Source organism: Cupressus sempervirens, chromosome 3, assembly GCF_028749045.1.
Source record: "Cupressus sempervirens isolate cs-2001-9-10 chromosome 3, ASM2874904v1, whole genome shotgun sequence".
Classification (NCBI taxonomy): domain Eukaryota; kingdom Viridiplantae; phylum Streptophyta; class Pinopsida; order Cupressales; family Cupressaceae; genus Cupressus; species Cupressus sempervirens.
The window spans coordinates 498,999,153-499,287,510 of NC_143120.1; the positions used below are offsets into that span (position 1 = coordinate 498,999,153).

Consider the following 288,358-nt stretch of genomic DNA (forward strand, 5'->3'; position numbering starts at 1 on the left):
AATCTGAGCCCTCCATGAGCTTTTCCCCATCCTTGCATCCTAGCCCTTGATCCCTCAAGCCCTTTGCCTATTTAAGGAATCCTCTCCCAAGCCATTTTAACACAATCCATGAAGTAAAGTCATAATGCCATTTTAAGAAGCCATTTTATATCAAAACCATACACTCACACCCAAATTCCAACTCCATTTGAAGCCCTTTTTGAAGCATAAAGCTTGAGCATACATCCTATCTATTTAGAAAAAGCTACTCAACAAGAGAGCTTCTCGTTGAGAGAGCCCATTAATGGCTCATATTCTCAATTGAGAGCTCATCTTAGTCTATCTTGAAGTTTATGAATTTTGTTTAGTTTGTAGAAGCTTTATTTAAATTTGGTTTCTATTAGCATACTAACATTGCTCATATACACAAACTACTTCAAGATTGACAACAGACACATACTTGACAGCTAATTGAAACTTATGGACACCTAACTCAAAATCGTCTACAATAAGAACTTGATTCAAACTAGAACTTTTTGACTCACACCTAAACTAAATTTGTGTTTCCAAAAACTCAACAAGATTTTTGAAATGTGCAACAATTTTTATTGACTATTGAAACATTAACTCCAACAATTTATTATTAGCACTCTTGATCTTGAAAAGCACAAGTTAAGCATCTAACCTTATCTCATACAATCAATCTCCTTCATTATTTATATTCATATATACCATCTTCCATTATTATGACTCCTCCACCATCTTCCATTATTATGACTCCCCTCGTGGCAAGAAGGTTTTAGCAGTCCAACCCTAGAAATAGGCGTCTTATATGAAGTGATGCACTCAGTAATAATCTATGCCCATTTTTCCAATAAGTTGGCTCAATAAATTTGGCCATTTTGGAATCGACAATAGCAAAGACTTCTTGCTTATGATTGCAAATTTAACCAAAACCACATCCCGTGATAATACATATTTGAGCAAATATTTATCCAAATCACTATCAATCATAATTAATTAATAATAACCTCAATCCATTGTCAATTTTTTTAATATTTCATTCAAAGGTTTAATGAAACAAGAGCTCTGTGAGAGCTTGAGTCCCTACCTTTTGTAAGGCTTAGAAGGTAAAATAATAGTAAGCAACAATATCAAACAAAATGATGTGTTATCAATGTTGAAAGCTAGTTGAGTTTGACATAAGAAAAAGTTGTAGAATAGTATCACATACCTCTAGAAGAATGTGGGGTACTTGGACACTTATAGTTTTATGTGAAGGTCAAGGTCATGCCTATTTAAGTCATGCTCATTTATGTACTATTTAAAAAAAAAAAATTATGAATAGTTACCTTTTCTATTAATAAAATGTACTCAGTTTACAATTCACAAAAAAGGGGCTAGGGGATACAAGATCACCCCGCGAAAGAGCTCAAACGGCTGAAGTCGGACAAAAAAGACAGCCGCAATCGGAGTCAGAAACTATTCATCAAAAAAAAAACAAATAAGGCAACCTCAGGCTGCCAAAACAATGCCAGCCGAGGGTGGTGGATCATCTTTATCTTGAAAACCCCAATCATTTTTAGGATTGGGGGGCGGGCTGGGAACAATCCAGCCATCATCACCAACAACAGCAACAGTGGCATCATAAAAATATTAAAATACCTAAAAATATTATTAGGTATTTTAATATTTTGAGTTGTCCAAATATTTATTTCTCTTCTTATATATTTGATTTCGAAGTAGAATTTTAATGAGTAGTTGTACCTATACTAGGTTGAAAGGAAAACTTAGATATATTTTAATATTGCATAAAAATTACATATTTATTAAAATTGAGAGAAGTTTTTTATATTGTTTAGTAATTCTTTATTTTTGTGAAAAAATGACTCAAATAAAAAATAAAAAAGTTTTAAAAATGTTGTAAAAGAAAATATAAATTTATGTAATTTTTAAAAATAAATTCAATATTAATAAATAATTTTAAATTATAAAACTAAATAAAAATATAGTTGAATTCTTTAGTAAATTAACTTGAGAAATTAATATAAAAATTTTAATTAAGATTTGAAATTGAAATAAAATATATGACAATTGATAAATTTTAAATCTTAATTTTCTTTTATGAAAAAATACGAGTAAAATCGAACTCAATAAGTTATAAATATTATAAAAGAAAATGAATTAATATGATCTTTTATTCATATTATTAAAGTTGTTATTTTTTAATAATGTTTAAATTATATATATTAAATATAATTATTAGTAATAATTTAAATAATTATGCTATTTAAATAATTTAAATAATTTAAATTTTAATAACTATAAATAATTATGCTATTTATTACTTTGTATATCTATAATTATATCTTTGGTGAAACTATTCAAGTTCAAAGTGTGTGCTAGATGGAGGTATGGATTTGGCTGATCTTGATATATGCAATCGCCTCAATTTTCATCTTTAGGATGGGGCTGCAGCTCAATGGTATCAAAGAGTGCCCATGTAGCCTCTACAATAGAGGAAAGGATGAGTGAATCAAGAGGGGCATTGGACTCCTCCTCTTCATGGAGTTCTAAAAATTAACATTGATGGTTCTTCCCAGGGGAATCTAGGCCTTACTGGTATTTGGGGAGTGGCTCATGGTAGTTCGGTGAAGTTAAATTATTTTTCTCAGTGCATAAGGGTGACTACACTAACAATCTCATCGAGGCTCAAGCCATTTTATATGTTGTGGAATAGTGTTGTTTGCAAAGATGGTGCAAAATTATCTATGGATTTGACTCCCAAGTGGTGGTGAACTTGCTTTCCTCGCAAGAGCTTGAGGATGTTAGTTGGCAGCTGGCCGCTATTGTTAATCAAACTCCTCTTTTGTCCCTCTCTTGAGTTCATTAGGTTTACTTACATTCCTGGTGGATAGAAAAAAGTTGCTAATTGTTTGGCCAAATGAGCTTTCGATCATGCTTCAGGCTGGAATATTATGGATAGGAGGCAGCTTCCCTTTGAGCTAGTACAAGAATTTGATGAACTTGTTGCTTAGGACAGAACTCCTTGTTGAACTCTCTTTGTTGTAACCCTTTCTGTCTTAATAAATTTTAACCCCTCTTTTTCCTATATTTATAATTATATCTAAAATTTTAAATTTTAGATTTGCAATTATTTTACTCAACATAACTAACAGTACGCAGTAGGTTGTGTTGTTTCTGCACTCTATTTTTACAAGAATGAAGACACCTTTCACCTATCGTACAATTCAAATTTCACCTTGTCAAACCAAAAATTAGACAAATCAGTCAATACAAGATGTTTTTTTTTAAAATCATAGATGGGTTGAGAGAGTGAAGTTCATTTGGAGAATAAAATGGCTCTAATGATGGTTACATTTCACTGGCATTAGCAAAATGGAAGCTTACACAAATTTGTCAACTGGAGGGCTTTTGTCAGATATTAGATTCAACACATAGACAATTGTGGAACCACAGACAACATGGTCTTAATGTCTTTTGACCCAAAAATAAAAATAAAACAATTACATTTTTTATGAATGTATTCTCAGCTTTAATGTTTGAATGCCTGCTCATGCAGAGAGGACTCTAGAAAATCGTTGGCATAAAGAATTATTGTACCAACTTCCACACTTTCAATGCTTGTGGGGAATAGAACCATGTTTCAAACCCTTGAAATGTTTGCAAAAGTGAAGGAATAGAGTCCAACAGGGGTTTTGAAACCCTCCTCTGTCTCCAGATTGAGCCCTGCCAAAGATGGAGCTTCTTTCACTGCAAGCATATAACAATGTCCATGACGGATCCCATGCAAAAACTTTTTAGCACGAGGATGAAGAAGGGATTTAGGGATCTAGCCTGAGTAAAAATCTCAACAAAGTTACCTTAGAAGGGCTTCCAACATACATTTTCTCCCTGGCCTCCTAGTTTTTCCCTCTTTATGTTCAACACTACATATTGAACCACCCAACCATGGTGGAGAATCTGAGAACTTGAAAGAATGTTCTAGAGATTCGCCTTATATTTTCGTCTGATATGATGAAGTGGTGAAATCCTCAATAGGCAATTTGGAGAGGGTTCTCAATAGTAGCCCATGGAGAATCGAGAACTTTCTAGAAATTGAAAGAACTTCAATTTTTTATATTTTTTGAATTAAAAAAATTTAAATACCCTTGAAAAAATTAGATCCAACCAATCATAAAACATAAATTAGTAACTAAAAATTTAACTGTGAACTTTAGGAGTTCTCTAGTTTTTGTCATAAAAATTAATTATGCCTGCCTAACAAGTGTTATTTATAGTCTTTTAAAAATTATAATTATAATTATAAATTTAGTACTTTTGTTCTAGTTCAAGTAAAATTAAAATCTCCATAATGAAACAAGTGCTATTAGTGGCAATAACTTGCATTATAGTTTAGTAATTATAATATATTATAAAAGTAAAAATAAGAATGTACAAATTTTAACTTTAATTCAAATAAAATCTTTATAATGAAAAAATAAATATTATAAAATTTTATTTTTTGTATTTTCATACAAAATAGTTAACAATTAGATTATAAGATGGTTTACCAATTTAGTTTATAACATGTTTGGACTTTGATATTTTTTAAAATATTGAATTCCTTAAAAAAATTATTAATGTCAACATTCTACAATGGCACCAATTTAGTTTATAACATGTTTGGATTTTGATATTTTTTACAATATTGAATTCATTAAAAAAATTATTAATGTCGATATTCTACAATGGCAGGGGGAGTGAGATGTGTGAGCGTGTTAATGTTAACATTTATTCTTCTAGGTTAAATTTGACAACCATCTATATTTCAAAATTTTAAATCTTATTATAAATAGAATATAATTTTTTTTAAAAAATTAATAAATAGAACATAAAATATCCGTTTAAATTATAATATTTGTAGATATAAATCATCCATTAAGAAATTAAAATAAAAAACTTAAATTAATAAAAAACTAAATAAATAGATATAAAGAAAATATAAATAATTTTAAATGTAGTAAATTAAATTATAACTATTTTGTAATAGATATCTATAATAGTTATTTTACTTTTAAGTCCACTAAAATTTTTAAATATACTTTAGCATTGATAACTTGAAATGTTTTAAATGAAGTTTAAGTTACCAAAGACATTTGTTATACAAATATGAAAAAAAAAATTTATGTGAGAAGAATCTTATTATGTACAAAATAGTAGCATAAGCTTATGTAGAGAGTGAAAAATAAATTTAACTTTTGATAGTAATTGTTCTCCATTGGCAGCCTTCCCTATCGATATTTCAAACAATTCACTGCACACAAATTCGTTACTCTCCAACAAATGTCTATTATGCTTATACCATGTTACTCTATTAAGCTTATACCATGTTAAGTAATTACTAGTATTTTCTACAACTGTTTCATTGAGTTCTATTCTTTAACAAATTGTGTTAAATATTGAAGATTTTAATATTTGCTAATATTTTGTTAAGTACTGAAGATTCTAGTGCAATTATTTCATTTTTTAAAGTTTTATTATGAAATTAGAATTAGTTTAATTTAGTTGAAATTGGAATCCTTTAAAAAAAAATTCTTTTGAAATAACTTTTACAAGAATGATAAGTTTTTCAATTTTTTTATTAAATCTCTCTATATATTTTTATTTGGGAGATTTTGATTTTCTAGCTTATTTTAATATATAATATTAATTATAATTTATTGTTTATATTAATATAATTTACCAATTAAAATAAAGAATACATAATTTTTAAAATATGTTTTTAGTTGTTTTCATTTGTATCATCAAGATAAGTTAAAAATTTGAATAATATATTTGTAATGGTTATAATTGTTTTTTTTTTTTTTTAATTAAGAGTAATGGTGATAAGTGTGTAGATTTTAATTAGTTTTTTTAATATAATATTTTTCTTAAAATCATAATTTATTATTTATGTTGATTTGATTGGTTAAATTAAATTAAAATTTATAAAAGATTTTAGAACTTCTAGTGTAAGGTTTCTTTTTTTTTCAATTATTAATATTGATTATAAGTCTATTAGTAAACAAATTTGTCAGTTAGAAAATATATGATTTAGCCCAATGAAGTATGTGGCAAATCAATTTCTCCAACAGTTGGATAGGTCTTTGATATCCAGTCTTCCTCTGCATTTAAAGGTCCAACTCCCTCGTAAGATAAAATTTCTATTTTTAAATAAAGATGATTACAACTTTGAAAATAAAAAGGAAACTAGTGATGACAAATGCACCACACGACTTCGATGCTTCCACAAAATTGATGTAAATTGCAAATAAATACAAACAAGAACTATGCTTGAGAGTTATCATTGACACAATGCTAATTCAATAATTCATGAATACTTGCACAATATCATGAAAATATTCATTATAGAGAATTGACACTTTAACAATTTAGAAGAATGGGAAAGAACCCAAATGCACGTTCCTTTATTTCCTTGCAACAAGAACATAAACAGAAACTTTGATTACAAAGACAACCTCTATACACACTTTTCAAAAATTGTCTTATCACCAAAACTCTAACATAAGTGTTCCCTTATTCCAAAATCCCAAAAAGTCCTCTATTGCATTGAAATTAGTGAATTTATAGCTATTCTAGAATAACCAACTTTTTGGTTTCGTAACTACTCAAAAAGTTAGAGTTTGGACTACTCCAAAAATAGTTTGTAACCAAGTCTAACTTTCAATGCTTAACCACAGCTAGAAAAAGTTAAGACATTGACCAAAACCAAAATTGATTCTAAAATCAACCTCTTTACAAAATGTATATAAACAAAAATCTTAGACAACTTTAGATACATCCACTTCTAACTTTCAACTATGATCATTGATATTTCCTGAGCTTTCTCTTTGATCTATAGGCATTGTGAGTAGTTGAGTCTGGTTTGCCTTGTATGATCTAGATGATTTGATGACCTGTGCCAAAGCGTTGCTTTTGATGATGATCAAACTCTACATTTTCAGCTTGCATAGATCATGTCTCTTTCTAACTTCATCCAACTCTAAGATGAAACATGGTAAGTTTTGAATACAAGGGTCCAACACTACTGAGAGACTGTTCAGTCTCATCATAATGTTAGCATCTGAACTTTGTTTACAGCCAAGTTTGGTGCTAATCTTTACCTCTATGCATTCAAAAATGGAAGATATGTCTAGATCTTGAGTGTGTTCGCTAATAGGGATACCTCCTACAATCATTGGTATATTCCCCAAGGCCTTCTTTTTCAGTAGTTTGCAAGAGTTTAAGAATTGTTCTCCTTCATCCAATTGTTGATTCATGCTATTATTCTTCCATTTGATGTTTTCCATCCATATGTCAATTTTCTCTTCTTCTCCAGTAGTGACTAACTTCAATGATTTGACTATATCACTGTCCATTCCTTTAATCTCTACTAAATTAGCATCAATTTCTGTTCAGAATGTTTGTTGTTCCTTAAGAGTTGTTAACTCTTTTTTGAATGCTTTGTTGTATGTGATCTGCCTTAGCATATGTAACCTTGACTTCTTGAAATAGGCTTGATTCTTGTTCTTTCATGCATTTTGTCCACACTTTCACCATCTTACCATAAGTTTGGCATTCTCCTATGTCTTGATTGGTTTCTTCATCAAACATCTTCATGGGATCCCATATTATCTTTGTAGATGAACTAGGGTCCATAAAGGAATCACTGACCATCGATCAGATGCATGAAGAAAGGGCTCGAACTTGACACTTGAGTTGATTCTTAGCTTGTTTATCTCTCCTTGACTATTCCATCAAGACACAGCTGACACTTGAAAATTATGCTCTCTTCCCTCTCGAGTGGTCTGGTCTAGATCCACTTTAGTTATGCTAAAATTAACTTTGTCTACCTCATTTATGTTCTTCTCTCTAATTGGTTGTGCAATTTCAACAAATAGGTTTCCTAAGGTAGGATTCACCACTAGTTTAGATTCTATTCTAGTTTTCTTTGTAAGAATTTTCCTTAGGGCAAAATCACCCAAGACCAAGAAGCTCAATAACTAGCACAAAATGGACCAAAAGAGTATGATTAGAATAACAATATGATATTCAATTGATGTTATAGTACACTAGGAGTGCTTGTATATAAAGGCCTCTAGAATGCTTCTAGAATGTCTAAGAGTTAGCAATATGATAAGCCTCACAATTAAGCACATGTCCACCAAGAGTGGGTTATCATCTATTAAGCACAGAAGTTAGTGTGATGATGAGAGGATAAGCTTACATAGGTGTGTCACATAAAATTATGTTGTAGACACCATGTGCTTGATTAAGAGTGTGAACAATTGTGTTGTAGACACCATGTGCTAAAATAGAGTTGCTAACTCTTGTGTTGTCAACATGACAACTCATATGAGTACGCATACTCCTAGGTGTCTAACCTAATAAATAATAAAATAATGTATTTTATCCTAAGTAAACTTAAGTGTAAATAATAATTATTTACATTAACACCCCCCCTTAAGTGCAACTTAGGGGAATGCACTTAAGCTCACAAAAGCTATGATGAAATGCATAATGGGTTTGGGCTACTAGGCCATGTTAGGTACCCAAGTACAGATGAAATTTTTAAATGCAATGAAATCTCTTTGCAAACGGAGAAAGAGGGAAAACCTCATGGAAAAAACCATCCTCCCAAAAGAAAGATATGTACAATATAGAAGAGAAGGATCATGAGACCCCCTTAGTGAAAATCCCTCACCCCCAAGAGATCTTGCAAATGAATATACTTGACCTCCATGAAGGGCTTGGTGAAGATATTAGCTACCTACTTCTCAGTAGGACAATATTGCGATGTGATGACCTACTCATGAATCAACTCTCTGATGTAGTGCATATGAACCTCAATATGTTTAGTGCGTTGATGTTGCACTAGATGTTTTGAGATCTCAATAGCACTCTGATTATCACAATGGATGACTATGGGTCTGGGTAGATCAAAACCAAACTCCTTTAGAATTTGGTGCAACCAAATAGCTTCTATCGTCGCAGTCACAACTCCTCAATACTTAGCCTTAGTCAATGAAAGAGCAATGGTGTTCTGCTTTTTACTTTGCCAAAAAATGGGGTTGGAACTAAAGATGAAACATATATCCTGAAGTAGACTTTCTTGAATCAAGGTCCCTTGCATAGTCTAAGTCTATATATCCCACTAACTGAAGTCTTGTACCAGTTGCATAGTGTATCCCTTGTGTATGTGTACCCTGGATATAGTGCAAGATTTGTTTGGCTACCTTCTAATGAAGTTCATGTGGCTCTTGCATGAAGCAAGAAACCATGCCAACTGCAAATGAGATGTTAAGGCGTGTATGTGTCAAGTAGATAAGGCTTCCAACCAACTGTGTATACAAAGTCGCATCAACAAGTGAAGTGGAACACTTTGTTTCTAACTTAAAACCAGAAAGAAAGGGAGTAGGTGCAACCTTGCAATCACTCATGCGAAACCCAGCAAGTAGATCAAGAGCATACTTGGGTTGTGATAAGGTGATCCCTAATGAAGATTAATGTATCTCAATACCAAGGGAATAGTGTAGTAGACCCAAGTCTATCATCGAAAACCTATCTTGCAAAGTAGCCTTCACACTTTCAATAATGGATGTTGTGCTCCCTGTAATGATCAAGTCATCAACATAAAGTACAAGAAGTAAATGTGAATCATCCCTTAGAAGAATGTAGATATTCAGATCGGAATGACATCTGGTGAACTCTTTGGAGAGAAGGAAAGAATCCATCTTGGCATACCAAGCTCTTGGAGCTTGTTTAAGTCCATAGATAGACTTCTTCAATTTGCAAACCAAGGTAGCATTTTGTATGAATCCTTGTGGCTGCTCCATATATATCTCCTTGTGAAGATCCCCATTCAGAAATGTGCTTTTCACATCCATCTAATGAACAACCCATCTTTGATTTGCTGCTATAGCTAGAGTCAAATGAATGGAATTCATTTTTACCACTAGTGCAAAGGTCTCAGTGTAATTAATGCCAAGTACTTGAGAAAAACCTTTTGCAACAAGTTGAGCTTTATGTTTATCAACACTTCCATCTACTACAAATTTGGTCTGATAGATCCACTTACATCGAACCAATTTTCTTCCCTTAGGAAGAGAAACTAAGTCCCATGTATCATCTCTCATAAGAGAGCTATATTCTTCCTCCATTGCTCTATCTCATTCTGGAATACCTAATGCTTCTTTAAATGATTATGGATCTGAAGCAATTGCAATATAAGCACATGGGAGTGAGTTGTTATGTGATCTTGTCCTTCTATTATCTAAAGGATCCCCTACCAATGGTCTTGCCGTAGCCAATGTCTGCTTAGCCCATCTAGGTTTATTGGAAGATGTAGTAGGAGTTTCCTCAATCTCAATTGGTTGATGCCTCTATGTTGGTCGAGGACAAACATCTTCCAAGTCACTGTTTTCACTATCACTCTCTTCAATGAAGGAGGAAGAAGGAGGAGTTGAACAGGTAAAGCTTGGACAACTTTCTTCAAAATGTACACTCCTCTCATAAAATATATCATGTGTCTCTGGATCCATCCTTTATGTGAGTCCACATATCCAACAAAGATGCAAGGTTTTCTTTGAGCTTCCAATGCCTTGCACTTCTATGGAGGTATTCGTGCCCATGTTGAACAATCAAAGACTCTAAAGTGCTTAACCATAGGTTTCCTGCTAGTCCATGCTTGAAAAGGAGTTACACTTTGTGAGGACTCCTATTCTGGATATAATTAGCACAATTCATTACTTCAACCCAAAAGACTTGATCAAGAGACTTGTTTAGTAGCATGCAAGTGGTCATCCCTTTGAGAGTTATATTTTTCTTTTCAGCAACACCATTTTGCTATAGCGTATATGGTATTGAATGTTGAAGGTCAATTCCCCCTTGAGTGAAAAAGTCTATTAGTCTTATGTTCATGTACTCCCCCCCATTATTTGTTTGAAGAATTTTGATGACTTTCCCTCATTTCTTTTCCACTTGAGCCTTGAAGCTAAGAAATTTTTCAAACACTTCACTCTTATGAGCCATGAAGAAAACCCAAGTAAAGTGTGAATAGTCATCTATGAAGGTGAGTGCATAACGACACTTGCTAAATGATGCCATTGGAAATGGTTCCGCCAAATCACTATGAACCAATTCAAGAACACATTGTGCTCTCCAAGACTTCCCCTTTTCATACAATTTTTTTGGTTATTTTCCAAGTGAGCAACCTAAATAAACACCTTTAGAAAACTAGACTTGAGGTAGACCATTAACCATTTTCTTGCTGCTAAGCTACTAAAGATATCTATAGTTGAGATGTCCAAATCTCTCATGCCACAGTTTGCTTTCTACATTTGAATGTAGTAACAAGGCTTGTACATTTGATTTTGGCACAAAGGAGGAGAAAGTGTAAAGCCTTGAATCATGATTGGCTTCACCTATTGCAATCATAGAGTCGTCCTTGATGCTCTTCACTACCACTAAATCTGGAAGAAATTCAACTTCATTTCCACCTCCATAGTGAGTCATTTGGTAGACTAAAAGAAGGTTGGAGGTAAGATTAGGAACATATAGAAAATTCTTGAACACTCCATTGTTCATCTAAACTTCACCTTTACCTTCAACTTCCACCTTAGTATCATCACCTACAAAGATGTGTGGTACCTCTGAATGTGTCATGGAAGAAAAATCTCGCTTTAACACACCCATATGATGTGTGGCACCTGAATCAATGATCCATTCTCCCTAACTAATAGTGTTTGTGAATAAAGCATACCCTTTGCCCTTAGAATCTAAGGATGAAGATCATTTCTCCTTATAAGCATTAGGTAGTGGAATATTGTGTTTCTTCATGATGTTTTTCAGCTCATCAATCTATTTGTGATAACACAGATGTTCATCATGACCCATCTTCTTACAATAGGCACACTTTTTCTTCTCTTAATTAGTGTCCCCCTTTTTGTATTTGGAGAAAATCTACCTTGTTGATTTGTTGTTGGTGTTGATTTTTCTATATCCTCTTGTTTGTTATTCTTCCACTTCTTCTTGTTGCCCTTTCCTTTGTTTGAACTTTGACTAGCTGAATTTTGAGAACCCTCATTATTAGCCACCATTGCCTTAGACTTTGAAGACTTGAGAATCTCCATTGTTTGCAACTTAGTTTTTTCATCTTCTAACAGCTAAGCATAATCATAAAAAGTGATTTTCTTATAGGAAGCTCCTAAGGTAGTCTTTGCGGTGTTGAAAGAAGAGACAAATGTGGAGTACTCGGATGGAAACTTATTATGAATGAGATAGATCAACCTGTCATCTTTAATAGGACTACCACAATCATCAAGCTTTGTTCTTAATTCATTCACCTTAATAATAAAATCTTATACTAAATCAAAGGTCTTAGGATCTAGGGATACAAGCTCAACTTCAATTTTGTAAACATCCTCCTCAGTCACTTTACTATATAGGTTTTTGAGGGCACCCCAAACTTCCTTGGATGTATCATACTTCATGATCTGATAGAGGATCATGTCTTCAACCCCCATCCTAATATCACTTACCACTTTCCTATCTGCCTGTACCCAAGCATCAATATCACTTTTGGATACTTGATCACCTATTGGTTTAGAAAGGGAACAATCTACAGATTGAGAAACTTCATCATGCATCAATTTACACCATATTTTAATAGACCATGTGGCATAGTTATGTGGTGTTAATTTTGGAATGTTAAGAATTCCCATGATGCAAGAAATGAAAGATAATAGCAAAAAAAGAGGAAAACAACGCCAAGAGACACCCCCCTATTCACTCAATCAAGAAACCCCCTCCCTCCCTCCCCCCAAATGAAAGATTTTGGCACTTTATAATTAGTGCGATTACAATAGCCACTTGCCAATTTTGGCCTTAGTGGACTTCTAATTTACTATTTACAACCTTCTTTTTGGAGTTTGAATCTGAAACTTTACAATGTATCTCAGATATACAAAAATTCTAAAGTTATATCAAAACATTACAATGTAGAAAAGGACCTAATTCTAAAAGTGGTATTTTTGTCCACACAAGCCTATAATCTGATTGGGGATTTGGAAAGTACATGAAAAATTATTCACTTTCAAAAAAAAGGGAACTTGTTTATGTGTCCAGATGAGCCCGTACAAAGCATTTGAAGTTGCAAAATGCAAGATTGGACAGGTACAGTCACCAAAAACTGCAATTTCTGACAAATCCGTGCACCAAAACTAGCAAATAATAGCACCACTAAAAATTTTAGGAAATTCTAACCAAAATATTTTTAAAAAGACCTGATTTGGAGCGTGAATGACTAAGATATGGCCTTCCAAAGTCAGACTGTCAAATCAAAACTAAATCTAGAGAGGGATCTGATCAACAAACTACGAGGTTAAATTTGAAGTTAGAATGGCTGTCGTAGTAGTTCAATTTGGCCTGTGAATGATGTTCAAATGACTGTTAAATTTAATGTCATGTTTTGATGATGTCAACAAAAAATGGCCTCCATGGATGATGTGGCAGTACAGACAGGTACAACTAATGATGTCAGTTGTAAAGATGATGATGTCATATGACTAGGCTATGACATGGCATCTGCATGGGCATACAGTCACTAACTGTGTGTGACATATGGCCTGTATGAACTTGACGTAGCAAGGTGATTGGAGCTTACGGGGGATGATGTCACTATATACACTAGCAGTGATGTGGCATCATGTGGACCCTCTGCTAACGGGGAAAGTTGACTAGATGTCTCATGTCATGACAATTGTCCTAGGGTTTGTAGATGAGGTGGGTCTGCATGCATTGGCACTGCATGGCATTCTCTCTCATTGGCACCTGGTGATTAGGCCGTGTGGCTCATAGTAAAAGGTGGCTGGTGGCTGGAAAGAGGCAACCGACACTAGATTGCAAATGATAGGCCGACAAGAGTTTTAAAGTTGTCACGGGGGGGCTTCAACCGGAAAGACAGAGTTTCGGGGAGCAGAAGACTTGTCGACGACCAGAAGTTTAAAATGCAATGGCTAGGAGTTGTTTGCGAGGCGCCGAAGAGGTAAGGCCGATGTGGGACTTTAGTCCCACGTGTAGCATTAAAAAGATAAGTAGGTGTTTAAAAGTAAAGTCTGCCAATGGCAACACCAAACAAGGCCATCGAGTTTATGCCAGTTAGTAGTGGAGACCTGAATTGTGGGGACCTAGTGCATTTGATTGTCGGTGTGTTGACGAAATATTCATTGGGAATGGTGTGCAATCGCCAAAAATATAAGGAATATTCCTCCTACAGGGGCTAGGATTTGACCACCCAGTTCCTGCAAAAAAAAATCTCCAAAATTTTTTTAAACAAAATACTCCAAAAATTGCAAAGAATAGATTTGAAAAATAAATTAGATAGATCTAAAAATAATCATACCAGATTTGCAAATCAAGCCTTTGGGTGTTGGTTTGCAAAAGAATTTTGCCTCAAATTTGACTATGGTCAAATATAGGCAAATTTATAGTCAAATTTCACTGAATCAACACTCTAAACACAATGGTGAGGTTCACTTTAGCTCTAAATGCTCCCAATAGCTACGGATACTTTAGATCTGAATCAAGGTGTCCTTAGAGAGGTGAAGCAAGAATGGTCTCAAATGGCTATGAAATGACAACTCTATGGCTTTGATACTGTGTAAGAATTTTTCTTAGGGCAAAATCACCCAAGACCAAGAAGCTCAATAACTAGCACAAAATAGATCAACATAGTATGATTAGAATAACAATATGATATTCAATGGATGTTATAGTACACTAGGAGTGCCTATATATAAAAGCCTCTAGAATACTTCTAGAATGTCTAGGAGTTAGCAGTATGATAAGCCTCACAACTACGCACATGTCCACCAGGAGTGGGTTATCCTCCATTAAGCACAAGAGTTAGTGCAATGATGAGAGGATAAGCTTACATAGGTGTGTCACATAAAATTATGTTATAGAAACCATGTGCTTGATTAAGAGTGCGAACAACTATGTTGTCTACATGACAACTCAGTTGATCATGCAAACTCATGTGTTGTAGATACCATGTGCTAAAATAGAGTTGCTAACTCTTGTGTTGTCAACATGACAACTCATATGAGCACGCATACTCCTAGGAGTCTAACCTAATAAATAATAAAATAATGCATTTATCCTAAGTAAACTTAAGTAAAGTGTAAATAATAATTATTTACACTAACATTTTTTACCTTTGTACCCTTATACACTAAATCAGCTACGACATCCAGATTCGGTGTTTTGAATTGGATCATCCTTTTCTTCTTTCTCTCCAAACTTTTTTGTAACCAAGATGTTGAAATATTGGTAGATGAGTCAATTATTGAAGGAACTTGTAGGATTGTAGATAATAAATCCAAGTTATGTATATTCTCTACAACTGGCACCTCTTGAGTTTCTTCTGCACTTTCAAGAGACAATTAGCATGTAGGGGATGCTATTGATTGAATCATCTCATCTACAAATGATGATGGTAAAGCGTTCATCTTAGGAGCTTCCTCTATCATTTTCTAGATTGGTTTTAAAGTCTTCTCCTTGGATTTTGATCTCCTCTTCCTGGTGACTGTATTGAGCTCACATGTTGAAACTAGTTCAATTCCTTTATCCATATCTTCACCATCATCTCCACCTTATGTGCTATGTAAAGAACCTAAAGAAGTAGGAATAGAAGATGGAATGGCTGAAACAGATGTACCTTCCAAGGAATTATTACTTTTCGTTGCACTGCCTCTTCCTATTGATCTAGTAACTGTGGCTTCTTTGACTTTAGTCTTTAATCAAATCTCATTTCATTGAATCACAATGAAGGTTCTTTCCTTGAGGTCTTTCAATTCTGACAAAGACCAATTAATGTATGGTGATTCTAACAGTTGTATCCACTCAAAGAAGAAAGGATCAATTAGGTCTGATCCATCCTCTTTTATACCTATCACATCCCATCCCATTTTGTAATCAATGATTTGTTGCACCTTGAATCTCATCCAATCCCTTCTTCTCACTTCAAAGTCATTATCACAGTTCGCCCCAATAATCTTCCATTGTAGGGAAATGAAGATAACTAGGTCCTAGTGTCAAGTTGTTTTTAACATACTTGCTGCCATCAAATGGGAAACGACTGTGGAAAGAGTATAAAGTCATCTTCACCATGGATCTTTCAATATTTTTGAGCACTGAAGAAGAAAGCCAACTATAGTGCCCAATACCAATTGGGAAAGGAATTGATCCTTTGTTCTTACACTTCTTGTTCACCTGACCAATCTACCTGCAAACTTCTGAAAGCACCAACCTATCACCTACAAAGCAAGGCAGCATAATAGGACGATCTTGAAAACCTCCAATGTGGATGTAGGTGAATCAGGGGTACTGTATGAAAAAAATACCATAAGTACTGATGAGACTGGCTACTTCAGGAGAAATTCAAAGTCCTATATCTCCCTATAGCTCTCTAACTCCGAGCATAGAAAAAACATTCTTCACCTTGTGGAAATGTATGTTGCTTTGTTTTAATTGCAACTGGGGGTAATAATTATAGATTTGTGTGGTTAAGTTATAGTCTCCATAAGGATTAAGACCAGGCCATGATTTCATACTAGCAATTGCATACATTAGGTATGAGGACATGTAAAACCCCTGATTTGCATTGAATTTGGTTAACTGATGATGAAGGGAGTCACTAATCATTTCTCCCCAATCTATAAATTGTTTTCCAGTGGTGATGGTATTGACATATAAAAACATCCAATCCTAAAAGTCTTCAGCAATTTGATTTCCCACTATCCAATTGAGGAGAATCATCATATCAGAAATGTCTTCATTAAAGTTATTTCTATTCAGTGCTCTTGGTAACAATGATTGTCCCATTCTAGGTTGATCCAGCCAGCTCTTAGGAATAATATTCAAACATGTCTTCTTGTTCTGATGGAAGTATCCTTGAGCACTTTCTTTAGAAATTTCTATAAATTCTTCTCTTACTAGCAGACTAAATGTGATGGAGATAGACACCAAATCCAACCTTACCATGATATTAACTCCTAAGGTCTTGATGTCTCAAGAATTCTAGTTGTATGCCTTGACAAATTCCAAAACTAGTTTTGCACACTGAACTGCAAGTGGATGTCCTCTTGCATGAGCTAGACCACTATCCAATGTTCGTTGTACTAGAGGTGATCTACCTTCTTTACTCATCATCTACCAAAAATCTGCAATCTCTACGTTTCCTATATTTGTATCCGATATCTCAAGAAGTGTGTGTGTTAATATCACAGGGGGCTCCTTGCCTTGGAATTCATACCTCACAATATTTCTTACCAAATTCCTTGATCAATGTTCTTCTAACTTCGTATTTTCAAACTATTGACTTCAAAGCACACTTGAAACCTCAACTTTGTGATTTGGTTCTAAAATTTACCTGAAGTATTATGTTAAACAATTCACATGCCTTTCTCTCTTTGGTTCAAGTTCACTACTTGATTTGAGAAACCACTTCAACTAACATTTTTCTTCTTCACATCTTAGTATCCGATAACCAATTGATTATAACTGTGGTTGAGTTGAGAACTACATATTCCTAATTTACCTTCCACCAAAAAGCTCACAACACATCTTTTCCTCATACTTTTCAAAGTTCTTATATATATGCAGGCCTTTGACAAATGAATCTTCCTTGTGTGGATTTATTTCCACTTGACATTTCATTAACTGTCTTCAATATATTGATTGAGGATTTTCATCAAACAGCTTCTATGCTTGCAATCATACCTCTTCACAGTATTTGTCCATATCCATGCATTATGTGCATGTATTTATCAGCACTGTGTCTATTGGCTTACCCAACTCTGTTGATACTATTTGATGTGCTTCTTAATCAGTGATCTCTTATCAATAGTAGCAACAAAGGAAATATTTTGGCATATGAGGCATTAACATTGTTAAACATTTGGTTGATCACATCGAGCAACATCTTTTATATTTTGGGCTCTCACAGGTTACAAGAATGAATGTAGTCATTTCAACAGTTGACGTGCCTTACCCCATGTTGACAGATGTGTTATCACATTCGGCTCTTTCATCTTCTTCTTGCTTTTGTTGCTCACCGTTCTCACAAACTCGCTTCTTACACTCAGTGTCTTGACTCATACATTGCTGCTACCAAATAGTTCACGCGCTTGTCTATGTCTGAAATATGAGGCGTCGCTGCCCAACAAGGTATTCTATCAAACACATTAGAAGCAATTTCTACACTTCTGGATGCTCGCGGATTACATGAATCTAGTCCTCATTCAAACAACGCACATGCCTTGTCTTATGTTTGACAAAAACGTTATAAGATTGGGCTCTCTCACCAAATTACTTGCATCTGCCGCTGCATTTCCTTGAAGACATAATGCCAAACATTTCATTGATAATCTAATATTGAGAATGCTTGTTTTCTGTGGGTTATCACACATGGGATTTAAGATTCATTGGTACTATTATGACAAACCCGCAGCTTGCTCTTGACAACTTGGATCTCACATTGCTAACAAACAACTCATGTGCCCTATCTTGACTCTCAAAGCGGTGGAACCTGAGGAAACATTTTGTCAAACAGTTTATGGACTTCTCATGCAACTATGTTGGCTTGGAACATAATTGTGATGTGAATATCAGGATTTAACTGTGTGATTTTGAGTCAAACTCGATGACCCATGTTTCATGAGTAGTGATTCAACATGAATCTATCTCTCATGAGAATAAATGGAACACTTAGCACTCATTGGATCTAGGTGATGCTCACAGGGATGAAGCACCGGGACTTCCCGGGAGGTCACCCATCCCAGTACTACTCCAGCCTGAGCGCGCTTAACTACAGAGTTTCCTCCACAGTTAAACCCAAAGCTTGCAACCCCATTTGCAAAACTTTCACCAAGTGTTGTGCCTTATGAACTCATCAATTGATAAGTAGGAGATGATTTCCACAGCTAGTCAAATTGTGATGTGAATATCAGGATTTAACTGTGTGATTTTGAGTCAAACTCGATGACCCATGTTTCATGAGTAGTGATTCAACATGAATCTATCTCTCATGAGAATAAATGGAACACTTAGCACTCATTGGATCTAGGTGATGCTCACAAGGGTGAAGCACCGGGACTTCCCGGGAGGTCACCCATCCCAGTACTACTCCAGCCTGAGCGCGCTTAACTACAGAGTTTCCTCCACAGTTAAACCCAAAGCTTGCAACCCCATTTGCAAAACCTTCACCAAGTGTTGTGCCTTATGAACCATTCATTAGAAAGCCCCTTAAGCTCATCAATTGATAAGTAGGAGATGATTTCCACAGCTAGTCAAATTGTGATGTGAATATCAGGATTTAATTGTTTGGAACATAATACCAAACAACTCACGTGCTCGATTCCGTAGTTAATGACTGCATACATGTACAAGCCCTTCCCATTCTGCTTCGAAATTTGTATCTTGCCCGAAACTTCTCTCTGCACAATTAGAGGTTAATATGCGCCTCCAACCTATATAGTTTGATTAAAGACACAACCCAAACCTGAACCTCTTTCTAGAAGCTTGAGTAAGTAGAGGTAGTACACAATGAGAGATTATATGTGGTGAGAGATGGTTTTGGTACGGGGAGAAAGAAAAGTTTGTGTATGTGGTGAAAGAAAAACTCATCTTTAACCTTCACTTAGAAACTAAACTTTGTTGTAAACCCGCTTAGGCATTTATCAAGGTAACAAAATCTTGAAGATTTTATTCAGAATAAGATCTCCAACAACCTTAAAATAGAATGTTTAGAAATTGATATTACAACTCAATATTTTTTAATGAGATGCACAAGTTTAAATTGTTAAAAATCTTTTATACTTGATATTGAAATTGTAAATGTTAAACCATTTTTGCATGCCATATTCTAGTCACTAAGATAAAGGCATGCATTGTTGCATTTCCTAAAACATTAAACAATCAATAGCTTTAAAAGCTAGAAATGAACTTCATTAATTATAATTGATCTATCTAATCAATAAGATAAAGGCACAAATTGTTGCATTTTCTGAAAAAAGAAAAAATGGTCGATAGCTTTAAAAGTTAGAAATGATCACCATTAATATAATTGATTCTTTTCATGGTTTTTTTATTAAAATTCTAAAATGCATCCCCTAGTCTATATCCCCATCTACTTTATTGAAGAAAGTAAAAAATATAGTAGGAATATGTGGTAATATAGTTCAAAACATGCAATAAAATATTATTTTTTATCAGTCTAAACATAACAAAACAAAATCTAAACTAATGTTTCAAAAATTTGGTCGAAAGTATCTGAGAAAAGGGGTCCTATAACACCAAATGAAATGAACCAATCAAATTTAAGATAAATAGTTTCTATAATATACAAAATTCATAAATAAATAAATAAACTTTATAAATGTTTAAATGAAAAAAAAATGATTTCTAATTGGTGGAAATTAATTCATAATAGAAAAAAGTGAATGCAATAGTATATTGCCTATGAAAAATAAATAATGAATCATTAAATATGAGAGATTTGAATATTTGTGGGGCAATATTTTAGTCTTCTCATAAATTTAAGTTCACCCATAACTATAGTTTGTTGGTGAAAAAATGTGAAACTTTACACAAGCACATTAATTGTCAAACATAGGGAAACAACAAATATATTCCATTTTTCAATAGTCCCTATCAAAAAAAATGGAACAATATTATATGGTTTGACAACCTATATAGTCTTCACGAAATTTAATATTTGGTCAATGAAATCTTTAGAATTTACTCAAACGTGATGCTTCCCTCCATAGATAGGGAGATCTTATATTTAACAACTCACTCTGCTATATAAGCCCCAAAATAACGGAAAGACTCCACCACATTTGTCAGGATATGTGAGTCTTTGTATTAAATTTTTTTTAATAAACTTCATGGTAGGATCTTTAACTTTGATACTACTATAATCTCTCCACTGAGATATTCTTCTAAAAATGACTTAATAAATTCAGAAGCAATAACATGTAGATTTATGCAACTAAACTCTAGAATAACCATTGAATAATCAACAATTAAATAACTTCATGTTTTTAAAATATTAAAGCAATAAAAAAGAAACGGGGTTGGCCTTTATAACAAAACAATGGTTAAGTCGTTCACAACCCCATTCCTTGATATCAAAAGTATGGTCCTGTAAAACAAGCTCACCCAAAATAAGTTATTTTCTAGCATAGTAGTAGAATTAGTAGCAACTAGGGCATTGTTCTTTTCTTTAATAGAAATATAAGCATATCATTTATACCTACTTAAAACATACCTACAAAGTTATTAAAGTCCATAAGGGTCATCATCAACCATTCCAAAAAATTACCAATTGGAAAATCCCAACAAAACGCGAGCATAGTAAATAAAACATAAAACAACAAAGGCTTAAAGTTTAGCTGTTTCTTTTCTTTTTTTTGCCAGCAAGGCCTTGGCCTAATCATCTATGAGGAATTCGTATAGTTTCTTTGAGTCCTCTATGTTAAGACCCTCTTCTTGCTCCTAGTGGAGCAGTTGGAGTGTGGTAGCCACATGAGTCACCTTCATCGCAAACTTGGACAACATCCTGAAGCTCTCATCCAGAGTAGAAAATTGGACTTTGAGAGCTTCCATCTCCCACCATCCTACTTAGCTCCTAGAAACTATCATATTTTCCTTTAGGTATCACCATATCATGAACCTGCAACAGATTCATTAGGGAGGTAGCAGTCATTGGGGAAGTGTCTTTAGTGGTATGGGTGAGAGGATGGGTAGTGGAGGTGAAGTCAAAGGCGTTCATAGTGAAACTAGAAGAATCATTAGTCTTGGCTAGCCTCCTTCATCTTTCTATATTTGTTCACCTTCGAGTCTGAGGTCTCATCCTCAGTTTCATCATCCTTTTCTCTTTCCTCCTTACCGACATATTTTTTCAAATCATCATCTCCTTTCTTCTCGGCTTCCTCTTCTCATTGGTTCCTAGCCCTACATCTTCCTCTCCAGCACTTATTTGTCTATTAGCCATTTGTTTCTTCCTTGCATGACCCTTGGTCAATCTACCTAACCTCGTATGACCCCGATCATTCTCCTTTTTCGAATCAACCAAATTAATTTCAATAGAGCATTTTGTTTTAGGATTTTTAGCACTAGCATAGGACCCATCCAAATTCTTCTTATGTTTTTTGGAATTTCCATAGGAGTGAAAGATGGGAATGACTGAAGAGAGGGGCCTGGAGAATAACCTCCACCCCCAATTCTGGGTGGATTATGCAAATCTTGGACATCCACTAAAGCAATACACCAAGGCAGACAAAGGGTGAGGTGGAAATTCTAGAGACAGAGGGTATGCCTTGGTGGAGGATAGTATAGTTTTTTTTACCTTCTTACTTCTATCCCTCACGTCCATCACTGTGGCTTCCAGATCATGCAAGAGGAAAAAAGGAATAGAAACCTCATCATGGTGCCCAAAATGATTTAATAGAGTATCACTTAGTATCAAAGGATAAGTTATGTTCTTTATAACTCATTTGATGATTGATATGAATATCTTCTTTATGAATAATTTTTTATCTTGCATAAGATTGGTCTCGTGTCTTGAGGAGTTCGCACCATTTGATGAAGTCAAAATCATTAAACTAATATTCTATTATTAGTTATCATGTTATTTGTCATTGATTCTCATTTAATTGATTCACCCCTCTTCCATAAGAATATTAATGTCTTTGCCCCATGATAATTAACATGCCTTTCTTAGCTTAATAATATAGTTTAATAATAAACTATATTATATTTAATTATAATTATTTCCAATTTTATATATATATATATATAGTTTATTATTAAATTTCATTTTTAAAATGGGGGACATTATAGTCCACCCTTCTGAAAATTGCTCGTCCTTAAGCAATGTGAACTTCAGGTGCAACTTCGAACTTGAAATGACAATTCCAACTTAAGGTTAGAACTATAATATTAAATATAAATGTATCAAATCTAAAGATAATATTTAAAATACTAAGAGTAATTCAATTCTAGAACTTATCTTGATTTGTCTGGCATTTTCTAACTCCTCGCTATGCATTACTTTGTTTCGCAATGAGCCCCAATGAGTAAACCTCGTAATTTTTCAGAGAGACATTGTGTCCTCCAAGACCTTCTTGATACTTATTTTAGTATGCATTTGTAAATGTTAAAGGAGACTTTATCCTTCCCTAAACTATATGGATATCCTTCTAGGATTTGTCCATATCTACAATCCTTAGGAGAGACTTTATCTCATCTCGGGTCACTAGGGATATCCCTTTAGAATTATCCCTCTCCATTTAATCCTTAGGAGGGATTTTGTCTCATCCCAAGGCCTCTATGCATATCCGTTTAGGATTATCCATCTTTATTTAATACTTAGGAGAGACTTTGTCTCATCCCAAAAGACTATATGGATATCCCTTTAGGACTATCAACCTCTATTGAATCCCTAAGATAGACTTTATGTCATCTTAAGGCCTCTATAGATATCCATCTATGTCTATCCATCTCTATAATCCTTAGGAAAAGGGATTTATCCCTTGCTAAGCCTCTATAAATATCCCTTCAGGATTATCCACCTTAATATATATTGCTCCCCTCCAATCAAGCCCAAAAGTACATAATGACTCTTTAGTCATTCGACCCCTTGGCCCATATTTAGGATTTGGCCTACTGGGTGGTGTACAAGTGGCGTTATTGCTTTATTTGTTGTGACTTGTAGAATCTACTATTAATCTTCCTTTAACTCTCCTTCCAATCTATGTTAAAGATTGTTTGAGATTCATTATATGACTGCATATAAATCCAATTTATGTACTTCAAGTGTAAATGTACAAACATTTTATAATTGAATTATCCTTTTATCTCTTTGCATTATGACAACCTGAACCCTCTAGGATGGAAAGATCATGCTCTAATAGCATTTTAATGTCCTAATCTAGTCCTATAGATTTTAGATCCATTAGTTCGCCAATTTAATTCAATTGGATAATCTAGAAATCTTTTTTTAGTATCATTTAGTATTAAAGGACATATTATCTTCTTTATAACTCCTTTGATGACTGATATGAATATCATTATATATCTTCTTCCAGGAATGAGTTGTTATCTTACATGAGATTAGTCTCATGTCTTGAGGAGTTTGGACCATTTGATGAAGAGTCATTATCAGTAAACTAATATTCTATTATTAGTTATCATGCCATTTGTCATTGGTTCTTGTTTAATTGACTCACCCATCTCTTCCATAAGAATATTGATGACTTTGCCCCATGATAATTAGTATCGCTATGTCTCTTTATGATTAGCACATCTAGGGATTAATCTGATGACAAAGGCGATAAATTACTTTCTTTTGTTATAACTGAAAATATATTTTCTTTATTGTTTATTTTTATCCACTCGTCACTTGGTGTAATAATCATCATTTGAAGTTTGCATATCTATTCATAAAGATAATTGTTCTGATAATCTTTAGTTTTGAGATCTCCTTATTATCATTCCATGACTTGGATGCTCCTTGGGTTATTTATGCTCATTCAAGAATGCTTGATCTTGTAATTACATCACTTTTTTTTATTGACACATTGCATCTTATCTGATAATTTCCACAATTCTTATCAAAACTCAATTGCATTGCATATTGTGATGCCCTTAAAAGCTTTGGCTCTCAGGTGTTCATAGTTATTATCCTTTGATTGGTCAAATTCATCAAATCTTAAAGTCGATGTTTTGAATCAACTAGTTCCAATCAAATGAAAAACGCATTTATTATCCAACTATTAGAAACAATGTATTCAATTGCTACATAAATAAATAAAGACCACATATTTCGACATTCCATGTGATTATTGTATCAATATTCTAATTAATATTGAGATCTATAGTTTTGGCTTTGTATTTATCTTGATGCTAAACACGAGATTGCCATTTTTCATAATTAAGTTGCATGCATGGGTGCTGACTCGGACTGAGGTATTCCAATATTTTTCTTCCTTATATTTGTTTACAGTGCTTACAAAAGAATCAAATCAGGGATTAGATGTTGATATATCTTAACCCGGTGAGTTGGTTCATCTATCCTCCTTTTTCCTATTTGTTTCTTGTTCTAAGTGTGTCTATCATAAGAATGTTCTTTGATGCTATTTTCCCCACCACTAGGGTCCCCATAATATACTTTGCAAACTAAAACATTATGTCCTTTGATCAAATTGACATCCTTCTATAATTATCATGATTCAAGTCTAGTCAATGCAATTATTAATAATTTATTTCTAATTTACTTAATCTTTAGCAGATGGGTTCATTCTTCCTTGAATAACATGGGAAGGTTGTTCACAATAAGAAAGGTTCATGCCCAATATTGTGGCTTCTTCTAAGAAGATAAACAAAGACACAGATCTTTACACAGTCTGAAATGCAACAATGCCAATAGATAGGAGTATTTGATTGAAGAATGCTTTCTTTCTCAAGATTTGGTAGGATTCCTAACAACGAATTCCTTCAAGCCACATAGGAACGATAATGCCAATGTATGTTGATGGTTGTCAACTCAATTGTGTTGGAAGGGATTTATGTTCACTTATCACCATCTCTTACTCCATGATATTTGTCATCCATCCATCGTGAGGTTAATAAAAGACACATTTCAAGATATGTTCTCAATAGTATGCTAGAGAGAATAACAACTTCTTGATTCTTCCTTAGCGTCCTTCTCAAGTCTGTGAATAATAAATTTTGTTATTATTATTCATTGTTATTTAATCATTCATTTAATTATTATTTTATTATTTAGTTTCTAATGATTTCCAATCATGTAATTGTAACATTGTTGTTTATTATGACAAATATTATATCATATGATCATCAATTATTAATTATCATTTCTCTTTATCAAACTATTTATATTATTTATTATTAGATTTTATTTTAGAAATGGGGACATTACAGTTAGCCATTCTGAAAATTGCTTCTCCTCAAGCAATGTGATTTTCAGGTGCAACTCTAATCTTGAAATGATAATTGCAACTTAAGGCTAGAACTATAATATAAAATCTAAATGTATCAAAATCTAAGGATAATATTTAAAATTCTGAGAGTAATTCAATTCTAGAACTTATCTTTGTTTGTGTGGTATTTTTTAGCTCCTCGCTATGCACTGCTTTGTTCTAGGATGAGTAAACCTTGTAATCTCTTAGAGAGACTTTATGTCTCTCAAGTCCTTACTGATACCTCTTTTAGTATGCATTTGTAAACCTTAGAGGAGACATTATCCTTCCCTAGGCCTCTACGGATATCCTTTTGGGACTTGTCCATATATACAATCCTTAGGAGATTCTTTATCTCATCCCGGGTCACTAGGGATATCCCTTTAGGAATATTCGTCTCTTTAATCCTTAGGAGAGATTTTATGTCATCCTAAGGCCTCTATTGATATCCCTTTAGGATTACCCATCTTTATTTAATCTTTAGGAGAGATTTTATCTCCTTCTAAAGCCTCTATGGATATCCCTGTAGGACTATCCACCTCTATTGGATCCTTAGGATAGACTCGATCTCATCCTAAGGTGTCTATGGATATCCCTTTAGGTCTATCCATCTCTATAACCTTTGGAGAGACTTTGTCCCTTCCCAAGCCTTTATGGATATCTCTTTAAGATTATCCACCTCGATACATATTGTTCCACTCCAATCAAGCACAAAAGCATAGAATGACTCTTTACTCATTCAACTCCTTTGCTCCTATTTAGGGGTTGGCCTACTATATGGTGGGTTAGTGTTGTTGTTGCTCTATTTGATGTGAATAGTAGAATCTACTATTGATATTCCTTTAATTCTCCTTCCAATTTGCATTAAAAACTATTTAAGCCTCATTATATAACTATATATTAAATCTTATTTGTGTTCTTCAAGTGTAAATGTGCAAAGGTTTTATGACAATATTATCCTTTATCTCTCTACTTTATGATGACCTTAACCCTCCAAGATGGCAAGATCATGCTCTAATACCACTATAATGTTCTTATATAGTCCTATGGATTTTAGGTCCATTAATTCACCAATTTAATTCAATTGAATACTTTACAAGTCTTTATTTAATTAGTATCAGTTAGTATTAAAGTATATGTAATCTTCTTTATAACTCCTTTGATGATTGAGATGAATATCATTATATATCTTCTTCCATGAATGAGTTGTTTTATCTCATGTCTTGAGGAGTTCACACCATTTGATGAAGAATCCCAATTACTAAACAATTATTCTATTATTAGTTAGCATGCCATTTGCCATTGATTCTTGTTTAATTGACTCACCCTTCTCTTCATTAAGAATGTCGAACTCTTTGCCCCATGATAATTAGTATCATCACGTCTCTTTGTGATTAATACATCTAGACATTAATCTAATTTCAGAGGTAATAAGTTTGTTTCTTTTGTTATGAATGAAAAGATATTTTCTTTATTGTTTAAGTTTTTCCACTAGTTGCTTGGTGTAATAATCATCATTTGTCATTTGTATATTTATTCATAAAGATAATTGTTTTCATTATCTAATTATTATCAGTTAGTATTAAAGTATATGTAATCTTCTTTATAACTCCTTTGATGATTGAGATGAATATCATTATATATCTTCTTCCATGAATGAGTTGTTTTATCTCATGTCTTGAGGAGTTCACACCATTTGATGAAGAATCCCAATTACTAAACAATTATTCTATTATTAGTTAGCATGCCATTTGCCATTGATTCTTGTTTAATTGACTCACCCTTCTCTTCATTAAGAATGTTGAAATCTTTGCCCCATGATAATTAGTATCATCATGTCTCTTTGTGATTAATACATCTAGACATTAATCTAATTTCAGAGGTAATAAGTTTGTTTCTTTTGTTATGAATGAAAAGATATTTTCTTTATTATTTATGTTTTTCCACTAGTTGCCTAGTGTAATAATCATCATTTGTCATTTGTATATTTATTCATAAAGATAATTGTTTTCATTATCTTTTGTTTTAAGTTCTTATTATCATTCCATGACTTGGATACTCCTTGGGTTATTTTTGTTCATTCAAGGATGCTTAATCTTGTAATTACACCATTGTTTTATTGATACATTGAATCTCATTTGACAATTTCCATAGTGCTTATCAAGACTCACTCGCACTATATATTATATCATTTTTAGCCTTTGATTGGTTGACTTCATCAACTCTTAAATCGATGATCTAAATCAACAAGTTGCAAACAAATAAAAATAAAATTGTCATCCAACTTTTAGAAATAATGTGGCCATTTTCCATGTAAATAAATAAAGATACAAATTTTTGTGTTCCTTGTGATTATTGCATCAATATTCTAATTAATTTTGAGATCTATAATCTAGCTTTATATTTATTTGGATGCTAAACACGAGATTGCCATTTTTCATCCTTAGGTTTCATGCATGGGTGCTAATTGAGACTAAGGTATTCCAATGTTTGTCTCCCTTATATTTGTTGACAATGCTTATGGAGGAATCTAGTCAGGGATTAGATGTTGATGTTCTCAACCCAGTGAGTTTCCTCATGTTTCCTCCTTTTTCTCATTCCTTTCTTGTTATAAGTGTATCTATCATAAGAACATTCTTTGATGCTATTTCCCCCTCCCCACTAGGGTCCCTGTGGGAATGGAACTATATGCTTTGCAAACTAAAATGTTAGTCCTTTGAGCAAATTGACACCCTTCTATAACTATCACTATTCAAGTCTAGTCAATGCAATTATTGATAATTTATTTCTAATTAACTTAATCTTTAGCATATGGCTTCCACGAGAGGTTATGTTTTTCCTTGAATAAGCATAGGAGGCTTGTTCACGATAGGAAAGGTTCACGCCCAATATTGTGGCCTCTTCTAAGAAAATAAACCAAGATACTCAATTCTTTACACATTGAAACACAATGACACCAATAGATAGGAGTATTTGATTGAAGAATGTTTTCTTTCTTAGAAAATGGTAGGATTCCCAACAACGAATTCCTTGAAGCCGAGTAGGAACGATGGCGCCAATGTATGTTGATGATTCTCACCTCAATTGTGCTAGAAGGGATTTTTGTTCACTTATTACCATCTCTTACTCAACAATATTTGTTGTACATCCATTGTGAGGTTAATACAAGACACGTTTCCAAATATGTTCCCACCAATACGCTACAAAATGGAATGACTTACTTGGTTCTTCCTTAGCTTCCTTCTTAAGTTTGTAAATGATAAATTTTATTCTTATTATTCATTATTATTTAATCATTGATTTAATTATTATTAAATTATTATTATTTGATGGCTTGGCCTCTTTCTGCGACTCATGTGAGCTAGTTGTAAATCTGGGCAAGACTTGAGTTATGGTCTTCAATTGTTCAAGGACATTCCATCTCCATTTTACTTCCAGGGTACTGAGATTCAGATTGCATCTCCATATACTTACTTAGGGGTTAAGTTTTTTGGACCTCGATTCAGCCTGAGACTAGCCATGTAGCCCAGAGTCAACAAGGGGCTTGGCTCCCTTGCTATTCTTGGGTGACAGTGCTTTCGACACCATGACTAAGATGTTTCTTCTTGACTCCCTGGTCAAGCTGACTATCCTCTATGGTTCTACTGTTTGGGGCCCTTCTCTTGGAATCTGACTAGGCCACTGTTGAGAGAGTCCAAACTCTTTTCCTTCGGCGCATTATCAGATGTCACCAGTTCACACCACACAACATTGTTTTGGCTTTGTTTGGTGCTCACCCTTTCAAATTGGGGACCAACTTTGATTTAGTTTGGCTACTTCACCAGCTCCAGAGCTTCGCTAATTCTTCCAATGATCGTCGTAGATATTCCTACTTGGCTTATTGTTCTCTTGGGCTCGATTGGTATTAGTTTGGATCGTCTTCCTCCCTTCTAGTTTTCTCTAGATGCTCTAGCTCATCTTCTTCCACCTCAATAGGAGTTGAATGAGCATGTTAGACTTGACATCTATAGATTGTATGTTATCATGACCTCGAGAAATCCCCTAGGTGGGCTCTATCCGCACATGACTTTCTACACTGAGCACTTTCTTCAGATTCAAGATGAGACGTCTTATGTCAACCTTGGTACCTCACCTGTCATTGGACTCACGCTCTTCGCATCTCCTTGGGATCTTTCAGGGTGGGTTCTCACTGGCTACATATTCAGACCGATCACCAAATTGGTAGGGAGGACAAGATCTTTCGGCTTTGTCACATCAGGGAGGTCGAGACCGAGTCTCACTTTATTTTTTGTTGTCCCATTTACTATGAGATCTGAGGGAGATTCTAATGTTTGTTCAGAGAGTGTCAGTCTCTTCCCTCATTCTTCAGATATATTGACCGACATTGTCTTGCACTCTATATTCAGGAGACCATGCAACTTCATGAGCACACTATACAGCTCTAGCTTTGCTTGACATCGACCCCTACACAGCTTATCACCTCTTTATTTAGTTCTACAATTCCTGCTAGAGGATCGAAGCGACCTCTCTGCACTATCTTGGTTCACACTAGATCTGTGAGACCTTGCAAAGATCACACTCGGCAAAGTCCATCTTGTAGACCTCAGAGGCGACCTTTCAGAGTACCTGATCGTCCTAATGTCCACCTTTCCATTCTAGACTACTTCTCGCCTGTGAGGAGTTCTTAGCAGTTGTTATTCCCTTTTCTTGGTTATTTTGTTGTTTTGCTTTCACATTCTTTCTATAGACTCTATTTGGTGCTCCCTCAGTTGGGGTTTGTCCTTTGTACTATTTCCAGTCTCTTAGGACCTCATTGCTCTCTTGTTGGACATTAATAAATTTATCTTATCTTATCAAAGCATTTTATTAGTCATTTATTATTATTCAATTTTTTCACCCTTCCAATAATATTATTGTTTGTTATGTTGAATATTATATTATAAGATTATCATATTCATTAATTAATTTTATTTCATATTCTATTAATATATTACATTCATTCCTTATCTTAATAATATAATTTAGTATCGAACTATATTTTATTTAACTATTATTATTTCCATTTATCACATTATGGTATTATTTATTAGTAAATTTATTTTTAGAAATGGGGGTCATTACATTCCACCCCAAACTAACAATAAATCTTAGCCCCCAAAAAAGCCAGAACTTCTACCTTATTGTTAGAAGTGTTGCCAAAGTTTTTCGCAAATGCCATTAGCTGGCGGACATCTACGTCTCTAATTCACCCCACTCTGTAGTAACACAACCATATCTCACTGCCCCATCAAAGTTTAACTTCAGCATTGGCTGGGTGGTAGGTGACCATTTAGCATTTCTTCTTGGAATGGAAGGTAGAATGTTATAAACCTTGAAGGCCTTTGAAAAATTCCAATTTAAAGCCACCTAATCATCAATTTAGGGAGGTCCTCCACAAACTGCAATCAAAATTTTCCTTTAAGAGTTTGAAAATGATATTGGCAAGCACTTCAATTGCGCACTCCTTGAAAATCCAATTATTCCTTTCCTTCTATATTCCCCAGCAAATGTGCAAGGGGTGGGAAGGGGGGTTGCAGGGAGGATCATTTTGCGTAATGCTCTGATCAAAGGGGATTAAAAGGGCATTCCTAGTTTATGATAATTGTTATAAGTCATTCTAAAAAACCCACTCCATAGGAACCTTTAGGAATATTCTAGACCAAATCTCTTTCGCAAAGGGGCATATGAGAAAGATGTAAAGAATGCTTTCCTCCTCATCTTTGTAGAGATAAAATCTACTAGGAATCTAAAAGCCCCTTTTTCTCAAATTGTCTATAATTAGAATCTTTCCATTGATAGTTGTCCACCAGAAGAAATTAATTTTAGGGATGAGCTGGTGATTCCAAACATTTTGCCAGTAGTAGGGTGTTCAATCATTTTTGAAAAGGATGAGGTAAGAAGATTTGATTGTAAATTTTCCAGTCGTAGTTCTATCCCATACAATTGTATCTTCCTCGTGAAATTGTTTTATTCTGTTAGTTTCCAAAATTTCCATAAGTTTAGTAGCCAAGGGTTCAAGATAATCTGGTATCCCACCTTCCAATATCTTTTTCTATTTTCTATCTATGGTTATATAACCACTAACTCTCTCCGCATAGTTCAAAATTTACTCATTACCAAAGGCTTCCCTACAAGCCAGTTATCTTCCCAAAGTTTGACCATGTTTCCTCTTCCTATTAGCCATTTGAGCCCCTCTTGGAGGAGATTTTTATTTTTGATTAAATTGTTCTAGATTTTATAGCCTAATGGCCAATCATTTTCCAATAGCCAATAAACAAAGGGAGCATTGTTAAGATACTCAGCCTTCATTAAATTTCCCCACCCAAATTGGTTCAAAGCCAAACACCAACCAATTTTGCTTATTAAAGATCTATTAAGATCAGTCATCTTTCTAACTCCTAACCCCCATTTCTCCTTTGGTTTACACATTGTGTCCTAATTTACTAGGCTCATTCTGTTTCTTTCTTCATTACTAATCCAAAGAAAATTTCTCTGGATTTTTTCAAGGTTGTCTGCCATACCACGTGAGATCTTAAACAAGGAGATGAAGTACAATGGTATTCCTTGGAGAGAAGCAACAGACACCTAGAGTTTACTTGCAATACTTAAAACCTTTCCCTTCCAGCCTATGAGTTTTTTCCACATTCTTTATAGAATAGTGTTCCAAAATTGAGTAGAAACTTCCTTCATCATAAGGAGGCCGAGGTAAGTATCTGAAAGACCAACAAATTGACATCCCATAATAACAGTAATATACCTTTACAAATCAAGGTCTATATTTAAGAATTACATCTTTCTCATGCTACAATTTTTCTGTTGCTTAGAGGTGGTAGCATAGTCATCCAATAGCCTATGCCATACCCTTGTTTCAACCACTGAGGAGCAACCAAAGAGGAAAGTGTCATCCACAAATTGTTGGATAACCGTGGGAGGCAAGTAGGTAGATGCTTTCACTCCCTTAATTTTCCCTATACTAAGTAACTTGATGAAGGACCTTCCCAAAACTGTTGCCACCATAAAGAATAAATTAAGAGACAAAGGGTCCACTTGTGTTAGCCCACAACTTGCACTAAAGGATCCCCATGGGGTACCATTCACCAAGATAGAAAATTTGGCAGTTACCACCATTGTCCTAATCATCCCTAAAACTTAACCATTGAAACCAATTATGTCCAAAACCTCATAAAGGAAGGACCAATCAACTTTGTCATAAGCCTTAGAATTATCCAGTTTTAGAGTCATACCAGGGTTTCTACTTTTATCCATCGAATATATAACTTCATGAGTAGTTACATAGCATCCAAAATTTATCTGCTTGGGACAAACCCTTTCTAGGGAATGCTAATAAAGTAACTATTGACACAAAAGTTTGCACCCTTGCCTGAGGAACTACGTCTCAGGTGACATTGTGTAACATGGACACAACCTCCAAGTGTGAGACTTGTGCTCTAAGACTAAATCTCCAAAGAAGGCCGGCTTCGTTACTATCAGAACGCACCTACACTAACACTTGGAAGGAAAAGGGAGAAGGAGAACTGAAAGAAATTGCAAAAAGGGAAAGGGGGTGATGCACCAGATAGAAATAATGGTTACAACTCTCTCTATAACTCCACAAAACATGAGTAAATCACCTATATACACAGATCTTTACAACTCTATCTATAACTGCATGAAACAGGAATAAATCACCCATATACACAAATATTGACTCAAATCTACTCTTTCAAAATTCATGTGAAGGTAAAACTAATGAAATGCTACAAGGAAACAATTTCAGAAGACAACACTCAACAGTAAATTACACGACATACAAACTTGAAAGAACGAAAAAGAAATAATCAATACAAGGCATGAAATGCACAATATATCAGATTGGCAAGATGAGGCAAAAACTAAGTTTTGTATTCATGAAATGCAAAAATTGCAGAGCATAATGCTGTTGCAAAATACAAATGAAGATGAACCCAAAAAAAGTATTTACAACTGCCTTTTAAAGAGTTCAGGCATAACTAAAATCTAACTTGAAGTTCAAACCCAACCAAGGTGGAGTCAGTTGCAGAGAGTAGCAATAAATGAATATCAGAACTAAATCTGATCATGAAATACAATCTGTTGTAATGAAGTGACAAGAAGGGCAAAACAAATGCACCCAACCATAAGAAATCAAATATCATGAGATTTGATCATTACAATCATTAATGAGGCATGGAGATGCATAGATGTCGTGGAAACAAGGCCAAAGAATGTCATTAAGCATTAAAGAACAATCCTTGTAACATGTCATGGCCGCAACGAATAAATTCGCACTGCTGTAAAAAATGCGAGATGGGATAACACGCAATGTTAACCCACTGTGAAAATTACAGAGTTGACCTGTGTGGAATAAATTTGATTTGCCCCAATAAGATGAGCCGTCTTAGATCTTCTTTTAAATATGGACAACCAAGATGCTGCAAAAAATCTCCCCAACAGATGAATAGAACACAATTGTAGATTCATATCTTCATTCTCCAACGAGTGGCTGTCATGCACTCAAAAATATCCAAGATGCTTCCAAATACAATGACCATCGTATCTTTGCAAGAGCAAAGCGCAGCAATGTGAAAATACAAGAACTGTCCGATTAAAAGCATCCCAGCACAAGAAGGATCCGCCACATGACATGCAATTGTTAGTCGGCACATTTCTCGAATGTTCGATTGAAGAGGCAGCAACAATTTCACAATTTTGGAAAGAGCAGCAAAGTCATTCTCTGAAATGACGAAAATGCCTAATGCAAAATGTTAACGCCGACAGAAAACGTGCGTTAACCCACAAATCGACACATGAAGGAAAATAAGCCAACTCAGTCAATGAACAAACTGAACTAGCTCGGCTAATGAAGGAATCGAGCCAACTCGGCTCATGAAGAGACCGAGTTAACATGAAACGTTAACCCGACCAAAAGCATGTTAACCCACATCAAAGAATCCAACCCATTGAAGATCTCTCAGATCGGTTATCAGTGATGGGCTGAATGGGGGACAAAAATGGCCAATAGTAACCAAGGAAGGGTTTTATTCTGTTAACAAGGACCTTGGAAAAGACTTTATAAATAGTGTTGCAAAGACTAATTGGTCTAAAATCAGTGAAAGCCACAGGATCAGACACCCTAGGAACAAGAACAATAAAAGTTTTGTTTAACTTCCTCAGCAAATTACCTGTCCTGAAGAAATCTCTGGTAGCTCCAGTCAAATCCATCTTGATTATCTCCCAAATGTGTCGGAAGAAGACCGCAAGAACTCGTTAGGGCCTGAGCCCTTATAAGCTTTCATGGAGAGCACCACCTTCCTAACCTCCTCAGTGATAGGGGTGGCAATGATGTCATTATCCTCAACATTCAACACTGTGGACAAATTATGAATGAGAATCTTCCTAACCTTAGGATCAATCCTCCAATTAGGTCTGGTAAAGGTCTTAGGAAAGATTCGAACTACCCATCTGCCTATAGCCTCTTGTTCACTCAAAATATTATTGTTGTTATCTACAACTTCAGATTTGTTATTACAATATAAGTTCAGCAATAGAATAACTTATCCCAATCTTAAATTCAATAGTAACAATTGAATTGAATAACAAAGAACGTGAAAGCACAATTGAGACCCTTAATCTGACTTCTCCAATGGACAATGGTTTCCATCCATTGTCTTCCAGCTCAAGGGATTCCCTCCTCCGGCTAGTTGAAAGCTGAAAGCTTCCCAAGTATCTCTCCAAGTGAGAAAATGACAACCCAAGACCATAAACCAAGCATGAAGAGAATGAAATTCTAAAGATCTTTTTGTAGACATCTTCGTGTCTGTTCATTTTCCTTTGCTCAACTCTATATTTCTTTTGTATCTTATTCCACTTTTAATTAATGTTTCATTTTTCATAATAAAGTGGCATAATAAATAATCCATTGAATCTTCTGGCATTAAAATAAATATCTTGTCAAACTCAAAAAGCCATATATAATAGCTTGCCAGAATGCTCTCGGCAAGATGCAACTTCAATACTGCAAAACCAGAAATACAGACCCCTATTGACTTAATATATATAGTATCTGGAAATCCTATTATCTCAACTCCAGTCTGCCTGAAACTGAAGATGCCTGTCTTGAAGCTCACACGGATCCCTACAAAGTCTTGGTTAGCCCACAAGACCAAGGTGAAGAGGGCTAATGACACATTAGAGAATAATGGCTAGGAAAAGGAGACATTACAATTATACAGTTATACTGTTGGGTTAGTGGTAAACTTGTAGATTCTCCAAGATTCAACAGGTTTCTGATTGGTAAGCAAGTTTGACCTGCCACATTGTTATGGGGAGTGGTGAGCTAGAAAGATTGATGGTTGTGAGGGCTCCATTCCTATGGACAGTAATCCTCTATTGGCACCACTAGTTTTCAACTAGGTATAGAAAGGATTTCTTCAAGCTTAGAAGGAACAGGTAACTCGACCTGATTTGGTTTATAATACTACTCTAGAGATATGTGCTATTTTGAAAACTAGGAAGCAGAGGCTACAGGGGTCAGGGGATTCTGCATAGCATTTTTCTTAAAGACTTAAGGTTTGAAGCTTCTAAAGTGAGTTCTATGAAATTTGATTTGGTTAGTATTCCACTTCCAGCTTTTGGTTATGGTGGGACTCTTCTGAATTCTCTGGAACCCAATGTGTCATGACAGGGAGGTGCCAAATGAGATTGTAGATGTGCCCACTTTTGAGTGCTGGAGGTTCCCTAACCAACTCTGCAGACTACTCTTGTGGACCAATCAACTAATGAGTTGGATTCTACCCAAGGTAGTGGATCCCCTGTGACTTTTTTGTGATTACTGACTCTGTTAATGCCTGTCAACTCTTACATCAGTACGCTGCTACTGCGATAATGGTTTTGGTGCTCTTTATATAGGGAACTATTTTGGCTCGTATTTTTTCATCTCCAACTTGAATGGGTCTTCTGTAATTTAGTAGGATATTTTCTCTTTGGCTGATGGTTGTAAGTTACTCCTTACATTTCTCTGTATTTGTTGTCATCTTACAATGTTATAAAACATGAAAAACAACTAGCCCAAACAGTTCAGAATCTAAGGATCAACTGAACATAACATATCTGTTAACTAGCCATTGCTCAAATTTTACTAAGGTGTTAAACTTCTAATTCCATTTTGGCCCTTTTCTATGAAAATCAGATTGATCCCGTCTTTCTTTGCTTTTCAAGATCTCTGATGTCAACATCAAATAAATACATCATCATTATACTCCTATTCACTGACAAATACGCTAAACGTTTACAGTCATCTAAGTCCATTAAAAAGATTGAGATTGAAGTCTAAATGGCTTGTATGTTCATTACATGAAAGAAAGAGAGGAGAATCTTCTACCGAGTGTTCTGCCCCTTTGCATGATCATTTAGGTTTTGCTTTCCTGAAGAAATTCAGCAAACCAAAGAGCAGATGATTTTGGATGTCGCTTAAGGTCATTTTGATAGTCTACAAAAACCAAACCAAAGCGCTTTGTATAGCCTTGAGCCCACTCAAAATTATCAACAAGTGACCAAGCGTAATAACCACGAACATCTGCACCTTCCCTGCATAACAGAATTTTCAAGAATTTGTTATCAAGAGAATAATATAATATCCATGGTATAAAAAACATGTTTAGTCTAACTGAATTGACTCTCTATGTTATAACCAGGGAAAAATAGTTCAAACATTCTGCTCAGTACAAAAGCATCAAACCTCATAGCCGCAGCAAGAGAAGCCAAATAGCCTTTGAAGTAGTTTACTCGTTTTGTATCACAGAGTGCTTCTTCTAGGGATGTGATTTCAGAATCGTCATCATCCATTCCTGGTTATTATCAGCAGGTTATAAAGAAACTACAATCCAAGCACATCAGCATCTTTGGATTCAAACACAAACTTTGCAGTTTGATTCATAAAGCCAACTTACCATTCTCTGTAACATAAATTGGAGGTCTTTTGTATCTCTCTGTCAACCACATTAGAACTTTTTGCAAACCCCATGGGACAATATAAAGCCACTCTGATGCAGCCTGGAAGCAGATGACCTTTCCGATTTACTAAGAAGATCCATTTACCATTGACAAATGAAACTTGTTGCAGCAAGATCATGTTAAACTAACATTTTAAAACTTAATTATATGGAATAAGCAATAATATAATTTTGAAAAGAAATTTACAACAATTTAATGGTAATTATATGGAATACATTTCAAATGTACTTTCGATAAGAAATTTTAGTCGAACATTTTGATCGATGGTAATTATATGGAATAAGAATTAAGCTTCAATATGTCTGAAGATAAATTTGAAACCATGTTTTTGATTTAAGGTAAAATAAAGGTTTTGAAAGGATCTCCACCCCTTAACAGTCAGGAACTCGAAACAAAACAAGACAGCATACATACAACAGTCTAGTTGGAGCCAAAAAACAGCAGCCTCAGCAATGGGAAGGAGAAAGAAAACAGTAGGAATCGATGCAAGTCTTTCTCTGCAACTTCAAAAAACAGTGCAGAATGCTAGCAAAGAAAACATTATCCTCACCAACCAGACCATATGATCATAGTAGTTCATAGAGTTTGCAAATATGAGACCATAAATAAAGCAAAACCATGCTAGGACAAAATCACAAATGCAAGCCAGTTAACAATCTGCACAGAGACAGATGTTTATTTCTTACCCCTAGTAAGAAAACTACAAAGATAACTAATTGTAATTTACAAATATCCCTTCATTTATAAGAACCCTTTCAAAGATGAAAAGTTAAGCACTATACAGGATGTTATGTTCAGTATGGGTTGATTTCTGATTTTTAATTTCTGTTCGCATAAGTAATATATATCGTACACCAACTTATGGGATCTTTTAACCTGGTTGGAGCTAATGCAACACACAATTAAATTATGCCCATTTTATTAGTCATTCAGAATATTCTACCATTTTATGAAGGGTTAGAAAGGTAACATGCATTCACATTCATACATGAACAAAAAAAAAAATTCATATTATTAATAATACATAGTACACCTGCAATGGCTATCTATTCAGCATTATCACTTGCTATTCCTCACTCTCCTATCTCCCCATACCTTTATTGTTGCATTTTCATTATCAAAAAGTTTGTATTATCCCTTTTTTAAGAAAGCCTTGTTTGTGTTCAAATACTCTATTTTCTGCATTTTCTTGTAGGCTAATTGATGGTTAAGGGAGAACTCCAAACTTCTTGGAGAGCACATGATTGGTCAAGCAGTGGTATGGGTCCTGGCAAACAAGTTCAATAGGTCTTGGTGAACCTCTAGATGCTTTCATAATGTAATTCTAGCTTTTTGGAAGTTATCCAAACTTTTTGAATAGGTATTGCTATTTTTAGACATTCAACCAATTCCTTCAATTCATTGTCCTAAGTCTTTAGTGACGTATAGCTACCATTAGAAATTCATATTGATATTAAATAGATACTTTCCACAACTTGAGTAATTTATTGAGTTATCAAATCATCATAACTAAAGTTAGTGTTGTACAAAGGAGAAAATATCAAAAAGGCAACTTGGTGTAATTATTTATTAAAAAATTATTTTAAGCAAGCCACAAGGGGAACATCCTGACACAAGAGTGTCTTTTGGTAGATGATGGATTACTATTTATTTATGTGAAGGGAAAAAGGAATTGTTTTTTTCAATAACTATACATTCCCCTCCAAAATGTTATAAAAAGGATGTTAGGGTTCATTTGGGAGGGTAGTCATGAAATGTTGTTTGCTTCTGCCTATGGAGATAACCTGTGTTATCAAAATTCCTAAACGATGAAAATATTCTTGAGATTACTCATTTTGGAAACAAAGCAAAAAAGTCTAGCTGGTAAGAGTGATTTCATCCAGGAATCCACCAATAAGGTACAAGTAAAGTTTCCAATTATAATAGATGAAAATGAATCAGTTTGATGTCTTGTAATTTTCAATTACTGAGGTGCATTTTTATGAAAGTTTTGAAAGAGGATTTTGAAGTTCTTAAGCTGGATGTACCGTTGTTGTACCTAATTGTTATACACTCCTCTTTTGTTCGTACCATTTGAGGAATCTTCTTGCTGGGTAATAAATTCATTTTCCTGTTGTTTGAGTTTCTTCTGATGATATTTGTGCAGGTTGTGCATCTGGGCCATAACATTTCCAAGGGACACTATATTAATCAAGGATGAGGCATGCGAATGTTGAAAATGAAACGCCTTATTAATAATGCTCATTTCTTTGTATTTGGAGGCTATTAAGAGTCCATTGATACTTTCAGTTCTTCATTGTGTGGAAAACTCATTGGTGATGAGTTTAGAGGTGTTATGTACTGGCTGCACCTGCACTTATAGCAACATAATATGCTGTCACATTCCAGTTTAGGTCTTATTTATTTTATCAGTTTGTTATGTTATTCTTTACAGCGAAGTTTTGGTGTCTCAAAAATGGTTTTGAAGTGATTTTCCAGTAGTACTCAGATGTGTTAGTTTGCTTCCTTCCAATTTTTCTGAGCATTACGAGCAATGTTTAAGTTCATTTTGACAAAAATACCGCAACAACAAGGTGTTATCAGACCTGCACCCAACATTACACTTCATGCTTACAAGGCACATTGCTTTTGTTTCATGGATGAGCTGACTGTTTTGTGCCATTTGGTTCTATCCAGGATTGTTTCAGCAATCTCATTCATTATCAAATTATACATACAATTATAATTCCGTTGATGATTGTAATGCATGTGAGCTAACCTTGTAATGTCCTAGATGTTAGCACCTCCACCAGAAGTGCTTTATTTGATGACCACAATGAATAAGTGGAAAGAATCATACTTGCTGGCCACTGAATAAGTAAAAGATCTATAACTGGACTGCACTAAATAAGTGACAAGTGCTTGTGCTAAGCAATTGCACTCTACTAAACAAGCGCGAAGTGCTTGTATTCTTTGTGCTGAACAGTCTACTGGATAAGTGTATAGTGTCCTTTCCTTTCAATTGCATAACACTCCTATAACATACTACCCAAAACATATGTTGCCTTGTGATTTTCACAATTTATAATGCACAGGCATTCTGTCAAACGGTTTGAATTCAGCTTGACTGGGTTTTTTCAACTTGTTTTGAAAAGATCTCATAAATAAACATCATAAGATTTTCACCATTTTAAATATTTGAAAACTATATTATTTCACTAAATTTATGAATAATGCATATAACAGAGATCATTCAATAATTCTGTGTATTGCTGATATAAAATAATTATTAAAAATATAATAATAATAATACACACAAAAATCTTTTAGAATTAATAGCATAAATAAATATCAATATTTTATTAATTTCTGACTTTGACTGCAGAAATAGCCAACCAACCAAACAAAAAACTTCCTTATACCCACTAACAATTAGGCGCTGGCTAATCTTCAGACATGCACCAAAGACAAAAAAAAAATTCAAACATGATTCTTTCAAATTCACAAAAACAAAGCGAAATTTTCTCAAAAATTTTGTTGTTTTCGATCACAAAATATACAAATCATGAAGATCAAATGCTGAAAATTTCAAAAAAATTCATTGTGTTTTCGTTTTTTTGAAATTTAGTCAATGGTGCAATTTCTAGGGAGGATAGCCATGTCCTAACAATTACGTCTTTCCCAATAGTATGTAATGTCACTAATTTTTAACAAAATATTATAATTAAGTTAGTTAATTAAATGGTCCTAAAAAACTAAATAATATCACAAGGACTTATTTAATTAATAAAGAGACCTAAATTTATTAATTATTGATAGGTGTTTACTATGTTGGCATTCTTTGTAAATCCTTGAGAGTTTTCTCCAAAGGGGTATTTATGTGCAGCATGTAGGAAGTTAGTATGCGATTTGGATTATTTCTTTGTACTGCGAATTCCTGTTGGAGTTCTATATTGTTCGCAATTTCGGGAGTGAAAGATCTTCTCTATTTGGCTAGTTTGGTTTCAATGGGATTCAACCCTCACCCTACTCCAATTCTCTGTGTTACTTTGCTTCAGATCTGCACATCTAGAGTGTCATCTTTGTCTGCAAATATAATTGGCAAATATCTATATTCAACATCTATTTTTGTTTGGCATATATATTGTGCAATTGGTGTCCTGATATTATCTTATCTAGCATATGATGTTGGAATTCATTGTACTTTTCAGATAGCAGATTCAAGCCCTGTATGACAATTATTTATTCTTGTAAGTACCTTTTTTCTACTGTGTGGCCTCTTGCTTCCTTCCGTGCGGCCTCCAACTTACCTCCGTGCGGCCTCCAGCTTCCCTTCCGTGTGGCATCGACCTCCCTTCTATGTAGCCTCCAACCTACTACAACGAGACCTCCGATTTTCTACCATGCGGCTTCTAGCTTCCCTTCCGTGTAGCCTCTAGGTTCCTTCCGTGCGGCCTCCGGACTCGCTTTTGTACAACCTTCGGGTTCCTATCGTGTAGCCTCAAGGTTCCTTCCGTGTGGCCTCCAACTTCCCTCCATGCAACCATCGAGTTACCTTCCATGCGGCCTTTGGGTTCTCTTCTGTGCAGGCTCTAGCCTCCAGCTTCCTTCTGTGTGGCCTTTGGCTCCCTACCGTGTACGCCATCTCTGCTTGTTTGCCTCATGAACTGAAGGTACTCCTGTAGGCACCAAAATAGCATAGGTACATTACAATGGTATCGGAGTTGGTAATTCTCTTCCGTGTGGTCTTCGGCCTCCTACCATGTGGCCTCCGACTTCCTTCTATGCGGCCTTTGAATTCCTTCCGTGCAACCTCCAACTCTCTATTTTGTACGACATCTCTTCTTGTTGATCTCATAAACTGAAGGTACTCCCCCAGGTACCAAAATAACACACGCACATTACATTGGTATCTAAGATAGTGATTTTGCCAAACTATTGAGAGAATTGAGAGTTTGGGCTTGGATCACACTATGGCACCCAGTGATGCCATATGGTCTCTATCTCAATTTCTAGCCGATTGGAAGGCATGTCTATTGGTCGAATACTCTAAGAACACTTTTGCATGCAAACTGATGGACAACGACATTCAGGACAACAAATAAAAGGTAGTCAATGACATCATCTACTACAAAGACAACCTATTTGGTACCTGAAAGGATTTTGGAAGAAGAGACTCGCACAAATATCATTTTACCAACACCCAATGATCAACCTAATGAAAATATGAACTCTACTAGCAATTCTCCGAATAAAGAAGCTCTACGGTAGTTGTTCAGCTTCCTGGTGATGCGGACTTGGTCGAGGATTGTTTGTAGGAACAATCTTTACAGTTGGTAGAATATGGAGTTTACCCTTTGGCTGGGTCCAAGGCATATATGATTGCCACCTCTTTTTGTGAGGGGCATCCTTATGGAAACTGCAAGTTGTACCTAAGCTATGGGATTCATGAAGAAATTAATGTGCATGATGCTATGAAGGCTTTGGATCAAATCATCAAGGCATCCCAATGGGATCCTAATGACTCTTGCCATGGCAATGTTTATATCAGAGTGGCACATAGGAAGCTTAATGGATATTTACCTTTTCTCGCCTACATCTAAGTGTATCTACGTGATCATGACGTGGCATGAAGACTTCAATACATACAACTATCAGTATCCACGCTTGGTTTGGAATCCTGGAGCTACAGTGGGCAAACCGTTTGATGATGGATTTCTTGAGGGAAAGAAATCTTTAGGCAGTGAGGATTTGTAATGTCCCCAATTTTTAATAAAATATTTTAATTAGGTTAGTTACTTAAATGGTCCTACAAACTAAATAATATCACAAGGACTTATTTAACTAATAAAGGAGCCCAAATTTTATTATTATTGGTAGGAGTTTGTTGTGTTTGCATTCTTTGTAAATCCTCAAGAGTTTTCTCCAAAGGGGTATTTATGTGCGGCATGTAAGAAGTTGTTACTATGTGATTTGGATTGTTTCTTTGTACTATGAATTCCTATAATAACCCTCTCTGGTTATAGCTTACACAAACATCAGTTTCTTTCATCAATCAACAATCTAGCATTTCGTCAAACACTTGGCAATCATTCCCTAGTATGGCTAAGTATGATTGAAACAGTCATCTTAGTTTTTTATTAGAATGTAACTAGGAACTTTTAAGAATCTTCAAATCTTCTAATCAGTTAAATTCATATAACCAGATGTAATGCCAATTCCATACTTATTTAATTTTAAACTTCACATTCATAGCGATATTAGAAAGATGATAAACAGTTGAATGAACAAGTCCTCATCAATTATTGTCTTAACACAGATTGCAATTACTAAACATCATACAACTATGTGTGAACCTGGAAATGATTGTCACAATTAGCCTCGAGCTTCTTCTCCAACAATTTGCAGGTCTGAAATGTATCGCTACAGCAGTCCCAAAATGATGCCAAACAGTGAATGTGCTGCCTTCAACAGCAGTCATGTAAACACCCAGAATTCTGAAGAGTCTAACATCCAATAGTAGAGGAACTATGCATTCATTGGGTACAAAATTTGCAGACCATTGATAATGCCGACCACTATATCAGGTGCCAAAATCTTATGCTAGCAGCATCTACAAACTGGTTCAAATGCCGAGAAATAATGTGGACAAATACCAACAGCAGTATCATAAACTCCTCCCCATTCTCCTCCCAAAATGTCAATGCCAAGGCAAGAGTATGCTGTAACAGTAATTCCTTGCTGCCAAACTATGTGACCATAGACTCCCAGATATGCAGATATGAACAGGGTCCACACTAATATATAAACACCAAGTCATGCGAACAAATCCAACGCTCAAAGATTAAAGATTCAAGTATTTAAAACTCAAAATGGAGACTCCTTAATTGCGAATTAAATTGCTATTAACTTGTAGCACCAATAATGTCCTCCTAGCAACAACAAATACAAAAGGGAGGCCAATCAAATTCTAAACTCAGCTTAGTCTACTATACCTCAGCAATAGACTAGAGAACAACTCAATCTTCAATAACCTTAGATCAAACCCTTATACTTCAGCAAGGGCACAAAAATCAGAACTTCAGGAAAGCTACAAAGGCAACAAAAGTAAATAAATATTCAAGCATCCTTTTCTCAACAAATGGGCTTGTATTTATAACGTCCGAATTCCATTTTGTTGCTTCAACAAAGAAGCTTCACCACACAACATTAATTAGAAGTTTCCTTTAGATTCTCTCACTTGACTTGGCTTAACTAATTAATAAATGACACTTTCCAATGATAACTCAACTCTCATCTTAAGTGAAATTATAAAGTTAAATTATAACTTTATAATAAACCATTTAATAATTAATAATAATTTGGCCACTAAAAATATAATAACTCCCAAAATACTCATCATTTAAATATGCTATTTGAAATAGGAGTCATAGCTATTATTTCTCCATGTGACTAAATGCACTTTCCAAAAATAGAAAAGGTCTATCTCTATCAACACTCAACTTGCCACAAATAGTAAGTATGCAAAAAACTAAGCCCAAACGAAGTCTAGTTTGAGCCAAACAAAGACCAACCTATAGCTGACTGAATTGTGGAGAAGATAAGGCCCTCCCAAGCCAAGCCACTACCTCAAAAGACCCTCAATCCACAATAATTAGCCTACAAGGATTGCTATAATAAGCTAATCTTTGAAACTCTGATACTAACAAAAATGGGGACATTACAGTCCTCCCTCCTAGAGATTCCTTGTCCTCAAGCAATCCGGCAATACAATGAACTCCAACCTCCACCTGGATCCCAAATAACGAAGTTTGTGGCATCCCTATCACCACTAAACCAACTACATGCCAATATCATCAGGTTCATCAACATCTCCTACAATATAGCACCTAGCACCTGTGCTAATGATGCGAAAGTCAGGGCATCACCAGAAGATAACTCTATAGGAGATCTTAACATACTCTTCTTCCTTATAGCCACCCATATAATATATACAGGATTGAAATCGTGATTATCACCAACAAACTAAGAAAAAGATGTAGCTACACGAGAACCACATGCACTCATGCCAATTGTATCAACAATAGGTGTAGCTACAGCAAAATTTGTGGACACAAGAACATCACCAAATGCCGCAACAGAAAACTGAACAAAATCTGCAGATGGTGAAAATTGAGTCCAACTCCACTCAAGTGAGTGATCAACATCAACTTCAGACAACAAACTATCATAAGACAATGTTGCATCCATATCAAACATAGGATTGTCCATGAAGTGAACCTCACCACTGTGCTGATCTGAACTATAACATGATTATGCCTCGACACCACTCACCTAATCATCATTGACATGTGTACTAAGACAACACTCACCTAGTCATCATTGACATGTTTACTATCATCAGGGCACACATCTACAAGCACTGCATGCATATTGTTAAACTCCTCGCTAGATGGCTCAATCGAAACAAAAGTGGTTACTGATATGACATTATCCTCGCATGCTCCTACTCCCACTATCGTTGCATCGTCATCAAATACATGATCCTGGGAACTCATGCCAACAACTACATCATTTGATTCAACCTGACATGAATTCTCATCACATTCTACCAAACTGTGACCAACTCATGCAGTGTCTCATAAGAAATGTCCCACACATATGTAGCTGGAACTTTCCCATCACATTTCGCTCTTCAAAAAAGTGATATCATGCTTTGCCCAAATTTTGGATTTGAAATAAGTTGGGTGATCCATTTGTGATTTTGATTCAACTCATTCACAAGCACATTCAACTGTTTCACAATACCCCGTATCTCAAATTCTCCATCCCTAGGCAGAGAACTACGCCCTCTTTGAGTATAATGAATATAAAACCTCTTGTCACCATCCATAACACTGAAAACCAAATCTTTGAAATGAAGCACTAATCAAATTGAGCCCAATTCCTGCAGGTTGGCAGGAAACTGCTCTGATACCACTTTAATAACCTTGTTTGATTACAGCTTAAACAAAAATCAATTTCTTTCATTAATCAACAATCTAGCATTGTGTCAAACACTTCGCAATCATTCCCTAGTATGGCTAAGTATGGTTGAAACAGTCATCTTAGTTTTTTATTAGAATGTAACTAGGAACTTTTAAGAATCTTCAAATCTTCTAATCGGTTAAATTAATATAACCAGATGTAATGCCAATTCCATACTTATTTAATTTTAAACTTCACATTCATAGCGATATTAGAAAGATGATAAAGGGTTGAATGAATAAGTCCCCTTCAATTATTGTCTTATAGATTGCAATTACTAAACACCATACAACTGTGTGTGAACCTGGAAATGATTGTCACAATTAGCCTCGAGCTTCTCCACCATTTTGCAGGTCTGAAATGTATTGCTATGGCAGTCCCAAAATGATGCCAAACAGTGAATGTGCTGCCTTCAACAACAGTTATGTAAACAACCAGAATTCTGAAGAATCTAACATCCAACAGCGGAGGAACTATGCATTCATTGGGTACAAAATTTTCAGACCACTGATAATGCCGACCACTATATTGGGTGCCAAAATCTTCTGCTAGCAGCGTCTACAAACTGGTTCAAATGCCTAGAAATAATGTCGACAGATACCAACAGCAGTATCATAAACTCCTTCCCATTCTCCTCCCAAAATGTCAATGCCAAGGCAAGGGTATGCTGTAACAGTAATTCCTTGCTGCCAAACTCTGTGACCATAGACTCCCAAATATGCAGATATGAACAGGCTCCACATTAATATATAAACACCCAGTCATGCAAACAAATCCAGCGCTCAAAGATCAAAGATTCAAGTATTTAAAACTCAAAATGGAGACTCCTTAATTGCGAATTAAATTGCTATTAACTCGCAACACCAATAATGTCCTTCTAGCAACAGAAAATGCAGAAGGGAGGCCAATCAAATTCTAAACACAGCTTAGTCTACTATACCTCAGCATTAGACTGGACAACAACTCAATCTTCAGTAACCTCAGATCAAACCCTTACACTTTAGCAAGGGCACAAAAATCAGAACCTCGGGAAAGCCACAAAAGCAAATAAATATTCAAGCATCCTTTTCTCAACAAATAGGCTTGTATTTATAACCTCCAAATTCCCTTTTGTTGCTTCAACAAAGAAGCTTCACCACACAATATTAATTAGAAACTTCCTTTAGATTCTCTCACTTGACTTGGCTTAACTAATTAATAGATGGTACTTTCCAATGATAACTCAACTCCCAACTTAAGTGAAATTATAAAGTTAAATTATAACTTTATAATAAGTTATTTAATAATTGATATTAATTTGGCCACTAAAAAATATAATAACTCTCAAAATACTCATCATTTAAATACGTTGTCTGACACAGTAGTCATACGTATTATTTCTCCATGTGACCAAATGCACTTTCCAAAAATAGAAAGGGTTTGTCTCTATCAACACCCAACTTACCACAAATTGTAAGTAAGTACACAAAACTAAGCCCAAACGAAGTCCAATCAGAGCCAAACGAAGACCAACCTATAGCTTACTGAATTGTGGAGAAGATAAGGCCCTCCCAAGCCAAGTCATTGCCTCGAAAGACCCTCTATCCACAATAATTAGCCTACGAGAATCACTACAATAGGTTAATCCCTGAAACTCTAATACTAACAAAAATGGGGACATTACAATTTCTGTTGGAGTTATGTACTATTAGCTATTTCGGAAGTGAAAGATCTTCCCTACTTGGCTAGTTCAACTTCGGTGGGATTCAACCCTCACCCTACTTCAATTCTCTGCATTGCTTTGCTTCAAATCTGCACATCTAGTGTATCATCTCTGTTTGTGAATATAATTGGCAAATATCTATGTTCAACATCTATTCTATTTGGCATATATCTTGTGCAATTGGTGTTCTAATATTATCTTCTTTGACATATAACATTTGAATTCACTATATTTCCTGGATAGCAGATTGAAATCTTGTACGACACATTCTTTATTCCTATCAATGCTTTCTTTCCTACTATGCAGCCGTTGGCTTCCTTCCGTTCACCCTCTAGGTTTCCTTTTGCAGCCTCCGGGTTCCCTTCTATACGGCCCTTGGCCTCCTTCCATGTAGCCTTCAGCCTCTAACTTTCCTTCCATGTGGCCTCCGACTTCCTTCATTGCAGCATACGGACTCCATTCTGTACGACCTTTGGACTCCTACTATGCAGCCTCTAGGTCAGTTCTATGCGGCCTCGACTTCCTACCATGCAACCTCTAGCCTCCTTCCATGCAACCTCCGACTCCTTGCCATGTATGGCATCTCTAGTTGTTGGTCTAATCAACTGAAGGTGCTCCCATAGGCACTGAAATAGCACAAGCACATTACATGGTATTGTAATTTCCCCATTTTATTGTGATCATCATAGAGGATGGATTTAGCTTATTATAGGGCCCTTGTAGGCTAATACTGATGATTAGATGACCCTATTGAGGGTTATGGCTCCATTTAGTGGGACTTACTATTTATAGTAAGTCAACCGATGGTTCCAATGAGCTCAAAGAGTCAGAGGAGTTGAATGATGCTCTCAATTTTTATTTTTGGCAGATGGGTGAATTATGATTATTATTTAATTAAATACACAGAGGTTATTTTTGCTCACATTGTATACTGGCCACCTTAAGTGTCATAGTTCATTGGAACTGAGCTTGAAACTTTTGAATCTTGGGCGCAGGAAACAATGACCTTATGTGTCAAAATATCATGATATTAATGAAAAGGCCATTTTTGGAGCAAGAGGGCGTTAATTAATTATATTTATAATATTCAAACATGTGCCTAAGTATAAAGCAAAGGGGATTAAAGTAAAAAATGTATTCATGAAGACTCTTGGAGTTGAGCGTGAAGAAGCCTTGCAATTAATTGTTATAAATATACAGTGTAACAAGGGGACACACATCCGACCTCAAACACCCCTGAACCAGGTGCAATGACATCCCCGAGATAGGTACTTGGTGCACCCAAGTACCCCCATTGCCGCCCAAGGGTTGTCGCACTGCAGCCCCACCTATTGCAGAACCACTTGGGTACTTGGGTGCTTGGGTCCTTGTGTTTGGTTGTTTCATCCACTATGTTAAGAGGAACAAACTTACCTCTAATTGTGTGCATGTATGCTTGTCTACTTGTGTGTTGCATCCACTCTGTTAAGAGGAACAAACTTACCTCTAAGAGAGTATAGAAGCTTGTTGTACTCAATGTCTTGCATATCGTAGATCACACGACACACGTGTACAAGAGAGCCTAGCAACAGAATGGGATGTAGAGCCAGAAGATCTATCTCATATTGATGAGGATGAGATTGCATCAAAAAGAGATGTAGGATTGGTTGATGTTCCTTTTAGGGCATTAGACACCATTGTATCAATTAGAGCTTTAGATACTACTGAATCAATTAGGGCTTCAGATACCATTGTATCATTTAGGGCTTCAGATACCAATGTACCATTTCTTTCCTTCCAATTGCCTTCTATGGCAATAACATAAGATTAGAAGATATGCTCCTATTTATTATTCATATAAATGAAAGGTTGATATAACAATTCATCAGATAAATCTGTCTCTCACAACTAAATGTAAAATAATTGTAACGATGACATAACTCAATTAATCTTACCTTAGTTTTGGCTATACATCGTAAAAGTAAAAATACCTGTTCCAACAAACAATTGAGTGTATAGCTTATCTTTGTCTGTGATGCATTCGACAATTTGGAGAGAGGTGAAACATTACCAGGGGCTTAACCACCCAACCTCAGACCTTAACTTATTCCCCACACAATCTCTAACGAGAAAGGCCCTCCCTACCTGGAATAGACAGGGATCATCTTGTCATCTGCTGAGCATCCTGGTATCTAACCACACCACTCGACTTGACAGCAGGAGATAATAACATGATCATGCATGAGCTATTAAATGATATTATTCTACAATTAATGTATTATGTCTGACTTTTATTTTCTAAGTCATTGCAGACTCCATCTCATCTCTTCACCCTTTCCATGGCTATACAGTTGGTGAATCCTAGGTGCTCGAATCTCAAAGCAATCGGCTCTGTCTATTGATCCTCAACTAAATTATAAAATATATATATTTTCTAGCTTATCACAATCTGAGATTTGAAAAAGATATTCTTAAAGAATGCATAATTTATTGTATAATTCTAATCTCCATTGGCATAATGATTTATGGATTCATTTTATGGTTACTTGGCTTTCAGTTTCCATGAATAAATCTACTTAAAAGAGAATCAATTCTGTAATATCAAACAAGATATCAACAAGTTATCATCATGATAAATACTGTAGTTTACTACTATTGCACCATTTATTCAAGAAAATAGATTAGAAACATTGGATTCGGGTGTTCCACATAACCTAGATAATTTGTAGATGATGTCTTCCTGAGTGCTCAGCTACTTGTCACACCTATATTTGCAAAGTAAATAACACAGCTCCAACATAAAAGTACTTCACGATTTCTAGCAAAATATCTAAATGGGCATGAAATTGTGGGAAGAATTTATTGAAAGATATAGACTAGTATTGGCAGGGATATCGATATTAAGAAGAAGGAATTCGGGTGTTGTGGTAGAAGGCGGAAGTGATCATAGAAAAATCATAGCATGAACAAGGTAGTTTGTGCCTAGCTGGCCACTATGTTTCAGCCTCCCATAAACATTCTTTAGGCGCCATTAACCCAAGTATATATGAATCACATAATCTGAAATCAAGATAATAAATAAAAATTGATTGCTAGGGCATCATCAGTGATCTTTCCAATTGAAGTTGCATTTTGTTGACTTAAGCAAGAGAGTCGGAAATAAAAGGGAGAGAGAGTCGGAATTCAGAAGAAGGTAGTTGGGTGCCATGAAAATATATATCAGGTATGAGAGTTCTTGCCTCCTTGTCTCCACCCATCTTAAGATATCAAAAGGTCTAAGGAGACTCTTTGGCTTCCGAAACATAAAGAATATCTTGGCAATTGAAAATGCCAAGTGTTTAATCGATTATAAACAAGGGAAGAATAAAGATGGAAAAAGAGTTCGAAGGTTATAATTCAAATATTATAATTTGAATGTTATTATATTTGAATATTATTATAATTTTATATTATATATGTACATGTAAATATATTAATGGGTTGACCTCACTTTGTTAAATTATTATAATATAATGGTCTCATTTCATTTTTATATCTATATGTACTTATATAGATATATCTATTATAATAATATAGTGAAAGATCATTAAAAATCCTTTGAGGTACGTTTTATATTTTAACTCAATTATTTATGTTTCTCAAATTATTTATTTAAATAGCTCATGCGGGTCCCACAGATGTATCCTATTTCAAGTCGCTAGGTCCTCAACCCATCTGCCCAGTGATGGTGATGCTCCTGTGCCTAATTCTTTTCTGAAAATGCTTCCACCCCTTCAACGTGTTTCCTACAAGGAAATTCTCCGCGATTAAATCATATTATCATAACAAGTTATAAATAATCATAACGGCTAGCTGCCTTTTCAATTCCATAAATTCGTGATAAATAATCAACTAATATGTTATCTTCACATGAAATTATAACGACTAACCATCTTATCAATTTACATGATTATAACCAATTTAACTGTCAACTGACTTCATGTGGACCTCAACAGCTATATTTTAAATAAGGTCAAAACTTGGGATGTAACAAGTTCAAAATTTGTCTGGTTCGAAGGGCAAGGGGGGAGAACTAGGTAACTAAGAAAAAATAGGAGAGTTTGATTTAACTTGAAAAAAAGAACACTTGTGTGGAACTGCAATATTAATTGGTGTGTCTACTCACGTAATCCATTCGATGTGTTCCACAAGAAATAAAAATTTGAGTGAAGACTTAGTAAAACGATGAATGATGTGCAAAGGTGTCAAGAGGATTTCCATCATATTGTGTTGCATGATTTTCATCATCTTGTGTTCAGAATTCTCATCTTGTCCTAAACATGACATTAGCCTCACATTTACATTCATTCACTTTAGTCGAACTTACCTTTCCGACCTTTGTAGTTAAACATTTATTTCTCTCATTCACTTGGACCTACATTTCCCATGTGTAATGTATTTGCAAATTTTCATAATATAAACAATTTACCAGTGTTCAAGATCAATTAAGTTATAACATTAAAAAGTGTCAATAAATTTATTATTGTTATGTTGTGCCAAAGGGAAAATAAAAAAATTATAAAGTTCAAGTATTGAATTATCAATTACCCTAAAGGTCATTTGTAATTATATATTTATAGCATTTTCTAGTGATAGAGGAGATAATATAAAACATTTTATGTACATGTTAAGTAAAAATGAAAAGTTTTTACATCAGATCATGGCTACAAGCCACCTTAGCCTATTGATAGGCTCCAGCAATACAGCCACAAATGACCAAAGTTACCACCTTCTATATCACAAAGCAAGATAACCTTATACCAACTCTTACTGACCTTCTAGGCTATGCACCAAACCACTGCCGTCCCCAAAACAAATATCTCCCTTGAACGGGAAACAAAATATATAGGGAAAACATAAAGCTGAAAAACTAGACATTTGGTCCACTTTTGGCATTGGAGTGAAACTGCATATTGAAACTTACCTCACTTTTCTTCCTTTTACTTTGCACTATTTTCCAAATGCCTTCTTGGACATGACCCTCTTTTATCTCATATACTTTCCTTGAGGCATGCTTTTGACCTCCAAGAGGTGAGGTCCAAGAACTCTTCTTGACCATAGCCATCCCCTCAACAAAAAATGTAGCAGCCTTGATGTTGTCCCTCCCAATAGCAGGAACCACTGAAGACCTTGGTGAGTATTGCTGTTTCTTTGATGGATCAACTGAAGTACTAAGACTTGACTCATCTACCAACTAGGCCAACCCCATGGTAGCAACAACTACACCATTATCATTGCCTCCCCCTTTAATAGGAAAGCCAGCCATCTTCTGCAGAGTGAAAAAACCACTCAAGCAGCTAAAGAATCAATATGCTTTAAATGGATATTCATTCTAGTACTGCAATTTTTTGCAATAAAAAAAAGTTGTATCATGCTCGTGAAAAAACATATTTATCATCAAGGACTAAACACATCATGTTACAAGATTAGTTCAATTATGAGAAACTTTTAAAAGGATAGTTTTGTGAACTTTTGTCAATATAAATATCAAGTTGTTATATAATATTTTTCCTAAACCTTTGTACACCAACATATTGTCTAAATTCAAACTAATGATTGAACCCAGGGAGCTAACATCAAGGGGAAATGTGGATGACACTGTCACCTTCACGTCATGCTACTACCGATAAAATAAAACGCCATGTTACTAAGGAGCTTGACACTTTCTTTCAAAGAAACTGATAGTGTTTGTTCCTGCTATTAAACATAAAAGGTGAATACCAAGAGTGTAATGTATAGTGAAAAAGGTAATGATCTAATTAATTATAATTAAGTTTTTCTTTTAGGCCATGTTCTTTTTTATCTCCCCAATCATATGATTAAGACGTGTTTAGTTAAATTATATCCTATCCTATGGTTTAATCCTTATCTTTATACACAGGGTTTCATTTTATATTATAATCAATAAGCTTTTTGCATCTTATGAAATCTCAGGCTTCATAGAAAATTAGTTATCTTTCTATTATGTGATAGGGTGTTTTCATTATACGTGATTCTTGGGATTGTAAATGTTCGATCATAAAATACAGCATGCCATTAGAGTTCAAGATGTGCAATTCCCTATTCATCCAAATAATAGGAATAACATCTTCAATCACCCATTGATTTATTTCTTTCTAAGGGGAGAAATATTATTTGCAAGCAATGGATTGTTTTCTGTTTTTAGGCTCATATGATTGGCATATGAGCTACTTCTTTATGGGCAAAGTCATAGTCTCATTTTTTCTCTCCTATTAGGGGGATATATATTATACATTATATCTCTGTGGAAAAGCAATCCATGGGGTATCATGTTAAATTCTTATTTCCTTCTTTCACTAATATAGGCTGGTTTACTTTTCTCTTTGGAGATCTTTTTCCATGAGTGAGAGGAAAGAACTGTTGGATGCAAATGGATTTTCAAAATCAAATACACAAGAAATGGTAGCATTAAAATACACAAAATCTACAAAGCCAAACTATATAGGTAAAGACTACACGCAAAAACAAGACATTGACTTTTAAGAAACCATTGGCCCCCTAACTCCAACCCGATGAAGATAAAGACTATTCAAATGATTTTGACAATGGCAAACCTGTTTGGTTGGCAAGTTCATCCAAATGGATGTCAAGAGTTCTTTTCTCAATGGAGATCTTAAAGAACACCATATGATTCAACCAAAGATATACATTGCACCGAGGAAGCAAGAAAATTTTCAAGATAGGAATCTAGTATTGTAGAAAAAGCCATGTATGTGATGCCTCCATTAAACCATTCTTGTAAGGAAATATTTATAACAATCAAGAACATTACACAAGAGTACATGCTTATGACCAACATAGTATACATTCATTACCACTTCTTATTTAGCTATGGTTACTTGTAACTCTACCCTTGCCATAGTTATATTAGAATATTGAGGTTTACCATAGACCCCTCTTTCTAAATATAAGGAAAACTAAATACCAAACCAAGCATAGCCGAATGCTTTTCCAATCCACATAGAAGACTGTCCTTCACTTTTCATTTGATTTAATATTTCTTGAGAATCCCTCCACCACATCTAAAATAAGTATTAGTTTTATCTTGCCATTGTTTAAACATAATCACCAAATGTGGGGTTACTGATCAAAAGATTAATGTATGTGATTCAATGAGGTTTATAAGACAGATAAAGAATGTTAATGTCCGCAAGTAATTAATTTTTTTAGGATAGACAACAGATAGATGCAGAAAGAAGTCGAATACTTCTAGTATAACCAAAGAGAGCAAAAAGTGAAATTTGGTTTTAAGATGAAGATTAAGGAAGATTTTTCTTACTCTTTCTCCAATGGCCCTTCCTTCCCATTCAGCTGTCACATTCACACATGCATCAGTTCATAATATCACACTAAGTTCTATCACATAATTTGTAAACATGGAGAGATTTTCTAACCTGATAAGTTAAACTTAATGTAGTATAACATTAAATTGAGGAACTTACCTATTCTATGTACATCCTGATCATTGTAATAACCAATTTCTTCAGACTTCTCCATTGGTGGTGTCACATAGCGTGTTGTATAGTGATTGAGTCCAACAAAATCCACTGATCCACACAGTAAAGAAACCTCACTAGCAGTGAACTGTGGAAGACGGTCCCCAAGTTTCTTGCGCATGGTTGCAGGGTAGTCACCAAAATAGAGAGGATCTAGAAACCTATGTTGACAATCCCAGTTAAAAATTATACAAAAGATATAAAGAAACAAAGTGTCTATTCTTTTCATCATTGTGTTTTAAGTGCTTTTCTGGAAGCTAATAACGTTAAATTATATCTTTAATATCTTAAAACTAAGCACCGGATCCATCTTTTGAAACCAAAATATCATGAAAGAGCATTAGAGTACCTGCCAAACTAATTTCTGCAGAGAACTATGACAGTTAAACAAAAAAGTAATGAGTACAGAGAGCACCCACATGTGCAAGTACTTAACTGCAGCCTATATACCATGCTCCTATTAAAAAAAGCAATAATTTCCATGCAGCTAAAAAGTCTACATAAAGATTGTACCAGCCAAACTGAAATTCAAGGCGTCTTTGTGCTGCTGCTTTATCGTCTTCTGTGTCTGTAAAAGGCTCAGCTCCCTCACCATCTACTGTGATACCTATAATACCACCTTGTATACCCTGATAAATGTACAGAATTTGCACTTAAAATGAATGAAGACATCACAATCATTACTCTTTACCAGAAAACACAATCTCTATTCTAAGTTACCAGTTAGATTTGGGTTCAATGGTTCTATTCATGGGTTTGGTCAAAAATATTTGGGGGTTTGGTTCATTTCGTTCATTAATACAATTACATATGAAATCAGAAATATATACGTATTTGTCACAGTAATTACATTCAAAATAAATCAAAACTCAAATATCATGATATACATTAAAGTTTAAAAAAATAATAAAATTAAGTACCAACAATCGGCCCACATTGATCATTGATCAGATAACATAGGGGTAGTAAAAAAAATATCATCATCATCATCATATCATTTGACTATCTTCCTATAAGTCATTTTAATTGAGTTTACTTGACAATCAATTGTGATTATGAGCTCTATATACTGTAGCGTCAATACTCTACGAATGCCATTCCATGGATAACGACTTGATGAAATTGTGATTATGAGCTCTTTTGACTGAAGTGTCAATAGACTACAAATGATATTCCATAGATAACAACTTGATGATTATCATATCCATGGCTCTTCATAGAACACTGTGATACACATGACTCTTCATAGAACACTACGATCTCTCTTTTGACACCATTATCATTTGATGTTTACTATGACTCTCATGATGGCTTCTCTATACACAGTCTTTGTTTGGTGTTATGTCACAGGGTTTTTATGCATATTAAGACTGCTTCTTTTTTATTTTATAGGACCTTGAAGTGTGTCAAGAATTCAGATAGGGCTTAAGGTATCCTTAAAGTAATCAACTGGCCCTAAAGTTTTAACAGTCTGACCCTTGCTCATTATTCTCTACAGATCACTGACCCTAGACACTCGTTAGAGTGCTGAAGGCAGTCATTTGATACTCTTGCACACACAATCCACTGTCCTTAACAATGATAGACATGATTCATTCCTTGCTATAAATTAGATGACGTTAGAGATTAAGAATTGAATACACAATGTTTATGATTTATATTATTAAATGGAAATATTTGTAGCGTAGCAACCCAATGATTATTCCTTGATGCCATAGTTTTGACAATATTTTTACCACTGCCATATATGTATGTTACAAGAAAACGACAGAAAAAAGTCAAAAAAAGCAAAATTAAACAATATTTAAATACAGTAGTGGGACAAATCTGAATATGAAATTCAACTTGGTTTTTCCTGGGTTCATTTGGACCAAAACCACAGGCTGTGGGTAGGACCCTGGCCAAACCCACGGAGAATTAGACCAAGACCCTGAACCCAATTTGAACTGGACCAGGACCCAAGGTTACTTTGGGAAAAACTCAATGCATAGTCCTTATTATATGTGTAGTAATTAAATGCAACATGGACCAACCACAGATGTATGAAGCCCAATTAATCTATACTACAAAATCAACAATATTCACTGTACCTTCTGAGGCTCTCTGCATCACAATCTATCCCCTTATAAATTTCACCAATGACTATGACTACAGATTGCATGTTTCCACTGAAATTTCAGCACCAACTTCAACTATGGCTTCCACGAAGACTCCAAAAGCCTTTACAAAAAGCCTTTACAAAGGGAATCAATCCGTTTTCATGCTGATGCAATGACCTTTGTGACACATCCCTCTTGTGCATTGATACTTTGTTATGTTTTGCATTAATTGCATAGATGTTTGTATTTCAAGCAATGCAATAAAATAATGGTTTGAAATGTATAGGTGAACTGATTTTACGTTGTGCTCATAATTTTGATCTACAAATAGATATATTGCGCATGTTGAATAAATTGAAACTATTTGGAGCTAACTACATTTCTTTGACCTAGTGGTTGCAAGGAGATCATCATCCTCAAAGGAGAGAGGGAAAGTATCATCAGGTATGGGAGGTAAACATGATCATGGGTTTCAAGGTATTTCAGTTTAAATAGTAAGTATTGGCTAAGTCAAGTTCAATTTTAAGCCTAGAATTATGGAGTTGTGTACTAGGTTCCCAAGTTGCTCAAAACCCTAGACAGTTAGTTAAGCCATTAGGGTTTCACTTGGATTGGAATTTATGGCATCACCTTAAGCCTTTGTTTAACATTGTTCAAGTTATGAGATAAAATTAATAATCACTCTAGATTAATTTGGATATTCTTACTTGGCCCATTGTTCCTTGAAGGCTATTGCACAATTAGACCCCACTGGTCAGGCTTACTGTTGGTTCGCACAAGCCTCATCTCTATCGGGTTCTATCGGAATTGATATTGACCGCCCCCCTCATTTCTTGTACTCCCTAGATGCCCCCTCTCATCTTTTTCTCCCGAAAAGAGTTGAACCTGCATGTCAAGACAGACATCTACAAATAGTATGTTCATACCACTTGGACAGTCCTGTTGGGGGACTTTGTCCTAGGATGGAATTCTATGTTATGAGATAAAATTAATAATCACTCTAGATTAATTTGGATATTCTTACTTGGCCCATTATTCCTCGAAGGCTATTGCACACTTAGACCCCACTGGTTGGGCTCACTGTTGGTTTGCACAAGCCTCATCTCTATTGGGTTCTATCTGAAATGATATCGCCCGCCTCACTTCTTGTACTCCCTAGATGCCCCCTCTCATCTTTTTCCCCCGACAAGAGTTGAACCTGCATGTCAAAACGGACATCTACAAATAGTATATTCATACCACTTGGACTAGTCCTATTGGGGGACTTTGTCCTAGGATGGAATTCTATGCAAAGCATTTCCTCGAGCTACAAGACGGAGTCATTGTCCATCCCTTGTACCTTTTTCATAGTTGGTCTCATAGTTTGTGTATCTCTCTTGGTTCCTTTAGAATGGGCTCCCATCTCTGTGCCCAAACCAACCACCATATAGATAGAGAGGATAAGATCTTTCAGCTTTGTGATGTAGAGGAGGTCAAGATGAAAGCTCACTTCGTTTTTTGCTGCCCCATATACTACAAGATCAAAGGGAAATACTACTACTTATTTAGAGAGATTCTATCTCTTTTGGCCTTCTTCACATATATAGATCAGAGGTGTCTTGCGCTCTATTTTCAAGAGACTCAAGAACACACCCTTCAGTGGTCTCTCACCCAAAGATCGCACTCCAACCAGCTCATCACCTCCTTCTTTATAGTGGTTCCCCCCATGTGGGGAATCAAGAAGGTAATGAATCCTCTTTCGAGGCCCCCCAAGGTTGTGAGGCCTCGTAGAGCCTCCACTCAACAATGCCTTTCTTCTTCTTCTAGCACATCCAAGGGTTCTCAGAGATGTCTTGGGACCTCTAGTCGATTCGAGACTTTTCCTAGTTCATCGGAGTAGCTAGTTTCTTGGCCATTGATTGTTGTCGTGTCTTTTTCCGTACATCGTTTGGTGCTCTCATTATATGCTTGGTTGCACTATATTTTTGGCAATCCCTTAGGTCTCTTGTTGGCCTCTTGTTGGAGATTAATAATTTTATCTTATGTAAAGACAAAAAAAATAGTCATTAATTACTTAAGAATTTAAAAGAATATAGCATATTTATAAACTAAAGGAATTATAGATGTTCTACATGAAGCTTAGTTCATAGTTCTTGGAAACAATGTTTATAATCAGCTATTGTTCGTGCATATACAATGTATTAGATATTCAGAAATCCGACCCATCAATGGTCACACAGGTAGTGGTATAGTTGGGAAATATTTTCACCCAATGAGAGAAGACTTTTGGAAGAGTTCTACGAAAGCCACCAAAAGTTTGAGGATTGACGGGCTGAAAAAACTTGATAAGTCCCCTTGCAATATGCTTTGTTTGAATCTCCTCCAAACTTTTCTAATAAATACTCTTTTGTGGTAATGCAGGGCATGTTTGTCTTCCTTGTAGTCTTCTTCACCATAAGAGTAATCTATCAAAATATTGTTATCAAATGGAAAATAGGTGTATGGGTCAAAATATATCTTGAGCCTATTGTTAATTTTCCCAGACCCAAGCTCTAAGACAACCTCAACAACCACATTCCCGTCGACAAGCTTTACAAAGTTTTCCATTAATTCACATTTTTTCCTGGAACAAGGGATATCTACTAGTGGGATAAGAAGAACCCCATAGATTTGGCCATCACATCAATGCATATTAAGGGTGAGCAAGGCATCGATTATATAGATAATGACTTTGTATATTTCATTAGACGTGGTGAAGAGATCTATGATCTATCAAAAAAGATTTTTCTCATCATTCATGCAATTGGGACCTAGGAATGGAGCAATGTTTACTTTGCACTCAAAGTGAATGCATTCTGCATAAAAAAGGGGTCATGTTTTGAAAGTTTCAACATTGCCCAAGATTGTAGAAGAGAAAAATCAAGTCGTTTCAACTAAGAGGAGTTCCCATTTTATGTCATTATTATGTGTCCTACCTACAGGTGAGATGCTAATTCAAGAACATCGTACCTATATTAGTCTTCTCTGAGTCTGTGAGATGTCAATGACAGTGAAGAAATCAATCGATTCCTAATCTAGGGATAAGTGAGAGATTTGCTGCAATGAAGAGCATTATGCCGGAGATATTTGGGGATTCCATGGATCTTCGATCATTCGAGAAGACTCCACGATTGGCAAGCGCATCAGGTGTTTGGTTTCTTTCTCTTGAGAATGTTGCGACTTGAATTGAATTAGACACCTAAGGAGGGGTTGGATTTTAGGGATTCATTTGAAAATATCCCAATTGTTAAATCTGGATTGTGAGATGCCCTAGATCACAATTTGTGAATCTCCTTCAATGATAACATTTAAGTGGTTGAGTTTTGTGCATAGAATAAGTCCCTCTTCTAGTGCTTGAATCTCGGCTTCAATGTTTGTGGTGATACTAATGTGGTCAAATATTCTTGAAATAAAATCATCATATTCATTTCTTATAATAGCTCCAAAACCAGTGTTTCCTAGGTTTCATTTGCTTGCACCGTCAAATTTTAATTTGACCCAATTCTTGGGGGGGGGGAGCGGCTTACCAACAAATATTATCTCCTTTTTTGCATTTGTTTTGTAAATTAGATATGGCTAAATTGGTAAAGACCATTTTGACTCCATATCCTTGTCCCATTTATTATAATACTTAAAAGGTGTTCTTGGTTTCCAATTATGATCTCTTCAGTAGCTTCTTTGATATTGGGAATGAGGAGGTCTGATAATAGAAAATTGTCTCAATTTGAGGGGCCAATTAAACATGGGAGTCTCCATTTGCTATTGGTTTTTTTTGGCCAAGCCAAAAGATAAACCAAAAGTTTATCATTCCTGAAAAATCTGAAATTAATAGTGTTGTAGAACCAATCCCATCATCTATTAGAAAATGGACAATGAAGTAGGTGGTTTGGAGTTTCCTCATTTTGTTTACGCATGATGCACCAATTGGGTCCCATTATGCTAATGTATCTCATTCTATTTCCAATTAATATCCTCTCGTAGAGTGCAATCCATAGGAATGCCCTTACTTTAGGAAGAATATGCTTACTCCAACATAACTAATTGGGCCAAATTGGGTTTTGGATACATTGTCTTTGGATTTCATAACCAAGTTTGGAACTATATGAACATGTTTTGGTAGCACACCAAAATAAATATCTTTTTTATTTGTTTTGAAGATTAACATGTTTTTTAGGATTGTGTTTAGTTTTGCACAGCTGTCCATGCCACCAATTGCAATTGTTTTCCAACAACATCTCTCGCTAGGCATGTTTTTCTCTTCAATGTACTATGTCACCTTATCTCTCATGATGTTTTCTACCTGAGCGGTCCAAATTTGATCTTCAAACAAATCAGAGAGAGGGACTTCACCTTCCTAGGACTAAGTCCAAAAGTTTGCTTCTTCCCATCTCCTATGTGCCAAGATATGTGTTTGGTGTTGATAGTTTTACATTCTCAAAGGAAATTCCAAGAGAGTGATCCTCTTGTTACATTGGCTATAGTGAAAATTTTGTCAACATTCTCTGAATCTAGGCATTTAGCTTGAAACATTGTGCACCATAGTTTATTTGGTTGGGTGTACATTTTCCAAGCTAATTTGGCACCTAATGAAGTTTCATTTTCCTTAGTCCAGCTCTATCTTCTTCTTTAAGGAGAAATGCAATGTCCCAATTGATCAGTGGAATCTTCCTCATGTCTTTGACACCATCCCAAGTGGATTTTTTCAGTAAACCATCTGATTTATTACATGCGAAATGACCTTGACTAAAGCATGACATGATGTAAGTGTATCACCTAATCTAGTAGTGCAAATTCAAATACTAACTAATAATGAAAACATTAACACAACTAAACAAGCTAACACTTAAGATAGGATCAAAGAAGACAATATAGAGGAAAGTAGAACAAGGATGGTAAACTCCTCAAGAGCTTCTCATGATGACGAAGCTATGTCCCTGATGAGAGGGGATGTATGTTCACGTTGTGCTCAAGCTTCAAAGGATGGGGGTTTTTATCAAGTGTGTGCATGGATGAGGGTTTCAACAATGGAGGTATGGAGATATTTCAGCATTATGATGGTATTTTGGTAGTTTTTAGACTCTCAAAATAGCATTATAACTTTGCATGAAAGGTGGATGATATTTGTGAAGGGAGAGGGTTTCATTTATAGGCCAAAGGGTAGAGAGATGGATAGTCAAGATGCAAGGATGACAAAATAGTGAGGGAGGGTTAAGATGCACTCAAAGGGGAGCACATGGATTGTGCTTGTTTAGAGCCAATAGGGAAGTGACACTTGTCACAAGGAGGATGAGTGTGAGAGGATAGGATAAGGGTTGGTCAAGGGAGTAAAAAGAGAAGTTGAGTAATAAGAGGGATGTAAGAGTCATAAAGGGGGATGTAAGAGTCATAAATGTTGGAGGGTGAGGGTGAGGATGAGTTTGTTGACTTTAGCTTGGGTTAGCAAGTCTTAACCCTTGCTTAAAGTTGTGCACATGTTTAGGAAGGGGTTTAGGATTAGCTTAGAAAGGAGGTTAGGATTTAAATGGTTTAGCTTTGATGGGATGGGTTAGTTAGGTGGCTGAGTGAGGTTAGTATGGGTGAATGGGTTGGATTAGGGGTAAAGGTTGGGTTTAGGGATGTTTTAGAGGTTTAGATATTTTATTAAACGATTTATTTAATAGAACGGGGATATGGGATTAAATTAAATAGATTTGAGAATTCATTTAATTTAATAGAGGAATAGGGATTTAATTGATAAATTAATTTTGGGTTATCATTTGATTTTATCAATTGGACTATAGTTAATTAATTTAATTAATTAACTAAGGGATGACAATTAACTAATTAAATAATAAATATTTAATCAGTAATGTCCTAAGAGATGACTAAATATGATTAACTAGTGATATAATCAAATTTATGTGTCTATATTTTGCCCCTCTTTGACATAGTGTTGGAACAACACTATTTCAAAGAAGTTCAGATATAAACAATGTGAAAACTTTTTAAAGCAACATGATTGCCCCAGTTTTGAGTAGAAGAGAAGAGAATGGACTGCATGATGCCCCCTCAAGAAGGTGGTGGGGAGAGAAGGTGAGGCTCGACAGCTTCTTGAAAAGTACAAGAATCTAGGGTGAGCAGGAGGATGGAGACTAGCTAAGAGAGGGGTGGTAAGGAAGCTCATACTCTCAATATGAGAGCATGATACAAATGAAAACCTTGTGCGCGAGGATAAGCGATGGTTAAGAACATGGGTTAAGGGGGAGGGGGGAGGGTGATTGATTGTTTGAAATAAAGCCCAAGGAAGTGATTTGGAAGATGGTAAGGTTGGGGAGAGTATGATTCTAGGATTATGATTGGGGATGACTAAAATTATGATGGATGTAAACGCTAGGATTATGATTGATTCAGGAACTATGATTATGATTGATGTAGGAGCTATGACTATGATTGATGCATGAGCAATGATTATGATTGATGCAAGATTGGATACCATGGGATTGATAGATTGGATGGATCATGATGGCAGGATTGATTGGATGGGATGCTTGGATAGGATGGATGTTTTGATAAGATGGGATGCTTGGATAGGATGGGATGTGTTGATAGGATAGGATGCTTCGATATAATGGGAGGTTTGGAGAGGATGGAAGTGTGAAGGAATCCATTGAAGCTTGAGTGTGGGGGTGTTCCAGAGGGGAGCACCACCACATTGTTGAGCACTTATTTTGATATAGGAATATTGGGGATATGCCAAGGTTACTAAGAACATCAAGGCCTTTGTACCAATATTACATAAGACTGACGCGGAACAAACACACAAGGATTTCCCCAGCATCACACATGAATCCCGAAAGAATCAGAGTGGAAATGATACTGGGTAACCCACAAGCAAAGGATATTTCCCAAGTGCACCATGTAGCCACAAGTGATCACATGTTTGTAATATGCGAGGGTCATATCCGACTCACTCACAAGCAGAAAAGAAGATGAAAAAGACCTGATCAAGACCTTGCTCTCGAACTGCACCATTCATAGCACACCATGATATAAAAGATCATGGGGACCTGGAGGAGGGAACAACCCAAATCGCTTGGAAGAGATACTTTAAGAACCAAACCTGAAATCTTGAAAAGAAAATAAATCGAAAGAAAATGTAAATCCACAAAAAAGTTAACCTTTTGCCAAAGAGATCGGTAGGACTGGATACTGACAAACCAAGATTAGATGAGAGGAAGGATGCATCTTACAAGGATCTATCGGTAATATCGAGGACTAGGATGAGCTGGGCAATCAGAACTCTTTAGGACAACATTTTGATGACAAGGGATCCCGTATGAGGATTCGCTAAAGCACCTAACCAAGATAATTGCAATGTCCGATCAAGCATGAACTGACATGAAGAGATGAGAGATATACAATGGGACCAAGCTAAGGACTAACACGCAAGGAATATACAGTTGACAGATCAAAGGATTCACAAGGGATTATTGTACAAAAGCTCAGCATGATAAGATAGTGACAGGAAAGATAAAGATGAGAAGATAGTGGATGAAAGATTTGGGATGAGGAGATTAGCGTGGATGAAAAGCTTGGGATGAGGAGATAGAGGGGATGAAAAGCTAGGGATGAGAAGATAGTGGATTGAGGGTGGATAGGGTAATGTGGATAAGGGAATGATATACCTGAAGATAAAAGGTGGGAAGGATGGATCTCAATGATGATGATGGGGGTATGAACAAGAATTACAACAAGGTTGGGTAGAAGATTAAGAAGGTGATGGGATGAGTTAAAAAGATGTGCAATGGGATGGTGCAGGGGATGGTAGATTTCGAGGAGCATTAGGATATGAATGGATTTGACATTGGGGTATACAGGGATAGCCTAGTGTTAGATAACAATGACAAGGGATGTACCAGGCGATGGAGAGATGGTGAGAAGTGCAAGGATGGAAGAAAAGGGGACGACTAGTTTTGGGGATGACAAGATAAAAATAGGGCAAGGATGGGGGGAATAGAAAGATGGACACAACACGGTCTCCAAAGAATATAGTGCCCCAATTATAAAGTTATTCAAGAGGATTTTTTATAAGGGGTGGGATAGGTTGGAAAAATGGTCAACAAGAGGATAAGGGAGATAGATGGAAGCTAGGAGGAGTTTTTTATGAAGGGTGTGATAGGATAGAGGGTTGGATGATAAGAGGATAACAAGGTAGAGGGAAGCTAGGATAGGAAAGGTAAATGAGCAGGGAAGATAGGGGATAATAATATTTAGTGGATAAGGATGGGGGAGGTTTATATGGAGGAAAGGGAGGGTGGAGAAAGGATAGGTGGAGACAAACTTCAATGGGGAATGGATGTCAAAAGGATGACCAAAAGCATGTATCTGGTGGTGGACTTTATTTTTATCAAGAACCAAAGGAGGATGGCGGGTGAAATAGATAAGATGTGGTTGGTATGGTGGGATGAGATGGGTATGATGGGTGATGGAACATGCCCCCAAGTGTGCAGAGCATTTGGATGGAGGGATTACGCATGATGCTTGTTTGCCAAGTTTTCATCATGGTACTTGTTCAAGGTGCTTGAATTGCCAAGTTTTCACCAGTGGACGGTATTTTATTTTTTTTGACTTTTTGACTTTTTGACTTTTTCGATGCATTTTTACTCATAGATGTTGGTAGGATGGGGAGAAAAAGTTTGGATTAAAGGAGTGGAATGGGGGGTGCGAGTTGGCAGATAAGGGATGGGAAGACATAAGACTTGTGGGTAAATGGATGAGGAAAATGGAAAGATCATCTTTGGCACACACCTTGAGAGGTAGTGAAGTAGCGAGAAAGATGATGTTGAATGAGGTTAAGGAGAAAATGGAGGAAGAGAAATATAAAGACTACAAGTAAAGTTGGAAGATGGAGGGTGGGAAATTTAGGATAAGAAGCATATGGACTAAGAGTGGATTGGGGGGATGAAGGATGTATATATGGAGATTGGGATAAAGTATGAATGGATGAGGCTTTTTGAGTAGCATGAATGGAGGCCAATTGAGATTTTTCTTTGAGATGCATTTTCTTTAGGAGCATCCTGGGTATCCACATGATTTTTGACTTATGCAAGTTGGGCCTTTGTGGCCTCTTGACTTTTTCTTTGAGTGGGATTAAATTTTTCTCGTTTGGAACATGTATTTTAGAAGGGACATGTCGATATTTGGATTTTTGTGGATTTTTGGATTTGTGCTTTTTTGTTTTGGCATCCAATATGCTTTTATTAGCCATCGTATGGGAACAAGAGCATGGAGGATATGGAGGGATTATGGATGGAGTGATAGAGGTTGAAGGTTGGAAGGGATTCAAGGATGAGTGCCTTTGATGATCTAGCTTGTGGATTTGAGGGGATGAAATGATGGATTGGAATACAGGATATGGATGCATATAATTGTGCAAAATGGATGGAGCGAATGAAGGATATGGGCCTAAAACAGATGGAAACGAGGAAGGAGTAGGTCCCAAGATAGATGGAGGAGATAAAGGATTCAAATGAGGTATATAAGGACCCAAAATGGATGGAAAGGATGGAGGATTTAGATAAGGGATATATGGACCCAAAATGGAGGGTTAGAAATAACTAGTAGGATAAGGACCCAAAATAGATGTAGAACAAGATGGATGGTAACTTTGGGGTGAAGATGGAAGGACTTAGGACCATACATCTAGAGATACACTTTTATTTCTTTCTTCAATATGATGTTCATTATTTGGAACACAAGATGTGAGTCCATTACTAGCTAAAGAAGTTGAAGCTTCGGATATGATAGATCCTCTTCTATGGATCTATCATCATAGAGTATGGGAGATGTATGATCGTGAAGCAGAGGGGATGGAAGGATAGGATCTCGATTTGGATGGGTTGATGGAAATGGATCTTGAGATGGAGTAGGTATGATGGTAGGGTTTGGATATGGAGTGGATAGTGACAGCTTTTTGGATGGAGTGAATGGTAAAAGTGGATCATGTAGGGGAAGAAGTGGGATAGTGGGAATTTCTTTTATGTCGTGGAATGGTTCAACATGCTTTTGGACAAGATCTTGACAGGATTGGATTGGAGTGGATGATGCAATAGGAGATGCATGGGTGGTTTTTTTAATGAGGTAGATGGATGGGTGGGAGTTTCTTCAATGGGGATGAGCTTATGGGGGAAGGACTCATTAGGTTTATTACATGGGATTTGGGTAATGCTAGGAGGACAAGATGTAGATGGGATTTGGAGGGATTCGATGGATGGGAGGTAGGAGATGGAAGGGGTTTGATAAGTGGGGTGGATGAGATAGGGATGGTAGTGATAAGACGATGTAAGAGGAGTGATGGGGGTGGGAGATGGATTTTCTTTGGGCTTCCTTGTGAAACTCCTTGGAGACGGGTGTGTTGGACTGGGAGGAGTAAGGGGATTGGGGTGATGTGTTGTATGACTAGGATTGGTTGGAGGATTTGGAAAGTGTTCTAGAGGAGATTGGGATGGTGGATTTGGACTAAGGATGTAGCTACTAGAATTGTTCTGGAATGGTGGAGATTGGGAAATGAAGGTAGAGGAAGATGGAGATATAACTGATGTACAAGAGATATATGTGGGCACAATATAAGGAAGAGGTAAGGATGAGGACAATAATGGATTTCCCTTGTCAAAGGTATGGTAGGGAGTACTAGTGGGTATGCATGGAGGAATGATGGAGTAGTTGGGAGGAATGTTTGGATTTTGGAGGATTTTGGGAGCAATATCTCTAAGGCTTTCAATATACCCATCATAGTCGACAAGATTGTCATCATCATTGGAATAGGATGGAGTGGGAGAAAAGGTGGGATGACCAAACTCATCATAATAGGATTGTGACATCATGTTTTGATGATGCGTTGGGTAGGGATGAAATGTTACTACTTAAGACATGGAGAGAAAAGGAAGACTTTATGAAGGACCTTAGAAATAATGGTACTAGAGGAAAGCTTGGAAGCTTGGATGAATCTCAAATGAGGCAGTGACTATGCTAAGTATGCCTTTCATTTGGGTTGAATGATTGACCAAGGGTTGGGTTGTTGCGAATGGACTTGCTAATAACTGTTTCAAAAGATAGACAAGTGATCTCTTTAGCAAAAAGATTTGATTTTTTCTGAAACATGGGGAGGGTTTTGAACACTCAAGCACGTCAAACACACCAATAGCCTTATAAGATGTTTTATGAGGATAGACAAGCTTAGCTAGGGGCATCCTTGATATACACAAGGTACGTGAGGCCCAAATCTGTAGATGAAAGAAAATAATGCCACACAGCTGGGAGGAGACGGTAACCCAAATCTCCACCTTCACTTCCCAAAGGTATAAATTTCTTTGGAGCTTAGCTAAGAGTGACAAGATTATACTTCCAAGAGAGGTGTCTGTCGATTCACCTCCCGATATTTATATTCCACCAGAATGCTAGAGTTGAGGTCGTCCCAAGTGGTGATGAAATCCCCAAGCACGCCTCCTAAAAAGTGTAAAACAAGATCACATAAGTGATCTTGGGTTTAACAGACACTTGTTTTTTTCCCAATTGATGATTTAGATGTTGTAATCTATGATTGAAGACACTCGTGTTTATGGCATACAATGTTCATTCCAATTTGACAACATCATCAGCATAATAAAGATTGAGAGTTTGTCAACATAAGTAAATCGAGTGTCATGAACATAAGAAAATAGCGCAAGAAAGCTTTGAAATTGATAAGAATGTTTGTCCTTTAGAGCATTCGAGATTGAATGAATACTTTTTAAGCTCCAAAATTTTAAGTGTGTTAATTTGCAATGTTCATTGATTTTTAGGCATTCAAGATTGAGTTAAAGTGTTTTACACCCAAATTTGAAGTGTGAGGTATAGCAATGATTATTTGATCCTTGGCATTCAAGATTGTATTTGTTGTTTTAACCATGCAGTCCAATGAAAAATTTGATTTTAGTCCATGGCATTCAAGATTGATTTGAGCAACATTCATTCAATGAGAGATATGTTTAAACATGCAAGTTCATTCTAAGAAAAACTTGCAAAAAACATGGTTAGGTTTCTAAGATGCTCCAACCTGCAATGCTATAAAAAATTAATTTGATCAGTCACCCAAAATTCCCAAAAGCAAAGCATAACTATGGGGGAAAAAAATGACTTTTTTTTGTTTGTTTTTATAAGCGTAAAAATGCTTAGAATTACCCTTATCCTACATAACCATCAAAAGTCAAAATTCGATTTATACTTTTTTTTTCTTTTTTCTTTTTTTTTTCAATAAAACAATGATCCTATGAGGTAAAATAGCAATCCCACGGGTTTAAATAGCGATCCCATGGGTATAGGATAGCGATCCCGCGATGCAAGAACGCAGGTGAGAGGCAGCGGGATTGCAGTACAGAGAACTAGTGAAAAAGTGCAGAAAAAAAGGGTCACCGATTAAAAAGTTACAAAGCAATCCCGCGAAATAGTGATCTCGCGAGTTCTTGAGGGAGTGTTCCCACGAACAAATGGGTCAGCGGGTTCGCCTGAGGATGGAGAAACTGGGGTTTAGGGGTTGACCAATCAGGTAACAACGTTCCTGCCGGTGAAAAATGGCGTTCTTGCAAGAATAGGGTTCGTGGGGATGCAGGGGATGTGTGTATGACACGTGGTGATGGTTGCTGGAGATAAACAGTGATCCTGCCTTCGCGGGTTGGCATTCCCGCCAGTTTATGGCTGCAATCCCACAATCGCAGGATTGTGTTCTTGGGGTGGCGGGATTGCGAACAATATGAGTTTTGAAGTGTTCTAAAGAAAAAACGGATTATATGGTTGGGAGCGCAATTTCCAATGAGAGACCTGTGTACCTACAAAAATATTAGCAAACCACCTGCACACACCCACAAGCACAAAATGTCATTTTGGTTAGTTTAGCATAAAAAAACAAAAAACGTGACTATAGTGACCCAAATGCAGGGTCCCACTGGGCGTGCCAAAATGTATCACCTAATCTAGTAGTGCAAATTCAAATACTAACTAATAACGATAGCATTAACACAACTAAACAAGCTAACACTTAAGATAGGATCAAAGAAGACAATATAGAGGAAAGTAGACCAAGGATGGTAAACTCCTCGAGCTTCTCATGATGACGAAGCTATGTCCCTAATGAGAGGGGATGTATGCTCAAGTTGTGCTCAAGCTTCAAAGGATGGGGGTTTTTATCAAGTGTGTGCATAGATGAAGGTTTCAACAATGGAGGTATGGAGAGATTTCAACATTATGATGGTATTTTGGTAATTTTTAGGCTCTCAAAATAGCATTATAACTTTGCATGAAAGGTGGATGATATTTGTGAAGGGAGAGGGTTTCATTTATAGGCCAAAGGGTAGAGAGATGGATGGTCAAGATGCAAGGATGACAAAATAGTGAGGGAGGGTTAAGATGCACTCAAAGGGGAGCACATGGATTGTGCTTGTTTAGAGCCAATAGGGAAGTGACACTTGTCACAAGGAGGATGAGTGTGAGAGGATAGGATAAGGGTTGGTCAAGGGAGTAAAGAGGGAGGTTGAGTATGTAAGAGAGATGTAAGAGTCATAAAGGGGGATGTAAGAGTCGTAAATGTTGGAGGGTGAGGGTGAGGATGAGTTTGTTGACTTTAGCTTGGGTTAGCAAGTCTTAACCCTTGCTTAAAGTTGTGCACATGTTTAGGAGGGGGATTAGGATTAGCTTAGAAAGGGGGTTAGGGTTTAAGTGGTTTAGCTTTGATAGGATGGGTTAGTTAGGTGGCTGAGTGAGGTTAGTATGGGTGACTGGGTTGGATTAAGGGGTAAAGGTTAGGTTTAGGGATGTTTTAGGGGTTTTGATATTTTATTAAATGATTTATTTAATAAAATGGGGATATGGGATTAAATTAAATAGATTTGAGAATTCATTTAATTTAATAGAGGAATAGGGATTTAATTGATAAATTGATGTTGGGTTATCATTTGATTTTATCAATTGGACTATAGTTAATTAATTTAATTAATTAACTAGAGGATGACAATTAACTAATTAAATAATAAATATTTAATCAGTAATGTCCTAAGAGATGACTAAATACGATTACCTAGTGATGTAATCAGATTTAGATGTCTACAGTAAGTAGGAATGGTAGATAAGACAATTTTAATCATTAAGATTCTGCCATCTTGAGATAGCCATTCGTTTTTCCATTGATCAACTTTAGATTGACATTTGTTGAGCACATCCTTCCATATTTTGACTTTTTGAAGGTAGTGTTGATTGCAGATCCCAAGTATGGTATGGGCAATGATCCAATGTTGAAACCAAGAATATTTGCAATACTCTTTTGGATTGATTTAGCAACATTGAGAAATTAGATCTATAATTTCTCTTTATTCATTATTTGACCTGAAGCAATAGAATTCTTGTCCTCAATTTTGACATCACAAAATTGAGGCAACCTTACGAAATTTTCTCATGGATTCGTAGGTGCATCCTCTTTGTCTTAACGTGTTCATGACACATCATGGAAACGATTCATTATCCCCAAATTGTTCTTTGCGTAGTCCTATTTATGTGTTCTTTTGAAAGTTTTCCATCAAGATTATTCCCAATTGTTTGTTGGTTAGAGTTCCCATTCTCTAACTACAAACCTCAATTTTTGGTTAAATTTCTCATCTTTTCTTTGTTTTTCTTTGTGTTGCAAACAGTTTTCGATCTTGTTTTTGCCTTATGTGAATAGCCCTTGGAATTCCAATCAATTCAAGCTAACCTAGGTCCAAGTCGGAGTTGTCTAGCTCAAGATATAAGGGAAAAAGTGGGGGTTTTTAGGTCAATTGCATAGTTTTATCAAAAACCTCATAAATGTGGGTTTTTTATTGGCAATTGCACAACATAAGATTATATTTAGCATTTAAAGTAGATTTTGTGATCCTTTTTAAAATTTTAGCTCATTCTAAGTTGATTTGACCATAGTTTTAAATATTTTATGAAAATAGTCTTTTTCAAAACTATTTTTCATGTTACTTTATTAAATACTATAGTTGAATATTAAATATAATTACATGAAACAACTTAAGTGTATAGAGTGGGTTTTTCATTTCATATTGCATATATCCACATGCAAAACTCTTTATAAAAAACCACTCCCAATAAATTATAAGTCCCAGCATTAATGTAAATGTACTTTTTATATGCAATAACACATTTTAATGTGTTAAGTGGGTTTTTAATATGTATTTGCATATTTTAAGCTTATTCAATTAATGTTAGTGAGAAAATCTACGTCATTTACATATGTTACTGCATATATAGTTTATTTTAATTATTTTTATGCATTTAAATGGAGTTTTTAAGACTCATTGCATATACATCTTTTAAAGTAATCACTTAGTGGACTTTTCAAATCAACTTGCATGTTTTTACAATATGCAAATGCTCTTCAAAGGCATAGGTGGCAATTTTTGACCCAAGTGCATGTGTATGATGTTTTAGAAACTTAATTTTATCTAGCCTAAGTCAAAAGTGGCGAATTTGACCCCAACTACATATGTTTTAAAAATATATGTAAATGACTTTCAAAAACGTGTTCTCCACTAAGTCTTAAAGCCAATAGACTAAGTGGCGATTTTAGATGGTTTTACATGTTTCTAAATACATGTCTTTACTTCCAAATAATGTATTTTCCCTTACCAAGTTAAGGGTGACGATTTTTTATGGTTTTGCATGTGTTAAAATACATGTTTTTGCCGTTTCAAAATGTGTTTTTCTCCTTAAGACTCTAAGTGGAAATTTTTTGGATGAAAGCATGCATTGTTGTATGTGTGTTTGCCTTCCAAAAACAAGTCTAAAGGCAGCCCTTGAACAAGTCTTCATTGGTGGCGATTTTCCATGCTATTGCATACAATATACTGTATGCATTTGCACAAGGAAATCCCATTTTTAACTTGCAGCCTGCATTTGGAGGGCTTTGGGACACATTTTTCACATGCAAACATTCCAAAAAAGGGCGTTTATGTATTGATAAAATATTGGCAAGTGTTTTCCTTCAAAGAGTCTAGTTTTTTACCAAAAAACAAGACATTTTTGAGCATTTTGAAGAGTGGCGAATTTGGGAGTAAAAGCATGTTCTTTAACACATGCATTTGATAAAACCAGTTCGTCTAGGGCATGTTTTTAACCAAAAAGGCTGTATTTCTTCATGGTTCTTGTCTTCCAATCACTCCAAGAGGAAGTCTAGGGTATGTATTTCAATTTCCAACTTGTCCTTCATCATTTCCAAGCTTAAAATGATGCCCTAGACACCGTTTTTTATGCATTTGCACATGGTTTTGATTTGGTCAAAGTTTGTTCCATTTTGTGGGCATTGTATCTCTCCAACTATTTCCACATGTCCAAATTCGAACCTTTATGTTTGGATTTCGAAATCTATATAAATATTTGGCCATTGGACAAATCTGAAATCCTAAATCTCTTGGATTTATTTCAGATTTTATCATGATTTGGATAGACTTGTTTTTCTCATTCTTTGTAGAGTTGAGGTAAATTTCCTTGGTTATTATTCTAAAGGGATTTGTATATATCTGTTTTGATTATTCTTGTAAATCTTTGTCATTGCCATTTTTAGATTTGCATCTCTTTTTATGTACATGAAGTTGCTTCTTCTATCTTTCATTTTCTTCTTAAAGTTGCATATGCATGGTCTCATTTTACATGCATATGCAGTCGGCTATAAAATTTTGTTCTTAAAAGAAAGGCAAGTTCATTTTTCCCTCACATGCGAATGCAAGATAAAACCCCACCATTACGCATTCCATATACCTCCATATGGCTGCCCTATGGTTGAAGTTTCTCCCACACCCTACCAGATAGAGTCTCACATTTTGAACTTGTTAAAAAATGCGATGTTTAATGTGTTACTCATTTTCCCCCTTGCTCACTTTATTCCAAGCTTGCTGGTGGTATATGCAATTCACTCCAACAACACTGTTCTTGGCTATACTACCCATTTTTGAGCCAGTCTAAGCTTGACCCATTTGCTCATTTGCTCTCCACAACCATCTCATTTAGTTTCGCTATTCATAATTTGCCCAAATTTGTGTTTTTAGTTTTTACACACCCCAGTTTTCTATGGACCCTTTATATGACAATGTTCATATACTATGGAGCTTTCATATGACAGTTGCACAAGCACACCATTTGGCAATGTTAAAAGAAGTTACACCAGAAAAGGGGAAAGAGATTATTGTTGGATTGAATGACACTCTCAAGTCACTCAATCATCAACTTGAGTTGCTGGACGGGGATCTTGGTGTCTAGAATAGCATGATGGTGATTGAATTAGACGCTTGTGTGAGTATGAAGTCATCATGTCTGTTGAGATGTACCATGATTACACACATGCGATAACCAACAAAGAACAAGTTTTACAAGGACTTGTAAAAGATGCAAAGGCATCAGTAGCCAAGATAACTAATCAAGAAAGCATGGTCAGAGAGGCATTTAGAGGGCTATCATGCGAACTCATCACTGAAGATAACATAATCAAGAATCAAGATGTTCTCATTGAGTTCACAGAGGCCATCTGCTTGCAACTTGAGTGGAAGACTTCAACATCAATGTGTTGGATACAATGGCATGTTGGAAGTATTCATTGAAGAATCTGCAAAATCAAAAGGAGATTTGTAACAAAGAGATATTTGGAGTAGAAAACATACTCAGGAAGGTTATAATGATCTCGCAACACATTGGTGAATTAGATGCTGCAGTTGTACAAAAGTCCCTATGCAAGTTTGGAGAGTTGGTTAATACCATGTGAATACTTTAAATCAGATTTTCATATGCTTTCAGTAGAATAGCAATAGGAGGATTACATGTAAAGAGCATCTATGTTGTAACTTATAAGTGTAGGATAATATGCACCTATACAACCAGCTCGTGTAATTAGTTGTGATTGCATTAAGCATGCAACTTTGAATAAAGTCAAAATAGTTAGTTAGAGATAAGTCAAGGTGGTTGAGGTTGTTCCACTTTTTCCTCCACCTTTCTCTCTCCTATTTTTTATATAAATGAGGGAGGTTAGTGTAAATAATCATTTTTGGCAAGGCAAGAAATTTTTGCCAATTTATATGTGCACTATAAGACTTTGTGCTTGGATGTAAATCTAAATTGCTACCAATAAAAGAGGCAACTTGCTTTCAAACTTTCTATTCATTCAAGGTGTTATGTGACGACATTTTCTAGATGTTGATTGTAAGTTTTGGAACTTTGATCAAGAGGGATTTCAATTTAATCATGTAGACTTTGAGATGAATATTAGATTCAGAGCCAATTTGAATTTTTGGAGACTTTTTGATGTGAGATGACAAATTGTAATAAATAGTAATGGCTGCAATTACTTAGAGCTGAAGACTTTGGGCTTCAATTGTAAGTGTTTTTATGAAATTTGTGAGTATCCAATAAGAGACTTTGTGCCTTACTATTTATTCTCCTTGAATCCTTATTCGAGACAAATGCAGGAGACTTTGGGTCCCTGTTTCTGTTTCACAAAATATAAAAAGTAAACTGTTGCCCCTAGTGTTGTTCTTACATCAATTTTAGGGTCATTGGTATTATCGTAGCAACAAGGCACTTTTTGTTAAATTGGAAAGTTCGAGTTTTAGGCAAATCATTCCTGAAAAAAAGATGAATTGATCAAGAGAACCAGTCTTTTTGTACTTTCAGTTAAGCTTCTATTGAAGCCACCTACGGTAAGAAGGGAGCCTCCCCTATTGCTGAGAGGAGAGGGAAATCTCATGAAATGTTGCCTAAAGTCACAATTTTGTAAGTCATAGTTAGTGATGTACAAATTCTTTAGCCAACACGAATAAGCATCTAAAACCTGACTAATGACATGTGCATTATTGGTACTAGCTTCTCCAAAGAACAAGGAGTCATCTGCGAATTAGGAGTGAGTGGTTGGATCAACATTAGGATGTACGACAATGCCCTTGCATTGATCATAGTGGCATTGTTTCTTAATTAGATAGGCTAGAACTTTGGCTATGAGGACAAATAGAAATGAAGATAATGGGTCACCTTAACTTAGCCCATTGTGAGCATTGAAAAAGTCATTTACATTACCATTTAAAAGGATAGAGAAACTTACAAAGGAGATGCAAAAGAGAATTCTTTTCACCCATTCATTGATAAATCCAATGGTTAGAAGAACATGTACAAGAAAGGACCAAATAACTCTATCAAATGCTTTAGATAAATCAAATTTGATTGCCATGCCTTTGAATTTCTCCTTTTGCATTGCATGAAAAACTTCAAAAACATAGATAATGTTGTCAAAAACCTCTCCACCTGTTGTAAAGGCATTTTGATGGTGAGAGATGAGCAAAGCTAGGACCTTTTGGAGTCGGTTGGAGACTGCCTTCGATATGATCTTATATACAGTATTGCAAAGAGAAATGGGTTGGAAATCATTCATAGCTTCACAGACTTTCTTTTTGGGAATAAGAGAAATGAGGATGTGATTGATTTTCGTGATGAATCTGTGGTGTTTTCTAAAGTCTTCAATTTTTTACAACAATTCATTTCTCATAAAATCCCCACATGTTTTATATAGTTCTGCAATCATATTATCGCATTGAGGTGCTATGTTAGGTTGCAGAGAGAATACCACATGTTTTACTCTCTATAGTGAAATGTTGTAGAAGCGTGAAATTGTCAGCACTAGATACACATGTAGAGAGAATATCAGATAAACCCATTAGAGTATTATGCTACGAGCATGTTCCTAGAAGGGATACAAAGTGTTCCAACATTGTTTGAGAGATATCATTATCTGATATCTTCCAATTGTCAAGTTATAAAGAGAATACCGCATGTTTTGCTTCCTCTATTATGAAAGGTTGTACAAGCATGGAATTGTCAACATGTGATACACATGCAGAAAGAATATTACATAAATGCATAAGGGTATCATGCTACGAGCATGTTCCTCGAACGGATACAAAGTGTTCCAGTGCTAGGTGAGAGATATCATTGTTCTGACATCTTACAAAAAAGATACATTTCTGTCAGAGACTTTACTTTAATTCTTTCTTCGTTGCCAAGTTTTTGCCAATTTTTTGTTGATGTTTCTTTGAGTTTTTGCCGATTTGGAAATTTTGGGCTTCTTGAGTACTCTCTAAGTCTAAGTCTGTAAACTATACCTCTAACAATTTACACAATTTGACATAACTCACAAGTTTGATATAACTCACAAGAAGTTTGTCATTATCCACCTTTGGCCTTAGAATAACTCTGTTGCACATTTACGTTCAGAGGTTATGACTGTATCTTACATCTTCACAAACCACACACAACACCATAGTGACATGCTCCAACCTCCTCCATTTCAACCTCCATGACATCATCTTTAATTTCAAGATCATGTTCTGGCTCTTTTTCACCACATCCTACATGATGGTGTCCCCGTTGACAAGCACCAATATTTCATTCCATGTAGGATCTTCATCATTATGCACGAGCCTCACTAGTTTTACAGTCCACTAGCTCAATGCACGATAGTAAAGGAAGAGACAGTGGTGGGGGCAGCATCACAAACCTATGTCATCTATGTCATCAAAGTTGTTGAAGTGAAATTTGCAAGGACGTATATATTTTCCAGTTGAGAAAACTGACGTGAGAACCCTAGAAATAGGTGGGCAAAGCCCACAATTTTTTGCTAATTACCGATCCTAGCTAGAGATCAATTCATGGGGGAGAGATAAAACAAGTTGTGCAAGACTAATGATAGCTTGAGAGGAGCTTCATCAAACACACACTTTAATGAACGGTAAAACATAAAACATCAACAAAAGAATGATAAGAAGAGATAAAACAATAACCACGTAGGCTATTTTCTAAAGATGTAAACAATCACTACCACCATTTAGAACATCTGCAAAGCCACAATGGTGTCATATCATAATTGAATGACAACAAAGTGGGTTCAAGAAAAAAAATGAAAGAAATATCATACACAATATGTCTCACACAGACTGCAACAAAAGATAAACCTATAGTAAGGCTAATGCAGCGCAAAATAAAATCTGCTGAAATTAAAAGCAAACTTACTTTAAAAAATCACACACAACATAACAAAAGCCACATATAACTTCAAAATAAAAATAAATGATATATATCTAAAGGATCACTAATGAACAAGAGAGAATCCTTTATTGTTGTTCTTCTAACCTGGCTCTGATACCATGTTAAGATTTTCCCACAAATAAATGATAAACTACAATAAGGAAGAACTAAACATATATAAAAGATACACAAAAATTACCCTAGGAAAACCCTTTCAAATTGAATGGGAAAACCCAGCCACACAAAAATTATTACTTTATTAATAATAAAATGTTCAAATGTACAATATGTTTCGCTTGATACAATATGTATAACAAATAGAGAGACTCTTCTTATTGCAATTGAAGGCCTCTTCAATTTCTCAAAACATGACTTCATTTTCAAATACACAACTTTTCGTAATTCCATGCCTCAACGAATGTCATATGACACGTCTTTATATTTAATATTACAAATATTGCCATAAATGTCCTCTTCAGCTGAAAGTGACCATAATAATAATAACGCCCATATTTTATAGAGATAAAGATCTCTATCGCAGCTACAATCTTCAACATTAATTACCACAATATAGATCATCGAATATGGAGGATGATATTTTGATGAAGCATATGATATTTAAGCAATGATGGTTGATTCTTGACATTATTATTTTTGAACTTTAATATATATTATCACAATCAAGTTTGACTAGTTTTTTTTTTTATCGGTAAATGGCCGAAGCCTAGATTAATTATCATTATTTGTTGGAATTAATTATTATTATATGTTAAGCAAAGGTAGATTCGAACCCAAGACCTCCCACATGAGAGGCTCGTAAGTTACCGTTGCATTGTAGGCTTTTGCCTAAGTTTGACTAGTATTTGACTATTGATATGACAGTGTATTTTGCTAAGTTATTTGACCATTAATGTGGTGGTGTTTTATGAATTTAATTAATGCTGAAAATATGTATATAGTTTTTATTTTTATGTCTTTGTATTGACAAACCCAACCTGTGAATATTTCCCTGGACCTGTGAAAAAACAAGCAAACTAGAACAAATAACTTAGATAAATATGCACAATGACTAAGAATGACACTCAAGAATAGGCACTTCAGATGGATTTTCTTCAAATCCAGCGGGATGCAATTAGTTTGACTGGCTGAAATTTTTCAATTTGGTCTGGCCTTCTCAGTTCCTATAGAAATTTTGCATTTTTGCAACAATCCCAGATTTCCAAATACATTGAACTCGAACGAATAAATTTTTTCCAACTTGTAAATTATGATGATGTTGCATCTAAGAGATGTTAAAAAGCGAGAGAAAAATAAACAAAAAATTAACAGTCAAAACATGTTATTCTTGTAATAAAAACAAGGAATCTATGTAACCCAATTGTATCGGAGATTTACTACCTACTATTTAACAAATTCTTCAAATCATCATTATGCAAAAGAAAAAATTCAATGAAGTGCATGGACTTTCTTTGAAGAGAGACTTTAGTGTCCTCGGTACTCAAGTTCTTTTATATTTTCAGTTCAGAGAGATGAATTCTTTGAGTTTTTCCATAATACTACGTTTAACAATACCAATTTGAAGCTAATAATACCTGAAATTTCTTTCTATAAACATCCACTGAAACTGCATGTGCCAAAATTTGATGATGTGCAGCCAAATATGGTTCTGTTGATGAATCACCAACATGGCTCATTGATCTATCAGAACATCTCCCAGGAGCAAATATACCAGTAGCATAACCATTAATTGCTGTTTGCAAAGGCTCATTGAATGTGATCCAATGCTTTACACGATCTCCAAATGCACTAAAGCAGGTTTCTGCATAGTATTTAAAGTAGTTTCTGGAAACAAAAAATGAAAGAACTCAATTAAGTTAAAATAGAGCATGAAGAGTCAAAATTTTAACAATAATCTGCCAATAAATCTATAGCCACTGTGACCTGAATTTTGACAGCCCAGAGCAATTTCCAGCATAAATTAATAATAAATAGTGAAGTGATATGCAGGAAATAGTTTTTTTTAGTACAAGCTAGAATTTGCCTCTATAATGTCCACTCTTTGAGATGGATATAGGAACTAGTCGTTATTTCTTATTCATGTGATCCCAAGACCTAACAAGGACTTAAAAAGGAGATCTCAGTGGGTCTCCATGGTGATTATGTATAAAAGCAACTTGTCTTGTTTAATGTCCCCGTGTAAATTTAACTAATTATGTGTAATTGAGCGTATGTTGAACATTCTTAAATTGAATTATACTGACCTAACTCGTGCTATAAAGGTAACAATTGTAGGTAAGTTAGAAATAAACTCTATATGTGAATTGAGAAGACCATGCTATCCTGATTATTATTCCCCGTTATGAAGATGCTGAAATGCAATAGGTTACTTAGACACCAAAATCAACAGTTTCCTTCAAGGTTTTTATAGATCCAAGCTCTTCAGCCTTTCTTGGACATGTCTGCAAGGCGCTTAAGGTTACTGATCTTTATCCTATCTTAGGACTGACCGATTGGCTGGATTTACAAAGACCTCTCCCTTATTGCATTTATTTTCTTCTTCTCAGACTTGGAAACAATAACTAGACTTGAGCTTGTATGTTTATAATAGTGCTTTGATATTTCGCTCTAATATTTTGCAGGTTATTGGTTCTATGTTTCTAAGAGACTTGGAAACTTTTCAAGGTTGGGAGTACGGTGCAGGAGCACCTAAAGTACAAGAACATGATAAGGTTAATATTCCTTATATGAGATATTTGAATCCATTTGAGTCATTTATGTTGTATTTGGGTCAAGATGTAAAGGCTATGAAGCCATTTTGTCATAAAGTGTAAAAGTTGTCAATTTGCCTTTGTTGTCCTAGTAAGGTCATGAATTGGTCAAGAGGTCAAAATGTGTTTGTAAACCAAAGGAAGAGTAAAAATATTGTAAATGGTGATTAATATTCCATCATGACATGTTTTTAAGGTTGGAACAAGGTTGTGAAGTCAAAATTTCTAAAATGTAAAAGTTGCTTAAATGTTGCAACTTTAAAACTTTGCAAAAAGTGCAAAAAGGGTTAAAGAGGGTAGTAAGTTGGTTCAAAAGTTAGTTGGGAAGTTTTCAACTATAAAAAATCCTATAAAATCATTGTAATGGTCATTCCAAATTGAATTAATGAGAATAAGTAGAAGGAATCATTTTGGAGCAATTTTGGTGTTTTCTACTATTGCTATTTTGATTGGTTTTTCTGGATTCATGTTGGTTCCAGGCCTTGTACGGCCATATAAGGTATAATCTGTGTATTTGGATAGTGGTGTAAGTTATCTTTCTTCTCTATTTGGTTTGGAGTAATTTCATTCAATATTTAGGAAGTTATGATCATTTTGGTGAAAGTTACTATTTTCAGATTTGAGAACTCTTGCAAACAGTCATGTTGCAGCATTTGGTATGAACACATATGGAGGGTTCAGGAAGTCTAAATGTATTCATTGGAAAGATATTTGAATTACCTTCCATTTAATTTTTGTTTGGGACATTTTTATGCAGATTTGTGAAAGTTATGAAGATTTGAGTGAGAACTGGTTTTTAAATGCATTCAATGGAGTTGCAAGCAAAGAGATGGGATTATATAATGATTTATGAATTGAAAAAATGAATGGCTTATAGTTTTGGAAACTAGACTCAGAAATTGATAATGTGGAATTGGTTATGTGTCTTTTGAAGTTGTTTTCTGAAAGATATTGGATGCCCTATGCAGGGTTACATATTTTACCTCTGGTTTTTGACAGATAAAATGGGTCTCGGTGCAGACAACATAAATTGTAATTGATGTATTGGATCCTACTGAGATTTGGATATGTTTTAATAAGTCTAATTTGGAACAATTCCACCAAAGGAATTTTCATGTAGACATTTAGAACCTAAGTTATGAACAATGGAATCAGCTATAGAAATCAAGATATGTAAATGGAGAAGGGTTGATATTTTTGTGTTGAAAAATATTTTGTTTTACTTCATGAGATGCCTCTAATTAATATAATTATTTAATGGATTTTGAAGGGAACAGCATGTATCCCACTGATTGGTTGATTTTTAAGATGCTCTGCATCACTCTCTCTGTCCATCTATCTGTGGATGGAATGTAGAACTAAACTTTAACTCAGTACCCATTTTCTTCCACAAAGTCTTCCAAAAATAACCAACAAACTTACTGTCTCTGTCAGAAATAATACTTCTTGGCAGTCCATGCAATCTCACAATATCTTTAAAAAAAAGTTCAGCAACATGCTTGGAATCTGATGTCTTCTTACATGGTATGAAATGAGTCATTTTAGAAAATCTATCCACCACAACAAATATAGAATCATACCCCTTCACTGTTTTAGGCAATCCAGGAACAAAATCCATACCGATGTCACTCCAAGGTTTCTCAAGAACAACAATAGGTGTATACAAACCAATATTCTAACTTACTCCTTTTGCAACTTAACAAACTCCGTAACTCTTCACAAATTTCTGAACATCCTTATAAATTTGTGGCCAATAATACTTATCCTTCAGCAAACTCAATGTCTTATCAATTCCAAAATGTTCAGCCAATTCACCACTATGTTTTTCCTTAATCAAATTAACTCTCATAGAACTTCTAGGAATACACAACTGAATACCTTTGAACAACATACCTGCTTGAATGAAATATTCATCATACTTACTCATGTGATCTATTAGATTTGGTGTTCTACATTCTCTCCACGCCTCAATATCAGAGTCAGTATCATACAACTCTTTCATTTCATCAAAACCAAGAACTTCAACCTTCATCTCAGTCAATAAAGAATGTCTTCTGCTCAATGCATCAGCAACTCTATTAGTAATTCCACTCTTATGCTTAATAACAAATGTGAAGCTCTGCAAGTACTCAACCCACTTCATGTGTTTTTGATTCAATTTATGTTGACTTTCCAAGTACTATAAAGCTTTATGATTAGTATACAACACAAACTCCTTAGGAATCAAATAATGTCTCCACTTCTTCAAGGCTTGAACAATAGCATAAAACTCTTGATTATACACATAATACTTCCTTTTAGCATCATTCAACTTTTCACTAAAGAAAGCATCAAGTTTACTTCTTGACTCAGTACAGCTCCTATTGCACTACCACTAACATCAAATTATACTTGAAATACCTTATTGAAATCAAGTAAAGCCAATACAGGTAACTCAGCAACCTTTTGTTTCAAAGTCTCAAAACTCTTATCAACTCCATGTGTCCATTTGAATTCTTTTTTATCTCCTCTCATTGTCTAAGTCATAGCATTATAAACAGAATTGAAATTCCTTATGAACTTTTTGTAGAAATTAGCCAAACCATGAAATGATCTTACCTCATCCACATTCTCATGTGTATGCAATTCCAAAATTGCTTTAACCTTCTCAAGATCCATCTTCAAACCATCAGCTAAAATCACAAATCCCAAATACACAATCTCCTCTTGCATAAAAGAACACTTTTTCAGGTTAATCATTAACTTCTCCTCCTTCAATCTTTGCAATACCTGTCCAATACGCTCAAGATGTTCTTCCTTAGTCTTACTGAATATCAGAATGTCATCCAAATAAACAATCACAAGCTTACCCAAGAATCTTTTCAGAACTTCATTCATCAACCGCATGAAAGTACTAGGTGCATTAGTCAAACCAAAAGGCATAACCAACCATTCATACAAACCATCTTTTTTCTTGAAAGCAGTTTTCCACTCATCACCTTCTCTAATTCTGATCTGATGATAGCCACTCTTTAAATCAATCTTGATAAAATATTTTGCTACACTCAAAACAATCCATTATGTCATCCATCCTCGGCATAGGAACCTATATTTCACTATGATCTTGTTAATAGCTCTGGAATCAATACACATTCTCCATTACCCATTCTTCTTAGGTCCCAATACAGCAGGTACAACACATGGAATCAAACCTTTCTGCAACAACTCATGCACTTGTCTGTTAAGTTTGTCATTCTCTGTAGGTGTCAATCGATATGGTGCTTTGTTTGGCAAACTAGCTCCAAGAATAAGATCCATACAATGACTTATACTACTCACTGGCAGTAAACCAGCAGGGATATCCTCAGCAACAATCTCTTTATATTCATTCAGCAATTTTGTAATTTCTTCTGATACTTGGTCAATACTTCCATCTGTCACTCGGTCACCACTGGCTGGCACTCGGTCACCACTGAGCTGTAGTAGGAAAAGCGCTCGTTAAAGTGGTTGTATTTGGCATTCAAAACACCATTTTTGGGGCATTCTTCATGAGGAACACCAACATGTAATGGAAAAACAAAATGTAATTGCATGTGATAGTATCACGTGCAAAGCTCTAACATGTAAGCATGTTACAAGTGCTTTAAGCCTTTAGCATTGAATAATCAAGGTTGGTTAGTTAGTTAGTTAGTTAGAGAATAAGTTAAGGTGATGAGGTTTTTCCTTTTCTTTCTCCACCTTTCCCTCTATGCTTTTCCTATATAGAGGAGGGGGGTCTCACTGTAAATAATCATCTTTTGCCAAGGCAAGAAAATTCTGCCAAATTCTATATGCAATCTAAGACATAAAGCTAACATGCAAATATGAACTGCTTTCAATAAAAGAGGAAAGTTGTTTTGAGACTTTTTGTCAGTCCAATCTATTATGTAATGACATTTTTATTGAATTTGTGAGTTGTAATACTTTGTCCAAAGGGATTTGAATTCAATTGTGCAAACTTTGAGCTACCTATTATGTTTAGAGCCAATTTGAAGTTTTGAAGATTTGTGATGCAGGAGGACAAATTGTTATAGTTGGTATTAACTGTAGTTACTTAGAACTGAAGATATTGACCTTCAATTTTAGGTGTTTTTATTAAGTCTAAGAGTATCCTGTAAGAGACTTTGTGCTTTACTAGTTATTCTACTTGAATCTGAATTTAGGATAATCGCAAAAGACTTTGGGTTCTTGTACTTATTCCACAAAAGTATAAAAAGTAAATTATTGTCTCTGGTGTTGTTCTCACATCAATTCTAACTTCATAGTTATTATCGTGTCAATATGACGCTTTTTGTTAGGTTGAAAAGTTGTGTTTGTAAGCAAATTGTTCCTGAGAAAAGAAGAGCTCCTTAAGAGAACCACCCTTTTTGTAATTTCAGTTAAGTTCTTGCTGAAGCGACCTATGGGAAAAAGGGAGCCTCCTCTATTGCTGAGAGGAGAGAGAAATCTCATGAGACATTGCCTAAAGTCACAATTTTGTAGGTATCGATGACTTACAAAAACTTTAGCCAACAGATTGTAAAATTAAAATACAAGTTTAATACACTTCTATTTAAAAATCACATTCATAGAAAATGTAAGGTCTTACACAATTTCCCGATTAAGCCATCCACCTATTGATTCATGAAGCTTCTGAGGAAGATCCCAATGGTAAAGTGTTACAGAAGGTTGAATACCTGAACATTAGAGCTCAATATAAAGATAACACTAACATTAATATGCAGAATTTAGCAGCATTGTATCAGAAAAAATTGAAAAATACCTTTTTCTAAGAGAGCATCAATAAGTTTATTGTAATATGATATCCCTTCCTGGTTTACTTCAGCTCCAAATCCATCTGTTGATATGAGATAACAAACTATTAGGGAAAAAAATTCCTAAATGACAAATCATACTAATAAAATAGAGCAGCTGTCTAATTATAACTTGGATAACAAATCCAATAAATGAATCTATCTATGAGTTCAGTATCAGATGTTTTGTTGGTTCAGGCAACTGCGTTTGATTACTGATCAAGACATACAAATAAGAACATTTCGAAACTGACCAAGAGTTTTGATTTTCAAAACATCAAAAGTTTTCATTTCAGCATCCAGTAACCACACATTAGAAAAGAAGTTAATGTTTGTTAAAACTTAAACGTAATTAAACAAAGAGCTCCTCAAATGATTTGCACATGCGCATAACATGGTATTAGTTACATTCAGTCACTTTTTCTTCTTTCTTTGTATATTAGCTTACAAACAAAGCCCATCTTATAATTTCATAAACTACACACTTATGAACATGTTTTTCTTTGAGGACCTCAAAAGTGGAATGAACGTTGACAAGCAAAATAAAAAAGCTGGCCTTTTATAAGCAACTCTATGGTAGAAATATTATGCACAGATCAAAAGAATTCCTGCCAACTGTATTTAACTTCAATTACAGAAAATGACAGAATCAAAAGAAACCATGTGAGTATGTCCAAGTCTGTCAGCCCCAAGTGGACAAACAAAATCGTTTGTATAGATTAAATTTGAAATTTCCAACCAAATTTTTAATGTTTGATATGGAGACTCGTGCCTTTACACCATGAGCAGGGGCATAAATGTCCCTTGCCCCAAATATTACCAAAACTCTTCTAGAGGTGAATCCGTGATGATTACCAGAAAACAGCACAATTGTTCCAAGAATACAGATTTTGGTGATATGTACTTCATACAAAAGCTGCTAGTAATTTTGTAAACAAGAAATCAAAAATTATAAACATTAATGAGCAGGGAGATTAAGTTTCAAAATTAAAGATAAAGCTAAGGTAATATTTATTTGAAATGACTGGATCCAACTCTGACAGGGCATCCACATAGAGTTTTGATACAAAAAAACTGTCTTTCTATAGAGATATTGTCATCTCTAAAGGTTTCCTCATGGATATATGTGTAAGGGGTGGATGATTCGCATAAGGGGAAATGCTGTCCCTCGGTTGAGACAGAGGATTTTGATCGGCTTGTCGGCTGTACGGACAATTTCTATTGCGAAGTGGGCTGGGCACTTATAACTATTATAGGGGGAAGAAGAGTACCCCGACCGTTCTGAAACGAACGTCTACGTGATTGCTTTTATTCTCCAAAGCGAAGTGTCATGGTGCAGAGATGCAAGGAGGCACACAACAGCTATCAACGAGCAGAGTGTTCAAAGATTGCAGTGTGGTGATGTGAAGCAGAGTAGTGGTAGTGAAGTGCTAAGAGCCAGTTTGACTTGGGCTCCCCAGCTGGGGGAGGCCTGGGTCCTATCCGTGTAAGTCAGCCAGAGGTCAAGAGAGATCTAGGGTTGCTTCGGCAAGTTCCAACGACACAGGGTGTTGGGGGTGTGGAATCTACGTGAAGAGCAACAGCCAAGGTTGGGTGAGGTGCATATGGTTGTGCCAGTGTTCTAAGAGTGGATGCACAACTAAGGGTGGGAACTTGTATTGGGTGCTAGGGAAAGCACTCGGGTAGTGATCAACAATATTGTTGAGCTTGATGTAACACGGGCCAAGGGCCATTTGTGACAATCAATAAAGCTACTTGTTACCCCAAAATACTGTGTTCATTGTGTATTGAGCTTTATTCCGCTGTGCAAAGATATTTTGTATTGTGCTGACCAAGTGTATGCAGGAGCTGAGCTAAGGGAGTAAGGAGACAGGCGTAGTCTGGGATCGTCCCATCTGGGGGAGATCGCCAGTGCCGCACGAGGTAAAAATCTAGCCCCGTGACAATATGAATGACTAGAACAAAATTGACTCCATGGAATGTGTTTCTCAAATATAATTAATCCAAAGCTTGAAGATTTTTTTAACAAAAGTCAAGATACAGTTTTCATCCCGAGAATAATATTTGAGGCAGACAAATTTATAGGTTTTTAATTTCCAGCTAATTCAACACAAATAATCCTCTAGGGTGGTGTAAAGGCTAGACTTGTCATTGGTTCTAATTCTACAAATTGATTTTGACTGGCAAGGTTCAAGGTTCAAGCACACACCGCACACTTTATACATTTAACCAAACTAATACCCTAAGTATTAGGAACACTCAAAGTTTGGACCAAGCTTAGAAGACACATCCTGAAATTATTTGTCTCATTGGGATGCACATCCTGTTGCTGTTCAGGTACAGTAGAAGACACATCTTGTTGTATATTAGCAGCATTTTGGACCATGAGTGCTTGATTCATCACTCCATTTAAACAAGTGGCTTGGTTATGTGCTTGGTTGCATGGATAACACCATTCATAATCCGCTACAAGATTATTTTGTGCTGGAACAATATCTCTCACTGGATTCACTGCATTTGAAGGCCTTGAATTATATGGCTGAAATGGTCTTTGATTAACATTTTGTTGTTGTCCTTGATAGTTCCCTTGGTATGGTTGTTTATTTTGTTGAAACTGTTGATTAAACCCCTGGTTTTGATAGGGCTGAGTCGCTCCTTGCTACTGTTGGTTATACCCTTGAAATGGTGTCTAGGGACCTTGGTATTGTTGTTTCTTCATGCTGGTTAACTCATTCCCCAAGGTTTGCAAAAAGTTTTTAATCTCTTGTAGCTCATTTGAAGGTCAGGCAATAGCGTTTGTTTGACTTCCTGCTGATTCTATAGCTGGAACAACAAGTATTGCAGCAAGAGGGGGTATATGTAATGGCATATTTGGATGTATATCCGGAAAGTATGGCATAGGAGGTCTAGGGGCTATCTTTTCTGCTTGAATAAGGCTATTTTCTGCTCTAATAGTTATACTATAAGCTTGAGGTAATGATTGACCCCCCATGGATTGTATCATTATAGATATATCAATATTAAGGCTTCTCAAGTAATATAGAAATGTGTGATCAACAGAAGGTCTTACCGCAGCAGGTATCCTATTCCAGATTTTTTGGAATCGGATATTGAAATCTGTCATTTGCTCTTAAGGAGCTCTCTTGATGGTAATCAATGGTTCTACCAGTGATAGATGATTTGACTTTTCTTCAAAACCTTGTAAATGCATCACCCAACTCGTCTCAAGTTGATATAGAAGCCACTGGAAGGATTCTAAACCATTCTAACGCCTTCTTCTTAAATGATGCAGCCAATAATCTCACAACCACATTCTCTTGAGTCACATGGTGAACATTACATAATGCTGCCATATCTCTTATGTGTTCAAAAGGCGCGAATCATCCTTCTCCTGTGAACTTCGGCAGTCCTTTCAAGGTTGCTAGTGGTATATCATCGTGATGTTGAAGATTCAGAGGGCTAAATTGATTGAAAGGTACACAAGAAAAAGCTATCGATACGACCACAATATGAGATTGCGTTGGTATATTCACTAAAACCGAGCTTATACTTGTTGATATAGTACTTGAAAGTGATCAAAAAGTACTTGTACCTGCAGTACCAAAATTATCTTTGTTGTTCGGGAAGCTGATATTTCTAGAAATAACAACTGATGGCTCTTCTCTAATAGTTGGTGATGTTGAATGTCTCACAAGACGTTCACTATGCAAAGATCTTCCTCCACTAACAAATACTTTTGGAGGAGTTGTTTGAACCCTTTATGCACAAGGAGTTTGATCAAGAGTCCTTCCTTTCCTCTTGGGTGTTGACAGCTGCAAATACTCAAAAGACTTTGAGCTTCTTGTTTCCACCTTTTTCATATAAACTTTTGCATTGGTCACTTTCCTTCACAAATGGAATCGCCAGATACGCTCAAACTTAACTTCTTCAAAGTTGTAAACTTGTTGTAGCATATCAAAACAACAACTGATGAAAATTTTGACTTTGTCCCACTAGGCGTGTCAAAACTATTAAACCCTGAAATTTGCACCCAACTAGATTCACTGAAAAGAACTGGAAATTTCAAGTAACATTGAACCACTCATAGGTAGTGGGATTTTCCTATGAAACTGAGTGGATCTCCGGGGTATAGGTCGGCTCCTTGTGATAATCACCTAAGCTCTTGCAAGTAAAATGAACTGAACTTGATAGGAAAAGGGAGGAAGATGCAAAAAATAAAACCTTAAAACTAGACCTAGCTAATAGGTGATACACCAAAAACTTATTGATACAAAAAATATGACTGCTAACAAACAGTGAAACTTCCCTTGTTGATCAACACTTCGATCCTATACTTGTTTGCATCAATATTTAATAATAAGGTCTTGACAATGAGAGTTAAGGAAAATGAAGACATTCACATAACAATCCCAAAAACAGAAGACACAAATTATAACTTGCAAACAAAGTACAAATTGCAACTAGGTGATGACTGAGACAGAATGATAAAGAATCTTGAAATTCACTTTGCACTTCATCAATCAAATATTTTAATACACAGAACAAAAGGAAATAAGGCTATATTTCAAGAAGCAAATTGTCGCAAGATGATCAATCCACATATCAAGTATCCCAAAACTGAATTACAAAGTACATAGAAAATACATCAAGGACACAAGACTGTCACAAAATTCTCCTCTACATAATCAAAACTCCCTCTACAATCATAGTCCAATAGACTAAGTACAAACCCCTTGGGGTTGAATCTATGAAAGAAGGCTCCAAAAAGGGAGTCAATACTCATCAAAACTGATGACAACTGACTGATAAACTACACTAAGTCATAAAAGAACATATGACTCACTCCTAACTGCCCACGAAACACTCCAACTGGCCCAAAAGACCTCCAAACAGACTAGACAAAGTCAAATCCGGCCCAAACTGATTCCTATATTCATTCCTTACAACTCCAACTAATTCAAATGCCCAGTCAAAACATAATGATTTAATCTGTCACTCTAGACACATGTAACATTTAGACTTAAAGCCAAGACACAAGGAACAAAGAATAAAAATCAACCCATGTGACTGGGAATTTTCCTTTCAAAATTTTAATAAAAATAAGAGATAGTTTATAAAAACACTATCATAAATTTTTAGTTTACAAATAATTATGTAAAGAACATAACAATATAGGAACACCTAACCCACAAACCTAAAGAAGCATATAACTATGAGATAACCCCATAATACATTTACTTATCACCACAAATGGGAAATAAACCCCATGAAAGGTTTGTAGATTTCAAAAATATATGAAAAGAAACTTAAAAAGGTATATACGTTTTCCAACCCGAAAGATCATTTCATTTTTGCATCACATCCTTCTGGAAAGTTTGAGAAGAATGGAATGCATAGGGTTTAAGCATTTTTCCTGATTGCATGTAATTTCTTGAGCATATTTTGACATTTCAGCTGCTATCTCCTGTAGCTTTCTTGTTCGTTTGGTCTCTCCAATCTACTATTCAATCTTTCTTCATCTCTTCCAAAGATCTGGGATATCCTTTGCTCGAGTATATGCCTCAAACTGGAATTTTTTTCTTTGTTTACCCATACTGCTTGTTGTTTTTGGGAAGTCTAAATCTAGAGAATATTAGCAACCTTGAGTTTGTTTCTGAGACAAATAGCGGACTTCTGGATTTTCGTGTTGAAAATGATAGCTTCTTTGGCGGTTGCCTGTGCTAGGATCTATAAGAGAATATCTAGAAAAAACCACCAATAATGAGAAGTTGTGTAGAATCTACTTGGGCTGCCATGAAAGATCTAAGGTAATCTATTATGAGTTGGCTATGAAAATTGAATTTACAACTTTTCACTATTGTTTCAACAAACCATTTTGTACATAACACTTAGTGAGTAATCTTTTCCATCTATCCTCGCAGCATTTTGATGGCTGAATCTGGAGTTTTAATTGGAGTAGCCATTACTTGTCAGTATATCTTTTCTTGTTTCATCTAAGCCACGAAGAATGAGGTCTTTGGAGAATGTTTTCTTTGTTTGCTCTGTATTATATTGCCACCATTGGAGAGTTGTTGCTGGGACTGCTCTGTCTTTTGAACTCCTTTGTACATGCTTAAAGCCGCCATCGAGTCTGTATTTCCAAGTCGGATCTGGAGTCTTCACATGTTTTAGTTTGTTGATGCTCATGGCTGGGTATATTTCTGTCTTTTTTGGCTGTTGGGGCCGTGATTCTTCATCCTGGTTCTCATACTTGATTATGGACTCATGGGTGTTTGCTGGAACCGTTATTTTTAAGATCTCTCACATCTCCTCCAAAGCTTCTCTTTTTTTAATCTATTGTTTACTTTGCTATAATTTTTAAGAAAATCATTGTTATTGTGGCCATGAGTTGTGAGCCTCCATATCCAAAAGAAAGCTTATTGTTTTTCTCTACAGCCGGCTCCCATGGCACATTCACATTTTCTGTCATTTTTCTCAGCAAGATCTGGAGAAATATAATGCTTATCTAAGGTTTCATAGGCCTTATTTTCTGAATTTAAGAGTCGTAAGAGTTCCTTTGATTGTGTAAAAATATGACTGGGATTGCTGCTCATGGGTGGGCATATTCGTATGATTAGATGTTTTGATGCAAACATGCCTTGTCTCGCTGACATTCTCGGTGCTTCACTTCTTCTATAGCTACAAAACATCATTTCTGAAGTTTTTCCTATGGTGACCATGATGGAATCTGTACAAAACCTTAGCCATGATTTCATATTTTTACCTTCTGCTTTTTTTGTATTTTTATCCATAGGCCATTTCCATGAAATGGGTAATTACTGGAACAGTTTTAAATATCTTCTTTTCCATACTGTTTCCTTAAGTAATTCTGAAACTTCATTTTTCCTTTCCCTGATATATTCTAAAAATGCACTTTGTAGCAAAATAAGCATGTTGAGGATATACTGACTTTGCCTAGAAAGTTCATTTCTCCTGCTGAAAACTTTGGCTCTTCACTCTTTTCACATTTACTGAAAGCATTATAAGTGAATGACTGATCGCATTTTTCTGATCTAATAGTGAAATGCCTTTGTGATTATTGCTTTGCATTACATTCATATTCATGGACACACTCTTCTGCTATGGTTCTTCTTATCCTCGGAATGTATAAGATGTTTGTTTGCTTTCAGCATTATGAATTTATATTTGTCTGAACTGAATGTAAAGCTCTTCTCATGATGTTTGTCTTTTATCAATAGAAAATGCATTCCTTTGTATGCCATTACTGTTATCACACTTGCTTGCATATATTAAAGTAAAAGGTTTCAAAATTGTTAGTAATGCCCCTTTAATACTTTTGTTCTTTTGTTTACTTGTCTTGATCAGCTTTATAGGTCTTGTTTCTAGTGGGTACGCCAGGCTCAATAACCCTTGTGGGAGCCTACTGTATATCCATATATCCGTTAGAAATAGGACGTTATACAAAAACAAACATGTTAGTAGTAAAGCACTTCAGTGTGATTATTTTCCTTTCTCTGCTAACAGATATTTTTGTTTTGTGAAAATGAATGGCGTGATAGGAATATGAATGAGGCGAAAAGAGAAACTTTGCATTGCTTAGATCCATTGGATCTAACAAATTTTAAAATGAATGCAAGGTTCAAATGCGTGGATGGAACGCGGCTTGAGGTAGCAGATGGTTAGAAGCAGATGGACGCATTCAACCAGTCATTACAAGTAATGACTGGTGCCCATGACTTTCTACTCTTTCTTTTCTCTTTATGTTATTTACTTTTGTAGAGTAGGAATATATATCAGCAACTTAGGGACTACTCTCACGGTCACTTGTGTGAGAGAATTTTACTTTCAGCATTCTCAACATTCCTTGATTATTACAATTCTTTTGTAAATATCAGTTGTATATTCAAGATGAATAATACAAGGACATTTACTATTATTTTGGCACATAATGGACATGATCTCAATATGCATGAACTGAATTAAGACATAAAATGTTTATGTAATTGTATGAAACCTTTGCAATCAAAAATAAATTTCAGCATGTGTAGAAATTTAGTTACAGTTATATTTTCAAGTTACTTTATCATCTTAAAGTAAATATAGTGCACTTTATGTTATATCTTTAAGTTGAGTTATTTTTTAATTTTTCACTAAAGTGACTATTTTTTATTTTTATTTTTTGGATTAGTAAACGGCCGAAGCCTAGATTAATTATTATTTGTTGTAATTAATTATTTGTATGTATTAAGCGGATTTGAACCCAAGACCTCCCACGAGAGGCTCACAAGTTACTGTTGTGTTGTAGGCTCTTGCCTGACTTAAGTGACCATATTAACTATATAGTTTGATTTAATTTTTTATTTTTAAATCAAATGCTCTAGCAAATCTTACTTTTAGAATGATAATTGCACATTATATTTTAAATATGATAGTGTAAATGTTATTTATGACCCATTTAAGTAATTTTTCATCAAAAATTAAATTGCCATGTGCTTATTTAAGTCACTTAAGTTATGCATCTCATTCTCTAGACCCAATTACATATTTTAAAAACATGCAAATGCATTTGGAGAACGAGCTTTTGAACTAAAGGCATGTAAATGCCTCTTATTCAAAATATGCAATGACCTCTCAAGAATGAGTTACACATAAAGCACATTTTCAAAATATCCAGATGCACTCCAAGAGTGTGTCCAACATGGGAAAGCACATATGCATGTTTTAAAATATGCATATGCATCTTGAGAACCCGTTTTTGCTCAAGATGCATATTTTTAAAATATGTATATGCACTCCAAGAGTATGTTTTGACATGGAAAGGTCAAATGCATATTTTTAAATATGTAATAGCACCTTAAGAGTGTGTTTTGACATTAAATCCATGCAATTCCCTCTTGAGAACCCGTTTTTCTTCTATGGGCCAAAAATACCCACGCATGTTCTTCCCAAGAACACGTTTTTGCATAGAAGTCTCAGATTTTTCCATGAAATGTCTTCAAATCTTCTCCTCTAGGGACGTTTTGCAAATCCAAGCTTTCCTGCGCCAAAAACATAGAAATTCTTTCCAAAAATTGTTATTTTCTATGCCCTTTTGGATCCTCTTTTTTGAGAAAATGTTCTGATTTGAAGGATTTTTTGTCATGTTTTGGAGCCAAGAAGAGGCGTTTTGGAGTTTTAATCCATATCTTTGTTATTGGAAAACACGTTTTTGCCTTTCAATGCCAAAAAATAACTCATGTAATGGTAGTTTGAAACCACCTTTTTGGTGAAAAACATCCCATTATCTTGCATTGAATAAAAACGATGGAATTGGGAGAGGTTTTAAGGCACATTTTGGGCATTCATATCCAAAAATGTCTCATTAGATGCTCATTTCGAATTCATCATTGCAAGATTGAAGAGGTCCAAGTTTGTTTGAGAATTTATCAACATTGGAGTTTCTTTCTCCTTCATTTTTGGCACGCAATCAACAAGTAAATGGACATTTTCCTTCTTGCTAATTAAATTCATGCTTATCTTGTTCATTTTATGCATGTTTTGGCTTGATGCTTCACACAAGTTGATTTAGATGCCATGAAAAGTGCATTTTCCCTTTTAAAATGATGAAATGGTTCATTTCCATGCTTTTGGTTTTTTCCTCAACTCCAAATTCGAATTTGCTTATTGAAGTAGATGCTTGTTGACATCTTTGAGTATTTTGCCAAAGGTACCTTTTTCTTTTGTGTTTTGTTTGTTTGCATTCCGATTTTTCTTCATTTTGAAGAAGTTGCAAGTTCTTTCCCACAAACAAGAAAATCTTTGCATTCCATGTCATAACGCCTCACATCTCATTTTTCACATGCGATTACATGTATTTTCATCCATCATCCGCACGTACATGTAATCTCATTCTCAATTTCCATTTTCACGCATCTCACTCTCCGCACCTAATCACACGTCACGAATACATGAAATTTTTTTTGAATGTAATTGAATCTTGAGAACCCGTTTTTGACTAAAAGTCACTTTTATAAGGTCAAAAAATGTCATGTGCATACATTCCCATTTATTTGGACTTCATCTTTCCTCAAAGACATCTATAAGGGCTCACTTTGCCTCACTTTCTCAAGGCACATTGCATCCATTCCTTTCATATGCAATTACATGTAAGCTCATCTTCCATCCACATTTGTATGTCATCTCACTTTCCGTTCCTCATTACATGTTACATATACATGAAATCCACTTTCTATGCAATAACAGCTTGAGAACCCATTTTCACGCATTTCTATGCATTCCACTTTCATGTCTCAAACATATTCCTCACTTTTCATTCCTACTTCATAAATCGTTTTCCATCTTTTGCATATGATAATGTCTCTTTTTGATATCATCTCATTGGATCCTTGAAGTGTCTGAACCATACTTCGAATCAACCTTTATGGCAATATCCTCTGATGATGTGTTCACATTTTCAAATTTTTGTGTTGTAGCACAAGCATAAGAGATGCCCTCAAAGTCAAAATCTAAAGGCAAAATGAAATACCAATTTGATAAAAAGTTGGCTCATGTAGCTCAATCTCACGTCACATTCACTCTTGTCAATGTGTCAGATACAAAGATTAGACATGTGGACATGATTGCTTTCCTGCGAAGGGTAGAAGCTCCCATTAGTCATGAAATGAAACGCATCAAAAGAAGTAATATTCACTTGGTGTCCACGTTTCCCATGGCTGCCCTAGAACTAGATTTTGTTCTTGGATGTGCGAAACATTTCAATCCAAAGTCAAAGACGATCAAGGATGATGATGGTAATGTTATTATTAGCCTTGATCTTGAAGTTATTTAGCAGATTTTTAAAGTACCGCAGGATGCAAAGTGTGTGGATCTGACCAAAGAGTCATCTTTGGAGATATGGAATGATAATAAGGGAAATTATCAAAAGAATGTAAATTCATATTGGTTGGATTCCAAGATAAACAACTTCTCAAGATGGCCAAAAACCATTCATAGATCTAATTTCAAGTCAGAATACAAAGACCTTATTATCCTTCTCAGGAGGATATGTGGTCTCAAAGACTCCAGTGATTTTGAACCATGGATGTACAAGTTCATTTTCCAAATCATGGTTAATAAGGAACATATCTTTTGGGGAGAACTAATTAGCACTGCACTTTGTCAGCAATTGCTCAATGTAGGGACTTCAGTACCTTTCTACATGTATTCCTACCTTGTTTATATTGTTGTTGCCATGGGATCTTTTTCTGGACTCGCAACCAAAGGAGGTCATCTTCAAATTCCAATTTGGGAATACTATGATCAGATTACTCTGACTAATAGTAAGTATCATTACATAAGAGTTTAGGATGCATCCTTTGGGCATTTTCAATGTCTATTTGATAGATAATTGTCCGTTAAAAGGGTATCTGATGAAGCTTTTGGAGAAGGTAAATCATTATGGTTGTATCTTTATTCAGTTTTCAACCTTTACCTACTTGAGGGTTGAGTACTTTAAAGGAGAGCCATATACCTTACCTAGGTATGCTGCTAATAGGATCATTTTGATGGAATTGGCTAGACAACTTATGGAAGTTCAATTTGATCAACATGCTCTGCATAGACTAGGTTTTTGGATTTCTTCTACCAAACCCCTAGTAATTGGTAATTATATGATCAATTCTGTATACAAAGAAAAAGTCATGGAAGCAGAACTTCATTTGATCACATTGAAGAAATTCAAAGCCAAATTTGACTTTGATTACAGATAAATGAATTCTCAAATCAAGAGGGTCTTTACTCATGTTTATCGTATCAAAGATGTTTGGATCGATATGCGATCAGAATTGGATATAATGAGAATGGACTACTACAGATTGACTTTGCAACAGATCATTGATCTTAACATGGTCGAGATCCCGTCTGATTTCGAGATTGAAGATGATGGTAATAATCTTGATCTGGAATATCATCAAGTTGGTTTTGATAAATGATGCTCTTTCCCTATTCAATGGCAGCAAAAAGAGAGCACATCTATCCTTGATCGATTTCAATCCATTTAGGCAAACACCAACGAGTGGAAGTTTTAGTCCTCCTGGAAGGAAGTCACAGTTAGAGATCACAGGTAAAGATGGTGCTTCTTCTTCTAATGTAAAGAAATCTCTCATATTCAAGTTCAAGGGTGGAAAGGGACTTAAAACATCTCAAACCCTTGAACCAGTTCAAGAGTCAGAATAAGAGTTAGAGGAAGAATCAAATGAAGAACTTGACAAAGCAAATGAGGAAGAAGAACTCATGATCATATCTCCCCCAAGACCTGCACAAACTCATGAACCATCTATGCGGGAAGCACCTTTTCTGGGTGTGATAGATGATGATGTGGATTCTTTTTCTATTGTTTTCACACTGTCCATCCCGACTTAAAAAATCAATACATTGGCTCTTCCTATATCTTCAATAGCTACTCCCATTTTAACAAATGAAAAATATGAACATTTGGGAAATGTGTTCAAGGATTTTCCAACTCTCACAAATGGTCAAGTTTCTCAACTTGATACATCCTTAACAGGTTTTGAGTTGTTCATGATAGAATCCTTTTGTCATGCACCTATGAATTCAGCTGTGCAAACTGGATCTTGCTCGGTCACCATGGAAATACAATCAGGATCGATGCCAATGGTCTCCATTGTACCTAATTCCACACATGAAAGTTTCAGCTTGCCTTCATGGTAGAGTAAGATTACAATGAAAAGAAGAAAGGTTGTCGTACCCCCAAATGATGTTCCTATTAAGAAAACTAAGTCCAAATCTTTGAAAGATAAGATTGTTTCAAGGATCTTAGTTGATTTAGATAAAACCAAGTTTGTAGAAGTTGTTGAGGCACTAGCGAACAAGCTTGTTGAAGAGCTTACCCATTCTGATTACAAGTTCACCAAGGTAGAGATTGGAAAGCAATCACGATTGAGTTGTTTACAGGATGCTCTAGATGCACTTGTCAATGTATCAAAGAGCAACCATAAATTATGGGAAAAGAAAAATCAGCTCAAGCATGACGTTGTTCTCTTAAATGAAGTTATCCGGCAAAAATCTTCGCAAAATGTTGTTGTTGTGTCTCAGACATCCAAGGAAAGAAAGCTAGTAGACATTAATTCTTGGATAGGAGAAGTCATTTCTGAAGGAGTTCAAGCTATTACATATACAGTTAAAGTCCTTAGGCATATCAAAGACATGGATGAAATGGAACAAAATTTGATTACTTCTTTGACTCAAGAAGCTGACACTTTGAAAGGGATTCTTAATGACTGGGATGAAATTGCTAAGTCTGATATGGATGTCATGGTTACATGTGGCATTCTCCCATCTTGTGAAATGTTCTTCAAATATCAAGGAATTATGGGTTACAAAGAAGAAATGTTGAGAAATTAATAACAAAGTTGCAGACAACCCTTGGAAATTGCCAAGCAATAGAAACAGGGATCACGTGTGACTTAGAGAAAATGGGATGTTAGATTCTTGATGGACATGGTAATCTGATTACAATTGAAAGGATGACTTCAAAATATACAATCAGAGTCAATGCCGATTTAGATTCTGAGGATTTTGGTTCTCACACAATGAACAAATTTGCCTCATATAAATCTATGGAAAAACACTTGCAAGATTCTCTAGTAGCAAATTCCAAGGTTGTGCAATTAGCATATGCAGATGTAGTAAAAATAGTGGCAATATCAAAGACAAAGGAGATTTTTAATCTTCCTACATTGAGTGATGCTATCATCAAATTCAAGGCACTAAAGAACAATTTTTAAGATTGATATTTTGTTTTTCTATTTGTAGATCAAATAGGATGCATTGCATGAAATTATGTAATTACATGTAATGTGAATTGGATGTATAGTTGCATGTAATCCAATAATTTAGACTCAGTCGAAGTTGGTTGAGTTGCTCCTATTTTTTCCTCCATCTTTTTCTCAAATCCTATGCCTATATAAAGGAGTGTTCTCTTATTGTAAAATCTATCTTTTATTGTATACAATAAAGCTTTGGGGAAATTATGCCACCAAAACTTTGATTGTGTAGCATCGGTTTGATAGAAAAGTGAATACAAAGGAGCAATTGAAATTAAACTTTGATTGAATACAATTGTTACTTGTGTGAATTAGAAGTTTTGTCTGTGATTTGCATATGTTATCTTTGATTCATGTGATCTTGTGTTCTTGATAATTGAGTGTAAAATGAGTTAAGAAGCAATTGGAGCCACTGGGAGCAATTGTAGAGATATATAGGTTAGAAGCTTTGTGTGTAGCTTATATCTCTTTCTTGATTCACAAAATAATTAGGATATCTTTAGTTCTAGAAGTCTTTGTGCCCCAATAGTCAAGTTTATTCATATAGAATTACGACCAGACTTAGAGCCAAATCGGTACACTTTCGGCTAGCCTTTAAGATAGTGTTGATTTATTAGTATCACCATTTGCAACTTTTAGATAGAAGTGTAGTTAGAGATTTCACCTTGCTCATGACTCGCTCCACAGGTAAGTGGATTATTTCCTAAAAGTTAAGAGGAAAGAATATTGGTAACATCCCTTTATAGAATCTCTCAACTTCTTGCTTAACTTGAATTGATCCAAGGAATGGTGAGAAGGGGGAGCCTTCCCTTTAAGGTAGGAGAGACTCTGTCTCACATGCTCTGGCTGGTCATCCTATTTTGCGACCAGATTTTATCCAAAATTTTTGGTTGCAAAATATCCACCCAACGGGCATAAAGTGGATCACATGGAAAGGGCCCTGTTGTGTGGATATTTTGCAACCGACAGTTTTGGGTAAAAATTCAGTCGCAAAATAGGATGACCAACCATAGTGTGTGAGACAGAGTCTCTCCTGCCTTAAAGGGAAGGCTCCCCCTTCTCACCATTCCTTGGATCAACTCAAGGTAAGCAAGAAGTCGAGAGATCTTAAACAGGGTGTTACTAATATCCTTTCTTCTTAACTTTCAAGAAAGGATCCACTTACTCGTAGAACAAATAATGCGCAAGGTAAATCTCTAACTACACTTCTATCAAAAGCTGGAAACAGTGATACCGATAAATCTTCACTAACTCAAAGGCTAGCTAAAACATACCGGTTTGGCTCTAAGTCCAGTCGTACTTCTATATGGTAAAAGTTTTACAATTAAAGCACAAAGACTCCTAAAAGTAAGAAAAATCTAACTATTTTGCGAATTAAGATGAAAATACAAGCCACAGACAAAGCTTCTAGCTATGGATTTTCACAATTGTTCCTGGTCAAAGCTCAGGCTTCAATTGTTTCTTAACTCTCTATGCTCTTTTATTGAACACACAATAATAACATGAATCAAGACAATAGGCACAAATTATAGTCAAAGCTTCCAATTTGTTCTATCACAATTGCTTCCATTCAAAGCTTCGAATCCAATTGCTTCTTTTATTCATTTTTCTCCCAAATTCATACTACACAATCAAAGTTATGCTTGCACAAATGTGGCAGAGCTTTCTTGCATACAATAAAAGATAATTTTACAATGAGGGGGCACTCCTTTATATAGGCAAAGAAGTTGAGAAGAAGGGAGAGGAAAAAGTGGGAGCAACTCAACCAACTTTGACCAAGTCTAACTAGAAGAGAAAATATAGAGTTACATGCAACTGCACGTGCAACTCACATTACATCTTTTACATACACATGTAACTCGCATTACATGTAATTACACTTTTTCATATAATGCATCTTCTCCAACTACAAACATGAAAGAAGAAGAAAGAAGACGGAAGAGAAAAGAACAATTCTGAAAGGCCTTGTACTTGACGATGCAATCCTAGATGATAACAGGATTGGGAGTTCTTATACTTTGTATTGCTGCATTCACGTTGATAACCATAGTGTTGTGTCTTTTGACAACCTCTAGCTCTCTTTGATGAATTGTCCATTATCATGTGGAAACTTGACGTGATCCATCTTTTCTCGCTCAAGTTGTCGTGAATTCTCCTTTGTAGATCAGCACATATTGGAGTCTGTGACAATTTGAAAACCTTTTTGACGATGTTCGGATGTACACTCGAAACAACTTTCCATCAGCACTTTTAACTCCCTTTTTTTTTTTTGGTTGAAGTAAAGTGCTTGGCGCATGGAAATGCGTGTAAATGGAGATTGCCGATTTTCAAAAAGTGACTTGGGCTTTCAAGATGTCACTGCACAGAAAATGGATTATATGTAAATGCAACATGTAACGGAAGGTGGAGAGTGAAATGAGATGCAAGTGTGAGAAAACGATACGCTTTACATGCATATGCGGATGAAGGCTAAGATGGAAAGCATGGAAAGATACGGAAACATGTATTTGCTCATGGAGGTGTGAATGCATATGGAGAGGAGAAATGACATCTTTTTGACTTTACAAACAGTGACTTTTAGTCAAAATTGGACCTTTTAGATGCAATTACACATAAGACATTTCGTGTAATCGTGTCGTGCGAATGAAAGTGAAAAATGAGATGGATGAAAATGGAAGTGGAAAATGGGATTACATGCATGTGTGAATGGCAAATGAGGTGAAAAACATGTAATCACATTTGTCGGATGAGATGTGAGGTGTAATGACATGGAAATGGAATGTGAAAAATGATAACGCTTTCGCATGTAATGAAAGAAAAACAAGTTTTTGGAAAAAAACTTGCAACTTCTCCAAATGGAGAAAAACCGATAAACAAAAACACAAAACCAAAACAAAAGAAAAACAACATACCTTTGAAAACAACTCAAAACATGCCAAGATGCAATGCACTCCAAAGATGAAATTCGAATTTGGAACTTGGGGAAGAACCAAAAACATCAAAATGAAGGAGAAATTCATATTTTAAAGGAAAAATGCACATTCTAAGGCAAAGATTCTTACAAATGGCATCCATTCAATGATTTCATGCATAAAATCAGCAAAGATAAGCATGAATTTAAATGCATGAAAGAAGAGGTCCACTTACATGAAGATTAAGTGCCAAAAATGAAAGAGAAAGAGCTAAAATAGCAAGTTTTATAGTCTTAAGACCAATTCTCTCTTAAATCCAGATTTTCAAACAACCTTTTGACTTTTTCTGCACTTGCATGTAATGGACATTCAATGGTCGGATTTGACATAAAAGTACCAAATAAATGGTCTCCAAAAACAATATTATCCATTTAAAACTCAAAAACAATCCTTTTTGATCAAAGGTATGGGCTGGAGATGCATTTTTTTGAGTTTTTTGAACAAAAATATGACGTTTTTATTCAAAAATCTGGGCCGTTTTTGCAAAAACGTGGCCAAAAACTGCATGTTTTTGAGTCATTTTTGGCTTGTGAATGCAAAAAGGACTTTCCCAAATGGATATACATGGATCCAAATGCAAAAAAGTTGTTTTAAAACACAAAAAAGTGGATTAAAACCCCAATTTTCAGGGCATTCTTAGCAAAAATGTATTTCTCCAAGCAAAAACAATTTGGTGTTTTAACACGAAAATAATGATCACAATGTAATGGAATCAACAAATAAGGTCAAAACGATTTGATTCCAAACAAAAACATGTTCCAAATTTGAAGATTTATGGAGTTTTTGTGCAAAATTGTGCCCTAGCTTTTGGGAGTTTTGAACACATTTTTGGGTGCAATAAACTGATTTTTGATGAGGTCCAAAACATTTTGAATGCAACTGATTTCATCCAAATCCATGGAGAAAATTAAAAGTTATGATCAAAATAGGAGGTTTTTGGAGCAAGAACATGTTTTCTTCACATAATAAGACATTTTTATGTTCATTACATATTTTAAAACATGTAATAACACAAAATCGGACCTTTTAGAGTTCAATGCATGTTTTAAAATGTCTTTGATCATAATCTCACTTTTTGAAGCCCATTACATATTTTAAAATGTGCAAGTCTCCAAAATCTCACTTTTTGGAGTCACTTACATATTTTAAAATGTCTCACCTTTTTGATGCACAAGCATAAAAACTCAAATTTTCATGTCATTGCATCAAAAAGGTCCACTTTTACAAGCTTTTGATGTAATGGCATGAAAAGTATCCTCAAAGTGAATTTTTAGGTGCAATAGCATGACAAGTTTCCACTTTTTATAGATTTTTATATGCATTTGCACATTAAAAGTCCACTTTGAGGCATTTAAGTTATGTATTTCACTTATTTTTATAAAAAAGTCAACAATATGGGTCAAAAATAACATTTATGCATCATATTAATCAATATAATACATAAACATTATATTAAAGTGACATTTATATAAGTATTTGATTTAAAAATCAAAAATTTAAAAAGTAACTATATAGTTCTATAGTCACTTTAAGTGAAAAATTAAAAAGTAACTCAACTTAAAATTATAACATAAAATGCACTATAGTCATTTTAAGTTATAAATTTAAATGAAAAGTAACTTCAAAACATAACAAAAAGTGAGTAAAATATTATATTTTCAAAAAGTGAATGTCAAAATGAAAATATAACATCATATTTTTAATTCGTGCTATTGCACTTAAATGTCCACTTTTGAGGCACTAAAATGACCATATCTCTTGACTGACAACTCCGATTGACCTCTAGGTTAGATCGAATTGAAAGGGAAAATGAAAGATGACTTGAGCAAAACCAAAGGACTAAAAACAAACAAACGCAAACTCAAAAGCAAAAAATGGACCTTGAAGGCTTCAAAAATCAAGCAAAGACTCGACAAAAAGAAAAACAAAAAAGACTTGACGAAGGCCTTCAATAAGAAGATTCATTGTATCAATTGGTACCGATTGGTTGATCAATACTAACCAATTAAATAATGAAATAAACTCAGAGAAATGCGAAACTAATTTGAAAAAGTTTCATACTGTTACCTACATTTTGTGGTGACAAAATGCAGGACAACAGGCCCTATCAAACACACAGAAACACTAGAATAGATTTGCGAATAGAAAGTAATGTCATTCGTGTGGCATTGAACATGATTAGCCCTTTTTATCATTGATGTCAAACTACAATCCAATTGGTCAGCAAGCAAAATCAGATGAAAGCCAATTTGACTTGGAAGTGTGCACAAGGGAGGAGTAAATTGCAGCTCTAAATATATAATCCATTATGAATTATGATACATGGAGAATATGCACATTATCCAGAATAAGTAAAGGTATTAAGTGGCGACTCTTACAAATTAGTTTAAATATGATTAATTCTACAAAAGGCAAAATTCAAAAGGGCATGATTGCATTTGAGGATCATTCTAAAATCTAAACCCACTTAGAAGAAGGAGTAATCAAACTATGCAATAGTCCCAAATATCGCAAAAGAAAATTAAAAACACAAAGCTTTAGCACCATGTTAGATTTTGCAAGAGGCGAGAATATAGCTAGAATTCAATGTAGGCCATAGATCACATGCAATTCCAGTCAATAGTTGATCAAAGATCAAAATTTCGGAACAAAGAAAATTCTAAAATGAGAGAAATGGAGAATGAGAGGGAATTTTGAGAAGACTCTCAATACTCTCATCGAGCTATCACTTAACTAGTGAAGCTCAAAGTAAGTACTAATGATAGAAAAAGATAAAGGCGTAAACATCCAAGACATGCATTAATCCTACTCCCTATAAAAGGTCAGAGGTTTTACCCACTTGGTAAATCCAAAACATGTGTTATAACCTCTTTACATTAAGACAAAAAAGGAGTTATTAAAGATAGAAAATAAAGCCAACAGAGGGTGAGAAACCCAACTACCCCATAACATACTTAGGAAATGAAAAAATAGTGGTAATGAGAGGTGGCACAACAAGCCAAAAGATGATGTATATCTCAACCACCCATGTATGGGAGTGTGACATATGTAGCTCAATTAGTTTTCCATGCATCCTTATATTAACCACTCATAATAACATAAACAAGCAAGTAAAATGTACAGGGAAAATAAAAATCTTCTCACAAAAGGGAAATAAAAGACTTACAATAACAAAGGGAAAGCCTTGAAAGGATTACAGCTGGGATTTTTTCCCTTAAGCAATGTTGGGATTCAAATCTTGGTTTGGATTTTTTTCTAAAATCGGGTCCAATCTTGACCTTCTCTTAACACTCTTCATCATGTCTTTTCAAAAATAATTCTAAGTGTCACCATTTCTTGAATTTTTACCTCTTGCCTTGAGGATTATCTTAAGCCTTTTCAATCAGCCTTCAACATGGGATTCATCAATGGTTTTTTTCAAATTGCCTCAAATCATTCGCTTCTATATTTCCCTCAATGCTTTGGATCAGAATTTCGATCACTCAAAACTTAACTCCTTCCCTAGATTGAGATTTTCCTAAGCGTTGAACAAAGTTGCAATGTTGTCAACATGGAATCAGAACAACACGAACACTATTTGAGCATTTTCTAATGAGTCTCACCTAAAATGAGTTGTTGGAGAGTCCTTGGCCCCTAGGACTCAGCCAAGATCACTCAACTAGGGACTCACCAAGACTCAAAGAGTCCCTAGGAGTCCTACTACTATGGTTTGAAGATATTATTTAAGAATACTTTGAGATAATGACTACTTGTGACTCTTTAATGACCAATTACTATGAATATTGCTCTATCGTGCATGCTGATCCGTATTTGATTATTCAACAAAAGATATCATGTGTTGATTGGCTAACAATAAGGTTAGCTGTTAGGAACATTTGGACAAGTTCAGTGAATCATTTGCATTGCTCTACAAAGGAATTTCAGCATATACAATTTGGTGCTTGGTCAAATGGTTCCTGTGGTGTTCCAGTTCAAAAATATTTTGATGGCTTGTTATGTAGACAGAGATTTGTTGTTAAATGTGCTATTTTGTTGTTTATGTAGGGTTTTGGCCGACTCAAGTATTCGCGTTGACTTGATTTGAGTATGTCATCCTCCATTTTGACATCATAAAACTGAGGCAACCCTACAAAATTTTCTGATGGATACATAGGCCCATCCTCTTTGTTTTTTGCATTGATGAGGCATCATGAAAACAATTCATTATCTCCGAATTGTTCTTTGTGTAGTTTCGTCTATGTTCTTTTGAAGGTTTTCTGTCAATATTATCTCAAATTGTTTGTAGGGAAGAGTTTTCTTTCTCCCATTGCAAACACTCAATTTTTGGTTAACTTTCTCATCTTTTCTTTGTTTTTCTTTGTGTTGTAAATAGTTTTTCTTTTGTTTTTGCCTTAGGTGAATAACTTTTGGGATTCCGCTCGTTTGAACAAACTTTGGTCAAAGTCGAAGTTGTTGAGCTCAAGTTATGAGGCAAAAAGTGGGGTTTTTCAGGTCAATGACATATTTTTATTTAAAACCTCATAAAAGTGGGTTTTGTATTGGCAATTGCACGATATAAGATTATATTTAGTATTTAAAATGGAATTTGTGGTCCATTTTAAAATTTCATCTCATTCTAAGCTGATTTGACTATAGTTTTTTTATGTTTTATGAAAAAAGTCTTTTTCAAGACTATTTTTCATGTTTTAATAAAAACTATAGTTAAAGATTAAATATAATTACATGAGACAACTTAAGTGCATAAAGTGGGATTCTTATTACACATTTCATACATCAACATGCAAATCACTATGTGAAAACCCACATCCAACAAAATATAAGTCCCAACATTAATTTAAATGGACTTTTTCAACTCAATAACATGTTTTAAAGTGTTAAGTGGGTTTTTAATATGCATTTGCATATATAAGACTTATGAAATCAATGTAAGTGGGAAAATCTAACCTATTTACATGTTTTTGCATGTATAAGTTTATTTTTATATATATTAATGCATTTAAATGGGGTTTTTCTAACTTATTGCATGTACATCTTTTAAAATTACCACTTAATGGACTTTTTTAGTTAAAATACATGTTTTAATAACATGTAAATTCACTAGGTGGCGATTTTGGACCCAATTGCATGTGTATGTAATATTTAAAAATCCATTTCACTTAGCCTAAGCAAAAGTTGCATTTCTTGGCCCAATACATGCATTTTAAAATGTCTTTTCATGTTTTAAAAACCCACCAAGGCAAAGTGGCGATTTTTTGCCCAATTGCATGTCTTTCAAAAACATGTAAATGACTTCAAAAGTGCATTTTGCACCGAGTCTTAAATGAAAAACACAAAGCGGTGATTTGGAGTACATTGCATGGATTATAATACATGCATTTGCACAAGAAAATCCCGTTTTTAATTTGCAGCTTGTATTTGGAGGGTTTTAGGGCACATTTTTCACATGCAAATGCAACCAAAAAGTGTGTTTTTACTTCATAACATGAGACTTTTTGATCAAACACCCACAAGCGGTGATAATTAGCCCAAAAACACATGTTTTTGGCTCTTAAAACTTCACTTTTTTTGGTGTTTTTCTCCAAAAATGGATTTTCCAACCTAGAAATGCTAATATCTTGAGCAATACTTATCCATTTTTATGGTCTATAGGTCGTTCTTTCCTAAAATCACCCAAAGAAAGGATACTCAAAAAGGAAGTTTGTTGAGTGTTTTCTTCATTTCTCAACCCATCTAGGGCACAATTTTGCTCAAAAATGCCCTAGTTTTGAGCAATTTGCACCAGAACAACAAGTGTTTGGATCAAGGTAAGTTTGAAAGCATTTCCCATCCTGCCTAGCTTACATTCAAGGCTTTTAAATAACTTGATATACTTTGAATGCCAATTTTAATGCATTTGCATATGGCATTGATTTGGTCAAAGTTTGTTCCAAGTTTTGGGCATTTATTCCCTTTGATTATCTCCACATGTCCAAATTCGAACCATGTTGTTTGGATCTCGAAATCTATTTAAGTCATTGGCTTTGGAAAAATATAAAATCCTAAATCTCTTGGATTTATTTCAGATTTGTTCGAGTTTTGGATAAAGACTTGTTATAGGCCCTTCAAGATCACTCAACTCTGGATCGAGTCCTTTATTCTTTCCGAACGAAGCCCGAATAGCCTACTAGCCGAAACTCCTCTCTATCTCTAAGAGCTCCGCCAAGAAAATAATGGGCCCCTCCCCTCATTTGCGGGATCTCAGTCATCCCCATGGTCCATTGGGGGATAAAAAGATCTATTTTATCTCAAATTTTGGATAAACACTTGTTTTTCTCATTCTTGGTAGAGTTGAGGTAAATTTCCTTGGTTAGTTTCCTTAAGACATTTGTATATATTTGCTTTGTTTGTTCTTGCAAATCTTTGTCATTTCCATTTTCAGATTTGAGTCTCTTTTTCTGTGCATGAAGTTGCTCCTTCTATCTTTCGTCTTCTTCTCCAAGTTACATCTCCAAGATTTCATTTACTTGCATATGCAGTTGGGTGTTAAATCTCGTTGTCAAAAGAAAGGCAAGCTCATCATTTTCCCCTCATGTGAATGCAAGTATAAATCCCACCAATACAGATTCCATGAACCTCCATATGGCTTCCTATGGATGAAGAATTTCCCACATGGTTGTCGGATACATAATATGAATTATATCTATTAAAGCATGCTATGTTTCCATTTCATTACACTTCACTCATTCGCACATCTTAGAGGTCGCTGTCTACATATGCGATCCCCTCCAAAAAAATGTTTTTGGTTTTTCTACTCATTTTTGAGCCATTATGAGCTTAACCCATTTGTTCATTTGCTATCTGCAATCATCCCAAACACTTTCCCTATTCATACTTTGCCCAAATCCATGTTTTTATACACCAATACTGAGAGATGGACCCATCTATGCTTGAAGGAACATACAATGGCTTTTTCTAGAAACTCAATAACGACAACAGGCATAACCCCACACATGCAAAGAAGAAAGAGGAACACGAAGCAAGAGTGATCACATGTTGGAGCCTATAAGGAGGTGAAAGAATGATTACAGGTATAAAGTGATTTCAAGTTGGTCAATGAACACTCAATGAAACAATCAAGGATGCATATTCATACTCCAATTTGAGATGCTTCCATCAAATATGAGCACAACAAATCGTAGAATACTGGGCATCTTGTAGCAGCATGAAGACCAATAAAGCTTGATGTAATAGAATTTGTCTTGTAAGACACTTCAAATATTATTTATAATTGACATATTACATGTGATGGAAAAATAGAATGTAATTGCATGGGATAATATCACGTGCAAATTTGTAAGATGTAATCAAGTTGCAATTGCATTAGGCATGCAACTTTGAATATAGTCAAAATAGTTAGTTGGAGATAAGTCAAGGCAGTTGAGATTGTTTCATTTTTCCCTCCACCTTTCTCTCTCCTATTTTCCTATATAAAGGAGGGAGCTCATTGTAAATAATCATCTTTTGGCAAGCCAAGAAAATTCTTCCAGTTTATATGTACACTCTAAGATCATAAATCATATGACAGTGACATATTGCAAATGATAAACTTCTGACTTGAATAATGATAAAGTTTATTGTTAATCAATGTTGTATCAAACTTTCAAACTGCTTAGGTATTGAATTAAGGTTGATAAACAACAAGCTGATACGCAAAAGAAAACCGAAAAAAAAAATAAGAAATCTTAATCAAGATCCTTAGCCAAGATGATCTCCATCGAGTACCTGGTACTTGAGATACATGTACCCGGTACTTGGATACGTGGGTACAAGTACCAAGGGTGTGGCTATGAGCACCCATGCAACCTTGCTAAAAACAGATTCTAAATTCTAACAAGTTCAAAAACTACTTTAAGCATTAATCTCAACAGTAATCTTAGAAAGTAAGTTCACCTCACAACAAAGATCAGGGTCTCATCCAATCTTCCCATTCCAAGGGTTTTTGTCGTTGAAAAGCTACTCGCTGATTTCAAGCAACAATGGAGAAATAGCAAAAAGATACAATCTCATAACATATCTTAAATGAAAGAATGACCTTGCTTATATAGCTTTTTATTTGGTAAATGCTTGTACTTTTAGCAATGTAGGATAAAATGTTCTTTACTTTTAATTCCTCCTTATGGAGTAGCTTCTCGATTAAGCTAGAATTACTTAAAGTGACTTTACATTATAACTTTATTGTAGTCACTTCACATTTCATCTAATGATGTGCAATTAATAATTTATCATTATTCATTATAATTTTAGAAATCCATCATTAATCATCACAAATCAATTCTAACTTCACTAAGAGGTACCCTAGTGCATTCACTGCTAACCAGGGATTACTAAAACTGGTAAGGGTCCATCTCTAGCAACCCTCAATTCACTATAATTAGTAAATCTTTGTATACTTGATCAAAAATTAGGGACCAAAGGTCATCGATGCAACTAAGGTCAGTCCAGGTGCCCAACCAATTGTAGAAATGTTAAGTAAATGACTTACTATAAATTGTAAGTGTACTAAACTGAGCCAAGCAGAGAGTGATCCTGAAAAATTTTGTACTCCATAAGGGAAAGAGCCTCTTGTTCTACGAATTGGGAACCCTCTAACCATCTAACTTTGCCTATGAGGTCCAATGATAGGTTTATCCAAACCACCAACTGTGGTGAGCTAAAACGGCAGCATTACACTTTTATGTCTTTAATATTACATTAAAGCTAGTTTATGGTGTTAATGTTGCCTACAAAGAACTTATTTGTTAAAAGTTATACAAGTGATTAAGTGGTTACAATTAAAATTCATATGCCCAACATCACATATAATAATTGCACTCATTAACCAAATATAATTTTTCTCGTTTCAATAAATTTATCTCTTTATATTCATGCACGCGATAAAAAAGAGACTAATTTAATGATACATTTACTTATTACCTATAATCAAAGAATTAGTTACAGAGAGACGCAACATTGCCATCATCTGCAAGTCTAAAAGACAACCATTGCCATATCACACACTTATGTGGAACCTAACCCAATTCTCTTCATTTGAAAAGATTGCATCCTTCTACTCAATTCAAGTGGATGTCCTACTTGAGCTCATGAGTAGTGTATGGCTTTCTGCCTTTGAACCAGGGAGTCACTGCCTAGTTACCATTAGACATAACTTAAAAAGAAGCATTCAAAATAACAAATATAGTAAACATGTGTAAATAACCTTGTAGTTATAAGATGGAGTATATGCAGATTATAATCAAATTTTCTATAGTTAATAAGATTTTTCAGAAGTATAAATACAACATTTGGCTGCTACAAGACCAACAAATAACGCAAGATTCATCAATTTTCTTAACAATTTTAAGCCACATCTCAACAAGTATAACTATGTCATTTTTGGTCCTCATTCATGATGTTGTGCCTTGTTGACTAATTTCATTCTACATAGAAAAGATACAAGTAGACTCACCTGGAAATATTCTGGACCAAGATATTGAAAAACGATACACCTTGAAACCTAATTTAGCTATCAAATCCACATCCTCCTGCCAATTAGAAAATACATAACATTATTATCAAGAGTGTAGAGTAAACATAAAAAAAGAGTAAAAATGGAGTGAATAGGACCAAAAGTTTGAAAATTACACAAATATAGAGATAGATACACTATATCAAACATTGAAAGATAATTAACTCTAGTTCTATAAAATAAACTTATATAAGTAGAAAAAATTCTACTCTTCTACGGCAACATTAAATTGGAACAATGTCAAGTGCTTAGCCAATGTGATGCAAAAATATAGTTGGAATAATTAATAAGATTTGTTCATCGGGAATGATAACATATCTGATTGAAGCAAAACTTAAATGACAAGTCATTGATGATTTGTTGCTAAATAAATCTAAAAGCTTCTACTAAACTAATTAACTATATTTCAAAGTAGTGATAAAGGAAAATTTTGAAAGCTTATAGTAAAATAAGAGTAAATAACTATGTTGCATGGGTATGTGTAACTAGACCCCTCAGATGTGTACCTATGTACCCAAGTACTGGGTACTTTAGTGGAGAGCATCATAGCTAAGGACCTTGATCAAAAAAATTTATTTTTGTTTCAGTTTTTTGTTTACATATCAGCTTCTTGTTATCAAGCTTAATTCAGTTTGAAACTTTGATACAATACTGATTAACAGTAAACTTTATCGATGTTAAAGTCAGAGGTTTGTCATTCATAATATGTTATTGTTATATGATTTATGTTCTTCTTGTTCATGTTTAAAGTCTACCTTCTTTGTTATGCATCTAAACATTTAGCATATATTATTTATTATATTTTATATTTTGATCAGTAACATTTTACGTTCACTGGAACTATGAACGAATGAGGCGACAAATTTAGAGGACCTCATCCCTGAATACAACCAAGACCTATGAGCACAGAAGCCCAACAAGGACGCCAAGACCAAGGGGCACAACCAACAAACCTAAAGTGGGTCAAATACAGGGTCTACAAGCACTCCTAGCCCAGCTACAATCTTGAGAATTGACTATCGTTCTCTTCATCTCCATTGGCGAGCGACCTCAATATCGTGATCTCCATAATGAGTATACCATATAAGTGCACCTATCAACCACCACGCATGACAACCCCAACCAGCATTAACACTATTTTGGGCCACGAGGGGATTTAAACCTTGGTTGCACCAGTAATAGTGCAATCAAGTCACCACTACACCACAAGGTGATCCCCATATTATTATTACAAATGCATTGCAAATCTCAAACTAGTGCTATTAGTGAGACAAAGAGCTTGCATAGGAGGCAGGGGTTACAGAGGCATCATGTGACTGGTCAGTTGAAGGTGGGTGAAAGTGACATCTCTTCAACTTTCTAGCATTATGATGCAATCCGTCAGATGCTATCTACATTTGGTTGGGGTGCTACTATGTCTAATGAGCACGATGATACTACTCTTTCTCTAGCAGAGGTTCATGCGCTTCGAGAGGTTGTCTAGATCTTGAAGCATAACTATTCGCAGCTAGTTGCTAATAGGGATTACCTTCTAGAGTGGGGTAGCACCTGTTATGAGACATTGTTAGAGAAAGAGGAGGTGGTTAACCTCACCCAAGAGCTTGAGGTGACTATGGACTCTCTTCAATGTAATCAGTTGGCTCTTCAGGAGTCACAGTCACAGTTGGACAAAGTTACTATGGAGTTAGAACGGGTACAGTTGACACCAGCCCCAAACCTTGTTTAATTGCATATTTTGGTTGGTGGTGAGTTTGCTTCCACGGTTGGAGATGAGGAACGCGATGATGTAGTCGACACTTTCATCCAAGATATGGGTGCAGTAGGTACAGAGGAGGTGAGAGCATCAGTGGAGACGAGCTCTCATAGTGATTTGCTTCCTTTTTCCAAAAGTGAATCTATTTCTTTATTTCATACAACTGGTAGCATTGAACAGTTGGCAGTGCCACATTTTCAGAGGGATCAATTGTGGGTCACAAGGGAGCAAGTTGTTGCTTCTACATATAGTTTCTGTTACACAGAGTCTTTCATGAAGTATCTTTTGGTGAGTTCAGATGTGCAGGAGGATTGATACAGAGTGTCTGAGGGTACTCATCCGAGGTTCTCCTACCATTTGGAGGTTAGTGGGAAAGATTGTTGACTCTGTCTACTATGCTCTTCCCCATAGGGATTTTGAGGTTAGGTTTGTTGAGAGGATTGCCCAGCATCCTGACCGATCGATAGTTTAGAGTCAAAGATTGGAGTCATCTTCTTATTCTCAGTTTGATATTGATGAGCCCTTGACAAAGATTGGGAGTTTTTATCGGCATTACACTATGAGGAGTGCTCATCACTTTTCCTTCGACCCACAAGCAAAGCATTTGATTTCATGGCGATGTGGTTACACTCCAATTTTATACCATCCATTATGGGATGGGTTAGCTCCATCTTCTGCAAGTGGGATCAATAGTTGCAAGTTAGATCACTTGCAGTATCTACACACCCAGAACAATTTATTAAAGGTTGGAGATGGTGATAGTGATTCAAGTACTTATGGTCGTTGTCATCTCCAAAGTGCAGTTGGGTGTGAGTTTCAGTTTGGTGGGGATTCAGGTGTGGACAAAGTTTGTATTTCAGTTGGGCCGAGTTTCGATGAGTTGTGACCACCATCAGCTCCTAAAGTCAGTTTCTAGATGATTATATCATTGATATCAGTTACTTGGGTGTTGGTGCTATAGGAGTTGCTTATACACAACAGGGATAATATGCAGTTCTTCCCTTGGGATCCGAGTGGACTGTGATATTCATTTTTCTCCAGCATTGCTTGGCGACAAGCAGTCTTAGGGAGGGAGGATTGTAATGTTCCCACTTTTAGCAAGTTCTTGCAGTTGGCTTAGTCAATTCACCATCGCAACCCTCATGAGCTGACAGTGGGATTTGAGGGTCTAAGTTGTGTGGTTAGTTATAGGCTTTCCAACAACCTATGGTGTGCTTTGGCTCTATTTGAAAAACTTACTATAAATAGTAAGTCAATCTATTGGTTTCGATGAGCTAAGTTGAGTTAGAAGAGTTGAGTGATGCTCTCAATTTTTATTTTGAGCTTCTGGTTTGGGCTCCAAGAATCTTGGAGGGAGCATCTATTTATAGCAAGTCACCTTGTCAAGTTCACTCATTGTCTTTCATCATCGGGATCACTCTAGTGTTGTCAAATTTCGATTCTGATACATTCAATTGTTTTCACAAGATGGGTGAATTAGTATCATTATTCATCTAAATATGCTGAGGTTGCTATTTTTGTTAGTATTTAATGTTGGTCACCTCAGTATCATAGCTAGTTGGAACCGGGATGAAAAGTTGTAAATCACGGGCACAAGGAACTGTAGCCTTGGGTGTCAAAATATTAAGTTATGGTGGAAAAAGTCATTTTTTGGGAGCCAAAAGTAATCAATAATTATATTATATGGTACTTTGTCAATATTTTAATATTGTGTTGAGGAAGCTTCTTAAGTGAAATCGCATTTGGGACACTTTGTGCCATTTGGAGATTATGAATATGAGCCCATTTAATGGGAAAAGCATACTCTTGAATATTTATTTGCTTTTGTTGCATTTCTGGCTTTCCTGAGTTTCTTGAATTGTGTGCCCTTGCTGAAGTATAAGGGTTGTTCAGATAATTGTCTTGAAGGTTGGCTTTGCAAATTGTTGTTGTTGTATAGCAATTTGCCATATTCTCCCACTGTTCAACTGTGTCTAAGGAGAATTCGCTCATGTGATCTATCTATTGTCTTTCTTACTGTGGAGGGCTTATTGATTGACTGAAGAAGTGTTTGTGAATTGGCTTGTAAGATTGCATCCCAGTTCTAGAAGGTCAATCTGATGTTATACTGGCTGTCGTCCATCAATCTAGGCAGCAATTCATCATTGGCAGACAAGAGATTGCATTTTCTGATGTTTGTGGAGGCGTTTGTGGTTGGAGAAAGCCAATAGCAGGCCTAGCATCTAAAATACTTAACAAGCAATTTGATCCATGAGCCTACGATTTGAATCAGAAGACTGAAGTTATTCAATTATTACATGTGATCAGCAATTAGAGGGAAACAACGAGTTTCAGGCCAGAGTGGTGAATTTTCTGGGCTTCTGTTTGAGTTTAGAGCATCTGGGATATTTGGAAGGAGCTGCGATTGTTTCCAGACCTGCGTTTTACATATCTAGTGCCCTATGTTGTATAATGGCAGGCAGATTGAAGTACAAGGACACACTAATAACAATCAAGTTCCTTTATTATTGGAATATGAATTTAGTTTTGTGCAAACATTATCATATCTTGCCATTTTAAATTGGCAAATAAAATTCTGGAAAATTATGAGTTGTGTTGTTTTGCAAAAGTTATCACTTCTAAATTAATTCCAGTATTCTGAAATTCAGTCTATGTTTCTAAAAATGCAAAGCAATAAATTCAATTACATGGAAGACATATCATTAGAGATTTTTTGCCAAATGTTTGACAAAATGTCAAACCTAGTTTAGTTTTGAATTGGAATTTGTTGAGCCATAATTGGCTGGGTTATTACATGATACCACTGTAATAACCCCTTCTAGTACCAACTTCACAAACACCACAACATACCAATCTCCAACCCAAAAATAGTCATCAAGCAACACACCTCTCACATCAATTTCAGTATTTCATACAGATTGTCTCCAAGCTACTCATGCATCACTAACGATTGTTTAATACAAAGCTCCTTTGACTTCACAAAGATGGCCAAGAAAAATAAAATAAGACACAAACCGTCTATCGATAGTTTCAAAAATTCCACCTGGGCAAATTTTCAGTAAATGGCTTGTGCATGATGATGTTTACATATGAACATTTGTATTTTTCTGCCCTTTCCGCTGAGGTCTAAAATCCACTGAAACTTGTCAATATCTTTTAGTGCACTACTCAATGAATGCAGACAACATGGTGTCCAAAATATATGTTTGTGTTTTTTGCACCAGATACCTACTTCTTTACAAACAAAGGCAGCACCACTAACATCTTAAACCACATGCAAATAGTCCAAAGGCAAAAAATTAGCAAAATTCATTAAATTAACAAGAATTTTTAAATTCTATAGATATTTGCATTCTTGATAAAGGGATGAGAACAATTTAAATTATTTGAATAGATGTAACTAAGAGATGTGGAAAAGAAAAAGCATTATTCTTTTAGTTTCCTGTCCATTCTAAAATTTAAACAATGCTCACATTGACTCCTTTCTTTCTAATGCATGAAACAATACAGCAGCATAATATTTTTTATTTGGGCTCCACAGTGAAAAAACAACTTGCAGGCTCGTAACTTCATACCTTTCCTATGTCAGAGGCTCTTGTCCAATGTTGGTGGCTCTTTTATAGTCCACTTCTCTTTGTTGTACTATATTTTGTACATTTGCTTGTGACTTTTTATCTTCTAAAAGGATTTTACACTATATTCTGTGCAGCTGTCATCTACAATGTGTTTGGGAGACTTCAGAGACATTGAGAGATGTCAGACTTGCATGCCTTGTGAACCCAAATGTCTCTTGAGACATCTTGAGTACAAGAGATGTGTCACAAAGACAGTATTTCTCTTCTTTTCCATTTACTAGGGGAAGAAACCCAATAATCTTATGGTTGCATTATTCTTCAATATGCATTGGAATGGAGATGCTTGCTCAATTGTGTTGTGTTGTATTGTAACCACAACACACCCCATCACAAATGGGGACCCCCTACTTTTGCACTTTCAAATTTAATTTTTGGCTTTGTGTCCTTGGGTTGCCGACTTTTTCCAAGTTCCTTTGCCTCCTAGGTCTTAGAATTAAGCAGGTCAAGTCAGAAATTCCTATGTTGAGGGGTCAAATGAGAAAATTTCCTAAAGGATTGAGTTGCAAAATCTAGGTTTCAGATTACATAAGTTCAGTTGACAATTATTTTCTTAATAAGTGTGAAGATGAAAAGTTGTGAATTGCCAAAGTTAGAAATTGAAGGCGAAGTTAAGAAAAAATCATTGTATAAAAATTTCCAAAGTAACGTGTCATTGGAGTTGCAAAGTGATGTTTGAGTCTTGTCAATGTTAGGGATCAAGGTCTTGAGTGTGAAGTTTGAGAACTGCTAAATGGAGATTAGAAAACATTTTGTTAGGCAAAGAAATTGGAAAATCCTTAACTTAAAAAATCATTAAACTATCAAATGCAAAGATTCAAGTGAATTTCAATTAAAAATTATAAAACCTAAAGATATCCACCTACACTTATTATTGTGCCCAAATAAATAAGGACTTCTAGATAAAATCAAAAAATCCACCCTTTTTTTATTGCATTTCAACCTAAATGTAAAAGAATCCCACCTTGCATATGTATTTCCAACTACATTGTAAAAATGTGCCCAACTTCAAGCTCATTTCCACCTAAACTAAGGATTCACACTAACCTTTTCTTGGATTTCCAGCTAAAAGTGAAAAACCTGCTTGCAATTGTACTTAACAACATAGAAGTCACACCCTAGAAAGATAGCATTTCCACCCAAACTTAAGAGATCTCCACGCAAGGATTCTTGCATTTAAAGCTTAATTGCTCATTTGTGCCCTTGATTGTTTGATGAGTTCCAGCTAAGGATCTCATTTGCACTCTTCTAGCATTCACAATTCCAGCTAGACTTCAAAAACCCATCTAGCTTTGGTGATTATTTACATCGAAAGTTCATATTTGAGCCCAAAGTGTTGAAGATTTCCACTAAAACTTGAAATCACACCCAATGGTTAAACTTGAAAGCATGCCCAATGCTAAGCACTAACGATTTTTAAAAGTTTCAATGGAGAAGCCCTGATGAGATTGACCTTGTCCAACAAAATTAAAAACCCTTTCGTTAAGCACTACATTTAAGGAAGTCAAGATGTCATTTCAAAAACCATAAGTAAATGAAAGTGAATTCAAGAGCAAATGTAAGGTAGAAGGAAGCAAAAACAATAAGAGTTAAAAAACAGATTTCACTGAGGAGTGCAATTCATAATGTAATGTCCCCTTTTCTAGTAGGTTCTTGCAGTTGACCAAGTCGGTTCACCATCGCGACCCTCGTGAGCTGACAGTGGGATTTGAGGGTATCAATTGTGTGGTTACAGGCTTTCCAGCAGCCTATGGTGTCTTTGGCTCTGTTTGAGGGACTTACTATTTATAGTAAATCAATCTGTTGGTTTCGATGAGCTCCGTTGAGTTAGAGGATTTGGAAGATGCTCTCAGTTTTTATTTCAGGCCTCTGGTTTAAGCTCCAAGAATCTTCGAGGGAGCGTTTATTTATAGTAAGTCACCCCATCAGGTTCATTCGTCATTTCTCATCATGAGGATCACTTTGGTGTTGTCAAATTTCGATTCTGATGCTGCTTCAACTATTTTTCGCAAGACCGGTGAATTATTACTATTATTCAGCTAAATACACTAAGGTTGTTATTTTCGTTGGTGTTTTTTGGTGGTGTTTTTTGTTGGTCACCTCAATATCATAGCTCATTGGAATTGGGACGAAAAGTTTTTAAATGATGGGAACAAGAAATAGTAGCCTCACATGTTAGAATTTTAAGTTATGGTGAAAAACGTCATTTTCGGAGCCAAAAGCAATTAATAAATTAGTTTATAATGGCCTTTTATTATATTTTAATGTTGTATGTGGGAAGCTTCCTAAGTGAAGTTCATTTGGGAAACTTTGTGTCATTTGGAGATTATAATTATGAGCCCATTTGATGAGTAAAGTATCCGATTGATGATTTTCTTTTGTTGCGTGGAAAGAGCTTTTGAGTTTGCAAATTTCTTTGCCCTGCTGAAGTATGGGAGTTTGGACTTAAGAAGTGCCTCATAATTCACAGCTGAGGTATTGTGAATTAGTTTTGAGAATTGTCTAAATTAAATTATCGTATTTCTCGACTATTATTACTGTACCTGGGAATTTCATTGTGGCTAGAGAACTTGTGATTTAGAACACCATTATTGTCTACTGTTTGGCGTGGTTATAAGAGGAATGTACTGTGGTTGTCGTCCCTATATTTGGCAGTGATTTCAGACTTTGTGGAAGGCTACAATCAATTATTGGAGGGCAGCAATCAGGTTTTAGCAATCGACCAAGTGTGTGTGTGTTAGCTTGGTTCTACATGGTCACGAGGGCTAATGAAGGGTTAAAGGGGTCTTAGAGTGTTTTGGCCTAGTTATCTCTAGTTTGGGCAAAAACAGAGTTGATTTACTTAGTCTCAGGCATACAATTTTTAGTAAGTCAGCAGGACACAGGGGAGGCTAGTTTTGGTGATTGAATTTGATACTACTCGGCGAGAGCTTTCCGACGAACTATCACTTGTGCTATTCGGAGTCCGATAGCTAATATATTTTTATGCTTGAAGTATTATTAAAGTAACATTTATTTTAGTTGTAAAATATTAAAATGTTACTTTAATATTAAATTTTATGGGAATGTGTGCAAATCAAAAAGGGGTGCCTAAGGGAGATATAAGTGATTATTTTATTATGTTTTATATTGCACGTCTTTTATCTCACACTGCTCATATGAGTTGAATTGACTCTTGGAGAAAGAATAAAAAGGAGCATTAGTGGCTTCATTCGGGAGGTTGAATATGAGAAGAAAATTGATGATGTGTGAGTTGCAGATCCGTTCTTGGCATTAGAGGACGTCTATCCTCTCTTGTGATGTCCTAGACATCATTCCCTTGGGGTTTGGCCTTTGGAATTCATTGCTATCAGCTTCATTAACTAGCAGATTGGCTGCATTTCCAGCTACAGGCGGATTGGGTGTTTGCTCATATCATTCCCTCTTCTTTTCCAATGCTTATGCCATTTTGAAGGGATGATTTTATGAAGGTCTTGGAGTGACTGAAGGCAAATTTTACTGTAGCGTGACACTATTCACGTCACTGTAGCACGACACTATCCATGTTACTTTAGTAGCAAGATGGGAAGTCATTACTGGAACAGTGTGTTATAATGCTGGAGTAATTAGTGAGTTGAAAAGTCTACTATGTATTTGATTTTATTAGTTTGAAAATCAATATTATTTTAGCAGTAGTTCAATCTTCAGTTTGCATATTATTATAAATTCCTTCTTGTTCATGTTATGTGATTTCAAATCTATACAGAAACATTAAAACAAACAAACGTTTTATTTCCAGAGCCATAAAGAGGGTTTAACATTTAACAGAAAAATTAAGAGTTGGATGCAAATTATTTGACTAAATTCCTATCAGCAGTTGGTTCAATTTTTGGGCATTTCTAGGGTGCCCATTACAGTGGTATTAGAGCTTTAAGTCTTGTCATCCTATAAAGGCCTTACAAGGAAATTGGAACAGCCAGATGGAGGGAAAAGTGTTTGGTGAGATGTCAAAACACTAAAATAAGAAATAAAATAAGTTAAGAATGTATGTTTGAGCATGCGATAAAGACCATTTACTTCTGTCATACCAGAGCAAGACAACAAAGATTCGGACTCACAAAGCGAACATTCTAGTTCATCCGTGCAGGTGGACATAGAATCCAGTCATACAAACACAGAGGAGATATTCTTTGAACAAGATAGCAGTATGGGTGACCGATGACAGGAATGCAGGACTAGGCGGAGGCAAGAATGCGGGTCTAGATCAGGAGGTAATGTTCAGACGGTTACTAGGTACATTAGAGGAGGGGCAATGTATGCAATAGGGGCAGAATGGGAGAATGGATATGATGTTGCAACTTATGGCTAGACAAATGGGCATCAATATTAATCCAGGTGATGCAAACAATGGAAATGGGGTCAATGATAATAATGGAAGCTGAGGCAACGACAATGGTCATGAGAATAACATTAATGGTAATAATAGTGGACATGGAAACAATGGGAAAGAGGCTGATAACTTTAGACAGGTTGCATGCCCAACTCAGACAGTGAACTCAAGAGCTCCTCTACCCACCTTTCCACCCAGAGATCCAATTCAACCTGTAAACGAACCACAGATTACTAAGTTACAAGATCAGTTCAGGAGGGACTGGGAGGCTAGTGGACCGAAGTTTCAGGCAGATATTTCCCTCAGAGATTATATGGACATGAGGATGAGACACATGCCTAGAGCAGGAGGGAGGAATCAAAACTTTGAGTTGAGAAAAAAAAAAGTTGGAAAACTCTCTTTATCTTATTATGATGCTTCAGGGAAGATGACTGCACGAGCTTGGGTGCAAAAGGTAGATACATACTTCTAGCTGAATCCTATGCCTGAGGAGGAAGCTATCAAGCATGTGGCTATTCATTTGGATGGTCCAATGCATGAGTGGTGGTACCATGGCATGGTAACCTTGGGGCATAATCAAATCACATCTTTTGCAAAGTTCACTGAGAGACTCATAAAGAGATTTTATACCAAAAATCCCGAGTTATATTTTAAAGAGTTGGCACAGCTCAAGTAATGGGGATCAATTGAGACATACATCAGTGAATTTCAGAGGTTAGCTATGTTGGTTACAGATGTTTCAGAGAGGAAATTAGTAGTGCTATTTATGGATGGACTCTCAGATCCCTTAAGGGGTTGTGTCAAAGGGCATGACCTCGCTACATTACAAGAGGTGACTAAGAAGGCTCGTGACTTAGCACCTTCTTCTTTTAAGAGAAAATTTCAGCCAAGGGATTCACATACGAAGAAGGATAAAGATAAGGATAAAAAACCTTTTTACCAGGATGCACAGCCAAAAGGGGATAATTGGAAGTTGGATAATGACACCTTGAATGAGTTGAGGAGGAAGAAGTTGTGTTTTCATTGTAGAGAGCCTTGGGACTTATCTCATAAGTGCCCTCTCAAGGCTAGGACAAATCAAATGGAGTATTTTTCAAAGAAGTCACAGTCAGACTGGGAGGATCAGCACTCTGATTCGGATGAGAGTAGCACTCTAGAGGAGAATATCATTCCTAAGGATGATAGGTCGTTGGCATGATTGACAGGGGCTCAAAAGGCGATCACATTTAGGGTCAAGGGTACTATCCAGGGGCAGAAAGTGATTTCTCTCATTGACACTGGGGCTACACATAACATCATAGATGCATGACCAGTAGCCACAAGAGGTTTACAAACTGAGGAACATGTTGGGTTTAGAGTCATGGTAGCTAATGGTGACAAATTATTATGCACTCGGAAGATATCTAATCTTCACATCAGGTTTGGAGATGGCTATGAGTTGGAGGATGAGTTCTATGTAGTAGACATGGGAGACTATGATGTCATCCTTGGCATGACATGGATAGCCTCGCTAGTTGAGTTCACACTCAACCTAGCTAGATTGGAGATGAGATTCTAGCATGAGAGAAGAATTGTTGTACTTAGAGGACTTTCGGATGGGAGTTGCAAAGTAGTCTCCCTAAGGAGAATGCAGAGATTTTTTTGACATAATGACATAGAGTGGGCAACAGAATATTTCGTTATGCCATCTTCACAGGAGCCACAGGTAAAGAGTCATCCACTAGATATCCAGGAGATACTTGACAAACATGCCAAAGTATTTGGCAATATCCCACACGGGGTTCCTCCTGAAAGGGGAATAGAGCATGTTATTGAGCTTTAAGAGGGAGCCAAACCAGTCATGATTACCCCCTATCGTCATTCTAAGAAACACAAGGATGAGATAGAGAAGACAATTAAGGAGTTATTGGAGATGGGGCACATCAGGTCTAGCAAAAGCCATTTTGCTTCTACAGCAGTTCTAGTGAAGAAGGATGGGACGAGCATGTGCATCGATTACAGGGCACTGAATAAGAAAACAATTAAAAATAGGTATCAGATTCCTAGGATTGATGAACTGATTGATGAGTTCCATGGTGCACGTTTCTTCACCAAAATCGATTTACAATCTGGATACCACCAGATCAGGATGAGAGCAGAGGACATCGAGAAGACAGCCTTCCGATGTCACTATGACCACTTCGAGTTTATGTTTATGCCATTTGGGCTAATCAATGCACCTACCACATTTCAGAGTTGTATGAACTAGGTGTTCAGGGGGCAATTGAGGAGATTCATCTTGGTCTTCAATAAGACCTGGGAGGAGCACTTGCGGCATCTATAGGTGTTTTCTATTCTGAATAGAGAGTCATTGTATGCCAAGGAATCTAAATGCGAGTTTGGCTTGACCGAGCTCCTTTATCTTGGGAATAACATTAGTGCCGATGGTGTTCAGGTTGACCTTGAAAAGATTAGAGCAATTGTGGATTGGCCTACTCCCACAAACCTCACATAGCTTAAGGGGTTCTTTGGTTTATGTGGTTTTTACAGGAGGTTTGTTAGGGATTCTCACAGATTGCTACAACTTTGACAAATCATACCAAGAAAGAAGCCTTCACATGGACAGAAGCAACGCAAAAATGTTTTGACCACTTCAAACAAGTGATGTCATCTTTGTCTGATTCTAGCTCTACCTGATTTCACTCAACCTTTTGAGCTTTAATGTGGTGCTTCAAGAGACAAGATAGGAGCAATATTGATATAGGAGAGATACCCCATTGCATTTGAGAGTAGGAAGCTCCGAGGAGTTGAGAGGAGTTATTCTATCTACGACAGGGAAATGTTGGCCATAATACATGCATTGGCCAAATTCTGATCATATTTGGTAGGTGGGCATTTTGTGATCAAAACCGATCACAATAGTATTAAATTCTTCATGAGACAGCGTGATCTTAATGACCGGCAACAAAAATGGATTACTAAATTGCAGGCTTATGACTTTGATATAGAGTTTGTCAAAGGTAAGAAAAATGTGGGAGCTGATGCTTTATCTCGGAGACCTCACGCACTCTGGCAGAGGTTTCAGGAGATTGGAGAGATCAAATTGCAATGGAGTATGTAGAAGACGATTGGGCTTCTAGGATAGTGGCACCCACCATTCAGAATGACAGGTCTACATTGTTGGATGGGTTGATCAGATTTTAGGACAAGGTTTATTTGATCCCTACATCATAGTTTAGAAAGGAGATTTTAAGGGCATTTCATGATGCACCTACAGCTAGGCATCCAGGGGTCTTCAAGACCTATAGGAAAATCTGAGAGCAGTTCTCATAGAAAGGGCTCAAGGATGATGTTTACAGGTATGTCAAGGAGTGTGCAGTTTGTCAGCAGAATAAGGAAGAGCACACGTTTTCTGCAGATTTACTACAACCCTTTTCTGTTCCAGACAGGAAATGGGAAAGTATTTCTATGGACTTCATCACTGGTTTACCACAAGTGCAGGGAAGAGATTGTATTTATGTGGTGGTAGACAGATTGACAAAGTTTGCTCACTTCTATGCTATTCCTACTTATACAGCAGCTCAGATGGTAGATTTATTCTTTAGAGAGGTTTTCAGGTTGCATGGGATACCGAGATTTATTGTTAGCGAAAGGGATAGCAAGTTCATGAGCACCTTTTGGCAAGAGTTGCTCAGGCTATGCAGTACAGAGCTTACACCAAGTATGAGTTACCACCCTCAAACAAATGGGTAGATGGAGATAGTAGATAAATGGGTGGAAGGCTATTTGTGGAACTATGTGACTGTGCAATAGAGAGCGTGGATCAAGTAGTTATCCATGGGGGAGTATTGTTACAATACCACATATCACATAACCATCAGGATGACTCCATTTATGGCATGGTACGGATATGAAGCACACAGCTTCATGGATTTAGTTTTGGGGAATAGCCGAGAGCAAGACCTATTGCAGGATAGTCAAGATATCCTAAGAGCGCTTAAGGAGAACAGACAATAGGCTCAAAATCAGCAGAAATTGAATGCTGATCAGCATAGGGTAGAACGTAGTTTCAAGGTAGGGGATATGGTGTATTTGAGGCTACATCCATATAGGCAATCATCGCTCAAGAGGAGCAGAGCAGAGAAGCTGAAGCCTAGATTTTATGGTCCCTACAAGGTGATTTGTGGAGTGGGCGAAGTTGCCTATGAGCTTGAGCTTCCAGAGGGCAGTTGAGTGCACAATGTATTTCATGTGTCGAGGCTTAAGAAAGCCATTGGTCAGGGTGTAGTTCCTTCTACAAATTTACCTCCTTTGGATGAGAGGAAGCTCGTGTTAGTTCCTGAGGCAATTCTAGACACCCAAGAGAGGAAACTCAGAACCAAGATAGTGGAGTATTTGGTCAAATGGAAAGACCTGTCGGAGGAGGATGCTACATGTGAGAGTGAACAAGTTATTCAGCAGGTTGGACTGAGATTGCTCAAGGACAAGAAATTTCAAGGGGGGTGAAATGTAATGTCCCCACTATAGCAGTCGACCAAGTGTGTGTGCATTAGCCTAGTTCTACATGGTTCCAAGGGCTAACAAAGGGTTTAAAGGGATCTTAGAGTGTTTTGGCCTAGTCATCTCCAGTTTGGGCCAAAACGGAGTTGATTTACTTAGTCTCAGGCATACTTACTATTTTTAGTAAGTCAGCAGGACATAGGGGAGACTAGTTTTGGTGATTGAATTTGATACTACTCGACAAGAGCTTTCCGACGAGCTATCACTCATGCTATTCAGAGTCCGATAGCTAATATATTTTTATGCTTAAAGTATTATTAAAGTAACATTTATTTTAATTGTAAAATATTAAAATATTAAATTTTATGAGAATGTGTGCAAATCAAAAAGGGGCATCTAAGGGAGACATAAGTGATTATTTTAATATGTTTTATATTGCACGTCTTTTATCTCACACTGCTCATATGAGTTGAATCGACTCTTGGAGAAAGAATAAAAAGGGAGCATTAGTGGCTTCATTCAGGAGGTTGAATATGAAAAGAAAATTGATGTATGAGTTGCAGATCCGTTCTTGGCATTAGAGGACATTTACCCTCTCTTGTGACATTTTAGACATCATTCCCTTTGGGTTTGGCCTTTGGAATTCATTGCTATCACCTTTATTAACTGGCAGATTGGGTGCATTTCCAGCTACAGGCGGATTGGGTGATTGCTCACATCATTCCTGCTTCTTGTCCGATGCTTATGCCATTCTGAAGGGATGATTTTATGAGGGTCTTAGACTGATTGAAAGCAGATTTTACTATAGCAGCACTGTAGCGTGACACTATTCACGTCACTGTAGCACGACACTATTCATGTTACTATAGCAACAAGATGGGAAGTCATTACTAGAACATTGTGTTATAATGTTGGAGTAATTAGTGAGTTGAAAAGTCTGCTCTGTATTTGGTTTTATTAGTTTGAAAATCAATATCATTTCAGTAGGAGTTCAATCTTCAATTTGCATATTATTATAAATTCCTTCTTGTTCATGTTATGTGGTTTCAAATCTATGCAAAGACATTATAACAAACAAACATTTTATTTCCAGAGCCATAAAGAGGGTTAACATTTGATGGAGAAATTAAGAGTTGGATGCAAATTATTTGACTAAATTCCTATCAGCAGTTGGTTCAATTTTTGGGCATTTCTAGGGTGCCCATTATAGAATTTTATGACATTTTATGAATTTTAAAAACCTTTTGTAGAAAATGTGTCAACTTCAAGAAATTTAAAATGTCAATATGAGAAATCATACTGTAACTGGAAATTAAAACCACAATGCACCTTATTTGGTAGTATCATCAATCAAATTGATAAATGGCACCTAGATTGCAATATATATTTGACGGGCTATCTCACCAAATTGCCCTCCTACTGACCACGTCAGCTTCTAATTACCAACACCCAACTGTATACACTTGTGTCTTCAATGTAGAAGGTTGTAAGAAGAATGGCATGCAAAGCTGGTGCGGAAACGTGGCTCCCAAATACTTCCCACTCGGCTGCTAGAGTGTAACACAAGCTGAGAATTCGGATCGCAACCACTGCTGGTAATTATCACAACCCACAACAGTCATTTACTGCCCCCACTCCCTGACCTAATTATAGCGTCCAGATAAATAATACCAGCCCTAAATTTTTAATGGCAGGCGTCCTAACATGTAATGCAAGTTTGTACTACTATCTACAGGCCCTGTAGGATAGATCGCAAACTACCAGACTCAATCCTTTAGTATTAACCAACTTTCCAATGCCCAAATATGCAAATAAAATAAACCCTCAAAGTCTCACACTAACAGTCCTCCAAAAAACAACAACACAGTAATAGAAGAACCTAAATTGTTTCTTAGAACTTATAAATCCAATCTCCAAGTCACAAAAAATCATAGATAGGAGATTTAACCAATGAAACCACTATACATCAGCAGTGACTTCAAACAATCTTCAAAAACTCAGAGACCCTTATACTTCAGCAAGGGCTCATAATTTAGTTTTCATAAAAGCCACAAAAGCAACAAAAGCATATAAAATATTCAAACATGCTTTTCCCAATGAAATGAGCTTGTATTTATAACCTCTAGATTCCTTTTTGTTGCCAAAATGTAACTTCACTCAAGAGGCTTCACCACACAACATTAATTAGAAGCTTCCATTAGATTCTCTCACTTGACTTGGCTTCACTAATTAATAAATGGTACTTTCCAATGATAACTCAACTCTCAACTTAAGTGAAATTATAAGGTTAAATTATAACTTTATAATAAGTCATTTAATAATTTGGCCACTAAAAAATATAATAACTCCCAAAATACTCATCATTTAAATATGTCGTCTAAAATAGGAGTCATACTTATTATTTCTCCATGTGACCAAATGCACTTTCCAAAAATAGAAAGGGTCCATCTCGATCAACACCAACTTGCCACAAATAGTAAGTACACAAAACTAAGCCCAAACAAAGTCCAATCTGAGCCAAACGAAGACTAACCTGTAGCTTACTGAGATGTGGAGAAGATGAGACCCTCCCAAGCCAAGCCACTACTACAAAAGACCCTCTATCCGCAATAATTAGCCTATGAGGATCACAATAATAGGCTAATCCATGAAACTCTGATGCCCACAAAATTGGGGACATTACACCTACAATCATTAATTAGTTGTCTGCAAACTCAATTTGGGGACTATGTTTCATGTGAGGAGCTCATATTCACTATTGCAATCAGCGTTGAAGAATGTTGGAATAATCACTGGTTCCGCACTATGTAATTTTAAATGTCCATTGAGTTCATATAAATAACGTTGCAATAGCATTTTGATTTCAAAACTGGTTGATTAGTGAATTGTTAAACTTTAGCATTCTCTTTTCTTGACCATTATTTGTATTCAAAAAATTCAAAACAAGGAATGTCCCATTACCACTATAGCTCAAAGGGATTTGGCATAGAGTTTGGAATATTTGCCAAGTCTTTGACAAATTGCCAAACTATTAATTCAGTAAAAGAAATTGGTGTTATAAAGTTATAACTGGAAAATGGTTATTACAGTGGTGTCAAAGCATTTTCCTGCCATCTTGTGGGGTAGGAAAGTTATTTTATTTTCAGATTTGTTGTTGCATTTGGAGTGACCAGTACTCTAGCATTTTCTAGCCATAGACAGAAATAGGACTGGCAGTTCTAGAAGTCAGTGGAGTAATGAGGAAGTTAGCGCATAAATGAATGCTTTGCAAGAGAGTATGGAGAAACTTAAGCTTCACCAACAGAAGTTGGCAGAGAGTTTGTCGGATCCAGAGATAGTTGAGACAGTAGTGAGGTATATGATTTCCGCCTTTAGAAGGCCGACATCGAGGTTGCAAGGAAAAAAGCTTGAGTTTTCCCCGACAAGTGTCCATGATGCAGATGTACCTATATTTAGTATGGCACCTGCTAGTCCTATCCGCAATGTTGATGATGGACTCATTTCACAGGGACATGTGGATGTGTTGGTGCTCGTGGTGGATAGCAACACTAAGCTTCAGTAGGTTGAGGCTCCCAAAGTAGACGCTATGGTTAGTTCAAAGGCAATTGATGATGTAGTTATCACTATCTGTTCACACTCTCTGGAAGAGGGAGTTGTTATTGGAGACTTATATGTTAGCTACCATAGTGTTGCTCCAGTACAGGAGGCACTTGCTTCCTTAGGTGAGACCGAGGCACATTTGGAGTCACCCAACTGTGATGTTGGTGATATGGGTGTTACAACGAAGTCAGGAGATGTGGATAGATATAGTATGGACACACCTGGTGATCCATTTGATGATGCTATGAGTTGCACTAGGTATGATATCCCTTGCCAGGTATCAATTGATGACTCCGAGGAGGTTTTGGATGGTTTCCAAGATTGATGTTTATAGGATCTATCTTTTGAGGTGGAAGCTGAGACATGCGGGGATATTGATAGTGTGAAGGCTTCCATTTCTTCAAATGAAGAGTTGATTGAGGTACATAGTATTTGTATCTTGGATGTAGAGTTGTGCGAGGTCGACAGCACACATGTAGTGAGTGATCTTGTGATGGGTAGTTTTAAATTTGGTTTCCTATCACAATGCAATTAGTGAGACAAAGTGCTTACATAGGAGGAAGGGGTTAAAGAGGCATCATGTGACGAGACATTGAAGGTGAGTGAAAATGACATCTCTTCAACTTTCAAGCACTATGATACAATCCGTCAAATGCTAGCTACATCTGGTTGGGGTGCTCCTATGTTTGATAAGCACGCTAATAGTACTCTTTCTCTAGCAGAGATTCATCCGCTTCGAGAGGCTGTCAAGATCTTGAAGCATAACTATTCATAGCTAGTTGCTAACAAGGATTACCTTCTGGAGTGGGCTAGCACCTATTATGACACATTGTTAGAGAAAGAGGAAGAGGTGGTTGAGCTCACCCAAGAGCTTGAGGTGACTGTGGACTCTCTTCATTGTACTCAGTTGGCTCTTCAGGAGTTACAGTCACGATTGGATGAGGTGACTGTGGAGTTGGAGCATGTTCGGACCACACCAGCCCCAGATTCAATTTAGTTGCATACTATGGTTGGTGGTGAGTTTGCTTCTATGGTTGGGAATGTTGGACGTGATAATATGGCCGACACATTCGTCCAACATATCAGTGCAGTAGGTATAGAGGACTGAGGTGACTGTGGACTCTCTTCATTGTACTCTCTTGGCTCTTCAGGAGTCACAGTCACGATTGGATGAGGTGACTGTGGAGTTGGAGCATGTTCGGACCACACCAGCCCCAGATTCAATTCAGTTGCATACTATGGTTGGTGGTGAGTTTGCTTCTATGGTTGGGAATGTTGGACGTGATAATATGGCCGACACATTCGTCCAACATATCAATGCAGTAGGTATAGAGGAGGTGAGAGCATCAATAGAGACAAGCTCTCATGGTGATTTGTTTCCTTCAGTCGGAAGTAGATATATTTCTTTATTTCATACAGTTGGAACCATTCGACAAATGGCAGGGCCACATTTTCAAAGGGATCAACTATGGGTCGCAAGGGACCATAGGTTGATGCTTCCACATATAATTTCTACTGCACAAAATCTTTCATGAAGTATCTTTTTGAGAGTTTCGATGTGCGGGAGGATTCATACAAAGTCTCTGAGAGTACTCTCATCTGAGGCTCTAAGGCCATTCAGAGGTTGGTGGGAAAGATTGTAGAGACTCTGTCTACTATGCTTCCCCACAAGAATTTCAAGATTGAGTTTGCTAAGAGGATTGCCCAAGGTCCTGCCAGACTAGTAGTTCAAAGTCAAAGATTGGAGCCACCTTCTGATTTGCAGACTCATACTAATGAACCCTTGATAGAGATTGGGAGTTTTTGTCGACATTACACTATGAGGAGTGCTCATCACTTTTATTTTGACCCATGGATAGCGAATTTGGTTTCTTGTCGGTGTGGGTTGGCTCCAGTTTCATACCATTCGCTATGGGATGGGTTAGCACCATCTTTAGCAGATGGGATTGATAGCTGCAAATTAGACCCCTTGCAATATCTACACACCCAGGACAGTTTGGCAAAGATTGGAGTTTGTGGTAGTGTTTCAAGTACCTATGGTTGTTACCATCTACACAATGCAGTTGACTGTGAATATCAGCTTGATGGGGACTTAGGATTTGACGAAGTTGGTATTTCAGTTGGGTTGAGTTCCGATGGGTTGTTGCCTTCATCAGTGCCTCGGGTCAATTTTTAGATGATTCTGATGTTGATATTTGTTATTTGGGTGTTAGTGTCATGGGAGTTGCTTGTGCATGACAAGAATAGTACATAGTTCTACCATTCGGATCCAGGTGGATTGTGATGTTCATTTTGCTCCAAGATTGCTTGGGGACAAGCAATCTTACGAAGGGAGGACTATAATGTCCCCTTTTTTAGCAGGTTCCTGCAGCTGGCCAGGTTAGTTCACCATCGTGACCCTCATGAGTTGACAATGGGATTTGAGGGCCTTAGTTGTGTGGTTATAGGCTTTCCAGCAGCCTATGGTGTCTTTGGCTCCATTTGAGGGAATTACTATTTATAGTAAGTCAATCTGTTGGTTCCAATGAGCTCTATCGAGTTAGAGGATTTGGAAGATGCTCTCAGTTTTTACTTCGAGCTTTTAGTTTGAGCTCCAAGAATCTTGTAGGGAGTGTCTATTTATAGTATGTCACCCCATCAGGTTCATTCGTCATCTCTCATCATCAAGATCACTTTGGTGTTGTCAGATTTCAACTCTGATGTTTCTTCAACTGTTTTCACAAGATGGGTGAATTATTATTATTCATCTAAATATATTGAAGTTGTTATTTTTGTTGGTTGCCTCAGTATCATAGCTCATTAGAACCGGGACGAAAAGTTTTAAATCATGGCAACAAGAAACAATGGCCTCACATGTCAAAATTTTAAGTTATGCTGGAAAAAGTCATTTTCGAAGCCAAAAGCAATTAATAAATTAGCTTATAATGGCCCTTTATTATATTTCAATGTTGTATGTGGGAAGCTTCCTAAGTGAAGTTCATTTGGGAAACTTTGTGCCATTTGGAAATTATAATTATGAGCCCATTTGATGAGTAAAGCATCCGACTTATTATTTGTTTTTGTTGCTTGCAAAGAGTTTCTGAGTTTGCAGATTTCTTTGCCCTGATGAAGTATAGGGGTTTGGAATTAAGAAGTGCCTGGTAATTCAAAGCTGAGGTATTGTGAATTAATTCTAAGAATTGTCTGAATTAAATTACAGTATTTCCTGATTGTTATTACTGTACCTGGGAATTTCATTGTGGCTAGACAACTTGTGATTTAGAACGCCATTATTGTCTATTGTTTGGCATGGTTATAAGAGGAATGTGTTGTGATTGTCGTCGCTGTATTTGGCAGTGATTTCGGACTTTGTGGAAGGCTGCAATCAATTATTGGAGGGCAGCAATCAGATTTTAAAGCACCAGCGATTGTTCTGAGAGGCGGTTGGTTATCACTGGAGGCTATCGTCCCTTTCCTAAGACAACATTAGGCATCAATACAGGCCTGGAACCAACAATCAAAGACCTGCAATCATTAATTAGTTGCCTGTGAACTCAATTTGGGGACTATGTTTCATGTGAGGAGCTCATATTTACTGTTGCAATCAACGTTGAAAAATGTTGGAGTAATCACAGGTTCTGCACTATGTAATTTTAAATATCCATTGAGTTCATATAAATTATGTTGCAATAGCATTTTGATTTCAGAACTGGTTGATTAGTGAATTGTTAAAATTTAGCATTGTCTTTCTTTACCATTATTTGTATTCAAAAAATTCAAAACAAGGGATGTCCCATTAACACTATAGCTCAAAGGGAGTTGGCATAGAATGGGAATGTTTGCCAAGTGTTTGACAAATTGCCAAACTATTAATTCAGTAAAAGAAATTGGTGGTATAAAGTTATAGTCGGAAAAGGGTTATTACACATAAGTAGATGTAACGTGATTCCAAGCAGATTAAAGGAAATTTTGGCTTAGATTAAACTAATTTTTATCAACAAATTAATTACTTTCCACATTTGTTAGCTAATTTCCATCCTGGTGAAGGAAAAAATTAGAGCTTTACTAAGATTCAATTTTGAGCAAGAAAGATGAATTGCATGAGATACATCAAGTTTGTTAAGGATAAAGACCATATTTCAAATCTACAATTCCAAATCACATTCAGATGCAAATGCAATTCATGATTAGAAACTTATTCTTTGAAGAAGTGTTGTAATGTCCCCATTTCTCCACCTTCATTAGAGTCAATGCTTTCTAGCAGGATTAGCCTATTAACATGTTTCCTGTAAGCTAATGTAGTGAATAGGGAACCATCTAAGGGTCTTGTAGCCCTTCCAAGAGTTTTGTGTGGCATTTCAAGAGCTTTGAGCTAGTTTCCTATTTTTAAAAATCTCTATGTTTTTGGAGAATAGGAGATGGCTTGTTAGGTTATAAGCCATTCTAGATGGTTTGTGACAGTTTCCTATCTTTTATGAATGATCCATATGTTTTAGCAAGATGGTATTAGTTTGCCTATTGACCACCCAAAGCTGGTGGAGCTGAGCAGGAGGCAAGTTACAAGCCACTTAGATGTTTTGAGGCAGTCTCCTATATTTTGGGAGAATCCCTTTTTTAGGAGATTGTTGATTGGCCTGCCTTATCAAACATCAACTTGAAGCCCATAACAACTTCAGGTTTCCGTTTGGAGTTTGAGTGATGGTTTTCAGAACTAAAATTGAATATTAAATTAATGACCAAAGTTGCTGGATCAAATTCAAGTTTAGAATCGGGTTTGAAATTCATTCAAACAAATTTGAGAGTGGGTTCAGGTTCATTTTGGATTCATCCATAAAAAAACATATATGGATAATAAAACAATAAGTGGAAATATGCAAACTTTAAAAAGGTGTTTGAGTTGGGGAAGAGATAAAATGAAATAAAGGACTTTGTGATGCCAAAATTGTTGAAGTTCTAAACCAAAAATAAAAAATAAGCGGAAATAACAGATAATGCATAATAAGACACAACAGGTACAACAATGAACAGAACAAATTATCTTGAGAAAACCCTCCAACTTGAGGGAGAAAAACCCAACCATAAATATATCACTTGTATATATTATGAAAGAATAGAAGACTTCTTTACAATTTGACCTAAGACTAGGCTAAACTGAAGTGATGATCGTAGCATCTATCAATTTGCAGTTCACAATAATTCCTTACCATCAATCTCTCATAAAATAAAAGATATCAATCTCTTCATATAAATTCCTCTTGGAAGAATATATATAATTGTCTTCAACCTTCATTTCTTGTTGTTACAAAGTGAAGACACTTTGTTGTCTTGACCATTCATTACCTTGATGTTACAAAGATGTTATGTGTTGAGTTGGCTTCAATAATATATTTATTTATACTGAACAGGGGATAAAGATAACTCCCGTAGCTATAATATCAATACTACCTCTTAGCTAGAGGTATCTTTCCAAATATTCATGTCATGGAATCTTTCAACATGACATTGACAATGGCTACACCCATTTCTCGAAAAGTGTTTATCACGGAATCTCTCAATGTGATAGCATAATGAAGTCACTCAACATGGTGTCCACCATGGTTACACCCATGTGTGGAAAGAAGCATGGATACGAGTAGAAAGTGCCCATTACAAAATCACTCAACATGATGTCATCATGGAGTCTCTCAACATGACCACCACAATGGCTACTCCCCTTGATGGAAAGAGCAACATCTCTCAAGGGATTTCACCTCATATTTCTCTATCCTGGAGAAATGTGCATTGTAGCACAACAACATCTCTCAAGGTCTTACACCTCATATTTCTCTGTCTCAAAGAAATATACATTTTAGCACATAGTAAGGATCATTGATGTTGAAACTCCCTCTCAACAAGAGCGACATTCTCCACAACATCAAGCAAAATCTTTAGGTACATCAAATGGATCAGTGGACTTGAATGGTACATTAGACTCTCTTGGAATGTTAGAGGTGTCATTAGAAGCTATGTCCATATCCTAAGGAGCCTCATGTTCCTTAGTGCGCTTCCTAGTAGTCTCTACAAAATTCTTCAACAAATACTATAATGCTTGGAATGCATCTCTCTAGTGCTTTGTGCCAAAAAGTTTTGCTTCCTACTACTCTAGGAAATTGTGGTAGACTCCAAGTTGAAGCAACATCCAAACAAAGAATGCAAACTCGTGGATTCACAAACATAAGCAATTTTCTATTCTCAAATGATACAGTAATTATCCAACACATATCTTCATTCCTCTACATCAATAACTTAGCAATACAGTCTTAGACTGAGATTCTATTGATAAACTTATTACAATCTAAGGATAATCATAATAGTATTGATGTCATACACAATACAATCCCTCAAGAATAGTGGAAGCACAGTGCCCAACACTGCAGTTGGGAGAGCCACCTTAGAAAGCGGTTCATCTCTTCATCTAGAGTTGGCTGCTAATACCAATAGTTAGTTGCACAACACATAAACAACTTGGTGACAACTGGCGACATACACCTTGGTGACCATTAGTCAACCATGAGCTCACTATTCAATGATGATTGAAAAGCACTTTCTCTAAACTTCTTAAGAAAGAGTAATGCATACCAAAATTTATAACAGGATAAAATTGTCACACCAATTGAGATAATATAAAGCAGCATAAGAATTTGATCCCCATAAATAGTTGAAAAAGTACCAAGATAGCATACTTTCCTCCCTCTTTTACATGTTGAAAGAACCCACAATGCTAGGCTCAACAATCCCAAAGCAACATGTACCACACAAAGACATATATTCTTTGAATCCCCCATCATGAGGACTCACAAACTGGGCGAACAAAAATTTATGGATATTGAACCAACAAAGGCACATTTGGCAATGACTTGCAATTTTCAAATCATTGCGCTTGAACTCATCGTCTTTATTTAAAGGTTATAGTGCACCAAATTGTAAACAACACCCAATCATTATGTAGTAATCAAGACCCTCTATACACTTGGCTACTGTAGGTAGGCACAATCATGGCAATGTCAACAGCATATTGCAAAATAGTAATAACAAATGCAATAAGGGGAAGTTGTGGGCACAACAAACTCAATAAAACATACGCAAGGACTTGAAGTAAGGTAAGGTCATTTTGGTCTACATGATGATAATAGAATAATTGATGACAAAAATACTTATGCTAATCCAGTGTTTAATTCTTAATTTAATGCCAAAGAGCTGAAAAATAATCAAAAGGGATAGGGTTACTTAGCTCTGTGATAAAAGAGTAAATGGCTCCAAATTCCAATGAACTTTCGTTGGTATGGTAATTGATGCCATGCTCTATCTCTCTCTCCATCAGTATTATGCCTTGGACTTTGCCAAGGAATCTTTGCTCTTTCCTGAGTTGATTTTATCCCCTTTAGCACCCAAGATAATGAGCTTCATTCTAAAAGCATACAACATGGTGAAAGAAACAAAGGGTTGCGGAAATGGCCTCCATCCTTCTCATACATGGTCAGAACATCATCTAGAAGAGTGTACTAAACACTCTTCCCTTTACAAAAACGAGACTTGGCCCCGATATCATGTTAAAGTTTTAAACAAGAAATTAAAAATAAACAGAAATAAGAGAATATAAATAATAAGACACAACAATACAACAAAGGATACAATGACCCCTTACCCCCCCAAGACTGAGGAACAAGAGGAGGAGGAGCATAGCATTGAAGAAGAGGATACGGAATTGGAGGAAGAAGTGAAGGGGGAGGACAGTGAGAAGGTTGAGGAGAACACGGCAATTACACTGGGGAACCCCAAGAAAAGGAAAGCTAAGGAGGCTTCGCTGCTGGAAGAAACAAAAGAATAGACTCCTTTGTTCTCGGGCCCTATCCCTTCTATTTCATCGTCGTAGGGGAAGATAATTTCTCTGGTGGAAGACAGTGGGGAGGTGGTTCTAAAAGACAGGAGGGGGTTGTGGAGAAATTTTAACTCTAAAATGGCGAAGATGGGGATTGTCAGAGAGACGATGAACCCCCAAGTGAAGGAGGAAAAAGATGGTAAAGTCCATTTTGATGAACTTCTTGAACTGGCTCTAGTTGCAATCTCTGACAATGCGAGAGAATATGTGCTCAATCTGCTCAACAATGTTAAAAATAGCATGATAGATAACTTTCGCTCTATCAAATGGCTATTCCATGAGATAGAAGAGCTCAAGGAGAAAACGAGCCAGAAGGACGGCCACATGAGAAGCAGCGACCAGGGACACCATGCTGACCAGGAGGATCATATCTCAATGGTTGAAAAAAGAGTTCTAAGGATGGAGACTTCTAATCAAAACCCGGCTAATCAGGTGATTGCAACTTTGAACACCCTAAATGAGAATATCAATAGTTTGGGTGAATCATTGAAGGAAGCTGGTTTTGGCGGGGAAATAGAAGATAAGGCCAATATGGACTTTGGGAAAATCGAGGGAGAAAAGAAAGAGACCAAGGGGTCGGCGAATGATCAGAACCAAGATCAAGTGGGCGCGGACAATCGGAGGGCCAATGAAGCTGCAGAGACTCTGCAGGTTCTAGATAGGGAGAACTAATAGTTTTAGTTTTCATTTTTTGTTTTGTCCTTATCTAGGGTTACTAGTTTTTAATTTCCTGGTCGCGAGCCTATCTTTTGGTTTTGGCTTTTTAGAAGCAGATGCATACTAGCTAGACTTTACTTTTTATCTCTTTTTCAGATATTATGTAAAACTTTTGGGTTTCAGGATCCCTGTAAAACCTGTTTTACTTAATCAAAAACAAAGGATACAATGAATTATACTGGGAAAACCCTCCAATTCGAGGGAGAAAAACCCAGGGACAAATATATATATATATATAAGAGTAGAAGACTACCTTACAGTTTGCACAAAAACACTAGGGTAAACTAAAGTGATGATCATAACATATATCATATGCTCATAATAATTCCTTACTATCAATCTCTCTAAAAATAATCTCTTCCTACGAATTCCTCCTGGAAGAATATATAAAATTGTCTTCACCCTTCATTGTCTTGATGTTACAAAGTAAAGACCCTTTGTTGTCTTGACCCTTCATTGTCTTGGCATTACAAAGAATACAATGTTATGTGTTGAGTTGGCTTGAATAATATATTTATTTATTTTGAATACAAGAGCGAGAGATAATGCACACAGCTATAACATCAACCAAAACAGCCTCGAAAACTTCATTTCTATGCTTTTTCATTTTTCCCTCCAAGAGAAATTTTGAATTAGAGTTTATATTGACCCTTCTATACATAAAATAATGTTTTGTTTTATTTTAATCCCCCCTCATACAAATTCAACTTCTTGAAGGGTCATTATTCATTACAAAATTGGTCCCTTTCTAAGTTATAAATTTAATTTTAATGCTTGGCAACTTGGGCCAAATAATATAAACTTTATTATATTCTAAGTGATTATAATCATCACTTTATTACTATTTTATTTAACCAAACATAGGAATTTATTAAACTGTTTCACAATTTAATTGTAGCCCTCTCATGTGGACTCCATTTCGAGTTCAATCTAATGCTCCATGTCCACTATAGTTGTCTAACCATGGTGAGCTTACCGAAAATTTCATCTTAGAATTTAAGAACTCTCATAAAAAAAGAAATTGTGCCAATAGTTTCCAAGATGATTCCAAAGAGCTTCCAGTATGTCCATGCTAACTCCCAGTTCAACCCCTAAAAAATAGAGATTTCTTCCAAAGTCTAGGAGACTGATCAAACTCGCTCTCTACACCTTGATATGTCGTCACAAGTCCCTAAAGAGTTCCCTATCCATCTCATTGGTCTACAAGACCCCACTAATAGGCCAATCTTGCTAGTTGGCACTAATACTAAAGGAGGTGTAAAAATGGCAACATTACATTATGCAAACAAAAAAGCCTACTGAAGAAGCGTACAAGTTCTAACCCTTGTTCTAAACAGTTTTTGATTCATAATGTTGATACTCCTTCATAATGTTTGATGTATGAAGATGAATAATATTACAATTGCAATGTAAGAGGTGCCCAAGTTTCAATAAACAATATTGTTTCCAAAATTGCATGATAATGACTCTACAAATACTACCAAATGTCAATTTTCAATATTTAGTATTGCTAATTAATTCCGGAAACATACTTCAACAAAAGTGAATATAATATGAAGCAATTTGTACTATTGGAACTACACATTTATTGCCAAATAATATAATACTTTATTATATTCTAAATGATTATAATAATCACTTAATTATTATTTTATCTAACCAAACGTAGGAATTTATTAAATTATTTCCCAGTTTAATTGAAGCCCTTTCATCTAGATTATGTTTCGAGTTCAGTCTGATGCTCCCTGTCCTTTGATGTTGTAATATCCCCATTTTTAGCAAGCTCCTGTAGTTGATTGAGTCAGTCCATCATAGCAACCCTTGTGAGGTTTTTAGATCTTAGTAGTGGACTTACTATTTTTTGTAAGTCTAATTCAGGCAGTTGCAATATTTGGTAATGCAAATGATGGCACTAGCAATTGGTCATCACAAATGCAAGGTGCAAATGATGGACACGGCTTTTCTATAGGTGCAAGGGGCCTTTATCTAAAGGTCATATGTATGCATTGAGGTCCACAAGGGCAACAAACCATAGCATGTGGGTTTATACTGATGTGATTGAGGGAGCATCATCACAGCAGCCATAGGATGAGGATAGGGATGATCATAGTGGCAGTAGGGTATATATTGTAATGAGTATTTACAAGCTTATATTTGGCTCACATGTTCAAGATTTGCATCAGGTGTAGAGTTGGTTTGTGCTGCAGGATGATTGGGTGGTCACATTAAAGAAGAGTGTGTTGATATCTCCTATGGACTTGTTTTCTAGTCATGTCCCAACTTCTACATCATCAACGCAAGTATTGGGTGTTATACTTCATGTTGTTGGCTCTGATGATGTGATTGGCATACAGTTGTCTCAGTAATGGCAGGGATGATGCGTGCTTCTTATGGGATCCTGGTGGAGGTTTTAGTATATTGTCAAATTGCTTGGGGACAAGCAATCTTAGGGAGGGAGGACTATAATGTCCCCATTTTTAGTGAGCTCCTACAGTTGATTGAGTCAATTCATTAAAGCAACCCCCGTGAGCTGACAGTGAGGTTTGAGGGTCTCAGTAGTGGACTTACTAATTTTTATTAAGTCTCATTCGGGAAATTGTTATATTTGGCAGTGCAAATGGTGGTATTGGCAGTTGGTCCTCACCTGCATTACATGGGGCTATTTATTGCATGAGCCCATATTTATTAATTAATTATTTAAGTTGACATTATTATAAAGCACTTTATTATATTTAATGTTGAGGAATGATGTTGTGTTGATGAAGCTTCTTAAGTGGAGTAACATTTATGAAACTAAGTGTCATTTGGGGATTATAAATATGAGCTCATTGTGAAGGAAAACGAATCTGATTGTCTATTTTCTTTTGTTACTTGTGAAGAGTTTCCTAAGATTGATTTTTATGCCCTTGCTAAAGTAAAAGGGTTTAAAGCTGAGAGATGTATTCAATCACTATTGCGGTATAGTGATTTAATTTGGATATTGGTTGAATCTCCTTCTATATTTGTCTGTGGGTGGGAGTTATCTTTGTAGCTGAAAATTCTGGAATTACGAATGTTCTTGTTATCTGGTGCTGGGAAATTGTTTGCAATCTCTGCTGCAAGTATAGAGATCATTCTTGCATTTGGATGTCCATCTACTATGGATCTACTTGTGTTTGTTCTAGAAAAATTCATTGTGAGATTAGAAGGGATTGTCGTTAATCCTTATGGAAGAGAATTGGACTCTCATTGGTTGCATGCAGCCATCAATTGAGAACCAATTCATCAATTATAACTTGTGATTTATCCTAAGGGCCGATTGTTGACTTAGAAGCCTGCGTCGAAGATTACTAACTTGTGATCATTGTTTAGTGGCTCGTGAGCACAAATCTGAGGTCTGCGTTTACACTTGGAGATTTGCACATCATTTCAAGCAACCTACGATCTCGATATTATGATTAATATAAGCATGCAACCCATATATATGTTTCACTACCATCAGTAAGGGTCAGCTTTCATGAATTTGGGGTCTTGCAGTCACAATCAGATGCTTGCGATCAATAATTGAAGACTTGCATGTAGAATAGGAGCCTTTTGATTTCTATTCTAAGGGTTGCGATTAAGTTTTGAAGCCCCGTGTCTAGAGCTAGGAGGCGTCATTAGGAAAAGGGCAAATATCTGGAGTTGTGTAAATTTTACATGTTTGCAATCACGCATTTGCATTTACACACCAATAAAATAAACAAGATCCTTTGGATTCATTTTGATAGAGTAATCACTACAGTCTCTCTTGGAATTGGAATGGCAACAACAAGTTCTTTATGATTTTTAATAAATTGGTTGTCTACATGTAACTACATAGATATGATGAATGATTTGTTATGAGATCACATTTAGTAAATACAATACTCGAAATTATTACAAAATCTATTTGGCATTGTCATTTACAATTTGTATTTATACTTCTTGCCAAAATTGAAACAAAAAACAAATACATTCCAAACATCATACAAACATTAATAATGGAATTGCTACCCAAGTGTTTGACGTAATGTCAAACCTATGAATTGAGGAAGAAATTGTTGTCTAATTAGCCATAACCAATCAGAGGGTTATTACAGACGTCGTCAAACCATGGTGAGCTAACTGGAAAATCTATCTTAGAATTTAAGAATCTCTTAAAAAAGGAATTGTGCCAATAATGTCCAAGATTATCCCGAAGATCTTCCAATATGTCCTTGCTAGCTCTCAGTTCAACCCCAAAAAAATAGAGATTTCTTCCAAAATCTAGGAGACTGCCCAAGACTGGCTCTCTATGCCCTGAAATGTCGTCAAAAGTCCCTCAAGAGTTCCCTATCCATCTCATTGGCCCAAGAGACCCCACTAAATGGCCAGTCTTGCTAGTTAATATTGATACTAAAGGAGGCATAAAAATAGAGACATCTTTACACAAACAGCAAAGCCTATTGAAGAAGCATACAAGTTCTAATCCTTGTTCTAAATAGTTTTTGATTCATAACGTTGATATTTGTTCATAATGTTGATGTATGAAGACAAAGAATAAATATTACAACCACTGCAATGTAAGAGGTGCTCAAGTTTCAATAAACAATGAATTGCATGACAGTAACCTTGCAAATACTAGAAAATATCAACTTCCAATACTTGGTATCTCATATACTGATATTTGTGCTTAGACAGTGGAGGTTGAAGTGGATGCGTGCGAATACTTAGAGGCGGACGGGTGCCCTATGGTTGCCACCCGAATGCCACCCACAAGCATCTGGATGCAAACAAATGCCTGTCGGCACCTAGAGGCGAACGGATGCTTGATAGGTATCCATCCGCATTCGGGTGCCTGTGGGTGGCATCCGCATGGCAAACACAAGGCATCCAGGCGCTTCTAGATGGCACCCACATGTCATTACTAATTTTGCAACATATTCTACTATTTTTTTCATTATTGGAATCGCAGCTTTGAGCAATTATCTAGTAACTTGTGAAACTGTCATTAGATTGTGGTCTGCATTAGAAGAAATGTGTTTCTGTTGTGTCATTTATTTTGTCCTAGCCTTCTTACGAAAATAATTGAGAGGTGACAAATGTTGAATCATTTGCTTTAGTTGTTTGTTCAAAATCACAACTAATAGAAATTGAAAACTTGGCTATCCATTAACAGCCATATTTACAATTGCCTAATCTCTCTACCTTAGCAATACTATGAATAGATTTGGACTTTTTGTTTCTAATAAGCTAATTTTCAGGGGTCTCCAACTACATGCTGAGATTTATATTTTAATAATATTTTGCTGTATACTGATTTTCCTTGAGGTATTCTTGATTTTGTAGTTTGGATTCTAGAACTTGAGTAAATTTCAATGTGAATATTTGTGCCTATGAAGTTTCAGTTTGAAGTTTGAACTATTTAATTGACATATGAAATATCTTGAATCTTGAATCTTGAAACTTGGTCAATGGTGAAGAATCATATGATACTATCAAATGATGGATGTTTGTATATTTCTAAGTTTCTAACTCTAACCTCTTATATTTATAAGTTTCTTAAATTCTTTGCATATATTTTAATATTATATATATGCATATATTTAAAATAAATATAGACGCTTCCAAACGCATCCTTATCCCCCCAAAAACAAAAATCATGCATCCCGCATCTTGCATCTGAATCTCACATCTGCTTCTGAATCGGCAACTTAGCTTTGTATTGCTCATAACTCCTAAAACATACTTCAGCAGAAGCCAATAGAATCTGAAGCAATTTGTAATATTGATACTACACATATAGGGCCAAATAATATAATACTTTATTATATTCAAAGTGATTATAATAATCACTTTATTGTTATTTTATTTAACCATACATAGAAATTTATTAAATTATTTCCCAATTCAATTGTAGCCCTCTCATCTGGACTCCATTTCGAATTCAGTCTGATACTCCCTGTCCACTGATGTTGTCTGACCATGGTGAGCTAATTGGAAATTCCATCTTAGAATTTAAGAACTCTCCTAAAAAAGGAATTATACCAATAGTGTCCAAGATGATCCCGAAGATCTTCTAGTGTTTCCCTGCTAACTCCCACAGTTCAAACCCTAAAAAATAAGGATTTTTCTCCTAAAATCTAGGATACTCCCCAAGACTGGTCAAACTGGCTCTTTAGACCTTGATATGTCATCACAAGTCCCTAAAGAGTTCCCTATCCATCTCATTGGCTCACGAGACCTCACTAATAGGCCAATCTTGGTAGCTGGAATTGATACTAAAGGAGGCAAAAAATGGCAACATTAATTCATGCAAACAGAAAAGCCTACTGAAGAAGCATTCAAGTTTTAACCGTTGTTCTAAACAGTTTTTGATTCATAATGCTGATATTTGTTCATAATGTTTGATGTATGAAGACAAAGATTATATATTACAACTACTGCAATGTAAGAGGAGCTCAAGTTTCAACTACAGTTTTAATATGTAAGATTACAATACTGAGAACATTTCAATACAGAGTGTCCAGATTTTGGCCTCTGCTTCTTCTTTCATTTGTGAAGCCATAATAAACAATGCTATTTCCTGAATTGCATGGCTGTGACCTTGCAAATACTGGCAACTGTTGACTTCCAATACTTAGTATTGCTCATTAACTCCTGAAACATACTTCAGCAGAAGCCAGTAGAATCTGAAGCAATTTGTACTATTGGAACTACACTCACAGAAATACATAATTAACAATTGTGCCTGAGCCAACCCAAAATGGAAATGATTCACGGCTCAAAAAAGTCTACGGGTCTAGTCAACCAACAGAAACCACTTCCAAGATGTCACGGCTTATACAGCCAGCCATGTGTACCTCATAGCCTGTCCCAAAGTAATCATGAAATAGAAGCAACATGTACTTTCTTCAACTCCTGCTCAATCCTGACAGGATGCAACACTCTGGTGTGTAAACTTCAGCTAACACAGCACCACGAAGAGCGAAATTAGCAATCTTTGTCTATGTCAAGATTTATTCAGCCCAAATATATCAAATTATACACATCTAAAACATTAATTGTTTTGGGGAAAGAAATATGTAATTCTATATACCTGTCCCCACAGAAAACATATACTCTATCACTCAGAAAATATTATTAGTGGCCCCACAATATTACGCATCAGACTCCATAGCGTAGATTGGGCTTTCAATTTATTAAAGTGCCTTCCAAACAATTATTAAAGCACCACTTTAACCAATGGCAATCATTCCTTTTTAAGCCTGATGATTTCTTGCAATGCATAAAATATTCACTGTAAGGTCTCTTTAACAAAATAATCTTTAATGAGTCATTTTATCAGCACATTTAAGGTCTCTGTAATATTTACTTGCAATATAATATTCGGGATAAACTTTAACCACCAATACCTAATTTAAACATCAGACCTGTCAATTTCTTTATCTTTGAAGCAGATTTCAAATTAAAATAAAATCTTAAAATGTCAAATGAATTGCAAACCCTCTCTTTTCTAATCAAAGTGGCGGAGCTTCCAGAATTTTCCAACTGATAACATAGATTCTGGAATAAGGTAGAAAACTTAATAATCAAAGTGACTTTATAATATAATTTAATTTGAGTCTCTTTTTAACTAAATAAGTTAAAACAAATTGTGATATTGCTATCAAGATTTAACTGTGTGATTTTGAGTCAAACTCATTGACCCATGTTTCATGAGTAGTGATTCAACATGAATCCATCTCTCATGAGAATAAATGGAACACTTAGCACTCATTGGATCTAGGTGATGCTCAGAGGGGTGAAGCACCGGGACTTCCTGGGAGGTCACCCATCCCAGTACTACTCCAGCCTACTCCAGCCTGAGCGCGCTTAACTACAGAATTTCCTCCATGGTTAAACCCAAAGCTTGCAACCCCATTTGCAAAACCTTTACCAAGTGTTGTGCCTTATGAACCATTCATTAGAAAGCCCCTTAAGCTCATCAATTGATAAGTAGGAGATAATTTCCACAACAAGTCAAATTGTGATATTGCTATCAAGATTTAACTATGTGATTTTGAGTCAAACTCATTGACCCATGTTTCATGAGTAGTGATTCAATATGAATCCATCTCTCATGAGAATAAATGGAACACTCAGCACTCATTGGATCTAGGTAATGCTCACAAGGGTGAAGCACCAGGACTTCCCCGGAGGTCACCCATCCCAGTACTAGTCCAGCCTGAGCGCGCTTAACTACGAAGTTTCCTCCATGGTTAAACCCAAAGCTTGCAACCCCATTTGCAAAACCTTCACCAAGTATTGTGCCTTATGAACTATTCATCAAAAAGCCCCTTAAGCTCATCAATTGATAAGTAGGAGATAATTTCCACAAGTCAAATTGTGATATTGCTATCAAGATTTAACTGTGTGATTTTGAGTTAAACTCATTGACCCATGTTTCATGAGTAGTGATTCAATATGAATCCATCTCTCATGAGAATAAATGGAACACTTAGCACTCATTGGATCGAGGTGATGCTCACAGGGTTGAAGCATCGGGAGGCAACATACTACTCCAGCCTGAGCATGCTTAACTACAGAGTTTCCTCCATGGTTAAACCCAAAGCTTGCAACCCCATTTGCAAAACCTTCACCAAGTGTTGTGCCTTATGAACCATTTATTAAAAAGCCCCTTAAGCTCATCAATTGATAAGTAGGAGAAGTCTCGGTGCTTCACCCCTGTGAGCATCACCTAGATCCAAAGAGTATTAAGTGTTCCATTTATTCTCATGAGAGATGGATTCATGTTGAATCACTACTCATGAAACATGGGTCAATGAATTTGACTCAAAATCACACAATTAAATCTTGATAGCAATATCACAATTTGACTTGCTGTGGAAATTATCTAATACTTATCAAGTTAAAAAAAGTCATCCAATTAATCATTTATTTACTTGAACAACTTTAGAATAATTAATTTAGTTTGTCAAAATTTGGGGACATTACATGTGGGTTGATGAAGTCTTCTTTAGTAGCTGGACGTGTGTGATGAAGCCTCCCTTTCCTATGCATAATATGTAAGGAATATTTGCAGAGTATTGTTGACCAGCTTTGCAAGTTCTATATAATTCAAAGTATCTGGTTTAATCTGCTCCATCAAAGAAAGGTTTATTTTATAAGGTGAAGCTTTTTCATTCAATCGGCTCTTTTTTAAGTGATGACAAATATGATTACTCTAAAGTTTGTGAGTTTGGTTCTTGGTAGCCAACATGCTCCTCCAATTTGGCATGAGAATTTAGAGTCATTTTCTGATCATAAGAATTAGGAAATTTTCTTATTGGACATTGAGGATAGTCCTTCACTGTTATTTGTAAGGCACTTTCTTGGACCACTGATGCACTTCCCTTTTTGGTGGCTATTGAGGTGAAGTTGTGGAAGCATTGGAAAGTGTTGTTTTCTGTATTTCTAGTGTTGGAATTCATGGACCATGGCTGGGATCTCATGAGTTGAGCTTCACTCATATCAATGTTTAAGGAGTAAGATGCCCCATGAAGTCAAAAACATTACCACGGGATAAATTGGAATCTCTTCCTCAAAATACAAGTCCCTACTTTGAAGGGCTGCAAATTTAGGCAAGTGGAAAAAGTGGGGGGCTAGAAATCACCCTACCCACAGGCTTTTTTCTACGCAAGTCAATCATAAGATTTATTTCAGTTCTTATCAATTAAATTTTTTATCTGTTATATTTATTTACTCGCAAAAATTAAATATGCCAACTAAAGAAATCAATGAGACCACCAACTTCCATAAATCTTTAAGCTTAAATTTTTTAGCCTAAACTAAACCACAAAATTCATGGGACCACCCCACTTCAAAATAATCCTAAAAAACCTTAGCAGCACCCACAGTATTATTTTTAGAAATGTAATGCCCCCAATTTAGTACGTTCTTGCAGCCAGGAATGATCAGTTCACCATCGGGACCCTCATGAGCTGACAGTGAGTTTTGAGGGTCTTTGTTGAAGACCTATTTATAGCAAAATAACAAGAATCGGAATCGGATCAGAATTGGCAAGGCCAAATCGAATCATGAATCGGCCATGAATAGCCCATGAATCAGCTATGAATCGGAAAATTTAAAAAACCCTTTAAATTTAGAGACTTTAGCAATTTAAAACTTACTTCATGCAACCTTTATTGAATATAACTTAAACACACTATAACATCATCAAATAGAAGTTAACATACATAAACATGGAACATAAATGATAAATCCATCACATACGTAACTATGTTACACATAAAACGTAAATTGTAGGCTGTAGCTGAAGTAAATAGAAATCATATGATCATAATGATTCAAATCATAGAATGTATGTAAGATGAAGATCCATAAGACATCAAATCATAAATGTAAGTAAGAATCTAAGATGAAGATCCATGAAACGTATCTCTATCAATATCTGTAAACAAAATGAAAAAACAAGGCTCTAGCTCAAGCCTCATAGCATGGGTTCTCACTGCAGCAGCGTGGTTTACTGTGGATGGGCACATGTGCCACAGCCACTAATTTGGAAATAGAAACCTACGCATCACCAATCTTGGTGAATTTTCCTAAAGGCTGTAATCGTCTATTTGCTGTAGCTTACAGAAAACAGGTTCCATTTCCATTTCTGATGTAATTTGTTTATCACTTCTGCCTAAGTGTGGTAATTAATAAATTTGCAAGTGAATTATGAGTTTCATTAGTGGTGTGAGTAATTTGATGCAGAAGCATCTTGGGTTGCACTATAATCTGGTAGATGTGTGCTCGGTTATCACTATGAACCTGCTAAGTAACTTCTTTGTTGTTGGCTTGGTGGATGCATTCCTATCTTCATTCATCGAGTGGCCCGGGTTCTTTGTTTGCCGAGTGATTTTTGTTCTATGTTCACCAAGTGCCTCAGTGGCCGTTTGTGGTTGTTGTTCGGTGATATCTTCTTCTTGCACCAAGTTGTCTGTCTGGTTCTTATTTGAGAGCCGACCTAAATATTTAATTTTTGGTCGTAATTTAATGTATGGGATCGATCATTGGGATGTGTGTAGACCACTATTTGGTTAGCCTTCGCCAATTTGATGTCTAGAAGCTTTTGTAAATCGTTTTGGCAAGCATAAATAGGTGGTCTTGGTCTAGGTTTAGAAGTCAAAAGTTTTGGGGGTTGGAAACTAAAAAATGGAGATCATAGATCTTGAATGCTAGAGGATACTTTATGTATTTGAATCTTTGTATTGGCCATAATCTAGAAGGCCTCACAGCTGGGCATGTATGATGAAAATTGATGAATAAATGAAAGATTATTGGTTCTCCCATTTTGGTGTTGTCCTTTATGAATTGCTTCCGTTGTGTAACTCAGCAAGTAGTGGTTGATGATTAGGCGAGCCTTTGGCCCTACCTTTCCACCATCTCCTTACATCATATTTGCATTTTATTTCAGTCTTTAATTCATGCTTTATATGCTTCCCAAAAATCACAAAAAAACAATAGCATATCATTCAGCATTAGCGGTTGGAACCAGCTTGGGCTTGTAGAAGGAAACCCCCCTCCATGGGACCCCACCCTGATTGTTCTTGTGCATTCACTATATCTGCCTTGAATATTTTCAGACTTTTGGTTCTATAAAGGTGGAAGTCACTTTTTGTGCTTTGGCCTTCTTTTCTTTTATATTGGTGTGGCCTTCAATCCAAATGACTCTTGGACTTGGCTGCGAATTCATTTGCCTTGGACATAAGGACCTTCTAGTCAGTATTCATGTGTGAGGAGAAGAATAAGGTGCAATCTATTTCTTTCTGATTCAGTATATTCTGTGCACATATTTATGTAGTAGAACTAATGTAATGTATTTTGGGAAAACAATTATCAGTTTCTGTTTGTGCAATTCAGAAATAAAGATCAGTAAATGTTTTGGTACTGTTTGTTAGTACCTCTGGTATTGAGTTATAAATCGGTGATGCTTATCTATTATCTATTGAGACTTCTAGAAAATGAAGTGGCTAAGGATCATCTTCAAAAAACAGCAAAAAATCCCATACGAATAAACATTACCATGTTTTATTGAAACCAAAGCTTATTATCATATGCATTTCCTAACCAATAGATCACAAGAAGTAAATTCTTGCCTTGTAACGATGATACTGATCCACTGCAATATCTCCGTTTTTTCCATCCAAAATTTTTCCTAAAAAATTCAAGAGATTATCATTTGAGGAACATTATCTATTGCATTTAATGCTTATCAAAAACGTAAAGATGGAAAAGCTTAAGATTCTTACCCTAGGAAACACAAAAGAGACGAAGATAACATGATTTAATAGAAGAAAGTTAAAGTAAACCTGGTGTGTGTGAAAATACATCCCAAATACTAGGGCCTCTTCCTCCTCCTTTTGCAGCACCTTCAACCTAAGATAAGAATAAAATCAAGAAATCACATTTTAAGTCAATAGAACTCAAAAAAACAATCTTTTAATGAAAACAAGGAAAGATCTATAGAAAAACATTTCTAAGAGTTGTAATAGAACTAGAAGAGTATTACCAAAAGCATCAAAATGAGAAACCCAAAAGCTGAAAAAAAGCAAATAGTTGAGGGGAAAATACAAAACCCTTTTCTACTCAAAGAATTTTTTTCACATCAGCCCCAAAGAATATCTTTGAGAAGTCATGAAGAGAATGGATCAAGCCAATAGGATTTTTCAAATCAATGCCTTGAAAAACATTTCTAAGAGATGTAATAGAACTAGAAGAGTATTATCAAAAGCTGAAAAATGAAAAAGCCAAAAGCTAAAAAAGAACAAATAGTTGAGGGGAAAACACAAAACCCTTTTCTACTCAATAAAGATTTTTTTTTCACATCAGCCCCAAAGAATATCTTTGGAAAGTCATGAAGAGAATGGATCGAGCCAATAGGATTCTTCAAATCAATGCCTTGTGCATTATTTTATGCCATCAATGCAATTAAAAACAAATCCTAGCATCCAAGGTCAAACAATTTCTTCACTGATCTAAAGAAGTAGATAATTTCCCTGTGGTTGTGAATTCAACACAAAATTAAGTGGTTGTTGTTCTACCACCTTTTCAAGGCTCATTCTAGCACCTTTTCAGAAATGCAACCATTGTGTAACCCAAGCAAGACAAGGGACTTCAAAGGTCTATTGCCATCTCCGGGAAATATCAGATGCGAACACACCCTATTCTACTACTAAATAATGAGAAAGAATAGAAGAGAGATCCAATCAACTTTATGTTCTTCACTTAGCTTTTAATGCTCTCCACCCAACTCATTAGCGGAAAGAACCTAACCTCTTTGATCAAATTATATCTATGTAATCCTAAATAAAATAGACTTGAACTAAGATACATTATATCAAATTAGCCCTTAGAGTTTATGTAAGAAATTCATATTAGCCTTTGAGACTATGGTACTATAGATCTCCTAGGTTGAATTGTGACCCTAGGGTCATTTTTGGTTTCAGTCCAGATCAGCTTAATGTTTTGGGAATTGTATGGCTTTTCTTTATGGCAAGCAATCTTTAGGAAGAGAGAATTATAATTTTTCCATTTTTTACACCATCCTATTTTGCAAGCATTAACCAATTTCTAGGGTTTCGTTTCCAATTTCACTAGGAATGTTCCAATATTCTTGGTGAGCTCAGTTCTCAATTTCAAAAGGGTTTTGTCAATACTTTCTATTTATAATAAGGTTTGCATGGCACCAATATTTTTAAGTTTGTTATCTTTATCCTCAAATAACACTACTATCTATGGTAAATACTAGTATGGCACCAATCTTTCTAACTTTTCTAGGATTGTTCTCTTTGAACCCCAAATAAGACTGCTATTTATAGTAAGTGCTTGCTATTACAAGATGATAATATTTCTTTAATGGTCATCTTAGTTAGTTGTTAGTTTATTAGTAGTTTCAATTCCCGTCTTTAGTTTGCAATTGTTTCTTTTAGAAACATCATCTTTGTAGATCTATATAAGGAGATCTCCTTTGTTTAATACTTGAGTTGCCAATTCGGATTTGGGATCGAGATTTGGGTTCAAAATTCATTCAATTTTTTTGAGGGTTGGGTACGAATTCATTTTGGGTTCGTCCATACAAATACATTTTTTTTTAAATGTGTGTGTGCTTATGTATATGCATATATATGTAGCAGCAAATAAGTTCACACACCACTATGCTAATAGTAAAGCAACATAGCACCACCATAAATATTAATGTCTATGATATTGCTATCAAGATTTAACTGTATAGTTTTTGAGTCAAACTCATTGACCCAAATTTCACACTTAAAAACTACACAGTGAAAACCTGATAGCAATATCACAATTTGACTTGCTGTGGAGATTATCTAAGTTACCAGATTCTCTCCAGCAACCATCAAAGTCTGGTTCAATTCTGTCCAAAGTCTGGTCCTTGTCAAATTCTCCCCAAATTCTCCTAGAGGGCCACAGATTCGCTGCAAATTCTGTCAAAGGGATCTGGGCAGAATTCAGAGCAAATTTTGAAGAATTTGCTGCCTAGCAGCGGAACCCAAGCTGAATTTGGTCTCAAAACAAATTCTTTTTACTTTTTAAAAGTGTTCTTTTGCCTAATTTGATTTATTCGATCCTCCCAACCCTAAAAGTGACCACTAAAAAGGCCAAAAAATATGGTTTATATGTCAGTTATGTATTTGCAAGTGAAAATGAAAACTTGCAAATAGAGGAAATCCAAATTGACAATTGGTGAAGTCCGAATTGATGATTATAGAGGAATTTCTTTTAAAAAGCTATGATATATTCTTTGAATCCAAGGCTTCAAATCTGAATCTCAACTTTTGATCTAGCTTGGTTAGAAATCCTCTAACCAATATAAAAAACTCAGATAACTGCACTTATCTTTTGATGATTCCTTTCATTCTCAAACTGTCCCTTGATATGGAAATATTTCCCATGCATGCGACCAAGCAAGTGTATGATGTTGTATGTATGGCTAAATGATGCAATTAATATCCTATTATATTGAAACATAGATATGGTGTTCTATTTTACTATGTTGCTTTACTATTGGCAGAGTGGTGTATGGACTTATTTGTTGTTGCATAAACACACACATATATTTTTTTTTTTAAAGATATGTTTTGGTATGGACGAACCCAAAATGAAGCCGAACCCAACCCAAAAAATATTGGGATGAATTTCGAATGCGAATCTCAAATTCGCATCCGTACTAGAATTTGAATCGGCAACTTAGGAAATTATCTCCTACTTATCTATCAACATTTGTCCAAATAAAATTTGTCTTGACTCTTACTTTATAGGCCTTTTTAGTGATCTGTTTTAGCATTGTAGAGTTGGATTAACTAAAATAGACCGAAAAAAAACTTCAAAAAAGTTTTTTAAAAATAATACTTTTATTGAATCAAGGTTGAGTCCTACCAAGGATGTGCAAATTCGCAATAAAAACGACAAAATTCGTATGAGGTTCATCTGATAGAATATAGATAGACTTTTGTAAGAATATGACAAGGACCAAACTTTTTCAAGAACTGAACCGAACTTTGGAGTTGCCAAGGAAGAATTTGTTAACATAATTTAATACAACTACAACAACATTGATTTATCATAACATGGTATTAAAGGAGGTCAATGGGATTTCATAAAATTTAGAAAAAGAAAATTTAAAAAGATTAGCCTCTTTTGATCTAGAATTTTTTCTAGAATTTTGGTTTTCGATTTTTGAAATAAAAATCATTAAAGGAATTTTATGAAATTTTGTGATTCGTCTTCGAAGATTTTTGCTGAAAATTGTGAGCATATTGTATATTGCAAAAAGCGAAATCATGATGAGCATCATTGCAAGACTAAAAGAATCGATGGGTTAGAAAATCTACTCAAGAAGAACAAAATTCAAGTGCTAGGTACTTCCAAGGATTCTTCAAAGGGAAAAGGGCAAGCATGGCAAATTCAAGTTCTTCTTTGGAATGGATACTTGACTCAGGTGCCTCCTACCATATGGGTTCTTCAAAGGGAGACTTTTCTTCATTAAAGCAGTCAAAGGTACCACACATCTTTGTGGTAGATGATACTAAAATGGAAGTTGAAGGAAAAGGACATGTGGAAATGGAAAATGGGGAATTCAAAGATGTTCTCTACGTTCCAAACCTTAGCTCCAATCTCCTCTCAGTTTACCAAGTCAGTCACCTTGGAGATGGCCACAAAGTTGAGTTCCTTCCAAATTCAGTGATGGTACGCAGTCTTAGAGATGATTCATTGGTTGCAGTGGGGAAAGTCAATCATGACAAGAGGCTTTATTCTTTCTCTTACTTTGTGCCTAAGTCTCCTTCACAAGCCTTGCTAACTCACTCTACTTCACAAAGCACATTATGGCATGAGTAGTTTGGTCATCTTGACTTCTGCCATCTTCAGCAACTTTGCTCAAAACACATGGTCAAAGGTCTACCTAACATCAACTTTTCTAAGGGTGAGTGTTCATGTTCAGTGGATATGCATCTCAAGGAGAAGTATGATAAAGGCAAGTCTTCCAGAGCACCAGTGGTTCTCCAGTTGGTTCACATGGTTTTAGCAAGACCTTTTGCAGTGACATCAATCAGCCAAGGCCACTACATCCTTACCTTTGTTGATGACTTTTCATGCTTCACATGGGTCTACTTCCTTCATCATAAGAATGGAGGTTGGACAAGCTTCTAGCCTTCAAGGCTCATGTTGAACACAAATCAAGGAAAGCCATCAAGGTTCTATGGATGGATAATGAAAGCAGATATGTGAGGATTAGAACTCTTAAGACTATGGCAAGTTGCATGATAAAAGCCAAGTCTCTTGATCCAACACTTGAAGTTGAAGCTATTAGCAGTGTTACTCGCATACTAAACAGGTCTCCTCATAATGCCCTAGATGGGAAGACTCCTTTTGAGGCATGGTGCGGCAGAAAATCAATTGAGTCACTTCAAAGTCTTCGGTTGTCCAGCATGGGCAAACCTATCTTCCAGGGGATGCAAGGCACTGTAACCTAGGCCTTGTATTTTCATAGGATATGAAAACAATGTAAAGGCTTACAGACTTATGGATCCAGAGACTCATGAGATTTTTGTGGAGAAGGATATCCACTTTGAGGAAAGTTCACCCAGTTTATCCTCTACTCCTCTCTGCACTTCATACACTGTGGAAACTGATAGTGACACCAGCGATAGTGCTTCAACAAATTCAGAGACGTGAGTTTCCATTGACAGCTGCAGTGAGAGGTCAAATCATTAGTCTAGTCCACATGCTTATATTGCCACGGTGAAAGGTCCAGCACAGCAGGGTACATGTTGTCTTCCAGCTCCAGCTTCAATTGATGACTTCTTGGCAGACATTGCAAGTTTGTTCGTGAAGTCACACACCACAGATTTGGGAGATAGCCTTGATGATTTACATCTTCTCTTTGATGAAGATGATCCTTCTACAGTTGTTGTGAGGGCTCACTCTGATCCTCATGTCCATTCTCTACATGATCGATCATTACAGGTTGACGTGATTGTGGATCCTTATGAACAGCAGTTGTCAAAGGTCTCTTTATCAATTGAGGAGACAGATGGTTCACTGGAACAGGTTCAATAGACATCCTTGCCAGATCTATATTCGTTCTTTTCAGCACAGTTGGAAGGGGCGACCACCAGCATCAACATAGGGACACTTGAGCAAGTTTCAGGATCAGCATACATCTTCAGGATTGCACCTTTGCCATTGTTTCTTCCAAAGGGGAGGAACATTATCCAGCATTCACGAACTGGCTTCTTCCTTGGAGCAGCAATCACTGGTCGACATTCTTCATTGGGGGGGGAACTACCTTGTCTCTCTTCCTCTTCTTTCTTATGGGGGGACTTTTTCCTCTTATGAGGTCTTGTTCTTCTCATTCTTACACTTTTGTATATAATGGATGTATGTCGTAATGGGGGGTTCTTGATTATTCCATCCATCCATGCATCTTGTTCTTTTCATCTCTCTTTTTGGGGGAGGGTTTTTCCAATGAGGTTTTCCCTCTTTCTCTGCTTTATGAGAGATTGCATTTTCATTATGTACATGGGTACCTAACATGGCCTAGTAGTTGAGACCCATTATGCATTTCATCCTAGTTTTGCAAGCTTAAGGGCATTCCCCTAAGTTGCACTTAAGGGGGGGTGTTGGTGTAAATACGTATTTACTATTTACACTTAAGTTTACTTAGGTTAATGCATTATTTTATTATTTTATTTTGTGAGACACTCAAGAGTTTGCACACCTTTTTGAGTTGTCATGTTGACAACACAAAAGTACGCAACTCTATTTCAGCACATGGTGTCTACAACACTGGAGTTTGCATCATTCACTGAGCTGTCATGTAGACAACACAGTTATTCGCACTCCTTTTTTAGCACATGTTGTCTACAACACTGATTTGCGTGTTACACCCTTGTAGGCTTATCCTCTCATCATCGCACTTACTTCCATGCTTAATGGAGGATAACCCATATCTGGTGGACATGTGCCTGGTTGTATGACTTATCATGATATTGATTCTTAGGCATTCAAGATGCATCTTAGAGGCCTTTATATACAGGCACTCCTAGTGTACTCTTATATGCATATTGAATTGAATACATTGTTATTCTGATCATACTCCTTTCTAGTCTACAGTTGTGCTTGTGTTTGAGTTCTTAGTTCTTGGGTGAATTTTTTCCTAAGGCAAATTCTTGCAAAGTGAAATGACCTTGTGTTCTTGGGAAAGAACTTGCAACTTCTTCAAAAGAAGAAAAACAAAACAGCAAGCAAACAACGAACAAACTAAACACAAAACGAAAAACATACCTTTGGTCTTCGACTCGAACATGACAAGAACAAAGTTGCTCTGTTATGCAAATTCGAATTTAGAATTTGGGGAAATTCTAAACACTCAAAAATGGACGTTCTCCTCTTATTTAAGTACATCTTGGGACAAATGTACAAGGATAAATCGAAAGATGCAATGAAATAGCAAGATAAGTATGAATTGACAAGCAAAGTTGAAAATGTCTACTTACTTGGAGATCAAAGAGCCAAATGTGGAAGATTAATAGGTTTAAAGAATGAGTCTCCTCCAAATTCGAATCTTCAACCAACTATTTTGACCTCCTCCACATTTGCAAATAATGGATATTAATGAGCAATGAATGGAGGTTCGTCTTTTGATATGGATGCCAAAAACGTGCTCAATAATCATCAATACACAAATCATTTTTGCTAAGTATCAAATAGAGGGGCGTTTTTTGCCAAAAACATATTTTTGAAATGCCATGACATGAGTTGTTTTTAACAACAAATGACAATAACATGTTTCTTTGATAGCAAGTATAAAGCACAAAACCTTATAACAATTCTTATTTGAGCAAAAACATGATCAAAATGGCCCCAAATTTGGACATAATTTGCAAAAATGTGGCTTCGATACACCATTAAAATAAGCATTTTTTACATGGGATTCAACATCTAGGGCATAAGAATGCATGAAGGAGCAAAAACAACCTTGGTCTCATGGATTTCAAGCCATATCATGGGCGGATCTGGAGTTTCTTAGCAAAAATATGTTCTTGGGATGTAAGACCATGAACATTTTTTGCCCTCTTTGCAAATCATGGTCTCTAGATGCATTAGCATGTATTTCAAAGGCAAATCGCACTCTATAAGGGAGATTGCGAGTTTTAAATGGCATGCAAATTGAGTATTTTATGCAAATCGCACTCTTGAAGTGAATTTGCATGTTTTAAATTACATGTATTTTGGCTTCTAATTGCAAATCGCATTCTTGGAGTGCATTTGCATATTTTAAAGCATACATTTAGATGCCTACATGTAAATCGCACTCTTGGAAGAGTATTACATGCTTTAAAAACTTGTCCAAACAAGCCTATAGTGCAAAATCGCACTCTTGGAAGAGTATTACATGCTTTAAAAACTTGTCCAAACAAGCCTATAGTGCAAAATCGCACTCTACAAGGGTCACTGCATGTTTTAAAGAGGCCTTTAGATGCAAGTCGCATTCCAGGAGACCAATTGCATGTTTTTAAAATGCATGCATTTACATGTTTAAGTAATTCAAAATGCCCTTTTAGTGCAAAATCGTGGTCTCCAAAGGCATTTGCATGTAAACATGTAAATAGGTTGAAAAACATGTTTATGCACAACTTAAATGATCAATTAAACACATGTCTAATTGATTTTTGAGGAAATATCACTTAATTGGGTCAAAAATAACATTTACATTATGTAGTTTAATTACTATGTGCAAATATCATTTCAAAAAGTAATATTTAGATGTTTTAAATAAAACATAAAGTAACTCAAAAATAAATCAAACTATATAGTTAATAAAGTCACTTCAGTGAAAAATTTAAAAAGCAACTCAAACATAAAAATATAACAAAAAGTGCACTATAGTCACTTAAGTGATAAAGTAACTTTAAAACATAACATAAAGTGAATTTAATGTTATATTTTTCAAAAAGTGAATGTTAACATTAAAATATAACATGATTTTTTAAATTATGAAGTTGCACCTGGAGAGTGCACTTTTTGGACACTAAAATGGTCATATTTTTTGACTATCAAGTCTAATTAAGCCCTAAGATAGACCGAATCGAAGGGAAAACCGAAAGCAATGATTTGACCAAAAGCAAACAAAAACACACTCAAAAATGCGAAAAAGTACGCTTGAAGGCTTTAAAAATCAAGCATAAGCTTAACAAACAAAAAAATTAAAAGGACTTGATGAAAGCCTTCAATAAAAGGATTCATTACGTGAATTTGGCTCAATTGGTCTATCAATGTCGGACAATTGAATAATGAATCAACTCAGAGAAAAATGAAACTAAATTGAAAAAGTTTCTTACTATTACCTACATTTTGTGGTGACAAAATGCAGGACAACATAACACCCCATCACCATGGGACACTTAATAGGGGTTATGGGATAGAGGATTTCTTCATTAAACTATTAAAACCTTTATGGACTAGGATAAGTTTATGCAAACTCCATCAACAACAATTCCTTGTCCATCCATCTTGGTAACTTGTAGGGTTGGCCATTCAAATCAAAAGCCTAAATGTATGAATAGAACTTGGAAGAAACAAAGCAATCAACCCAATATCCCATAGTCCTCCTCTGGGAAAACTAGAATCAAAATTACACCTCAGCTTAGCCAACGCCTGATAATAAAGACCTATAAAATAAGGAATAAAGCTGATGTACGATCGTCTTTCCCAATTTTCTATCAAAATTTTTGTTGACGGAAATTAGTTCTTCAATCAAGGGCAAAACTATGTGAGAGAGCTAGAGAAGAGTTTATTGTTTGGCTAATCTCCATCAATTTTTTATGAATGGTATAACTAGTGAGCTCAAATCATTTAAGTTGGGTCTTACTCTAAAACATGCAATGAATGAAAAAGAACCAATGATGAAAAGAGATTGCATTTGGCTCTCCATTCACTTGACCGAAAGCATCATTACATGTACAATCCTCTATATGAATTCGCCTCCTTTAGCCAAATCAATTTTGGAATAGCATTCTTTGCTTCATTTGCCCTCTTCTTAATGTATAACTTACCACTTAGAAGGTCATGCTAAAAAAATGTCTAGGTTTCTTTAGTGACTGTTCCATTTCAACATCCCCAAAATTATCTAGAAGAATTCTGGAATGAAGTGAGCTACTGTTCCACCATTTGCAATGCTCATGGAGCAATTTGCAAAGTTTTAATTTAGTTGCTCTCCATAAACAATGTGTAGGATCAAGCTAGGAAACAGAAGAACTGAGACTAGGCCACATTTGAGAAGGGATATTTGCTTTTTTTTAATAAGTAATGGACCAAAGCCTAGATTAATTATCAGTATTTTTTGGAACTAATTATTACTATGTGTTAAACTCAAGTAGACTCAAACCCAAGACCTTCCACATGAGAAGCTTGCAATTTACCATTGTGTTATAGGTTCTTGCCTGATATCTACTTTCTTATCCTACACGTTAGTGGAGTAATATTTCTTTGTTTCATTTTCCCACTTCTTGCATATATAACACTAACAAAATCACAACCTAGCAAGTCAATCTTGAATAAATCTTGAAATTCTTTTGTAGCATTTGCTTGTTCTACTCTAGCACTCACAACCTTATCTCAATGATATCTAGATTGAGGGTTTCACCATTTGCAATTCTTGTAAAGCAACTTTCACTGTTAGAATATTGAGCACATTACAGAACAGCTGTAGGCAACAGAGTAGCACTAACTTGCTAAGAAACACAACTGAGACTAAACTGGATTTCAGAAGGGTTAAGTTGCTTTCTTGTATGACATCTCAACAACAAAAGCTTCCAAATCAATGTTTGTATCTGCAATTACTCTGAGAGCTTGTTCACATACTATTTGGATTTTTCTTAAGCTTTATGGCAAGAGATAAGATAAGATAAGATAATAATATTAATGTCCACGAAAAACTAACAAGGTTTATGGGACTGAGCCTACAACAGAAGAGCCAGCCAAAGCAGAAGCACCAAACAATGACTGAGAAGAAACAAAAGCAAGAAACAGAACAAGAAAGAAGACAAGGTAAGGACTAAGGGTCCTTTCTTGTCACAAAGAAGTCAGTAATAGAAGGGTAAGCTCGTGGACGATCCATAGTCTTAGACTATCGTGCAGAACCACTGTATGACTATCATTGTCTAGAGAGACTGGTGCAATGTCTAATCGATCTGGAATGAGAAGTACTAGGACGCCTTTTCAAAACCCGTGGAGGAGACAAGGGAAAGAAAAAGATAGTAATGAACTGATCTGATGTACGCCCCTGAGGTATAAAAGACTGTGAAAGATCCCTGATGGATCTCTTCTGCTGATCTGCTGTAATTTTATATTTTTAAATTTATTTTCCCTATTTATTAAAATTTTCTTGCAAAACTAGACAGAAGTTGCAAAAGGGTTTGATTGTTTTATATTTTTGATGATTTTTCAATAAGTAATAACAGAAGTACAATAACACGAACCAGTTCTGAAAATGTATTCCAAATACATTTAAAGCAAAGTCGTTTCAAGCAGATTTTTTTAAATATATGCCTAATATGTAACCAGATGAAGATTTACAATAATATCCAAATGATTACAACCAAGAATAAAGCCAACCTGAAGGTGTGAAGGTGAAATATGAGCCCAGAAGGAAGCTACGACCAGAATCCAACTCTCAAATGTTGTACGTGGAAAAGTAGATGGCTGCCAGGTGCGGCTGTACAGCTACAAAGTGCCCACACGTGGGTAAAATACCCAAACCCTAGCTAAAACTCTGACTCAGTACTACGTTCCTCAGAAGAAACAATGCACAATCTCCGAGATGCTTCTGACTGCAAGAATCCAGAGCACTATTTTGGGGACTACGTCCCAAACAGGCAAAGCAAGTGGGTTTGGCGTCCCAAATGCTGAAAGCTCAATCAGAGCCCAAATCACAAATCCAAGATGTAATATGTCAATAATGCCTTCGAACTTTGTCTTTACCTCCTTATAACCCACCAAACTTAGCTCGAACCCAAAAAATGCCCCCATGTGGCGTTGCGTTATAAAATAATATATTTCTCATTTTTAAAGTGGTCAGGTATCCAAAAAATGACCTTTTTCCCAATAGAAAGAAATCTGTTCACCAAAATGCTCTGAGTCAAAAGAGAAATATTTAGAAAAGTTCAAGACCTTTCCAATGAGCTATTACGCCAAGGGATATTCACCTAGATGAGGCCAAAAAACCCCTTATTACTCCAAAATGGCTATAACTTAGCCTTATTTAAATTATTAAAATTTAAAATGCTAACTTAGGAGAATATTTAAATATATTAAAATATTTCTCAAATAGCGAACTGATAGCCAAAAAACCTCTACAAGGTGAAACTGAACTCGTCACCTCCTATGACTGATGCCGAATAATTTGAAATAACTAACAATCTCATCCCTCAAAATTAGGGATACACCTAAAAAATAGGAACGTCTCCGAATCTCTCGAAACTGAAACCATAGAATGATCTCGTAGAGACTCAAAACTATAACCCATCTCCACCTCCTAAAATGTAGGAAACTCCTACAATTAAGGAACTACTCTCAATAGCCCTCCTACTCTCTGAAACTCCAGATCCGAACACTGTATACCCTGACTGAGTCTCTAAACACCACTGCTAGCCTACGAGAATCCCTGATAGGCTGACTCCCACATCCTGCTAGATATAGCTAAAAGAGGGGACATGACAGACTGCAAGGTAATCTCTCGAAGATGGGTGGCCTCCTGAAGATAAAGTGCAAGACACCACTGATCAATATAACAGAAGAACATCGAAAGAGAAGAACAATCTCTGAAAAGGCAGTAAAATCTCCCTCTAATCTCATAGAGAGGACATTGAAAAATGAAGAGCATCTCAGTCTCAACCTCTGCCAAAGAACACAACTGGCATATCCGATCAACCCAATCCATATGGTGATCAGTCTGAGCCCGGAGGCAGTGAGAACCAACCCTGAATGAGCCTAAGCAAAATCGTAAAGCATGATTCCAACGCCGATAGAGATATGTAGGGCGAGCAATAAGACCATCCTGAAGCACAAGAAAATGCTCAACATAGAATGCCATCCTAGGTCGAAGACCTCCCGGGGAATTACTCCAAGTAGTGGTAATGTATTGTCTGTAAATATCCTATCTGACGTGCTCGTTCAACTCCTGACATGAAGGGAGAAGATAAGCAGGAGCATCAAGTGAAAACTGATAAGGAGGAAGACGATCTATCTCAATACCAATCGAACCCAACAAAGAGGTGGCCTGGGCATACCAACAGCGAGATCTAGTAGAGGTGTCAATCTCATAATCTCAACAGAAGAACAGTATGCAAGATGAGAGTATCTGTGTTGGTCAACCCCCAACTCCATAAAACCACGAAACCGATGAAACCAAATCAAGTCAAAAATGGCAGCAAGTTTGAGAAGATGAGCTCCAAACTTAGCTAAGACAATGTTGTGAGGAGTGAATCTATGACATCTGATGATACGCCATAACATTAACGTCTGGACCCTCTCTATAGAAGCCCAATCAGAAGCAATAAGAGAAGGCCCCCAAGCCATTGAGCCATAGCGGACTGTCGGACAAACCAAGGAGTCAAAAAGGGACAACTTGGATGAAATACCTTGGAAATGATGTCTAAAGCACTGTCTTTCCAGCAAAGTCAAGGAACCCATGCCCTTACTAACTCTGGACTAAATGGGTGGTCTCAACCTAAAACGTGGCTCTGAGAACTTCACACCAAGATACATATAAGAGGAAGTAATCTCAACCTCCTGACCCTGAAAGGAGAAATGAAGATGAGAGGTCTTTAAACAGTTAAAGACCATAACTTGAGTCTTAGACAAATTCACCACAAGCTGTCGCTGATCACAAAAAGAAGCCAACCCATCAAGGAGTCTCTACAAGCTATCGAGAGAAGAGGCCAAGAGAGCCACATCATCAGCAAATAGGAGAATGGAGATCAAAACCTGATGTAAATAGCACCCATCACCCGGTTGAGAGAGTTCACAAGAAAATCCTCCAACTCATCAATATACAAGCCAAACAGTGTAGGAGAAAGAGGACAGCCCTGCTTCACTCCTATGGTACTCTGAATCGGAACAGAAAAATGCTTCGGAGTCCTGAGCCTACCGGTTACCTTCTCATAAAGCCTCATAATAGCAATCTGTAACAAATTTGGGATCCCAATCTCTTGAAGTCTCTGAAATCTAAACAAAAGTTATTTTACAGATATGCAAAGCAATCATTGTGAAAGGAAAAAATGGAACCACTCTCCGGTCTTATCATATTGTTTGAAAGCTAAATTTGTTGCAAGATCTAGTCAATGCTTTCTATACATAGATGTACTGCTCCTATTATATCGTTCACACCTTTTGCAAGGTCTTGTCAATGTTCTATCTCTTTAAAAGTCCTCTAGCATATAGATATATTCATAGCTGGTGGGATGAGTGTAAAGTTGATTTCTTTTGTTCCACTCCAATTTTTGCCTTCTGCATGTGTCCTTGCGTTATAAATAAGTATCTGACAATGTCCAATGGTCAATTTTATTATATATGTCTAGCATTCGGTCAATTTTGTAGTTTTTGCTTCTAAAGAGCAACCTGACACTATTATACTATTTTGAAAATGCAGATAGAAGTTATTAGTTTTTCTATGCTGATTTTGTTCCAGAGGACCATCTGAGGAAGAGAAAACTGAAATTGTATTAAATTGATTTATTGATACAATTTAGTTGTCCATGCAAAGGAAAAAATGCAAAAAAGTGTTTGTCATACAAGACAACAGGTGAGGGAAAAGAAAAATGCTGTTCAAGATTGAATTATATTGGCCAATTTTAGCCGGTGTGTTCTCTTTGCTAAAGGGTAAACTGGTTGACATGCTCAACTTGGAAAGTTTGATTATAAACGTATTTTTGTCTATTTGTAAACTATGGAGATGAGGTCCACTCACAATAAAATATACTAGTAATTTATTTATAAATCTTATGAGGCCACAGCCCTTCATATAAACGCGAAATCAATACAATCATCTCTAAAGAACTCCACCTTATTGAAAACTCCTATGAAGACTAAGCTATCCAAGAGAGCCACTCGACAATGCCATCGAAGATATTTATCTGCAAAATCAAGGCTAATGAAGCCATTGTTAAACTTGTCAAATCCCAAGGCCTCATCTACGTAGTGATTGATAGCCCATATTTTCACCAAGCTTAAATTTCAAAATTTTATGGTGAAAATGTTATTAAAAAAAGGATTGTTGTGATGTTAGGATTTATATGTTATTTGTTTACATTTGGAGAGGGAAACCCTAGCATGGTTTTTTCCCTAATCCAAATTTTTTTTATTGCCCTGGTACGAAAATTGATACCCTGAGGTCTTGTTTCCCTCTAATATTACATAAGATCTTCATAAAAATTTTGAATCTAGCCCTAACCTTAGGTTTTGTAGTTGAGCGGGATTTTATTTGTCTTTTACATCGTCCTTTTACGATGTTACGACAAAGGGTTATCGAAGGGTCGCGGTGGAATGTTTTCAGTTCCCCGATCTTAAGATAAGCGGTGCATCGTAATGTCGCATGGTAATTAAGTAAGCTTCCCGATTTATGATTCTGCTTCAATTGTATGGTCATATGTTGTTTTGAAGAATGTCCAATCCCAATGTGCGATGCTACGACAAGGAAGGCGATCGAGATATCCGAAATCGAGGAAAAGGTTGCTACGATCTTACGAAGCAATGGGCGTCATAAGGTTGTGAAGATAATGTTTTAATGTTGCAATGTTATGGGACGCTTATGATCGTAGGATCGAAGGTGATAAATGACACGGTAAAGTGACAATACACTATTAGTTAGTCGATAGGTGTCCAGTTTTGATTAACCAACTATAAAACGTACACCAGGTGGATGCTTAGTTGGACCAGTGGGGCCAGATTTTTCTATGTAAGTTTTTATGTGGCATAGTGCGATTTCCGATTTTACAATAGACAATTTACCATAAGATCTTAGGCTAATGGATAAAAGGCTTCGATGCTATGAAGAAGGCCATGTCGTAAGATCGTAAGGGAAAGCAATTTGAAATAAGATGACACGCTATTCAATGTGAACCGCTTGAAGAGAGATCGTAAAGGATCCAATAATCAGTGTTGATGCCACAGTAACTATTGTGTCGTAAGATTGTAGGGGGTTTAGCCATGGTTTCCGATTGTTCAATAAGGGTTTTTTCAAGGCTTTCATAACATTGTGGAACTTTTTATCCAGCTATAAGATAATACGAGGAGTCATTTTCTTCAATGGTGATCATAAGATCGTAGATCATAATTCAATATAAAATGTGATAATCAGTTTTCTGAGCTGGAAGCAACAATAAACTTCTTGACCAATGATATTTAAATATGGTACAAAAAGTGCATTACTAGATAGTAATGGCAACGCTCCCTTGAGGTGACAGAATAAGCTGATCTTATGTTTCAAGCATGCTGAAAATCAATGCAAAGATGAACATTGATAGTATACATTGAGTTATAAAGACTTTCCTATTTGTCAATTGCAGTTCACTATTTACAAAGAAAGAGATTTTGAGCAGTTGCAGAGCTTTCAGTGTATTCAGATAATTGTTTTCAGAACCTAAGAGTGGAGTCCATACCCTGTTTGCCAGCATATTATCAAGATGTCTAATAAAGAGGTGGAAGAAATTCAAGCATCAAATATAGGAGTTACAGAGACTTCAACTTCTAAAGGAGGGAAAACGAAACAAAGGAAACCTAAAAGGTTTGTCGAAGAATGGATTAAGCTTTTCCCTGGTTCCTCCAATGCCAGTGTTGCAGACTACCATGCTTTTGTCGACCCATATGCTCTTTGCAAAGATGTTGTATGCCCTAGTGTCACTGGTTCTAAACTTTTCAAATATTTCTACTATAATAGAGAAAAGAAGATCCCGGTATGTAATCCATGGAAAAAGAACCTGGCTAAATTGATATTTCCAGAGGTTTCCGTGGATGTTGACTTGATGAAGGCCCTGTTTCGTTGCTACAATCCGGCCACCAAATCTTTCCATAGGAAAGATGGAACTATTCTTTGTACACTTGACCGTGTATTGTTCATTGAAGCTTTTGGATTGGATGGAGCCATGGGCTAGCCCGTAGATTTGAAGGATTTGCAGAGGAAGTTTGAGGAAAACACCAAGGCCTACACTGGGAAGTCCATGCTACAGCATATTCCCATGGATTTAAAGAATGTGGGTGATTACCCTAAGAAGGTAGAAAAAATTATGCCTTTGGACAAATTTAAAAATTACTTTGTAAAAACAGTATATGGTGTTCACAAGGTGATTGGAAAAGATGGGACTGACATGGTATATGGAGCTGAATTCATTATTGCCAGAGATGTGCAAGACTCCTACCATGGAGGGGAGTATGACTATGTTGAATACATTTTGGAGGTGATGAAAGAAAACATTGCCTGGGCTAAGAGTGGAGAATTAAAAAACTTCAAGTTCCATCACTATTCACTGTTGATGCCCCTGATCCTCTACACGAATGTGGGGTACGTGAGTTCTGATTTTATTGATCATACTTCTGATGCAAATGGAGATCTACCAGTTCAATTGTGGATACAGGTATGGGACAGCAACTATCATTTTTCTGATTTTGTTTCATTCTTTAATAATTTTAGTACTGTAACAATGAGAATATCAGATCCAAGTTACTTTAGGGCACCTAAGATTTTAAAAATCCTTTTGAGACCAGCCCTGCTTCCTAAGGGTAAAAGATTAGACCATAGCTGGGGGGACATTTTCTTATTTCCAACTTTTTCTTTGATGAGAGTCTATGGTTGTCCTCAACCACCCCATACATTACCAAAGTTTATTCCTCCTAGGTTAGGTATAATTGAGTTCATATGGCAGCTGTTTATGGTCAATAGGGAGTATCTAGGGCCCAAAAGTGCATAAAAGCACTTTCTTGTGTAGATGTTTTAGAGTGGGGGATTTTACAATTGGATAAGAGGCCCTTGATCAAATCCATGCTTTCCTCCACCACTACAATTTGTCAATTGGTCCTTATAGAATGTATGATCCTGACAATTGGATGAGGATCACCCTTAAAGAGATAAGGAACTATGTATTGTCTAGCACCAAGGAATTACCCCATGAAGATATTATTCCAAGCATAGTTGCAGAGGGTGAGGCAGCTGATAAATTAGCAAAGCTAATGATGTCTTAAGGGTGGAAAGAGAAATGAAGAGAGCAGACCCCCAATTTATGGGATTCTATATGGATGTCCCTATCCTCAGAGGATTAGGAAGATGGTCACTGACCATGCTGAGATTATGGCTAGACGCCAAAGGGACCTATGGGAGAGGAAGAGAGGGTGTGCCCAGATAGCCTTGAACCTGATGTGACCCTAGAGATAGAAGAAGATGATGCCCCTAAAGCATCATGGGTCACAAAAGGAAATAAAAGACAGAAAGTTGTCCATATCCCAGCAGAGGTGAAACTGAGGACCTTACAGATTTTACCTGGCAATAGTCAGTATTTTGCTGACTTAAGGCAGAGTTACCTCCAAGATAGGATTAATGCAATTGAGAGTACACTCATTGACATAGAACTAGCAGTAGCAAAGTTGGATGATAGGATCATCCAGGCCCAACAGTTCATAGAAGATGAATTCATCAAATCAACTAAGTTCAAAAGTTTTCTATACAAGGTAAAACAGAGTGAACTGGTACTGAAGATGAAGCCAGGAGAATCAGATGAGCAAAAGCTAAAACTGGTGGAGAAGCTATAGGCCTATGATCTTGAGAGTGAAAACATGACTCTAGAGGAGGCAAGAGACCTTGTACAGAGGATTGGCATGTTGTTAGTGCCCGGATGGGATTTGGCGCAATCTTTTATGCTTGACCAAATAAGGAGACAAGAGAATGCCATTTCATATGAGGCATTTGGTGCTGATGGACTATAGAGAGGAACATGTTTTAATATAGATACCAAATCTTTGGCAGTTTGGAGCATGGCTCCATCATCAAATAAACCAAAGTTGATGGATGTGTAGAGCACTGAATAGGGTAATATGATTGTATGGACTCTACAAGGCACCTCTGGCACAGAAATTTCTAAGGCCATGAAACATTTTTCATTTATGAATGAGGCCAAGGTAGGGGAGATTGAGACTAGACTTTCTAAGTCCATACATGATTACGTTGATGTAAGAAAGCTCTATAAAGATGAGCTTAGAAAGGGCCATGTGTACAAGGAGAAGATTGTAGAGCTTGAGACTAATGTCCAAGCACTTGAGAATGAGGTTGCATCTCTCAAAGAGCAACTTGTACAGGCAGAATAGGTAGTTATTGTAGGACAGGGGCATGAACAGGAAAATCAGCAGCAACCAGCTAGGAACACAACTGAAGCCCCAACACAAACAGATGATTTGGGGGAAGAAGATACAGCAGAACCAAGGAGAATGAGCATTGATGCTCCATCTACTCAGCAAGGAGATGATGTAAGGACAACTGTCCTTAAGAGCTTGATGAGCCACAGGGTTGAAATCTTGAAGAATATGTCACTGCAAGCTCACAGTTTTTATATTGCTTTACAAATTGCTAAACAATTTTGCAATGAGGCACTTTCATGGCTATCACCCACATTTAATCTATGCGGGCCATACACACAATTCTTGGAGAGGCTCATTGTATTGATGGCTAAAAAGCCTGATTTGCCTAATAAAATAATCACAATGAAGGAGGGTTTAGAAATAGTCAAGGAATTAATTGGTTTCTTCATTGGTAAATTGCAGATTATACAAGGAAAATTAAAAGTTTTATCTCAGGGAATACAACCCTGTATACCATCAATCTTGGATGCCATTAATACAGTGATAGATTGGTAGGAGTGGTATGATTCCTTTGGTGCAATTCTAACTCAGGGGGCCACAGTGGAAATTTTCGAAGATACCTCTAATGATCCATATAATAAATTAATTAATTCCCTTTTTAAAGCAGAAATAGATTTGAATAAATTTTCTATTGAATCTAAAGCAATTATGGACGCCAAGTGGACCAAAGCCACTCAAGATTTACAAGAGGTTAAAACTATAGAGTGGCCCACAAAAAGGGAGATTTATGTTTGGGAGGCGGTAGGAGAGATTAAGGCCCTGTCGGCAAGAAGTAGTTGAGATATTTCACTGAGGACAATGAAGGACAAGGAAGAATAAAGCCAAAACGCATAACATAAATGTTCACTTACCATCTCAACTACTTTTCTTTTTCTAATCGAACTTTTGAAGAATGTTCTCTATATCTTTTTGTTCCTGTCTTTCCACTTTTTGTATCCATTCTTATTTTGACATGTGTCCTCTCCTCTGTAGCTTGTTGCAATCCTATATATAGATTTCCAAGATGAGTAGAGGTCGATCATCTATAGAATTTTCTCATTATCATGTTTTGTTTTACAGTCCGTCCATTTCTTCTGTAATTATGTAAATGAATTCAATCCTTGTATACTTGAATATAAAAAGTGAACATTTACTACCAATGGCTTGTTTCTAAGTTATATTTCTTAGTCTCTGTTAAGTATTACAAACATTTTCAAGAGAAGGATTTTCCCTTATATATCATTGTCTTTGAGTTTTGTCTCCTTTCTTATATATCTATAATCTTGAGATTGTTATGAACAAGTTTCATTCAATTTAATGCAATTCACACAAATTGTATATCTCTTACTGATTGCTGCCGATTTAAAGAATCAAGTAATCGCTTTCTATAATTGATGAGGTTTAGGGTTTGTAAAAAGGATATGGTAAGAATGAAATTTGGAGCTCAACGTTGACAATTTTAATCACAAGTTGATTAAAAAGGTCCAAATTTACTGATTTTTGACTCTGTATCCCAATGGATAAGACACTAGTCTATTAAAGTTCAAGAACAAGTCAATGATTCACCTAATTGCAGGAAATACAAAACAAACAAATCAATTTACCTTTTTAAGTACTAAGAACTAAAAGTGTTGGCCATTACTTATTTGCATCTAGTTTTTGGTTATAGTTAGCTATTATGCCCAGAAAGTTTATCAGCAAATCATAAAAGAATATTGACCATTTCTGCTATAGGGAATAATCTTTGAAGAAGAATATCAAATTAGCAAGATCAATCGCTAAGGTTTGCCTGCCTTGGCCTTGCAAAGCCTAAAGTGAAGTGAGTCCTGATGACTCTATTGATGTTGGCCCAAAACTAGGATTTAGCCTTGTTGAATATAGGATTTAGCTGATCCTTAGGCTTGTCCTTGTCTTATTGTTTCCTGGTATTAGATTTAAACCCACTTGATATGTTCCTTACCAGTAAGAACAATAGTGATGAAGCTTGCTTTCCCATGTGACAAGAGCATCTGCAGTTCATGTTCATATCACCAAGTCATGACTTTCATTTCCCCTTTCTCCACTTACCAAAGTGGCTTAAAATTTTTGCTGTCTAGGAAATGGTTATTGAAAATTTTGATTTTCAAAAGTCTTGAGGAAGTTATTGATTTCAAGTTCCTTCTCTTCTAACAGTCCTTGGAAAGATGAAACTCATCGTCACCAGTCAGATCTGCTCCATGCTGATTTTAATTAGGAGAATACAGAATTGGATCAAAGGCTCAAAAGGCAATTCACACCCACTATCATGATCCTTTTGCTGAGAAAGTGGAAGTTCAGACTGCTTGAAGGAATGTCCATGGTTGCACCAAATGAAGTCTTTATTAGGGCAGTCAGATTTCCTCATCCATATTCTTCAAGGAAACAGATCAATGACCTAGAGAAACAAGAAAGGAATATACCATGACTTTGCGGCCAAACATATTGCACTGGACCTGGATCAAGTGTTTGATTCGCTAGGAAATGGCAATCATGACACATAACCTCAAAAACCTACTCTTTGCACCAACCTTCCTTGAGTCAATTTTAATAAAATCACCAACCCATTCCATCATCCTTTAAATTAACCCAATTTCTCTCATAACCAAAGCAAGATTATACATGCACAACTAATTTAGAATTTTGGTTATCATGATTTGTGGGGACATCTGGATTAAAAAATGAGATACATACCAACCTTAACAAAAATCCACAAATATTTTTCTGCATAAAATCGCAATCTTCAGCTACATGGAATCACAAGAGATAGAAAACACACTCTAACATAAACACAAAGAGTTTTTGTCCACAATACAAAATCGTCAAACTGAAAACACTTCTACAAGCATCCTAAAACAAGATATTTGCTACCTATATTGTCAGAAATTGTATTAGCACAGTCATCAAGAATATGAAAGTCAAGCGGATTTTCTGCCAAGCACATCGCTGTACTCCCAGGTAAAGGAGGCAGCATTTTTACTGCCAGTGGAGAAGGTGACACATCAAAATTGGTTTTACCATCCAACTTATCATTCAAAGATTCTGGCAAGTTTAACATAGACAAGCATCAATCTGTCAGAGCAAGAAAAGAGCTTGGGTAACTTTGTGTTAATTCCGACCTGCAGAAATCACCACAATAATGGAAGGGGTTGTGGATGTTTCTTCACTCCTTATATATATGAGGATCTGCTGAAACCTCATTCCTAAGCATGGGAGCATAGTGCCAGGGGTAGGAGAATTTTAAGGTTTTGAAAAAACATCGCCATAATCCAACTGGAGCAACCACATTTGCCCAAATATTGAAACTTCTTCAGCTTATCATCATTCCTTTGCTGCCCAAAATCCTTCCCCTTCACCTTCTATTGTCTATCTCTCCTTCTGCCACTTCTGCTAACCTTTACTGCTCCAACACACCTTATGCTGCTTCTGCTATGTTTGTTTATAATGCTATGCTAAATTCAGCCACCGTTTACTTCTGCCCTGAGTTGGAGTTACTTAATGTCATATATACTATGAGATGTCTCCTATATCTAATAGTCATATAGACTGTAAGACATCTCCTAAATGATCTTAGCATGGTCAAAATAAATAGTTATTGTTTGTCTAGGTCACGTCAGACAAAAATGACTGGTAAGAGGCACAAACTGGGTTCAAGTCTTGGGTTTGATCCCCTGCAGACTTGCCCTGCAAACCTGCCTATGACATTGGCTAGGACAATACTGGAAGCCGTAGTTGGTGGTCCCTTAGCGACAAATAATAGTTACTCGGGTTTATTCTGAACTTTTTAAGAATTTTTGTGAGTGACGATGGAAATGTTATGTATGAAAGCAGTCAGAATTTGACTGGTATTAGAAGAGCTTTAGAAAATATGATACAAATAATTTAATGCACAATCAATTTCTGTATTTGATTGTGAAGAGTTTTTTTATCGTCAACATTTCGGATCATACTACATGATCCATCATCAGGATGCTAGAGAGACAAAAGAACATAAGATTGATTTATTCAAAATGTATGGGAGGAATGATCAAGAATGTCAAATACGATTGATTTAACTGTCTAGCTTTTACCTGTCCAAAAGCAGCAAATACACTTAAGGTGATCTGCAATCTTAAGATATTGACGAATTCAGTTAATTTGAAGCATATTGAAACAAAATAATAATATAGCATTATTATAAAATTAGAGAGTAAAACTTTTACAGAACTCACGGTGATTTTGAAGAATCATAAGATAACATAAGATTTGTGTACAGGTGAGTAAAAAAAAGCCTATTCAAAAGATACATACTGATCTAAACACTTCTAGGATAGTAGGGGATTCAAACAAATGAAACAAGAAAACAAATGAAAAATAAATATAATGTGTTTTGAAATATTTTTACGATGTTACTTTCTTCAAACGCATTAATCTGAAAATTCTTCAGTAATTTCAGACATTCTTGCAGTGGCATGCGACTCCAAAAACGACACATAGCAACAGCGCATAATTTCAAAAAAAAATTATTACTGTAAACAGTAAAACCATTCTTTGAGTCAGCAAAAGTATATTAATTAAGAAATGATGGTAAATAAACACTTCTAGGATATTAGGAATTTTACCAAATGCTATGAAAAGTACATTAATTCTTAAAACCGGTAAGATTTTGACGGATTCTTAGACTATTATGGGACTTGCAAAAATTCCTATCAAAAATTGCATTGATTTTACTCGTTTGTATCTCTAAGAAAATTGTACCAAATGTCAGTAAAAGACAATCTCACAATTTCAGAGATTCGCTGCAACATTTTTAAGTCAATACATATTCCTACAAATATAACAAAGAAACAGGAGAATTCAAGACAAGATTTGGGCAAATTGAACCATTTCTAGTCTGAATCACCTGGAAAGAGCATAAAAGTTCAATAAATTTAAAAGTAAAACACAGTACATTTAAATTTTAAATTTTAGAAAAAAGGGATTAGAAAGCACATTAATTTTTAAAAAACAGCTGAACCTTATCTCTGCAAGTTTACAATTGAATACGATCAGAGAAGAGAGGGTTAGAAAGAAAAAGGTTGGTTATTAGAAAATTATCATACAATTATAGGAGCCAGTAATAGACTAGAACGGAATGTAATCAGAAAAAGGCTGTATAATTTGAAACATTTTCAGATGTTTTCAGTGGTATTCGTATACCATTTATCAACAAAAACACATGTACACAAATAGATCAAGAATTTATACGATAGTAGAGGATTCGTACAAAAGCATTTAAATAACGTATTTCACTTAAGGAGCTCGAATAACCGCATATTGTAAACCTCGATTCTTTCAGAGAGTTTGGAGTCCCCTGAAACAGCTATTTGAGATTCTTTACAAAAAAATTAAAAAGGAATGCTTTGGTTTAAATCACATAATTATGATACAGTGGAATTTAATTTAAAAAATCAGAGAAGGTTGATACATTTTCAGGATATAGTAGAATTTCTATCAAATTCAACTCAAACAAAGGCTAAATATCTCAAATTCTAAAAATAAAACAAAAAAATCGCCTTAGTCTGTACCACTCCTACAATAACAGACACATTTATTCTTTCGAATGACATCAGAGATTTGTATCGGATATGGCGCCAAACTGACAGTTCAACGATAATCAAATTTGAAAAACTTAAAACACTTTCAGGATCAAGTGCGAAAATCAGAGCAACAAACTGTTAATCACTCTGTACTTACAATTTGCTATTTTGCTTATATGTTGAAGAAAACACTTACTTGGTAGGCGGATGTAGCAACCCCGAATAGGAAACCCTCAGGAAAATCCGCTCTGCTAATTTGTGCTACATTGCTGTCACATTCTTGCAGGGAAGGAGCCATAGTACAAATTGAAGAATAGTCTTCAAATGTAAATCAAACGTCACTCCAGCCCAGTGAAGTGGTGAATGAAGCAAGACGCTATTTCTAATTAGGTAATACTAGAAGCGTGTTCAAAAGAGGTGCCAATAGAAATCTGAGCAGCCGGTGACATCATATTTGACAATGTGACCGGCTGATCAGATCTCTATCCGGTGACATCATATTTGGCAATGTGACCGGCTGCTCAGATCTCTATTGGCACGTCCCATCAGTGTTATAATTTATGGGGGAATCCTCTCTGCTCGATGGGATGACAAATAATTTTGTATTTGCGAGGTGGGATGTGGGCCTTCCCGATGGAATCACATATAGTTTTGTATTTGCGAGGTGGGATGTGGGCCTTCCTGATTTCCGTGCAAACAATTAAGTAGATCTTCTTGGTACGGTTTTAGTTGATGTCAGGTGAAATGAAATGTCATAAAATCGGATGAAATGAAAGATTTTAGTGTGAGGTGGGATCAATCTTTTTTGTAAGGTCAAGTGTCCCATTCATTCAGCAATCTTCAATTTTTTAAATTGGTTGGTTACTTTATTACCCTGCCAATCTTCATACAAAATGTACTGGAGACTTAAAAAATCAAACATGTTTTTTGTCCCAATTTGCCAAAACAAAGTGATTTTCTGTTCAAAATAAATTGGTTTTCAATTATAAAATATGTAGATCATGAAGAACAAACGCTGAAAATTTCAAGAACATTTTTATTTTTTGAAATTTGGTCAATGGTGTATTTTGTATGGAGGATAATCGCATCCATATACCCATTGCAGCCACATCCAACCTTATAATTACTATTATCTTTCCCCTCAATTACCACTTATAAAAAGTCTAAAAAATGATTGCACATGTACTAATAGTCGATCACACATGTACTTATACTTGATTTTTATTTTTATTTTTGTTTGTTGATTAGTCCTTTTGTGCAAAAAGTACAATTTTTTGGCTGAACGGCTATTTGGGGGTTTTGGTGGCAGCGTTTAAGCGAACATTTTAAAATGGCACTTTTAGCACAGCTCGCACTCTACGAGTTCTACAGAGAGCTTTGTAAATGCAAAAAAGTTGAAAGGTTAGCTTTAAGCTCTTCACTTGCCTACGAAAGTTCACCGAAAAAATTGACAAATTTTGACATACAAATTAGGAACTGTAGGTGCACAAAGTTACCCTGGGCAGCTATTGGGTCATTTCCCCTAGTGGCTATCTACTCAAGAAATTGGTTTATCTTGTGTAACTTTTTATAACTTTTAGAAAAAAAAACAATTAAGTATTTTTTTTGTTTAACTTTTTATAACTTTTAGAAAAAAAAAAAAAAATTAATGTTTGTCTTTGGTATGGCATACCAATTTCATAGTAGAATAGCCACTACTAGTTTATTTTGTTTCTCATTGACTTTCAAGTTATCTTTGTATTAGGATCATATATTCTAGATTATATGATAAATTGGCATTATCTCTTGGTAGTGGCTTCTTAGCCACGAGATTGGTTTTTCCTATATAACTTTTTGTACCTTTTGGGAAAAAAACTAAGTATTCCCCTTTGTATCCCTTATCTCTCCAACACCCCTTGGTACAAAATTTGCATATCATATGTTAGCAAACTTCTTTAAATGCAATCAATCTTTCAATCTCGCACCTCAAATGATTCTAGCCCTCAATAATTGGATTAACAACTCTATTTTTCCCTTAATCATTGTGTTTAAATATATTTTATCATTATGCTCTCAAGTTGGATTGAACTCTTTTATGTTATAAGATTTCTTCCAATTTGATTTGTCCATGTGATAATCCTAAATCACTACATACTTTTTGATTTCCTCATAATGTTAGTACACTCCTACAAATTTATGTTTCTCTTTCTCAACCATTCATTAGTCAATTATTTTATCCAGGTATTCTTCCTTCACCCTAATTCACCCTCCATGACTATTTTGGGCCAATGGTGATTACCCATGTTTTCAATCTTCTTTAGATAGTTTAGTAGCTAGCTTATTGATGGTGCCTTCAATAATAAGGTAAATGCATTAGCCAAAAGCATCTTCATAAGGGACCATTGCTTCAACTTTCACATTACTTGTGATGCTCTTAGATTCTTTCAACTTTGCTCCTTCGTAATTTGATGTGATACTTCCCTATAATTTGCAAACATAAAGGATAACCAATGTGACCAACAAACCAAAAAGATCTTTCTCGGGTTTTCCATCCCAAAGTTCAGCTTTTAAAAGTGAGTAAGAAGCATTTCATCCTTTGTGTATTTCTCTTGTTTAACAAGTCTCCCAACTAAGCTTGGAGTGACATTTAATCCCAAGATTTTCTTTTTTTCTTTTTTCAATATATTGTTGTATAAAGAAATGTATCTTGTCACTCTTTCCTTTTTAGTGAAAAAATATATTTGATCATAGGGGTATTCACTCACATCCCAGCATGTTGGAAAAATAGCTCCAATGTTTTTAAATGTTCTCTTAACTAAGGGGTTGCTTTTTAAATAATGATAATATTTTCCCCAAATAAGAGAGTTTCAACATGTAACCTTCCATCGTGTAACCTACCAATAGAGGAGGGTAATGGGAAAAAAGGCATTTCTGGTATTGTTACTAAAATAAGGGGAAGAATACGGATAGGGTTTCAAACATTCCTTCTGATGATGAACCTCTAATTAATAGGATGGAGTGGAAAGGGAAGAATAAGCTTTCTCAAGGGAAGGTGGCTAACAAACAGCCTAAGGAAGCAGATAATGAAAGAGACAATTTGGACAGGGATGAGGATTACTTGATTCATAACAACAACAATGATGACTAGAGTTATTTGATGAGGGTATTTGGTAATTTGGGGCTAATGAAGAAGGACATTAGTAGTTTGAAGCAGCAGATGTAGGACATTTCGAGAGAGTTTGATTAGCTCAACAAAACTACTAGAGGGGAGAGAACTTTGGGTCAACATATTGATAGACTTTCTGAGGTGATCGATAATGCTGAAGAGGTTAAGAATCTTATGAAACGATTTCCACCCCTAGAAGCCAAGAGTAAAGTATCAATTGATTAAAGATTTCCAGAAAAGGTTGGATGGTATGGATAATAGAGTGATTAATATGGAGAAGATGCTTAACAAACATGTTGACCAGAATTTTTTTATTCTAAAGACTATGGCAGACAATATTAATAATTTGATGAATAAATTTGAACAGGGAAAAGGTCAAGGCTCCAAGGACATGAAAGATGACCATGAACCCAACAAGTGTACTAGGGCTAACTCAAAAAAGATTAAGGTCATGGAAGCTAAAGAAATGGAAGATCTGAAGGCCTATGTGAATGATATGAACATCTGTGCAGACCAAGAAACTAATTTATTGAAGACCGTGTAGCTATCTTTATATTGTCTTTTTGCTTTCTTTTTGTTGTCTTTTCCTATTGGTTGTTTTAAGGCTTCTTGTCTTAGTTAGTTATGTTCTTAGGTGTTGATGCACAATTCATCTGAGCTTCTCTACTCTTGTTGTTATGTTACTATGTAAAAGGTTTCAGGTCCTTTAAACTTGTTTTTACTTAATCAAAACCAATAGAAACTCCCTTTCTATTTTGCTTTGTTATTCTGCCTACTTGTCATTGTATAGACCAAACAAAGTAGGGGGATAGAGGGAACTCTTGTTTAACCCCAATCTTTTCGCTAAAACATTCATACATTCCCTTGATTTTTATAAGTTTATATTTTATTTGTTGAGGTCTATAAGATGTAGTTTTGTACTCGTGTAGAATACAAAATTCCTTCCTTTTGTTACATAATATATCTATAGAACATTATATCAAAGGATTTTTAAAATTGAACAAAGCCACAAAAAGAATCTTCACCTTATGTGTTCGATATTTTGTTCAATTGTGTCTAAGGGTGATGCAACAATAACACTAGAGTGTTTTTCTCTAAACCCAACATGCCCTTCCTCCTTTTCTACCCATCTATTGAATTTATGCTCTGTCATGCTCTCCAAAATACTACCCCAAGAAGAGGATTGACTGTAGTTATGTGGTTGTTAGATAGGCTAATGATATCTCAACTTTAAGGAGAGGGACATACACTCCATTGGGAAGCCACCTAAAATGGCATCACTAAACATTTTGGAGATGTATCAAGCCCATGTCTACTTTAGTACTTGTTAGATTCTTTATTCTTTGTCTACTACATAGAAGCTATATTGATGTGTACACCTTTTCATATTCTAAACATTAAGAATCTAGAATTTAATATTTTTAATATTTTTCTTCTTTGGTGTAATTCCCTCTAGCAATCTTGGCAATTATGTTTTCCATGGAAATCGGTTATCTCCTTGTGAACTTATATACCCTTTTTTTGTTTGCACCAATTTTTTATTTTTCTTCTTGTAAATTTTTTGTTCATCTCACCTCTTTTGAATGATTTCCTGACAATTTTTCACACTTCATCATACCTTGTGTTTGTTGGAAAGATTGAAAGAAGCATTCACCTCCTATATGGCCAAATTTATTTTGTACAAACTGGCATCCATTATTAATATATATGAAAATGATAATGGTATCAAAGGGTTTTGCATTTATAAGGGAGATTAAATAATTTTGAGTGATATTAAGGATTTTCTTTGTAAATATGTGATATATTGCAAGATAAGAATGAGATCAAGATCAATTTTTCTCGTAAATGATGGCCTCTTAAGTTGTTAAACACTCCATAAATTCATAATCACATGTTGAATGGCCCAAGGTAGACACAAAGCCTAGGAGTACAATGGCTTGGTGTAGGCACAGAGTTTGGGAACATAATGGCTTAGTAAGATTTGAACCTTGGTAGTTGCTTCATCAATAAGGTGTTTCAAGAGCTAATATGAATAGGTCACCTTGAGATCAAAGATCATTTTTATATATAGATAAATGGATTAAACCTTGATACATCATAAAGTACATAGATAAATTTGGATAGTCATCTTTTAGTCCCATATTGTTACATTTTTCTACATTCCTTCTAGGTTGCTCCTCGTCATTCTCTTCTTCTTCTGCCTCAAAATAAGATCTATATATTATCTAAGCACTACATCTTGCACTTTGTTAAGGATAAAAATCTAAAAAATTATGAAGCATTAATACATAAACACTACTACATTTGAGGTCAAATTTTGACCTTCAATTTTGACCAAAGGTCATTTTGGCTTTGTGATTTTCAATTTATTTATTTTTACTTATGGCCCAAAAATGTCAAAAATTTGATGTACTTTTAGTTTAGTGTCAAAATTTCAACAAAACTTAAGTTTAGTGTCAAAATTTTGATGAACTCGAGATATAAACAAAAAAAAGAAATGTAACTTTCAGTTCAAATTTGTTTTAGGCAGATCACGAGCCAGCGGGAGGAAGGGTTTTTCAAATTTTGATGAATGCGGGATAAAGCTAGTAGGCGGGAGTAAAGGTTTTAGCTGCACATGCTTTGAACTCATTTCATTTTGTTTTAGATAGCTCGTAGGTAGGAGTAAAGGTTTTAGTTGTGCATGTCAACCTACGACACTGGTAAGTCATTCTTTGCTAGGATAAATGCCCTATGCTAATGCGTAGTGTATTTTTTTAGGTAGTACTGGTGTATCATATCTATGAATAGCAATTTAAATATATGAAGTTGCATGTGTAAGTTGCATAGAAACCTCAGAATGTGACCCTCGGGCTATCTTCATAAACATCAAGCTTAGTGACCATCTCCCCCCTTTACATCATCACATCCCCCCATCCAAAGACTTGGAACTTTTATGAACCCCTTAGGCCACATGTTCAGAAGACATCAAATGTTGCATGGAACACTAGTCTCATATATGACATAGCCCCTACTATAGAAGTGGGCAAGGCATGCGAGGGTCAACGAAACCCTTAGGGCTCACACCCGATTATTCCTCTTAGGGCATATGCAAGGAGATTGGTTCATTAATAACATCCCCTGCTTTTTCTCAATTCCTAGATTGATTTTGTTTCTTGGTTAAGAATCATAAATCAGAGCTCAAGACTACCTCCATTTTTTATAGGTAAGACATTAAAAATCCTGATGTATTGCCTAGACATAATCTTTTGAAAAATCATATAGGATAATCTCTTTCTAGAAATGATAGTAAGAATTCATAGCAATAGGAGAGTTGTTTTCTCCACCATTGAGCTCTTTATTTGTTACTCTATTTGTGTATTTGTGGAGGAAAATGTAGCAAAATGTTCTATCTTTCCTCTTTGTTAAAGACTGAAGTTGTAGCAACATTTTACTATGTCTTATAGTCTAATATGAATGTAAGAAACACTCTATAATATTATCTAAAATCTGATTTGAATCTTGGATACAAATTGACCCAAATATTAGAAATGAAATTTAGATTTATATTATCTAGTTTTAGGATCACAAACCTTAAAGTTATTTGCTCCAGATATTTATAAAGGGACATTATAATTAGCAAGAATACAGAGGACTAGTAGTGTAGGTATAGCTGAGACAAATTTTATTTTGAAAAGTTTATGAAATTAATAACTTTGCATATTGTAGGAAAAATTGTTCTACTATCTTTTTTATTGGGATTTTTGATAGAACATGGAAAGGATGAGGCATGGTAACTATTTGACAAAACGTGGTAGCATGGATGAGGAATGGTAATTACAGGATTCTACATCTCTCTCATTTATGGGTACTCTATGATGTTGGAGTTATTGTGAAAAGATATAGTTCAGAGGGGAGAAAATAGTGTAATTTTATATTGGGTCCTCTAACTGTCGATAGTCAAGACCAATAGTTTAGAAGAATGGGAATGTTAGAATTTAATTGTAGATTTAAATTTAGATCAAGTTTTTAAATCATTCTCCTTTCAATGTTTGAGTTGCAGCATCCGAGTTTCATAGCATTATGATTCTACATTGATATTTTTGGGATCGATAAATGAAGCGATTATCAGTTTGATTGAAATCAAGAATCGTTCATTTACACTATGTTTTGAATGAAAATTAATATATGGTTAAACTATCTTTTTTCCATTTGATTGATAACCAATTCTTGTTTCCATTTGATTGTTAACAGGTCATGGGCATAACTAATTGTGGGATTAAGATGCAATCTTCACTTTACACTAATCATGTTGTCTTCATAATCAATAGCTTGGTTATTGATTAATTTGAATGCTTATATTGTTATTGAACTCTTTTATTGGGTATTTTAAAAGTGGGCTACAAATTTATATTTTATTGATTATGGATATCAATTCTTTATTTTGATTATGGATGTTGACAGTGGGTTCAATGAAATATAGATGGGTTTGATCATTTTATATACAAAGAAACTTTGAATATATTTCGTATATGCAGATTTAGTACACAGATTTGGCTGGAGAAGCACAAAGTATTGGTCGTTATTTGTCACATGAGAAAGAATAAATCTTTTTAATGGGACTTTTGATCATCCCATGGATTTGGTTCTTATTTCCACAAAGTTGAGAGCACATTACAGTTAGCAGTCTAAAGATTTTTATTTTAAATATTAGTACATAGTAGAATAGGTCTTTCTAGCTTTCCAAGAAGTGCGCGTGCACATTTGCTTCCTTTTATGGAGTTGTCCTAAGCTTTCTGGAGCTCCCCTGAGCCCTTTTGTTTTTTTTTGGTTGCAAAATTTTGTGAAGTTGCAGATGGGATATGTCATTTCTTCTTGTGACTCCATGCACAATGGATTTCTTAAGACCACTAATCTATGCTTAGCAAGAAAGCATACCCTCTGAGTCACCAAGAATGTTGGCTGCTTTTGCCCTCCATTATTGTTAACCAATCTGAGAGACCTTCCATGGGTTGTTTTCTTTATTGTGGGTTAACACGCTATTTTGTAGGGGTTAACATTTTACCTTAACCATTTTTTCTATTTCAAAATGTGACTTATATGCCCTTTCTGAAATAGCAAATTTTGCTATTTCAAAAGGCTCTCTTTCTTTCCTTTCTGAAATAGTGAAGTTTGCTATCTCAAAAATCTTCTTTCCTTGCCTTTGCAAAATAGTGATATCGGGTTGTGACAAATGGATTTGTGCCACATGGCAGTTGGACAAATGATTTTTTTTAATAATTTATTTTTGTCAAAATTTCAATGTTAACTACTTATTATCGTCGTAATTTCAACACCAAGTACTCATTTTTGACGAATTTTTTGGCAAGGACCAATTGAATTTGGATGCCATTTTTTGATGCAAATGGGGTCAGAATTTTGATGCTCTCATTGGTTGTCAAACTTTTGACGCGAAATTAGTGACAGAAGGTTTCATCAAGAAATCATCGAATTATGTCAAAAAAAAACCAAATTTGCATTGAAAAGTGTGTAGAATCTTACTAGTGAAAGGTCATAGAAATGAAATGTAAATTAATAAAAGCATTTTCTTAAATAAAAAATAAGATATACCTCTCAATCATTATAAAATACATCTAATAAATTGAAGTAGTCATATCTTAGCTAAGAAAACATATCTTAAGCAATGTGATTATCATTTCTTTACTCTAAAGGAGGTTTTACTAGCCTAGATACAAAAATATATATAATAGAAATAAACCTATGTTACTTTATTGACATAAAATGGGAGGAAAGAGGATCCTTGTTATTTTGACTGTCTATCAAATCCAAAACTTGAAGTTTTCATAACCTCCAAATTTAGTTCCAACTCATTTTCCCAAGCTCCATCATTATCTTCCTCAATGAATTTGTCTATCCAAACATATCGTCTTGGGATACAAAATGAAGGCGGTGCGAAAAAGCTAAAGAAAGACCCCCTAAATCTAACTTGGGATAATGAGATGTAAGCTATAGTTAAAATTCTGAAAAATCTAAACCCTTCCTGATTCATATGGAGTCCCTATATTGAAATTCTGACTACTTATGCCTAACCTTCTTCTATACCTATATTATCTAATTCATCCGCTCTTTGGTTTCCCTCTTGATATATAAGATTTATTGTGATCTTATCAAAGGTCTGAAATAATGAGAAAGCTCTAGACAAAATTGAGTCCAATCTCCAATTATTGAGGGATCCTTATAACATTTATTATAATTGCAATCTCCTTCAATCTCTACATTTTTTCATCCAATAGTTTTACATAGTTCTAGTCCTTTAACTAAAGTTGTTAATTCTGCCCAATTATTAATTTATGTTCCTATATATCTTGCTAAATTTCCTATCTCTTTTCCTTCTAATTTATGGATACTAAAATGAATGTCTTCTCTACCTAGATTCCCCCTTGAAACTCCAACAAAATTGAGTTTAAATCAACCCTCCTTGGGCGGCTTCCATTAGCATTTCTCTTGATTTCTTTTTTATGATCGCCCATGTTCCTATAAAGGGGGATGATTTTAGACCTATCTACTTTCCTCTCATTTTCTCATCCCAGTGAGACATTATCACCTCATTTTGTTTATTCAAAACCTGACTGTTGGTAAGTTCAGTGACAAAAGTCTTAATTTTGATAAGAAGTTATTCTACATTCATTTTCTTATCCTGAAAAATTCTTTGGTTGTGTTCCTTCCATAATTCCCTTATGACTATGGAAGGTGTAGAAATCCACAAAGAGCTATAAATACTATCCTTTCAAAAGAGAGGCCAAGCATGCAACATATTTGTTATACTTCTTGGAAATGTTGGTAGACACCCCAATTTAGAACATAGTCATTTCTACCATTGACCCGAATAAAGGAAATGCAAAAAAAGGTGGTCAACAGATTCTTCCTCATTTTCACATAAAGGGCATCCACTTGGGCCTTGGTATCCTAATTTCTTAAATTATTATAAGGTAAGGACATTCCTATTTAAAAATAACTAGGTGAAAAATCTTTCCTTAGGTAGACTAGCTTTATTCCAACATAATGTTGTAGGGAGGGAGTCCTTTGTACTCATCTAGAGAGACTTAAGGAATTTATACCCCTCCATCGAGTTATATTCCCCACTCTTGTTTCTATCCCACATCAATTTTTCTTTACCAAAATTGAAAGTTACTTTCTTGTTTGATAAGGTTCTTTTGAGATCTTCCACTTCCTTAGGTGGGAGGTTCATTTTTAAAATCCTTTCATTTCTAACCTTTTCCTTTATCCTCAAAGGTCACATAATCTAGAACCTTTTTCCCCATCTAGCTTCAAGTGTTAACCTTAATTGGGCTAGTTTATCATCTTCTTCCAAAACACCATATCCTCCCCAAGAGTCTTGCCATAAGAGAACTTCTTCCTCCTTCCTTGGGTTCAATGTTGGTTTATCCTAGATGGAGGATCTATAATCCATCATGAAGTTCCAAATTCTTGATCCTCTAGGTGGTGATTTCTCCCTGAATATGTTTATTAGATTAGTATTTCTTAGATATTTATTTATTAGGATTTTTTTCTTCTTGAGGTGTGGATTCCTATACATTGTTAATATTAGTTTAGCTCATCAGAATTTCCCTTGTAAATTGGTGCTCCCGATCCACCTCCTTTGTCTTTAGGTCTATATATCTTGTCCCAAGCTAACATGGAGATTTTTCTCTTTTCCCATGTTCCTTGTCAAAATAAATTTCTAAGGAGACTATTAATTTAATCCCTATTTTTGGGGGGAGATAAATACAAGATAATTGATAAATAGGTTGTGTTGAATGGACAAATTGAACCATTATTGCTCTTCCTCTAGAACAAAGTCATTTTTCTTTCTAGGAATCCATTTTTCTTTTGATCTTTTCTGTTATTTTATCCCATAATTTTGTCAGGAGAACCCCTTTGTCTAAAGGAGCACCAAGGTATGTATAAGGTAAAATTCCTCATTTGAAATTCAATATTTGGAATTTTTTTTGCTCTAGATTAGGATGGGTATTAAAAAAGAAAATTTATGACTTATCGGGGTTAATATCTTGACTTAATGCACTAGTGTAGTGACTTAATATTGTTTTATATGCTTTTGCCTCCTCTATGGTACTTTATCCATAAAGCATAGTGTCATCAACAAACTATTGGTGGGTTGTCAAATCCAAGTCACTAGTGATCCTTACTCCTTTAATAGTCTTCTTATACCTAGTATTTTTAATTGATCTTCATAATGTTTCTGCCATTAAGATGAAAAGAAAAGGGGAAATCAAATCCCCCTGTCTAATACCCCGATTAAATCCCCAAAAACCTTTGGGTGATCCATTTACTAGTATTGACAACTTAGGGAATGATATGCATCCAAAGATCAAATTTACCCATTGTTTTGGGAACCCAAAGGTTTCTAGTTATTTTCTCAAAATGCCCCAATCTACTATATCATATGCATTTTTAATATCTAGCTTAATTAGCATACTAGGCTTTTTATTGTTTTGAATGATATATATGGCCTCTTGGGAAATAATTATTCCATTGAAGATAGATCTACTATAGTGCCTCTCCCATTGGATTTATGTAAATCATCCTAATGGATGTAGCCTTGATGATCTTGCTTGATGAGTGATCATAATTGGGACCATGAGTGGTCTACACCCTTGTGGTGATTTGATTTAGGTTACTGTATCAGTTGCTTTGATTATGCTTATGGCTAATTTATGACATTATGACGTGGTCTATGGTTCACTAAGGTTTGTGCCAATGGTTACCAAGATCGATGTGGTAGCATGATGTTATTCAGTGATTACCTTGAGATGTGTGTAGAGATTGCACTCTATACTATTACCATGCTACATTGGACTAGGTTCCTATAATAGTGGTTAGTCATGTATATGAACGTGTTCGCTTATGTATTTTAAGTACCTTTTCATGTTGTGTAAACTACCATTATTAAATGCTTAAATAATTAGAAATGGATTGTCCATGTTGGACTCATTGGTTGTGTGTTGCGAATATTTACCTTGTTGTATTTTGATCCGAAAGATACTTGATACTCATGTTATGTTTTACATTTGAGATGACCTAAGGGTCGAATGTTATACTTTCATTTCAGTATCATAGATGTTAGAATACTATGATGTTTAGTTGATCATATTGCATGATGATGCCATTTTGAGATGATAGTATGTTTTATGATGATATCTGGTTATCCGATATTTGGATATATCTCTGATTATGTTATGTGATGGATTTAATGCTATTGGTTATTTATTTCATTCTTGCTTCATTATGCTATATGCGAATGTGAGTGATGTAAATAGATTATTTTAGTATAATTAAATAAACAATTAAATTAGGTTATTTAATGCATTTATTGCTTCGACTATGTTGTTATATGCAATTGCATTTGATCATGATATTTAGTGTGCATGATTTATATCCCTGGCAGTAGCACATGGAGTTAGTGGTTCAACCATTCATATTTTACCAATGTTGTCCCTATATGGTCGACATATCCTTATTTGAATTATTTAATTAATCCTTTCGGTCATTATTAAATGCAAACTCATTTGCATTTTGTGATTAAGCTAGTGAGCATGTCTGTGCATTTAGAGGTTCACATTGTTGTGAAAGTTGTTAAGGAAATTTATGTCATTTTGGGGTTTTCAAGCTTTATTTTATTTTATTTTAATTTCTGAAAAACTTTGCCATAGATGAATACCTATTACTAGGAATAGCCTTTTTTTCGTTTGGATCAATTTAGGGTTTAACTACATTGGCTAGTTATTTTCCCTAATCGATTATTCACTCAAAAAGTGAATAAGTATTGAAAGAGAAATTTAACTCCTCACTTCTCACCTTTGCATTAGAAAGTTGGAGAGTAAAACCCAAAATCCTCTTCATGAGGACTTACTATTTTGTTTGTTGTGGGAGCTATGGGCATGGGATTTTTGTGAGGCCAGTCTAGTTGGATCTAGCTTGGGGAGACCTTGGATTGCCACGATTTCTGGCTACTTCTATGGGGTTTTTATTTTATCGTTCAAATTCTCGTTTTGCCCCTTTTGGCTATGAGGTAGGGCTCTCCCATTTTATTGTTTCAGCTTTGTTTCTACTTTTGTTTTTGGTAGTTATTTGTTAAGAGGCCGAGAACTAGTGTTTCCCTCCATTTCTGTATGCTAGTTCAACCCGATTGGGTGAGTATGAGCATTTCCCTATTTTCCAAGATGAGGGTTTAGGTTTTTGCACCATTATGCTGACCATTTTTGCATACAAACTCCAAACCTAGATTTTATTGGATTTTTGTGGCTTGTGTGCCTTGAGACCAAATGGGTTTTAATTTTGAAGTTTTCCAATTTTTGAGGTTTTTTACCTCATTTTGTGTGCAACCTTATTTTCTTAGGTTTTCTTGGCATGAGTTTGATTGTGGACCTAGATCATCCATTTGGATGTCAGTCAGACTATTGTTGCACTTTTATGTTTGCATTGGGATGTGTGACACATCTATACTCCTCACTTTATGTTAGGTTGAGTGATTTTATACCTAGTGATATTGTTTCTTTTGGACCATTGTTATTGTTTCATGGTCACTAGGATTCGTGTAGAATCCGTACTCCCAGATTAAGACTGGTTGAGTAATTTCATGATGTATGGTTTTATTATTATTTGGGATTCATGTAGAATCCATCCTCCTGATTTGTTTTTGGTTGAGTGATATTTTGTTCATGCTCTCATCCAGTTCTTGTGTTATGATCTTCATGATGGTGATGCGCCATACATGAGTACATGCACATATATTTGTTAGGTGACTTGCGAGGCCTAATCTTCCATGGTACTTCTAGGAGTTATGATCATTGGGGTTGGGTTGGGAATATGCATGCCTACGGGCACTCATTGTTGGATGAGCATGGGTAGGGTAGGGTAGCATATGGAGGGGGTTTTTATCTCGTAGCTTGGTGATCATTGTGCCCAAAGGGTTGGTGAAGGAAGCTCTAATTAAGTGATAACTAAATAAAAAATTGGGTGGTAATAAAACTTAAGATAATAATCTATGCTAGAGCTTTTTTGTTGAGGGAGTTGAATCTGCACGATTTGAGCTTGGGCTTATCTATGCCAAGTGAATCTCCTTGATGTTAGCCCCTACTTAGTAGCCCATTGAGTGTCTAACCAGGACCTATAGCTTATGCATTGTCTAGGTTCTTAGTTTCAATCATCATACTGTCTAGTGTGTGTCTTAGCCATGGATTTTTTCTTTATTAGTGTTTGTGGTTGGATCATTATCTCTATCAGCATGGCAAGAGTGGACCTACAGGTTCCACATGGTTGGCAGGTGTATCTACCCATACCACTACTGGATATTGGTGTACAGAGATAGTCTTTTGTCTTAGTGTGACTGTTGTTGGATGTTTTCACTTGATACTTTGGGTTCTAGAGTATGCTTTCTTGTGATTTATGCTTTCGTTGGAATGCTTGGATATCATGTTTAGACGATTCTTATTTATTGATGCATTCATGTATTATGATGTTTGGGATATGATTAGATTATGTGAATGGCTTCGTTGGAGTATCTATTGCTTATTGGTTTAGCATGTTAGATTTCTTATTTGTATGATGTTTAGCATATGTTAGATTTCTTATTCGTATGATGTTTAACATTTGTTAGATGATGAGTTTTCTTTGTAGGATTATCTTGTGCTTTACTTCTAGCATGTTAGATTTCCTTATTCTTATGTTATAACATGTTTTAGTAGTGACATCCTCATAAGATAGCACTGACGACCTAGTTGATAGTTTGGGATGTTACGCATGGAGGATGGCTAGGACCCACGATGATCTTATGATACTATTATAGTTGGGAGGAACCATGTACTTAGTTTGGTTGTTTAGTTTTTACAATGTTATTTATGTACATTGCAATGTTGCTTCTATACACTGTGATGTTGCTTTCAGTTAATTCCCTTCACTGCCATCTTAGATGGTTAGATGCAATTTTTGTCTTTTAGTTATTTTGTTCATTGTTCATTCCTTGATCTACATGGACTTGGTACTCCTTGGTGTGAAGGAAATTTATTTCCTAGCTTTCACCTCTCTTTTTTTGACTTACTGATTTGTATCCTCATGCAAAATTGTACTCTCTCATGTGAGAATGCAAATGTTTGCATGATGTGTTGGGTTTCCTCACATGGCTTGTGGTGAATCCTCACACAAAACCCCACACCAGTTTGCGTGTTCTAGTTGCTGGGCCAAGCATGTCCTTGTGCAAGATGGTGTGTCCTCACATGGCTTAGTGTACTTTCTCATGTAAAGAGGTACTTCCTCGTGTGAGACTATCAGTTGTTATTCTCTCGCACAAAAAATAGGGGTCATCTCTGTTCTTTTTTGGAGAATACAATTTGGACTTTTGAGTACCCTTTAAGAATACTTGTGGTTCCATGATTTGACAAATTGGAGATTTTGTGTTTTGATGTCATCTTGGGTTTTTGTTCTTTAGTTTGGTTGTGTTAGTTAAGTTGTGGTGTTTGGAGATCTGTTAGTTGTTGGGATTGTTGGTGAAGTCTTCCATTGCAATCTTTGTGATCCCTGTATGATGTTCTCATGTGCACTCATAATTGTACAAGAAAATATTGTCTTGTATTGAATCCTTGTTCCAAGGATCTTCGGGCAAGGAATTACATCTACCTTGTACAAACCCTATTTATTCCTCGCTAATTAGGTCTGGAAGAAGTTTTTGGTGTTAGAAATTAAAGTCCACCAAGATAAATGAGAGGGGGAGAGTGAATCAATTATGTAATTAAAAAAATTTCAATATATTTTTTAATTTTGAAACATGTAAATAGTAGATGAAACAACCATAGAAAGAAAACCATACACAATAACAATAGATTTGTTAACAAGGGAAAACCTTGATCAAAGGGAAAACCCCAGTGGGGATGGTGCCCACAAAATGATGTACTAATATAAAAGTTCCTTGTGAAAGAATGGACCTTGTCAGGAGTCAATGAAATACAATTAGTACATGAGAGTCCCTATTAAGAGACTTTGAATCCTTGTTAGAAGATTCCAAACCTGTTAGGAGTTGTGCCAACCCTCATAGGAGTTGAAAGGAAGATAGAAGGACCCATTATCCAAATAACTTTAGGATTATCCTCACTGAATAATACATGTGTACATCACAGAACTATCTACTATTAATTTATCTTACTAAATACAATTTTGTGTAAGCTCACTATGCCTCAACTACACCAATGTCTACTTTGATCCAAAAGATATTTACATTCAAGATCACATACCACAATATAATCTCATTGAACTACAATACACACAATACCACAAGGAAATTAATTTTCCTTTTTACCAAGTCCTAAAATAAATTATTAAGGAAGCCTCGAGGCTTTTCCAATTTACAATAATAATATAGGACCAACTTTAGATATTATAATACATGGTACATTACAATATTACATATTTTCATGATTACAAGCAATTTGTCAGCTCACAGTCCTCATAACTTTCTATATGATGAACATCTAATCATGCATGATTAATTAAACCATCTTCAATATGTCTTCAACCTATATCTCATATCTCTCTAAACCAAATTCCATCTCTTTTAGGAGACAAAATCCAAACATAAGTACTCGCTTTCCAGAAACACTGTCTGAAAGCTGCCTTTACCAAATAGTTCATAACTATGTCTAGTCTTCATATTTTGTACGTGCTCTTAACTATAACATCTAGAGACACTCAAGAATATAATCTCAGATGTGAATAAGTTGATATTCAATCCTTAAACTGCATAGAACCAAACTCTATCTGCTATACTGCCAATCTTTACAAAATAATGGGTATGTTGACATCAATGAAAAACTCTTTCATGAATGCAACACATAGTCACTGAAACATGTCTCCAATAGGATACTCCCCCAGAGGAATACCATCAAATTTTGTGCTAACATTTGGATTTTCATTGCCATAGTCTTAGTAAATAATTTATAGAGAGTATTGCAAAGAGCTATGGGTTGATAATCATTAAAGGTCTCTAACTTCTTTTTTGGGATACGGGTGATAAAAGTATTATTCACCTCCCTGAGGAGTTCACTCGAATCCTGTACTCCTTTGAAAGCCCCATTTACCTCTATCCCTATGAAGTCCCAACATGTTTGAAAGAAACATGTTGGAAACCCATCTGGCCATGGATATTTATCTGGATTCATTTGCTCGAGGGTTGCACTTACTTCCTCAAAGGTAAATTTTCCCAATGATGTTTTATTTTGTTCTTTGGATATAAGCTTTTAGATGTTCTTAATGATTCTTTCTTGTGCTACTAGGTTCTAGTTACCATTATGATTGAAGATTTCTTCAAATTATTTTATTGCCTCTTTTTTCATTTCATCTGGATCCTCCAATTTTCCCCATCCTTATTTTTAAAGGAAATGATTATATTGGCTATTCTACGTCATTTTATACTATTGTGAAAGAATTTTATGTTTCTATCCCCGACATGCAACCATGTTTCTCTTGATTTTTGTCTCCAAAAAAATTCTTGTATAGATAAGATGTCTTCATAATCCTTCATTAGGCACTTCTCTTTTTCATATAAGGCTCAATCCATCCCTTTCTCTATAACCTCCTTGTTTAGATTCTCCAATTCTTCTTCCAAATTTTCCTTATTTTCAAAGATATTCTCGAAGTGTCCAGAATTCCATACCTTAAGGCTTGGCTTGGTAATGTTTAGCTTGTTGATCACTTGGTAAAGTTTAGACCTAAATAACACAATTTCATTCCACCATTTCTCTACCATCTTTAGAAAACCATCATCCTTAAACCACATTTGCTCAAATTTGAAAGGGCAATTGTTTGGTATTTTATCCTTTATGATGCGTAATTCAATTGGATGGTGTTCCAAACCTAAGATGGGTTTCACTTCTAATCCCATAGTAAAGGGAAATTCTACCATACCTCCATTTAAGTGAAATCTATCTAGTTTCTATACAATAATGTTGAATCCTTTTCTCCTATTATTCCAAGTGCAGCTATCTCTGGAAGTAGCAATATCTATTAGTATATTTATGTTAATCCATTCATTAAAATCTACTACTAGTTTAGGGATTTTTGAGTTCCACCCCATTTTTTGGATACCTTTGTTATAGTATTGAAATTACCTCCTATGATTTAGATCTTTCCTTTATAAACAACTAACTTTTCTTCAATCTCTTTCCAAACTTTGATTTTCTCCATATTTTGAATAGGTCCATACACATTAAAAATCTTGAAGCTTGACTTCATTTTTGAGCTTCTTAGTAAGCCACACATCCAATTTCCATGATCTTCTAAAGATGTTATAGTCAGAAACCTCAGGTCCCATATGAGAGCTGAACCTCTTAAGGGTCCCCTAGCTAGAGATCCCCATATCTCCCTAAATCCTAGCTTCTTTTTTAAACCCTCTAGATAATTCCTATCTAGCTTTGTTTCTTGTTATAAAATGAGTTCTGCTTTTGTCTTTGATAAGCAACATTTTAAGACTTGTTACCTATTAGGGGCATTTAAACCCCTACATTTCAAGTTAAGGCATTCATGGCAACTTGGGAAGGATCTCTCCATTCCTTGCATTAAAGATATCGATTAATTTAGTTTGACCATGAGCACATCCATCCCCCATTCTCAGTTCTTGTAAAGATTGTATTTCCCTCTTCTTATTTATTTTTGCACAATCATGATTATTCTTACTTGCTTGAGTCATGGCTATTACCATATGTTCTTGATTGTTTAGTTCTTGATCTTCTAGTTCTACTAGCAATTGTTGGACTTCCACTTTCTCTATTGGATCACCACCTTTTAGAATTTCCTTGATGAGAAATTCCTTCTATCTCAATAGTTCTTCCTCATTGCAAATTTCATCCCCAATTTTATTCATTAGTTCATTACCTACAAACTCGCATAAATGTTCAGTAATGATCCTAATGTCTTCCTCTATTCTTTGTTGGCTATCAAATTCCTCATTTAAAGGGCTTGATGGACAAAATATTTCCTCTTGGATATCCATGTCATTATCCAGTTGATCCCCTCCTTCATAATCCTTTTTTCTATCTCCTTTAACTTGTTTCATTTATGAAGCCTCTTTCTGCATCATTAAGCAATATTGCTATGTCTTCTTGAAGCTTATCCCTTTTTGGGTTCGTACCCTCCTCCTCTATTGTTTCTACACCAACATTTTCACCAAGAACTTTCTCACAACTTAGCTCACCTTAGTCTTGTCTACACCTATTATTGACTCTGGTTGGGCTAAAAGTATGGTATTCATGATGAATCCTGAAGCTTCCCCTCCTTGATCTATAGAGATAACAGTTCCCACTATTACCAAGGGGAGTGAGGGAACACCTTCTCTTATTTCCCCCTCTTCCAAATCATTCCATATAATAGTTTTCACAATGTCAAAGCCTCATGTTTCCTTATTAAGGTTAATTTGTATATGTAGTGAAGGATATGGAAAAGAAGGGCTTTGATTCAGGATCAAAGAAGTTGATGTGGAGTCCTCTATGATAGATCCTTCTCCAAAAATTGGTTCTATCATGAGTGACCTACCCTTAAAGCATATCTTTAAAGGCTTAAGTTTATAGATATTGACATCCATGTTGGTTATGATAATTGGACTAGAGAACCTCAGTTCTATCTCTACAAAACCTACATATTTCCCTAGCTTGTTACTTATCAATTCAAGAGTCTCTTTTGTTAAAATTTCAATAGGGAGATTAGGAAAACTAATAGTGTGATCTATTATGAAGGAAATTGGGCTGTTTGGGTTAAATAAAGGTTGCTAGTCAAGGACTCTAAAATATTTATCTTTGAAAACTAGGGAATTTTTTTTTTCAAGATGGAGCCGCAACAATCAATACAAGGAAAATCATTTTCCAAGATAATAACTTTTAATTTCTTACCTTAAGATTCTTTCAGCCATTTCACAATAGATTCTACCTTTGTTCTTGTACCAGTCCATCTAACATAGAGTCCATACTTTTGTCATTGTCATTGGGCATATTATGCTTCATAGCCTTGAAGATCTAGAGTAAGGATTTCCTCCTTGTCTACCACCAGTAGTCTAGGGATGACCTTTTCCTATTGGTTTTCTGGGGTTTCCTTCCTAGTCAGTTCAACTATGGGATCTAATTTGAGTTTAGACAAGGGTGATCTTAGAATAGATTCTCTTAGAGGAAAGAAATGATTATAATCCAAATGATGCCTCAGTAGAGTCGATTCTAGTCTACTTGTAGAGGGTGATTTAAACCTATGTGAGTTCTTAGGATAAGGGTGGGAGGGAATTTTAGTTTTTGAGGGATTAAACACTATTTTTATTATTTGGATCATTTAGATTTTACAATAATCCAACCCTCCTCATTGGATTCATTCTTTACTAGTTTAGATATATTCTAGGGAACCAAGTCTAGAATCAGTTTGCAGTAAAAGGGGATGCCATATTTTGTGCACCAAAAGATAAAAAATTGTCTGTCATATTTTTCCCTAGTCACCTATTTTAAACAGATCAAACAAAACATTGAGTTCATAGAATTCATTTTGCTTATAATTATTATTAACAATCCAATATTTTATTTTGAGACTAACTTTATTATTATTTGAAAAGTATTAAAAAAAAAGAAATCCTTATGTTTTGATTAAATTGGATAAACTTATGATTGGATTTACCAATGTTTGCTAGGATTGATGATCATATTTTAAACAAACAAATATTTTATAATTCTTTTAAATGAAATACTAGTTAGATTACTATTCTGAAGATCAATTGTAAATACATTTAGATTTATTATAAAAGCTTTACTTTATTTTTATTTTTTGATGAAATAGGCTAACCATTTATTTAAAAACTATTTCATCTAACCATTTATTATTAAAAAAATCAAATATGTTAGACCATATAATTAAGCCACATATTATTTATTTAACATTTAGTATGAATATAAGTTCAACAATATATAGTTCATCTAGGTTCTCTTCCTTCACCCTAATTCACCCTCCACAACTATTTTGGGCAATGATGATTACCCATGTTTTTAATATTCTTTAGATAGTTAAGCAACTAGGTTCTTGATTTTGCCTCCAACAATAAGGCAACTACATTAGCCAAAAGCATCTTCATAAGGGATCATTGCTTTGACTTTTAGATTACTTGTGATGCTTTTAAATTCTTTCAACTTGGCTCCTTTGTAATTTGATGTGCTACTTCCTTATAATTTGTAGACATATAGGATAACCAATGTGACCAACAAACCAAAAAGATCTTTCTTGGGTTTTTTCATCCTAGAATTCAACTTTTTTATGTGACTAAGAAGAATTTCATCCTTTGTGTATTTGTTTTGTTTGGAAAGTCTCCCAACTAAGCTTGGAGAGACATTTAATCCCAAGAGTTTATATTTTTCTCATTTTTACAATATACTATCATATGAATAAATGTATCTTGTTTCTCTTTCCTTTTTGGTATAAAAATATCTTTGATCTTAGGGTTATTCACTAAACCCCAACCTCTTGGAAAAATACCTTCAATGTCCTCAAATATTCTCTTAACCTAGGGGTTGCTTTTGAGATAATGATAAGATTTTACCTATATAAAATAGGTTCACCATGTAACCTATGAATAGAAACCTCCCTTTTATTTTTCTTTACTATTCTTCCTATTTGTCAATGTATATACCAAACAAAGAAAGTAGGGGGATAGAGGGAACTTTTGTTTAACCCCAATCTTGTTGCTAAAATATTCATACATTCCCTTGATTTTTATAAGTTTTTCTTTGATTTATTGTTAATGTCTATGCAATGTAGCTTTGTACTCATTTGGAATACAAATTTCCTTCCCTTTGTTCCATAATTTATCTATAGAACATTGTATCAAAGGATTTTTTTAATTGAACAAAGCAACCAAAATAATCTTCACCTTGTGTGTTCTATTATTTTTTAATTATGTCTAAGGGTGATGCAACAATAACTAGAGTTTTTTCCTCAAAACCCAACATGCCCTTTTGATGTTGTTGCCTCCTTTTCTACCCATCTATTGATTTTATGCTTTGTCATGCTCCCCAACAAATTTTCCAAGAAAGGGATTAACCATAATTATGTTGTTGTTAGATAGGCTAATGATATATCAACTTTATAGAGAGTGGCACTCCATCGAGAAGCCACCTAAGATGGGATCATTGAACATTTTAGTGATGTGTCAGACAATAGTTTCAACTCCCTAATTTAATAATGAGTGTAAAATAAGTCTGTCTTCTACTTTACTACTTGTTAGATTATTTGTTCTTTGTCTACTACATAGGAGCTATATTTATGTTTACACCTTTTGATATTATAAACATTAAGAATCTAAAATAGTATTTTCAATATTTTTCTTCTTTGGTGTAATTCCCTCCAAAAATATTTGCAATTGTGTTTATATGGAAATCAACTACTTCCTTGCAAACTTACATAACTTAATTTTTTTGTACCACTTTTTTCTTTTTCTTCTTGTAAATTATTTGTTCATCTTCTTTTGAATGATTTCTTGTCAATTTTCTAGTCTTCATCATATCTTGTCTTTGTTGGAAAGGTTGAAAGAAACATTCACCTCTTTATATGGCCAAATTTGTTTGTACAAACTAACATGCTTATTAATATATATGAAAATAAAGATGGTATTTAAGGGTTTTGTATTGATAAGGCAAATTAAATAATTTTGAATGATATTAAGGCATTAAAAAAAAATGATATATTGAAAGATAAGAATGAGATCAAGATCATTTCTTTCTAATAAATGATGACCTCTTAAGTTGTTAAACACTCCAAAAATTAATATTCACATGTTGAATGGCCCAAGGTAGACACAAAGCCTAAGAGTACAATAGCTTAGTGTAGGAACAAAGTTTGTGAACACAATGGTTCGGTGAGATTTGAACCTAGGTAGTTAATTCACAAATAAGGTGTTTGAAGCATTGATATGAATAGGTGACCTCGAGATAAAAGTGTTGAAAACAATTGATCAATTGTATATTATCTTTGATGTTACACAAAATGTCATATCTTTGTCAATCAGTGTCTGCCAAGCTTACTCTGGCAATGAAGATAGTTTGTTGTGTTTGTCAAGCATTCTAGTGTTTACCAAGTTCAGAAGACAATGTCTATCAAGCTCACTCAGGCACCAAAGAGAAGTTTGTAGAAGTTCAATGTTAATCGAGCTCACTCAGTTAACAAAGGAAAATTTCAATGGAACCAGTGTTAACCGAGCTCACTTGGTTACTAAAGAAAGGTTACAAAGTTGTAGTGTTAATCGAATTCACTTGGTTAACATAGGAAAATCATTTTAGATGTTAGTGTCTATTGAGACGGGTCGGCTACCAAAGGATTTTCTTGTGTTGGCAAATTGAGTTTAATGGATTTTTTTGTTGGTTCTAGCTAACTGAAGAGATCAAGAATTGTTATTATAATTTGTATTCAAATTGACCTGACAATTTATATAATATAGGTTCAAGTTGAGGATTGAATGTGTGAGAATGTATGGAAGATAAGAAGATTCTTATAGGAAGCAAATTGGAAGGATAAGCATAATATCCTTGTTGGGCTGCAAAGATTAATTTGATTAGGAAGGATCAAGTATTCGAGCTAGAATTGAGATCTAAAATCAGCAATACAGTTGCATTAGCAATTAGGTCATTTCATTATTACTCTCTAGCCATTGTAGTATTGAATCAAATCTCTTAATAGAGTTAGCCTAACAACTATTTGTAAATCCTCTAACAAGGTGGCATTTCTAGATTGAAGTGTCTAAAGACCTCTAACAAGGCCACTCCTAACAAGGTGATTAAATCCTCTAACAAGGCCACACCTAATAGTGTGTTTTGTAACCTTTAACAGGGTTGACTCCTAATAGGGCTCACTTCAAAAGAGTAAAAAATAATAACTAGTTGCAATTGGTGGTTTTCCCAAATTGGGTTTCCACATTAAATTTTGGTGTCACTTGTGTTCATGCTATTTATTTTATGTGTACAACTAAGTTAATTAAGGTTAATCATACTTAATATCTTAAGATCTGCATGTTTAATATTTACTAAGTTATAGTTGAAATTATAGTACTTGCTGAGTTACAACATATTGATAGTGTTAACCGAGTGCCTATATATTAACCTGTATCACCTATTCTAGTAGTGCAAATTGAAAACCTACTATTAAATGAAATCTTTAACACAACTAAAGTAGTTAACACTTAAGATAGGATTGATTGTTATCACCACAAAAGGAAGCAAACCAAGAATGGTAGGCTCCTAATGGTATAACATCATGATGCAATGGATTTGTCCCTGATTTAAGATGTGTATGCTCACAAGATATGCTCAATCTTTAGATGGATGGGTGGAGTGAATGAAGCAAGGTTTCAACAATAGATTCATGGAGTGATTCCAACATCATAATGGTATTTTGGTAGTTTATGAGCTCTCAAAATAGCATTATAACTTTGCGTGGAAGGTGGATTATTTTGTGAAGGGAGGAGGTTCAATTTATAGGCCAAGGGTTGGAGGAATGGGGGGCCAAGATGTCAAGATGATGAGATGGTGAGGGAGGGTCAGGATGCAATCAAAAGGGAGCACAAGGATTGTGCTAGCTTTGAACCAATGGGGAGGTGACACTTGTCATAAGGAGGATGAGTGTGAGAGAATAGGATAAGGGTTGGTCAAAGGCTTGATGAGGTTGGTTGAGTATGTAAGAGTCATGTAAGAGTCATGAAGAGAGGTGTAAGAGATATTTTGAGGATGAAAGAGGTGTGGTTGAGTTTGTTGACTTTGGCTTGGGTTAGCAAGTATTAACCCATGTTTATGATTGTGCACATGATTAGAAGGGGATTAGGATTAGCTTAGAAGGGAGGTTAGGGGGTAAGTGATTTAGCTTTGATGGGATGGGTTAGTTAGGAGGCTAAGTGAGGTTCGTATGGGTGAATGGGTTGGATTAGGGGTTAGGATAGGGTTTAGGGAGGCTTTTAGGGTTTTAGATATTTTATTAAATGATTTATTCAATAAAATGGGAATATGGAATTAAATTGAATAGATTTGATGATTTATTCAATTTAATAGGGGAAGACGGATTTAATTGATAAATTGATTTTGGGTGATCATTTGATTTTATCAATTGGACTATAGTTAATTAAATAAATAAATTAACTAGGGAATGATCATTAATTAATTAAATAGTAAATATTTAATCAATAATGTCTTAGGAGATGACTAAATACAATTACTTATTGATGTAATCAGATTTAGGTGTCTGCATAACCAAGTGAAAGCAATTTCAGTAGAGTCTATGTTTTGTACTGACATCTAAGGGATTTGGGATTTATTTTAGTAGTAACTTATTCACCCCTCTCCTCTCAGTTACTCCTCTTATATTTCCAACAATTGGTTTCAGATCTTTTGGTGCTTGTAAATAAGATTTCAAGGACATTAGCTAAAGATTAAGATGTCTTACAAAAGAGAGATTCCCAAGTTGAACAAAGATGACTTTGAGGCATGGAAAGAACTTATGAAGCTACATCAAGAAACCACCAGTGATTCAAGTCTAAAATATTTGAATACCAAGTATAAGGCTCATACTGGAACTTTGACTATGGAGGAGATTACTGAAAAGAAGAATCATAACATTATGATGATTGACATTGCATCTACTCTTAACTATGTTGAATTTGATGAAGTCAAAGGGTGTATTATTTCTCATGAGATGTGGACCAAGCTAAAAGATATCTATGGAGGTGATGATAATGTAAGAAGAGCCAAGGTAAAAAACTTAAGAGGTCAGTTCAATCAGATGAAGATGAAAATATTGCAAAATATGTTGAGATAATCAAAGTTAATGTAAGTACAATCAAAGCCTCTAGAGGGAAAATTGATGATGTCATAGTTATAAGCAAGACACTCAAAACCCTTCTTCCTATCTATGCAATTAGAGTGTCAGCTATTCAAGAGATGAGATGTAATCCCAATAATAAGATAAATTTGGATTCTCTAGTGGGAAGGTTGAAAACATTTGAGCTAGATAACTATGATAATTATGTCCCTAGTTCTAGCAATCTTGAGTCTACATTTGAAGATAAGATGTAACTCAAGAAGAAAGTTGCAAAATCTAAAGGCAAACATTCTGAAAGTGAAGAGGAAGACAATTCTAACAGTGATCTTGAAGCCATTGAAGCCCTACTTGCAAGAAGATATCCCAAAGGCAAAGTAAAGTACAAAGGTAAAATTTCTCTAATCTATTTTTCTTATGAAGAAGTTGGTCAAATTGTTGCAAGGTGTCCAAATAGAGAAGACAAAGAAGAAAAGAAGAACAACAAGTACAAAGGCAAGAAGGATTTAACAAACTACAAAGACTACAAGGATAAAGGTAAGAATTCTTGTTTCATGGCTAAAGATTCTAATAGTAGCGATGATGATGAAATGGTTTATATTATTGTAAAAGATGAATCAAATAATGAAGATGATAAGATGGAACTTATTTCTTATGTTAGCAAAAATGATACATGGATTATTTATAGCGGTTGTTCTCATCATATGACTAGTGATAAAACAAAGTTTGAACATATGGAATACTATGATGGTGGGAGTGTAAGATTTGGAAACAATGAACCATGTTGCATAAAAGGAAAAGGTTGTATTTCACTAACCAATGAACTCAGACGTGACAATGCTTATTGGGTTGAAGGACTAAAGCATAATAGATTGAGTCTGGCACTGTTGAATAACATTGGATTCAAGGTAGAATTTATGAATGGGAAGGCCAAGCTACTAGATGGAAAAGGGAAAAAGGGAATCTAGTTGGGTCTAGTAATTAAACAAAAGGTAACTTATTCTACCTAGATCTAAGTGAAAGTTCATGTTTCAAAGCTAGTTATGGCATAAAAGATTGTGTCATGTGAACTTTGATAACCTGATCAAGATAAAAAAAAACAAAAGAGTGAGAGGTATTACTATTCTAAGGAAACCTAACATGGGCATGTGTAAGAATTGTCAAATTGGTAAGATGGGCAAGACAAGTTTCAAAAGTAAGAACTATCATTATGAAGAAGTCTTGGAGCTAGTTCATACAGACCTTTATGGACCTATTGGCATAGAGAGCTACAATGGAGATATGTATTTCATTTTATTTGTTGATAATCATTCTAGAATGATGACAGTAATGTATCTAAAAGATAAATATGAAGCTTTTCAAAAATTAAAGTGGTATCTAGCTAGAGTTGAAAAAGAAATAGGAAAGAAACTAAAGTGTTTAAGGTCATATAGAGGAGGTGAATTCATTTCTAATGAATTCAATGAATTCTACATTGAGAAAGGAGTCAAAAGACAAGTATTAGCCTCTAGCACACCTTAGCAGAATGGTATAGCAGAAAGAAGGAATATATCAATCATGGATTGTGCAAGAATCCTGATCATAGAAAAAAATGTTGAAATCAAATACTAGAAGGAAGCAATTAGTACAACAATTCAAACCTTAAATAGAGTATAATTGAAGAAAGACTCAAATTAGACTCCTTATGAAATATGGTATGGCTATAAACCTAATGTAAGTTACTTCAAAGCATTTGGTAGAAAAATTTATATTTTGAAGGAGTAGGAAAGGTAAATTTGATGTCAAAAGTGATGAAAGCATATTATGTAATGTCTCCATCTTTTTAGCATTTCAGTGGAGTTCTTAGCCTTTACATTCTCCAAAGGCTAAGTGGAGAAATAAGGAGAAATCGATTAAATTAATGTCTTATAAAATCATTAAATAAATTAAAATTAAAAGGTGACTTTATATTTGATTAATTTAATTTTCTAGAAGCACAACTAATTATTGTATTGGAAAGGGGGAAGCTTCTAGAGAGTGCACTTTCTAGAAATACAACTAATTATTGTATTAGAAAGGGGGGAGCTAATAGAGAGTGTAATTAAATAATATTTTATTTCCTTCTAGAAGGGTGAAGGAAAAGAATAAATAGAGGCGAGAGCTTCATTGTTAAGCATCTGATTATTGTGAATTGTATTTGATATGAACTTATGAGAATAAACTATGGGTTTTTTTATTTTAATTAGCCATTAGAGAGCATCAATTCTTTAGTGTTGCAACCATTTGAGTTGGTCAAATATCCACTGAATTTGGCATTTAGGAGAGCTTCATTGAGGAGTTCTATTTGTGCTTAAATTGGAGAATACATTTATTGTTGGCTGCTATAGTACGCATGAACATTGTCGCGCTACAATATTTATGTTTGATTCCAATTACAACTTTCATCTCCATTCTTGGGCATCACTATTATCATATTCCTCTTGCAACTATTATTAGTTAGCATTATAATTTTAGGCATATAATTTTTCTATTGTAAGTGATAATTCATAATCAAATTTTGGCATTGTTGTAGTCATTATTGTAAGCCCATTTGTCTTGGAAAACTCATAGCAACATTGTACATGGGAATGAATTCAATAAAGGAGATATATGTTGCATACCATTTGTTTGATGAAATGTTCATCTAATAGCATATATGATCAGCATAATAGTTGTATGCCAATTGTTTGTCAAAATATCAACTAGTTGTAGGTATGCATTCCATATCTAGTTTCCCTATATAGGCATAAAAGAATACCCAAAAGAACTAGACTTGCATATTAGTTCATTGTAAGAGGCATTGTAATATTATTTGCAAACATTCTAAATTTCTTGGCATCACTTAAACTATATCAAACAAACTAAAATACAAAAAAATCAGAAAAGAGAAAGGCATCATATAAGTGTTTGACAATATTCCTTGAGCTAAAATCAGTCAGTTTGGGAAAGGGATATTACATTGGTATCAGAGCTAAATCTTGTCATCTTGAGGGTTTAACAATCACATGTAGCCACCTAGGGTTGGCTCTCACAGATTTTACACTCATAGACAAGCTTTGTTTATCAGGGAATACGATTTTGATAAGAAGCTAGATACCATGGGTGACAGGCAAGAGCATAGCCCACCAAGAGACAATAGGAATGAGGATTAAGAAATAAGAGAATTTTTTAGAGCAATAGTTATAGGATAAGAATGGATGGCTTAGGCTTTTTAGGCACCCACCACCATGGTTGAGCACATGAACCCATAAGACAAATGAAATCAGGAACAAGGGGATTACAGGAGTGCATTGGGATCACCTAGAGCTCATAGAACTCTTTCTAGAACAACAGATAGCCTACACATCCTACCTTTGTTAGAGAGGAACCAGTACATAAGTCAGTAGAGGAAGCTAATGATGAGACATTTGTAGATATCCTTATGGTTGTTAATGATGAATGGGAATTATTGGCACTGTAAGTATAAGAGAGAATGACTTTTGAGAGGTTTGTGAACCAAAGAAGATAACACTACCATGCAGTTACATAGAATAGGAGACCTCATGGAAAGGATAATGAATCAAAGCATGCTATAGGGAAGCTTTCCTTGACTATATTTGATGGGAGTAGTAGAATGAGAGCACAAGCTTGGATTCACAAGCTTAATACCTTCTTAGCACTAAGACCTATGATAGAAGTGGAGGCAATAAAATATGCCACACTACATCTAGAGGGAATTGCACATGATTGGTGGTACCATGGGATGGTTACCCTTCAACATAACTAAGTGACTTCATATCAAGACTTCATGGAAAATTTGGTAGAGAGATTTTATAAGAAGGATCTAGAAGTCTACTTTAGGGAGTTGGCATAATTGAAACAAATAGGCATATTGGAGTATTTCATTAGTGACTTTTAGAGGCTACCCATTATGGTGCCAGATATATCAAATAGGAGATTGGTTGTTTTGTTCACAGAGGGATTATCCAAACCACTAAAGGATTGGGTAAAAGCCTTTGATCCATTCAAGTTGTAAGAAGAGATTAAAAAGGGTAGAAGTATGGAACAAGTAGCCTTAGTAAATAAATTTTAGTCAAAGGGTGCATCATCTAGCAAAGACAAACCATTCTTCAAGAAACCTAATAGGAATGAAATAAATACTAAAAATAAAGATAAACCATTTGCTCTTTTGGATAGAGAGACATTGAATGATTTAAGGAAGAAAAAACTTTATTTTTATTGCAAAGGACACTATGACATGAACCATGACTGTCCCTTGAGGCCAAAGGGGAAAGCAAATAGGGTTATGTGGGCATGTTATGAGGATTTTGATTCTAAAAATTCAGACCAACAATTTGAAAATGAGTAACCAATTGAAGAAAAGGAAGGCACAAATGATATAGGTGATGAGAAGACTAAGGGTAGACTTAAGGAGGCCCGTCTCACTAGTGTACAACAAAAGGGATCATTTAGGATGAGAGGGGTATTGGCTAGTCAATGAGTTATTGCTTTTCTTGATGTAGGTGCTACTCACAATTTTATTGATTCCATATTGATTAAGAGGCATGGGATTCAAACAAAGCAATTTGAGGATCCAAGAGTGAGGGTAGTTGATGGGTACATCCTCAAATGTGACAGGAAGATTACAGGTTTGCCCCTAAAGATCAACAATTTTGATTTCAAAGCATATTTTTATGTTGTTAACATGGGTGATATAGATTTGGTCTTGGGTATGACTTGGTTACATGACATAGAGGAGTTCACTCTCAATTTGAGAGATATGGAGATGAAGTTTCAGTCAGAAGAGAAGATCCATATACTTAAGGACATTCATGATAGTAGGATTAATATGATGTCTTGCAGACACATGGAGAGCTTGTTGAGACATGACTAGGTTGAGTGGGCAGCCTGTTACACTTTAATGCCATCACAGGGGCAACAAAAAATTAGAATATCACTTGGACATACAAGAATTAATAATCAAGCACTACAAGGTTTTCAATGAAATGCCACTAGGTATACCTTTAGATAGAGGTATTGAGCATATTATTGAGTTAGAGGAGGGTGCTAAAGCCATCATGATCACACCCTATAGGCATCCAAAGAGATTAAAGGATGAGATTAAGAAAACCATCAAAGAACTACTTGCTATGGGGCACATTAGACCAAGTAAATTTCCTTTTGCTTCTTCTATGGTTTTGGTGAAGAAGGATGGAACTCTTAGGATGTGCACAGATTATAGGGTCCTGAATAAGAAGACTATCAAAAATAGGTACCCCATCCCATGGATTGATGAGTTATTAGATGAGCTACATGGAGCATGTTTCTTCTCCAAAATTGATTTGATATTAGGCTACCATTAGATCTAAGTTAGAGAGCAAGATATAGAGAAGACAACATTTAGATGTCATTGTGGCCATTTTGAGTTTGTAGTTATGCTCCAACTACTTTTTAGTCCACAATGAACAATGTTTTTCAACATCAGTTGAGAAAATTTGTGTTATTCTTCTTTGATGACATCCTGGTGTATAGTAGAACATGGGATGAACATGTGCAACACTTAGACACCATGTTGAGCATTTTGAGTAGGGGTTCCTTGTATGCAAAGGAGTCCAAATTTAATTTTGGATTATAAAAGTTATTATATATAGGTCACATTATCAGTGCTCAAGTAGTACACATGGATCCTAAAAAGATTTGTGCTATTATTGAGTGGTCTACTCTAGTGAACTTGACATAGTTGAGAATATTTTTGGGGTTGTGTGTGTTCTATAGGAGGTTTGTTAGTGGATATTCTAGGCATGTAGCAGGCTTGACTAACTTGATGAGAAAGGGGGCTTTCTTATGGACTCTTGAGGCACAAGAGTATTTTGATAAAGTTCTTGTTCAGTGTGAGCATTACCAAATTTTAGCAAACCTTTTGAGTTGCATTATGATGCATCTGGTGAAGGTAGTTGAGTGGTGCTTATGCAAGACAAGCACCCGATTTCTTATGAGAGTAGGAAGCTCAGGGGGCTAAGAGGAGCTTCAACATTTATGATAAGGAAATGTTGGCCATAATGCATGCTTTAGCCAAATTCAAGCAGTATTTAGTGGGTAGAAAATTCAACATAAAAACTAACGACAATAGCCTGAAACATTTCCTTAGGCAACGAGATCTTAATGACAACCAACATAAATGGGTAAGTAAATTACAGGCATGTGGTTTTGATATCATCTATTTCAAGAGGACATAGAATGTAGTAGTAGATGCCTTATCACAAAGACCCCACTTGAGCTTGATGACCAATATATTAGATGATTGGAGACATTTGATCCTTACCGAGTATGCAAAGGATACATGGGCATTAGGATTCATAGATGGATCGATCCAAAATAGTGATTTCACCCTTGTGAATGAGACCATAATTTACTAAGGGCACATTTATTTGGTGCTAGGGTCAGAGGTGAAGAGGATGGTGTTGAGACTTTATCACGACTCACCTATGGTAGAACATTTGCAATTTTACAAAACCTATTGATAGATTTGTGAGCATTTTTCATGGAAAGGGCTCAATGATGAGGTGTTGCAATATGTTAGAGAGTGTCCTACTTGCTAGTAGAATAAACAAGAGCACTCTTACCTAGCTGACTTAATAAAGCCACTTTCAATTCTTGCTAGGAAGTAGGAGTGTCTATCCATGGACTTCATCATAGGACTGTCGAGAACCCAGGTTAGAGACTATATATATGTTGTTGTTGATCGGCTTACAAAGTTTGCTTATTTCTTCCCAATCAACACTTCATATATTGCTACACAGGTGGTAGATTTATTCTTCAGAGAGGTATTTGGGTTTCATGGTTTACCTAAGAGAATTTTCAGTGATAGGGATAGCATATGAGTCAATTCTAGCAAGAGTTGTTTAGATTGTGCAAGACAGACACATGGAGAGCTTGTTGAGACATGACTAGGTTGAGTGGGCAGCCTGTTACACTTTAATGCCATCACAGGGGCAACAAAAAATTAGAATATCACTTGGACATACAAGAATTAATAATCAAGCACTACAAGGTTTTCAATGAAATGCCACTAGGTATACCTTTAGATAGAGGTATTGAGCATATTATTGAGTTAGAGGAGGGTGCTAAAGCCATCATGATCACACCCTATAGGCATCCAAAGAGATTAAAGGATGAGATTAAGAAAACCATCAAAGAACTACTTGCTATGGGGCACATTAGACCAAGTAAATTTCCTTTTGCTTCTTCTATGGTTTTGGTGAAGAAGGATGGAACTCTTAGGATGTGCACAGATTATAGGGTCCTGAATAAGAAGACTATCAAAAATAGGTACCCCATCCCATGGATTGATGAGTTATTAGATGAGCTACATGGAGCATGTTTCTTCTCCAAAATTGATTTGATATTAGGCTACCATTAGATCTAAGTTAGAGAGCAAGATATAGAGAAGACAACATTTAGATGTCATTGTGGCCATTTTGAGTTTGTAGTTATGCTCCAACTACTTTTTAGTCCACAATGAACAATGTTTTTCAACATCAGTTGAGAAAATTTGTGTTATTCTTCTTTGATGACATCCTGGTGTATAGTAGAACATGGGATGAACATGTGCAACACTTAGACACCATGTTGAGCATTTTGAGTAGGGGTTCCTTGTATGCAAAGGAGTCCAAATTTAATTTTGGATTATAAAAGTTATTATATATAGGTCACATTATCAGTGCTCAAGTAGTACACATGGATCCTAAAAAGATTTGTGCTATTATTGAGTGGTCTACTCTAGTGAACTTGACATAGTTGAGAATATTTTTGGGGTTGTGTGTGTTCTATAGGAGGTTTGTTAGTGGATATTCTAGGCATGTAGCAGGCTTGACTAACTTGATGAGAAAGGGGGCTTTCTTATGGACTCTTGAGGCACAAGAGTATTTTGATAAAGTTCTTGTTCAGTGTGAGCATTACCAAATTTTAGCAAACCTTTTGAGTTGCATTATGATGCATCTGGTGAAGGTAGTTGAGTGGTGCTTATGCAAGACAAGCACCCGATTTCTTATGAGAGTAGGAAGCTCAGGGGGCTAAGAGGAGCTTCAACATTTATGATAAGGAAATGTTGGCCATAATGCATGCTTTAGCCAAATTCAAGCAGTATTTAGTGGGTAGAAAATTCAACATAAAAACTAACGACAATAGCCTGAAACATTTCCTTAGGCAACGAGATCTTAATGACAACCAACATAAATGGGTAAGTAAATTACAGGCATGTGGTTTTGATATCATCTATTTCAAGAGGACATAGAATGTAGTAGTAGATGCCTTATCACAAAGACCCCACTTGAGCTTGATGACCAATATATTAGATGATTGGAGACATTTGATCCTTACCGAGTATGCAAAGGATACATGGGCATTAGGATTCATAGATGGATCGATCCAAAATAGTGATTTCACCCTTGTGAATGAGACCATAATTTACTAAGGGCACATTTATTTGGTGCTAGGGTCAGAGGTGAAGAGGATGGTGTTGAGACTTTATCACGACTCACCTATGGTAGAACATTTGCAATTTTACAAAACCTATTGATAGATTTGTGAGCATTTTTCATGGAAAGGGCTCAATGATGAGGTGTTGCAATATGTTAGAGAGTGTCCTACTTGCTAGTAGAATAAACAAGAGCACTCTTACCTAGCTGACTTAATAAAGCCACTTTCAATTCTTGCTAGGAAGTAGGAGTGTCTATCCATGGACTTCATCATAGGACTGTCGAGAACCCAGGTTAGAGACTATATATATGTTGTTGTTGATCGGCTTACAAAGTTTGCTTATTTCTTCCCAATCAACACTTCATATATTGCTACACAGGTGGTAGATTTATTCTTCAGAGAGGTATTTGGGTTTCATGGTTTACCTAAGAGAATTTTCAGTGATAGGGATAGCATATGAGTCAATTCTAGCAAGAGTTGTTTAGATTGTGCAAGACAGAGCCCACTCCGAGTACTAGCTACCACCCCCAGATAAATGGTCAGGTAGCAAAAATGAACAAATGGGTGGAGGGATACCTTAGAAATTACATAGCAGGGAAACATAAGGCTTGGGTTAAGTGGATATATCTATGTGAATATTTTTATAATTCCACTTATCACACATGTATCCAGATCTCACCATTCAATGCATTATATGAATATGAGGCACCAAGTTTCATGGATTTGTAGCTATTAGATAGTAGAGTGCCCAGTGTTGGAGACTTATTACAGGAGACCCATGAAATTGTGAAGGCTCTTAAGGATAATATCACCAAGGCACATAATCAATAGAAGTAGTATGTTGATTAGAAGAGGACTGAGTGTACTTTTGAGGTATGTGATATGGTATATTTGATGTTGCAGCCTTATCGCCAATCCACTCTCAAGAAGAGTGGTACCGAAAAACTTAAGCCACGTTATTATGGGCATTTTAGGGTGATCAAGAGAGTTGGAGAGGTGGCTTATGAGCTAGATTTTCTAGCAAAGAACTGAGTCCATAATATTTTTCACGTGTCACATCTCAAAAAGGCATTATGGCATTAGATTGTTCCTTCCACAGTGCTTCCACCCTTGGACAATGAAAGGAAATTGGTTTTAGTACTAAAGGCTATCACTGAGTTCAAGGAGAGGAATTTGAGGAGACATACTATTAGAGAGTACTTGGTGAAGTGGAATGACCTGCCAGTAGAGGATGCCACTTAGGAGAGTGAAGAAATTTTGTAGCATCTAGAGTTGAGATTGCTTGGGGACAAACAATTTCAAGAGGGGCAGACTATAATGTCCCCATCTTTTTAGCATCTCAGTGGAGTTCTTAGCCTTTACATTCTCTGAAGGCTAAGTGGAGAAATAAGAAGAAATTGATTAAATTAATTTCTTATAAAGTCATTAGATAAATTAAAATTAAAAGGTGACTTTATATTTAATTAATTTAATTTTCTAGAAGCACAACTAATTATTGTATTGGAAAGGGGGAAGCTTCTAGAGAGTGCATTTTCTAGAAATACAACTAATTATTGTATTGGAAAGGGGAAGCTTCTAGAGAGTGCAATTAAATAATATTTTATTTCCTTCTAGAAGGGTGAAGGAAAATAATAAATAGAGGTTTGAGCTTCATTTTTAAGCATCTAATTATTATGATTTTCATTTAATATGAACTTGGGAGAAGAAAGTAAGGGTTTCTAATTTTAGTTAGCCATTGGAGAGTTTCAATTATTTAGTGTTACAACCATTTGAGATGGTGAAATATCCACTAAATTTGGCATTTAGGAGAGCTTCATTCTAAATTTCTATTTGTGTTTAAATTGGAGAATACATTTATTGTTGGCTGCTACTGTATGTGTGAATAGTGTCACGCTACAATATTTATGCTTGATTCTAATTGCAACTTTCATCTCCATCCTTGGGCATCACTATTATCAGGTTTCTCTTGCAATTATTAGTAGTTAGCATTATGATTTTAGGCATATATTTTTGTTGTTGTAAGTGATAATTTAGAATCAAATTTTGGAATTGTTGTAGTCATTATTGTAAGCCCATTTGTCTTGGAAAACTCATAGCAACATTGTACATGGGAATGAATTCAATAAAGGAGATATATGTTGCATACCATTTGTTTGATGAAATTTCCTTCTAATAGCATATATGATCAACATAATAGTTGTATGCCAATTGTTTGTCAAAATAGCAGTTGGCTACCAGTATGCATTTCATATCTAGTTTCCACGTATACGCATTAAAAAGATACCAAAAAGAACTACACTTTCATATTAGTTCATTATAAGAGGCATTGTAATATCATTTGCAAACATTCTAAATTTCTTAGCATCATTCAAACTATATTAAACAAACTAAAACATAAAAAAATTAGAAAAGAGAAAGGAAACATACTAGTGTTTGACAATATTCCTTGAGCTAAAGTCAGTCAGTTTGGGCAAGGGATATTACATATTCCTAGAATACTCCAACAGAAGTAAATCATGCAATTGCTTGAATCTAACTACTCATAAGATCATAGAAAGTGCACATGTGAAAATTGATGAGTTTGCAAAAAAGAGTGAAGAACAAAGCAATAAAGAAACTAAAGACTACAAAAAGTTTATTTATTTTGAACCTAATACATTTCCTAATCAAATTGGAATTCAATAGATTTCACCTCTCAAGTACTGAAAATCTCCAAAAACATTTGAGTTGTAGCCAATGCAACCCAAGTCATAGTTTGCAACCCAAGTCACAGTTTGAAGGACTCAAGTCATAGATAGAAGCTACTGAGTTGCAACTAGTGCAAGCAAAGTTTGAGTTTGAAGGACCTAAGTCATAGATAGTGAGACCAATGCATGATGAAGAAAATCATGGTGAGGCAAGTGAAACAAGCTCTAAATCCAAAGTACTTGTACTTGGAAGATATGTCAGAAGGCACCATGCACCTGAGCAAATCATTAGAGACAAGTCAAAAGTTACAATGACAAGTTAAAAATTGAAAGGTACATGTTTTCTTACTGAATTTTAACCTAGAATGATTAAGGATGCTTTGGATAAGGAAAGTTGGATTGAAGCAATGAATGAAGAGATAGAACAGATAGAAAGGAATAAGACTTGGACTCTTGTTCCTAGACCCAAGGATAAGAATTCAATTAGAACTAAGTGGGTGTTTAGAAATAAGCTGAATGAAGATGGAGAAGTTTCAAGAAACAAAGCAAGGCTATTGTGCAAAGACTATTCTCAAGAGGAAGGCATTGATTATGGTGAGACTTTTTCTCCTATTGCAAGATTATAAGGTGTTAAGACTCTACTTTCTTATGCTACACATAAAGGATTTAAAGTGTATTAGATGGATGTGAAATCTGCATTCTTAAATGTAATTCTAGAAGAAGAAGTCTACATAGAGCAACCTGAAGATTTTGTAGATCCTATCAAAAGTGATATTGTTTTTAAACTACATAAAGCATTATATGGTTGTTGAAAATAGATTGATACAAGTATGATAAATGTGTTTTAATCATTTTTTTTTTCATTGATGTCAAACCTGCTACTTGCTAGTAAGACAATTGCTTATATGATTTGAGTATTATTATTTATTTGATTGATGAAAAGGATTTGATCAAATGAGGTAACAATAGCACCTAGAGGAAAGGTTGAGTTATGATATGGAAAAGAAGTACGAGGATCAATTAAGATAGTGATATTATAGTGTATTTATAATCTACTTAAGGTTACAAAGGATGGATACACTGATTAAGTTTAAAAGAACAAGTTATACAAAGTATATATGCCAAGCTTAACAATCTGCACAGTAGGTGCAGAGAAAAGTTAGTGTAAGCCAAATAGAAAATCAGTTTGAGTTGTGCAAAGTCAATTTTAGTGTAAGCTGAGTAAGGTTTAGTTGATGCCAAGCACTAGTAAACTTTAGTCCGCATTGAGTGTTTTGATAGTGGATGCCGAGCAACACAGTATGTGCCAAGCATCAAAAGCAAGTTAATACCGAGTGTTAACATTATAAGAAAGATTGAGAATTTGATGAATTTAGGCCAACAAGTTTGATTTCTTAGATTGTGTGAATTGAGTGGAAGATAAGCTTGATGAGCTAGTGGTACAAAATTCAAGATGAACCATTTTGAGGCAAATTCAAAGAGGATTGAAGGAGAAGTTTCTTAGAAGGGAATGAAATGAAATGATAGGTATATTCATTGAATCCTACCTAATCTAACCTAACCCTAAAATGGATGATGAAGGATGAATGGCAAAATATCTTAATTTTCTATTTATAGAGATGGTTGGTTAGAAGCAAAGGTTTCCATGTGTGAGAACCTAAGCAAAAAAAGCAGTCTAGGGTATTGCTTCATTCAGTGACCTAAGAGAAGAGACTACATTAGCAAGCAAGACAAGAAGGCTTAAGGGTAGGGGTTATTGAAGGGTGAAAAAGTTGTAAGAGTTGAAGTGTATGAAAGCTAAGTAGAATGGAGGAATGAAAACAAAGATATGTAATTTGCAAGTGTGTTGTAAGTTCTTATTAGATCAAGCCTTATTGTTACTTTCTAATCAGTGTACCAGTCTAGGGTAAATCCTTTGGATTAAGGTTGATCTAATAGTCATTTGTAAATCCTTTAATCGAGTGACATTCCAAGCGAATGATTTGAAGTCCTCTAACAAGGCTCACTCCAAATAGGGTGATTGTAATCCTTTAACTAGGTCACATTTAATAGTATGCATTGTAACCTTTAACAAGGTTGGTCTTTCATAGGGTATCATTTCAAAAGACTGAGAATGAGTAGCATGTTACTAGTGGTTTTTCCCAAACTAGGTTTCCACATTAAATCATTATGTCAAATATGTTATTGAATTTTTTATGTTTCATGTTTACATTTTTGCAAAGTTTATTTGATAGTAACCTACACATGTAATTGATTGTATGATCTAATGGATGCATGCATGATGAAAAATTTTTATGGTCATGGGTTCACTAAATTGTGAAAACTTTTAATTGTATATCTAGAGCTTGGATAACTAATTTACCCCCCTCTAAGTTATTCTAAAGAATTCCAATAATTGGTATTAAAGACAACTTATTAAGAGGACTAGTTTGGAGGTACTAGAAGCAAAAATATTAAGATGTCAAAAAGAGAGGTACCTAAGCATAATAGAGATAACTTTCCTACATGAAAAAGTTTGACGAAGAAAAACCTAGGAGGTCTTGGAGATCATGCACAATCTACCATTTCTGTTGAGCATGTTGTTCTTGTTGGAGTCGTAACTGCTAAAGATCTGAAAAAGAAGAAAGAACACAACCGGGCAATGTTTCCTCTGCCCTAAGTTATGTGGAGTTTGATGAGATCAAGGATATGATAGTGCAAAGAAAACATGGGATACTCTACACACTATCTATGGAGGTGACAAAAATGTTCTACGAGCCAAATCTGAAAGTCTTAGAGGTGAGTTCTATGTTAAGAGAATGCAAGAAGGTGATAATATTGTTCAATATTGCTCTAGGATAAAAGATGTTGTTAATGCAATAAGAGGAGCTACTAGTAAGATAGATGATGAGAATATATAAGCAAAGTTTTGAGAAAACTGTAGCCTATTTATGCTATTAGAGTTTTTGCAATACAATAATTGAGATGTATACTAGGTACTGATCCAACTCTTGAATGTCTGGTAGGTAGGTTTATTGCTTTTGAGCTATCTAATTTTGATAATTATAAACCTGACAATGTTGAATCTTCTTTCAAATCCAAGTTATCATTGAAGGAACCTAATAATAATAAGAAGAACAAAAGGGTAAAATATGTGTCTAGTGACAACGATACAGATGAGGAAGATGTAGATCAACTTGAAGCACTACTAGCAAGGAGATTTCATAGAGGTAAAGACAAGTTCAAAGGTAAGTTACCTATCATGTATTTCAATTGCAATGAGGTAGGTCATATTACTGCTAGATGTCCAAAGAAGAAGAATTATAGAGGTGGAGACAAGTACAAAAGTAGAAGAGATGAAGACAAAAAATATTACAAAGACAAAGGCAAGAAGTCTTGCTACATTTTTGAATAGGACACAAAAGATGGATCTGATGATCATGATGATGAAGTGGTGTATGTTACAATGAAGGATGAAGTTGATGAGGATGAGGCAGCTGCACTAGTGTCTTGTGTGAACACAAATGATAGATGGATCATTGATAGTGGGTGTTCACATCACATGACTAAAGATAAAAGTAAGTTCATTACCTTGAATTATTATGATGGAAATAGTGTAAGGTTTGGTAGTGATGCACCATGTCTGATAAAAGGAAAAGGTTCTATCAAACACATAAAATATTTTATGTGAAAATGCTTATTATGTTGAAGGACTTAACTATAATTTGTTGAGTGTGTCACACCTAAATAATTTAGGTTGTAAGGTTGATTTTGAGAACAAGATTGCTAAGATATATGGTACTGATGGAAACTAATTGGAAAAAGGTGATCAAACTAGAGGTAATCTATTCTACCTTGATATAGAGAATGTTACTTATTTAGTTGTAGAATTTGATGATGTGTGGCTATGAAACAAGAGGTTATATCATGTTAATTTTGATAACTTGGTTAATATCAGTAACATGTGAAAAGTTAGAGGTTTTCCTAAGTTGAAGAAACCTGACAATATAATTTGAAAAGAATGTCAGCCAGGAAAAATGACAAAGTCAAGTTTTAAGAGTAAGACTCACACCTCTAAAGGAATATTAGAGATTGTTCATATTAACTTGTGTGGACTAATTGAAGTGAAAAGCTACAATTTGTTGATGATTATTCTAGAATGATGACAATTATATTTCTAAAATAGAAATCTGATGCTTTCTAAATGTTTAAGTGGTAATTAGCAAGAATTGAAAAGGAAACAGGTAAAAGTATGAAATGTTTGAGATCTAACAGAGGAGGAGAATTTACATCAAATGAGTTTGAGATGTTCTATAATGAGAGAGGAATCAAAAGACAAACATCTGCTCCTAGAACCCCTCCACAAAATGGAATTGATGAAAGGAGGAATAGGTCTATAATGGACTATACTAGGACACTCATGATGGAGGAATATTTGCTTCAAAATACTAGAGAGAAGCTATAAGTACAACTATCTATACCTTGAACCATGTGCAAGTCAAGCAAGGTACTCATTCAACACCTTTTGAACTACGGTATGGATACTCAACCAATGTAAAATATTTTAAGGTATTTGGAAGCAAGTGTTATATTCTCAAGGATTTTGGGAATGGTAAATTAGATGCAAAAAGTGAAGAAGGTATATTCCTTGTCTATTCCACAAGAATTAAAGCTTATAATTTTTTAAATACTAACACTAACAAAGTTGTGGAAAGTGCAAATGTGAAATTTGGTGAATATACAAAAGTACATGAGGCTGAACCTATGAAAGAACCAGAAGAATAAAAATCATTTGTATACTTTAATAAAGGCATGGCTATTGATAAAAATGCTATAAATCAAGTTTCAAACCATATAATGAATGTTGAGTTTCATTTAGGAACTGGGCTACATTTAGGTGTTGAGTTACATAATAAAGTTGAGGTACATTTTGATTCTGAGATTAGTATACCTAAAAGAGATGTTGAAATACCTGATAGAGATGTACATAGTGATTTAGAATTTGAGAGACCAAGTGAATAAAATAGAACAAAATCAAGATTGTCTAAGTATGTCAAGAGACATCACCCTACTGCACAAATCATTAGAAATAAAGATGCTAGACTAATGACAAGGAACAAGTTGAGAAATGATACATGTTTGCTGAGTATGCAAGAACCTAAAATAGTGAAAGATGCCTTAGAAGATGTGGAATGGAGTAAAGACATGGAAGAAGAGATTGAGAAAATTGAGAAAAATAAGACATGGACTCTGGTTCTTGGACCATAAGACAAAAATGTGATGGGTACCAAGTGAGTATGCATAAACAAGTTAGATGAAAATGGTGAAGTAACAAGGAACAAGGCAAGATTAGTTTGTAAAGGATATACATAAGAAGAAGGTATAGACTATGGAGAAACATTAGCCCCTATTACAAGATTGGAAGGAGTAAGAACTCTTCTTGCTACAAAGGTTTCAAAGTTTACCAAATACATGTTTAGTCTACATTTTTGAATGGTATATTAGAGAAAGAAGTTCATATAGAACAACACGAAGGATTTTTTGATGGTAACAATAAAAACATGGTATTTAGACTACACAAAGCTTTATATGGTTTGAAGGAAGCACCAATAGCATGGTATGAAAGGGTTCATAATTATCTTGTGCAGATTGGATTTGAGAGGACTGTATTTTAACAAAAATCTGTACTTGAAGATAGAGAATGGAAAAGATATTTTATTATCTAAATTTTTTCTTGATGATATCATATTTGGAGGCTAAGATACATTATGTAAGGCTTTTGAAAATGAGATGAAGAAAGAATTTGAGATGTCTATGTTTGGAGAGATCAAGTTCTTTGTGGGTTTGAAAGTACATAAGATGAAATGTGGTATATACATCACTCAGTCAAAGTATGTAAAGGATATATTGAAAACTTTTGGATTGGAGGATTCTAAGCTGGTAAGCACACCTATGGTGATAGGACATAAATTGTCAAAGAATGATGATTCAACCGAGGTGAATCAAAAATTACACAGGTCCATGATTGGCAAATTCCTATATGTAGTACACAACAAACTTGATATTGCATTATCAATTGGGATAGTTGCAAGATTGTCTACTAATCCTAGGGAGAATCATTTTATGATAGTTAAGAGAATAATGAGATATCTGAAAGGAGCAGAAGACTATGGTCTATACTATAAGAAAAATGATAAATTTGAATTGAGAGCTTACACTAATGTTGATTAGGCTAGAAATATTGATGAAAGAAAGAGCACTAGTGGAGGAGCATTTTTATTAGGCAAAAGGCTAGTTACAAGGACTACTAAGAAACAAAATTGTATCTCTCAATCTACTAGTGAAGCTGAATATGTTGTTGCTATAGTAAATTGTACAAACATGGTATGGATCAAACAACTACTCAAAGTTATGTAAGAGGAAATCATTGAACCTATGATACTTTATTGTGATAATACAAGTGTTATAAATATATCAAAGAATCCTATGATGCATACAGAGACTAAGCACATTTCAATCAAGTATCATTACTTGAGAGAGTTAGTTCAAGATAAAGAGGTGAAATGGAACATGTTAACTCAAAAGAGAAAATAGATGATATCTTCACAAAAGCATTACCTAAGGATGCACATGAGTATCTAAGAGGTAAACTAGGGGTGCTACTCCTATCAAAAGCTTTCTAAGAAGTATGAGGAGTTCCTTGCATCAAAAAAAATGATTGACATATGTTGTACATTGATGTAGTGGATCTTACTTTAAGAGCTACCTAAAGTAATCAAAGAGTTGGAATTGCAAATCAATCACAAGCTAGGTGACAAAGGGAGAAACTAAAAATATTCATATCTGCATATTAAGATAAAAAGTCTTTGGCATTGTTGTTAAAGAGGGAGAAAGACAAAGAAAAGGGAGAAATCTTGTTGAAGTGTTGAAGGGAGAAATCCTAACTACTAAGGGAGATGAAAGTAAACACAAAAGAAAAATGAATACCTAGTAAGAGAGAGTTAATGTCAAAGGATAAATAAGAAGTGATCTAGAGGGAGTCATTAGGATGAATTTATTGATTGTCTGTTGATCAGAATAGAATTTTGTAACCTATTTATAATTATTTGATAAGGATTGGTTTTCAATGGAAAAATGATAGTAGCAACCTTTGTTGAAATTACAAGTGGGAAGAGAGTAAACTTCTCAGAGGAGGGGGGTGAATCAAGAGTTAAAACTTGGACCCATAAAACTTTCACCATTCATGTATCACATGCATTAATATACTGAAATAAATGTAAAGCATATGCATCAATCATGTAAACATGTAATCAAGCACACACATAACACCAGATATGATTACCCACAAACCCTCCAAGTGAGAAGGTAAAACTAGGGTGGGGATGACACCTACAAATTTTTACTACTATAACAATAAAGTGTATCCAATGAAGGTTACAATGGTTTGACCATGAATCATGATCTGCCTTGTGAAAGGTCTGCCCTGTTAAAGGCTTACAAAGACTATTAAGTCACACCTTGTTAGAGGATTTCAACACCTTGTTAGAAGTGCGCTTGGTAAGAGGACTTCAACTTATAATTAAGTAAGCACCCTATTAAAGGATTTGATACAACTTGTTAGGACTACTCTATTAAGAGATTTAACTAAAATCACCTATTAAAATGTCTTAGCATAGATCCTATGGTTAGTACTAGCTTTCTAGATAACATATCACCTCTAGATGATCTTTGATTGATCCTTCACAATCTGATGTATCAATGTTTTTTCCTTCTCTATCCTCTGTTCTTACCCTAACTGATTCTGCAATTCACTCTTTACTATTAAGTCACCTTGAATACTCTAAAAACTATCTTGTTCACTCTTCCAATTCAATCATTCACCCCTTGTATACTATTCTCATCATCATTAGTTTAGGGATTCATTTTCCTTAAGAAGACTCTAGTGGCTTAGGGTTAGGTATGAATCTACGGCTAAGATTCATCCATTTTGCCACTTAACCCTCCCCATTTTCTGGTTGGTTGCATGTAATTGCACAGGGAATCCACATATAGAGTTGTCCTTATCTCTAAAAGATCAAAATCTATCCTTAAGTCGGCTTGAAAATGGTTTACATAGTTGTTTGTTCCATTACAAACAAATATGTCCAAACTGTGTCACTCAGTATATGAAGTCTTTGATACTTGGCATTCATTATATTTCTACTTCTAACTTGACATTTGAACTACTCAACATCCACTATTTACTCGACACTTGAATTCACTTGGCATGGTCTATCTTCTCAGCACTTGAGTGACTCAACACTCATTGCAACTTGGCATGGTCTAATATTTACATGTTGTGCTTGACATGTATTACTAGTTTGGCATGAACTAAGTAAATGGTTTAAGTGTGTTGACACTCACTTGTTAAAACCAATCTGAGATCAACAATCTCCCCCTTTGACATGAGTGTCCAAAACACTTAAATATACAATATTCTACTTAACTTCTCAAGCATAACATATTTGTGACTCGACTTATATATTAAACTTCAAAATTTTAATTTTTTGTAATAATATTTATACCTCAAAATTGATAACTACCCTAGAGTTAATATGTCTATTTTGTATCCATAATCTCTGCTTCTCTCTGACTTCAATGCATTGTATCTGATACTCTTTCATCTAATCTGATACTATCTGTTTACTATTTTCCTCAAAAATGAATCTCAAAATTTCTCAAAAATGTATATCACCCCAATGATATAACTTTATTTTATTGTCTTCCTTTATTTCATTTCTCTATTTCTACCTCCCCCTTTCTTTATTCTCTGCTCCTCCTTTCTTTATTCTCTCCCCCTTTTTTGATAGTTATGTCAAATGTGTTATACACGTATAGTGTGTTTGTCAAAAAATTATTTATGGACATCCATTATGATTCTGAGAGCTACATCCCAATTGTCACATGCAACATCCAATGACTTGATTTGGATAGCAAGCTTGACATCAAGGTGTACTTGGCCATATAGAGTAGAAAGATCGGGGTCCTTCTTCAGTATAGTTTCTGCATATCCTAGTTCCTTTAGCAATATTTCCATGTGTTGGGTGAGGGATGCCTAAATACATGACAATTTGGCTCTTATGCTAGCCTCTTCTACTATTAATATAGCTAATTGAATTTGTCTTTGAAGTAATGTATGAAAATGCTTCTCACTTTGAGCAAGGTTTTGAGGGAACCTTGTACTTGATATGTTAATATTTCTCTCCAGGCTTAGAATATGATGTTTGGTTTCTTGGGTGAAGAGTGTAGGGCACACAATTTTTTGTATAATGAGAATATATTCTCAAGTACCTTCTTCACATCCTCAACCTTTGTTGCCAATGCAACTTGAGTGAGTGCTATATCACCAGATATCTTTTCATTTATCTTGCTTTCAAATTTCTTTTCAGACCATTCTAAGAGTTTAGCATTAGTCTCAATGTCTTCATTGTTGACCTTTTCCACTATATCTAACAATTGTTCTAGTAGTGTCTTGGTCTCTTCAGAAGTTGGTAGGTTAAATGCATCCAAAAAGATGTCTTGAATGTCTTGAAGCACTTGCCTCTACCTTTGTTCTCTCCTAAGCATTTCTTGATGCTTTTTCTTCTCTAAAACTTGTTGCAAAATGCTTATTTGATCAAGTGTCATTGTACCATAATCAAACTTAGGAATAACCATCTCTTCATCAAGAGTGATATCTCTATAGTGATTTACCTTATCAACTTTTTAAGAGCTAGAGCCTGGCACTGAGATTTACAATGGTATAGCTTATGTGCTTTGCTTCTGAAGAACTTTTGTAGAAGTGTTAGATGTAGGTAGAGTTACCAATGCCTGAATGGCTTCCTACTCCTTTACCTTAGGTGTTTGTTCACTCTCTTTATATTTTCTCTTATCTAACACAATGACATGAAGAACACTTGGTCCTTGTGCTTTAGGTACATAAGAATCTATCTATCCTACTTCTTGTTGTCTAGTAGAAATGTCTTTTTCTTCTTCTGCAATATGCTTATGCTCAACTGTGTCAATTTTAACAAATGTATCAACCTTAGTAGATGTATCTACTATTTTTTGGGTCAAAGGTTGTACTAAAGGAATGGTAGAAGGTGGTTCTTGTGGATGCACCTTGTCCCTTGTGACATCAGTTATTGCCTTTTGGAGCTCATATATACTGACCAAAACTAGATTATCACATAACTTGGCTTGTAGTGTAGATTGGTCTAGTATATTCTTCAAGTATTTTGTAGTCAAGGGATTGATGTTCTAAGCTGAAAGATCAAAGAAATATTTAACAATAATGGTTTTATTAGACTTGATTTTGTTATGTGCGGACTGATGCTCGACACTTGTGTGTCCTGCACACTCTATTCATCTTAGCTGCTCTTCAGCTATTGCCTTGTCATTAGTTTCCTTCCCCACTATATCATTTTGCTTATCATCTTTTTCTTTTTCATCATCTTCTTCATCTCCATCCTTATCGTCATCTTTACCCTCAAAAGGGTTAGCTTCTCCTTGTTTAAAAATGGTCAACCCATAGATAAGTTTCCATATTTGGGTTGATTTCTTGACCACATCTTCAATATTATTTTGAAGTATGCTAAAGGCTCTATACTTAGGTATAAACCTAACTCCATATTTCTTAGTAGCCTTAACAATCAACCCTTTTGTTAGTTCTAGCATTACTTGGGCTAAAGTAGTTTCCCTTATTTGTTTTTCCAAATTTAAACAATAATGCCATTTTTTCTCAACCAAGTCATATAGTTTCTTGGGTATTGAGTTGGAAAAGTCTAATGGCGTTGTCTTAAATTTAGACATCATTGCATTTAGGGCTTCTTCCACGAGCTTCTTCTCTTCTTTTCCCAAACCATCAAAATTTACATGTCTAAAACTAGATAAATCTTCATTATTCTTGAAATTTCCACACAAATTTTCAATATCAGAAAGTGGTTTGTGACTTACCACTTTGAATTGGCTTATATCATCTAATTTAATCCTTTCTTTATCTGAATCCAGCTGTGCAACATATTTTCTTCTTTGTTTCTTTTGCACTTGGCCACCTTGCTCTATTTTCTTGGATTTCTCCTTGGCCTTCTGTGTTGTGGCTTGTGTACTGGCTCTGGTGGTAGGTGCTACTGGCTTGGCTAGGCTTAGTTTGATAGTTTTCTTTTCCTTAGCTATTGGCTATGCTTTAGCCTTTCTCTTCTTTGGCTCAACATGTGTGGGTTCTTCCTCAGCTTCTTCTTCCTTGACACCTTCTATTTCTTCCTCTTCCTTATCCTCTCCCATGCTTCGAGTCACTGCAAGAGGTTCTTGGGTTTGATCTTGTTCTTCCTCTTCATCCTCTTCATCTCCTTTCTCTTCTTCCTCATCCACATCTTCACCAAATTTTGCCTTCTTCTTAAGTATAGAGGCAATTTTCAACTCCATTTCAATCTTTGATTTCATCACATCATAATTCCCAAAGATTTTAGCAGTCTTGTCAATTCCTATATTAGGAGTGTAGTTATTACTATTGATGCTTCATTAACATTAATCTCATATCCAAGTGGCCTTAACCATTTGACCCTTGCTATGGCAACCTGTACAAATGTGTAACCAACATAAACCAGAAAACATATATCATTGTAATGTTTCTCAACCAATGAAATTGGTATCCTCATTCTTTGCTTCATTAACTTCTTAGAATTTTCAAAATAACTTGTCATTAATGATTCAAAATTTTCTCCCATCTATTTAATAAACTCATTGATTTTCATTGCTATTGACTTGTTTGTTCTCTAGCTACTGTACCAAAGGAGGGAAATGTATTCTACACATAAAAAAATATACAAACAAGCATTGAACCAAATTTACATTGAGCACTCTTGGTCTTTCTGATTGCTCCAAGATTTTCCATCAATTTTTGTAGTTGAAGCTTAGCTAGATCATAAGTATGATATTTCTTCATAATCTTGTAGCCAACATCCACAACAATACAGGGTACACTATTTGAATTTGTGAGAAATTACCCAAACAACAAAGTTCAATAATGGATCAGTAACAATAGCTATTGTCATGCCTCTTTTGTTCCATTTTGCTTTGGTGTTTTTCTCTATTACTTCCTTAGAGTCACTCCTTATAGTCTTATGCCAATCTAGGGTTGGCTAGCCAATAACTTTGTGAATTATTCTCTTGGTGATCTTAATTGGTCCACCCTCTAGCTCTAAGGATCCATAATGTATTTGACTCAAAACAATTCTAATCCATTCAATTTTTAATATACTGGAAAAATCTAGGGCACGCGTCAAATCCTTATTATCAATATTTTTATACTCCTTTAGAATACCATTTTCACATAACCTATCACATGCTTCTCTAATTTCTAAGTCCCCAATGCTACCAATTTTGTAATTATAGCATTGCATTACATCTTGCACCATTATAACATTTGGCAAGATCATGGATAAAGTGTCAGAAGGATCTTGTTTGTATGCTATGTCAGGGATGACCTTGAATATAGGTTGTTTAACCTTTTACTGACAATTTGAACATTTAAAACCTCTTTCCCTTCTATATTCTTCGAGCTAGATGCCATTTGTCAAACTAGGGTTTGTGCAAAGTAAAACTGCATAGCTTGGCTTGTGTTAAATACCTTGTGAAATCAAATGAACTAGCGTGAGATCACTATCAAATTCTTCGCAAATGTTGTGAACAAGTTTTTGAATCACCTTTTGCTCTACTAGCTCTTTGCTCCAATTTGAAATGATGAATAATGAGTGAAATCAATCATATATCCTTCTAAAAACCTTGCATTTAATGCTTAGTGCTTGTACAACTGTAAACTCATCATCAACTCAATTTCAAAATCATTCAACATCCATTGATATTACCATCACTTGGTAACTACTATAGACTCAACATCAACAAGATAATCTAGCAATTTGGCATCAACTTCCATTCCACTCAGCATACATAGAAAACATTTCACACTAGGCAACAACATGAAAATTTTGAAGATTAAACTTGAATTTATAACATATCTTGCATCTTTATTTATGCTAATGAAGTCTTTTTCAATACTATCACCCTTTTGGAACTAATGTATGATATTTCATTTGAGTATCAGTCCCACATACCTCTTGTTTTTTCAACTAGATGAGGTGTGATCACTTGACCCATTGGGTGAAGTGATCCCTTTTGCATTTAATGTGCTGCAAGCATCTTTCTTTTTTCATGTCTTGTTCATCTCATCTTTGATGTGTTCAACATCTGCCTTTCCTTTGCCTTTATCAAATTCACAACTTGGTGCCTTTGACCTATTTGGACAATGCTTACTAATGTGACTAGTCTTCAAACAGCTAAAACATGTAGTTTGACTCAATCATCTTTTGTAGTTACCATTGAAGTGTGTTCTAATACAATTATTAGGAACGTGTCCATATTCTTGACAATAATGACAGCTATATCTTGTATTGTAATCCCAATTATAAAGGTTTCTGTAGCTTCTTACCTTTGCTATCTTGTTTGATGACTACATGGATTTGGATCTACATTCAAAGGCTCTATGTCCATACTTTTGATAGTTGTAGCAATATCGTTCAAATCTTTGTTTTTGCATGGTCCTGGTTCTGCATTCATGTGCCTGATGACCTTGCTTATTGCACTTATGAAAATGAGTCATGTTCTTAGGCTTGAAATTCTAATTTGTATTAGTGCTCCTACACACATTAGTAGTATGTCCTTTCTTACCACAATTATGACAAGTAGATTTGAAGTTCTTACCTTTGATGTTCCTTTCTTCAGTGGCTTTGGATGATTCTTCTTTTTTAGTGCTTGTGTAGCCTAATCCTGATGTGCCTTTATTGGATCTAGGAGATCTTATTAATTGTTCAAAGTGTTTGATGTCTTCATTTAGCTTGTTGAGACTTTTAGCAAATTCCTTTTCTCTTTTCAGGTTATTCTATAATTGTTCATTCTGCTTAACTTCAATGTGGTTATCTCAATGTCCTTGACATTCAGTTCATAGTTGACATTCATTATTTGACTTTTCTTCCAATATGTTTGCCAGAATTCTTTTGTCTTCTTCAATTATGACTTTGTCTTACATGGCTTTCTTCATTTGTTCAGTCACCTCGCAAAGTAGTATAGCTAGTGATTTTTGCTCCAGCTTGAGATTTCTAATTTTCTTAGCTTGAACTCTGTTCTTTTCCATTAGATCTAGAATTGTTGCATCAAATTCACTAGAGTTACCATCTGGAAATATCTTGGTGTTGTCTATCTCTTTGTATAGTGTGTCATTCTTTGCAATAGCCATCTCTTTCCTTCTCTTCAAGGATTTCTTTAGTTCTTCTCTTGCCTCATTCAGTTGATGTAGTATGAGATGTATTTCAATCTCCTAGTTCTCAACAGTCTTTCTCAGCTTGTAGACTTCCATTTCAAGATCTCTCCTCTAAGCTACAAAGCTTCTATTTCATAGAACTAGGCTCTGATACCAATTGTTGGAATTACAAGTGGGAAGAGAGTAAAATTCTGAGGGGAGGTGAATGAGGAGTTAAAACTTGGACCCATAAAAATTTCACCATTCATATATCACATGCATTAATATACTAAAATAACATGTAAATCATATAAATCAATCATGTAAACATGTAATCAAACACACACATAACACTAGATATGATTACCCAGAAACCCTCCAAGTGAGAAGGTAAAACTGCGGTGGGGTTGATACCCACAAATCTTCACTACTATAGAATAAAGTGTATCTAATGAAGGTTACAATGGTTTGACCATGAACCATGATCTACCCTATGAAATGCCTACCCTGTTAAAGGCTTACAAATATTGTTAAGTCCCACCTTGTTAGAGGATTCAACACCCTGTTAAAAGTGTGCCTAGTAAGAGGACTTCAACTTATAATTAAGTACCCTGTTAAAGGATTTCATGCGGCCTATTAGGACTACTTTGTTAAGAGATTTAACTAAAATCACCTGTTAAAATGTTTCAGCATAAATCCTGTGGTTGGCACTAGCTTGCTTGATAATAGATCACGTCTATACAATTTTTGATTGATCCTTCATGATTTGATGTATCAATGTTGTATCCTTCTCTATCCTCTATTCTTCACTTAACTGATTCTACAATTCACTCTTTACTCCTAAGTCACCTTGAATGCTCTACAAATTGTCTTATTTGCTCTTGAAATTGAATCATTCTCCCCTTGTATACTATTCTCATCATCATTAGGTTATGGCTTCGTCCTCCTTAAGAAGACTCTAGTGGTTTAGGGTTAGTTATGAATCTATGGCTGAGATTCATCCATTTTGTTGCTAAAACCTCCCCATTTTCTGATTGGTTGCATGCAATTACATAAGGAATCCACATATGGATTCATCCTTATCTCTTAAAGATCAAAATCTATCCTTAAGTCAGCTTTAAAATGATTTACATAGTTGTTTGTGCCATTACAAACAAATATGTCCAAACTGTGTCACTCGACATATGAAGTCTCTAATGCTCAACATTCATTATATCTATGTTTTTGACTAAGCATATGAATTTCTCAACATCTACTATTTACTCGGCACTTGAATTCACTCAGCATGTTCTATCTTCTTAGCACTTGAGTGACTCAACACTCATTGCATCTCGGCATGGTTTAATATTTACATGTTGTGCTCAACATGTATTACTAGTTCAACATGAATTGAGTAAATGGTTTAAGTGTGTTGACACTCACTTGTCAAAACCAATATGAGATCAACAACCTTTACATCAAAGAAGGACTAGATAAGAAGATTATGTTGGCATAAATCTTTGTGAATGATACATTGTTTACTAGAAATGATGATTTATGTAGATCTTTTTCAGAGGAAATTGTTGAGTTGTCATTTTTCATGATGCTTAATGGCATGAATCCTTTTGAACTCCTCTCTTGAAAAGCTAATTTGGGCTCAACTCCAAGGTTCTGAGAAATATTGAGACCTACTAAGGATTTGGGCTCAACTCCAAGGTTCCGAGAATTTGCTTAGTTGAAGATAAATGTTTTTGTTCATAAAGAGGCCTTTGCTAGTTTAAACCAATTTCAGATAAGATGATCAATCTATTTGTTGTTTCAAAATTAACCCTAAAAAAATATGTTTTTGGTATTTTCTATTTTTAAATGAATGCAATCTAACAATGCAATTATATGAATTCCTAATTTAACCAAGGGTTAGTAAAGAAAATAATAAAGATAAGGTAATGAGAGATGAAAGTAAATAGCGTGAAAGGGAAATTCCTAATGGATATAAACCACGATAAGAACACGTCTATGAGTTAAATCATTGAAAATATTAGGTAGGAAAATAATGAAAGTAGGTGCAATGCTTCCTCAAATCCACTAATGTAATCATCATTGGAAACTTAGTAAAACTAAAAGATGTTTCAATTCTTATCAAATCACAAGGCCATGGAAAGTGTGCTCATGCAAGATGAGAAGCTATGTAGGAACAATAGGGTGATATCTTCTCCAACTCTGTACATCATCAAAATTCATCAACATGCAACAAAAACTAGAACTAAAATATCATACAATCAAATCAACACAATCGAACTATTGGTTCCATTATTATCATGAACAAGAATCCACACAAAATAACACACCTCGATAAGAATAAATACACAGAGAATAAGAGCACATATAGCATATATTATTGTATCAAAATAACTGCCTGGAATACATGTTACATTCCTGAATTTATAAGAAATCATCTCCTCAATTTGTGTTGAGAGAGAGATCTTTTAATGTAAACATATGCTTCTAAACTAGTAAAACAAATCTAATTATATACAAACTGACTCTCTAAATTGTGCTAAAATAGGACTCCACCCTTTTTTATATCAATTAATGGGTACATGAGCCTTTACATGTCTTGAAAAAGAAGAAGAAGAAGTAGATAAGAAGAAGGAAGCTCCAAGAGGATCTGGGAGTCAGTGGAAGCTCTAAAAATGGAAGCTTAGCCTTCTCTAAACATTTCTAGGAGTTAAATTACTATTAGAATGTGTCTTTAGTGCATGGAAAGCTCTAAATTTAGAACTAGCAGTTAACTATTGGCACACCTCTAACTTCTTCAACATTTCTAGTGCAACTTTGGAGTAGCTCACCTTGTGCACCTGTGCACTTGCATGAAATTTGTGCAAGGTGCTCAATTCACCAAAAGATTCAAGTTCTCAATTTTGAAAATGGTTTTTGCATTTTTTTCAGATGAGGTCTAGGAGCACTCTAGTGTACTTAGTTTTCCCTTTCTTTATGATTTATACCCTCTTTATAGCCAAACATTTTCATAGATTTGAACTCCTACTCCTTCTATTTGAAATCCCAAGGCACCTATGTTGAATCTTGTCATTAATAGTTGCATAAGATGAGGAACCTATTCTGGTTCATGTGTCCAATCTCTGTATCTTTGATCTTTAGTGTAAATTCATGAATCAAAACTTGTGTGTGACTCCTTTAAAGGTGAAGGTTACCATATTAGGTGAGATCTCTATTGTTGCTGACAATGAAGATGCTATGATAATTTGTTCACATGTGTGTTATGCGCCACTCCTTTGTGTTATGCACACTTGTGCACCTTAGTGTTATGAACATCTTCGTGTACTGTGAGGTCCATTCCTTGATTTTTTCTTCTCTCTGACTGCCTGATCCTTCTCAGTCAGAGACCAAGTGATCCAAATTATCCAAAATGATCAAATGTTTGAAATTTTTTCATATATATATTTTTAAGAAGATTTTCTAGGCATTTTTAATTGGCTTTTTCAGAGGTCTTCTGCACAAAATTTCAAGTTTAAACTTTCATCAATCCCTAAAATTGGGTAGCTGAGTGCTCACTATTTTAGGGGCTAAAAATAGATTTTTAGTTCTTCTTTCTAGTGGTGTAAACAATTTTGAATTCCAAGCTCTATGTCAAAAGTTATGACCCTAACAAGTTAGGAATGACTTTTTATCTACACAAAGAAGCAAACATTAGTCTGGAGAGTTGAAAATCTAACCCAAAACAAACCCTAATTGACAAAAAACCTAGCCCAAATTCTCTAAAATAGTGAAAAACCAATTGAATCCTCCCATAATCCTTAGAATGAAAAATAGCGCACCTAGTGCACCTTGATAGTTGCATTAAGTGTGTAGAATGGTCATTTTAAGGCCATTTTAGCACAATTGCACACTTGTGCACCATGGATGCACATGCACACAATTACACAGATGTGAAGCAAGTGCAAGGGGAGGGAACTTAGTGATATGTTTAAAAAGGGTGTGCACATGTGCACCTTGATGTTAAAATTGCCTTAAGGTTTTTTTGAAAGATGTGCATGTGCATACCTTGAGGTGTGCACATGCATACCTTTCCTTAGGTATTTTAGTTTTGGACCTAATGCACACCCTTTGGAGGTGTACACTTGCACATGTGTGCATGTGCACATCTCCAAAGGGAGATAAGTGTGCATTCACACATTTTGTGCACCTTTGCACCTTATATAGGTGCACATGTTCCCTAGTGCATAAGTGCACATTTATACACTAAACACTCAAAATATACCAATTTTTCTTAGTTCTGACACTCTGTACTTGTCCAGTCAGAGACTATGACTTGATCAAGACTTAGGAAGAGTTCCAAAAATGACACAAGCCTTAGACTAGGGGTTTGGGAAGAAAATTTTTTACTAGGGGGTCCCCATTTCTAGGAGAAATGGGGTGTGTATTGTAAAACCACAAAAATAGGAAAACATATTCTTCTTGTCTTGCATGAGCACACTTTTTGTGGCCTTGACATTTGATAAGAAGTGAAACATCTTCCAGTTTTACTAAATTTTTATCAAAGATTGCATCAGTGGATTTGAGGATGTTGACAATTGGCTAATGGAGATATGTAATTATTATCATTTATGGAAACACATGATGTAAATGCTCACATGAAACCTCGGAAATAAAGATACTTAACTTTTGGTACTTAGAAAATTGTCTAAGTATGAATTTGGTATACAACAGTGTATTGTTTGTTTTATAACTTATTTTTGATGTCATATTATGACTAGCAAAGTTAGATGGAGATTTTATACATGTTGATGATGATGTGTATACCCTTAGAAATTAGTACGAATTGTACAAAACAAAGATATTCATGTTTTAAGTGAAACAAGACAGAGGAATTGAAGGAAAGGATTATCTTGTTTATAAAATAATTACTTGTCCAATTAGGGCCGACATCCTAGATGTTTACTCTAAGTTGAAAAAGCATATTGTGGTTTTAGATGACCTAGCAACAATTTTTATAAAGACATGGTATTTATGCAAAGGACATCTTGCAAATTCAAGTATTTTGTTGTCCTATCTTGAAGAAATTGTGTTGAGCAATTATATGAAATTTTTTGTGAAAGCGATATATGAAAAGTTTGTGAAGCTATTTTGTGATATGAAATCAAATTGAGAAAGAGTCTATATTCCAAAAGTCTAATTACTTATTTGGGTAGTGAGCTCTTCTTGTAATTGGAAGTGCATGTTTGGGCAGTGGGCTCATCTTGGATCTACTATACCACAACTCCTAATAGGTTTGGAATCTCCTAATAGGGATTCAAAGTCTCCTAACAAAAACTCTCTATAATGAATTTGTTCATTGACTCCTAACAAGGTCCATCCTCTAATAAGGAACTTATATATTAGTATATTATCTAGTGGGTATCATCCCCACGAGGGTTTTGCCTTGGCTAGGGTTTCCCTAGTTAACAAAATATGGTGTTATGAGTTATCTTTGTGTATGGTTACAATTACTATTCAACATTACTTTATTACTCTGATATGTATGGTTTAAAGTAAGAAATAATATCCAGTTGGCAACTAAAGTTTTTAGATTACTGATTCACCCCCCCTCTCAATAATCCCTATTTCTAATATTTGGTATTAGAGCATAGTTACTCTATAGAGGCTTAATAGCTTGAGTAAGATCCCTATTGATATGGAACAATTGATGAAGAACCTTGAAGAGGCACTTGAACAAATCAATCTCCTTACTGAAGAAAGAGATAAGCTAAAAGATAGATATGAAGACTCTAAAGCATATATTAGACAATTGAAGGAAAAGATTGAACATCTCAAATACAAGCCTGAATCTACTGAATTTAAAACTAGTAATGATGAATATTCGAAGCTAAAGATAGAATACAAGATCTTGAAGGATGAATTAAAAATTGCAAATCTGAAGTTGACTTTGAGAAATGATCCTAGCAAAGTTGAATTTGATTTGAAGACTAAAAATGCAAATCTAAGAGCAGGTCTAGCAAAAAGACATTTGAATTTGAAACACTAAAAGAAGATCATGAAGAACTTCATAAATACAATACTATAGTGAAGGTGAATTAACTTAGTGCAAGCAACAACTTGAGAAGCTTTATTATAGCATAGAAAAACTCGATGATTCAATGTCAATACATAGATCTACTTATGATAAGGCTAGTTTTGGCTATCTATTTAACATGTCTGCAAAGAAACCTAAGATTAGATCAGATCCAAAAGAAAAAGGAAAATCTGATGATAAGATTGAATCTAGTCAATCTTCTGAAAAACCTAAAGAAGTTGAACGAGACAAGGAAGTTAATTATTTTGGATGAACCAAAGTAAGCAGAATCTCTTAAGGAAACTAGGTATGAATTTAGAGGTAAGTGTTTTTCACGTAATGAAATAGGTCATATGAAAAGAGATTGTACAAATAAGTCATTTAATCATATTAAGGATTTTTATTGTCATAATTGTCATGGTATGGGTCATAAAGCAATTGATTGTAGAAAACCTAAATATGATAATTATAGAAGGAACAATAGAATATCTAGAAATACTAACCCTACAGATAGAAGAAGATCCAATGAAAGAACATTGAGAAAAGGAAGATCTATGAAGATAGAAGACAGATAATGTGTTATAAGTGTAACAAATTTGGACACATAGCTCAGAACTGTCATGCACCTGATGATTAGTAGAATCTTAGAAGTAGAACACTAGTATGTCAGTTATACAACAACTTTAGATATATAAGAAAGTATTGTAGAATGTAATTTTTTTTTGAAGATATAAGGAACAATGGAAGAAACTTTGAAAATAGAAGAAACAAAATAATTACTTGTTCGATTAGGGTCAACATTCTAGATGTTTACTCTAAGTTGGAAAAGTGTATTGTGGTCTTAGCCAACCTAGCAAAAATTTGTGTAAAGACATGGTATTTACGCAAATGACATCTTGCAAATTCAATTGTTGTGTTGTGCTATCTTGAAGAAATTGTATTGATCAATTGTATGCAAACTTTTGTGAAAGTGATCTATGAAAAGTTTGTGAAGCTATTTTGTGATCCAGGATGGAACTAAGAAAGAATCTATATTTTAGAAGTCTGATTACTTGTTTGGGTAGTGGGCTCTTCTTGTAATTGGAAGTTCATGTTTGGGCAATAGGATCATCTTGCATCTACTTTACCACAACTCCTAACATGGTTGAAATCTCCTAACATGGATTTAAAGTCTCCTAACAGGGACTCTCTATACTGAATTTTCTCATTGACTCCTCATAGGGTCCATCCTATAACAAGGATCTTAAAAATTAGTATATTATCTAGTGGGTATCATCTCCACCAAGGTTTCCCTAGTTAACAGAATATGGTGTTATGAGTTATCTTTGTGCATGGTTACCATTACTACTCAACATTACTTTATTACTCTATTATGTATGGTTTAAAGTAAGAAATAATATCCAGTTGGAAACTAAAGTTTGTAGATTATTGATTCACCCCCCCTAATAATCCCTATTTTTAATAGAGGAAGCATTGCTCCTATTTTCATTGGTTTCCTACTTGATCTTTTCAACAATTTAACTCACATACGTGTTGTTACTATGCTTTTTGTCCTTGAGAAATTTCCCTTTCATACTATTTACTTTCATCTCTTGTTACCTTATCTTTGAAATTTCTCTTCCATGCTATTTATTTTCATCTCTTGTTACCTTATCTTTGCTATTATCTTTGCTAACCCTTGGTTAAATTAGGAATTCATATAGTTGCATTGTTAGATTGCATTCATTTAAAAACTGAAAATACCAAAACAAATATATCTCTTTTTGTGGTTAATTTTGAAATAACAAGCTAATTGATCATCTTATCCAAAATTGGTTCAAACCAAGAAAGGCCTCCCTATGAACAAACACATTTATCTTCAACCAAGTGGATTCCAGTAGGTTGCAAGATCTCCCAGAACCTTAGAGTTGATCCCAGATCAACTTTTCAAGAGAGGAGTTTGAAAGGATTTTTGCCTTCAAGCATTGTGTAAAATGACAACTCAACAAAAATGAGTAAGGAATTTCAGATGTCAATGTTTGGAGAAATCAAATTCTTTGTTGGCTTATAGGTTCAATAGAAGAAAGATGGTATCTACACTACTCAATCTAAGTATGTCAAGGAGATACTAAAGAAGTTTGGGATGGAGGATTCAAGAATAGTTGGAACACCTATTTCTACTAGACAAATGATGATTCCAAGGAGGTAGATCAAATCACATATACATCTATCATTGCAAAAATTTAGTATGTAATACATATTAGGCCTGATATTGCTCTTGCAGTTGGTATGGTGGCAAGATTTTCAGCTAATCCTAAAGAAAATCATATGATGGAAATAAATAGAATCATGAGGTATCTATAGGGTACTAAAGATTATGGATTATGGTACAAGAAAGAAGGAAAATTAGATTTCAAAGCTTTCACTGATGCAACTAGGGTAGGAAGTGTTGACAATAGGAAGAGCACTAGTGGTGGAGCATTCTTTCTTGGTAAGAGACTAGTGTCTTGGACAAGTAAGAAGCATAATTGCATCTCTCAATCTACAAAAAAGGCAAAATATGTTGCAACAACATTCAATTATTCCAATATTGTTTGGTTCAAACAACTATTGGTAGGTATGAAGGTAGAAATCAAGGATCCAGTGGTTATCTTCTATGATAACACTAGTGTAATTAATATATTAAAGAATCCTATGATGCATACCAAGACCAAACACATTGCAATAAAATATCATTTTATGAGAGAATTGGTGCAAGACAAAGAGGTGAGATTGGAATATGTGAATACTAAAGAACAAATTGCAAGCATATTCACCAAGCCATTACCTAAGGATGCATTTTTGTATGTAAGAGGTAAGCTAGGGGTTATTTCCCTATCTAAAGCTCACTAAATGAAGTTTAGTGATGCATCAACCAGAGCATGTTGAAGATCAGTCAAGTTGATGCAGTAATGAAAGGGAAGATTGCATACGAATTAGTACATTAGGTACATTTAAATTTACTGAATACTATCTTTGGCATAAGATGTCAAAGAGGGAGAAGTTTGATGTCATATCACAGAGATTTTGTAAGAAAGAGTTTGCTATATTAGAGATTTTTTTTTTTTTCTGTATGTTTGAAGATGTCAAAGAGGAAGAGTTTGACGAAGAATAAACTTGGAGAGTTTTATGATAGAGGGATAAACTAAAATTAGAGGGAGAGATTGATGTCAGAGGGAGTTCACACTGATAGAAAGAGTTCTCATATATGAGAATTAGAATGAAACTAAGGATATTATTCTTAATTTTATTTTTTTCCTAAAATTTCATTGTACTATAACATGTTGTGTTGCCATTAATGCCAAAGAGGGAGATTGTTGAAAATAATTGATCAATTGTAAATTATCTTTGATGTTACAAAAAATCTCATATCTTTTCCAGTCAGTGTCTGTCGAGCTCACTCGAGCAATGAAGACAATTTGTTGTGTCTGCTGAGCATTCTAGTGTTTACCAAGTTCAAAAGAAAATGTCTACCGAGTTCACTCGGGAACCAAAGAGAAGGTTATAGAAGTTTAGTGTTAACCAAGCTCACTCAACTAACAAAGGAAAAGTTGGATGGAACTAGTGCTAATTGAGCTCACTCAGTTACCAAAGAAAGTTTATGAAGTTGTAGTGTTAACCAAGTTTATTAGGTTAACACGATTTTTTTTTTCAGGAGTTAGTGTCTACTGAGCTGGGTTGACTAACAAAAGATTTAATTGTTTTGGCATATTGAGTTTAATGAATTTTTTTTTTGGTTCTAGCTGACTGAAGAGATGAAGAATTATTATTATAAGTTGTATTCAAGCTGACTTGACAATGTATATGATATAAGTATAAGGTCAAGTTGAGGATTGAATGTGTGGAAGATAATAAGATGCTTAGAGGAGGTGAATTGGAAGGATAAGCAGGATATCCTTGTTGGGCTGCAAAGATTAATCTGATTAGGAAAAATCAAGTATTTGAGCTAGAATTGAGATTTGAAGTCAATAATATAGCTGCATTAGCAGTCAGGTCATTTCATTGTTACTCTCTAGCCATTGTAGCATTGAATCAAATCTCTTAATAGAGTTAGCCTAATAGCTATTTTAAAATCCTCTAACAAGGTGGCATTTCTAGATTGAAGTGTCCAAAGACCTCTAACAAGGCCACTCCTAACATGGTGATTAAATCCTCTAACATGGTCATACTTTATAGTGTCTTTTTTAACCTTTAACAGGGTTGGCTCCTAACAAGGCTTACTTCGAAAGAGTGAGAAATAGTAACTAGTTGCAATTAGTGGTTTTCCCAAATTGGGTTTCCATGTTAAATCTTGGTGTCACTTGTGTTCATGTTATTTATTTTATGTGTATGCAACTAATTTAATTAAGGTTAATCATACTTAATATCTTAAGATCTACATGTTCAGTATTTATCGAGTTACAATTGATATTACATTGCTTGCCGAGTTACAACATATTGATAGTGTTAACCAAGTGCTTGTATGTTAACCAAGTGAAAGTTATTTCAGTAGAGTTTATGTTTTATACTAACATCTAAGGGATTTGGGATTTATCTTAGTAGTAACTAATTCACCCCTCCCCTCTCAATTACTCCTTTTATATTTCCAACACAAAAATCACATTTTAAACAAACAAATATTTTATAATTTTTAAAAAATGAAACATTAGTTAGATTAGTATTCTTAATATCAATTGTAAATAAAAAATTTAGATTCAATATAAAAAAATTATTTTATTTTTATTTTTGATGAATAGGCTAACCATTTATTAAATTTATCTAACCATTTATTAAAAAAAATTCAAATAGAAGCCATATGTTTTTCATTTAACATTTGGTATGAATATCAAATCAACATTTATATGAAAAATTAGAGAAAATAGAAGACACAACCTTAATGGTTGTGAAGCTAAGAAGAAAAAGTAAAATCTATTTTCAAAGGAGAAATTGTGAAAATTTAAATTCATATCCTACTATAAAACTAACTTGGTGTTTAGTGTTGCCCATTTTTCTAGCTAGATGTTTACTAACCAAGTAAAGTTTGGATGATTTAATATTGTGCTATCTCTATTTTAATTTTTTAAAAATAAATACTAATCTATGAAATCATATATTTAAGATTTTATTTTATAATTTTAAGAATTAAATATTAAAAATAAAATATTTACACTATCAATAATAATAATCAAATATTATGATGACTTAAAATTCTCATCATGGAATGTTAGGGGCCTTGAATCCAGTAACAAGAAATATGTCATTAAGATATTTCTCAAGGTGAAGAATTTATTGGCATCCCCCTCCTTCAAAAATTCAAGGAAATCATCTTTACGCTAGAAATCAATCTTAGGTGCATTTGGAGAGATGCAAAGTCTTATTATGCCAATCATCGGGCAGAGGCAGGGGAGGAGATACTAACTTGGTTGGTCAAAAATTGAATAAATACATTTTGGATTGGGGTTTCTCCCTTGAAAAAGATTAGTATATATATTACATTGCTCTTCAATGTTAAAAAGTAACTTTGTAATGTTTGTCCACCCAATGATCATAGGAAAACACTTGAACTATGGAAATGGATGTGTAATTTGAAAAATATTCCTTGAATCATGGTGAGGATTTCAACATGATTAAAAGAGATTGGGATAAAAATAGGGTATCCAAGTTTGATTGTAAGGGAAATAAAAAGTTCTACTTGTGTACGAAGATTAGAAAACTCAAACTCTTCTCCACCTTGTAGGGAATAAGGCCAATTACAAGGGCATATGGCACACTTGGGTCTAACTTTTAATAATGTGAGGAGATATTCTACTCTAGATTGGACAAACTTAATGTGAATAAGGTATCTTTTAGTTTTAGGAAGGATTATAATGATGTCAGTGTATTTGTGGTGCCTTATACACTTTCTAATCCTTACCCCATTCTAGACATTATATTTCCTTGTAATGATAATAACCTAGCGGAGAGGGGCAAGTGTCACTTTTCTCTTAACACTTTCTTACTGAGAAATGAGGATATATGTTATGTGATTAAAACCATAAGATGACATAACTTGAATGTTTTTAAAAAGTATAGTGTAATAGACTAGTGGATGTAGAATGTTAGTAGTTGGAATATCATGTTCCAAGTTGTGGAGAAGAAAATAGATAAGGATAATAGAAGATATAAAGTTGAATTGCAAAATAAACTTTACCTAATAGAGGACAAGATGTAGGAATATCCTTCTTACTTAGAGGCCCTAACATCTCTAACTCAATAAAGAGATTCCTTGAAGAGGATACAAAAATATGAAACTCAAGGTGCCAAAGTTAAAGCCAAAATTAACTGGTTAACTCATGGTGACAAAATATCAAACTATTTTTTTAGATGCTGAAGTTCAAGGAGGATAGGGACAAAATTGAGTGTATTTGTGAAGAAGCTAACAATATGAAATCCTAAGATGATATTCTTAAAGTCTTTGCATCGTACTTATCCAAACTCTTCTCCTTTGAGGAGGATGGATGAGATATGCAATCTTCCACAAATAAGATTGAGAATATTATCACTTAGGAAGTAAATAAGGAAGATGTAAACCTCTTAAAAAAATATATCACTATTAAGGAGATAAAAAATTGTATTATTATTAGTAATGATAAGGCTTTGGGGCATGATGGTTTTCTAGTTAAATTATATAAAAACAATATATAGATTGGATTAGATAAGACCCACTACAAGTATATGATGAGGTTATTGTGAAGAAATTATTAGGATCTAACATTAATTATGGGCTCATTAAGCGTATCCCAAAAGTGGGGTGATAAAACTTTAATTAGAAACTAGAGATCAATAACTCTTTCAAATGTATCATATATAAGATTCTTTCTAAGTTTCTATCCCTAAGGATTGAAAATATTCTACCATAGGTAATCAGTCCTACACAAATAGGATTTGTAAAAGGGAAAAATGTACTAAAAAATATAGTCACTTGTTGGGAGGCACTAGATTGGGACCATGCCTTTAATCAAAAGGTGTGCATTATGTTGTTGGATTATGAGAAATATTATGATAGAATTAGGTGGAAGTTCATTATAATGACGCTCAGAGGCTTGGGATTTCCTAACTTATTTTTCCATATGACCTTAAGCTTGATGAATATGGATACAACTACAATGGAAGCCAACGGTAATAGATCCAATCAATTTGATCTCACAAGGTCCATTAAGAAAGGGTGACCACTAGGACTTATTGTAGTTGTAATAGTATTTGTGCATTATTTTACCTACTAAGGGATGACACAATCTCCACAAAAGCAAATGGTATCATATTTCCTAATGGTGAAGAACTTACAAATATTTATCTTGTAGGTGATACTACCATTATTATTAACATGGTAGAAGAAAATATATGCAATATTACGAGTAGATTAGATATATTATGTAATGCATAAGGTAGTAGAGTCTCCTTCCATAAGTCTATCATGCTAGGTTGGGATGAAACACCACCTATCTGGTGCAATCAATTTTATTCAGCTTGGGGGGTTGTGGAGGAGGGAGCGAGTGGGGGGGTGGGGGGAAGCTACTATGTGAGATACCTAGGAATCCCTTTTTTGGTTAATCTAAGACTTAACTAAATGTGGGAATGTACTAAAGGGGAAATAGATAAAAAGTTGGATAAATGGAACAAAAAATACTAGTCAGTAGACTTCAAATATGCCAAAACATGCTTCTTACACTGTCTACTATACATTAGTGTAGATTTTTAATCATGCTCAAATTAACTATGTGCAGAAGATAGTGAGATATTTCTTGTGGTTTAATGGAAAAGGCAATAAGAAGAGACATACATAATTAAATGGTAGAAATGCACCATGGGTAAGGAAGTTGGTGAATTGGGTTTGAAGGATGACAATATTTAGTTGACTTCCTAGCAATAAAGTTGATTGCTAAAGCTACCCAAGAAGAGGAAATAGGGAAAGTACTAATTAGAAATAAAATTTCTAGGAATACCCCTTTAGAGCTAGATCTCAGAAAGATCTCCACATAAATGACCTATTATCAAGAAAATTGGAAGTCAAAGTTACAAGATCTAATGTGTTTAAGTTAACTTGGAAGACTTGGAATAAACATAAAAACCTATCTCAAATAACACTATATTTGAAAATAATAAGAGGATCTATTGTGAGAGATGTAGTTAGTAGAATCTCATTATCTCCTATTGAGATAAGCTACTAGCCTTGATACAAATTTCTTTGTCGAGAAATAGGCTCAAAAAGGGGAACTTGTTAGTTGGCAATAGTTGCGACTCAATTTTGATTTGCCTTAATCCTAATGAAGGACTTATATTATGATAAGGGAGGCTTGCATTATTCTAAGCTTTCCAAAGTAGTGTGGGGATAAGATGAATAAGATTGATTAGTATAAATAGTCAAATGACACCTTACTTTCCCTTTCCAAGACCAAATACATTGACATGCTTCCTACTAACTCAAATTATATCTTGAAGCACTTTAACTCTACTTGGAGCCTTGATATGGACCCTGCTTCCTGGACTAAACTACTTTTAAACCTTAAGCATAGACCAATTTAACTCAAAATCACATGTTTCATATATTGGTATTTTCTCTTGCATAGGTTACCTATCAAGAAGCCAAATGGGGAACCGCTCATCTACCCTTATTGTAACATTGTGAATCCTTGATTTGTATATTTTCTAATTGCATATTTTCTTCTAAATAGTGAGGACTCTTTGGTATGCCCTTTAATATTAACTTTAGCATTCATGTTATTTTTGAAATAAAAAGCAACCAAAATAAGGGGGTTGGCCCTTACAAAAAAAAACTAGTAACCAACACACTACTAGCAAACACCTACAAAATTAACAAAGTGCCACCCAGTTACATAGAGAGTATCAACCAAAAAGCACCAGTAAAAGGGAAGCAAAACTAATAGAAATCTAAAATAAACTAATCGATTGAAGTTCAGGATCATATAACCAAACATAGTAGCCAAAAGTTACAAAGCTTAAACACACTATAAAGTTTTGAATAAAAATTATTGGCTTAAACAAGCCAACCCAAGTCTTAGTTATAGTAGTAAACTAGCAACTATGTTGTAGTAGAAAACAAACAAATACTAGGAACCATAAATCCCATAAAAACATTCAAATTTTTTCTTTTTCCTTTTCTTTTCCTTTCCCAGCCAGAAGGACCTAGGCCCAATCATCAGCAAGAAACTTGTAGAGGAGCTTATTATCTTCCATTTCCATCCCCAAATCATCCTTCTCTTGTGCCAGGAATTGGAGGGTGGTAGCCGCTGCATGGGTGACCTTCAGTGCAAATTTAGACAAAGAATGGAATCCCTCCTCCAAGGTTTTGACTCTTTTTTCTAGCGGTACAGTTGTTTTATTTTGTTCCTCCTCTTTTTTTTTCCGATCCTTATCAACCTTCCAGGTCCCTCATTAGTCTTTGTCAATTGAATTCCATCTTGCAAAACTTGAGGGTTAATAAAAACATTACATTTTTCTTTAACCGGGGAGGAAATAGTGATGGGGGAAGTGTCCACTTTGTTACTGTCCTCACAAAATGTTATGTCCTGAAGGGTGAAATTGGCTGAAACATGAGTGTCGGTGGTAATGTCATTACCAACCGACACTAGGGTATTTCCAGTAGATGCCTGGGAATTATTCGTCGAGTTTTCACTTTTCTCATTTTTCCCTTCCTCATTATCTCTCTTATAATTAGAGAGATTTTCCTCCTCCAGCTCCCTTTCCTTGCTCTTAGAACTCTCCTCCACCCTATATCTTTTGGATTTTTTCTTGTACCTAGCCTAGGATTTAGCCAACCTTCCTGACCTTCTCCTACCCTTACCCCTTTCCACCTCTTTCGACTCCTCAATTTCCACCTCAACAGATTTTTCAACTTTAATTTTTTTGCAACCCTTTTTTCTATAGCTGACTCTGGTTTTTTCTTTTTCTTAACATCTTCAATGGGGGAGGGCCACAGGGAGTAGATGTTGGTACCTGTGCTAGTACTCAAGGGGGAATTTTGGTTTTGGTGCTTGTTATCAACCATTATAACCCTAGGGGGACAAAGGGTGAGGTGGAACTGATAGAGCCTAAAAATCAGACCTTGGTGGATAATGGTAAAATTTAGACCCTTATGCCTTTTTTCCCTAACATCATTAACCATATCCTCCAGAGAATGTAAGAGAAAAAATGGAATAGAAATGAAATTGCTTTTTCTAAAATGATTGAGCATTGGAAAGTGATAGTAGTAGTAAACTCAAAACCTACCTTCAAGCATAAGGTATTTCATAATCACCAGGTAGACGTCCTCCCACAGAGCCAGAAGCTTATCCCTTTTGAATCCTCCCCTATACCTTACTAGTTCTTCATTCTCCTCAAAGAAGTTTCTCATACTAGCCTCGTCCATAATTTTCATGACTTTTTTCCATTTTTTCCCCCTCATGGACAACCTAGTCACCATTGCAATCACTTCCTCATTAACTTGGAATGTAATACCATTTATTGTGACCTTGCACTCATTCCAACTATTCACAAATTGGAGTGCATAATTTTTATCATATCCTGCCATCGCCTGCATATAGGGAAGAAATCCCCCCTCATTCAATAGAAACCAGGTTGCCATTCTATCTTTAAAATTTTCAATCTTTGGTGGTTTCAGTTTATGCAAATCTCCACCCATCTCCTCACTAGTTTCTGAACCTCCAACCTTAGCAATTTGCATTTAAATTTCCTTACCGTCGGGATTCTTGAAAATATTGATCACCAAAATCACAACAATTCCACGATTAATGCCAATAGGGGTTTTAATCGTCTCCCAAACCAATTTTTGGGTTGTTTTCAAATCCCAATCAAAATTATGATGGGATTCACACGTACTTAGCATTATTATTCTCACATCCTTGAATGTACTGACAGCCTTGGTACTGAGGACTTTTGTACTTTCAAAGAGAAAGTAATTCAAATTTCACCTTGTGTTTCCATTATAGTGAAATAACTGCCACCTCAAATCACCCCTATTTATTATCCAATCAGTAAGGTACAATCTTATCAACTTCCCCTTAAACTTTTCCATTAAATTTAGCACATTTTGTCTTCCTAGGTATATTGTTGCAAAAATTGGCACTGTCCATTATTTGCCAAATCATGCTTAACTTTTGCTCCCCTCCATTTCCTTGTTGATCAAGGCCTTCATTTCCTCCTTTAAATTTTCTAAGTTTCTCCAACGTGTCAATTTCCTTAATTCAAAACCCATGGCGGTGGCAACATCTGCCGCCCTATTTCCTTCTTTGTAAATATGATGTAATTGGAATTTCTCCATCCCATCTACAATATGTCTTATATCCATAATAACATTTAGGATATTCTAACTGGGTTTAAAGAATCCCTTCACCAAATCAATGATTAATTTGGATTCCTCTTCTATGGTTATTTCTTTTATCTACATTTCTCTTATCAATTGCAAGCCCTAGAGCAAAGCCATTGCTTCAACCAAATTATTAATTCCTCCTCCAATATTCCCAAAATATACTAGCAGCACATCTCCATTTCTATCTCTCAGCACACCACCCGTCGCTCCTATACCCCTTTTTATAGAACCATCAAAATTTAGCTTTAGCTGAGTTAAGGTTGGTGGTTACCATTTTGTTTTTTGTCTCTTTAAGACTTTGGAGTTATCAAAATGATTGAAACCCTCTTGGATACCCCATCTCTCTGCTATTTGTTTTTCATTTCCACTTGGTTCTTCCTTTGGTAGCTTGCATTTAGCAATCATTATATTTTCCTTTAACAATTTCTTCATGATACCATGAAAACCTCTTGTGGTTTTTCCTCCTCCCAAAAGATTCTGTTGTTTCTTTCTTTCCAAATGTGCCAACAAATATAAGGAGGAAAACTTTTCCATAGAAGTATTAGTTTAGGGTGATAGAAGGGACAATCCCAAATTTTGCATAAATTGACTTAAGTTATCCTTCAACACCCAACATAATCCTAGTTTCCCCCACACAAACTCCCCCATCTTTAAAGTATATGGGCATTTTAGAAATAGGTGGGAGATAGTCTCCTCTTCTCTTTTGCATAGATAACATATGTTTGGTACCATAAAATTGCTCTTTTTTAGATTGTCCAATGTTAAAATTTTTCCATGCTAAACAATCCACCAAAACAAATTAATTTTGGGGAGGAGATTGCTTATCCAAACTTTACTCCATATTAGGGGGTGCAGATCTTTACTCCATAGATGTTTGTATGCCAATTTTACTATAAAGTTGCCACCAAGTGTTAAGTCCCATACCACTTTATCCTCTTGAATTAGATTTGGGATTCTTTGTGCTTCCATCAATTCTTCCATTTCTTTAAGGAGTTGAATATCCTCCTAAGAATACGTATCATTTTGTAATTTCTTCCACCTTCTTCCCTGGTCAATATAATCCACTACTCGTTGTCCTATCACCTCCTTCAACTTGTCCATTAGTCTTCTGAATTTGCTGTAAACTAACAGTTTCCCTCCCATCGAACTAACTTCCAAGAACCTTATATTGTGCCCATTACCCAAGATCCATCTTACCCCCTCCCTTAGTAGCCCCTTGCTTCTAATAATATTCATCCAAATTTTGGAACCTCCTGAGAGATAATTATTAAATAGATTGTGGGGGAAAAGGGAGTTTGAGAGATATTTTGCTTTCATGATACTACTCCAATTAGTATTTCCTTCTCCTAATATCCAACCAAATTTTGCAAGGAGAGCCTTATTCAGGTCTCAAAGTCTTCTAACTTCCAATCCCCCCCTTTCCTTCAGTTTACAAACCTCCTTCCAACTAACCAGGTTTAATTTGTTCTTATTTTCCATTCCTAACCATAGAAAGTTCCTCCATATTTTCTCTATTTTATCAGCCATATTCTGATTAATCTTAAAAAGGGACAAAAAATAAATTGGAATACCTTGGAGGGCCGCATAGAGTAATTATAATTTACCTGCATTACTTAGAATCTTCCCCTTCCATCCTGCCAGCTTCTTTGGGTTCTTTCAACAATAGTGTTCCAAAATTCATTGGTCACCTCCCTAGTGGTTAGTGGTAGTCCTAAATATGTATCCGAGAGGTTGGCTGATAGACAACCTAATATGTTCCTTATCCTCCTCTGCATATTAGCCTCACTATTGAAGAAGTAAAGTTTACTCTTAGAGTAATTTATTTGCTGCCTTGAGCTTTCTTCATAGTTTCTAAGTATACTTTTCCAAACCTTAGCTTCCATAATAGAGGATTCACCAAATAGAAATGTATCATCTGCAAATTGATGTAACACCTCAATATCAGCGATAGTTGTAGGTTTTATTCCTTTCACACATCTTGTATTAACCAATTTAGAAAATGATCTCCCCAACACCTCTACCACCATAATAAAAAGGTAAGGAGATAGTAGATCACCCTGTGTTAATCCTCTTTTCACCAAAAAATTACCCCAAGGAGATCCATTAAGAAGGACAACATACTGAACTGTCCCTACCATCATCTTAATTAGGTTTATAACTCTATCATTAAACCCCACGCTTCCAAGCACATCATAAAGGAAATCCCACTTTACCTTATCATATGCCTTAGATATATCCAGCTTGAAAGCCATGCCAGGTTTTTAAAATTTTTTTCCATAGAATGTATAATTTCATGTGTAGTAATTGCTACATCAAGGATTTGTCTACCCGACACAAACCTCTTCTATGGTGTTCCTATAATGCTTTCTAGGAAAGGCTTAATTCTATTCACTATCACTTTTGCAAATATCTTATACACTATGTTATAGAGGCTTATCAGTCTAAAATCTAGTAGACTCATTGGTGTTAAGGTCTTGGGAACCAAGGTAATAAAAGTTTTATTTATCCTTTTTAACATCTTCCCTGTTTTGAAGAAATCTCTGGTAGCCCATATTATTTCACCTTTAACGACCTCCCAAAAATGCTAAAAAAATGCAGGGGGGAAGCCATCAGGTCTTGGGGCCTTAAAGAATTTGATTGAGAACACAACCCTTTTCACTTCCTCTTCTATGATGTTACCTAAAATGCAATTATTTTTCCATATCTTTGAGCACTTGTGGGATTGTATTTATCAAAATTCTTCTGATAACCTGATTTCCTATATTGTTATCCTTCTTATAGGCCTTGCAAAAATATTCTACTGCATGTCTCCCCATCTCCTCTTGCTCTTTATATTTTCTTCCCGCTTCTGCTTCCAAACTATTTATCATGTTTCTTGTTTTGTGATTGGAAGCGGACCTATGGAAGAAAGTAGTGTTCCTGTCTCCCTCAGTTAACCATTGAATCCTCGATCTTTGCTTCCAACAAATCTCCTCCCTTAAAAAGATGTCCTTCCATTTTTTTCTATATTGCTTCTCCTCTCAAGTAACAACCTCTAGATTATTACCTACTGCAATCTCTTTTTGCATCTTTTTAAGTTTTTCCTCCACTTCCCCTTTAATTTTAAACAAATCACCAAAGGAATTCTTAGCCTAGCCCTTAACATTCCTCCTAATATTGTCTAACTTCTGCATTAGTCTATACATAGCAGTACCATCAACTTTTATATTCTACCATTCTTGGATACAATCTTTAAATTCTAGGTAGGACTACCACATAATTTCATATCTAAAAGGTTTTGATCCTCCTCTTAAAACCATCCTCTGAATGAAACATTAGAGGGGAGTGATCTGAGATAGTTCTTGTGAGATTCTCTAGAAGAGAATTACCCAATCTTTCCCAATTCCCTGACACCATTAATCTATCTAATCTTACTTGGATTAGCTCTCTTCCTTTTCTATTATTAGTCCACGTAAATGGGTTCCCTCTTAAATCAACATCAATAAAATCCATTCTACCCATAAAATCATGAAGATCCTGCAAGCTTTCAGGGTTGTCTCTGTTTCCCCCTAATTTTTTTGAGTGATAGAGGGGGGTATTGAAATCTCCCATACACATTAACTATTCATCTTTCATGGTATTTATAATCCTTTCCAGCTTTCCATAGGTTTCCTTCCTCTCTACTTTATTATTAGAAGCATAAATGTTAATAAGCCCCCATTTTTGATTGCTAGTTTGGAACTTTGTAATTATAAAAATTTTGTCCTTCCATATTTCAGTGCCAGTCATAGAACATGGGTTCCACATGGTTGCAATACCCCCTGAGGCTCCCTCAACATCCATATGTACAAAGGCAGCTCCTAGCCAAACATGACTAACTAGTCTAACAAAATTAGCACTAGACGTTTTTGTTTCTTGAATTAACACACAATGACTAACTAGTCTAACAAAATTAGCACTAGACATTTTTGTTTCTTGAATTAACACACAATCCACGTTTTCCTAAAATATATACTGCTTTAGAGCATATTGCTTCTGGGGGTTATTTAACCCCCTTAGATTCCAAGAGAGAAATTTCACTTCTTACCTCTTGTCACAGTCTCCAGTGTAAGCTGCTTACCACTGGCCACGTCCCTTGCCACTTGTTTTGTCCTGGTTGCTCTACTAGATGGTCTTCCCGCTGCCCCACAAGTTCCTACATTTGGTTTCTCCCCCCCCCCTTTTCTTTCTTTTCTGCACTTCCCATTCCCCATTCTCACTCTCTTGTAGTGAGATGGGACTTAGTTCCTTTTTGACTCTCTCCAAACTTGCCATAACCTTAGCAACAATCTCCATAGGGGAGGCCTTTATCACTCTTAGAGGAGTGCACACCCATTCCTGGGTGCCATAGTCTCCCTCAATATGTTCCTGTAAGAAAATATCACCCAGACTTGCTGATGAACTAGGAAGGGATTGGTGTGCCACTATTTCACCCTCTTCCATAATTTCTCCTTCCTTAAGCCCCCCCCAATCATGAACTAATTAATTTCTCTATTTGACATCTAAATGGGTATACTTCCATTTTCCTATTCTCCTCTAGAACTTCCCTTGCTTCATGTACACTTTACTCCTCAACTCTCTTAACTAGGATATCTTGAATCATGTTGTCCAAAATATTTTGGACATCAACACCCCCCCCCCTCCAGTCTTGGGGCATTCAAAGGTTCCTCCACAATCTATTTAACTATTCTAGGGGATCCAACCTTTTGTTTCTCTTTTTGCATTTGGAATTTATAGTCAACTATAAGACATCCAAATTGCTCACATTTTTGACTAAAAAGCCCAACATTCTCATACTCTATGGGTTGGTACTTCTCTCCCCACTTAGTTTTAAAGGTAACTATAGTTGGGAGAGCTTGATTCAATGCCACATTCACATAGAATCTGACATACACAAGCTTGGATTTTTACACTATCACCTTGTCTGTAGTCACAAAGTGACCAAAGGAATTTCCTATCCACCTTAGTATCTTTTCATCCCAAAATTCAAGTGGTAATCCAGGTAGCCTTACCCAAATAGAAGCTAGCTTATTGAGTTTCATAGTAGCATCAAAGCTCGGGTGGCACTTTGTTAATGTAAGACAATGTTTCCCATAGTACCAAGTACTCAAGAGTATAAAATTTAAATCCTCCTCTGTAGAGAATATAAAACAAAAAAGGCCACTCAGCATAGTAGAAATATCAACACTACCCATAATCTTCCATTTTTGGCTAACCCACTTGTGCACCATCTCTATCGTGAGTTTGAAAGCCACAAATTTCCCAACCACACAAAGTTTTAAACTAGAGGCAACACGGTCCACCTAATCGTTTGGGAAGGAGATCACCGATCCATTGGCATCGTGAGCTATCCTGGGTTCCTCCTTAGAAACATCAATCACCTTGGATCCCACAAGAGCATTCCTCCAACCTCCTAGGGTTCCATTTGTCATCTTTTGACTAGTTACCACCGGGCGGCCCACCGAGACCCCATTTTCCAATAGTTTAGGGTCAAAAAGATTCCTTTGCTCCTCCTCCATGGACCCACACCCATTAGTCATGCCCTCCAAATTTTTGTGCAAGGTCAACACCATCTGCAGATCAGGGTAGGGTGGAGGGTCTCGAGGCTCAGGGCCTGCGATGGACAAACTCAATTTCAAAATTCAAACTTCAAAAGAGCAGCAACTTGCAGAGTGATTCGTGAGCGATTTGTGTTGTTGAAATAGAGGAGGTAGAATATTCATGATGCTATTTATGGAAAAAAACTTGGGATTTAATAAATCTTGCAACTTGATTTGGTAGATTTTTTCTGTTTATATTTTATAGCACATTTGGAAGTTAAGGATTGATGATATTTGTAGTGGTAAATTTAGAGGCATTACTGTGTCTCTATGCAGTCTCATATATCATGTTATTTGTATGCAAGTCTTAGTCTCAATCAAAATGAAAGAAGATAAATTTTTGAAGTTTATCAATGAATGAGCAATTGAGATACAAAAGGAGGTAGCCTTTAGGTACACCACCACTAAACTATTAGAGGAATAATTTGACACAACCTTGTGATAGTTTGTGAAGCGACTGATAAAAACAAAAATATAGAAAGGTAGAACAACGTTGGCCCTCCTCAACTAATGGAAGTTGTACTAGTTGTTGCATTTCCACTAGTAGTTGACCTACTACCTAGACCAAAAAAGATGGTGCATCCTTTCACATTGTTCATCAAAGATGGTAAAGTGTTGAAGTGGTTAGGTTGGAGGTGGTGGATTACATGGGCATGATAAATTGTGCAATGTTATTTTTTTAAAATCAATCATGGGATGTTATATTTTATTTTCTCTTTTCAGGATCCAATGATACATATGTTTATGTATTTGTGATTGATAGTCACTAGCTTCTATAAACTTTACTCCCTAAGTCGAATATGTGCTCATATCATAAACTACTATGATGTAATTTCTATTGTTTACATCTTATACTTAAGAAAAATATTATATAATTAAAATCAAAGTTAATAATTTTATATTTAATTTTAAAGGAAAATAATTAATTAAACTATTTTAGTATATGTTATATTTTAATTATTAGATATAGTCAATTTATTAGTATTATATTTACATGATAACCTACATAAATGTTTATAATACTATTAAATAATGAAATGATAAATTATTAAAATTCATTTCTAATTAAAATAGTATAATAATATTATATTTATTTGATTTTTATAATTATATTTATTGATAATTATACATTTTAAGTATTTAAAAATAAATGACATGTTTAATAACAAAGAGAGCTTTTATCACTAATTGCATGTGTATTAATTTAAATTACATATTACTTTTAAAATTCTAATTTATAGATTTAAAAAAAAAAATTAAGAAAAACTTAAAATATTTTATTATAGTTTTATAAAACTTAAATGATTAATAATTTTTAACATAATTTGTTTTAATTTAAAAAAAATAGTAATAAGATTTTAAATGTTTATTCTATAATTTGAATAAATTTGTTAAAAATCATGAATTTATTAAATATTGTTAGTGTGATTTCATATAATCATGTCTAATTATTGCACTGTCATGTTTATAAATAAAATAATAGTCTATATCAATGTTCATATCATATTATGAAATTTAATATTACAGATTTTTAGTGTCATTGGTAATGATGGCGATTCTTCTAGTTGTTGCTAGCTACGTTATATTTTCATATGTAATATGCTACGTTATATTTTCATATGTAAATTATTGCTCTTTTTTGTAATAAAAAAATGCTTAGGTCATATCATCTTAATATTTTATATTTACTAAAGTGAAAGCTATAATAAAAATTCAAATTAATATGTAAAAGTTCTACATTAACATAAACAAGTATCGTGTCATTGTAGTGGACATAAAGCAGGAATACTTGTGAAATGTTTTAATTGAATTAAGTATTTTTAATGTGTCAAACATGTTATATAGTTTTAATATTTCTACTTTTTAAAAATTGTATTAATTGTTAATTATTTGAAATGCTATTGGGTGAAAGGGAAAAAGGCACGACACCCACTATCTCCAAACAATGAAATAAAAATAAAAATAAAAATGTGCTAATAAAATAGATCTACATTGTTAAAAAAAATCCAAAAAAATATTATCTTTATCTTAATCTGGTTCATATCTCTTAAGAAGTTTATCTTGAATTTAATGATAAGAATGACAAACAATATAAAGAAGTTATATACCTTCTTTATATAATCTTATCTAAAGTGTCTTGGACATAATTTATTTTTATAGGAAGGTTTTTGTACAAAAAGATCAAGTGTGCTAATGTCTTTAATTATAATAAAAAGTAAAGTAGGGTAATGTATTATATAATTTTAGTATTATAATATATTTGATAAAATAAAATAATATAACTTAGATTTAAGAGTTAATAAAAAATATTTTTTCACAGTAAAAATAAAAGTAATAAAAGTAATTAGAAGTAATCACTTCATTAGAAACATAGAAATATTAAATACTAATAAATGTGTATTTTGTAAAATAAATATTTTTATTTTTATTATGTTCTATTTATATTAAAATATTATGATTAATAAAAAAATCATTATAATTGTTCAATGGTTTATAAATTAATTCATTGATTGTTAAAAGTAAATGCAATATAGTAAAATATTTAATATATTAAAATTTAATAAACAAGTAATTTTTAATAGTAAAAGATTAAAATAATTATAAGTAAATTTATATATAACTTCATTTAAAACATAGAAATATTAAATATTGATAAAACATAAGAATCTAAAATATAGTCAAAATAAATCAATATCAAATGAGCCATTCAAAAAATTAGATTCAATAATAAATTATAATAATAAGTTAATATATAAATTTTAGAAATGTTTGATTAATCAAAAAATAATTCATTATGATTGGTCAATAGATTATAAATTAATTCACTAATCATATAGTACGGGACACTAAAGAATTGAAATATAACTTTGGTAAAATTATCAAGTCTTATTAAGAAAATTATTATATATTTTCTCTATAAAAATAAAGAATTTAAGATACAAATACAAGCAACAAACGTTTTTAATTTAGATTAAATAGTTTTTTAATATTTCATTTTAAATTAATAATATATAAGATTATGTAATTATTATTATAAATATAGTATAAAATATATTCTTTAAAATAAAAATAAAAATGTTATATTATAATATATATTTATAATATATTTAATTGTATAAGAAATGAGAAAAGTGGAAGCTCTTAATTGGTTCATAGATGTAATTTTAATCACTGAATTACCATTATTCAAAAAGTGTTACAAAAGTACTATGTAATAATACTAATAAGATTTGTCATATATCCATTTAATAACAATGACAAGCATAACATTTTTTACAAAATAAAGAGTGATGGTAGCCCATCATTCAATGTGATAATGTTTTTGAAATATAGAGTGACCAAAACAATGGGGTCGGCCCTTACAAAAAAACTACTGGAAACCAACACACTACCAGCAAACACCTATAGAAGTAACAAGGGGCAACCCAACCACATAGACTATATCATCCAAAAAGTATCAGCAAGAAGGAAGCAAAACTAGCATAAGTCTAAAAAAATCTAACCAACTAATGTTCAGGAACATAAAACCAATAACAGTAGCCAAAAACTATAGGACTAAACAAACTATAAAGTTTCGAGTAAAAACTATTGGCTCAAATAGGCCAACCCAAGTCTTAGTAATAGCTATGAACTAGCAACTATGTAGCATCAGAAAACAAAATAAACTAGGACTATTAAATCCCTTATAAACAGTCAAATTATTTGTCATCTTTTTCTTTTCCTTTCCTGGCCAGAAGAACTAGGGCCCAGTCATCAGCAATAAACTTATAGAAGAGCTTATTATCCTCCATGTCCTTCCCCGAATCATCCTTCTCCTGTGCCAGCAACTGGTGGTAGCTGCTGCATGAGTGACCTTCAGTGCAAATTTAGAGAAAGTATGAAATCCCTCCTCCAAGGTTTTGGCTCTATATTCCAGTGGTGTAGTCTTTTCATTTCGTTCCTCCTCTTTTTCATTTCCATCTTTATCGACTTTTCCAGGTCCCTCATTAGTCTTTGTCAATTGATTTTCATCCTGCAAAACTTGAGGGTTAGTTAAAACATTACATTTTTCTTTAACCAGGGAGGAAACTGTGATGGGGGAAGTGTCCAGTTTGTTATTGTCTTCACAAAAAGTAATGGGCTGAAGGGTGAAGTTGGCCGACACATGAGTCTCAGTGGTAATGTCTTTACCAACCAATGCCAGGGTATTACTAGTAGATGCCTAGGAATTATCCACTAAGTTTTCACTCTTTTCTTTTTTCCCTTCCTCATTATCTCTCTTGGAGTCAAAGAGATTTTCCCCCTCCAGCTCCCTTTCCTTACTCTCAAAAATCTCCTCTTCCCCCTCTTCTACCCTATATCTTTTGGATTTCTGCTTGTACCTAGCTTGGGATTTAGCAATCCTTCTTGACCTTCTCCTACCCTTACCCCCTCCCTTGTCTTTCAACTCCTCAATTTCCACCTCCACAAGTTTTTCAACCTTAATTTTTTACAACCCTTTTTTTCCATAGCCGACCTTGGTTTTTTCTTTTTCTTATCATCTCTGCTGGGGGAGGGACAAAGGGAGTAGATTTTAGTACCTATGCTGGTAATCGGGGGGAAATTCTAGTTTTGGTGTTGGTTATCAACCACTATAACCCTAGGGGGACAAAGGGCAAGGTGGAACTGATAGAGCCTAAAGATTAGGCCTTGATGGATAATGGTAAAATTAAGTCCCTTACTCCTCTTTTCCCTAACATCATTAACCATATCCTCTAGAGAATGTAAGAGATAAAACATAATAGAAATGAAATCCCTTTTTCTAAAATGATTGAGCAGTGGAAAGTGATAGTAGTAGTAAACTCCAAACTTTCCTTTAAGCGTAAGATATTTCATAAGCACCAAGCAACCGTCGTCCCGTGGAGCCAAAAACTTGTTCCTTCTGAATCCTCCCCTATACCACACTAGTTCTTCATTCTCCTCAAAAAAATTGATCATACTGGCCTTAGCCGCAGTTTTCATGACCTTCTACCATTTTCCCCCCTCATGGACAACCCAGTAGCCATTGCGATCACTTCCTCATTAACTTGGAATGTAATGCCATTTATAGTGACCTTGCGCTCATTCCACCCGTTCACAAATTGTAGTGAACAATTTTCATCATATCCCGCCATCGCTTGCATATAAGGAAGAAATCCCCCCTCCTTTAACAAAAACCAAATTATAATTCTATCTTTAAAATTTTTAATCTTTGATGGTTCCAGTCTATTCAAATCTCCACCCATCTCCTCACTGATTTTAGCCCCTCCAACCTCAGTAATTTGCATTTGAATTTCTTTATTGTCAATGTTCTTGTAAATATTACTCACCAATATCACAACAATTCTATGATTAACACCAACAGGGGTTTTAATTGTCTTCCAAAACAGTTTTCAACCTGCTTCAAATTCCCAATCAAAATTATGATGGGATTCACACATACTTAGCATTATTATTCTCACATCCCTGAATGTACTGATAACCTTGGTACTAAAAGCTTTTGTACTTTTGAAAAGGAATTAATTCAAATCTTGCCTTGTGTTACCATAATGGTGAAATAACTGCCACTTCAAATCACCTCTATTTATTATCCAATTAGTACGATGTTGTCTTATCAACTTCCCACTTAAACTTTCTATTAAATTTAGCACATTCCATTTTCCTAGGTACAATGTTGCCAAAATTGGCATTGACCTTTATTTTCCAAATCATGCTTAACTTTTGCTCCCCTCCTTTTCCTTGCCGATTAAGGCCTTTATTTCCTCCTTTAGACTTTCTGAGTTTCTCCAACATGTCAATTCCCATAATTTGAATCCCATGGTGGCAGCACTATCTGCCACCATATTTCCTTCTTTGTAAATATATTGCAATTGGCCTTTCTCCATCCCATCAACAATATGTCTTATATCCATGATAACATTTAGGATATTTTAGCCAGGATTATAAAGTCCCTTCACCAAATCAATGATTAATTTGGAATCCTCTTCTATAGTTATTTCTTTTATCTACATTTCCCTTAACAATTGCAAGCCCCAGAGCAAAGCCATTGCTTCAGCTAGATTATTACTTCCTCCTCCAACATTCCTAGAATACACTAGCAAGACATCACCATTTCTATCCCTCAACACACCACCCGTTGCTCCTATACCCATTTTTGCAGCACCGTCAAAATTTAGTGTAAGGTGTGTTAAGGTTGGTGGTTCCCATTTTGTTTTCTATCTCTTTAAGACCTTGGAGTTATCAAAATAATTGAAACCCTCCTGGATACCCCATCTCTCTGCTATTTGTGTTTCTTTTCCACCTAGTTCTTCCTTTGGTAGCTTGCATTTAGCAATCATTATATTTTCCTTTAGTAGTTTCTACATAATTCCCATGAAAACCTCCTCTACTTTTTCCTCCTCCTAAAAGATTCTATTCTTTCTTTCTTTCCAAATGTGTCAACAAATATAAGGTGGAACACTTTTCCGTAGAAGTATTAGTTTAGGATGATAGAAGGGACAATCCTAGTTTTCCATGAATTGACTTAAGTTATCCTTCAACACCCAACATAATCCCAATTTCTCCCAAACAAACTCCCATATTTTTAAAGTATATGGGCATTTTAGAAACATGTGTGCAATATTTTCCTCTTCTCCTTTGCAAAGATAACATCTATTTGGTACAATAAAACCCCTTGTTTTTTTTTTTTTCCAGATTGTCCAAAGTTAGAATTTTGCCATGCTCAATAGTGCACCAAAAAAAATAATTTTTAGGGAGGAGATTACTTATCCAAACTTTACGCCAAATTAGGGGGCACAAATCTTTACTCCATAGATGTTTGTAAGCCGAATTGACAGTAAAATTGCCACTAGGAGTTAAGTCCCATACCACTTTATCGTCTTGAATTAGAATTGGGATTCTTTGTGCTTCCATCAATTCTTCTAGTTATTTAAGGAGTTGAATATCCTCCTAAGAGTACGTATCATTTTGGAATTTCTTCCACCTTCTTCCCTGGTTAATATAATCCACCACTCACTATCCTATCACCTCCTTCTATTTCTCCATTAGTCTTCTAAATTTGTTGTAAACTAGTGGTTTCCCTCCCATCTAGCTATCTTCCCAAAACCTTATTTTATTCCCATTTCCCACGATCCATCTTACCCCTTCCCTTAGCAGCCCCCTGCTCCTAATAATATTCATCCAAATTTTGGAACCTCCTGGGAGATCATTATTAAACAGATTATGGGAGAATAGGGAGTTTAAAAGATATTTAGCTTTCATGATATTACTCCAATCAGTATTTCCTTCTCCCAATCTCCATCCAAATTTTGCACGGAGAGCCTTATTTAGGTCACGAAGTCTTCTAACTCCCAATCCCCCCCTTTCCTTTGGTTTATAGACCTCCTCCCAGTTAACTAGGTTTAATTTGTTCTTATCTTTCATTCCTAACCATAGACAATTCCTTTGTATTTTCTCTATTTTTTCAGCCATATTCTAATTAATCTTAAAAAGGGACAAAAAATAGATTGGAATGCCCTAGAGGGCTGTAGAGAGTAACTATAATTTACCAGCATTACTTAAAATCTTCCCTTTCCATCCTACCAGCTCCCTTTGGGTTCTTTCAACAATAGTGTTCCAAAATTCATTAGTCACCTCCCTAGTAGTTAACGGTAGTCCAAGATGTGTCCAGGAGGTTGGCCAACTAACAAACTAATATGTTCCTTATCCTTCTCTGCACGGTAGCCTCAGTATTAGGAAAAAAAAAGCTCACTCTTAGAGTAATTTATTTGTTTCCCTAAGCTTTCTTCATAATTTCTAGGTATACTTTTCCAAGCCTCAGCTTCCATAATAGAGGATTCACCAAACAAAAATGTTGTGAGGCCTCACCCAACCTGTCATAGCATGGATGTTTTATTTACATTTTTGATATTCAAGACCTTGATATTTTGAGAGTTATTCGAGACTTAGATGGAAAATGGATTGTTTCATCTATTGATTTTGATACTTCAGTAGTGTTTTACATTATTATATGCACTAAGGACTTGTTATTGTGTAATAAATGTTCAAACACGTATGGATGCAGTTTTATGACATGATACTATCAGATTATGTAACACCCCACCAAGGCACCCAAAAGAAATGACCTAAAGTTTTACTCAGTTTGCCAACATTGTTTTTTTTGAAGCAAGAAAGAATAACATGCACATCAAACACATAGTAGTAGAAGCAATAACATACAATCAACTAAAAGCATACATAATAGGTTACATTCCTTAAAGATCCCAAGATGTTGAATTACATATAAATTTAATCTAACACTAAGTCCATCAAATACCACATCCACATGAAAGAATAATTATAAAGTTCAAAGTCCATAATATACGTTTTTTCCAAATGCCTCTTGGCAAATGAAATTTAGAATGCTCAATCATCCACTGTACATGTACATGTCACAAGGTATGAAAGGCTAAAAGAATATACGTGTAGAAATAGAAATACATCCTCCTCCTTTCATCCATGATACAAAGTACAATAAAAATAAATGAAACCATCCACCATACATGATACATCCATCCATCATAAATGATATAACATCCATCATGAAATATAACCATCCATCATAATGATACATAGATAGAATGAAAGGATATGCAAACAAGGAAGCTCCAACCACGGTGACAACGGATGGATCTCAATGGTAAGAGTGAAAAAGCACTACCACCCAACCATGTGGAACCTAAATGGACCACTCCCACCACACTGAGGAGATAGTCTCAAGTCCCAAACAGGATATCAAATCACATAGCACAAGTACTCTCTAAATCTAGGAAATCCTAAAAGTAATCTAACTCAAAGGGTTCCAAGATAGGTCGACATCTATACCCAGAGGCACACAAGACATGTAAGAAATCTACTATGTAAGCAGGGAAGTGTCATCGCATGAATCATGTTGGAGTTACCCTGGTAGTTTCTTAGGACCCTAGGGTCCCTAGTGATCCCTATGCGGTCACTAGTATCCTCTTGCATTGGCAAGGCATACTACAAAATGCAAGGTCGCAACCAAGTGTTCTCTCTACTCCCATCCTAGTCTGTACTAGCACTTGAGGCATGGGCGAGAACATACAAAGACTCTTATTAGGTTCATTTTAATCCCATTGAATGTAATATTTGCACTTACTAAACAACTTACAATGAGTTACCTTGGGAACCACTTAGGGCCCCGACCCCATTGCAAGCTACTTCCTGACACTACATGTAGATAACCTACCCTAGGCTCATAGAAGAACAAATCAATAATCATATAAAATCACCTCTGTCCTGTACAAGTGACTGGAAAGCATCAAAAGATAATCTACAATAATCACATCAATTCTCTGCAAGCAAGTGGAAAACATCAAAGATAAATCACAATACCCATTGGTTCTCAACAAGCAACTATAAATTATCTCAATAATATTGATCAAAGACTCAAAATGGTTAAGTCAAACATGTCACAACATGACATTACCAAGATCAAAGAAAACACTTCAGTCCCATCAAGGTGACTGGAAAGCAACCCAAGTATAATTGATCGAGACTCAAAAATGGTTAAATCAAGTAGGTCATACATTCACCTCAGTTTCACAAGAGAACACTAGAAAGCAAAATAATCAATAAATACAAACATATCATATAACATACCATCACATTACCATGGTTGGGTTAAGAAAGATCGAGATCAAAATATCAACATGACATCACAAACACATAACCCTTGAGCCTCTGGTAACAACCTAAGACTAGTCAAAGCTAGAACAACCCAAAAAACCCAAAGCATAAACAATACGTAGAAAATATAACAGTGTCACAGTTTGGTTTGATTTTTAAAACATAAAGTTTCAGTTTATAGTAAGGTTTCAGTTTTTGTTTCAATGTGTATTTCAAGCAAGAAAGATTCTCAATTTTACCCTATGAGTTAGTCCCCTCATTTATTCGAATCAAAAGTAGAATTCACCCTATTATATTTAAGTCAATTTTCCCTAAAATATTCCAAGGATAATCATTTATTTAAAATAATCTTTATTGATTTAAAATAAAATGGCTGTCAATTTCATTAAAATCAAAATCATTAATAGTTCAATAATTCTATAACTCTATTAAATAATTAATCTTAATTAAAATTATATTTAATTAAGTTAATTCACAATTATATAATGAATAAATCTACAATTTTTATTTAACCATATTCATCATTAATTGAATTTAATCAAACTAATTTTTAATTAAATTAATTAATGATTATCAACTAAATACTTAAATTGATATCTCTTTTTTAAATATTAATTAAGAAAATTAATTAATAATTAATAATTAATAATTAACTTTGTTAATATTTTATTAAATAATAATAACAAATTATAATTCATTAACATCAAAGCTTATTAATATTTAATATATATTAAATAACATTTATTACATATTAAATAACATATATTAAATTTAATATTAATTAACAAATATGTTAATACTTAAATATTATAACATATATTTCAAACTTTAATAATTTTTTTTAAAAAATATAAATTTAAACCCCCCCTGCCATGCTTACCTTTAAAGCAAAGGGTCGTGCGGCCCCTGCCTATCGTAGTACCTATGATAACAGGTACGGTGCCATCGATAGGGGTGTTGGGAGGTGGGGGGGCGATGGCCCCGCTTTCCCCCCATATATTATATATATTGTTTATTTAAACTTTATTAAATATAATTAAAATTTAGCATTATCACTTTTCTTAATATATATAAATTTTTAATTTAAATTTTATTAAAATTAATAAAATTAATTTCAAACATTATTTTTTATTTTTTTAATTTAATTTTTTAAAATAAAAATTTCAACCCAAATCTGATAGACGAAGTACAACCAACTGGTCGAATTTTCCAATTAATTTTTTTTGCATTTAACCCAAAAGCCTTTCCTGTTCAATTTTCAGAAAGCCAACAAATTTTCAATATAAATTTTTATTTTATTCTAACCCTCCCCAATTTAAAACTAATTTCTTTCAATTGTAGAACGAGGTTTCCTAAATAGTTTTTCAATTCGGATTTACAGATGAAATCGAATAGCAAAAGATTCAGAATGAAGGGTGGCAAGATTCATACAACAAAATTTGAGAAAACAAATTTCTACAAGCACAAAGTAGACATAATATATTGAATTACATAATTCATTTAGTTATCAAAACACAAGACCCTACCTAAGCCTGATGCTAATACACAACCACCCAAAAATTGTGAGAGAATTCACTTCTATCCAAAAACTTCTCTCTAAAACTTTCCCCAAAAATTCCCTTCCAAAATTCGCTTCCCAAATTTTGCTTCTGAAATTCGCGTCCCCCAAAAATGAACCCTCCAATTGTGATAAAGAGTTCTCTCGTTAAATCGGGGCACTAATTGTGCATTCACCCGGGAGAACTCCTTGCTTACAACCCTTAACTCCATATTAACTTTTATTTATCTTTCTTTTATCTTTTTCCATGCACGTTTATTAAATTATTAAATAACTTTATTTAATTTTCACTTGACTTTTCTTTTAATTAATTTATTAAATTTAATCCCATGCGCACTTTATACAATTAAAATATCTTTATTAAATCCACTTGTTTTATCTTTTAATTAATTTCTTATATTTTAATCTCATGCACACATCATGCGAACTTAAAACTTTTTAATAATTTAATATCTTTTCACTTTTTAATTTATTTTCAAAACTTAATTGATAAAATATTAATTAACTTAAATAATAATAATATTTAGGATTTATTTAAAAATGAACCCTAAATATATTATTACTAAATTAAATAAATATTATCACATTTCAAATTTATTCTTATGACTTTTATCTTCAAATTTAATTCTTTTATTTAATTAATTTCTCAATTAATTAAATATAGTTAAATATTAAAATATCATAATAATTTTCCATTAAATTAAATCATTAATTTTAATCTTTTAATTAGACTTAATTAATAGAAAATTCACCAAAGACTCATAAAACAACATACGAAAACCCATGGAAGATTGAAGTCAACAATTGTTTGTAACTAATTATATTTGAAACTTGAAAAGAAAGCTGAGAGATGTTGAGCGCCCTTTCAGAATTTGAATTAGCCGGTTCGTGGGTAGGTGGGAAATTGGTCGGGGAGAATTTGGCTGGTGGTACTGACCCAGGGGGAACAACATAGGATGCTGAGAAGTTTACAGGGTCAGAATCTTTGGTTAAGGTGGACAATGGAAAGTCTTCGGGTGAATCTAAACTTTTGTGTGGGGTCTGTGACCCACCTTTGGGGTCTCATTCTGCTTCTCATGTGTCGGGACAGGATCTTGAGAAGGAAAAAGAAAACATTGTCTCTTTCAAGGATAAGTCTTTTGGAGGACAGAAGCAAGGTGCTTTGGAAGGAAAATCCTGGTCATCCCTATTCGGCAAGAAACCAACTGGAAAGTCTCTCTTTCCACCGGTGACTGCGAAGACCTGTTGGGAGAAAGGTGAGTTTCAAGTCTTTATCCCAGACCCTTTAGTTGATTTCTCTGTGTCTTCCATGGATTTCACTCTAGTGGGCAAATTCTTAGGCGCTAGACCTGATATTGATACTCTTAGAAAGATGGTGAAAAGAATATGAGTTATTAGAGGAGAGATTGATATTGCCCCCATGTTGAACGAGTTCTTTTCATTTATCTTCAATTGTAAGGAAGATATGGATAGAGTTCTTTGTGGAGGACCATGGTCTTTTGGTAAAAGTTCTCTTACCATTAAAAAATGGGAACCCAATATGGACCTCTCTGACTCTTTCTTCTTAACCACTCCCATTTGGGCCAGACTCCTTGGGCTCCCTCTTGAATTCTGGCATGAAGATATCTTTAAGGGTATTGCTAGTTTCTTTAGTGAACTAGTGGCTATGGATAATGCTACGGCTACTAGATCCAAACTTCATTGTGCCAGACTTTATGTTAAGATGGCAGACTTGAATCACCTCCTAGCTAAGGTGGATCTAATCTCCAAGCTGGGTAAAAGGTCTCAAGAAATCTTGTTTGAAGATTTTCCTAATTCCTACTATGCCTGTAAGAAGCAGGGACACTTGGTCAAGAACTATCCCTTCAAAAGTAAAAAATAGGCTAGTAGTGGGTTGGAAAGGAAAAAGAATAAGATTCAACACAAGAAAGTGTGGAAACGTAAAATAGGCCAAAGCCAAGAACAAAATAGTAATGAAAAGCTTCAAACGCAACAGGCTGAGGTAGAGAAAGAGCATGCTTCTGAGGAAAACAACTCTGAGAAAGAAGGTCCCGATTTACAATATGAAACCATTGTACCTGAAAAAGAATTGGAAAACCAGGAAAATATCTCTAAATAAATTGTTATTTACCAAAGTTTAGATGAACAATGGGGAGATATTGATAACAAAATTGTGCTCAAGGATGGTGAAATCTTGGCTGATATTGGAAATTTACTAGAGGAAGGATTTTCTCCTCCTTCTCAATCCAGGGAGAGTCAGATGCAAACCCAGATGGAAATTGACCCTTCTATGGTGGAACCTCCTCCATTGGAAGACGAGAAAGAAAATGGCTCAATTCATAAACCTATCCAAAGGAAAAGGGTTGAAAAAAAGAACAATACCAAGGGGGTAGAGACTAGAAGCAACAAAATAGATCAACATAGCAAGGCAAAACCTCCCGTGTCTAATCCGAAAAAAATTGAAAAAAAAGAAGAAGATCAACACATTAAGGTAAAACCGGATGTTGGATCCCCGGGTAATCTTGGAAGAAGATCTATGAAGAAAACTAGAGAGTTAGAGAGTATGCAGAATATTGCTGATGGGAGGCAAGCAACCATCCTAGATTTTTCTCCTAAAAAATGGATATGAAGATCATAACCTGGAACATTAGGGGGTTGAACAATACTCATAAATTGGACATTGTTAGAGAACAAAAGCCTAATTTTCTCCTGCTTCAACAAACTAAAATGATTAAAGAGAAAGCATAACAGATCAAAGCTTTTAATAACTATTCTTTAAAAGCTAGCAGTTCTGAAGGAGCCTTAGGAGGAACTTTGATGTTATGGAAGAAGAACTGTTTCTTTGGAACTATTTTGTTTACTAGTAAAAACCTTATGATAGCCAAAATTTCCAATTCAAATTAGAAGGAAGAGTGGTATCTTGTGAATATTTACGCTCCTAACTCGAAGCCTTCAAGGAAAAAGGTTTGGGATTTCATTTCTAACTTCAAAAAGAATAACTATTCTGCTCGATGGATCATCATGGGAGATTTTAATGTCTCTCTATATGACCATGAGAAAAAGGGAGGAAATGCTAGTCAGTTGGAAGGAAGATTGGATCTAAGGGATTTTATCAATAATGAGGGCCTTATGGACTTGGACCTCCATGGAATCTAGTACACGTGGATCAACAAAAGAATTGGCAATGACTGTATTCAGGCTAGGCTTGACCGTGCTCTTATATCTCCTGATTGAACTAAAGACTTCATCTGTAAGCTGTAGGCTTGTCAGAAAATCAGTTCGGATCATTTCCCTCTTTCATTCTCTGCTGATAAGATTAATCTTAAGAAGAATTTTCCTTTTAGATTTGAGAAGATGTGGTTGCAGCATCCTCAGTTTGAAAATAAACTGAAAGATTGGTGGAATATTGAGATTGAAGGTACTGCCCTCTTTAGAATTGCTTCCAAGCTATAAAATGTTAAAAGGGAAGTCAAAAAATGGAACAAGAATAGCTTTGGGAACATTTTTGAGAACAAATCTATGGTTAAGGAGGATATTCTTAATATTCAAGAAAAAATACAGAAGGATGGTTATACCTCTGATCTCCTCCTTGAAGAGAATGAAAAGCTTGTCTAATACCATGATATCATTACTAAAGAAGAAATCTTTTGGAGATAGAGATCTTGTTTGCTATGGTTGAGAGAAGGGGATAAAAATACTAAGTTTTTCCATCTTTCCACTCTAAAGCATAGGGCGAAAACTCGCATCTCACATCTTAAAAGGGGTGATGTGAAAATTGTTGATGATAAGGCTATCATGAATGAAATGGTGGCTTTTTTTTCTTCCCTTATGACGATTGATTCTAACATTAATGTGGAAAGTCAGGTTGAACTCCTCAAAGTGATTCCACCTCTGATTACTAAGGATCAGAATAAAATGTTATGTTCAATCCCTAAGGATGATGAAATTTTCAAGGTTGTTAGGTTGCTGGGAGGAGATAAAGCCCTTGGCCCTGATGGTTTCCCCATGTTCTTCTTCCAGAAGCTTTGGAAAGTGGTTGGTATAGATGTTTGTGAAGTGGTTAAGGAATTTTTTGGGGCTAAACAGTTGCTCAAAGAACTCAATTCCACTTTTCTGTGCCTTATTCCTAAGAAAGTTGGGGTTGATTCTTTGGATCAGTTTTTCCCGATCAGTCTATGTAACTCTCTCTATAAAATTATTTCCAAAGTTCTAACTTCCAGACTTGTTAAGGTGATCCCATTGATTATTTCTGATCAACAAAATGGTTTTGTCCTTGGTAGACAAATCCTTAACTCTATCATCTTTGCTCATGAGAATATTCATTCCTTGTCTTGTTCTAACAATCAGGGTTTTCTTATGAAAGTGGACATTGCCAAGGTATATGATAGAGTGGATTGGTCTTTCCTTTGTAATATTTTACTTGCTTTTGGCTTTGATCATAAGGTTGTGGGTCTGATTTGCCAATTGGTTTCTACTATCTCTATAGCGGTCTTGGTTAATGGTAGTTCCTCTCCCTTCTTTTTTCCTTCTTGTGGGCTGAGACAAGGAGATCCTTTATCCCCCATCCTTTTTGTTATTATGGCTAATTATTTGGGGGGAGTTATTGGGGACTTGGTCCAAAAAGGTCTGCTCAAGGGCTTACAACCTTCTTCTCAATCGTTAACTTGCTCCCATGGTCAATTTGTTGATGATACTATCTTCATGGGAAAGGCTGAAGTGAAGGAAGCTAGAAATTTAAAACAGGCTATTAACTTATATTCTGCTGCTTCCGGTCAAGGGGTTAACTGGAGCAAAAGTGCTGTGTTCTTCATGAACACCCCTATCCACAGACAAATTAAAATTGCTAAAATCTTGGGTTGTTCTATAGGTTCTCTCCCTTCCTCTTATTTGGGGCTCCCCCTTGGTCTGAAGGTCCTTGATGCTTTCTAGGAAGATCTTATTAACAAATTCAGCAAAAAGTTGGCGGGATGGAAAGGTAATCTTTTAAGCAAAGTTGGTAAGTTAACCCTTCTCAAAGCCTGTCTCCAGAGCATTCCTACTTATGCTTTAAGTCTTTTTAGAATTCCCTCTAAATTTGCTGAGTTAATTGATAAAATTCAAAGAAATTTCTTATGGTCTGGCTCAGAGGATAAAAGGAGAATGCCTTTAATTTCTTGGGACCAAGTTTGTAAACCTCACAGTGAAGGGGGATTAGGAATTAGGAAAACCAGTAGTTTGAATAAAGCCCTTCTTGCCAAACAGGGGTGGAGAGTGTATCATGACAATAGAGAGTGGATTTCCATATGGAAACATAAGTATCTCTCCAATGCTTACTCCCTTCCTGATTTCTTTGATTCTCTTGATGTTATTCACTCTTCATCCATATGGGTAGCTATTCAGGGGACCAAGAATACTTTAAAAAAAGGTTGTGCTTGGAAAGTTGGCAATGGATTTAAAGTGAATTTTTGGGAAGATGTTTGGCTTTTGGATCACCCTTTGACTGAAGATTTTAATGACAAGACCTTTATTGATCGGTGCAAGCAGAGATTTGGCCTTCTTGTTTGTCATTACTGGCAGAATGACTCGAGTGAATTTAACTGATGTTAGCCAAGTGTTCAATAATATCCAATTATCCCTTAATGCTGTCTCTCTTTACCCTTGTCTGGATGATGAGATTATTTGGTTTGCTAAACCTAGTGGGCATTTCAAAGTCTCTTCTATCTTTGCTCCTAAGAATAAGAACAATCAACCTCTTTGGAATCTAGCTTGGATTAAGGGTCTCACTCCCAAAATTAAAATTTTCTATTGGACTCTTCTCCAAAACAAAATTCTGACTCTAGATAATTTGCAAAAAAGAGGTATTAATTTGGTTAATAGGTGTTCTTTATGTAGAAAGAGTTATGAAGATAGAGATCATATGTTTTTGAGTTGTTCTTTTTCTCAGGAAGTTTGGACTGAAATTTTCAACTTTTGGGGCATGACATGGGTTCATCAAAACAATGTGGAGCTTTCTTTCAAGAGCTGGAGATGCCCATCAAAGGATCCTAATGCTTAATTTCTTTGGAAACTAACACTCCCCCATCTTTGGTGGGGTTTATGGAAAGAAAGAAGCAATAGGATATTCAGAAACAAAGATGTTCCAGGTTGGGTGCTGGGTCAGAATATTATCAAAGCATGCAAGGAGAATTTTTTGTCCCAGAGGGAGCTTGCTCAGACCTTCCAACTGGATCACCCTTTAAGATCTCAAGATCCTAAGTTGAAAATTGATAATCCTAGATCGATTATAAAATGGCTTGTTCCTCCTTATGGATGGATCAAAGGAAATTTTGACAGAGTAGCCAAGGGCAACCCGGGAAGAGCAGGATGTGGAGGTGTTCTTATAGATCATATGGGAAATGTTATTGATGCTGTTGCAATACCTATTGGTCACTCGAATAGTCATATTGTTGAAGCTACTGCTGCCCTTTATACTACCATTTTAGCTATTGAGTCGGGGTACTCCAAATTATGGTTGGAAGGTGATTCTCTGAATATTATAAATATCCTTAACAAAAAAAATACTACTTCTTGGTCTATAGAGGCAATGGTTATGAAAATCAAAACTCTTTTTCAAAATTTTGAAAAGGTGGTCATCTCCCATACTTATAGAGAAGCCAACGGGGTTGCTAATTCGATAGGTAATCATGTAGTTCAAACGAGGCAAAAGATGAGGTGGCTCGATGACTTGCACAAACAAGTGGATCTTAAAGTGATCATTAATTATGATGTTATTCATTCTAGAGTGGGAAATATTTTCTTGGATTAGAAATTTAATGATTTGCAAGAGTGGTCTTACAATTGTCAGTTCAACATTCCCAAGGAGGTACATTCATGTGAAGGCTATATGCTCTCTGCACGTATCCTCAAAAAGGCATTATTGATATTGTGTCACAAAAAATTGGTCTCACTTCTTTCTCTTTTCTTTTGATATCTGGGTGTGTCTGGTTTTTTGTCTGATCTGCAATATGGGAGGTGAACCAAGGAAGCAGGAACCCAAAAAATGTGATGATTGGAAGGCTAGGTAGGACGTTTGGAAGATTCTCCAGAAAGGGAAGGTGGCCAGCTACCTGGAGTGTTTGCATGGATTCAAACCCCATGTCACCACTACCTTCTTTAAAAAATGAGCGGATGACAAAGTTACCCTACATGGAGTGTCTATTAAGCTGACTGAGGAATTCATCGCCGAAGTCACCAGTCTTCCCATGAAAGGTATCAAGTTTTCAAAACAGACCAGTATTTCCAACACGGCCTACAAAAAATTCCCAAAGATGGAAGAAGAAGAACAAAAATTGGAAAAGAGCGGCTACTTCTTTGATGTGCAACAGATAAAAGGTATTTAGTGTGATGTGCTCAGGTGTATTCAAGAATATTTCATCCTTGATGGTAGAAGTAAAAGGGTGCACAAATTCCACTTTTTTTTCCTTAACCATTTCAGGTACAAGGACAAAATCTCCTTCCCTTTCTATTTGTAGTTTTCTTTGCTCCAAAGTTTGAATGCCCATAAAAAGAAATAGTCTTGACCCATATTACATGAAGGTCTGATTTTACTCATTGAGGGTTTTTGTAAAAATAAGTCCATTGCTTCATCCCCGTCCTCTGCCAAGCATAAGAGTCCTAATCCCATTACAGGAAAAATGGATGACAGTGTTAAAAAGATAACAAAGGTTAAACTAAAACCCTCTAGTTATCAAAGACATATTGAGGAAGAGGACACTAAGGTGGAGAGCACTGATGGCTTTGATAAGGAGGCCCTAAGGAAGAGGAGGGGAGTGATGCTGGGGAGTTTAGCTCTAACCTGGATGGTTACGCGGACTCGAAAGACAATAATGAGGAGGGGAGAGAGGAAGATACTACGGAGGTGAATTCAAAATAGAGCAAGTCTGAAAATGAGGACCCCATCTCGAGTTTGGGGGAGGGGACAAAGAGAAAAAAATTAATGATTTAGCCATTTTGAGTGAGGAGGAAAACACGGGGAAAGCTTCCACTCCTCTGAAGAAGACTGAGGGACAAGATAAGGTGGGACAGAGCTACCATACTCAAGAGGAGCCTAGTGAGATGGAACTGTTGGACGAGAGGATTCATATTGATAAAGATGGCCCTGTTCCACACACTAGTGTTGATGATGCAGGTGACTCCCCAGAGAGGGAAACTAGTCTTTCCTTGTTCCACTCTACTAAACAAAAAGTTGACTCTTTCCTTCAGGTTGACTCCTGGTTATATAATGAAATAATGGGGCTGAAGAAGAAAGTGGATATATTGCATCATAACCAGGAGGCTGATCGGGCTATTATTCAACACATGGAGGTGCAAATGGGAGATATCCCAAAAAAACTAAAGGACTACGAGCAGAATCTTAGACTGCTCATCAAGGAAAGTGGAACAAAAATGGAGCAAGTTACCTCAAGCATCTATGCAGCTGCGACAACTCTAGGTAAAAGAGTTAATGAAAGAACCATATCTTTAGAGGGCCCAAGCAAGAGGACAAGACAGAGTTCAAGGAAAAAAGCTTTGATTGATGCTGCTTCCTTGGCTGCTAACTCCATCCAAGATACAACTAAGATTGGTAAGGAGGCTGTAAAGATGATTATGAAATTGCAATAGTTTCCTGGGTCTTCTTTTCTAGTCGGGTTCCTGTGTAGGTCCTATTTGCTGGCTGGTTCTTTTGGTTCCTGTGTTTGGTCTTGGTTTCTAGTTTTTAGTTTTTTATATATACTGTTAGTTCCAGGTCCTTGTAAAACTTGGGTTTATTATCTGGACTTTTATAGTGGTTTCAAGTCCTTGTAAAACCTAATTTTGATGCTACTTTTTAGTAGGTTTATGGACTCTTTCCTTTTGGTTAGTGTGTTTTTTCCTTTTTTTTAAAGGATGTAAAAGGGTTTCGGGGTCCCTTCAAAACCTGTTTTTACCGTAATCTAAAACATATGAAAACCCATCAAAGAAAACACATACAAAATCAAAGTAAAGGGTTATAATCACAAATTAATGTCATCCGACATATTTGGAGGGTACACGACTCAAATACTTGTCATAATTATCAATTAGAACAAATGGCTTAAGGGTTTAGGATTTGGACTTAAGAATTTATCTCCCCTCTCTTATGGTAATAGTGTTTCACCCATGTTAAGTGGAAAAGATCTAAGTGTAAAGATAGATCAATGTCTATGACACCTTAAGGGGATTGTGATTTTGAGGGTCTCTATTATATTTCATTGAGATGTAAGAAGATTGTATCATTGTTTATCATTTGAAATTGTGAAAGAAGGGATTAAGAAGCTATGTATATAATATGTTTTACTTGAAAGGAAATGGTCATTGAAATTTTGATGTGTTGTGAAAAGATTAGTAGTAGTTGTAAGAGATATTTGTATCATGGTTTACCATCCGAAATTGTGGAAAAAAATGTATACATATATTCTACTTGTAAGGAAACCTTCCATGTTAAATTTGATGTGTTATGAAAGAAAATTTGTATGAGATCCTTCTCCTTGGTTTATTTGTAGAGGATTGGTAGATATATATATATATATATATGTTGGTAAAATTCAAAGATATATATGTTGCATTGAAAAAGTTATAACCTGTGCATTTCATAAGTTGGAAGAAAATCATCATGTTTGATAGTTCATTGCATATGTAAAAATCATTTATTCATTTGGCTTTCAAAGTTCAACAAAATTTTTTTAGGAGACAATACCATCCTATCAACCAATGTGTTCACTTAAATTTTTATGATGGAATAGACAAACACAAAAAAAAAAGTTTGAAAAAGTAAACACTTAGATCAAATCCATGACAGACTTGCTATAGGTCTACATTTCCTCTGTGGAAAATGTATGAGGAATGGAAAAATAACCTTCCCTTATTACAGTCCCTTAAAAAATTTAGTGAATATACTTAGAATCTTGTCATAAGAAAATAATTAAGTAATCACTTTATGTGCAATAGAAAAAGAAAACATAATGATAATAAACAATCCTAAGGACTTAACTAGGTATCTAAACCTATGACCACTCACCTTGATGGGTACTGAACAATCTATCTCCAGTTTGATTCACATGGGTAGAGGTGTGCCTTACAGTTAATTTGGACTAAATATACTAATAAAAAAAGGGGGGAAAATCTAAAAACATCCAAATCAATATGGTACAAAAAATAAAATGAAACTCAACACTCAAATACTAAAATATGTATAAACAACTCTACAACATTAGTAAGCCTTATTAAACCTAGGCGTGCCAACAAATTACTATCTTCAAATATGGGAAAAGGTTGTGGTACCCACTTGCTTGACTTGTTACTTTTTGAAAACATGTAAAAAGGCAATGATGGGGGTCCTGTTTCTGACATGACAAAAGCTTCCCATACCAACCTTGGTGCCTACTAAAGTTTAAAACTTGCAATATGTTAAAAACATGCTTCTTACATCCCATCATGCCTAGGGAGAAGAAGCCTTGCATTTTGGAAAGTGGGGAAAAGAAGTTAGTGGTTGGGGGGTGTAAGACCATGCCAGACATCATGGCATAATCTGGGGATCAGTAATACTTGGAACTTGCCAAGAAAGTGGCTTTAAGAAAAAGGTAGAAGTTACCATTGGCTATTTCCTTGTAGAGAGCATGTGCACGTGACCCTAGAACTTGGAATACGCTGGGAGGATGTGGTCACTTTATTCACCGATTGAATTTTGTTGTGGGTAAGTTTAGTTAGGGGTTAAAGTATAGAACTAAAAGAAGGAGACTAGTAAGATGGTAATCACATGTTGCAAGTGATGTTTTAGGATAGGTGTTGGGAATTTATTATTCAAGGGTTAGTAGGTATTTATATATTTCTTTTCTTTTTTTATATTGTTTATTGGGAAAATTGTAATTGGACTTGTAGGGACTTGTAATACCCCAAAATTGGCTCATTGCCATTATACCAATTCTGGTCTATTTGGATCAATTCTAAGACCAATTCTACTAGGCAATTCTCATTCTGCTACTCGCTACTTGACTTAATTGTCAGATGCAAAAAACCCTAATCTACATTCATCATACTCATTATTTAATCCCTATATTATGCACTCATATTAGCCACATTAAACCTATTTGATTTCAATTTAATTTAATCTAAAGTATTCATACTTTATTAAATTAAATTATCTTCTAAGGCTAATGTACTACGAGATTAAATTTATTTAATTTAATAAATACGCCTATCTCAATTAATTAAAAAGAATTATTTAATTAAATGGGGAAGGTATTTCTGATTAATTAAATGAAATTATTTAATTAAATGGAGAAGATACTTCTAATTAATTAAGAAAAGTTATTTAATTAAATAGGAAGTTATTCCTAATTAATTAAATAAAGTTATTTGATTAAACAAAAAAGTGTCTCTAATTAATTAAATCAAATTATTTAATTAAATAGAAAATATATTTATGAGAGCATATCTCATTTTATTAAATTAAATATCTCTCATAATTCTCTCTTCAATTCAAAAATGGAAACTCTCAGTTGACTGAAATCATAAAAGGAATTAAAACAATTAACTTCTTATTCCACTCAAAAGAAATTAGTTAACTCCCTTTAATTTGGGAATCTTCCACCTTAACTGAACCTCATCTTCAATCCTGACTGTTGATTGAAACGGATCTCAACCATTGGAGTATTTCAGGAAAATCTATTTAAGAGACCCTCATTTCTTCATTTTGGGGGAATGAATTGATTTGCTATTGAATTTTTGTCACATTTTGCACTCACTTAGCTCAATACATTCTCACATATTTCCATCATTTAGCTTAATTTCATTTAGTACTTAAAATGTATGCATCTAGTATAATTTAGTTTACAAGTTCTTAAGCTAGTTTGCATTATACATTTAGAGTAAATTTGCACATTTATCTAGCTTAATTGCATCTCTCAAATGCTTCATTCTTAGAGGGTCTAGTTGCCTGCACCTCGATTATGAGGATATTAATAGGCAAAATCCCTTTAGATAGGAGGCAACAGGTTGACTTGCAGGACAAATCTTAGGTGAACAATCTCATGTTCATTCTAGGATTAATCTGCAAATAATGACCATGTTGAAGTGTGTGTGTTAGTATAGGCCACAATTCATGCATATAGGACTATCCCATATGCTATTGGTATGTATGGATTAATTATTATATAATAAACAAAATAAAAAATGATCAAATAAAATATTAAAATAAAAATAAATAAATAAATAAAAAACATTAAAATAAAATATTTAAACAAAAGAAAATAATAATAAAATAATAAAATAAGATGGAAATATTAAACATGGATAACTGAGTTCCTAGGTAGTATTGCTATCTAGAGATATGGAAGGATCGATTTAAGATACCTAGACCTAATTGAAAACTAATAAAGAACAAAGTGGAAGTGCTCCATTAAAAGAACTTTGTTGACAGCCTGATAGTATTAAGACATCGGATGTAAAGAGTAAGGTGACACGACGTAAAGTCAGACAATTAAAAAAAATAAAAAAAAAATAAATAAATAAATAAATATAATAATAATAATAATTGCAAATGATAGTAATGCTACAATCTCTTGGATTGACTATTTGTACCTCACATAGGCACACAAAATGTCTGCTTGTAGGAAATTGAATGTAGAATCAGAATGGTAATCTAAACTGTCATGCCCAAAATCTAGGGCAAAACACACACACAATTTTTTTTTAAAAATAAAACTTAAGTGCACTAAGTTGATAGGTTCAAAATCAATTAAAGACGAAGTTACATCGCAAGACGGATACCAAAACCTCTTATCAAAACTTTTAAGACTACAACTCAGTTTTGAAACATCTTGTAGGATTCGGTTGTTTTAAACTTAGACATTCATTGTTAAAACAAGTAGTTAAAATAATTAAAACTAATTTCAGTTAATTAGTAGCACTTAATTATCTTTAATTATTCGTAAAATATTACCTTATTAAAACAATTATACACGCAGTAGTAGTTAACATATTTTACCATTAATTTAAATCACATTAATCAATAAAATAACCATTAAGCAAAATATTAATTGACAATATAACTGATTTATTTGAGTATTTATTTAATTAACATAGATCTAATTATTTCAAACATTTGATATGAAAAGAATTACAAATTAATATAACATTACATTGTGATTTGAACTTCAACGCTTATTACAAATTTTACTTGAATCTATAATTTACTAATTAACCTTAATTTATACTAAAATTTTGACTTAACTAACACTAGTTTTCTATCATCATGATATTTAAAACTATCTCCTTAACGAATCAAATTAAACAACTAACCTTTTAACAACGTATTAAGACTGATAATAGAACTACCCTTTTAAAAAAAATCACAACCAATATTAACTTATTCTAATCCTTCAAATATTCAATTGTTAAAACAACCATAAATCTATATTACCTTATCTAACCACTTAAAATAACTCTCAATATTTACCTACAGCCATAATCACCTTGATGAATGCTAACTCTACTACCATTGTAATTTAATTAGCTAATTATTAACTGCCATTATAAAAAGAACACAACTATAATACATTACTAAAATTTAACATGTATAACTAAATCTCTAATTAACATAACTACAAAACTATCTTAGTTTTAAAGAAACTTTGATAGCAAAATAAATAAATTAAGAATCTAACATAATTTAAAACTTATTTACATTAACACTAACTTAAGTTAAACTATCTTAATTCCATTAAAATATACTAACATGACTTAGCTCTAAAACTAACTTGAATCCAAACTAAATTAAATCTAAACTAAGTTACAACTTAGACTAAATTAAACTAAAGAAAAGAAGAAACTAATTAATACTAACCAAATCATTAACATAAACTAACAACATACTAACTTAAAAAAAATAACATACTAAATTAACAATATAACATACTAACTTAACAATATAACATACTAACTAATCAAACTAGCCTACGACCTACCCCCTCCCTACTAGCCAAGTGGCTCAACCACCCACTTGGGCATTTTCCCAAGTGGCTCAAGCCACCGCATGTAGCAGTGCGCTGCCCCATGCTACAGGAGAGTACGTAGGGAGATCATGATAAAGGGATGGAGGAGGGATTAAATTATTACTTTTTGTTTCCCCTATGTTGCCCACATAAATATTGTTGACCTCACACTCAAGTTTCACATCACACCTACGCCAGCCTGGAGGGAGAAGTTTCTTGTTTTTGTTTGGTTGAATGAGGACTCAGACCCCATACAACTATGACATTCTGCCACCCACGTGATCCAAGGTTTGGATTTGTAGACAATCGAAACTTTCTTTTTCCATGATTTCTTTCAAGGTAATTTATTGCTAAAAGTTTTATCGGTGAAGTCCTTGGACAGAATGCTAAAAGAATATATATATATATATATATATATATATATATATATATATATATATATATATATATATATATATATATAAGTATTAAAGAACTTTCTTACACCAAAAAAATATTTATTTTCGTATTTGAAAGATTGGAAAATAGATTTTTAAAGAAGAATCAAACTGGAATATACTCTGTTGTTCCTCCAAGGATCAATTTTTTTTCTCTCCATACAAATTCTAGAGAGGAATTAGCTCTTGGAAGTGTATATATATTTTTTGAGTGTAGAATATTTTCTAACATGCATAATTTCTCTAAGGCATATTTTTGTATCTTAAGAATTTTTATACAAGGAGGTTTATATCTTCTTCCTCTTCAAATTGAATTCACCAATTATTTTGTTAACAAGAGGGTTGAATAAATTTTGTTTATCAACTATGTGAGGTTTGTTTTATCTCCCAATATGCATGAGTCAAATTGAAAATTTCAACATAACAAAATTTCTTCCTTAACATAATTGAAAACTTGAGAATTGCATAGTTCGAAAACATCAACATTTAAACTATTCTTCCACACACTTATACATGAATTGAAATAACACATGATACAATTCAAGGAGGTTTTCTCAATCCTTTCTCTCTATTAATTAACTTGGTTCAAGGCTCCATTGGGAAAGAACCAGTAAGAAAACTCGACATCCTTACCAAATACATCAAAATTTAAATACATTTTTACATAATGTTACAATTCAATTGAATTCTCTTCTAGGTCTTTCACAAGAGGTCCTTTCCAATATATTCAATGCATCAAGGGAACCATGGGGAAGACAAGAAGTGATCTGGAGGTAAAACAACAAATATGATGAACAATTCAAGCATGCATTCCCAACCCAATTTTGCATAATAGGTTCAACATTGAACCAAAATAGGGGGGAGGTGGATTTTCTCAATAGGAGATGTCAATCACCATACCATAACATAATCCTTTCGGGGCTAAGATTCAAGAACTTATATTCTTCTACAAATGCCCTTTCGAGGCCAATATAACAAGGGTTTTCATTCCTTCCCTTCTTCAAGAATTCAAATTTTTATACAAAGTATGTGATGACAAGTAGGGGCCCATACACCCTACCCTCTTTCCCTCTTCTCACCATGAGAGGAGACTCTACACTATTGAGGTCCAACTAAGGCCCTTCCCTCATACTTGACCACTTCTTCCCTATCCAAAGGTAAGTAATGCCATAACAATCCCCATGAAATCCTCTCAAAATTTCAAAGCAAAGCATAAGAATGACACCCAAGAACAAGTTAAGATCCCTCCCCAAACAACCTCAACACACATGCAAGCAATACAAGAACAACAAAATCCCTTATGCATGAATCCAAGTATGAACAATATGAAGAACATGATCAAAGGAGTGAAGAACCCTACCTTCACAAAAAGTTATGGTAAAATGACAAGTTGAGAAGAGCTTATCCTTCATTTCCTTCAATCTTCAAACTTCTCTCTAAAACTAGAGATTGAGTAACAACCTCCAAAAATTCTCTAAAATGCCTCTAAATATGATCCTAACTCAACTAGTCTTTAAGCAACCCCAAGGTGGAGTTTTAGTCACCAACTCAGGAAGGAGACAAATCAATTTTCGCAATCAACCAAAAGTAAGGTTTTTGAGTGACCCTAAAAGTCAACCTAAGAGGCTAAGGGGGTGGAAAGTACTCCCAACCCATACCCTTACCCCTAGGATACTTAAATTTAATGTTTTTAGGCCTTAAAGACTTAATAGAACCCCAAAAAAGCTAGGAGAGTTTTAAGACTATATAACAACCTTCAAAGAAAGACAATGCAAATTAGCACAAATAGCAAGGGGTTCAGTTTTGTCTTTCCATTAGGTTTCCTAGTTAAATATCTTGCACACTAATTGTACACATCAGTAGTTCAAGAAATCACATGCCTATATGTAAATTACGTATCAAGAAAATCATGTAAATTTAAAACATCTATTTTCTAATAATCAATTGTTTATCTCATTCTACTCATATTTTCAACCATTAAAATTGCATAATCAAAGTGTTAGTTCTGCATTCATTTACTTCATCATTATACATGTTCATAAAGCATTAAATGACAAAATCAATTATCTAAAAGTAAAGCATTACACATCATAAAATAGCATAATAATGTTCAGTGCATCAAATAATGTCCCAACATATTGAGTCATGAGTATCAAAATAGTAATGTATCAACTATGTTACGATGGGTCGGGGCGAGGCCTCACATAAACCACCTCTTATTTCATAACCTAAATCCTAGATTAATGTTAGGAGATAATAACCTTAATGCACGATTTCAATGAACACAAATAACCATATCATCTTCTAACTCAATGATCAAATTAGTAAATTTCCTACACCTCCGAGGAAATATTAAGCGTTCTTCGAACCACTCATCATTCAATTAGAATGTTCATAACACACATAGATCTATACATAACACCTATAGCACACCTTTCAAAAATATTGTTGTGTTTTCTTTTTATCTAGTAAATTTAGGGCATGACAAATGTGTCATCCAAAAATTGTTGTAACACCTCCATATCAGTAGTAGTTGCAGGTTTTATTCCTTTCACACATCCTATATTAACCAATTTAGTAAATGATCTCCCCAACACCTTTGCCACCATAATAAAAAGATAAGAAAATAGTGGATCACCCTGTCTTAGTCCTTTTTTCGCAATAAAATTACCCTAAGGAGAGCCATTTAGAAGGATAGCATACTGAATTGTCCCTACCATCATCTTGATAAGTTTTATAACTCTACCATTAAACCCCATTCTTCAAAGCACATCATAAAGGAAATCCCATTTTACCTTATCATATGCCTTAAATATATCTACCTTGAAAGCCATACTAAGTTTTTTATTCTTTTCCATAGAATGTATGATTTATCTACTTGGCACAAACCCCTTCTGTGGTGTTCCTATAATACTTTCTAGGAAAGGCTTAATTCTATTTACTAACACTTTTGCAAATATCTTATACACTATGTTACAGAGGCTTATAGGTCTAAAATCTAGTAGACTCACAGTTGTCGGGGTCTTGGGGACCAAGGCAATAAAGGTTTCATTTATCCTTTTTAGCATCTTCCCAGTTTTGAAAAAATCTCTAGTAGCCCATATCAATTCACTTTTAATGACCTCCCAAAATTGCTGGAAAAACACAAGGGGGAAACCATCGGAAGCTAGGGCCTTATAGGCTTTCATGGAGAACACAACCCTTTTCACTTCCTCCTCCATGATGTTACCTAAAATGCAATTATTTTCCACATCACCAAGCACCTGTGGGATTATATTTATTAGACTTCTTCTGATAACCTGATTTCTTGTATTATTATCCTTTTTATAGGCTTGGTAGAAATATTCAACTACATGTCTCCCCATCTCCACTTGATCCTTATATTCTCTTCCCCCTACTCCTTCCAACATGTTAATCATGTTTCTTCTTTTATGATTTGAAGCAGACTGATGGAAGAATGTAGTGTTCCTATCTCCCTCAGTAAACCATTGAACCCTCAATCTTTGCTTCCAATAAATTTCCTCCCTTAAAATGACATCCTTCCATTTTTTTCTACATTCTTCCTCCTCCTAAGTAGCAGCATCCAGATTATTACCCTCCGCAATCTCTTTTTGCAGCTTTTTAAGTTTTTCCTCCACTTCCCCTTTAATCTTGAACAAATCACCAAAGGAACTCTTAGCCCAACCCTTAACATTCCTCCTAAAATTGTCTAACTTTTGCGTTAGTCTGTACATAGTGGTACCATCAATTTTAATGTGATAATGTTGGATTCAATGTCATGTTACATTTTTTTAAGGTTAGTTTTTAAATATCATTGATTTAAATGAGTGTTATTTCTTCCATGTGTATTTTTATATACTATTTTGATATGAATATAAACTAATTTGTTTTATTGCTATAAGGATTTAACTGTGTGATTTTGAGTCAAACTCATTGACCCAAGATTTAACTATGTGAATTGTTTTGATTAATGTATATTTAATTAATTTTTTAAGTTGCTATATAATTTAAGTTTCTAATTATTATATTTTTAAATGTTAATCTTTTTATTTATGCAAGTATCTAAAGTTAATTAATTAATGGAGCGTGATTGAAAGAGTGTAAAATAATATTTTAATGAGTAGAAGGATTTTTGCTGAAAAAATCACTCTTTCTTAGTGAAGTCATTCCACACACATTAAAAAAAAACATGTTTATAGCTTTATATTTTAAAATTGAAGGTACATGTGCTAAAATTCCTTTGCCCACAATAAGTATGTCTAAGTTGGATTGATAGAATGACCTTTCTAGTGATAGGGAAACTCAAGAGAAAATAAGATTGACTTTAACATCAATGTTAAACATATTCTACCCATTTTTCTACCCCTTCATATCCTCCTCTGTTTGCAACTCTTTAGTCATCTTATTAACTAAATATCCTAATAGAAGGTACTTTGACACTTTTAGTCCCTTGATACTATCAAACTAACATTTTATAAAATAGGATATAATTATATGACTTTTACAATACTTTGCAAAATTAAAAAAATTTGATAATGTTGTTAAATATAAATTACTATTTTTATAAATGCTAATAAAAATAATATTCCAAGAAGTTATCGTGTCTCTTTGTTTGTCAATGAATGGGAGTTGCCTTACTCTGATCATATTAGCGATGAGAATTTGAGCCAAATGTTCAAGATCCACTATTTTTAGTTCATGAAATACATAAAGAGGATAATTTTGGATAAAATTGTGCATTTGTGAAACATATGGTAAACTTTCTATTGCAATTTATTTCAATTTTTATATAGAAATATCTTTTACTTTCTTAAATCCTTCCAATTGTACAATTAATTATTGTCAAAGTTGTCAAAAAATTATTCATTCAAGATAACATAATCATCTAAATGGTTAAAGCATATAATTTTTGGAAAGGACATTGCCAAATTGGTGGCCACTTCCCATGCCATCTCATGCTCAACAAGTGTGTGTACACTTCAATATATGATGCAATAAAAACACCTTGGAAATGCAAAATTCAAGGTATATGAACCAGGCCCTTGATAAATAATTTGTAGTACATGGAGAAGATATGACAAAAAATATTTGGAGGAGGGTAAACACTCTATTGGATTTTCTCCCTCACTACTATGATGAACTCCTCCTAGTTTCTCCACCACTATAGGGTATTCCAGTTGCTCCATCGGTGCACATTCCAGACAATGCCGACTTCTCTCTCCATAATTTGTAGGTGAGGATTCCATTTTTGATCAATCTTGTCTCTCTTCAACATGTTTCAAATAATCATCAAGATAGAAATGGTAAAAATGAAATTCAAGGGGAATTAATAGAAGAATGAAAAGTAATATGCATAGTTTTGTAGAATATTTTTGAATTAGACTTTGTAACCATCTCAAATAGAATTGTTGGCTTGTATAAATGAGCAGTCAATATAGGGAAACACTTTCAAAATTTTAGCTTTTGGTATGGGGTCGTATGTTACATATATGCATTTGGTTGATACATTTTCAAGATGCATATTTGACTATTTGGAGCCTTTTCTAAACCTATATATATATATATATATATATATATATATATATATATATATATATATATATATATATATATATATATATATATATATATATATATATATATATATATATATATATATATATATATATATATAGAGAGAGAGAGAGAGAGAGAGAGAGAGAGAGAGAGAGAGATGAATTTTTCTATAAAGATGATTTGATAATGATTTTATAATCATCCCCATTACTATAAACAAATCTCGAACTATTATTAGTAATAGAATACAATTCAAGATTATTTATAAAACAAAATTGGGCTACCCAAAACAAAGCTCAATTTTTTTAAAATGAGATCAAACCTTATTGATAAGCACATTATTTCTCTATAATAACCTCCACATCCTCCCATGAGCACCATGTCCCCTGCCACCAACCTAATAGACTCCCATCCATTAATCAACACACTACCAGGTTGTGTTTCTCCATATTCTCCTTTGGCACTCCAGACAACAAAGCCACCTCCTAGTCACAGACATAATCCAAAATGAAGCCGTAAGTTTTTCTTTCCCTACCCACCCTTGCATTTTGGTCTTGTAATGTCACCCATAAAATGAAAGGATCAACATGTAGTTGATACTTCAACATAGTAACTTAATGCCCCTTAACAACCGTAAATCCATGACTTGGATCCACTAGGGCCAAGATTACCTAGAGCCCTTACATCCATTTAGGTCTCACACACCTCTCCATGACTGTAATATCTTCCTTTCAAAAGATTTAATAAAAAAATAAATTTACTTTTTTAATGGATAAATAAATTATATTTTTTAATTAAAATTAATAATCAAGAAATATTTTATATAAATTGATATAATCTAATAATATATCTTAATTAACACATATAATACATCATTAAATTGTAATAAAATAATATATATATATATATATATATATATATATATATATATATATATATATATATATATAGTGATATTATAACACAATATTATTTATTAATGTAAAGATATAATATATTTTTAAAAAATTCATAATTATATAATGATATTATATATGAAAAAATTAGTAAACAAGAGCTCTGATAGAGCTAGTTTATGTTCTTCCACAAACAATTCCATCAAACCCAAAACTATAAGAGGCACAAGTTTCCTTAAAAAATATTGCAAAACATGAGGGTTAAAAATCTCAATGATAAAAGAAAACAAAATTCAAATACTATAGACTCAAAAATTTGCTACTGTTAGTAAGAAGCTAATCAATCTCAAGCGGTATAACAAGGGACTCCTTATTTTTTTGTTAAATTAGTTATCAAATTTAACCATAATTTGGAAAACATCTAGACATTACAAAATAAATAAATCAAAGAGTTTATTTTATCAAAATCATACCAGATATTCATAAAGTCTCAAAAATATAGTGTGAATTTTCTTCAACAAGAATACTCAACTCTTTTGTAGTGTCTAGATCTTCAATATGAAATGTATAATAATGTATTAGCTCTAGAAACTGATCTTGACTTGGACATTTTAGGATATTTTTTTTGTTCATTATAGTCTGTAAAGGAGATGTGGAAGGCCTCTTACCTGGTCATAATTATTAACAAAGCTATATCCAAGAAAAATGTTAGTTTCAAGAATATCATGTAAAATTGTCAATACTATAAAATAGTACTCAATGTAGTGTTGTGGTGACATGGTTCACTAGTGAGGTTGGGAGAGAAATACCACCCGCCAGTGTCCCATTACAACCTTAATATGTCCCATTAGAATGACATGAATCATAGGGATGTAGATTTTAAGTGACTTTGGTAGAATGGATAGACTTTTATGTGTCTAAATATTTATCATTAATGTGTCACATAATCTCTAAAAGAAATCTATGTGTTGTGCATCCCCTCTAGAATCACGTTTCATGAAACTTCCCACGTAAAATAAGAGAGACAATACTTAACCCTAAACAATTTGTTCCCAACTCATCACTCTCAGTTTCAAAACCTTATATTATAAAATTCACACATTAATCCCATGAATGGTGAGATAATGATGATACTAACAGGATAACAAACTTATTGAGTTGTAGATCAACTAGCAAAAGAAACAAAGTGCTAGTAAAATATTTTTCAACATTGAGATTTATAATTAAAAAAAAAAAAATATCTATTTATAGTGTAAAAAAATTGTGTGTATTTATCTCTTTATTTTAACTACTAGTTTTATGAATTTCTTTTTTTGAAAGATATTTTTAATTATTTATAAAGATTTACATTTACTTCAAAAAAATTATTATTCACTAATAGGCCTTGTTTGTTACTATTGTGCTCTTATTTTCCAACTTGTATGATTTTCAATTTTTTCTTATTCCAAATAAAAATGAATATATTCAAAAGTCAGATGATTCAAACATAATGATAAAATACCTTATCATACATATCAGAAGTCCTAAATTTTAATTTTAACAGTTTACCAAAATAATGTCTTGGATATATGCATCTCTTATATAAAACAACTTAAATTTTATATATTCAATTGTTATTATATGGTATACCAAATCAACTAATGATATTAGCTTAATTAGAATATTTTAATTATACTTTTGTTAAGCTATTTGTAGGCAAAGTCAGAAATATGGTTTCAAATTTTATTAAAATTTACTTTTATCTTTAACAGTTTATTTGTTTCTTAAAATAATTATACATGATATTTATATCATATGAATTTAAATATTTGTTCCAAGGCAATACACTAGATTTTTATAGGTAGTAGGAGATTTGGAGAAGAAGCCAATCTAGTAGTCGGCTTCTTGAGTTTTAACATTAGACACATCAACAAGCCTTCACATGGAGAAAATAATTTTGATAGCCTTCCCATACACAAAAATTGAGAAGTTTCCCCACCAGGATATGATAATCGCCAAGAATAGAGACTTCTATAAGGTCATATAATCTAGGAACAAATTAAAGTAGGGTATCTTTTATCATTGCCTGTAGGTATTGCAGTTGAGAAAGCTCACCCAATCCACCATATTATCCCCTTGCATACTAGTGAAGCCCATAATATTCTTGAATGTTTCAAACCTTTGACGAGGAATTTAAAGTCACACTGGACCTTTGTGTCATGCCCAAAATTACAAGACACAACTACATTTTTTTTCTCTTTTTAAAGCAATAATTGTAATAGTTAGGGTTTATAAGAGGACATACATAGTCATGCTAGATTGATGAGAACTAGAAGATCCAAATACTAGATACTTGTTAGCTAAGTACTTGGGTTGTAATTTACTTTCATCCCTTAACCTGCCTTGATCCTAACTAGAGTGATTAGAGTTTCATCTCTCTCCTTTAATATTGGAATCATTATGGTAGTTTGGATGATACGATGTCACAATTATTAGTAGTCAAGATCAACTTCTTTAATCCCTTGATGTTAAAGGATGCATTAAAATTTTTTGTAGGGGAGTGTATTATGTCATGCATTATGATTATGGGTTCCTAGTTATGCCATATAAGCTAGGTTACAATACTCCTGAATATAGACCCATTGTGACATGGTTTGGGTGGGTACAAAATTGTATGATTTGGAATTCTACATCTAGGGTTTTTTAATTATCAAATTAATGTCTCTCTTGATCTATTATTTATTTTGGAATCTTAGTATCATATTCTATTCAAATGTAATAATAATATCAACATTAGTTCACAACCTCAGAGTGCAGATACACTAATAAAATTATGCAGTGCTTGTTATTACACTATTTAATTGTTAATGGTCATGCCCTAGGATATACATATATAATTATTATTTTATAACCACATTACATTTTTCCTTTCCATAAATTATATTTTCTAACTTGAATATACAATAATCTATGTTAACTTGAGATTAATTATTTATACTTATTACTACATACTATTCCTAAATATCCATACATATATATATATATATATATATATATATATATATATATATATATATATATATATATATATATATATATATATATATTCAAATAATCCTTCTATTATTTAATTTTACTAATTTTATTTAAAAATCCTACTACTACTTACCAACACTAACATTGACACATTTAAAAAAAAAAATCTAACAACCTTAATCACTAGCCATTGTTAATAGTCACTAATTAAGTTACTAACCTAACTTACTAACTTTTACTTTTCTATTCACTAACTAACTAACACTACCTAAGTCTCCTCCATCCTCCCTTCTACTTCCCACATCCACATGGCCCACCCTAAACTTCCCTTTGTGCCATAGACCAAGCGCTCATCCTAGCACTTCTAACCTCCAAGTTCATAGACCAAAATAGTGTGTGGGAAGGGGTATATGCATGATGTGATGGGTGGTTGGATCATGTCCTTGGGCAGACCCCTTTGTAGCACCTAGGGAGGAGAGAAGAGGGGAGTATGGAATCACATGATTCCCCTCCCTTAAAACTAATTTGCATACCTTGCCTTGCTTATCTTTATTTTTATTTTTTTATTTTTTTATTTTTCCATAGACATAGGTGATGGTTTATAGGTTAGTTGTACATATTTTAAGATATTGTAATATATAGGTATTTTGAATGATTGTGACCTATTTACACAAACACTAGTCATGGAGACTTTATGGATTAGTCCCTTTTTAGTTGTTTTATAGGTTTCTACCTAACTTAGATTTTGATCCTTTATATTATTATTTTACTAACTAGAAGAGTCTTAGGAATGTTCTTTGATTATTTTATTAGTTTGTAATTGGGGGGTGGATTATTTTCACTCCCCATACATTTTCTAGAGAGTGAAAAGTGCATGTACAGGCTTATTCTCTCTTGAAGTTTATGCTAAGAGATTTATATAGCTCATCTTTTCTATTCAACTATGATGTCTAACATATTGGGCTGGTAGTAATATGATCCTAACTTCTCATTTCCATATAAATACCTAGATTAGAATGCATTTAGGAATCACTTAAATAATTTTTTTTAAAACATGAAATGAATTGAAACATTATCAAGCAGGAAATTAATAAGTCACTAGTCTCTATGAATAATGGTTCTTGAATGAAATTTTTTGATAATCTCATATTAAAGGAGATTTCTATACATCAACATTCCCATTGAATTACATTTTCATGTTTTACTTTGTGATTCAATAGGTCATGATATCAACTATGTATGTTCAATACATAATTATCAAAATATTGGCCATCCTTTAAACATGTTTATTTTACATGTGACCATGACTATCTTCCATTTCCCTTCATCTAATGCATAACATAAAATCCTTCAACACAAAAACATATGATATATCTAAAATTTCTTTACTTCCTCACGGGACCATTCTTCATAGTGATATGCATAAAATCTAAAGAGCTTCTTTATAACACAATACACAAAACAACAAATGGAATCTTTGTCCTTACCAATGCAATGTTCCAAGACATGGAGAAATACATCACACAATACAACCAGAGGTTTTAACTTTGCAAATACAATGATCAATGCATGGAGGAGGACTTCATCCTTCCAATTGTACTACATAATGACATATCTTTTACTTCTTTAGCAATGCAATGGGGAAACTATCACATCTTCATGGATCCAAATGGCACTTGAAAACTTGTCAAAACATTTACACAAGAACCATGGATGCTCACCTCCCATCCTAGGCTTCTATGAAGCCATCCACCGAGCTAGGGAAACAAGACTCAAGCTAGGTTTCATTCCAAACTCACAATGCATATACATCACATTACAACACTTGAACAAATCCCATCCCAAGGATATTTCACAACGGTTCACCAATGGAACCATGAACATAGGGTGAAGGTGTGCTCTTCAAATGGAGACTTGCTATATCAAACAATATCTGCAATAAACATATCTCATGCCCTTTCAAGGCTTTCACAAATCAAAAAATTACATGCCCTTTCAGGACTTTCACAATCATCCTCCAAACACACTACCATCAGTTTAGCTTCCTTAGAGCCCATGCTCTATAAACTTCCTTTACACACCAATCTTCCCTTATCACTCCCAGTAAGATATGAATGATTATGAAATACAATGGAGCCCATACTCCAAGGTTCTCAAATACATTTTCAAGCCTAACTAACCCCTTCACCCTGGACTTCTCTTCCCTTCCCAAAGGGTGAGTGAAGCCCTCACACCCATAACAAAACTCATGC

General features: G+C 34.9%; 1 protein-coding gene across 2 annotated transcripts; it reads right to left on the minus strand.

The window, feature by feature from the left end:
• Positions 1-37,255: 37,255 nt before the first annotated feature.
• On the minus strand, positions 37,256-176,943 carry BGLU42 (beta glucosidase 42). 2 transcript variants are annotated; one of them, XM_089820545.1, is made up of 13 exons: positions 176,665-176,943; positions 152,304-152,370; positions 152,091-152,149; positions 113,459-113,534; positions 87,149-87,223; positions 86,975-87,062; positions 81,193-81,442; positions 56,892-57,007; positions 56,325-56,539; positions 56,162-56,193; positions 38,072-38,174; positions 37,861-37,969; positions 37,256-37,709 (listed from the first exon to the last, which is right to left on the minus strand). In XM_089820545.1, the coding sequence occupies exons 1-13, from the start codon at positions 176,764-176,766 to the stop codon at positions 37,532-37,534; spliced, it is 1,470 nt and encodes a 489-aa protein (XP_089676671.1). In that variant the 5' UTR covers positions 176,767-176,943; the 3' UTR covers positions 37,256-37,531. The 2 variants fall into 2 exon arrangements, with proteins under 2 accessions (XP_089676671.1, XP_089676672.1); XM_089820546.1 differs by lacking the exon at positions 176,665-176,943 and adding an exon at positions 176,457-176,532.
• Positions 176,944-288,358: the final 111,415 nt, after the last annotated feature.

Coding starts and splice junctions, on each gene's coding strand:
- BGLU42 (XM_089820545.1), bottom strand. CDS start 176,766: ATGGCTCCTTCCCTGCAAGAATGTGACAGCAATGTAGCACAAATTAGC. Junction 152,150..152,303: donor TGTATTTTCACACACACCAG/GTTTACTTTAAC, acceptor TGAATTTTTTAG/GAAAAATTTTGGATGGAAAA. Junction 81,443..86,974: donor TGGCTTAATCGGGAAATTGT/GTAAGACCTTAC, acceptor TTTTGTTTCCAG/AAACTACTTTAAATACTATG.